Source organism: Melopsittacus undulatus, chromosome 17, assembly GCF_012275295.1.
Source record: "Melopsittacus undulatus isolate bMelUnd1 chromosome 17, bMelUnd1.mat.Z, whole genome shotgun sequence".
Taxonomy (NCBI): domain Eukaryota; kingdom Metazoa; phylum Chordata; class Aves; order Psittaciformes; family Psittaculidae; genus Melopsittacus; species Melopsittacus undulatus.
In genome coordinates this window covers 881,564-1,141,412 of record NC_047543.1, presented here as the reverse complement: position 1 = coordinate 1,141,412, position 259,849 = coordinate 881,564, and the positions used below count along the sequence as shown (strand labels likewise).

Here is a 259,849-nt window from a genome sequence, read left to right as displayed (position 1 = left end):
TGTGGGAAGCGAGAACAGTGCAAGCCACCGTCTGCTGCATCAGGTGGAGGTGCAGTGCAGGATGGCTGTGTAGAATGCACCCATCCACGTGTGTCATCGTGAGCCCCAAATCTCCAAAGAGGTTAGACTGAAATACACAGTGGCAAATGGAGCTGATGTGAAAATGCTGCTGTCAGGCACGTAATGGATTACAGGGAATAACTCTTGTTTTGTCTAGGAAATGGATCAGGTAGCTGTTGGCTCTCATTTTTCTGTTACCATCCTTCCATTCCCAGCCTCTTGTCCGCTGGGTGAAGCACATATCTGTTCATTCACTTATTTCATCTATTTTTATCAGATGGTGACTCATGAGAGGGTCTCTGCCCCTTTTTGTTTCCCCCCCCCGAGGTGCTCGTCACAAACACACATCCCTCTGTACAGTAAAGCCTTCCCTTTACGTGCCTCACAAATTCCCATATTGCATCTCCTGCGTGAATGCCACTAATTCCTTTTCTATTGGATTTAACGTGCGTTTCCTTTTAAGTAAGCAAAGCATTTAGTCATAATGAGGTTCTGTGCACTGCCCTGTCACAACTCAAACCAGCATTTCCAGCTTCTAATTGCAGCCAGGCATGAAAAGTTCAGTGCCAGGGAATTGCAGAAGTTGGCTCTGTGGCACTGAGATGCCCAATGACGCTGCAGGAGCTGCGCTGTTTACCGAGAGCTTCCAACCTGACCCGGACCTTTGAGCCTCATCACGTCAGCAACCAACTGTTGGAGGAGCAGCCCTGGCTCCTGGGAAGCAGGCAGGGAATGGGGGTTCACATTGCCCTTGCTGGGAGGGATTTGCAGGGAAGTGATGCAGCTTTGGCAGTCTCCTTCCCTGGAGGATGGGGAGATACCTGCAGGGGAATGATCTGTCCTGGGGCTCATCTGTGCCAGTGCTTCCTGCAGAGCCAGGCTGCAGTTGGAGAAGGCGCTGTCACGGAAGGTCTGAAAGGAAGCAAGTGGCTTGTTCACGTTGTTCCAGCTGCAGGTGAATTAGGATTTATTTGTCAGCTTCACCTTCTCTACCTTTTGGGTTGTTTGTTTTTTCTTGTAAATGATACGGCTGAAGCCATCTGGTGATAACAACATCAGAGCTAGAGCATACTGTTCATAAACCTCCCACTGACATCCTCCCCTCCCCACATCTGAAATGTAATTCAAGTCAACTCACAAGCTGTGGCATGTGTTGTTACTGCAGAGCTCTCGCTGCCAGTGGAACAGTTGGAGATTGGAATTCCACAAGGAGATGGCAGATATATCAAAACAACCTTTCAGAGATGCTCTCCCGGCTCCTGTGAACCGCAGCCACCACCGGCCCCCGTTCAGGATGCAGGTTGGACCCCGCGCTCGCGCTTCTAATGCCTCCTCTTCCCCTCCTCGTGGGGGTTCCAGGGGGATGTTTCATCCCTGGGTGAGCTCTTTCATGTGCTGCCTTCTCCCTATTATCTCCTTGCTCCTGCTTCCTCTGCTCGCTTTTGTGCTGACCTGAAGGGGCTGCAGCCTTCATCTGGGTGCGGGGAGGAGAGGAGGGAAGGCAAAGCTCTGCTGCAGGGCCTGACCTCCTCCCGCAGCAGGAGGATGTAGTGTGCCCTACACCAGGCACAGGCGGCTCTCTCCAAACACCCAAACACCAAGTATTTCTTCCTGGCCAAAAAGATCTCTTTCTGGCTGCCCCTTGGGCTTTGTTATTACAGACTCGGGTTCTTTTGAGGTGTTTTTCTTATTGTGTGAGTTTTTCCAGATGAAAGGAAACAGCTTGTGTGCTTATGAGCAGAACAAACAGCAGAGTGGGGCGAGCTGCTGTGCTTTGAAACTCTCTGTGCCTTTGTTCTGCTTCTCAAACTGCTGTTAAGGACACACAATACCCGCTCGCTCCTTCTTTTTCCCCCCACGCTGCCTTGAAGGAGGCAAAGATTTTCTTTCTCTCTTAAACTTCTTTCAGGTTTCACAACTTCTGTGCAATTTACTTTGCTAAAATCATTATCTGGTTCAGGCAGCTTTGGGCCGTGCGGTTTTCCCTCCTTTCATGGCTGCCATTGGACTGGGGTTGCAGAATTCCATCACTCCCTTCTTCCTAATGCCTTTCCTTGCTTAATCTAATATGAAGCTATTTAATTACAGAGGGGCTCGTTCTGGGTGGTTGTTGTTTTCTCCTGCCCTGCTGCCCACCTGGATCTTTGGCTGCAGCAAATATTGCCTTGGCAATCCCAGGTCCTTTTGTGTGTGTTCCATCGAAAGTCAACTTTCAATGGGCTGCTGGGGCCGATGGGTGCAGAGCAAGAAGGGGAACAACAGGCGAGTGCTGGCTTGACCTGCCCAGCAAGAGAACAGCAAATGAAACCAGGAGACAGCAGGGAAAAACCCAACTATCAGCCCATGAAATAGGTGGGGAAAGAACCTGCAGTCACCTGGAGGACTCTTGGAAGATCCTGATGCTAAATAAAGCAGCACAAGTGGACTTAAAACCCGGTTGATGTTGGGTAGTGCACAGGTGAGAAACTTCAGCTGAGTGCTGGGGTAAGGCTGGGTTTGGGTTTTGTGTCTTGCTCCTGCTGCTGTATCCGACTTTGTCTCTGAGCCTGAGTTATTCGAATCACTTGAGGGAATGTGTTGATTGCTGCGTGAGTCGGGAAGGGATGGAGGGAGGGTTGCAGTTATTCCATCACACCATGAGAGGTCCCAGGCAGGAGAGGTGCAGGGGATGGGCTCCTCTGAGTAATCGAACAGCATCAATGGCCCAAAAAAGGCAGTTAAATGAGCTGGGGGATAATAAAGTGGATGGGAACTGGAACTGGAACACTTCCACCCCCCCTTCAGAAGGGAAATGATGTCCCATGTTCCTCTGGAGCATTTAATCCAAGTGCAGGGATGTGACTGAGCTCTGCCATCGGAAACGGAGCAGAGATTGAAGAGGAATCGTTGACTCTTGCCGCTGGGGAGCAGTGTTGAGGACAGGACCTTTCAGCTCTTTGTACCGAGCTGCTTATGAACCTTTCTGAGCCTTGAAGCAGCCGAAGTGCCCATCCAGGAGTAATGGGGTGAAACCCATTCTCCAACTGGCGTTGTGCTTGTCCTGGAAGGCTGTGGAGCTCATCCCTGAGCATTCGGAGGCATTTAAAACCTCCTAGAGAAGGCACTGACAAACAGGGATCTGGTTCTGGCACGGAGGGAGGTGGGTGTGCTGGTCCTCAACAGGGACTAGTGTGGCATCCTAGAGAGCAGCATCCTGCAAGGGTGCCTGCAAACCTTTTCCTTGCTGCTGCATCTCGTGTGATAGCTGGAGTGCTTTCTAGCTGCTCTTAGGTAAGGTGAGATGAAGCAGGTTAAGTTTTAACTTAGGCCAGTTTCATCTCATAATGGAGATGGGTCCTTTTCTCCTACCTAGACCTAGATATTTCAGGTCTGTTCCCGCACTGTTGTGCCCTTTGCACTGGCTCTGCTGGGTCTGCAGCTGCTCCAACACTGGCAGCCACCATAAAACACTTCAACCCAAATGAGCAGGGGATCCTCTGGGTTGCAATAATGACTCTCTCCAGAGGATGTGTAATTAAAACGCCTTTTCTTTCCTCTCCTCTGCCCAGGATGATGCCACTCCTGCCTCGGGTTCTCCTGCATTATAAACGCAGAGCACCTCGCAGCTTTGGTTTCAGTTGTGCTGTGCCAGATGGTGAGCCCTGAACGGGGCAGCAGCAGCACTCAGCTGGGGCCTGGAACCAAAATGCTCTTTAATGAGTTCGGTTTCTTTCTTGGTGCTGAAGCCTCAGAGCAAGGATGAAAAAGGAGGTGTTTCACATGCAGTAAGTGTTTAAATAGGCCTTTTCCTGCCTCTCGCACCACAGCAGTAGCTCCATCCCTTTCCAGGGCTGCTGGGACTTCTAAACCAGCTCATTCTGTGAGGCTGTCATTGTTGTGGGTGCTTTAGCGTGGAGCTGGGCTATTGGACATAAGTGGTGTTTTTGTTCCATTGATGAGTGGTTTCCTTTGGGAATCTCATCCATAGGTTCTTTGACATTGTGGTTCTCCCAGATTCAATCTAACCAATGCCTTTTACCCACTGCCTGTGAGCCAGCAGAGATCATGGAATTACAGAATGGTTTGGGTTGGACAGGACCTTAAAGCTCCTTCATTTCCAACCCAGGGACACCTTCCACTGGAGCAGGTTGCTTCAAGCCCCATCCAGCCTGGCCCTGAACACTGCCAGGGATGGGGCAGGTACAGCTGTGCCAGGGCCTCAGCACCCTCATAGTGAATGATCAGGCTCTCCAGGATGAGGATAGCCACGAACCCTGTACGGTCATGCAGGATTTCCAAACCTGCCTGTAGGGAAAGAAACTGCTGACCAACATTGACTGTCATTGGGAAGTGTCTGCCAGGACTGATAGCTGCTCAGACAACCTTGCACTTGTGTCCATGTTTTTTATAGCCCTACTATAATAGGTAATCAAAGTATATTAATGGAATTAAGTTCCATCTGTCTGAGTTAAGCAAGCCAACAAGTCCCTTAATTAAGATCTCATGTTTGCTAGAACAGAGGCTGCAAACACAGAGCTGGCCACCAATGGCATAAGCAAATATCTCTCTTTTCCATGACAAAGTGCCAGAGCATCCAGTGGGCTGAGGAGCTCAGGATCCAATCTGCAAGGTAAGCAGCACCTGCTTGCGGGCTGACAACTGCAAGAATGGCTGTTTCTTCCTCTGATAGCTGAGGAAAACGAGCTGGTTGCAACCATTCTGAGGCACTGGGAGGCAGGCAGCAGCAGCAGGAAGGGGCCAGGCTGTGCCTGATCACGTCTCAGCGGGACAGTGTCTGATATTGGAGGCAAGAGAAGAGAAGTGAGTTAAAATCTGTCTTCAGGCTGCAATTTCCAGAGGTTTATAAAGCACCAAGTGGATCCTCAAACTGATTTGCAGGCGCTCCTGGGCTCTCCACCATGGGCTGCCTGCGCTGCTGTAGTTACCCATCAATCCCACGTGCGTGGCGAGTCCAGTGAGGGATCTCCTTTTAGATGCTGTAGGTTCACTGGTGTGGTTGGCATTGCTGGGATTGTTTTCTGAACAAGGCATAAAACCTGAGAGCCCCTGTGCCCAAAATGAAGGATTTCCTCATTTGGGATTCATCTGTTTAGGATTTTCTTGCTGCTCATAAAGGAGTTCCCCCTGATGGAGGGTTTGGGGGGTGCCCAGGAGGTCGTGTCCCTGTTGGTGCATGGGGAATGTTCAGGAGGAGCATATAGCATTGGGGTACACCCCGTGGTCTTTCCAGTGCACTGGTGGGAACCCGGGTGGGATGAGGCTGTTGGTCTTCCAGGAGGACTGGCAGGAGTGCAGGGAAGAGGGGAGCCACTGGGCCGGGACAAGGTCCTGGGTCCCTGCTGAGGATGCAGGCGCGTCCCTGATGGGTGAGATGCTTTGAATGGACCACAGAAGGTGATTTTTCTTGCCTGTATGGGAAGTATCCCAGTGAGGAGCCTGGATGAAAGTGGTCGCTTCCTGATGCAGTTTGAAAGCAGGGAGACATCTGCCACAGATCAGAAGAGCCTGGCAGGTGGAAAACACCCCAGCCCCCCTTCTCCCTGCCTTTATCCTGCCTGGAGCACAGCTCTGCTCCCCACGACACTGCCACGGGCTCTGCGCTGCTCAGCACCACAAACCAGAGCATGGGAGGGGGTGACACCAACCTCCCCTCCCTCAATCCGCTGCATTCCTTCCCCTGAAATCCCACATTGCTGCGGGAGCAGGGAACGTTCTGCAGCTCAGGAGCACACGAGTGAGGCCTGAATTATTCAGCATCTTTTTTAGTGCAGGCAGGTGTGGGGTTTGAAGTGGGTTGAGTTGGGAATTCTCTGCAGAGGAGCGAGGGTCTGGTGGGATTTGAAGGAGCTGGACACGTTTTCCATTCCTGTGCTCCCCTTGCTGCCTCTTGACAGCTTCCCTCTGCTTTGAGGCCTGGATGCTTGTTCCTGTGCTCTCCATCCCCCGTGTAACTTCCCCCTCTCCCTCTGTGTCACTGCCTCACCTGATGAGACGCCTGTGGATGCTGCTGTAGCCAGCGCTGACAGCGGGTTTGATGCTGTGGTCCCTGGTCCTCGGGGACTCGCAGCCTCCTGCAGGCACTGACAGTGCACTTCAGACCATCGTGAGCCACCAGATGCTGCTGCAGCTGGGAACGGAGCTGCCACGGGGAGGGCTGGCTTTGGACAGGGGTTAAGGGCTGGGGGGGGGTTGGTTTGTGCCTCTGTGGGGTTTGATGCATTCAGTCAGGTTTGCTGTATTCGATGCTGTTGAGAAGGCAGGAGGTGGTTTGTGTGTGAGTGCTGGAGCAGCATCCCCTTCATCCCGAAGGGAGAGGACAGGGATGGACATACAAGTGACTCAGTCTCCCCATCCAGGTGGATCTGGACCAGTGCTGCCCTAAAAGCTCTTCCCCACCAGCCCTCCACCCACTTTGTTGCAGGCGTTTGGGGCTGTCTGTGTGTGAGCATCAGAGCCTGTTCTCCTCCAGGATGTGCTCAGCTCCATCCCACCCAGGCTTTGGTGGTGGTGGCTGATCCCTGCCTGCCCATGGGGAGTGCTCAGGGTTTGTGACCCCAGCTGCTTGGCCCATCCCTGCACACACACTAATTCAGAGCTGTGATTGCAGCCACCCTCGCACCCAAATGCTCCGGGGTCATTTTGTGCAACCCAAGTAAGTCGGAATTATCTGTTCAGCACAAAAATTGGAATATTTCAGTCTTAAAATCACTATTTTTGTACTCAGCTTTTCTTGTCTCTTTGTTTGCAATCTAACAAGCCAGGTTGGACACAGGGGCTTGGAGCAAGCTGCTCTAGTGGAAGATGTCCCTGTCCATGGCAGGAGGCTGGAACTGGACGAGCTTTAAGGTCCCTTCCAACATAAACCAAGCTGGGATGCTATGAAGACATGAGAGGGAATCCTCACCGTGATCCAGATGGTACCAGACGTGCTCCAGGATGGCAAATGGCAAACCAATGAGCAGCCAACTTGGAGGCCTGGAGGAGAAGGGGTTACTGCATCACATCTCCCTCCTACTCTTTGGCCACAAGCCTTGAGGAAACAAGACATTTGGGTAGCAGATGGGTGCTCTGGTAGGTCTGGAAACCTCTCAGGCAGAAGCAAATCCTCCTTTGCAGCAGGAGACTTGGGCCTCACTCTGCAGAACAGCAAGTACAAGCCCAGCTCCCCAAGGGAGCAGATTGCCCTGTTCCTCCAGGCGCTTGGCTGGGATCCATCCTGCCACCAGTGCGCTCCACAGCAGAGCAGCCAGGCTGTGCCTCACCCCCAGCAGTGTCTGATGCCCTCAGGTAGGTGAGGGCCGGGACAGGGATGCTGAAGGGCTGATTTGCTCACCCACCAGCAGGGAAAAGGCACTGATGGGTACATGGTGCTTGTGCCATGAGGGTGGCAGCTCCTTGCAGGCAGAGCAGCGCACGGGGAGGGAAAGCAACCGGGGACCTGCTGCTTTTGGAGGCTGGTGAAGGCACAGGAAGATGGGGACGCGGCAGCTGGTGCTGGGCTCTGGCAGCGGGAGGATGGAAGTGGTTCTGTTTGGGTTCTGGGGCTAATTGGCAAAACTGTAATAATTCTTAGCTCAAATAGATGCTGCATTCAGCCTGCTTGCAGCTTCAGTCTTCCGCGTGTAATAACAAGTCATAACACTGGGGAGTTCATGAATAATCATTGCTGCTTGCATCCCCTTCCAGGGGAGGGCTTCCAGAGAGCAGCCTCGCTCCATCCCCAGAAGGCAAATGAATATTATCTTCATAAAGAGAGATAAGGCAGGCGAGACAAAGGCCTGGAATAACTTGGTTAAGTTTATCAGCAAAGCCAATAGCACCATCAGGATTTATGCCCAGGAATTAAGCTTCTCAGCCCGCCTGGGGACTGGGATGTCTGCCCTCAGCACAGCCCCAACACTGGCACCACAAACGGGCTGTGAGGAGGAGAAACCCTTCCATTAGCAAAGATGAGACAGAGCCGTGGGGAAGAGACTTTGAGAGGACTTGAAAGGTGCATCAGCTCCTGGGGAAGATGGGGAAACGTGGTCTGGAACAGGACCGTGGGCACCAGCACTGCCCCAGCTCTGCTGCTTGACCCATCCTGAGCTCCCTGCCACAGCCCTAACAACACGATCGGATCCAAAGCTGCTTTTTGTGCACCCAGAAGAGTAGAACCAGCACCATGAATGCATCCAGGAGCTTCCTGGGGCTGCTGAAGTGGGGTTGGCCGGGCTGGGAGCCTCATGGCGTTTAAATCAGGAGGATTTTGTGGGAAGAGGAAACCAGCATTAACAAACTGCAGAGAGCTGATTGCTGGAGATGGAGAGCAGCCGCTGCCATAGAGGACAGCAGGAGGTGGGTCCCATCAGGGCTTCTGCTTTGGAGACAAAGAGATCAGCCATCCACTGGGTTCTCCAAGATGATGAGGGGCTGCTTTTGATAACTGGAGATGGGCTCTGACTGTGACTGCTCCTGCAGCCCTTGGCTGAGCCCTGGTGTCATGGAGGGGTTTGGAGCCATTGCCCACTGCTTCCTGTGCCACGGAGCCTGCAGCTCCAGGAGCTTCACCTCCATCTGTTTGATGGCCATGGGCAAAGAAAGGAGGCCCCAGGTCCTCGTGTGATGCTCGAGGAGCAGGAGCAGCCTCCCCTGTGCACAGCACCCCCGGAGCACAGCATCCTCTGTGGGGAGCAGCCACCTGCACCCTAACACAGTGGTAGGAGCTGAGCTGGACCAAGGGCTCTGCCTTGCATCCCCCTGCGGTGGGGGGAGCGGGGTTCTGGTGGGGAGGTGTCTGTGTGTCCCTGGCATGGTTTGGCCTCCAGCTCAGTGAACCCCTCAGGGTTGCTTGTGCCTCTGCCAGCAGGAATGCTCCTCTCCCAAGCCCCAGTAATGGCCTGTCCTGGTCTCCTAGTAACTGCGCTGCCGCATCACTTTGGACAATGGAGCATCCTTTGTAGCCTGGCTCTCTGCTCCCGCTGCCTGCTCTGTTCCTTCCAGTGGCAATTGTCTGAAATGTCTCCAAATGAGCAACTTTGGGCTGGGCTGTTTCTGTTTGGTTTGTCTGTGCTGGCTTCAATGGGGCTTTTTGTGTCCCTTCCATAGAGCAGTGTGAATCCTTCAGGAGTGTGCTTTTGGGAGAGAGCTCCTGGGGGCTTCCCCCCTCTCCCAGTACCAGATGTCACTGCTGTTACTTGCCAAACCCGTGCTCTGAAAGCACTTTAAACTTCGTTGTGGGAATGAAGGAGTTTCCTTATTGATTATTGCACTAAAAGGCTTTCTTGCTCAGTGTAGTTTGGAGCCGACCTCAGCCTAGATGTAAAAGTGCATAGAAAGAAACTTTGCCAGCAGCCAGCAAAGCTCTCCAGGCTGTGGAGAAGGGATTGGACTTGGGAAAGGTGGAGGACAAAACCTGCCCTGCTGGTCCTGCCTCGGAGCTGTGCTGGGCTGCAAGGGGAGCTTTGGAGCTGGGGATGTGGGGAGTTTGGGGGGGGAAGGAAGGGCTGGGAAAGGGGAAGCTGCTTTTGTGGGGCTTTTCTTTAGGAGGGAATATGTCCACCTAAACGGGAGCCTGACGTTTGGATGTGTGGGGAAAGAGAGGAGGTTGGGAATACCCATTGGTGGTGCAGAATGAGCCCATGCACGAGCAATAGCAACCAAGCATCAGTCCTGGCGAAGCCCAAAGCTGGACCCAGTGCCCTGGTACTATGAGGGGTGGGTTTGGATGCATCTGACCAGAGCTGCATTTGGGCACGTTCATGGTGGTGCCTTGTTCCCACCTTCCCCCCCTGCAGCTGCTTTTCCTTCTCCCCAAGAGCAGCCGGAGCTCCCCCAGTAACAACACTTGCCCTGCCCCAGTGCCACAGCTTTATTCCCCCCAGGACAGCGTTGGGCTGTTGTTACCGGGGGTTCTTCCCCTTCCAAGTGCACTGAATGCTACAGTCAGACCCTGACCCTCTCGTACACACACGTCCGCACCGAGGAGCCCACTGTGGCTGCGGGAGCTGATGGAGCAGGAGGAGATGAAGGGGAAGCGCATGAATCACAGCACGTCAGGGGAAGCTCATGAATCAGCCCTGGCAGCAGACCCGGCTCCGCTCCAGGCTGCTCCCACTGCGGCCCCTGCCCACTGTGAGCCCCATGGGCTGGGGAGCAGCCTCCTGCCCACCCCGGCTCCCTCTTGCCATCCTGGGAGCCCTGTGCATCCCGGTGCAGGGACGCTCGGCTCCGGCTCCTGCTGCTGTGGATGTGTGGAGATGATGTGAGTGGCCATGGGTGTCCCACAGCCACAGAGGGCATCGGGTGCTGTTCTCCTGGCTGAGGTCTTCCTCTGGCTCCAGGCTTGTGTAAACCTGCTCCTGGAGCCCTCGTTGCCTGGTCCCCAACCTTTTAGAGCCACGTGGCCTAGATCCAGGTGAATCCATTATTGCACAGAGAAACTCAAGTCCAGGTTGTGGCTTTGTGTCCTGTTCCCTGTATCCTAAAGCCACATCCCAGCCTCCAAAGAGCACGGATCCAGGCCAGGATTAGCGATGCTGGAACCCCATAGCCTAAAATTCCACCTCTTGCCATTGGAGCCTGTGGGGGGAAAGGCAAAATCCTCCTCTTCCTTCCTTGCTGGGGAGCTCCACACACCTGCCCCTGCTTCCAAACCCATCCCCATCCCTCCCTCCCCTCCCCAGCACCCGCTCGTCACCAGGGCATCCGAGTGCCTCATCCCGAGGGATAGTAGGGAGCGTCGCTGTGGTAGTTGTAGTCAGGACACACTTTCTGCACCAGCCTGTAGTCTGTGCTGTAGAAAGTGATGTAGACGCAGATGACTTTGAAGGGCTTCGAGCAGACCCAGGAGACGTGGCTCTGGGTGTGCTCGTGGTAGCAGGTCTTGGATGGGTCGTAGGTGCAGAGCGTGGTCTTCTTGGCGCGCTCGACCTTCTCGTACTCCACGCGGCAGTTGAACACTTTGGACTCTTTGGCCTCGATGAAGATTTGCTGCTCCAGGTCAAACTCCACGGCCTTGGTGGGGGGCACGAGGCTGACGGAGATGTTCCCCTGCCCGGTGGAGTTGTGCTGGAAGAAGACGTTGACGGAGCCGTTGCCGTGGTCCACGACCTTGCCGGTGATGAGGAGGTTCAGCTTCACCGTCTTGATGTTGGAATAGAAGTCACCCCAGCCAAACAGCTTCCTCAGCTTGCCCGATGCCGGCGCCAGGTCCCGCTGGCCCCGGGGCTGTGGAGCCTGGTCCCGCACGGAGGCACCGTCCAGGATGTGCCAGAGCTGCCGTGAGCTGCTCCCCAGCGCCAGGAGGGTCCCGTTCTGCAGCAGGGCTGCAGGTACCGGGGAGCTGGGGGGGAGCAGCCCCCGAGCTCCCTCCCGGGGGTTGGGTTCACGTCTCTCTGCGCCGTTCCCTGGCTCCTGGCCACAGATCACCTGGACACAGCCATGGGGGAGAGTGAGAAACGAGGGGAGGCTCTGCCCCCCCCGCCCAGGGTCACCCCCCTTCCCCAGCATGACCCAGCTCATCCTTCGCCCCTCATTCTCCCTGTCTCCCTTTCCTGTCGCCTTCCCCCTGCACTCCTGTGCTTCCCTGGCAGTGGTTTTCCCGGTTCTCATCCTCCCCTCACAGGAGATTCCTTCCAGGGAATCACAGAATCCCAGCCTGGCTTGGGTTGAAGGGACCTTAAAGCTCCTCCAGCTCCAACCCCTGCCATGGGCAGGGACCCCTTCCATTGGAGCAGCTGCTCCAAGCCCCTGTGTCCAACCTGGCCTTGAGCACTGCCAGGGATGGGGCAGCCACAGCTTCTCTGGGCACCCTGTGCCAGCGCCTCAGCACCCTCACGGGGGTGAAAGGAGCCGGGAAGGGTCCCTTTGCTCAGGCTGTAACTCCTGTGAGGGGGTTCCGCACCCCACGGCCCTTGCACCCATCCCGCTGCTGACAGCAGCTCCCATGGACCCCCCTGCCGACCCCAAACCGCACCATGGTCCGGGGGACTCGGAGCGGGGTCAGCGCAAGAGCTGAGCTCTCACCCCTTCACCTCCGACACCCCCAGGGGCTCCTGCCCCCGCTCTGCGCTGCCTGCACCCGGCCGGGCCCCCCCCGGCAGCACAGATGGGCTCTGTGGGGGCTGCCAGGCTGTGGGCACCCAGCGGGCGGGGGGTGCCTGGGCAGGAGGCGGGCGCTGCAGCCCCATAGCCGGGTGCTGGGGTCCCCGCTGCGGTCCCAGGGGGATCGGGATGAGCCTCCCCCCCCCCATAGCAGAAGTTTTGGGACGCTCCGGGGTATCCAGGGGCAGATGCGGAGGGATCGATGCTGTTGATGCCGGGGTCTGCCCCCCCCCCCCCCCGGCTGTGGCACCGCGACCCCCCCTCCCCTGCAGCCCCCGTTCCCAGCGCTCACCAGCAGCGAGGCGCTCCCCTGGATGAGGAGGGCGATGCAGCTCCGCGGGAGATGCATCTTGCAGCCGCCGCCTCCGCCGGAGCCCCCGGTTCACCCCGGCCCCGGTGCGGCCCCGAGACCGCTCCCCCCCCCCCCTTCCTTCGGTTTGAAGCGAGGGACGTCAGCGGCGAGCGGGGCTACCCCGTTAGAAACCGCTTGCGAGGGGCTCCCCCCGCTCCATGGTGGCTCCGGCAGCTCCCACCCCCTTGTGCCGGACCGGGCGGCGGGAGGCGGCTGCCTCCTCCCTGCCTGTCCCCTGCCTGTCCCCTGCCCGTCCCCTGCCCGTCCCCTGCCCGTCCCCTGCCTCTTCCCTGCCTGCCCCTCGCTGCCTCGTCGGAGACTCAAAGAAACTCCGCTCCCTCCATCCCCTCCTCGCTCCCTCCCCTGCAAGCGCTGGGAGCAGAGCAGCACCTCCGCCTGTAACCCCTTGCTGCCCGCAGCACAGGCAGCCCGGCCCCGGGGGGGGGCCGGGGGCTCTGCGGGGCCGGAGGCCCCACTGAGGGGTCCTGCACAGGGGACCTCAGAGAGGGGACGGTGGAGACCGGGGATGGAGAACGGGGGGGACCCACCGGGGTCAATGGCTCTGCCCTTAGGGCCGGATGGATCTGTCCTGAGGAGAGGACTTGGGGGGGTTGGTCCATGAGAAGATCCCCAGGACCCGGCTTCAGTGAGGGCCGGAGCCAGAACCCCCCCGTGTGCTGGGGGGGAACCTGCCCCTCTGCTGCAGGAAGGGGAGACCTGAGAGCAGCTCCAGGGCCTAAAGGGGCTGCAGGAAACCTGGAGAGGGGCTTGGGACAAGGGATGTAGGGACAGGCCAAGGGGAATGGCTTGAACCTGCCCGAGGGGAGACTGAGCTGAGCTCTGAGGCAGAAGCTGTTCCCTGTGAGGGTGCTGAGGCGCTGGCACAGGGTGCCCAGAGGAGCAAGGAAACACAGGTCCTGTTCCCCCAAGCGAGCCGGGTTCCTTTCCACCTCGGTAAAGGGCTGATGGAGCTGTGCTCGAGGAAGCAGAAGGAGCTGCTTTGCTGTTCCAGGAAGCTCTGCTCGGGTGAGTTGTGTCCCACTGAAGTTGTCCTTTCCCCACCTTTCAGCAGCAGAAGTGGCATCACCGAGAAGCCAGGGGCAGGGTTAGAACTAAACCCAGTATTCTCCTACCCGCTAGGAGACAACTCCTCATTTACCTCCTTTTCCTTCCTCTCTGCATCCTGCTCCTGCCCCCCCTTTCCCTGGGCTGTTTTGGAAAGCAGGATCTCACAGCGGCACTAAAGATGGAACAAACTGCGGGGGAAGAGCAGGTTGTGAGGGGCAGGATGCTCGCACCGAGCCCTGCTCGCGCTCCCATCTGCACAGCAAAGTGGTCCAGGTCTGACTGCGGCTGCGGTGCTGGGAGCGCACAGGGAAGGGGGGAAGTGGGTGACAGATCCCTGCAGGTACCTGACAGGAGGATGGAGCCAGGAGGGGCTGGGCTCTGCTCCCAAGGAACAAGGGATGGGACAAGAGGAACCGGCCTCAAGCTGCACCAGGGCAGGTTTAGATGGAGCTGAGGAACAATTCCTGCCCCACAGGGTGCTCAGGCATTGGAACAGGCTGCCCAGGGCAGGGCTGCAGGCACCGGCCCTGCAAGTGCTCACACACCCTCAGTGCTGTGGGTTAGGGGTGGGCTTGGCAGTGCTGGGCAAGGGTTGGACTGGATGGGCTTAAAGGGCTTTTCGTTTGACTCCATGATTCCAAGGTGCCTTCCTGCAGCGCTGCCGCATTGGCAGCGTGATTCCGGGTGGGAATCCCCTGTTAGTGTGATACCATTGGAATTACCTGGGCTTGGATCAATTCTTGCTATTGAGCAATGTGCTTGGTGCTCCAGGAGTGATGACATCTGGGGGCACAGGAAGACACCCCATTAACACCAATGGAGGGTGAGGAGCCCGATGAGCCCCATTCCCAGGGAAGGGAGCAAAGGAGGGATGAATCCCTCAACAAAGGCTTCCTGGTAGGCAGGGCCATTAAACTCCAGAATATTCATCCAAGAGCAGTGCAGGAAGGACCCTGGAGCCTCCTAAACCAGGCTGAACTGAAGGATATACAGCAGCACTGGCGCTGCCCCGGCCCCAGCGGTGTGCTGGCCACCTTCAATAGGCTGCACGTCTCTAACTGCTGTGATTTCCATAATGATCCTCCTAAAACTTCCCAAAGCCTGTGCCATGCCCTGCTTGTCAATCACTGCAGGCACTGCATCTTCTGCACAGCCTTCCCAGAGCCATCTGTGCCGCATGGGACCGGCTCCGCAGCAATAGCTGGATGCATCCCACCTATTGCTACCCTGGCTGTGGGTGGTGGGATGCTTCTGGCCCTGGTTCCAGGTTGGCTCCTCAGGCCTCGGGGAGGCTGAGCTGAGGTCAGCACAGGGACAAGGAGGAAGAACAAGGGATAAGAATGATTGAAGGTGACTTTCTGGGCTTCCTGGTGTTGGGAGGGAGCTGGGGACCGGAGTGGCACAAAGCAGGGCTGATTTAGGGGCTGCTGTAGCTCCTCTTGTGCTCTGATGGCTCCCTCTGGAGCTGCTCAAACAGCCTGAGCATGGTGAGCATGGGGCTGGTGCTTCCCTGCCTCCCTCATCCAGGCCAGGGATGTGTCCATGGGGGTCTGTTCAGCCAAAGTGAGCTTGGGGGTGGGAATAACCCCATGCAGGCAAGCCCCAAGGCAGTTTTCCTTCTAAACACCCGTGAGTGTAATCCTGGTGCTGCCAGCCCGGGTGGGATGTGGATGGGAGGAGGTGATGGGAACGGGTGCTGCTTCCCACAGTGTTAAAGACAACTCTGGTGCCTCTGCTCTGTCCCCAGGAGGATCCCATGGGTGAGACTGGGGGTGCTGGGGCTCTTCCTGCTCCATTCATAGAATCACAGAATCCCGGCCTTGGGCAGAGCCAGGGATGGGGCAGCCACAGCTTCTCTGGGCACCCTGTGCCAGCGCCTCAGCACCCTCACAGGGAACAGCTTCTGCCTTACCTCCAACCTGAACTTCCCCTGGTTCAGTCTGAACCCATCACCCCTTGTCCTGTCTCTCCGGCCCCTTAATGCAGTGCCTGGCACAAGGCTCCAGCTGCTCCAGCTGATGCTCCAGGGGCTGCTCCAGAAACACACCCTGAGATCCTGCCTATTCCCCAAACCCAACATCCCCCACGTGCTCCTGGTCCTTGGGAAACCATTTCCCTTCCCAGCTCCAGGGGATCCGGCTCTCTTGGAGCAACAATTCCCCATCCCTGGCAGTGTTCAAGGCCAGGCTGGACACAGGGGCTTGGAGCAGCTGCTCCAGTGAAAGGGCTTCACACTACGTGTTCTTTAACGTCCCTTCAACCCACAGCAGGCTGGGATTCCATGGGTCTGTGTTGGTGCCACTGCAGTGAGCAGGGGCTGCCTTGGAGGTGCTGCCAGGCCCTGATGCTGCTCAGCCCCGCTCCCTGCCTCCTTTCCTGGGTTTCTATTGCCCTCTAGTGGGACCTTGTGCTGGAAGATGGGCTCATCCTGGGGGTGCTGGGGAGGGGAATTCAGCTCTTGCCTGTACATAGATAGATAGATAGATAGATAGATAGATAGATAGATAGATATGATTGAAGGCTGCAGTGACCCAAGGTTCAGGTATGTGATGGTGGGGAGGCCAGCTGCTGGCAGCATCACCACCAGCAGTGGCAAGGAAAAGGGTTTTGCCGTTATCTGCAGCTGAGCATCTCCCTCCGTAACGTGCCCCAAGCACCCCCATCCACAGAGGCAGCTTTGGTGACACGGGACCCTGGTGGCTTCTGCTGGGAGAGGTGACCTGAAGGATGCTCAGCAAAGGGTGAGGAAGGAGCCGTGTGACCGGATGGAGCTGCCGATGGGTCTGGTGCCCCCTAAGCCCCCGAGCTGCAGCTAAAGCAGAGCTGTCAGGACTGTGAGTGCCAGAGCCCAGCCCTGGGAGGGAGGATGCTCTGGGAGAGACAGCAGAGACCGGGAGGTCAGGGAGGGCTCATCCAGAGCAGCACGGGAGCAGAGCAAGAGCGGAACCCAAGCCCTCAAGCGGCTGCCAGCCGGGAGGGAAGGGGGAGCGTGGATTCAGGTGCTGATGGGAGGGAACCAGAGCCCGAGGAGCAGTGTCCCTGACAGAGCCTTTCCCCCCCCCCGTTTCCCTGGGGAAGCTGCTGCCATCCCGATGTTTGCTGCAGCCCGAGGCTGTTTGGTCACAGCAATGAGATTCCAGCTCCGCTGAGCTCTGCCCCCCCGGAGCTGTCGGGAGCAGGGATGAGCTCCCGATGTGCCGGCACCAGGTGGATGCTGTTGGCCCCAGCACCCATGGGAGGTGGTGGATCCAGGCACACCCACACCAGCCTCTCCCGAGCAGGGCTCAGAGGAGCTCTCCGGGCTGGTCAATGCGGTTATTCCCCATGGATTCGGGCTAAGGCAGGATCCTGGTGCCAGGAGCTGCTTCTGGCTCCATCCTCTGCTGCCTGTGCAACACATGCAGATTGTCCCCCCCCAGTTATCCCAGTGTGCTCATGGACACGGTGCGGCTCCATTTTTCCCTTATACAAGTGCATATGGAAGGGATGTTTGTGCTCTGGGCTCCAGTTCTTCTAAAGCCATCGTCTGGATTCAGAGGGATTTTGGGAGCCGATGGACCCATCTCCAGCCCCTCTCTGGATGCAGCTGAGCCCCCCAGCCAGGTAGGATCCGTCTGTCCGTGGCTGTAAACTGGCTCCCTCCAAAGTTCAGCTTTGAGTGCATCAGGGTGGATCCTAAACCAGAAATCAATGTCATTCCAGGGAAAGTTCTCTCTAAACCCTGCTCCCTGCACAGCCCCAGCTCCCTGCCCTCTTCCAGCTGGACACGTGGATCTTTCCCCTCCCTTTCCAGTCAAGAAGAACCATTCCCAAAAGTGTCAGAACCTCTTGGCTGAGGCTGCAGGAGCCTGGTTGGGGTTTTAATTGGGGAGAGCAGTTGGGGAAGGAATTGCCTAAAACCAGGGCAAATCTGGGGGTTGTGTGAAACTGGAGCCCAATATCTCACAATGTGGCTGCAATTGGGGATGCACCACTGCATCCCAAAGGAATCAGTGCATTGGGGAGCAGCTCTGCTCTGGAGCCAGGCTGAGAGAGCTGGGCTGGGGCAGCCTGGACAAGAGAAGGCTCCTGAAGGGGAGACCTGAGAGCAGCTCCAGTGCCTAAAGGGGCTGCAGGAAAGCTGGAGAGGGGCTTGGGACAAGGGCCTGTAGGGACAGGCCAAGGGGAATGGCTTGAACCTGCCCAAGAGAGGGGAGACTGAGCTGAGCTCTGAGGCAGAAGCTGTTCCCTGTGAGGGTGCTGAGGCACTGGCACAGGGTGCCCAGAGAAGCTGTGGCTGCCCCATCCCTGGCAGTGCTCCAGTGCTTCCAGTGGAGCACGGGGGGGGCAGAGGATGCTGCTTCCATCGTGCGGCTGCAGAGGGAAGCAGGGAGCTGCTGCTGCGGGCACCGCCTGTGTCCGGGTGCACCGGGGTGCGGGCGCAGCGAGCCCCGAACCGCTCTGGCCTGGGAGCAGCGGATGCTGCCCAAAGCCCTGGGTTGCTGCTATGGGGGTTGGTGCCTTTTCATCCCATCGCCTTTGTTCTCCTCTGTTGTGGCTCATTTGCCTTTCTCACGCCGAACAAAGACATCTCTGGCATCAGCAAGGGCCCCGTTGGTGCTGGGAGAGCGGGCATGGACCCAAGGGTGCTCAGCTCCAGCCTAAGGGACCCAGTGCGTCCCCGCTGGCCAGGGACGGGTGGCTCTGGGCTCCCCACTCTTTGAGGCTGAATTTCATTAAAAGAACTGAAGAGGCAACGGGAACCTCCCTGGGAAAAGCAATAATCCAGGGAAGACAGAGCTCTGCCAAAGGAGTGCCTGGGAGGAGATGAGGGTCAGAGCCTTCTGCAGCTCTTCTCTGTGTTTTGGGTGGAAAACGCAGGATTTGGCTCTCATTTTACCTGCAGCTCCTCCCATAGCACAGCAGAGGGGCTGATACGGCCCCAGTGCCTCAAACCCATGGACCTCAGGGGGAAAACGTCCTTTTTTCCTGGCTGTTGAGGTGATTCCAGGCTCTCTGCTGCTGCAGCCCTGCACGAGGTGACAATTCCCATCTCCCAGTTTCTCCTTGCTGCGGAGCAGGACAGAGATGAAGAGCTCCTTTCTGCTGGGCTCAGCAAACAGCAGCGCCAGTGGCTTCCCCGTGACCTGAAGTGATAAATTGGACATGAAAAGGGTTCAGGTCGCAGGCGCATTTTCCTGGGTCATGTCCCATATTTACATCATGGAAAGGGTGATAGAAACGCGATGGGATCTATTGGCGCAAGAAGTGCAGGGCTTGCAGCCGTCAGGGTTTCTTGCCCAGCCCTTGGAGCACGGCAGGGCCGGATGGAATTAAAGCGATCACTAGAAACGCTGTGATGCCTCTGGCCGGGGCTGAGCTGTGAATGCTGCTGTGAGGATGGAGGGGAACAGGGAGGATCTCGCATGCAGAACGCTCCCTGCTATTCCAGTCTGGACAAAGAGCCTGAAATCTTTCCAGTTTGCTGCTCAAGCTGCAAGGAATGGGGGGGGGGGGGGGGGGGGGGGAAGCCTCTTAGCAGCAAATCTCAGCTGCTCAAAGCTCTGCTTTGGACCCAAAAGAGCAATTGTCTGCAGCTCGGCTGCGTTGGGATGAGCTGCTCCCCCCCCCACGTGTCGCCTGGTACCTGCTGGAGCCAAGGGGGTTGTGCTGGATCTCACCTTGTGTTCTAAACGTGCTGCAGACACCTGATGGTGGCAGGGGGAGGGCTGGGGGGGAGCAGTGTGTGTCTGACAGCACAGGCCTCAGGAATTCACACAGCTCTGGTAGGGAAACCTCCACTGCGCAGCCACGATTCCTGGTGAGGGCCCAGCCGTGAGCAGGGCTGAGGGCCTCAGCCTGAGGACACAGAGATGCTGGAGCAAGTGTGGAGGAGGCCACGAGGATGAGCAGGGGCTGGAGCAGCTCCTGTAGGAGAGAGGATGGGAACATTGGGGCTGCTCAGCCTGGAGAAGAGAAACTGAGTGGAGACCTCAGAGTGCAGTGTCTGAAGGGGGCTGCAAGGATGCTGGGGAGTGGATCTTCATTAGGGACTGTAGGGACAGGCCAAGGGGAATGGCTTGAACCTGCCCAAGGGGAGATTGAGCTGAGCTCTGAGGCAGAAGCTGTTCCCTGGGAGGGTGCTGAGGCGCTGGCACAGGGTGCCCAGAGAAGCTGTGGCTGCCCCACAGCCTGGATGAGCTTTAAGGTCCCTTCTAACTCAAACCAGTCTCTGGTTCCATGGGAAGGCAAAGCCCCAGGAAAGAGCAGGATCTCAGCCACATCTCACCCCATGGGGAGCCCCCAGAGGCAGGGGCAGGACCTGTCAGTTAAAACCCTGCAGTCGGTTATTGAACGTGATACCCCCCCCCCCCCCCCCCCCCCCCCCCCCCCACTGCCTTATCCCTGCCAAAAAGCAACGAATCCAGCCCAAAAGCTTAAATCTCCCCCTTGGCACCTGCACTTTGAGCCCGGCCGCGTCCCGGCGGAGGAGCGGGTGGTGAAGGCAGCAGGTCCCTGGACAGGCTCTGATTGATGAGAGCCATTTCCCTGCCCTAGGGGCCGCAGCTTTGCTTGTTCAAGGGCTTTGGGGGAATCGCTTTCAAGTTCAGCGGGGTCTGAGCCTTCCTGCTCTGCCTGCGCAGGCTGGGAGGTCAATGGGGGGGGGGGGGGGGAACAGCTTTTAACAGGAAAAGAGGCTGTGACCCTGTTCTCAGCGCTGCTTTAGGGGGGCAGAGCCCATTTTACCCCCAAACCGCCCCGTTTGCTCTCTCCAAGCCCCTTCCCTGCAGCCGGAGCTGCTGTGCCTGCCGCGGGAGGAGGCAGAGCCCTGTGTTGTGTGAGCCTGTGTTGACAAGCTCAGACTCCGCAGGGAATAACCCAGATGGATTTGCTCTAGGAAAGCCGTGCTTCGGATAACGATGCGGCTTTCCTCATTACCCCAATGCCGGATCCCAGACAGAATGGAGCAGCGCGTGGATTAGGGCCAGTGTGAAGCAGCTGAGGCTCTGGGGCCATTGATGCTCTGTCCGATCGCCCCGAGGGCTAGCAGCAGCAAAGGGGGCAATTCATGGGAGCGAGGGAGGAAGGAGGATTCATTAGGTCAGAAACTCTCCCAGTGAATGCAAGATTGTTTTTGTTCGTTCCCAGCTCCCTGAAGCCAGAGATGAGCCTCGGTGGGTGCTGGGGGATGCTTGCTTAGGGGGTCATCACTTGGGAAAAGCACAAAGCAGGAGCATAGGGAGGCTGTGGGCACTGTGGGTGCCTCTGTGGGGTGGTTTATGCCCCTTCTCAGCTTGGATGAGACCGTATCTTCGTGCTGGTGGGGGGCTCACACGTGTCCCTCATCCATAGGCAAGTGGCTGGGGTCAGGGAGCAGGTCCCCACCGGTGACCACCTCTTCCTAAAAGCTGGAGTTTATGGAGCCATAAACCCTGGGAAGATGCAGCCTTGAGCCCTTTCTCTGCCAGCGCCTGTTTATGCATTTGATCCAATTACTGCTTAATGCAAAATGCATCAGGAGCCCTTGGAGCAGGGACAGGAACCCACGGCTCAGCTTTGCCGTCCTCATCAGCAGAGCTGCCCCCGTAGGACAATTCCCAACATCAGCTCCATGGCTTCATGAGAAGATTTCTTCTTTCTTCCTTTATTTGTTTTAACTTCATTCCAACCAGTCGCTGCTTCATTTTTGCTCTGATTAAGGAACAAACCCCATGGCTGGAGGCTGAATTGGCTTCACTGATGCATCCCGATGCTGCCTCTCAGCTAGGATGTTGCTGCTAGATTAAAAGCTTTGGCACCAGGGAACTGGGGCTGCTTTCAGGCTGACCCACCTCAAAGCCCCTAAACCATGGGGATGCATAAACCACCACCAGCATCGTGGTTCCCATCCCTATCCCAGCAGGGTCTGTGCCCGCGGCTGTCTCTTGACCTGAGACAGGAAAGGAGCCGCTCCTGCAGCTGAGCCTTGTTGTGGCTTCTGAGGTTTTAGCAAGTTAAAGCAACAAATTGTCCATTGAAGTGAAACCCACACTGCAGAGCCCCTGGGAGCCCCACATCCCCAGCCAAAATCAGCGAGAGAAATCAATCACTGATAGGAAGTGAAGCCAGCTCCAGAGCTCCCTTCTTCCCTCGGCAGAGCCCTGTCTGGGGGCTCTGACTGCTCCATCCTTGTCTCTAATGTGGACACATCGCTAGGGATGGGGATGCATTTCCTTGTGCCCACAGCCAGCTCTTCCCCTGAAGGAGAGGCTGAACTGGGACCCTGTGATCCCAGCAGAGATGCACCCTGTGGGGGATGGACCCCAGGCCTCCCATGCGCCAGGCGAGGAATTTCTCCAGCCTAATTGGATTTGCTCTCCCTGTTCCTGCAGCTTGTGCTGCTTGTGTTGTTATTTATAGGAAACATCTGTCAGTGTCAGCCAGCCCCGAGGTGGGAAATGGGGCTCGGGGCTCCCCTTGCTCTGTGCGGGGCCCAGGGAAGGCGGAGGGGACCTCACTGAGACCCTTGGGGAGGGCTCACGGGTGAGGAGCTGCCCACGGGAGGCTCCTTGCACCCAACAGCAGGGGAAGGGCTGGGTAAAAGCCACCATTGCCTGAACCCAGCGGGTAAATCCTGGCTGCAGTAAAGCCCTGCAGGGAAGCAGGAGCTTCCCCCCCCCCATCCGGCTGAATGGGCAGGGATTGGTTTTCCAGGTAGAAGCAGACCCACGGGATGGGAGGGTGCTGGAATGCTGACTGAGGCAGTTCCTGCAGCTGAGATTAACCCGGGTAATTCATCTCGGGGACTGAATGTGGTAGAGGTCAATGCTTTCAGAGCTGGGTGGGAGATGTGGATGAATCGCTTTGGAGATGTTCCTTCTCCCCATCCTCTCCCTGCACCCACTTCTGCTCCTCTTGGATGGGTTTGGGAAGCTGCTTCTCCTCTTTTCTGTTTCCAGGGGCTGTGGATGAAAGGGTTTTACTGGAGATGGCAGCACAAGAGACAAACCCTCCGTCTCCCATACCCAACAGGGCTGGGGCAGGGATGTGAGCCGGGATCCGGGGCCAGCTGCACGCAGCCGATGGGATCACCCGGCTGCAAATCCCTGGATGCAAAATTGCTTTGATGGGTGGGAAAAGCAGGGAACTGAGGCAGGTGAGTCGGGTAAGATCACCCAGCTGGAAATCAGGTGCATCCTCTCCAGTGCTCCGTTAACCCCAGTGCATCCCTCTTCCTCCCTGGGCACCTCTCTGGAAGCTTTGCCCTGCATGTAACAGAGCAAGGAAGAGCCAAGCTCCCAAACGTCTTTTATCCTGATGCTTTTGGGTCTCAGGAAGTGCTGTAAGTGAACACAGGGAGGGATGTGTCACCTCTGGGGGGTCTTGGTGCCTTCTCCTTGTGATAGCGTGAAACAGAGCATCATTCCCAGGCTGTGGAGCCGACACACGATGCTCCTGGGGTGTTCCCATTTGTATCATGGGGCCCTGCTGGCAAAAGCAGCTCTTGGGCTGTGAACACAGGATTGGTTCCTGATAGCAAAGTGATTTCCAGGGAGGCTTAGGCCAGGCAGCTCCAGGGCTGCTTTTACGTGAGGGCCTGATGGTTCTTAATTTGTCTGGAATTTACTGTAATGCCATTAATCCTGATGGGCTCGTGGGGTATTTCATGCAGAGAGTTTAAGTGCTTCCGTGGGTTTTGTTCCCCTGGAACTGCGTCTTTGGCTGCACGGTCACAGGGGCTCCTGTTTCAATGGAAATCTCAATGAGTTTCCCCCCTCCCTGCAGCCATACTCTCCCCATCATCCCCTTGGGAAAGGCTTCCCAGGCTCGTCCAGCATCCCTATCCCGAGGTTTCAAATTCCCCTTCTCTTTTCCAGCTCTGAACATCTTTCATCTCCTTTCTTTCCGAAAGCCATGGAATTGCCCGTGTCCTGCCTTGCTGCCCATGCCAGCTCTGCCTTGTCCTCAAGGGTCAGCCTTTCCATGTCATCCTTGCTTTGATTCCTCACTTCATGCCTTGTGGCTGGCAAGCGGAGCTGCAGACATGTGTTTCTGTTTAGGTGGCCTGACAGCTTGAGGTTTCCAGCTTTCTTAGTGGGAAACACAGCTCCAAAAGCCTGGAAACGTGTGAAGGGTGCAATGTGATTCCAGCTGCGTTCCGCTCCCCCCCTCTCTGTCCCTGCAGGGAGAGTGCAGCTGATGCCAAAGCAGGGGAGGGAGGGAACCAAACCCAAACCTCCCAGGGAAGCTGGAAATCTGTGTAGGGCTTTATCCAAAGATCGATCCAATAAATCACAGGCTGGGACTGTGAGAGCAGCAGGTTCCTTGGGACCGGATCCCAGGCCCACGGCTGGAGCAGCCTGGCTGGGCTGTGCACATGGGCGGGAGGAAAAGGCCGATTGCTAAATGCTGGGGGGTGCATGTGCTTCCCATGGCCCCCTCCAAAGGGCTTTCAGCCCCGTGTGGGTAAGCAGAGCTGCCTCAAGGCTTCCCCCACCCCAATGCAGAGCATCCCGGGCTGCACGCAGCTCCTTCCCTGCCATGCTCGGGGCTCGCAGCATCCCCATGGATGGGGCTGGCAGGAGACAAAGAGCCCTTTGAGGTGCTGGGAGCTGGGAGCCCAGGGCCGGCCCTGCCCTTGGGGCTGCCCCAGTTCATGGCTTTATCCCTTATCTTCTGCCTTTGCCCAGGCGGGAGCTCCTCAGTGGGAAGCGGAGCCGGGTGCTGGGGTTGTGGCTGGATGAGGGCTGGATGAGGGCTGGATCATGGCTACCCCAATGGTGATGTGGGACCTGGTGTGAGTCTCAGCGCAGCCGCAGGGGTCCTGTCCCTTGTTCCCTGCGTGTCTGGATGGAGAGGGACACCCCTCCAGCATCCCTTGGCTGGAGGAAGGCGAGCGGTGGCCTCTTGTGACCCTCGCACTGAGCCAAGGCTCGGGGCTTGGCTCCTGCTCCGGCTGAGCACATGGAGCCATTTCCTTCCCAGCTGAACAAGTCTTTCTGGGAATGAGGGGGAGATGGGTTCTTCCCGCTCCTCCCAGAGCGCTTGGGAAGAGATGGGTCTGGAAATACCCCTCGACATGAGCACCCCACATTGCCTACGTACGTGCAGCCGAGTGATGCTGACCACATGGGATGTGATGACTTGTGATGGGAGCAGGATGGGAGCCCCAGTGCCTGTGGGGGGTCAGGAGCACAGAGCAGGGCAGGAGGCAGAGCTGCTGGGAGGATGCACCCGGGTTAGGGAATAATGGAGAATATTGATGGGGCTCCCATCCCTCTGTTCAGCATCACCCCAGGCAGGGGCAGCCAGGGCACAGTGAGCACAGGGGCTCCTGCCGGAGTGGGTCTTACACAAGCAAGCACGGGGGGGCAGTGGGCTCCTGGGGGAGGAATCGGGTGCTTGTGGCTCTGCAGGAAGGGCCCTGGAGGAGAGGCTGGGGCTGAGCTCGGGCTCGCTCCAACCCGGCTGCGGTTTGGGGCTGGGATGTCTCTGTTGGACACCCACGGCGCTGGCGGCTGCGGGGGCAGGCTCAGCACAAGGCAGGCTCTGAGCCGAGGGCTTTGCCCTGTGAATGGGTTCTGCTCCGGTTGGAAGTCGTGCCTGGAGGCTGGATGCGCATCCCGAGGGATGCCTGGAGGAGCTGGGTGGTCCTTGCCCAAAGCCGGGGCTGTCAGTGGCAGGAGCTCTGCCAGCGCCTCCTCCCTTCCCTCATCAGCAGCATTACCCACACTCTGGGCACCCAGGAGGATGTCATTTGTTCCTCCTGCTTATCCTTCCTTTGGAAGTCGTAATCCCCCCATCTGACCCTGCAGCCAACAGCCATGCCCTGGGGAGCAGCTCCTGCAGCCAGCCCAGAGCCAAAGCCCTTCCCAGCTGCCCCAGTGATGGGGGAGCCTCAACCATGGTACAGGCATGGAATCGATTGGGCTCGATGCCTCCTCGCTGCGAGGCCGGCAGGAGAGCAGCATCTCCTCATCCTCTCCATTGCAAGTGTTACCTAGGGCTGCTTTCCCATAGGGAATCAGAACAAACAGCTCCTGCAAGATGCTTTCTCCCTGTTTCCCTTCAGTTAGTGGGATTCGGAGCTGGGATCTGGAGCAGAGCTCTGCTATTGGCTTGGCTTTGCAAAGACAACCAAAAGGTGTTAAGTGCTTGTAATCTGAGCATAAACATGACCCTGCCGTGTGCAGTTGCTGGCTTGTTTAATGCTTTCTGAAGTGCTTTAAGAAAACCACTTCTGCCCAGTGCAAGCTTCTGGGATCCGGGCGCCAGAAAGCCTTTAACATCATTAATCTTCCCGGATACGATGGGAAATACCCTGATACAGGCCATGATTTTGTTATTAGCTTATCACTCATTTCACTGTTCTCAGCCTCCTTTTATCCCCTTTTCATCCCTTTTATCCCCCGTTAGAATAAACCTGGCACATCCCAAGTGCTGGAGTGGGAGCAGAGGCTGGATCCATGGAGGAGCTGGGTTCCCACAGCCCAGCCACCACCATCCCCACAGAGGGGATGCTGCAACACGAGCAACCAACACCATGGAGGCAACGAAAGCCCAGAGGGCAAAGCAGGAAGAGCTGGAGAGGAGCCGGGGCTGGAGGATGTGGGTTTCTGTCCCCATCTCCCAGGGATCTTCGGTAGGTCGGGGACAGCAGATCCCAAAGGGATTCTCATCTTCCTGGGGGTTGCCATCCCTGCAGGGATCCCCGGCTGCTTCTGGTTGTTGTATCCCTGCAGGAGGCTGAAGGGCACGTCCCAAACACGTGTATGAGTGTGGCTCGTGCCCCAGCTGCCATGGGGGAATCTTTCCTTTCCCGTGCTCATCCGAAGCTGCTTTGCTGTTGTTTGCTTGCTCATCGCTGGAAGCAGAGGTCTGCCTTGCTTCCTTTCATCTCTCCCATTGCTCTGCTCCAGCCAGGGGCAGGCAGATTGATTGCTCCTAACAAACATCTGTGTTAACTCTTCCCACAGCCATCGGGAGCAGCGTGGCTGGCCCCAGGCCGGCTCTGGAGCTGCATCCCCTGCTCCCGGCCCGAGCAGCTGATGGTGCAGAGCGCTTTGCCATATTGCAGCCCGGGTGGGATGGTCGTGCTGCTGCCAGCAGGGACGTGAGCTTCCTCTGAGGATGTACACACGTGTTGTGCTGCACGGATCCCACTTTCCCACGTTGCTGTCCCATCCATCCGGTCCCCCTATTTACCTGCCACCCCCCAGGCTGGGAGCTGTGCCAGGAGGAAAGGCGATATCCGTGTCAGCAGCCGCAGTTGCTGCTGCGAGAGCGCAGATGGATGGAGCAGATCCGCTCCGGTTTGGTCTCCAGAAGCTGATGGAGCTGCTGGGGCAGGTGTTGGGTCAGCACCTCCTGTGGGAGCCCTCCTACAATCCCAGACTGGTTTGGGTTGGGAAGGACCTTGAAATGGTCCAGGGGCAGGGACACCTTCCACCAGAGCAGCTTGATCCAAACCCCATCCAACCTGGCCTCGAGCACTGCAGGGATGGGGCAGCCACAGCTCCGCTGGGCTCTCCTTGCTGGGAAGAAGAGGGAAAGATCTTTCCCTGTACCCTGCTCTTAGGTGACTGGTGCCATAATTGGGTCTAAATTGATCCCAACCATTTCCTGTAAGTGTCTCTGGAATACGTTTCCCAGATCAATGGTTGTCACCAGCAGTGGCTGGGAATTCTGCAGCCCTAAGCAGAGCTAGGAGGAGCATCTCATTGAAGCTGCAATGCCTTCCACTGATCCCAGTTAATCCTGGTTTGAGCAAGGATCCGCTTTATTCTTGGGTGCTGATGCTCTGGGCATGGATCTCTGGTGCGAAGCACAGGCCTTTCCCAGATTAACTGGGACAGGGAGTGGAGCTGAGGAAATATCCATCCTGGAAAGGAAACGGATCCCAGTGCAGAGCCTGCCCTGCTCAATGCAAAGCTGCTCAGACCCTCGGCCGCAGATTTATCGGCTCTTGGATGCAACTCTCTCCTGTTATGTGCCTTCCAGGGGCTATTCTACAATGATTTCTTGCCTTCACCTTCTCACCAGCTCTGTGCATGGTGTTTACTAAGTGTATTTTAATGTATCCACCTTTCACCTCTTGACTAGACACGTATTGATCCAGTATAGATCCCTGGGAAATGGGGATGGGGAGCTGCAGCCCACCCCAGGCTGGGGAGAGCGGATGGTGGCAGCTGGGGATGAGCCCAGAGCATAGCTTAGCATGGAGAAGATGGGGTTCCTACACCCCAGCCATGCTAGGAAATGGGCTCAGGAGCCTTAAATACAGATAATGGCCATGATGCTGTTGGGGGTGCCAGGAACTGGGGAGAGGAGCTCTGCACTGTGGCTCTGCAGCATCCGCAGGGCACGGCAGTGGCATTTATCCACAATCCGAATCCAATCAGAGCCATTTCTGATCCTATGGGAGCCCAGAGCTGGTACCTGGTACAAGCAAATCCTTTGGGATGCTGTGTTAGTCCAGCTGCATCACCTGGACCCCTTTTCATTTCCCAGGCATAAAGCACAAGGTGGAGCATCCTAAAACCCCTTTATCCAGGGATATTCCTGGGACAAACATCAACATGTCCCAGTGCCTGGAGGAGCTCCTGGAGCAGTTTTCTTTCTTCCTCTGTCAGATCCTACAGGTGATGCTGGGGCAGTGTTTGTGAATGGATGCAGCAATGCCCATGCACGGTGCAGGCAGCACAGCCATGCACTGGTGCCTGTGCTGCCGAGCAAGGAACATGTGCAGCCATAAGGCACAGCCTGGGGAATGGGGCCAGGCCAGTCTCCCAAAGAGCATCCGAGCATGAAGCTCCCATAGGATTGCCTGCACCCAGCCCCACATGGGCAGCACCGTTATCCCCAGCTCAGCTTTTCCCTTCCTTGCTCCACATTTTCCCTCTCTCGAGGGCCATTCCCCAGCATGTGGTAAACAGGAAGCTGGGTTTCCATTTTCACCCCGAATCTCCCCAGAACGGGGCAGCTTTGGTAGCACTTTCTGTTTATTTGTTCCTTCCTTTCGTTGGGAACGGGCGAGTTTGCAGCTGACAGAAACCAGGGGAAGAGTCAGCTGCTCAGAGCTGGAATTCTGCCTTTCCCTGGAACCCCACAGCCTCCTCCCGAGGGGATCCGGGCTGCGAAATGGGATAATGTTTCCTCTCATTCCCACTTGTACCAGTGCTGGGCTTTGTTTGAGAGAGGTGATGATTTACCCACAGCCATCCCCGGGCCGGGGGCCTGGGGCCTGATTTATGGAGCAGTTAAAGGACTTGGGTTTGTCTTCATCACTGGGTGTGTTTTTTGCCTCTTCTCCTCCCAGTAAAGCTCAGAAACGTTCCTCTCCTTCCGGAAGAATTCCCAACCCAGCACAAAACCCTTCCCAGCCTGCAAAGCACCATCCTGAGCCCTGCTTCCCACGCTCCACACAGCCCCAGCCAGAACCCGCTGCCCATCCCTGCGGATGGGATCCCAGCCTGGGGACAGGGATCTGCCACCTTCCTTGCATCACCCAGGGGATGGTTAATGATCCGCATCCGGACCCTGATCCCGCTCACCTGCATCCCCCCGGGACTCCTGCATCCATCCCTGCATCCATCCCGGGCTGCTGGGAGGGAAGCAGGTGTAGTCTGAGTTCAATTGATTTGAGATCATGGTGGGAGCTGTGGAATATTTCCTAGGGAAAACGACCTCTTTGGGTCCTTTGGGAAGCTCTGGCTGCATTCAGGTGGGGGAGGGAGGGCTCTGTGAGTTCACTTCAATTAGGGATATAACAAAGCTGTTCTCCTTCCCCCTCCAGCATAGGGAAGTGTGGCATTGAGTGTAATGGCTTTAACCTGCTGCTTGTTCAGCTGAGCCTCCTCCCATCCCAAATATCCCATGAAGGCTTGTGGTGGCAGGAGCAGGGAGAGCAGGATGTGGGAAGCTCCTGGAGCTGCAGGTAGGTGTGGGGTAAAGCCAGGCACTGGCTCACACCTTGGGGTGCCTTTGCTGGCAAAGAGGGAAGGAAACTCAAAAGAACCCAGTGCAAACCTTCCCCTCTGCGAGCGCAGCAGCATCTTTGGAATGAGGGTACCCTGTGCCCTGGAGCATCCCCACTTCTGGGCTAACCCATTCCTGTCTGATTCCCTTCCCTCTGACCCCACTGCCTGGACACTGGAGCCACTTCCCAAGGAAGGAGCTGCTGCTCTTCCTGGAAGGTGCAAGGGAAGCAGAGCCAAGCTCCAGCCCTGCCTGGGATGGGTTTGCATATGGGTGCAGGTTGTGCCGTGCGTGCTCAGTGCACATGCGGTCTCCTCGCTCCTGCTTCCTGCTCCGGCTGCTTGTGGCTGGGATGAGGCAGAGATTCCTGCACCCAGATAAGGGTTTGAGGTCAGGTTTTCAACCCCCTCTTGGGTGTGGGAGAAACCCAACCCCATGTGAAAGTCGTTGCGGTTTCAGCTCCGTTACGAGCATGGAACTCGGAGCAGATTCCTGCTGCAGGGCCAGGATCCGGCTCCTTTCCCCCTTTTCTGTTCATTCCCTGCAAGCTCTTTGAACACTGTCTATTTTTGGTGCCTTTCCTCCAGCCAAATGAGTCACCTGAGGGCTGAAATAGTTCCCTGATAAGCCTCAGTTTTCCCCTTGCTTTGCTCCCGAGAGCAGGCAGCTGCTGGTCCTCATGGAAAACCTTGCTGGAGCCAAGTGCTCCACAGCTGGTTCTCACTAGGGCATTCCTCAGAGGTGGATTATTTGTCATTCCCCAGCCTCAGGATAACGATCCCTTAATGCGTTTTTGTCGGCCAATGAAGGAACAAAATGGTCCCATGTGTTTTGACAGCAACGGTGCTCTTCCGGGCATGCAGATGGGATTTGGGCTCTCCTTCAGGCCTGGCACAATCACCTGCATTGGAGAATGCTGCAGCACCAAGTGTTAAAGCCTTTCAGCAGGACAGGATGGGTCAGCAGTGTGTTAAAACCAGGGACTACCGAGAGACAGATGGGAAAGGGAAGGGAAAAGTGAATGTTTCCGACCCGCTGGTGGCCGCCGGGATCTCCTCCTCTCCCCCCTTCCCAGCTCGTGCTTCCTGGGAATCTTGAGACCACATTTGTGCTGGGCTCTGGGCTGGATCAGAGGCAGTCCCACAGACTGCGGTTCCCTCTGTGCACGCTCGGTGCTGTGCAGCCGCTGGGCTGGGGGCAGATGTTCTCATCCAGATCCAGATGTGCGGCACAGAGCTCTTGCCTTCCCCCCATAGCTCCAGGCCTTTGCTGGAGCATCTGTGGGGAACGAAGTCATCCTTGTGGTGGGTTTCTGAGGAGGAGGGACTGCTCTGTCATGGTCCCTTCTCTTCCCCTGGGAGGAGCAGTCCAAGCCTGGTGCCAGCTTCTGGCAGCAGAAATGGGGCTTTTTGCCCTTTTCTTGTTGTTTCTGCTGTTGCAGTGCCCTGGAGCCAGGCAGGGGTTGAGGATGAGGGTTTGCCACATGCCTTGGTGAGGGATGCACCTACAGCTGCCATCACCCCCCAGACTGCAACAGCAGCATCCTATAGTTATAGCCTGACCAAAAGCCTCCTTGGCAGCCCAGAGGCAGCACTGGAGCAGGAGGAGCATCTCTCCAGCATCCCTGCCAGCAGCAGGGTCCTGCAGGGACACTGGGTCCTTGGCTGCATCACCCTTCACTTCAGAGCCAAAACTCAGTGCTGTGGTTCCCGGAATGGAGGAGCCAGCGGTCAGGAGCTGGAGTGGGATTTGGAAGCCCTACCTCGAGTTCTTGCTCTGTCAGAACATGTGGAAGCCAGTGGCGCACGTTGGGGTGATGCAAACACACGTGTTAAAGCTTCAGGGAAGGTCCAGGGCTCTGGTGGGGGCTGATGAAGGTGTCCCTGCAGCACACAGCTTCAAGTGAGGGGTCACATCCATCAGAGCTGCTGGGAGAACTGCGCTGCAAGGAGAGGAAAAAGCTCTTTCTCCTGTTCTTGCTTACCCAAACCCTCACAGCCTCAGCTGGGAACGCCAGAGGAATCGGTGCCTGCAGCAGGCTCAGGCTTGGATTTGTTTTTTATGGCTTCCTGTCCTCATGGGAAAGGAAAAGTTCTTTGGGAATGCCATGGATGAAACCCAAGGGGTGGGCAGGAGCTATGGGGGCAGCCAGAGGCAATATTTCTCCTCCCTGCAGGAGGGATGCTCTGGAGGCTGTTTGCCTTTGATTCCTTCTCCCCACTGCAGGGAAGAGCAATTCTCCTTTCCATAAACCCCCATTATCTGAGGGGACTTCCAGGAGCTTCAGAGAGGGGACAGGTTTCTCTTGGGATCAAGTCATCCTTTCAGTGGGTTGCCAGGTCTCTGATGAGCAGCACTGATGCTCGCTCCTGGACCTCAGCTCCATCCCCATAGCCCTGGAGGAAGATGCTTTCTGTGCTCTGGTTCCACACGGCAGGACCCTGTCCCCAGGCAGGCTGAGACAAGGAGCACTGAAACCCCCTCGCATGGAGTGATGGAGGTGCCTACAGCCCCATTTCCCAGTGCTCTGCTGGCAAAGGGGCCTTGGAGGAAAGCACAGAAACCCTGAGCTTTGCAGCTCCCTCATCCCAGACAAATGCTGCTTCTCCTGAGGAAAAGGCAGCGTTTCTGGAGCTGAGTCTGGCCAAGGCTCAGGAACTGGACTGGGACATGGGACTGAGCAGTGCTCGGTTGGATCCACACTGGTTTTTCCTGCCCAAACCCTGTTCTGAGGCTCCAACTGTGCTAAGAAATAACCTTTCCCCAGAGCCAAGGGTGCTGCTGTGGCCAGGGGATGCTTTTCCTCCTGCCCTGGCAGAGCACAGGCCCCGGGCTGCTTTCCTGCCATCAGGAGATGCTTCCCAGGCACTGTGGGACTATGAGGGGCAGCTGAGCCTGGGGTTTGAGGGCAGCAGAGGCATTAACCTGTGTTAAACCACTGCAGTGAGCTCCCTGGGATGCAGCCTGCTTCCCCAGGGTGCTCCCATTGCCAGGATTGCCCAGGGTTTCACTGCTTGGCAAAGCTGCTGAGTCCATTTCATTGGATGTAATGTGCCAAAGGAGTTCCCATGACATTCCCCATCTCCAAAGGGGCACCAGGGCTTAGGGAAGAGAGGGAAGAGCTGTTCTAGGCCCAGGAGAAGGGGAATGGGTTTTGTTTCACCTGAGACCCTGTGACAGGAGGGAGCAGGAGCTGCAAGGAGGCAGAAGGCTCTGCAGGAGCCTGGGTTTGGTGCTGGTCCTTGTGTCCCTGCCGGCCCCGATCTTATCTGGGGGCAGGGGTTATCTCTGCTCCCCCGGCCTGGGGAGGAGATGAAAGCACCACGAGCCAGGCTGCGTCCCCATCCGGGCACCCCCAGCCCCTGTCACCAGCACCTTTGTCCAAGGGTAACCGAAGCCGGTGCCGGCGCAGCCGGGGGGGAGAGGGATGTAATTCCATAACTCGACCTTCCCACCCGGACAAAGGGGGGGATTGCAGCAGGGAGGTGTGGAAAGGCCGGGACCCCCCTCGCCTCCCCTTCCCCATGATGACACTGAAGGAAACAAGCACTCCCCTGGTGCGGATGCTCTGCAGCTCTGATTCACCAGTCCCTCCAAGCCAGATCCCCCAACCTCTGCATTCAGCCACTGCTGCTCCCCCACCTCCAGAGCTTGGTCTCTCTGATGTTCAGAGCCAAATGCTTTATATGTTCCTAGCATCCATTTATCTCCCACCTCAGCATCTTCCTTCTCCACCCATCACTAGGGCTTTGCACTGCCCCCCCCTCTGGCTGAGCAGCAGGGGAAGAGCCCTGTATCCATAGGGCTGGTGGGGAGCCCTTGGGGCTGGCAATGGAGCCCAGCCTGGGCAGGAGGTCTGGGATGGGAAGGGAAAGGGGAGAGGGAGGAGGTGGCTGGGTCAGGGGCTGCTGCTGGAGGGGATTTAAGGCTCAATGTTGAGTCAAGAGGAGGAAATTAGAATCAAATCAGCTTCTAGCGCCTGCTGGAAACAGGGCAGGATTTATGGCTGGGAAGGGGCAGCCAGAGCCTCCCCTGAGGCTCCTCATGGGCAGTGGAAGGGGTTGTGGTCCCTCATTGCTCCTCTCCCACTGCTGCAGAGTGGGGGGCTGAGAAAGGGCTTGTGCTGGACGTGACCCCATCACTGTGAGGACCAAAGGGGCCCTGTGAGCTCTGGGGTCCCATCGCTGGCTCAGGTCACACAATCCCAGCCTGGGTTGGGTTGAAGGGACCTTAAAGCTCCTCCAGCTCCAACCCCTGCCATGGGCAGGGACCCCTTCCACTGGAGCAGCTGCTCCAAGCCCCTGTGTCCAACCTGGCCTTGAGCACTGCCAGGGATGGGGCAGCCACAGCTTCTCTGGGCACCCTGTGCCAGCGCCTCAGCACCCTCACAGGGAACAGCTTCTGCCTCAGAGCTCAGCTCAGTCTCCCCTCGGGCAGGTTCAAGCCATTCCCCTTGTCCCAAGCCCCTCTCCAGCTTTCCTGCAGCCCCTTTAGGCACAGCCCATGTGTGCAGATACTTCAGGTTCCAGCAGGTTTTAGCCCTCCCAAAGCCATTTTGGTGCCTGTAGCCTCAGGTCACTGGAGTGGCCAAGGGACAGTGAGGATGCTGGTGCCCGGCGTGGTCCAGGCACATGGATGCGATGCTGTTTCCCTTGGGCTGTTATGGAAACTCCTGGTTTGAGTTTCTCCTGGCTGCTGGCGCTGGTTTATCCCCCCCAGCTCTGCAGCCCTTTTATGCCTCTGGATTTTTGACCCTGCTGCTGTGTGTGTGTCGCTTTGGGTGTTTTCCAGGCTTGAGCTGAAGCATCTCTCCAGAAAGCCCTGATGATTCCAGGCTGAGGAGCAGGTCTGCAGCAGTTAGAGATGGAACAAACCCCTTCCAGCTACAGCATCACATGAGGGAAATGGGAGAATTTGTGTGGGATGGAGCTTGAGCTTCAAGCCAGGCTGGACCTGCAGTGAGAGGCTTCCCCCCTGCTCAGGGGCCTCAGTGGGCTCACATCAGATTGATGGATATTAGTGAGAATTGGGGTTTAGCCATGAGGTGACCCAAATGTGGCAGCAAAGGGACACGAAGGGATGCAGGGAGCTGGTGGGGACACCAAGATCTGCCTCCGGTTTGCCTGCGAGCACCAGCCCCTTCCCAGGAACCTGTCCACCGGAGAGGGGATCCGAGGGGTGCCCAGGGATGGGAAGGGAGCTCATCCATGGGGTCAGTGCCGGCACATTGGGGTTGGCTGCTGTTTGCTGCCTTCCCACGGCTCTCCTGGCTCCCAGCCCAGCCTCCCGAGCTGGAAAACCAGGGATCTGGGTTTCCAAACACCTCATCCGCAGAGCAGAGCCTGGGCTCCACTCCTGCCTGCTGCGGAGCCCAGCCAGAGCTGCGGAGCCCAGCGCCAGGAGCGGAGGCTGCGCTCCCTGCGCTTGGTTCATTCCCATTGTGCGCCCCATGAAAACCCTGACCCGGTTTCCTGCTTTGGTTTGTGCCTGGATCAGAACGATCGGAAAAGGATAAAATATTGGGTTTAAAGTGAGTGATTGAACCATTGAACCAGCCTGAGACTTGGGTCTGAGGGGGGTTCAGGTGGGGAAACTGAGTCACAAGTGATGGCCAAGGGGAGCTGATGAACTGGAATGCATTGCCCGGGGGTTTTCACCTCTCAATGCAGCTAAAACCTCTTCAGCATCCTCCCAGTCCAGGTCTCAGCCTGGGTTTGGACCCAAGTGCTGCAGTTTTCCCAGGATAGGGCTTGGAGAGGAGCAGGGGACCCTGGAAGCCGCCTGTGAAGCCGCAATGTCCTGGCGAAGCACATCTTCAGTGTGCTTGGGAATTACAATCTCCTTCATCTGCTCCATCCTGCCTTGGAAACGGGAGAAAGTCAGTTCCTCCAGAGCCCTGGAAGGCTTTTTCCTGCTCTTGGTGGTTTTGTCTTCAGCTGCTTTTGGAAGGAAACCAACCCGACCACTTTGAGTCCCTGTAATCCATCCCCCCTTCCCCTTTCATTCTGCAATAAAGGAAATCATTAAAGGACCAGGAAAATGAACCTTTGGCAGGGTTCCTACCAGGCTGCTCAGCTCGAGGGTGCTGCAATGGGCCTGGAGCCTTTCACAGAGGCAGGGGAGAGATGCAGGGAGCTGCTGCAGTTCCTCTGCCAGGGATTTGCCCACTCCTGTGGCTCTGCTGGAGCAAAGCACAGCTCAATCCCTGCATGGCTTCGGATGGAGCCAGCCTTTGCCAGGAGCCCTCCATGGCAGTGGTTACCAGCCTGCAAGGATGCTCTGAAGGAAACCAGACTGCTTCCCTCCATGCATCCCGCATGTATCCATGCATCCCTCAGCTGTCCAGGCTGGGGGTCACTGTGGGGCTCCCTGGGCAGCTCCTCTGTGCCCTCACTCTCCTGTTGCTGGACTGCACAGGGTTTTCCCAGCATGTTTTGGGCAGCATCTTCCACTCCCTATGCCCCTGTGCACTGAGATCATTCAGCAGCACCTGTGTGTGCTGGGGGGGATTCATTGCCTTGCCCTGATCTCTCAAGCCCCTCTGACACTGTCTCCCTTGCTGACTTCTCCTGACTTAAACACCCCCATCTGGGGCTGTTTAACCTCTCCCTGTTCCCCCCAGGAAGGCCACATCCATTAAAGTAAAGCCCTATCAGCACCTCTCCTGGTTTGCACCCAGCTGCAGCCAAGCAGATTCATTGGGGGGGGGGGGAATGTGGAGCAGAAGAAGGGGAAGGGCAGGGCAGGGCTTTTCCTTCCCTTTGCTTCCTGCTGGTGCTGCTGTCCCTTTCCCAGGTAAGATGTAAGAGCTCTTTGATGCATTGAATGGGGGGGGACACCCCAGCTGCAGGGACCTTCCCACCTTCCCCTGCCTTGCCAGGCATGTTCCTTTTCCCACCCACTGGCTTGTCCCCTTCCCTTTTGGGGCAGGTTTATCCCATCTCAGGCATAGCCTCAGGTTTATCCCATCCCAGGCATAGCCTCAGTTTCTGCTGGAGCTTCTGGACACTGTAACAGCATCCCCATTTACTTGTGTTTGAACCACATGTGTTTCCCTGGGCCTGAGGTCAGTAGGGATGTGGTGATGGGTTAAACCAGCACCTTGTGATGCTGGTTCCGTCTCCTCTGGTCTGTGCTTGGGGGCTGGAAAAGCTTCAGGTGCAGATCCAGGAGGAGGTTAAGGGAGGAAGGATCCTGCTTTAACTCCCACCTTGATCCCAGCAGCCGAGCAGCCCCTGCGCTCGCCTGGCACGGGCTGTGCCCGGCACTGGCACACAGCCATCGCCACGGCATTCCCGGCTTTCCTGCCGACCTGCTTCCCATTATCTGGGAATGTGACTCTCGCCAACATATGGGAGGCAGATTTTTGCCTGGGGGTGCAAAGGGAGGAGCTGGAGCTGCTGGTGCTGGCGCTGACCCGCAGGGACCGCGGGGTTCGTGGGGCAGGGAATGAAGCATCCCCGAAGGCTCTGGGGCCGGCTGCAGCCCCGGGTCCGTGCTGAACTGCTGCGGGAACCGGGTGGGCTTGAGCTGGAGGCAGGCAGATGGAGGGGGAGACACAGAGCTGAGCTTAGCGGCTGTCGGCTGCAGCCGGGCGCTGGGAGCGCGGCTGAGCTCAGCTTTCGTTCCCCATCTTTGTCCCTGTGTCAAAGGCAGGTCCCGGTTCCCGCAGCCTCTGGTGGGATTCGCTGTGAGGGTTTCTTCCCTCGGGTGGTTCTGCGGGACCAGGGGATGCTGAGTGCAGCGCAGGGCTCAGCTGCGGGTGCTCAGAGCTGGCGTGGACCCAGCGCGGCTCCATCCGGTGCTGCCCTTGCATCTCCCATCCTCCCCCCAAGCCAGCCCCAGCCTGGGGGAGCCCCCCCCCGAGCTCTACAGCAGATGCGAGATTAAGCAGGGGGCCGGGCTCCCCTTCCCCAGGCACCCATAAAGAAAGGGAAGGAAGTTTTCCAGGGCCTTTTCCCCAGCCCTGCTCACCAGCCAGGGCAAACAGCAGGCTCCTTTCCAGGTCTTAGTGCCCTTCCTTTCTTTCCCTTTCTTTCATTCCCTTTCTTTTCTTTCATTCCCTTTCTTTCCTTCCTTCCCTTTCCTTCCTTCCCTTTCTCTCTTTCCTTCCCTCCTTCTCCCCCCAGCACAGCTGTAGGTAGGGCAATGAAGGGAGAAGATGTTCGTTGCCCCCCAGGACCTGCCTGCTCCAGGCTCCCTTCCCAGGCCTTGCAGGCAGGAATCCTTCAGCTCCCTCTCCCTGCCCGGCTCTGCTCCTCTTCTCTATTCCAGCCTCTTTCCCAGGGGAGGCTGGGGATTAAGAGGAAACAGATTAAACCTAATGGATTGATTGCAATTATGTTCCCTTGTTTATCTGCAGCACCGTGGGGGAGCCTGGAGGAGAAGGAAAGGGAATGCTCTTTAAGTGTGTGCAGTCCTGGTCCTCATTATGTTTGCTGCTAGGGAGCGACCGGGGCCAGCCAAAAATAAACCCTGCTACAATTGAGCATCCTATTTCAAGCTCTTAGAAACTGTGATGTGTAAATACTTCTGTGTGCAAACCCACACACAGCCCTGAGCAAAGCAGCTCCAGCACCAGCCCTGCAAGGTTCCAGCTGCCCTGGCCCATGTGTTCCAGGTTCTCTGGGGCCATGCACCCTCCTAGGGGCTGTTGGAAGCTCCTTGGAGCAAGAGCCAACCTCTTGTCTGGAGGAAACCCAGACTTGGGGATTTCAGGGACCTTAAATCTCATCCAGCTCCAATCCCTGCCACAGGCAGGGACACCTTGCACTGGAGCAGCTGCTCCAAGCCCCATCCAAGCTGGCCTTGAACACCCTCACCTCAGTGAACCTCCCTGGGTCTGGAGGGTTGGAGGCTGGTCCTACCCTTGGTGGTGCCAAGGGCATCACTGAGAACAGCACCAGGAGCAGAAATAGCCTTGTGCTCAAAGCAGCAATCAGAGTAAGTGCGCTTGGGCCTTTTGATCCCCTTCTATGGAGTAACTTGGAGGAGGAGGAAGGTTCCCTCTTTTCCTGGGGTTTTCCCCAAGGTCTTTTCCAGCTTGGGAGCAGGGCAGGAGCACAGCAGTGAGCTGCTCTACAAAGCTGGATGAGTTGTTCCCAATGTTCCTGGCTGAGGTCCGAGTCTCCTCCGTGTGCTCCCAAGAAATCCTCCTCCACAAGATAAGATCCAACTTTACATTCCTGCTGTTTATAAGATTAGAATGGGAGAATGGGGAAGAAAGAAGGGAAAAAAATCCCACCACCCTTGAAGGCTTTGGGGCCATTTCAGTGGGTTCCTGAACCATGGATTCTCCATCTCTCAATTCCCAAACCTCAGTTCTTGGGGGAACCAGGAGGTGGAAAAAGCAAGCAGGACACCAACGTAGTGATGCTCTTTATTGGCATCCGACAGATACACAAGGACAGCTACCCCCCGTGCATCACCCCCGTGCATCACCCTCCCATCTCATGCTGCTCACACCCCCCCAACAAAACCCCCCCAAACCCTTCTACAACTGCTATTTCCTCACCATAAATCTTCCTACTAAATCCAACTGGGATTACAGAGGGGTGAGTGGAGAAACACACGTTCTTTGTACAACAGGAGCGTTAGAAAAGGACACACAACGAACCGACGAGCACGAACTTTGGCTTGGGTTTTCCCTCCTTGCTCTTCCTTAATACACTGATTTCCTTCAGCCAGGGACTCAAGGCAGCCCCTGGCTTCTCTTTGGCTGCTGAGTTTGTCTCCGTTTCCTCAGCCCTGAGGAATTCCCTTATGGCAATTGAGACCTGAGACCGTGGCAAGATTGTCCTGAAGGAAAGCACATTCCAGCTGGCAAAGGTAGGGCCGGGTTTGGCTCCTGAGGCTGAAGCAGGCCCTTGGCTTTGCCTTTGATCTGGGCACTTTTATTCCAGTCACCCTTAGTCTGTGTTTGAGTCACTTCCCCAAAACAAGGGACCGATGGGAACAACCTGATGATAACCAGTTCATCCCTACAGCATCCCTGTGGATGGCTTGGTCCGGCAGGAGCCGGTGCCCCAGCCGCAGGTTTGAAAGCTGGAGGCATCCACTGCAAGTGGTGGTGGGGGGGGAAATTTGGGTTTCCTTGGATTTCAGTGATGGGAGAGGTTCAGGATTTGTACCTGGGACTCGCAGCCCTGCTGGGATCCAAGTGTTTCTGACCAAGGGGTTTGACACGGGCAGCCAGCAGCCAAAGTGTCACAGGGATTCATCCAAAGGGATCTTTGCTGTTCATCCAATGGGATCTTTGCTGTTCATCCAATGGGATCTTTGCTGTTCATCCAATAGGATCTTTGCTGTTCATCCAAAGGGATCTTTGCTGTTCATCCAAAGGAATCTTTGCTCTTTTGCTGCACGAGAGCAGGTGTCAAATACCTCATCCCGGAGATCCAGATTCAGCCTGTGCTGCTTTAGCATCCAAAGCACAGGGGCAGAATTCCCAAAAGCTCTGGAAGCATCTGGGCACTCAAATCCTATCGACACAGGCTCCGATCCCTCTGGAAGCATTGAGCTCTCCCTCATCACACCCAGCAGCTCCGCTGGGAACAGTCAAATCCTTCCACATTCCCAAGTTCCTCCTGGACCTGTTGCCGTGGGTTAGGGATATGCAGGTGTTTTCCTGCCTCCCCATTGAGTCTTTAAGGCCAAGAAATGAGGTGTGACCGAAGGCTTGGGCTGTAAAGCGAGAGCTCCGCAGGCTGTGAGGAAGAGGAGGGTCTGGGGCAGGGCCATCACCCCACATCACACACACAAACATCGAGCACATAGTAAAAGGACATGATACTATTTACACATCTTGCTTATCTCCCTAGGGAAGGGGAGGAAAGGCACCTCCTGCCTTCAGGAAAGAGCTGCTGCTGAACCCGGAGGCCAAGGGGGAGTCCATGGATGCAGATGGACCCAGCACCGGCTCATCCTTCCTCTGCAAAAGGCTCGTGATGCTCCAGGCAAGTGAGAAGCTGTGGTGGGGACATCCCCCAGGACCACAGTGGCAGCACCCATGGGTGCTGTGGGAAGGCAGGGGTGCACCGAGGATGGGAATCACCCGGGTAGAGGCAAAGGGCACCCAGGGGGGCAGGCAGGGGCACTTCTGAGCCACCCTTCACAGTGCTGGAGAAGGAGCCCTTTCAAGCTGGGTCTGTGGGTGAGCAGGGGCAGTGCAATGGCAGCAGGGGTGGCTTTGCTCCTGGCTTGGTGCAGAGCGGGTGAGGATGAGCAGAGCCCTTTGTCACGTCCCCGCTGTGGGCAGGCACTTTTTCAGCCCTTCAATGTCCTCCCCATGGAGCTCCAGCTCTGGGGAGGTGGTGCTGGCACCTCAGTGTTCGGATGCTCCCAGCTGCTCCTCAAATGGAGCGTGAGTGGAGCTCAATGGCAGCCCCATGGAGCCGTGCCCCCCACGTTTCACAGTGTAGGTTGGGCTGCTGGAAGCCAAGTCCTTTCCCCCAGCCCCCCCCCCCCCCCCCCCCCCTCCATGGTGCCAGAGGACCAGATCCCTTCCCAAATCCTGGTACAGCAGCTCCAGTTCTCTCTGTGCTCATCCCAGCCCTGTGGTTTGGGAAAGCAGCTGGATTTCAGGGTGCTGGGGAGGAGCAGGGGGTAGTGATGAGGTGGGACAAGGAGGAAGGGCTGGAGGAAGAGGAGAACTGGAGCCTCAGGGAGGAAGGGCCTGAAGGGGGGAGAGGAGGGGTTCCTGTGCCTGTGCAGCCTCGCCAGGCTGCAGAGGATGCTCTGGGGACAGAAGGGCTGTGGGTGCTGAGCATCCAACCGCTTAGGGGCTGCCGGGGGCAGAGGGCGTCGGGAGGGGGCGATAGGGGAAACAGGAGCTCAGTGCATAGAGGGCTGTGAGCTGGGGGGGCCCGGGGAGCCCCCGCTTCCTTCGCACCCTCCCCTCGGGGGCTCCGGGTGCCGGGGGGGGGACGGGGGACGGGGACCCCGCGGGGCCGCCCCGGGCAGCCCTTCAGACGGGGGAGGTGGCGGTGGAGTCGCTGTCCAGGCTCTCGGCGATGTCCCCGCGCTGGATCCTGCGCAGGGCCGCGAGCAGCGCGTCCAGCGTGGCCGTGTCCTTGGAGGCCCAATGCGCCAGGAGGGCTCGGGCCGGACTCTCCTCCCGCATGAAGGAGTCCATGAGGTCCTCTCTGTAGCCCAGCTCCGCCGCCAGCCGCCGCCACGTCTCCTCCGCAGAGCTGCCCAGCAGCTTCTCCACCTCCTCCTGCTTGCCGGGGGGGAGGCTGGCGTAGAGGCTCCCGTCCGCCTTGGGCGCTGGGGGGGGTGAGGCACAGCGGGGCCGGACGGTTGGGGTTGGAAGAGGGCATCTCAATCCCCCCTCGGGCAGTTCGAGCCGTTCCCCTTGTCCTGTCCCTGCATCCCTTGTCCCATCCCCTCTCCAGCTTTCCTGGAGCCCCTTTAGGCACTGGAGATGCTCTCAGGTCTCCCCAGAGGCAGAGAATCCCCCCCCCCCCTTTAGCTGCTGCTCAGGCTCTGGGGTGCAGCCCAGCACACGGTGCAGGTTCTGGGCTGTGAGATTGCTGGGTCACGTTGAGCTTCCCACCAACCCACAGCCCCAGCGCCTCATCCAGTCAATGCAGCAGCACTGAGCCCATCCCAGGGGTCCCTCTCCCACCCCACAGCACCCAGTTCACCCTACCTGGCCCCTGGGTGCTCTGGCTGGGCGGCTGCTGGTCGTGCAGGCTCTGGCTGTCCACCGAGATCCCACTGTCGCTGTGCAGCTTCTCCCCCTCGGGCGAAGGCGTCTGGTTCACGGGGCGGTTGTTGGCCCCTTGCTTGTTCTGTTTGCAGTTGTTCCACCTGCAGGAGGGCAGCAGGAGGTGACAGGGGCAGGAGCAGGAGCCCCTTTGTTGGCTCTTCCCAAGGGGAAGCGCTGCTCCCGCAGCTCAGTGGCGCTCGAACCAGTTCAAACCAGTGTCTGAGGGCACTGAGCTTTGCAGGGGACCAGGGCAGGGCTCCTTCTGCATGGATCTGCTGCAAGGATGCAGCTGCGCTGCCTGTGGGACCTTTGGGGTGTCTCCAGCCCCCGGGGAGCCGCTGGACCAGCCCTGGCTTGCCCAGGGATGCGCTGCTGATGCTGATGGGCCATGACGGCTGCTGCAGCGTGCAGGGGCCTGACAGGGGCAGGATGCAATGAGGGCTCCCCTCCCTGCACCCCCACCCTGCTGCCATCTCCATCTTTCACCCCTCCACTGCCTGAGTGGAATCCCACCTCCTACCCCCAGCCTGGTCTCCCCCCTCTGCTTTGGCCACCTCTCTGGCTGCAGGACCTCTGGGGGGGCACATCCTGTTCCCCACTGTCTAACTCCTCTGCCACAGCCCCATGGTGCTGCCTTGCTCCCCTACCTTTTGAACGCGATGTAAGCCACCAGCCCCACCACCACGGCTGCCAGGATGGAGCAGTAGACAGGGATGAGGTTGTCGGCGGTGCCGCGGCTCAGGACAGGCTGTGAGCTGCCCATGATGGTGGTGACAGTGTCTGCCAGGGTGCTGGGCACCACCTCGGTGTTGAAGGGGTCCCTGGTGATGGGCTCGGGGCTGTCGGAGCCTGCGAGGGATGGGGTGTGCGTGGTCCAGCGCGGGTGCAGGTCTGCAGGGAGGGACAGAAGAGGGAAGGGGAGATCAGCCATGGACCTTCTCCAAAGGCCATGGGGCTCACGGAGCTGCCAGCTCTGCCCATCCCCTTGTCCCCAGAACATGTGGAAGATGTCCCCTGCCCTGAATGGTGGTGCCTGGTCATGGCCATGGCTTTGTGAGCTCTGCTTCTGCAGCGCTGGGTTTGCTCAAGTCCTGCAGCTCTGCCCCCCATGTGCAGCCTGCACACAGCCCTGGACTCCTATCACTGGTACCAAAGCCCCAAGCATCAGCCCCAGCTGCCTCCCCCGCTTGGGAGTGACCCATTCCCACCGCACCCAGGCGGATCCCATGGAGCGAGTGGACTCGTCTCATCTTGCCCTAGGGAAACCCCTCCCTGGGCTCTGGCTCCTTCCCAAGCCCCTCTCCAAGGGCTCGCCCTGCCCGGGATGGAGCGGGTGCCATGGTGGCATCCTGCCCTCCCTTCCCACTATGGAGCACAGCCAGACCCCCTGCCCTTTGGGAATGCCGCTGCGGTGGCCGCAGGCACAGGCCCCACTGCCGGCTCACAAAGCTGGCCCTGTGCTCCTTGACTTCTGGCTCCATTTACTCGACCCTGCCGAGGGAGCCGCACCAGCAGCCCCCGCGCTGGGCACCAGCGGCGCTCCGGACAAAGCGCTTTTCAATCCGGCTGGGAATGGGGCTGCTGCTGCCAAGGAGCAGCCTGCAGTGCTGGGGGGGGATGCTCTGCCCCTTCCCCTGGACACCAAACCCCTCCCGGACTGTTCCTGCTTCAGGACAGTTCATTCCCATTGGAAACCCAAGTTCCCTCCTATGAAGGCTCAAGGAGAGCTGAGCGCAGCCTCTGGGATTGGTGAACTCGGCTCCATTCGCTGCTCCCAGACGCCAAAAGCCACCAGGAGAGCGCCTGCAGCATCCTGCCAGGAGCTCAGCCAAGGAATTCCCTTGTCAGACCCTGAGCTTGGGCATTTGCAAGGGAGAGGATGGCTCTGGTAAGTGCTGCCTTGGTAGGAAGCTCCACTCTGCAATGCCAGAGGGCTGGAATCTCAGCTATACACTGGGGTCCTCCCTTCAAACCCTGTCCCCCCACGGCTGTGGTGCAAAGGGAAACTGAGGCAGAAGCCCCGGTGAGCCCTGCTGTGCCCTCTGCCATGGGACAGGCAGCGTTACCTCTGCACTCAGCATCCGAGACGGCCGTGCACTCCTTCACCAGCACCTCATTGTCCTCGCAGGTGGTGCAGGGCAAACAGGGGTCCACGAAGTTGGCTTCACTGGAGAAGGTGCCCTCGGGACACTCCTCGCACACCGTGTCCTGCGAGTCCTTGCAGGGGAACATGAGGCCGAAGCCCACCTCGCACACGCGGCATTCCCGGCAGCTCCCGCTCGCCTCGTCCTGGAAGTACCCGTAGGCACAGCGGCACACGGCATCGTCCGACTCCACGCAGGGCGCGGACATGCTCTGCAGCCCCACACACTGTGTGCAGGGCTTGCAGGGCTCCGTGGCGCTCACCGTGTCCGAGTAGGTGACGCCTGGCAGGGAGCGGAGCGGGAGGTGAGTGTGGTCCCAGTACAGCATCCCCAGCCCTGCGGCCACTTCCATCCTGGCAGTGGCTGTGTCCCATCCCCACATGGTGCCAGGGCATGGAGAGGGGGTCGTGCGTTTCCTCCTCCTCCAGGCCAGAGGAAATGAGAAGGCTCCTTAAGGGAGACCTGAGAGCAGCTCCAGTGCCTAAAGGGGCTGCAGGAAACCTGGAGAGGGGCTTGGGACAAGGGATGTAGGGACAGGCCAAGGGGAATGGCTTGAACCTGCCCAAGAGAGGGGAGACTGAGCTGAGCTCTGAGGCAGAAGCTGTTCCCTGGGAGGGTGCTGAGGCGCTGGCACAGGGTGCCCAGAGAAGCTGTGGCTGCCCCATCCCTGGCAGTGCTCAAGGCCAGGTTGGAGCATCCTGCTCCAGTGGAAGGGGTCCCTGCCTTGGGATGCTCCACCAGCCCCTGCCTCACTGCCTGCCCCATGGCCCAGCTGAGCGAGCAGAGCCAGCGCAGCACTGGGCCACGCTCTGCTCCCATTAACCTGAGCTCAGCCTTTGCATTACTGTGAATTATTGATAGGCACCATTAGAGCAGGGAAGTGGCCAGGAAAGGCCCGGAGCTGAGTGGGCACATTTTCCACGGCAGCCGAGGTATCTGAGCCGAGCAATTACAGCCGAGATTCCAGCAGGGCCCCCTCGCTCCCTCCCTTCCACCCGCAGCGATGGAGGCTGGTGAGGGCATCAATAAGGCAGGAGGAAGGGGAGGGAAGGGATAACTGAAGGAAGTGGCCAGCGGGCTCCTGCAGGGTCCATCCCCTCCGGCCACCCCAGCCTCTGGCTCTGGCCTTGCTTTGGGCATGGCAGGTTTCTGCTCAGCTCTGTGGCTGCTGCATTGGGAAGGGATCCAGCGGGAGAGCTCGGAGGCAGCCCGAGGTGCAGGCGGATGCCCACATTCCTCCCTGCCTCACGCCTGGCAGGCAGGAGGCTTTGCCAAGGCAGGGACTGCCTGCGCCTGCCCAGCGCCCGCAGCATCCGGCACAACCCCAGGGCCAGGAGACCCCATCCCCATCCCAGCAGGGAGCAGTGATGGGGTCCGAAGGTTTCCTCCTCTTCCCACCCCAAAATCCCACTCTTGGCCCAGAGAGGAGCTCAGGGAGCGCTCTCCTTCCTGCAGCACACGCAGCCATGAGTCACCCCATGGGCACCCGCACCCAGCAGCTCCCGGCTCTGGGGATTAATCCACGCTGCATTAATAACTGAGGGAGACTGCAGCTGGGGCAGGGCTGGGGGATAAAGCAGGAGGGGTTGGGGGGGGGCAGCCTCTCTGCTGCTCCCTTTCTTTAAGGCATTGAGTGGGTTTGGTTCCCTATGGTGCTGCTTCTTTCTAGGGTGATGGAGGCCTGATGCTGCCCCGGGTGAACCCCCACTGCTGCGCAGGTAAGTGAGGGGGATCCCACAGAGATGCTCCCATGGTGGCAGGGCTGTGGGATGCAGGTGAAGGGGGCCTGGCAGCTGCCCGGAGCACTCGGCCTCGCTGGTCCAGCAGCAGCAGAGCTAAGCAGGATAATGAAGCCCTGGGGCTCTGCTCTGTGTGTGTGTGGTGCTGGGAGGCCTCGTGGCTGCAGTTTGCTCCCGTCTGCTCTCCTTCCTGCAGGGATGGAGGGAGGGACCAGAGCCTTTTGTCCTGGTCCTTTCCAGCTCAGCTCCTGACCCACCAGAGCTGCTGCCTGATGTTAACCCCTGCAAAAGAGCAAGTGCCTGGCCTGGGGCAATGCGGAGCTGGGATGCAAACCAGAGCAGTGGCACTTGTATCCTCATCCATGGGCTTCCAGATGGCACCCAGGTCATAGTCCTGGTCCACATGGAGGGTCAACATTCCCTTTATCCCCTCAGTTCCCAGAAAGAAACTGGGGAGACAAGCCATGTGCCAGCCTGGAAGTGCCACTGATGGGAAGTGGGCTCATTTGAGCATCTCTAGGGATGCAAAGTGACTCCCTGCCTTTCCAGCCCTGGAAGCTGGAGTCTGACACCCTGCCAGGCTTCCTATAGAAAGCACTTATGGGGATGGACAGCACAGTGGATGAATGGAGGGGTTGATGACTGCAGCCCAGGAGGGATCCCTGGAGCATCCCGGAGCCTGCGGCCGGTGGGACTCATCCTGCAGCCAGCACAGGGAATGAGCTCTGCTCATCGATTGTGCAGGAAAGCAGAGGTATTTTTAGCACTGCCCTGACACTGCTCTGCTTATTCTGCTCCTCCCTGCACTTTGCCTCCTCTTTGCTCTGCCCAAGCCATGCTCTGTCCATTCCCCCTCCCAGATCACATCCCCAGTGCGATCTGGGCTTGGCTTTCCCTCCAAATTCTTGTCCTTAGGCCTTCAAAGGCTTTGCAGCAGTAAATGTGAAGGGCAGATTGCTTATACCTATCATGGCATTGTTTAAACAGTAATAGCTGGACCACTTCATCTGTAAGCATTTAAGCAGGTCTCCAGCACACATCTCCAACTGACATTTATGAAGCATTTGATACAGGCAATGTGCCTGGAGCTGGCCAGGAGAAAACTGTTCCCTTCTCTCTGGGGGATCTTTGTGATTTGCTGCTTCTCTCCCGAACTTGCTTTTAGGTTGCAGCCTTTCAAGGCTTTAAAAGGGGGATAATACAGGTGGCTCAGTGAGAGGCATCCCACGGATGGATGCGGGACCAGCGCAGTGTGGGGAGGGCAACACAACTTGGGCTGGGAGCCCTCAGGAGGAGAGTGGAGCTGGAAAGGGGATTTGGAAAGGTGCCCGGGACCAACGGGTCCCAGAACAAGGAAAGCTGAGACGAGCAGGGCAGATGCTTTGGGGAGATGCTCGGGGTAACCCTAGTGTGAAGATGGGAGGCGCAGGGTAGAGCTGAGCCGTGTATGGGCTGTGCAAACAGCACGGACAGTGCCCAGGCAATGATGCCAGGAGGGAAGGAGGATGCGGGTGGGGAGACCCCCGGAGCTGCCCCCCTGCAGCGCCATGCGCAGGTACTCACTGTCCAGGCAGGGCTCGCAGACGGTCTGGTTCACCCCGCAGGGCTGCACTACCCCTTCGCCCAGGTTGCAGGCTCTGCAGCACTCCCCGCTCGTGGTGTACATCTTGGTGAAGCATCTCTCCTTGGAGCCCCAGGCGGGTCCCTGCCGGAGCAAACAGAGCCAGGAGGTGACCCCTGGGATGGGACCCTTCCTGCAGGGGCAGGCGGAGGAGGGGCCCTCATCCAGGCTTTGGGGGGGGGTCCCAAGTGAGGGGCAAAGGGAGCTCACATTAAACACTGAAATGACTTCCCTGTGTGGAACCTGCTCGTCTCTGCCCAGCTCTAGAGCTGGAGGAGCTCAGGAAAGCCCAAGCCACCGCAGGCAGGTATTTGGGGAGGGGAATAAGGGCTTTTCTGCATGGTTACAGCATTGTTCCTCTCTTTAAGGCTGCTTTGCCATCCTGCAGGGCTCAGCCCCTGCCAGCCTGGGGGAAGGCAAGGCACTGCCCACAGCCCCTGCAGCAGGGAAGGGTTTGGAGACCTTGGGTGGCTCTTGCTGCACATAAGGACCAGCACTCAAACCCCATGATGGGAATGAAGACTATGAAGGGAGCACCAAGAGCCTCAGCAACGTTACTGTCTAATGGAAGTAAGTGTGTCTGCTTCCCAAACCTGTTGTAACGTATGGAAGTAATAATGTGCCACGAGCCATGGGGTCAGAGCCACCCCGCAGACGCCCAGTGCAGCCTGCGGAGTGGGGTGCATGTACAGGATGCTTGCTCCCCAAAGCCCCTCTTGGCCATAGCTGTGTGGTGCACGAAGCATCTCTGCCGAGATGCTCGTGGGTGACCCAGCCTCTGTCAGGGCTCCTTTCGCACCCTCTGCTCACACTGAGGAGTGGTCCAGGCTTGGACCGTGCCTTTGGCATCCAACTAAGCCTGATTTGGGGCGGGGGGGGAAGAACTGAGCGGGCGCTCGGGGGAGCTCCCCCTCCCCGTGCATCTGGATGCCTCGTCAGCCCTGCACAATGCGGCGTTATGAACTCGCTGCGCATCACCCGGCAGCATCCGGCCCGGCGGAGACAATGGAGCGCCAATTATAGGCATCTGAATGACAAAGTGCTCCAATTACCCTGCGCTAGAGAGCGTGTGCTCTCCTCCCTGGCGCTGCTTCCCCAGCCCAGCCTGGCAGCCAGCGCTGGCACCGGGCCCCAGCTTTGGCAGAGAACGAGGGCTCGGTGGGCAGGCGGCTTCCCAGCACCCCCGAGTGATACCGGACCATGGGTTTGGGGTGCGGAAGGGGCGGATCCGCAGCAGGTTGGATGCACCCCTCTGATAGGGCCCAGCAGAGCTGCTGGAGCTCCTGACGCTGCTCCAGCCCCGGCTTGTTTGGGCCGCGGTTCGACCCCCCCCATGGCTGGGGCAGCCGGGGAGCAGCCGAATGTGCCGGCTATAGATAGAGCTGGGAAGGCTGGGCCGGCAGCAGCAGCTCTCCCACGCTGCAGGCAGCTGCCGGCAGCTCCATTGCACCCATGGGGATGGGACCTGGCAGCGCTGCTTCCTCTGTGTGACACCCGGGCCCCCATTAGCTGACCCCGGAGACCCCTGTGGCCGCAGGTCCTCTCCCCATGGCGCTGCCAGCGCCTTTCCCCCCCATTTGCGCTCCTAAATGCTGTAGCAAACACAACTTCCAGCCCCAGGTGCTGCGCGTCCCCCCCCCCCCGGCTCTGCCTGCGTTTCCCTTTCAGCATTCCCTCTTGAGCACTGAAAGCCCCATAAAGATTAACACACTCAGAAGAGGGGCACATGGTCTGCATTAGCCCGCTGAAATGTGCATGTTATTAACACAACTCCCGTTGACAAAGCCGCAGGTATTAACACCATAAAGCATTTTGACAGCTGGACCAAGGGGGGGGGGGCACGGATGGAGGGTGCAGGCGACACCTCTGTAAGCTTTTAATTGCTTTTGGAGTCTTGTCGGTGGGTTTGTGTGTCCGAACAGGCGCTGCCGGCTGAGGAGGTGGCCTCGGAGGAAGCGAAGCGAGGTGGGAATTCGGCACCGTTCGCTCCAGAGTCCTGGCACGGAGCAGCAGGGGAGCAGGGAGGGGATGCTCCAGCTGGAGATGGGCCCAGCGGCAAGCCTGGATCCGAACTGCCCCCGAGCCTGACAGACGGGCTCTGCCTCTCTTGGCTGAAGCTCCCCACCTGGGAGAGGCCAAACCCCGGCTCCGAGCAAGCCCCAAACTTCGGGCAGCAAAGCCACGTCTGAGCCCTGCGGGCCCGGCCAGCCCCGGGCACGGGGCACTGCGAGGGCTCTGCCTCCCCCAGCCACATGCCGCAGGTAAAGGGCAATGAACACGGGCGGGTCGGGGTTTGGGGCGGCCACAGCTGCGGGTGCACATCTGGACCTGCCGGGGTGCGGGCTGAGGGGAGCAGCTGAGCTCCCCCCGTGCACCCCCGGCAGCTGTAAGGGGGGGGGTTATGACAGGGATCCAGCCCCAAGGCAGCGGGTGCTGACCCGGGGAAGGGCTGCAGAGATCCGGGGGACACCAAAGCCGAGTTGGGTCATTCCCTGGGGTGGGATCACTTGAATCCACACGGCTGGGGCAGCTCCTGCCTTTCCTGCCCCCCGCCCATCGCCGCTGGGGAGCTTGGCCAGCCCGGTCCCATGCCCGTACGGGGGCAGGAGCCTCAAACACCGCTGCTCTCAGTCTCTGCACGAAACTGCTACAGCCCCGGCTTTAATATCCTGCCCGGAAGGTGTCCGGCTGCCGAACGAGCCCTCTGGGACCCCATCAAATCCTTCCCCAACAAAAGCCCCCCCACGGGTCCTTGGGTCCATCCCCGTGCGCCCACCCGGCTCCGGGCTCTTTCCTCTCTCCTGGCCCCCGTGCCCTGAAGTTGGACACTCGCTGTGCCCATCCCAGGGGTTCGCACGACGGGAGCAGGGACTCGTCCTTCACTTTGGGATGCGAATTTGGAGCTGGGGAAGTCCAGGGGGACTTCGGGGATGCGGATGGCAGGAGATGAAGGCACCGGGAGGTGGGCGGCTTCCCTCCCCCCCCCCCCCTTGCTGACTGCCTGCGGGCTCTTGTCACCCTTTTCCCCTGTGTGAAAGGGCTCAGAGGTGCAGCGGGACCAGAGGGGCCCGAGCCACCCCTGGGTCCCCCATCCCCGGCTCACCCCGTCCCCGGGCGCCCTCCCTCCGCACCCAGAACCGCTCCTCCCGTTACCCCCGGACCCCGTCCCCGCGCTCCCTCCCGGCTCTCTCCATCCCGGTACAAGTGGGACCTGCGGGGCCGCCGCATCCCCCCGGCCCCCGCCCGCTGCCCCCGCACTCACCGCCGGGAGCAGCAGCAGCAGCAGCAGCGGTACCGGCGGCAGCGGCAGGAGCCCGGCCATGCTGGCGGCGCCGGTGACCCCCAGAGCCGGTGCTCGGCCCGGCTGCCCTCGCTCTGCCGCCCGATGCCTCAGCGGCAGCCAGAAAAGCGCTTCAAGTCCCTCCCCCTCCTCCTCCTCCTCCTCATCTCCGCCCCTGGAGCATCGCGGCGAGCCCCGAGCCTGCAGCCTCCGCCGCCGGCACACAAAGACCAGACCCCCCCAGCCCCGCTGCTCTCCCATGAAGTGATTCGGGGGCTCGGCCTCTGTCCAGCCCCTCAATTATTCACGCCCGTCCATCTGTGTCCGTGCCTCTCCTGTGCTCTGTCTGCGCAGTGATCCATCTGTCCCCATCCCTGCAGGAAACCTGGGGGGCTTTCAACAAGGGATGCAGGGACAGGCCAAGGGGAATGGCTTGAACCTGCCCAAGAGAGGGGAGACTGAGCTGAGCTCTGAGGCAGAAGCTGTTCCCTGTGAGGGTGCTGAGGCGCTGGCACAGGGTGCCCAGAGAAGCTGTGGCTGCCCCATCCCTGGCAGTGCTCAAGGCCAGGTTGGACACAGGGGCTTGGAGCAGCTGCTCCAGTGGAAGGGGTCCCTGCCCGTGGCAGGGGTTGGAGCTGGAGGAGCTTCACCCCAGCCCTGCTGTGTCAGCAGCACGATGCTCTTTGTGGGGCTCACTGGAAAGGTGAAGCCGGCTGTCGGGTGGCACTGGTGAGGGTGAGCAGCTTAAAATGGCCCAGAGGCTCCATCACCGGCCCTTGGGGTGGCTCCTGCAGCTGGGATGGGGGAGAGATTCCTTCACTCACCACCTTTGTCCCCAGCACAGGGGATCTGGCCTCGTGTCCTGCATTTCCTCACCCCTCTGGGCTCTGCAGGTGCTGCTGGCATTCCCCATAGTGATGCTCATGTCCAGGTTTCCCACCACTGTGACCATTGGAATTCCACAGCTCCTCAGAGTTCTGAGCTCCCCCTTAGGTCACATCCAAGTGCCCAGGGCTGTGCAGAGCTCAGCTGGAATTCCTCTTGGAAAGCAAATTATCGACCTCCGGAGGAGCTTGAGCTGCTCCTGGCCGGCTCCCACTGCTCCTCCGGGCAGCCTTGGAAGGGCTTTAAGGAAAGTCCCTTGTCTGCAGCCTTGTCTTTCAATGGGATTAAACCGAAGCCAGCGCTGCCGTTTGTTCTCCAGCACGGAGACACGGGAACACATGTGGGAGCCACATGGCGATGGGTTTGGCAGCCAGAAAAGCCGTGCTGGGACCAGGTGGGGATGGAGCAGGATGTGCTGTGGAGCAGGGGATGCCCACCCGCAGCTCGGATGGGCAGGGAGGGAAGCGACGAGCCAAGCATCCCGCTCTCCATTTAACCCAGGGATGAATGGGAGCAGAGCAAAGCTGCCTGCAGACATATGGTGGGGCTGGGCACAGCAGGGGGAGCAGCTCGGGTCTCCCACAGTTCATTTGCTTCTGCATGTGGCAAACGCAGCTGCTTCCCTTGGCATTCCCTGCAGGGCTTTGGGATGCGGCTCAGTGGGATGCACGTGCTGCGGACACAGGGTTGGCGCAAGTGGTCCCTGAGCTGCATCCCTGAGCATCAGCACTCGATGGCACCGTGGGAGCCATCCCGGGAAAAACCCGGTCCTGGTGATGGGAAGTGGAGCCTGGTGGATGGAGCAGCTCAGCTGGGTTGCATCTGCATGAGCCTGGGCTGGCAGCCAGGGGAGGTGAGTGAAACCTTCTGCTCCCATCCTAACCCTCTGCGGCTCCTTTGGTGGAGGGACTTGTGAGAGCTTTTCATGGCATTCCCCTTTTCCTGCCCCAGAAAGGTTGCAGCCCTTCCCCGGCTCCATGGGATGACAAGGAGCCTCTGGGAAGTCTGCTGTCACCTCTCGGAATTAAAACCAAAGGCTCCAGGGCTTTACTTGCTGGGGGAGCATCCCTCAGGCTGCTGGTGGGAGGCAGCAGCGCTCTGCTGTATTGCAGGCCTTAAGCTCAACCTAGAGCTGCATCACCCTGCGATCGGCTCCGTGTGCCCCAGTGTGGCCGCTCACCCTCCTCCTTGGGCCCCTTCCAACCCAAACCAGGCTGGGATTCCACGGAAGCTGGGTCTTGGCATTGCTGCTGCTCCCACTCTGCTGTGCCCAGGTTGGCACAGCAGCGAGGGGCTCCTGGCACCCCATCAGCAGCACTGCCTGGGGCAGATACAGCCGTACATTAGCATTTCCTCCCCCAAAAAGGGAAGGTTGAGTTAGGAAAAGCTCAATTCCAGCTTGTGGAAACATGGCAGGAAGCACAGAGCAGGCAGCACCCCTGGAGTTACCTTTCTTCAGGCTCATCCAGGTCTTCCAAAGGTGATGGAGCGAACCCAGGAGATGTTTTTCCCCTCTCCTCCCATTGGAGCTGCAGCAATGGCATCAATTGAACCCTCGGTGCTCCTGCCCTCCAAGCTGGTATTGGCGTTACTGAAAAGCACAGGTCACGAAGCAGTGTCAGCGTAATGGGAAGTTATAAATAACAATGACTAAATACACGCCAGGAAAACATCATCCCAGCTCCTCATGGCCAGGCCTGAGAGCAGAAATAAGGGGCTGCAAGGAAAAGCCTGGTGGGAGCCACAGGGATGCTGTGACCATGGGCTGGGACTGGTTTGGGAGCTGGGAATGGGGCCTGGTGCATGGCAGAGCCCGGCTGCTCCAGAGAAAGCAAAGGGGACCTTGCCCTGCCTGTGTTGTGCTGGGAGAAGCTGCTGTGGGACTGCACCTGGGGCACTGTGAGCAGTGCTGGGGTCCTCAGTGTAAGGACATGGAGCTGCTGGAGCAAGGGTCAAGTTGGAGGGGGTTTGGGGCCTCCTGCTCTAGTGGAGTTGTCCCTGCCCATGGCAGGGGTTGGAGCTGGAGGAGCTGTAAGGTCCCTTCAACCCAAACCATTCCGTGATGCTGATTCCTGAAAGTCCCAACCCCCGATTCCCAGTACTGTCCAAGTGTCCCAGTGTGGTTTCAATTACACTCCTTGACATCCGTGCCTGTGATTTCTCCATGCCTCCCGCTCCCTTTCTCACTTGCTAATCCCCAGCCTGACGCTCTCAGCTTCCCTCCCTTTCCCTTTTCCTCTCTTTAGCTGTCTTCCCAGCACAATCCATCACCAGGGCTGCAGAGGGGGGATGCAGGGCAGCGCCTGGAGCAATCTCTGGTTCCTTATAAGGACCGAGCCAAGGAAGCTCCGGCAAGCGGCGACCGCGATGTCCGGGAAGCTCAATCCCTGCTGGGGATGGAGCCGTGGCAAAGGCAGCGATCCCAGCCCATGGCTCCCCTGCATGAGCAGTGGGATGCTGTGGTCAGTGAAGCAGCACTGAGGGGCCAGGCAAGGAGGGGAGGAAACTGCTGCTCGTGGCACCCATAGATATGTCCGCAGCAGAAACACTATCAGTGTTCTCCTGCTTCAGCTGTGGATGGATTCCACATGGCAGGGGCAGGGCTGGGGCTTTGGGCAGGGCTCTTCCTGTGCATGGATGGGTCAGGGAATGCTTTTCCACCCTGTGGGGCAAGCAGGGGACCGGTGCAGTCCCTCACTTTCATTAAGGTTTGGTGCTTTTGGGGAGCTGACCACGTTTCCTATCCATCCATCCTGATGTTCTCCAGCATCCAGCGCTTTCCTCCTGCACCCACCCGATGTTCCCCTGGTACAGGTGGGATCTGACCCTGGCAGAGCTCCTGAATCAGGCTCCTGACAGGGATGCCCAAAGGGAGAAAAGGGAAGGAGAAGAGGCCGGGATTGCAAATGAATCCCGAGCTGCCACTCTGAGATACTGTCCCTATGGCAACTGCTTCCAGCGCCCGGCTGCAGCATCCTCCTCTTCCCATCTCCACCTCGGCGCATCTGTGCACAAAAGCGGGGCAGGAATCCTCCTGGGAAGGATGGAATGGGGCTGGAAAGGGGTTGGGGATCAGGCACCATCACAGGGCTGTGAGGAGAAGGGGAAAATCCCAGAGAGCCGTGGGTTGGGGTCACAGAGCCGGGGCTCTCCTGCAGCCCCATGTGCTGCTATGGGAGATGCTGCATGGGCAGAGCCCAAATCCACCTCCTTCATCCCCAGGAGGCTGCTCCAGGACAGCCTGGGGTTGATGCCACCGGATGGAGGCACCTCCCTTTGCTGCTCCCCACATTTCCCATCTCTCCCCAATCCCAGGGAGGACACTGGGACCATCCCAGCTGGAGCTGAGCCCCAGCAAGGGTGAGGCCAGGCTGGAGATGGGTCTGAGCCCACCTGCATTGCATTAAGGTGCAGGAGGCTTTAAGGCAGATGGGAGGCAGGTGGGGATGTGGTGTTTGGATCATTGTACCTGATACACTCAGTGTTTGTGCAGTGCCCTTAGGATGCTGCTCTGGGAACCCCAGGAGCTCCTCACTCTCCCTTTGGAATGCCTCGAAGGCTGGAGTGATCCTTCCGGAAGCTTGGATGCATCAACCAGCAGTGATGTGGTTGGGAGAAGAGCATTTCCATCCATCTCCCTGCAGGAGAGCAGCTCCAAGCAGCTCCTCGAGGTGAAGCTCCTGGGATTGCAATGGGGAGAGGGGCTGCTCTGTGCCTCCCATTGGTATTCCTGCAGGGAATCAATCCTCATGGAGAGCTCTGTGCTGAGGGAGGGAGGGGGCTGGAAGATGTGGGCACACATGGAGAACGGGAATGGGAATGTGCATCCCGGCTGGAGGGTGAAGAGGGAGCTTTGTCCCTTGGGAATCATTAGAGTGGGGCTGGGTCCTGTCCCTTCCCCAAGCAAAGCCTGGGTTCCATCCATCGGGTAGAGATGAGCTGGAGCTGAGGAGGGCGCGTGCTGGAGGCTGAGCCTTGGGAGACGGGGATGGATGGGATGTGTGGGATGGATGGGAGCTCTCATCCCATTAGGTTGTGCCTGGGTACTCGGTGCCTCCCTGCCTGTGTCCCCGGAGCTTCTTCCCAGCAGCTGTGATTGCCGCAGACGGGAGCTCATTTCCCAGCCTGATGAGGTAAAGTAATTACTGCCTTCATTCCCTATGCAAATCAGGCAGCGCGGAGCCCAGAGCATCCGCAGGCAAGGGATGGGAGCTGCTGGGCTCCATGCTCTGACCTCTGCTAACCCATGGCAGCTGCATCCATCCGTGCCCATCAACACCTTGTCCTGCCCATTCCCAGCTCAGCTCCTGTCCATTCCCAGCCCAGCTCCCGCCCCTTGAACTCAATCAACTCAATGACAGTGGGCTCTTCAATGAGCTGTTTCCCAGTGGGTTAGGGGCTGGTTGCTGCCCATAAGAGCAGAGCCAGGAAGGGAAGAGCCCGTTGCAAGCCTCTTGTGCTCTGGAAATCAGGTGAGAGCTTTCCAAAGGTCAGCTGCATGAAGATCAATTGGATAAGGGTAATGTGATTGGGATGAGCAGCGCTGTCTCCGCAGGGAAGCAGAGCCCTTGGACCTGCTGGAATCCTCCAATGAGTAAACAACCAGGAGGAGATTGGTAATGGCAGCTTTATCCTGGCTTCTAGAGGGGTTTACCGAGGTCCATAATGTGACATCGATGCAGAACTACAGCTGGGGCTGGCAGCAGTGGGATGGGGAGGTGGAAAATCCACCTGGGAAAAGCAGAGCCTGGCTCTGGTGAGCACCCCCTGGATGCAGTGAGGCCAAGGGCAACCAGTGCTGGGATGCTTGAAGAGGAGTCAGGGCTTGGGATGCACGTGGAGGTGGAGCCCTCTGGTCCCTCAAGGTCTGCACCCACCATGGGATGAGGACACACGGGACCAAGAGGCTTTAATGCCTTTACAGCCCACAAGGGGGTTGCTCCAAGAGCTGCATGGCCCTATCCTGGTGCTGAGGAGGAGCAGGGATGGGATGCCTGGGCCTGGCCACGCTGCAGACTCCCTGGTGACCCATGAGATGCTGAAAGCAAACAAGCCATTGTCTGCTGTTCCTGATGCCAAAGGCACAAACAGCTCCATGGACCAGCACGTGGAGTGGGAGCCAAGGGCTGGGGTGGGCACTGAGCCCAGCACTGCTTGGATTTAGGGATGGGGCTGAATTCCTGCTGGAATCAGCCAAGCCAAGCACAGGAAATGGTTCTGAAGCCATTGGGATGGAGAAGAAGAGGAGAAGGATGCGATGGCCAGAGCTTGAGGGATGTAGATGCAGGGAATGAAACCAAGCCCCTGTTCCACCTCTTGTGCTCAGCAGAGGGGGGGTAAGAGCAGCTTAGGGTGGCTTTTCCTTCACCCACCTCCCTCCCCATCCCAGTTTTCTGACAGCCACAGAATTCCAGCTTGGTTTGGGTGGAAGAGACCTCAAAGCTCAACCAGTTCCAACCCCTGCCATGGGCAGGGACCCCTTCCACTGGAGCAGCTGCTCCAACCTGGGGATGCTGGATGAGGTCCTGCCGACAGCCTGGGATGGACGTGGACGGATGCGAATGGAAGTGAATGGACGTGGATGGAGGTGGCAGCTGAAACCTGAGCAGCAGCCCTGGCAGTGATGGATGGGCTGGGGGCCGGCTGCTGCGTTTGAAGCTCTCCCTGGTTTAAAAGCATTACAGCTCCCTGGCTAATAAAGTGAGGGATTTGCTGAAGCCGCTTGAGGTCCCATTTTCTCTGGAACCCATTTCCATGGCATGAATCACGGAGCGGAATGAACTCAATTAGTTCAGACAGAGGCAGGAGATAAATCAGGGTCCCAATTAGGAAAGGCTGAGGTTAATTTATGGCCTCGAACAGCGCTGTCTCCCTTCTCTCCCCATGTGCAACCTGCTCCAGAGCAAGCTGAGGAGCCGGGTGGGATCCGCGTTATCTTTGCCCGCAGTGGAAGATGCTCTGGGGTCACCCAACTTGCCTTGACCGGATGACCCAGATACGGGAAGGGAAAGGAGCTTTCCTTGCAGGAAGCCCCATTCATGCCTGTGCTCATTCATCCATCACAGCTTCCCTGCAAAGGGATGCTTGGAGCCTTCCAGGACATAGAATCGCATTAGAAAGGACCTTAAGATCATCCAGTTCCACCCCCTGCTATGGACATCTGGGCTGGAGTTCCCCTTGCCGTGACCCAGAGCCTGGATGCTGCTTAAATCCACATGGAGATGATGAGCTCCTCGGGCTGCATCCTGCTTCCCACTGCTGGTTGGGCGGTTGGATCCCCATTAGCAGCAGGGATGCAGGAGGAGCTGGGAGAGGGGAATGAACCCGGCTTTGGTTCTCTCCAGGCTCGAACACGCAGTGAGGCTGCTGCTTGCTCTGTGTGTGCTCTGGAGGCTACATCTCTACCCCAGGCCTCAGGCTGAGATGCTCCTATAAATAATGCAGTTGCTCTGCTCTGCTTCCAGTCAATGGAGAGGGACAGGAACCTTCTGGGGACAATTTATAGCTCAGATGGGCTGAATCATCACCCAGGAAGGAAAAGGCATCTCCATCCCCGGCTGAGGGACCTCACTGCAGGCAGCTGCTCAGGAGGAGGCTTTGTCCTTGTGCACGGACCCAGTTTCACTTGCATCCCTGAGCCAGGTGTTCCAGGGCACAGCGGATGCCGAATCCTGCCCTTTGCAGCACAGACCATGGGAAAACCCTGGGAGCAGCCTCTGGCCAGACTGGGCTCTGGAGCTTCTCCACAGGCATTCTCCCCTAGGAGAGAGCAGCTCCTTGGGGAAGGTGTTTGGGTGTCCTGCTGATGGGCCAGGGCATTCCCAGCCCTTGGAAGCTGTGGGATCAGCTCTCTGCTGCCCTGGAGGTCCCTGGCTCACCAGGGCCATCCGAGCTCAGCAAACTCCGCATGGAGCAGGGTGCGCTCCATGCTCTGCCTGAGTTAAGGCCTGATTCCTGCTGCCCTTTTCCCAGTATCCACGAGTTAAACTTGCTCCGTGTCAGCAGGGAATCGAGGGAAGCATCCGGCAGCCAATGGAAGTGCTCTGAAACGTGGGTGCAAGGGGAACGAGGCAGCAAAAAGGCTCCATCTCGGAGAGCTGCCGGTGCCAGGGAATGCAAGCGCTGGGAGAGAGCCATGGGGGAAGTAATACCCAGGGAGCAATGGAGACGCATTTGGCAGAGAGAGCCCCCGGCCTTTTAGGAGCTGGAGGCGATGGGGGCTCAGCCGGGGGGGGCCCCCAGGGCTGCTGAAGCCATCGCTGGCTCCGGTTGTGCCGATGGGCAAAGAGCAGGGGCTTGGGTGGCTCCTGCCCTGACCCCCAGCAATGGGGCCCTGCGGTTTGGGTCCCCCCCAGCGCTCTGCTGTGGCACAAAGGGCAGCCTGGGGCTGCCTGACCCTGCCGCTTTCCTTCCACAAAGCCATGGATTGTTCCCCCCCGGCAGAGGGAAGTGGGAATGGGGGGAGGCTTTTGTGCAGGGAGCTGCTCCAGGGATGGCTCCGGCATTGCCCATCCATAGCCCAGCGTGGCTGGACCCTTGCGGTGAGGATGCTCTGGTACCGTTCCCCCTGGGCTGCGCATGGAGCACAGCATCCCCCATCCCATCCCTCCCGTGCGATGCTGGGGATGAGCCGAGCTTGGCAGGGACAGGGGGGCTGTGCTGAGCTCATGGCATGGGTGAGGGCTGTGAATGTGCACACACATCAGCCATAGCTCAGTGCTGAGAGGAGCCTCAACCTTCCCTGGGATCCGATCGATCCCTCAGCTCGGAATAGCAGGACCAGGCTGAAGAGGCATCCGCCAGGGTCACACGGGCAGCATCCAGCACCTGGGACTGATTGCTCTGAATAAATGAGCAATTAAAGACATTACAGGAAGACTAAACCATCCCAGACCTCTCCCTGACCCTCCTGGAATCCTGCCTGTAGGTCTGGGATGCTCAGCCTGGCTCTTCCCAGTGGGACAGGGGCATTGTGGCCCCCCAGGGTGGAAGGGGCACAAGCAGCTGTGGGGTGGGACTGAGGTGCTATTGTCCCGAGGTGGATGGGCTGCAGTGGGATGCATCCTGGCATGGGATGCATTGAGCCCAGCCTGGATTCCTAAGGGGATTTCAGCTCAGGGCTGGGGAGCTAAACTGATACCTATGGGGGTGATGGGGATGCTGCAGCAGCAGTGCACAAAGCTCATTTGGGGTCTGTGCAGTTCCTGGTACCCAAAAGCCTTCATCTCATTCAAACCTTGCTTGAATTGAAGTCTTAAACCCCCATCATGGGGGGAAAGGAGCAGGGGCTGAGAGAGCAGCTTCTTGGGCTGCTGGGGCTCCAGGCTTCAGGTCAGTGGGGTGCAGGATGGGGTGCATGGGGGGGTGCTCCCTCCAGGCTGGGCTTTATGTGCCCCCCACACACACACTTAATGAGCAGGCAATCTGCTGGGAAGGAAATGAAAAGGTTTGCAGTGGAAAGCTGGTGGCCGCAAGGAGAGAGGGGCAGTGGTTCATGTGCTAATGCAGCACATTTTGTTATGATTCATTAAGCCATTCAATTCCTTTTAATTGGAGGCAGCCTTTATGGAGATACCATTTTATCCTTGGAAAGCAAACGGGAGCAAAGGGAGGCTGGCAGAGACCCCCCCCCCTGCAGCACACTGGGTACCCCTGGGCTTGTGTTGGTGCTGGAGACCAGGGCAGCTCGGTTGTGTGAATGTGGCGCAAGGAAGGGGATAGGGAGCTGGGAACACCAAGGGGCTGTGGGTTTGAGAGGGGCTGAGGTCCTCTCTGGGGCTGCTGGTCAGCAATTCCCAACCATTAGAGCCTTCCCGAGGGCAGCACAGGGCTGAATGCAGCTTCCACCCAGGTGATAACCATGGAGGAGAGCCCAGAACCCCTTTGGTGCTGCTGGCACCCGGGTGGCACCAAGCTGTGATGCTCCAGGTCCAGCCCATTGTGCACTGGAGAGCCCATTGTGGGTGGTTGCAGCACAGAGCCCGATCCCACGTTATCCCCTGATGGGATTAGGGATAATCCTCCTGGGACTTCCCATCCCTGGTGCCCACTCCTCTGGGGAGAGGCTTTTGCTGCTGTGGGATGAGTCAGGTGAAGCTGTGTCTGAATGAAAGACAGGCTCGATTTTAAAGCAGATTAATTAAGCTGCATTAGGGGCCTGTGTGGACAGGGTTCAGAATGAAAACAGCCTTAATTCGATTCCTCTGACTTGCAAATCGCAGTGGGGAAGTCAGCTGAGATCACATTAAGGCCGTTTCCACCCTGAACCGTGTCCTCGCAGAGCTTTAATGCAGTTTAACTAATTCAATTGAAATGCTTATTGAGGCTAACCGGGTTACATGCTGGTGCTGAGCCACCAGGCCTCGGGCTGGGACCCCCGTGTGGGGCCGGGAGGGTGGGAATGGGGCAGGAACATCAGCCCCATCCCGTTGGGTGGGCCCCACATCCATGGTTTGGGGTGGAAAATCCTTTCTGCCCCTCAGGTGCTCTGGCAGAGCATCCCTGTGGATCCATGTCTGCATCCATCACCACCACTCGGGCTCTGTGCCCTTGGCACGCTTCATGCCATGGGTGTTCCAGGGCTGCACTGGTGGCTGCTGGAGGGCTGGAGAAGAGGAAGCTTTTTGTTCCCCGCCGCAGTGGCCGGAGCAGGGCTCAGGACAATGAAGGGCTTCTTGAAGCCGCCGTTCCTTTGCCCCATAGAGGAAATGTGGCCCTGACACCCCCAGACTGCAGCAGCACCATGATAACACCCAAGCAAGGGGTACAAGGACCCCAAGGGCAGGGTTCCAGCCTGGATCTGCTTTGGGTGCTCCTCCATGGCCACTTTGGCTTCACCAGCGAGGGCACAGGATGCTCCTGGTGGCTCCAGGGCTCTCAGCTCCTTGCCTGCATCCTGCATCCCACAACTCATGGAGCCTTTGGACCATGTCCCCAGCTCCCAGAGCCAGGGCCAGGCGCGGTGGGCAGGGGGGCACACGCCGGGTGCCCCCCCAGCACCCAGCAGTGTGTCAGCCCCTATGGCCGGCGCTGAATCACCCGCCAGCTATTCCCCACACAAAGGACCCATTCTGCTCTGGCTTTGCCGTGCTGGTGTCACCGGCTCCGACGTGGCGGCTCCCGGGGCTCCCAGCCTAAAAGCCGGGCCCTGGCCCAAAACTCCTCACTGCCACGAGCTCTTGTCCCTTTCTTTTCTGGTCTGAATGGGAAAGCTTCATTTGACACGGGAAGGGGAAGGGGCTGCACAACCCCAGCCCGACGGCTGCTCTGGAACGCAAAGCTCAGCCCCCAGCTCCATAAATCCCAGCTGAGGGTTGATTTGTGCCCTGTGTGAATCCTCCATCAACAGGGAATCAATCTCCCGGTGTTTACAGCCGCGGCTTTGACACCAATTAGGATGTTGTGATTGGATTAGATGTGAGTGGATGAAGCCTCCCGGGGCAGACTCATCCCTGGGGAAAGCTCAGCGGCTCTTGGGCTGTGTGGATGCTCCGGGATCTATCCCTGGAGGCAGCAGGCGGCTGAGGGCAGCGCACCCAGGCTCCAGCTTCCCCCTTTGCCGCAGCCGGGATCTGAGCTGCGAGGCCTCCGCGGTTCGGGAATGATGATCCCAAGGAGGCAGCTCCCAGGGCCGCGGTTCCAGCTGGGCTCCAGGGGGTCCTGCAGCTCCGGCACCTTCACCTCGTCCTGCTCCTCCCCAGCGGAGCCGCTGCGGGCTCTGGAGGGGCTGCGAGGCGCAGGACGGGGCTCCCGCAGCGTATCCGGGGGCACCGGGAGAGGAGGCCGCGTTCCGGGGCAGGAGCGGCCGCAGTTCGGGCCCCGCTCTTGGCGAGGGGGATCCCGGCCCGGAGGCTCCGGCCCTGGGCCTCGCACGGGGCACACGCAGGGAACGCGATGGCCCCGGGACCCGCCGGGCCCAGAGCAGCGGCGCCGGCCCCGCTTCCACCCGGAGCTGCGGGAGAGAGGGGGGATGGAGCCCCCGGCGCTGCCCGGGGGGAGGCGGCTCCTCCGCGGTCCCCCCGTGCTACCGGTGCCGTTCCTGCTCCTCCCGGCTCCTTGTCCCATCCCACGGGGCTGCCGGAGCCGGCTGCGGAGCGCGGCTTCCCTCTAGCGGCACCGGGGGCTGCTGGGCCGGGAGCCGCACGGTGAAGCGGACAGAGCCCTCCGGTGGCTGTGCGGCAGTGACACCGCGGACCCGCTGCTCCACCGCGGACCCGCTGCTCCACCACGGACCCGCTGCTCCACCACGGCCCCGCCGCTGTCCCGGCCCCGCTGCCCCTGTCCGGGCGGCCCAGCGGGGAGCGGCCACACGACAGTCCCAGGCCCCGCAGGCCTCCACCGCCGCTCCGCCTCCAGGACTACAGCTCCCGACAGGCCCCGGGGCAGCGGGAAGAGAGGCCAATAGGAAGCGGCTTTACTCAGCAGCCGTGCCGCCGCGGGGCTCGCCGGGAGCTGTATGCTGTTCTGCGGCAGGCGGGCGACGGTGAACTACATGTCCCAGAATGCCGCGGGGAGGAGCAGGCCAATGAGAAGCGTGCGTCTTGGCGCTTCGCGCAGGCGCGCCGTGGCGGGTGGCCGCGGATTCATGTGGAGGTCAGGGGCGCCGCGGGAGGGGAGCGCGACGGGAGGTGCGGGGCTGGGATTGGGAACCGGGATCCGGAACCGGCATCGGGATCGGGAACCGGGATCGGGAACCGGGAGCCGGGATCGGGAACCGGGAACCGGGAGCCGGGAGCGGAGGTGGAGAGCGGAGAGTGGGGCCTCGGCTCGGCTGCCCTGGGGGCGTGAGGCCTGGCAGGGAGGCGTGGGCCGGGCTCGGGTGCGCTGTGGGTGAGACCCCCGTGGGCTTTGCAGGAGGGAGCTCCTGAAGGAAAGGCTGGACCCGGAGGTGTGCGATGGCCGCGAAGGTGTTTGAGGGCCTGGGGAAGCTCGGCCTGGGGCTGGCGGTTGTAGGAGGAGTTATGAAGTCGGCGCTTTACAATGGTGAGTGCGGGACGCTGAGAGCGTCCAGTCCGCTTTACCTGTGGGTTTGGGCAGTGTCGGAAGCACCGTGTGCTGCTGGCAGCAGGGGCACGGATGTGGAGCCTTGCTGGGCTGTTGTATGCCCTGTGCATTGCACAAGCGGGGTTGCAAGCTGTTGGCTCACTTGGGAGCAGACTGAGGCCAGGAGCTACGGCTGCGTCTTCTGGCCTTGTTGCTCCAAACGATGGCAGTAATGGAACTGTAGCAAAAGGCTTTGACTCCCCCAACAGACCACTTCCACAGAGGTGGTTTTGGTACCAACGTGGCTCCTGTCTTCTCCAGTTGATGCAGGCCACAGAGCTGTCATCTTCGACCGATTCCGCGGGGTCCAGGACGTAGTGGTAGGAGAGGGCACCCACTTCCTCATCCCCTGGGTGCAGAAACCCATCATCTTCGACTGCCGCTCCCGGCCCCGAAACATTCCCGTGATCACGGGCAGCAAAGGTGAGTGCTTTGGTTTGGTTTTTCTCTGGATGTGGAGATCCCAGATCCCATTGGACACAGTCAGGAATGGTTTGAGCTGTGGTTTTAGTTCTAGAACCATTGCTTCGGTCCTGTCAGTCATCCCTTTAACCATAAAGCCCCTGTCTTTCCAGTAGGGCAGTAATTCCCTATGTCACCAGTAAACTGCAGTTTGAATCTTGTCTGGGATGGGGATTTGGATCCCAGGATGCAAAGGGCTGTAAAAATAACCTGTTTCTTTCTTGTTTAGTCACCCTGGAGAGGACAAACATCTCCTGTCCCTGTGCTTTGCCACTCACCTCGTGCCTCTCTTCCCACAGACCTCCAGAATGTGAACATCACGTTGCGTATCCTGTTCAGACCAGTGACTGCCCAGTTACCCCGCATCTTCACCAGTATTGGAGAGGACTATGACGAGCGTGTGCTGCCCTCAATCACAACTGAAATCCTCAAGTCTGTTGTGGTAAGGATAGGCTCTGCTGCTCATTTTCCCTCTTTTTAGCAGCTGGAGCATGGAATACATTGTGCTCTGGAATAAGGCTTCATTTTCCACTCCCAAGGCTCTCAGAGGCCATCCAGAAAAGCTTATACTTAAACTCCCAGTCATTGAGTCTTTTACTTCCAATCTATGGGCAGCTCAATGTCTGGGAGCTTTGGGAGAGGAGCTTTGTAGCTCACGGTGCAAAGGCAGGCAGGACACAGAGAATCTGTCACTTCTGGGAGCTTCCTTCTCACTGTTCATCCCGATTTCAGGCTCGCTTTGATGCTGGAGAATTGATCACTCAGAGAGAGTTGGTCTCAAGGCAAGTGAGTGAGGACCTCACAGAGAGAGCAGCAACCTTCGGGCTCATTCTGGATGATGTGTCCTTGGTAAGAGTGCTCCCTTTTCGGTTTTTCTCCTTGGAGTCTGCCCAGATAAGAGTCAGTGTATGGCCAGAGAGGAGGGGGCTGGGAGTTTGGACACATGGACTGTGTTTGTCTGCCTGCAGTTGCATGGGATGTGGTGCTTACAGCTCAAGGCAGTACCTCTGCTTTTGTCACTGGCCTTCTGTGACCTTGAGCAAGCCCTTGAAGGTTCCTCTGTGCTGGCTCATTGTCAGGCTCCACTGCTGCGAGGCTTTTGTAGTCCAAATGAGGAACAAATGCTTCTGGGGTGATGGATCAGGCTTTAGAGAAAGCAGCTGCTCCCCAAGCACCTTGAGATACAGGCAGAAAGTGCTAGGTTTGAGAAGGTAGTGAAAATACCTGCTTCTGATGGTGTCCTTTTCCTACAAAGTATTTGGTTTTCTCCTGACTGTTCAAGGGGGGAGCTCTCCCTGTCTCCCTACAAGCCTTGTAAATGAATTGTTTTGTAATCTGGTTTGTACTTGCCCTTCTCCCTCTCTTAAAAGCCTGCTAGGAGGATAGGGGTATTATAGGCAGTCTCTGCAGGAGGATGACTTTGTTTCTTGAAAATGTAAGCTTTGACTCTGTGTTTCCAGTGCTTTCTCCTGAGCACACTCCTGAAGGAGATCCACCTTTCCCCTGTCCCATCCCAGGAGCCTGCAGCTAACCAGACTACCCAGGCTGAGCCCAGTGGGGCATAATGGAGCAGGAAAGGGCTCTTTAAGGGGATCCTGGCTCTCCATCCCCATCCCAGTTCCATTGATGCACCCTGGGAGCTGTGCAGGTCGCAGCAGCACTGCTGTATGCTGTCAGCGGTGTGATCTTTGCTTGCTTTGTGCCCTGCAGACTCACCTGACCTTTGGTAAGGAGTTCACAGAGGCTGTGGAGATGAAGCAAGTGGCCCAGCAAGAAGCAGAGAGAGCCAGATTCATTGTGGAAAAGGTACCTTGTCCTTCTGAGAAACTCGCTAGAGGTTCCTGGTATCTCCTTCCCACTGCAGCTTGCAGTGAACATCTGACTGGGCCAGGTGATACCATTGGTATGGAGGCCTGTGTCCTAGGGGTGCTACTGACCACAGGAGATGCACGAGCACATGATCAGCCCAGGATCTCAGTGAGCATCCGCAGAAACAATTTGGTGTTCAAGTGTTAAAGTCCCCTGGTCCAACACGTGCCTGTGGGGGTTGCAAGAACCTGCAGCCAACACCCCATGCAATAAGATGCATGTAATCTGTCAAGATAATTAAACAGCAGAAGTGTTTATTTGACCTGGGTTTAACTGCGCTGGTGAAGTTCCCTGATCTTTCAGAGACAATTTTCCACCAGGGGTGTCCTTTGGTGGGTTAATGTTTCATGAGGTTCAAACTGAGAAGACAATTTCATGATGATTTTTCAACCTTTTTTTTTCCCACAGTAGGCACAAAGAGTCTAACAGAATACAGCTTTAAAATAACCCCATCTACCTTGGGGGGAAAGAACAGGGGGGGATGTGAAATGGGAATTCCCATTTTAAACATGGCAGTAGCATCTTCCTTCTCTTTGCTCGTGTTTTCTCTGTTGGTTATTCCCTGTCCTGTCTATTTCCAGGCTGAGCAGCAGAAGAAAGCAGCTGTGATCTCTGCTGAGGGAGACTCCAAAGCAGCTGAGCTCATTGCCAACTCGCTGGCCACTGCAGGCGATGGCTTGATCGAGCTGCGCAAGCTGGAGGCCGCTGAGGACATCGCCTACCAGCTCTCACGGTCCCGCAACATCACATACCTGCCCTCTGGACAGTCTGTGCTCCTCCAGCTGCCACAGTGAGCCCGGACACCTCTGCCTCCCAGATCAGCCCTTTCCAAAAGAGTCTGTGCACTTTCCTCATTGGTAGAAAGAGAGGAAACGAAAATTCAACCCATTTTGAATTCTTAATCAAATAAAACCGACCGCTCTTGAGAACAGACCTGCATTCCTCCCCTCTACGGTCAGAGCAGTGGCTTTGGCCATTAAGCTAGGTTTGAGAATTGCCCCTTTCCAGGCAGTTTGAGCAACAGGAGCAGTTTCATCTGTTCACTCCTGGAGCAAAGCAGTAGCCTAGGTGACTCCCTGACCACAAGAGTGCTCTATCCATCAGGTTTCACAGTGCTGCTTCAGTGCCTTCAGGCTGGCTTAGCCAGGGTTGTTTCAGACTTGCAGGTTCTGGACTATGGGACAGGGATGCCCAGGGCTCGGTCTTCAGTCAAGCCAGTCTGTTTTCAGGTGTCAGCTGAGTGTAAGAGGACATCTCAGCTGTCAGGGCAGTGGCTCTGCCTGTGTGAACCATAGCACTGATAGCTGGAGGCACAGGTTGAGTGGCTTATGGCTGGGGGTGACAATAGCAAGAGATTTGCTTTATGTAGTGGATGGATTTCAGGCACAGAGGAGAAGATACTTCCTCTGCAGGAAATGCTTCTCAGGCATATGCTGGACATCTCCACTTCTCCCCCTGCTGCCGCACTGATGTTTGCTGCTGCTTGCCCTGTTGTGCAGCATTGGCTCTTTCATCGAGGTCAGTTGGCCTATTGCAAACAGCACCTGGGACAAAGAGGGGATGGCTTGGTGCTCTGTGGCTCAGGCAGTCGGATGTGGGCAGAATTCTCTGTTAAATCAATGCTCTTTTTATGTAGGGAACCTGAATTGTGAGGAGGATATGATGGGTGTGATTGTATAACCAGCCTTCAATAAATGTCACAGTCCCAACTGTAGTCCTGTGTGGTGGTGGGTTTTTTTTACTGTCACAGAGGCATGAAGGTCAGTGGAGCAAGAATCTTGTGCTTGTGCTATTGTATGGATATGTCACTTTGCACAGGCCAATAGGTATTGTTCCTGACAAAACATGATTCTTGGGCTGAATTCCTGCAGCAAGGTAAGGCTGAGAGTAACTTGAGGTTATTGCAAGGGCTTTTAACTGCTTTCAATGCACTGTTCAGGCTGTTGTTTACTGCTTGTGCATTTTCCAGGGTGCTCTTTTGATGCAACACCATGCTGTTGGAAAGAAAACGGGGGTGTATTGTATCAGATACAGCCTGCAGTGCTTCACCTGTGTCAGCAGCTACTCCTATCCTGTAAACGGGGTACTCGTACAATGCCTGTTATCCTGAGGAATGGGATCTCTGGTGGGTGTCATTGCTGCCCTGAGGGTGTTGAGCCCTTGGGAAAGTTGCTGGGAATGGTGGCCTTGTTTCCTCATCTTACAGCCACTTGGAGTCCTTACCCTTGGAAAGACTCCTGTGCTCTTTGTCCTGGGCAGGGTTTGTGCTTGCAGTGATGAGGTGCCTGAGCTTGCAAAATATTTTAAGCAGCTGAGCAGTCAGGTCCATAACTCCCAAATAACTTCCAGACCTCTCCCCCCTCCAGTGCTCTTGTTCTTTATTCCTCTGGTTTACCACTTCAGACACTTCTAAGGAAGCTTCCACTTTCCTCCCAAGGCTCCTTTTAAAGCCCCCTTAGTGTTTCCTGCGCCAGGTGTTGGGCTCAGAGCAGAGTGCCTGAAATCCCTTCTCAGCTTCTGTGGTTCTGCATCCCTGCTCCCTCCAGTCCTGCATTTTCACTGGAGTGTGGAGTGTTTCCTGCTGCTTTTGCTCTTAGCCTCTGGAGGAGGGGCTCCAAGAGTGGCCCCTGGGTCTGATTAATCACCATTTCCTTTGCTTTTGGGTGTAATTCTTTTCACAAATGCTCCCTTGCTGTTAACTGCTCCTTTTACCTTCGCTCTGCCTCACTTAATGCCTAAAGCTGCCATCAGCTCATCAGACTTCAAAGCTTCTCTTGAACCTGTGGCTGGCTGGGGGTGTGCTCACTGAGTCCCTTGTTTATATTGTGTTTACAGCTGCTCTTTAGCCTTGGTGGAGACCATCTCCAGATGGGAGCAGTGACCCTAAAACCAGGATGTGGTCTAGTGCACAGCAATACTGGGTGAGGAAGCAGCCACTTGCTGGCTGGATGCTGCTCTGAGGTGTGCAGCAGTGAGCAAGCATTGCCTGGCATCCTCTGCCAAACTCAGATGCTGGCAGGCTCCTTGATGTAAGAACAGACCATGAAGTTGAGCTTATGTGGCCAGGGACCAGACTGGAGAGTCAAAGGCTGGACCCTGCTTCCCAGAGCAGCAGTTGGGAGGTGTGAGCAGGGTGTGAGCACTCGCTCTGAGCACTCTGCTTGTCAGGGCAATAGACAGAGCTTTGGGCTTGGGTAACACGCAGGCAGCTGCCCTGGCTGCTCCCACAAACAGGGTGTCCCCACCCTCTCTGGCATTTCCAACCTTGTTGCTCTTAATAACCCAGTACCAAGAAGCTGGTGGTGAAAGTGGAGCACGGCCTGGGGTGGAGAATCGAGAGAGGGTCAAGGCATGCGGCTTTGCACTGAGAGCAGCGAGGTGAGGGATGGAGGCTGCAGCTTTGCTGCCAGCCGTGACAGACCGCGTTAGCGAACACGGATGCTTGCCAAGAGGTGACTTCAAGAGGCAAGACAAATCCAAGCTGAGGAGCCGCAGCTCGGCTGCTGTCCCACCAGATGGCAGCAGCAATTCTGCTGCTGCACCAAAGGGTGTCCTTCAGTATCCCGGCGGCTCGGGAGTGGGGAGGTCTCCCTGCCCCGGGCAGAGGGCGCAAGGAGCGGAGGTGGACCCTGTGAAGAGGGTTCAGTCCCTGTGTTAGGCTGTGCTGGTAAACCTCTGCTGCACCTTTCACTGCTGGGTACCTCCAGCCCCAGGTTTTAACTTCCCCCAGCCGAAGGCAGCACACCGAAAGGTGCAAACTCCCTTTCGACGTCTGGTCCCAGGGTGGCTTGGCTTTGCAGCCTGATGCCCTGCAGTCCTGTTCCTCTTTTCCCCAGGCCATCTTTAGGTTATTACTAATTCAGTGTGGATAGGAACAACAGAAACGTCTAGGCATCACTTCAGAAGTGCAACGTGGTTTAGCTTGATGTTTGAAAACAGCATTGAGTTTTTGGGTCCAGAATGTTAGCATGATGAATTCATACTGGAGCTATGTTGGTAAAAGCTTGGCAAATGTTAATCTGAAGCCCTGTAGTTCTGTGGTTCCAGGGTAACTAGAGTATTTCTCTGAATACAGCCCCAAAACAGCTACAGGGACCAGGTTTGGGGCAAAGTCTGCTGGTAATGGGCAACATAAACCTGTTGGTTTATGAAGGGCTCTGTGTGATGGGGAGTGCAGTCCTCTGTTGCCAGAATGCATCTCTTGCTTGAGACCAAGAAGCAGCAGTTAGTTGCCATTTAACAAGGTGGAATTTCCCTGCCCATCACTCTGCATTGGCTGCAAACCTCCAGAGAGGTTTGAGTTTGGAGTTTTCTTCCTGGGACACTTTGCCTTACTTCTTCCCTTTGTGCTAGTGGAAGAGCTGAGCTCGCACCAGCCTGCTGGCCACATTCACACCAGCCAAAAAAGCTTTGTTCCTGATAAACAAACAGGAAACTGCCTGATTTCCTCTGTGTGCTCACCCTCTCTTGTGCTCGCTCCCTATTTAATAGATAACCAGCTTACCTGACTTGTGAAGAGATCAGAAGCAGCCACATGGACAGGCTCTTGGGAGCAGTTGGAATTTGCAGCATGGCTGTTGCACTGAAATGGGCATCTCTCCCCTGACAGTCATGGATGCACAGGAGCTGAAACACCTCCAGGTAAGGGAGCTCCCCGAGTTTGTGATAATCTGTACCCTGCAGCAAGCTGGCAGCATGGCTGAAAAGTGGTTAGAGCCAAGGGATAGGGAGGAGTTTCCTTATTGCTTCCTTTGTGCTGTTTATATCCGAGTGGATCTAGTGCTTCTGTCCTGAAACACAGAGGATGTGGCAGGGTGTGCAGGGGGAAAAGGCACTTGTGGAAGCGGGTAGGAAATGATGTCTTTAACCAGGCTGGAGCTCAGCTGAGCTGGGAGATGGGGAACAATTCGTAGGGCCAAATTTGGTCTAATTATTCCTTGCCTGGCACTAGGCAGCACTGGGGCTGATCCATGCCTCATATGCTGACTTCAGGCCAGCAAGTCCTGACTTACTTACACTGCTGTAGTTCTCAGAGGTAGGCCAGGTTTACTTAGGGATGATTTGATGCTTTGTGTTTTGGTTTTCTACTTGGTGAAGGGGGAGAAGATTGTCACAGACAGAGAGGTATCAGGGTGAATGATGGGGGACATGAAGTCCATCCTAGCTAGTGGATGCAGAACAAACTTTCAGAGAAAGGGATGCATCTGATGTCTTTAGAGAAATGCCCACCCACAGAAAGCTATAAAATCCCAAATCTACAGGGAAAGGATCCAGTAGAGCAGGCACCCAGTTCTTGCTGAACACAGAAAGAAGAGCTAGAGACACTAGGAAGCTCCCATGGGAGGCCTAGCTCAACTGCTGCTGTAACCACAGCATTTGGGGTTCCTCATACTGGATCCACACATGATGCAGATTTGGACTTAGTCAGAGCCCACCAGTGAATTATCCTTGATCTCTGAGAAGCCAAAGCTGTGCACGAGCACAGGAAACTGTCCCAGATCAAGCTGCAGGAGGGCAGTGCACAAGGTGGAAACAGCGGAAGATGCCAGTTGCAAGATGTATTTGTGCCCCCCATGCTGGCAGTGGCAGAAAGGGCAGGAGGAGGCTGGAAAGAGTGTGTGTAGGATGCCTCTGAGCAGCAGGTTAAAAATACTCAACAGAGCAAGAACAGGAAGGAAGCAGGGGTTAAGCCTGAATAAGGTGAATCTATCCTAGAGCCATTAATTCAAACATGATTTCATGGGTAGAAATCTTGCACTGCCCCTTCTGCAAAGCTGGTAAATACAGCTCTGTTTCTGTTGCTTACAGCATCTTCCTCCCAAGCACAGCTTTTCAAACCCAGAGGGAAGTTTCTACCTAAACAGCTAGGCTGGAAGACTGGGTGTGAACAGCAGGACACCAGTTAAATCAGTTTGTTCCTCACCAGCCAAGGTACATGGACCCTACTCACACTGCTTTGGTAGGGGTTGATGCTGATCATAGCAGAGGTGCTCTAACACAGGAACAGAAATGTTTCTAACAGCCTCCTGGGGCAATGCTTCCATTTAACAATTACCTCCCCTCTCCAAACTTTAGAACTATGTAGCCAGTCTGCTGGGGGGACCGCCTGAGATCACAGTGTAACAAACACCAAAACTGATTAAACAGACAACAGAAGAGTAAAACCCCAACTCTGCCGGGTTCTCTCCCTCCCAGCCTGCCCTTGTTCAGCTGCCACACCCCAGAATCTGTGTCTTCCTTAAGAAAAATAAAAGAGAGGCAGAAAACCAAGGCTACCCAAAGAGAACTCTTTATTATTATTATTATTATTTTTATGCAGAGGCCAATAACTCTGATAGTACAGGTCATGTTACCCTGCCCCCAGTACGCGAAAGCAAGTTGGTAACCTGCAAGGGCAGCTGCCAGGCTTTTCTGTCACACAAGGCTGTTACTGTTGCCCAGCCTGGGCTGAGCTGAAGCCCTGAATGCAGGAAGCCCTGTAAAACCGTGTTGAACACAGCTGGCCATGCTGGCTCCCTGAAGATCTGCACCTCAGCTAGCAAGGAAGGCAGAGTTAAAGCTACTGGTATTGCAGTTCTGCTTCTCAGGTGCTTACTGCATGTCAACTGCCTGTGCCCTGCTGTTCCAAAGGTCTAAGGCACAAGGAGATGCTGGTGGATGTTAGCTCTGCTATATTATTTAGAAGCAGTTAATCTTTAATTGTGGCCTTACACTCAACTAGTAAAGGAGAAGGGAGAATGAGAACAGGAATTTCCTCTGCTTGAACTTCTACTTTTCTCTGATATAGCCCAGCACCTCTGTGCTCAGTGGTGGTGGTTCCCTCAGACAGTCCAGGGCTTCCTGTGACAAGAGTTAGCAGGAAAACCCCTTTGTTTTCTTTTGCTTCCTTTCCCATTGCTTGAGAGGATCCTGAATCCTGCAGGACATATCTAGATACCTAAAGAATAAAGCATTAATGTGAGAGTCAACTGGTTGGGTTTCAGCCCTGGTCAGCAAGGTGTCAGCACCCTGTCTGTGCATCAGTTTCGCTTCTCCCCCCGGCTTGTTTTCCCAGTGGGGCAGGGCTCAGTTTTTGCAGGGTCCCTGAGCAGCACTGAGCTCCAAGGACCTTTCCCCTTGGGGAAGCAGAAAGAGTCCCAGTCCCAACTGTGCTCCCACAAGTGTCAAGTAAGGCCCAGTTCAGGCTGTTCCCAAACCACAACTGTGAGGATGGAGGCCTTGGCAAAATACTAAGCACATGGAGAAGGGCTAATGCTGTTCCACTTGGCCCTGCTTAGTGCTAGCCCTGTCACCAGCACCAACAAACCACCAAGAGTCACCTCACCATGAGAGGAGGTAGGCAGGAAGGCAGCTCATATCCCTGTTGGCTGTGGGAAAAAAGGCCTGCTGAGTTTCCCAAGAAATCATCACAGCAGGAGTGTGGATGAACTGGAGAAGATTTACCCATGGCTGCCTTGGGAAAGACAAGAGCTCTTGGAAACTGGGCCCCATTTCTCAGCAGCACAGCTCCCAGGGAACTGTAGGCCCTGGGCTGGGCAGGCAGTGTTCCTATTAGAAGGTTGCAGCCCTGATTTGCTGCCTGAAAGCCATAGGCTATAACCAGAGCAGATGGCTCAGGGACTGCCCAGGAACGTGCAGCTTTGCAAGCCCAAGAAGCCTGCCCACGCCACAGGAAAATTAACAGCTGATAAAAGTAGGAGTTCACCACTGATTTTTCTCCTTCCCACACTGTTCTGCATCTGGTGCGAGTGGTTATCCCCACCACAGAGCTCACTGCATCTCAACAATACTCGTATTTAAGTTTGCTTTCTCAGCAAGTCTAGAACATCTTGTCCTCTAGGAGAAAAACCCAGGTGGGTAACACTGTGTTCTGCTGTGTCTGCGGCCCATGGCCTAGCAAGTTCTCATACTTTCATTGTACTTTTCACCCTGAAAGGTCCTAAGCTGCTTAGCAGAAAAAAAGCCCTGTTTTCCAGGGAGGGACAATGTCACCTAGTGCTGTATTGCTGCTGATTCTGGAGTGAGCTGCAAGGAGCTGCTTGCTGAGACCCTGCAGCAGTTTAGGGAGGAAACTAAGATCTCTATCACCTGCCCCTGGTACCACATGCAATGAGGAGGACACGCAAGGGCATTTCCCACACTGGTTATACTTGAGAGAGAAGGGAAATGCCAGAAAGAGGGGGCAGAGGAGTCACAGCACCTCACTGTGCTGGGGATGAGCTGCAGAGAGTTGCCTCTAAAAGTCAGACACCAGTGTGAAGGGAAAGCAGAGATGACAGCAAGGAAATGAGAGGGCTGATAAGGATCTGTGGCTGTGAGGCAGGTGTGTGCTAAGGAGCACCTCATGTGCAAGCAGAGATGTGGAGCTGTTGCTACATTCTGGTTGTTTCCCTTTACCTGCCTGACATGTCTTTTCATGTCAAAAGCTACATCAAAGAGAGGGATGTAAATAGCTGAACAGGCTTCCTTGTGGGAACAGGGCTGAGTGCCACAGCCAGCCCCTCAGCTGGATCCCTCCCTGGGAGCACCATGAGGAGCTATCACCCTCCATTAGCTAAGCATGTAGGGAAGAAAGCATATGACATGCAGGAGCCAAACTATGTGGCGAGGCTGGGGAAAGTCACTCACCTCTGCAGCTCTCTCTTCCCTAGGCCACCACTGATGCTGACGGACACAAGCAGGGCCACAAAAGCAGCACCACATCCCCTGACATCCTCTATTTTTCTCAAGAAGCTGCACTGCACAAAGGTGCTGGGCTAAGCAGGAGCAGTGTCCATGCTCTCAAAACCCAGGCTCTCCCGTGGTACCCCCCTCCATCTCCAAGTACACACAGGTCACAGCAGAGCTCAGAACAGCCCAGGGGCTGCTCTGCACTGGGGCAGCTTGTTACAGCTCTCATGGGGCTGGCAGAGTAAAGCACACCCTGCTCTGCTCCTTTCATGTGCCCCCACAGCAGGGGCTGGAGCAAGGAAGAAAACTGGCAGCATTGTTCTGATCCCACCATGGGGCTTCCCCAGCCTACTCTGCCCCTTTTATTTGACTGTGAACTTTAACTCTGAAAACCCCAATTCCTGCTCTGCACAGGGAGCTCAGATCTCAGGTTTTATGTTCAATAATCAAGAGCGGGTCAAACACAGTGGCATGTAACATTACATACATCAGGCGTGAGGGTGTAGAGATGTTATGCACAACCTCAAATCAAGTGCCCTATGCTAAGGGAGCATCTGCAGCAAACAAAGCAGATAAGGAAAGAAATCACAGGCAGGGAAGAGATTGTAGACTAAAGGATTTAAAACTATAGTAGGAACACAAGTCAGAGAAGGGGGCAAGAGGAAACCAATGCTACAGGGCACAAGAGATTCCTGAAATCCCTGGGAAGCAGCTAACAGTAGCAAAGTGGTGCCCTTCCCCCTTTTCCTGTTTCTGCTATTCTGGCCAATTCTTTTCCTGCTGCCAAACCCAAACCACAGCAGTGCTCTTCCCTCCTACACAGTGGTTTCCAGGGCTATGGATGAGGCTTTGCCGCTTCCTCAGGGAGGTGGTACCACTGTGAGATGCTGTGCCAGCCGGAAAGCAGCAGCCCCGACCCTCCCCACATGCTTTTGTGCGCCCTATACCTGCTGCCAACAAGGAGCTCTACCAGCAAAACCCATTTGGTTTGTATTTACTCCTTGTCACATTTCCCTCACACACCAGGCCCGGGCCCTGCAGGTGGGTGAGAGCAAGAAACCACAGGCCAGAGTTAAGTAGTTATTAGTATTTGAAGGGGAGAGGAAGATTGGAACAAGTGGGAGCTGGGGTTTGGCACAACAACAAAAGCAACCGACTCCTCCGGCTACTGTAAACCCGGCAGGGCCTCGGTGATAAAGCTCGTTTGAGTTCTTACCTGGCTCCCGCGGGGCAGCTCTGTCAGCCTACGCGACAGCGGCCCTGTCCCCGCGCCTCCCGTCCTGAGGCCTCACCCCCATCTCTCGGTAAGGACAGGAACACCGAGCCCGGCGCTGTCGCGGCTCCTATGGCGGTCGGTGCAGGGCCGGGACCGAAGGCCTCACTGGGGCGAGGCTCGAACCGGGCTGGCCGCAAGGCGCTGCAATTAGGGCGGCCCTAATTACCTCAGCGGAGCTAACGGTCGGTGCCTCACCTGAGCCCCGCGCATGCGCACCGCCCCCCCGCGCACCTCACCTGCGGCCCCGGAGGTGAGCAGCGGGGAGGTGGGAGCGAGGCAAAGCCTGACTGCGCATGCGCGCGCGCCGCGCTCCCCTCAGCCCGCGGGTATCCCCCCCCCCCCCCAGCCCCTCCCTCCCCTCCGCGTGCGCGCTCCCCGCCCCGCGCGCGCGCCAACCCCCCCCCCCCTCCCTCCGCGTCCCCGGGCGCGTCCCCGCGCGCGCGTGCGCGCGGCGGAGTCGCGAGACTGACGGCGGCCACGTAGCGCTGCGGCGGCGGCGGCGGCGGCGGACGGGAGCGCGAGCGGCAGCCGCGGCCCCGGGGCCTGGGCCCGAGCCCGGCGCAGCGGCCACTGTGAGCGCCGCGGCGGCGGCTGAGGGGGCCGAGCAGGGAGGGAGGGCCCGGCCGCCTGCCCTCCGCCCTCCCGCCTCGCCTCCGCCGCCTCGCCCGGGCTCCCCCCTCCCTCCCCTCGCCGCCCGGCATGGACGGTGGCGGGGGCGGCCCTGCGGGGATCGGCCTGGGTGAGTGCGGCCGCCCGCTCGGGATCCCCGGTCCCTCCTCTGCTCGGGCCTGGCTGCAGCCGCCGAGCAGCGCTAGGCCCAGCCCGGGGGTGGGTGACGGAGGAGCGGGCTTGAGCCGCCTCCGGCCTGGAAAGCCTGGTGGGGGGGGTTGGAGGAAGGTGAGGACCGGGCCCGGCCCCCCGGTGGGAGCACGGGAGCGGGCGGCGGAGGAACGGTGGTGCCGGGAGGGGCTGTGCCACCTGCATGCGCAGGGCCGGGAGGTGAGCGGCTGCCTTTCCCCACCCTGGCCTTCAGCCGCCTCCCGTCACTTGCCGGGGCTGCAGCCGCTGTGGATGCTGCTGGGACCGGAGTTGTCACTGGGTAGGGGAGGCAGCGCTGCGGTGCCTCTGAACTGCTGCGGGGCCAGGGGCTGGGGGTGCGAAGGGGAAAAATGAGGCTTAAAACCCTGATGTTTTACCTTTTCCTTTGGTTTTTTGCTGAGGTGCCTTCGCTCGCAGGACAGATGCGCTGGTGTGTGCGCCTGAGGGGTTGGGTTTGGTTTTTAACTACCTTCTGTGTAACTTTGGGTCCTGTGGGTGTCTCGGTGCAGGTATTGTTAGAATGAGAAGATCTGCTTCAAGATAGCGTATCTCTTCCGTCTTAATAGTAATTGTGTGAGTATCTTTAATCACAGCGGAGTTTTGGCATCTTGTGCAGCAGCAGTGATTGAAGTCAAAGCGAGGGAAGCGCCGTAGACATAAAGGATGTGAGGAATGTGCATTTTTCTCTTTCCAGGGGATGACCTGAGCGGTATTGTTCTGGGAATGGCAACTGGCACATGCTTTGTTGACAGTGGTGTATGCGCGGTGACTCGGGAGAAGGACGGTGCGGGATGTGTGTGTGTGCGCTGAATAAAGGAGGTGCAATGGGGGAGCATTGGTTTGTGAAGCCTGGCCGGGTGCACCTTGGTTTGCCAGGACTGCAGCTTGATTGTTCCCTGCTGGAAGTCGGGGGCCCTTCCTCTGGAGGTGCCTGGTGGGTACGAGTGAAATGGGGCTTGTAGGTGCGAGGCTGTGGACGCTGCTCGTGTTAAAAGGGCTGTGGGGTTGCAGAACGTCAGCTTAAAAGGAGCTGGGGTTTGGTGGTAACGTAGTTTACATCCTTTACATGCATCTGGTGTTCCCATCGCAGTCTGAAGCCCCTTTATCTGCCTTTCTGCCTGCCTGCGAGATGGATTTTTTCCTGCTTTGTAGCGATTCTAATCAGGCACTTGGAGTGTGGTTGGTTTGCTGAATGAGTGAACAGCCCCATCCCTGTCCCAGGCAGCCAATGCTTGAACTGAGATCTCCATAATCAAGTGCAGATACAGGGTGAACTCAGTGTAAACGTGTAGTTGAGGAGGCTTCAGAGTGCGTGTGTGAAAGGAGCAAACTCCTGAAGGCTTTTGATTTCTCCAACTCAGCAATTGGTGACTGGGATCTGTAGGACCTCCAGATTTAGCTGCAGGAACAGAGATTTCAGGTAAATGCTTCATGACTTAGCATTTATATTATTTGTAAAAAAAAACCCTTTCCAATATTTACAAGATCGAAAGAGAATTTGGCATTTTAGCTGTTATGAGTTTGTTGTAAAGGACTTACATTATGGTGTTATTATCCTTATTGAATACTGATACAGGAAGCCTTTAACTGATGTTTTCTGGACAGTAAATTCTTCAGGGGTTCTGTATCTAAGGGCTAAATTACAGAAGCAGTTTGCCAGGTTCTGGTGCAAGTACAAGATGTTAGGATGCTCTGCTTTTATTCTCTCTGCTGGAATCGTAGAACCTGGAAGTTTCAGACTTGGAGGTGCAATTTCATCTACACATGAGAAGTCTTTATAGGTACAAGCAGTATAGGTCAAAGAGAACTGTTTCTGGTGTCATACCACCCAGAGGTGCCCGTGTAAGAATGACTTGGGACCTATGAGTTGGTTCAGCTGCATTAAACAGATACTTTCTGCAAGCAAGATCCCATCTTCCAGTCTTGGATCTGTATCATATCAGTGCCTAATGAAGAGTGGTTTACCAACAGCATGTTTGAGACAGGCACAGGTATATTAAAGGTGGTTACAAAACCATGCCATCAGTGACCTATTTCTCTGTGGCACTCTTCTTGTCAAAGAACAGATTTCTTTCTGAATCCTCAGCAAAGAGAGATGTAATTGGAAAGAAGTGCCAACCAATTGAGGAGATGCAGATATTCTCTAACAACCTCCTTCTGTGCTTTATTATTGTATTAGAATATCTGATAGCCATTCTCTTGGTTAAATTCCTACAGCACAGAGCTGCTGAGCTGAATGTGCCCTGCTGTGGTACAGTGCTCTCCCTACCAGATCTACAGCTTGGCTTCTTCTTGAAGCTGCAAACTCTTGTTCGAACACCTACCCTCAGAAGTGAGTAAAGTGTGAGTAGATGACACCCAGACCATAGCCCATCTTGGGGCTTTGCAGGATCTTCCTCCCCAGTCCTTTTGGAAGTGGGAGGGGGTTTGCTTTGAGCCCGCAAGTAGAATCCCTGCGGCTCATACCCAGTGAAATCATAACAGACTTTCCCAGCACGGGTGAAACCTTTGTTACAACCCAAGCTTCCAGTGTCTCATTTCCACAGTACCTGTGCTAAAGCTTCATTTTCCAAGTGATCTCCAACGGGTGATTTTGAGGTTGCTCCTCCCTCCTGAAAAACAATTGCATAGGGAGTGAAACTCTGGCAGTAGCTCCAGTGCCAGCAGCTTAAACTCATTAACACAAGCAGCTTGCATTAGTTTCCTTGACACTTTCAGACACCCTTCCCTGAGGAGGTTTCAGACTGGTAGTTTTCACTCTAGAGAAACATTTAGCTATGCTAAGCAACTACCAGCATTTGGGCTGCCTCCCTCTCTGGTGTATTCCTGAGTTTTGAAACCTGAGTCTCAGTGGAGAAGTGATTTTAGGCATGTCATATGGAAGAAAAGGCCTGCGTGGAGGTTGCTGCCGTTAGGATCCCTGCTAACATTGAGACAAAACCTGTGGAGCCGATTTCACTCTGTCCCAGGTACTACATAGAAGTGAGCTTTCCAGCTGGCATTCTGGAGGAGTATTTGTGGTAGCGCTGTGAAGACAGATGGCCTGGTAGGATAAAGTAGTAGGTTTGTTCTGATTTTACAAGCAGAAAGTCTAATAGTGGTCAGTTTACAGACAAGCATCCATTGATCCACGTCCCCTCCTTTATGGGAATGTTGTACACGAGCAGTCACAAATATTTGAGTTGGAGCCTGGCTGAACCTTGCAGGTGCAGGAAGCTCGCTAGGACTTGGCTTTTCTGCTGGCTGGTCTGGTGGAAGACAGTACAAATCTGTTCCAAGTGCCACAGTTGCTTGCAGGTCATGCTTATTTAAGCCTTTTTAGTGCTTATGTGATGAAAAGGGAATTAAGGAATGTGTCTTAATAGTGTTTTCTGCAGACAAATCACAGCCAGTGGCAACTGTGGATTTTAATGGGAGAAAGTAGGTTCTTTCTAGCGAAAAGCCTGACTGCTGTTAGCATCCATTGCCCCAGCACGGAGCGTGTACTGGGAGTTAGCTGTGTCACTGGGATATTTCTGGCCATTTGCCAAGTGGGAGTATTGGTATTTTCCAGTCGATGCAGAGATTTTGGCCATGTGTGTTTTGGAGCAGCAGCAATTCTTCCTGCTTGGATTTCTGTAGGGTTTCTGGTTCTGTCCATTCTAACACTGTCCCATGCTATGATGGCAGCTCTAACCTTGACTCCAGTCATTTTCCCTTCTTATTTCTCTTCCATGCTAGCAAATCTGAGGTGTTTCTCCCAGAAGGTGAGCTCAGATGCATTGCCATTCCTCAGTATATTTTGTATACGTTCTCCAAGTTCCCTATGAAGTACCATGCACTGTGTTTGACTTCCCATGTCTGTGACATGCGTGTCCCTTGATGAGGGACTCACATTGGTGTTTAATGCACCATGACTCCAGTAGGCTCAGCAGTGGAAATACAAGTTGTGGTCTGGAGATGTGACTTCAGAAGCCTTTAGCACAGAAACATATCCTGATAAATCCTCATGTCATGTCATAGTGAGAATGGCTGCTGAGCATCTCCAGTTTGCTTTATTGTAACATGCACTTCCCTTCCTCCCCTTGGACCTTTCTGAATTCATTCGGATGCTCCTGGTTTCCTGTTTGGTGTCCCCTCATCTTACCCTTTCTTACGCTGTTTTCTTCTGCCTATTTTAGAGTTGTTTCCTAAAACTGTGTGTTTTCTTTTCCCTCTGTTAGACCTCCCTAGCTTTTCTAACCTGCAGGTTTCTTGATGAAGGATCCCACCTTCTACTTAGCCCATTTCTGATGCTATAAAATCATTTGACATCATCTCTCCTGTGCTTCTGTTATCCCACACTCCAGGCACTTTGAATTCAGACAGGAAGGTGAATTATCCCTGCTGCCAGTGGGTGCTCTTTTTCCCTTCTCACCCTCCCTTTGCACAAATAACCCCAATCCTACTGAGCTGCTATCCCTTGTCTTGCTTAGGACATTAAGGAATTGTTCCATGTTGAAAAGAGGGAATGAAAAAGGTTTGGGTGGGTTTTCTTCAGTCTTGAAGTGTTTTCTCCCTCATTCCTGGCTGCATCTCATTGCTGAGACCTGGAATTCACCTGCCACTGGGCAGGTCCTGGTGTGGTTTCTGTGACACTGCTCAGACCTTTGCCAAAATGTGGATTTGACTTGAAGTCTCCAACACTGATCCTACTGCTCTTAAAGAGGAATCACGGAGTTTGGGTTATAATATGCTAGTAGCAGTGATGAAATTGCTCCATGAGCTCGTTCACAGAGCTGATCCAGCTGAAAAATGATCCCAAGGAATGGTTATTTTCCAGGCAGACTGATTTCCCAAGGAATCTTGCCTTGCAATCATAAGAATGCTGGTGTTGGCATATAAACAGGGAAAGTGTACTGCCTCCTTTGGCAGCCACGCAGCCTTAGATCAGATTAAAACGAACAAGTAACTTTGGCCTCAACTGATAATTGTCCTCACTTTGCCCAGAAGGAAATTTAAATACAAAGAGAGATAAGATGTCTATAGCTGTGTAATGAATTAGAGGAAAAACTGGGAATAGAATCCACTGTATTGATGGGAAGAGTATTTATGCTTGAGAATCACAACTGTTAAGACCTGTGGAGGTTGCAAGGAGCTCCTGTTGTGGAACAGTGCCTGTCCTGATCACGCATGGACTTGCTGAGCAGCTTTCCATCTCCATGTCGAGCTCTGGTACCTCCAGGGAGAACACTGACTGTAGTTTCTACTTGCAGAGGGAGGGTATGTGCAGGCAGGAGTTCCACTGAAGTATCCTTACTTGTTCAGTGTTTGGTAGTAGCTGATGAATTTGTGTGTTGCTAAATGTGCTTTGTTAAACTCTGTCAGTATCAGAGCAGGGAGATGCTCTGTTTCCCCCAAAGTGTCCATTGTGCATCTAAGACAAGCTCTGTGTGTGGTGGTTGAGAAGATTCAGGAGCTCAAAACAAGGATGGCAGTCGGTATTGGGAGATAACGATACCAAACAGTTACACAGGGTTTACAGGAGCGTGCTGACATTGTGCAAGGAGAAACACAATAGTAAGGGGTTTGGTATTGGCACATTTAGACTTTGTCAACAGTAGATTACCTAAACCTGTGCTGGTGCTTTGTGCATGCATGAACACACACCTCAGCCTCGTCCTAACCACAAGGCTGGGCTTCATCCCAGCGCTGCTTGGCAAGGCAGTAGTTCAGATGCTGCTCAAAGTTACAAAACAAACTCTCCAGGCCAATGCAGGTGTGTTTCTGTGGGCAGCATGAGAGGAGGAGGCACTAAGAGAAGCCCAGAGAAGGAGGAGAAGGGGAGGAAGGCTCCTGGTGCTGATTTACCATGGTGAGAGTGGCACATCCTGCTCCAGCTGGTGCATCCACCCCTGCGCAGAGGGCAGTGGTGCAGCTTTTCTGTTGCTGTGGAGCTTTATCCAAACTCGTTGCTGGTTTCGGAATCAAAATGATCTGCCTGAGAACATGGAGAGGCTTTAAACCTATCCGTAAGCACATTCCAATGATGTGAGAAGAGCAAACTTGAGTTTGGAGAGATCAGATTCACGCTTAAGGAAGCCAAAGGAGATTTTGCTATTTCAAATCTTTTCTCTTTTCTGCTGTGTACAACTCCCAGCAAAACCCCCAAATATTTAAGGTTTTTTTTTCTTTTCTTTAGGATAAAGTGGACATCTGGCAGTGAATCAGAAAGGCTTTAAAAGCTCCATTGAACTGTGACTGAGGGACTCTGAAGTGTGTGTGTACCATCACGCTCTCGGCTCAGATGTATGTATTTCACTGTGTGATATACACAGTGTGAGAGAGGAATGCTCCAGGAGCATGTTACGTGCTGGGCTCTGTGTGTACTACAGGCTGGCCAGCACAGCTGTAAGCAAAGAAGTGAACCTGCCTCTTGAGTTTTCTTAAGCTGAACCCTAGTGCCATGGGTTAGTGGTCAACTGGGCAGTGCTGGGGTAAAGGTTGGGCTTGATGATCCTAAAGGGCTTTTCCAACCTGGTTGATTCTATGATTCTGTAGCAAAAATACAAGACTTGGTTGTTCCCTCCCTTCTACATCCTGCAAAGGTCTCCTTTAGGGCTTGCCAGGAGAGGAGGGAAGGATTCTAGGATCCTGGATGTAAAAGTGCTGCATTAAACAGAGGAAAACCCTCTTCTCCAGAGCAAACAGCCCAGGCAGAAGTTCTCCCTGGCAGCTTGGCTTTGCAGACAGACCATTTACATTTGGTTTCTCTCTCAGCTCACCTGCATCTCCATATTCAGAGGCTCAGATACACATCGAGGGCCTCTTTCTCCACTCCTCCTCCCTGGGAAGCCAGGTGCTAACTTTGGGGAAACACAGGTAGAGATCTTGATGATAGTTTTCCTTTTTGCTTCCATCTGGCTTTGGGTGTAGCCTCCGTGGTTAGTGCAGTCATTTACAACCTTAGAGTAAGTTAGTGATGTTTAATAAGGTCAGTGCTGGCATCTGTGAGTATTAATCTTAGTGCGGTTGTTACTGGTCTTCAACTATGGGAGCAGCTAATGGTGGAAGGAAGAGTTTTTAAAGCAAAGGGGAATCCTGCCACTGAACGAGAAGAAAACTGGGCAATGACAAGTGATTTGGAACAAGGAGTAGGCTGGTGGGTGAAACAATTACCCTTCAGTATTGTGGCAGTGGGTAGCTTTGAACTTCTGGCACATGTGATGAGTGTACAAGTTTGAAGGGACAGATGATGTGTTAATGTGGTCATATAAAGCTTTTTTTGTTCCATAGATGTGTCCTTAAGTTATCAAAGTGATACATATGAAAGGTGCATACATGTGAATGACTGTTGAGTGCTGACCTTGCATTTGGTTTAATCTTGCTTTCAGTTTCTTGCCTTGAGAGACAGAGATGGGAGACAAGGATAGATCTGAATACAGGGAAGTTCCTAGGTCAGTCACAGGAGTTGACTTTTTGTATATTTAAGGTAGTAGGAAGAGCTTAGACTCTTGAGTGTGTATCATTGTGTGTTAGAGCTTTTCGAGATGCTTTTGCTTAGTAGAAGGAAAATGTTGAGGTTTGTGGTTCTCATATCTAGAACTAGTTGACAGGCAATAGAAAGCCTTTGGCTTATAGCAACAGCTGAGGGATTCAGATGCTGCAGAATTCCCCAATGGCAGTGTCCTCAACTGGAGATAATGCTTGAAAAAACTCCAGATTCTCAGCTCTGGGAATCCCTGCTTTGAAAGCCTTTGTCCCTCAAGCCACATTTCTGGATACAGGCAAAGAATTCAGCTGAAGAAATGGAAAAAGCCTGCAAGTTTTTGATCCTGGTCTCTATGTTTTAGCTGCAGAATATTCTCCAAGGCGTTTTTCTGGGATTGGGAATACACTCCACTTCATTTTCCATTAGACTGTTAAATACTTACAGGCAGATAGCCAGCTCCATACAGTGCACATATGTCACCTGCTGAGTTAGCAAGATACCTCTCATAGGTTATGTTAGGAATGGTCAAAACCAGTGAGTGAAGACGGGACAGTGTAGATGCTGCCCTGCATCTTCAGGCTGTCATGTATCATCTCAGCAGACATGCTTCAGCCCCTGGACAGTGGACCAGGATGTATTCACTCCCCACTCTTTTGTTTCCCTGCCAAGCCTTGCTGCAACACTTGCAGTCCCTGCTGGTGTTGTTGGGCTTTATGATGTGCGTGTCGCTTTGCTTGCTTGGACCGAGGTGAATCCATTTGAGCCAATGGATGGTACCCAAACATGTGGCATCGCTTCAGTTCCAGCAGCAGACAAGCCCCAGTGCCACGCACCATTGGACGGCTCATCTTTCCCAGGAGTTGATGGGAAAATCAGTTTCCAGAGAACTGGAAAGAAGAGTGCTCAGTTTTGCTTTTCACAGGGATTGGGAATGCTGGTTCCAAGCAGCCTCTTGCCATGTGGACACCATATTCCCAAGTCTGTATCAGCCTGGCCTGACACAGCAGCTGGGATTGCTCTTCCCTCCTTCCCTTTGCAGCTCCTGTAAGCAGGAACCTGGTAGAGATCCCATCTCCTCGGTGGGTGTTACAAGCTGGCGCTGGATGTCTTGCAGATGGCAGAGCAGATCCTTAGTAGCAGGCAGTGATTTTAGTTTGCATTTACATGGGCAAAGGCAGCCTTGAGTACTGAGCATAGAAATGCAAAACCGGGCAGGATGTGCTGAGTGCAGCTCTGTCTGAGAGCAACCTCACCACTTCAGAACATATTTTCAGGGGTTTTGCATATAAAGCAGCTGAGATGCACAAGAAAGGGATGATTGTACCAGGATCTAAATAATTCCCTCTTGTGTTATAGTCCTGATTACTATCCGCTGACATGATGTAACTTGGACCAGATGTGTTTTCCCACTAACTGGAATCGCTGGGCCTGGAATTCTGGTTCATGCACCTGCTCTTCAAACTGTGCAAGGATATTGAAACTGCTTTTTATGTGCTCTAAAACCACTGCTCGTGTGTTGAACTGCAGGTGACTGGGCTTAGCCAAGCACGGTATTGTCACACTGCAGCCGCTAGTGATGCGCGGATAGACTCCACAACTAGTTAAAGGTGTAAAGCAGGTATGCTTTTATTCAGCGCTGAGGTGCATGGGGATAGCTCCTCCAGAGCATGCACACCTCAGGGTTGTTCTCCCTTTACATTTATTCTCTTAAGGTATACATAGACATGAGGTTGCTCAATCTGCCTATACATATTTATTATCTATCCCCACTTCGTATTACAATGAGCCAGAAGGTCCTTTGCACCTGCGCAGTGCCCCTTCTGGTCATGGGCAGGGGTCTCAGGATGAAGTAAATGAGTCTTCCTCTTGTGGGTAGGGGTCTTCAAGATGAAGTAAATGAGTCTTCCTCTTCTTAAACTTCACACCTTTTAACCTTCAGACATGGCCTTAGGGTCTGGTCGGGCCCAATCTGCTTCTCCCTGGCTTATCAGTAGAAGCAATCATCTGCTTTTGTCCCTTGTCAGCAGAACTGCATCTGCTTCTCCCCCTCCAGCAGTAATCAATGCCTTGGCAAGATGGCAATGGCAGGTGCTTAGGACAGACAATACCTTTGTTTAAGCAAAGGAATTCCTTTAACCCCCTTGTACAATTTCTCTGTGTTACCCCCCTGTACATTGGTTACCCCTGTATCACTAGTTCTTTCTTGCTGCTGCGCTGCTCAGAATCCACATTACCTAAGGACTGTAGTGAGAAAGGATTGATGTTTTGACCTCTTCAGGGGAAACACAGCAGAACTTTGTGTTGGACAGTATATGTCAAGCTAAATTGTAGCTGTGCAATGAGAATGATCTTTTTTTGAGGTATTATCTTGTATTTCTATCCTGTCTGCTGATGAAATTGGTTAATGAGTGAGACTGAGGAATATGAACAGAAGCAAAGTGAAAAATCACACCCTTATCTCACCGTTTATACTCCCCAGAATGATGCTTTCTCTTATCAGCCTGTCAGAATAAACATGTGCCCGTTTATCAGTTGATCAGAGGTCTAATGCTTCTGCACCCAAATAATGTGAGTAGGTGTGAAAGCGTTTAACTTTAAAGGATGCTGCTCTTTTGCAGGGGATGAGCTGCTCCTGCATTCCGAATGCACACAGTCTTTAGTTGTACTGGAAGTTCCTTCCTGCTGAGTAGAAAGGCAGCAGGGATGCTGGTTGGGCTGGTAGCCAGGCTGTGATGTGTCCCAGGCTTGGCACAGTGTTGGAGCTCTATTTCATTCATCCCCCCAACCTGCACCTGCCTTACTCCTGAGTGTGGCTTCTTCAGAACTCTTTGGCTAGTTAGTAACTGGTGCATTATCTTAACTAATGTAAATTGTTGCTTTAGGCACATGGGGTTTCATGGCTTGTAAACCCTGAGCAAATCTGGTTGCCCCAGGACTTAACGGAGCTGCTGGGTTGTAGCTTCCAACCAAAAGGCATTCAGGATCCTTCAGGTTTTTCATGCATCCTTCAGCTTCAGGTTGTTCATGCATATGCAGAATGACATTGCCTTTAACTACAGCAGTTCTAAGGCTTTTCTTTTTCTAATTGCAGTCTTGTTTTAAGGAAAAGAGCATTTCAAGATGTTTGAAGCATCTTCAGTCAATCCATGAACAAGTGAACTTGGGTTTATGTGTAGTGGTCAATGCACCTACATGGCAGAGTGGCAAAATCTGTTCCTTGCATTGTCTCTCATATCCATTTAAAAGCTGCTTGCAAGGGAGATCTGTTGGCTCTTAAGAGGGGAAGTCTGGTGTGAAGCTCCAGGTCCTGTGTTGTCAAGGAATCCTCAGGTAGGTTGGGATGCTTGTGATGGTGTTTCAGTGCTGCAGTGTTAGCTGTGGCTCAGATCCACACACACTGCAGCCTTTTGGAGACCTGAGTTTGTCTTGATGTCTTGTGAGGTTTATTGAGGTTGAGAGCACTTCTGACTGTACCAGGATGGGAGCGAAATCTGGTCCAAGAGGCTGGTAAATGGAACCAAACAGTTCTGTCCTGTACCTGCCTTGAAGGGCTCTGTTAGAACAGAGCATGAAAATAATGGATGGCTCATGAGTTAATGCATTTTTAGTGTTGGACATTGACTACTGCAGTCTCTTGTAATACTCACTTTTCATGTACGTGTGTGAGCTGCAGGAAGGGCCCAAGTTCTTACCCTTCCTGCTCCCCTTTCCTTATGGTGTGTGTAAAACCCAAGCAGATGCCGCTGATGTGTGAATTGAAGCATGGGCATTTTGGAAGGGATTTTCTAGTGGTTATGGCTATCTGGGAAGAGGAGGGAGAACTTCCAGATGTTACCTAAGTAATAAAGCCATACAGAGCTGTCTTTGTGGTGGCAGACAGATCACCCTTGTGCCTGCAGTGCTTCTGCACTTGCCAACCTACAGCAGAGTGGATTAGCCCAGAGTCTGACCATCTTCAGAGCTAATATTGATAACTTTTGTATGGGCAGCAGTTCGGAGGGTTTCAAATCAGGACTCACACATCAGGCCACTGTCCCCAAGTGCTGCTTCTGCCCTTGCATGGAGCCACCAGCACCATCCAGTGAGTGGTTCAGTGGCCATGTGTAGGCTGTGCTGGGCTCGGGGGCTCACAGGGAGCCTTGGGGTGCAGACCTGACCGTGCAAGCACTCCATGGAGTACCAAAGTGGGGAGAAGCTGCTTTTATCCTATACATCGGTGCCTGCCCCTGGTGGGTGCTTACCAGAAGTCAAATCCCTCAGCTTTGGCCCAGGTTAGGTGTAAATGCCTCTCTCTGGGGGCCAAGTGAGGACATGGAATTCAAAGTCATTCACCTCCGAGTGCATCACACTTGTTGTGTGTGATTTCAGGGCATCTCCTGAGTCAGAGTTGGGGCAGGTAATTGCACTCTGTGCTCTCTGCTACAAACGGGTCTATTTTTAGGACAGATAATGTGAAGAACTGTGGTTTTTCTTTAGAAGCAGCACAAGCATCGCATGCAGTGTTGCTCCCACATACACGTGCTTCCTCCACCTACACATCTGTCTGCAGGTTGGTTGTACTTTTTTCTCTGGGTTGGAGCTTGTCGTGTTTCACAGGATCCCAGACTGGGTTGGAAGGGACCTCAAAGCTCCTGCAGCTCCAACCCCTGCCCCGGGCAGGGACCCCTTCCACTGGAGCAGCTGCTCCAAGCCCCTGTGTCCAACCTGGCCTTGAGCACTGCCAGGGATGGGGCAGCCACAGCTTCTCTGGGCACCCTGTGCCAGCGCCTCAGCACCCTCACAGGGAACAGCTTCTGCCTTAGATCCAACCTGAACTTCCCCTGGTTCAGTCTGGGCCCATCACCCCTTGTCCTGTGGCTCCAGTCCCTCCCCAGCATCCTTGCAGCCCCCTTCAGACACTGGAACTGCTCTGAGGTCTCCACACAGCTTCTCTTTTCCAGGCTGAGCAGCCCTGATGTCCTCAGCCCTCAGGCTTGCAGGACTTCCTTGTATGACCTTTGATTAGTGTTGGGTGTAGCTCACAAGCTCATTCTGTGCCCCTAATACAGCTACTCCTCAGGTTTAGGTCTTGGTAAACTTCAAAAAGTGCTTTTAAGCTGTGTATCTTTTCCTGTTTTATCCACAACCTGCATTGCTCCCTATAGTTATGGGGTTGGAATTCCTTGTGTGAGCTCCGGCCATCCAGCAGCTTTGAAAAAGGCAGATTCACCTTTAAAGACCAAGCAAAAATGAAAGCATCCAAATGCTACATCTTCCATTTGGGATGAGAAACTCCCCAAAACAACCCAGGCCAGTATTTGGGGCAGAGCTGCCTGGGAACCACCAGCAAATCCATGTGTGCTGCTTGTATTCCATGGCTAAGGAGGGCTTTGCTTTACCAGCTGTTAACTCCTGTTGTTTGAAAGCTGCAGGTCCCTTGAGGGTGGCAGGCGGTGCATTCAGAGTGAAAGTAGGTTACTGATGCTGCAGAGCCAAGTGGGTTTGAGGCCAAACAGCTTTGATAACTCCGAAGAAGCCCTTTTGTTGTTCTGCCTTTGAAGTGGGACTGCGCTTGTACAAAGGGGTTGGTTACACAGAGTATTCCTGAGCTGAGCGGGGTGAAATGATGGCAGGGCACGAGCAGAGAGTATTTTGCCATGCAGGAAACGGGTGAAGGTAACAGTTCCTTTTGTGCCAGTGTTTGTGCTTTTCCTGGCTCTCTGGCAGCTCCAGGGTGATGCTTGATGTGCTGAGGGAATAACCAGGTATCCTTTTCTCCATGACCCAGGGATAGTTCTGAGCTGCTGAATAATTCATGGAGTTTGAAGGGAAAGGCTAACCTGGATTTCCTCATGCCCACTGCTTTCCAAGGGCCTTCCTGGCTCTGGGGTTGTTAATGCTGGCTTGCAATCACAACCGGTTTAGTTTATTATTTACTAGTTTTCCCATCGGGATATTACTTGTGATCACAAGCCAATGGTAACAGCCCATCTCCACCTATTTCCTGGCTCAGCTGGGTCTTGGCTTCTTCCTGCCTCACCTCTGGAGCTGGGAAGCTCCCAAGACCCTGCCGAGGGGGAGGATGCAGGAGCAGGAATAGATGCTCCTGTTGCGGTGCTGCCGGTCACTGTCTGGCATCCTCAGGGCCCCTTCTGAAGGCATCTGGGAAGCCTGGAAAACCATTCCCGAATGTGTTGGAGTGAACTTTGAAGCTGCTGGTCAGGCCTGTGGACGTGGGGCTGCTGCTTCCCCCAGCGTGGCACTTCACAAAGAGCTGGAGGGCACAGTTCAGCCTTTAGTATCCAAACCACCAAGACCATTGGTAGGTTCATCTCCTGTTCCACTGCATTCACTTTAAAGGGGGAAATGCTGGAATTTCCCCCCTTTAAACATACATACTTATACATAGATACAAAAATATGTAATTCCCTTAGAATATATAAGTTGTATCAGAACATGTTTGGATAGAAATTAGGGCATTTGCCCCATGGAGAGTATTTTAACTCAGTATGATGTGGAAGGAGGTTTCTCCTAAAAACCTGTGTCTGTGAGGCTGCTTTATGTTGGTGGCTTTTTATTGGTGCTCCACGAATAGCAATAATACAAGCGGCCCTATGATTCTGTGCAATCCAAGTGGTTTATACCTGCCTGCTGGGCTTAGCCTCAAGGAATTGATCAGATTCCAGTAGTGAGATTCCAGTTTTGTTTGTATTCAGCTGCTCAATCCATTACTTTCTGTGTTAGGGCCCTTCTCTGCCCTTTAGTCAAGGGATGTCTTCTCCTCCTGTGCATCCTCTAGTCCCAGGTTTAGCGCCCAGTGTGTTTAGGCAGGACTGGTGTTTCTGATTTGATCAGCACAGCCCACATCTTGGCTCACTGCTGCAGTGCTGTGCTGCCAAAATGCAACTGTCCTGGTGGGAAACAGATGGGAGAGATTCGAGTCATAGAATGTCAGGGTTGGAAAGGACCTGAAGATCATCCAGTTCCAACCCCCCTGCCATGGGCAGGGACACCTCACACTAAACCATGCCATGCAAGGCTTCGTCCAGCCTGGCCTTGAGCACTGCCAGGGATGGAGCATTCACAACCTCCCATTCCAGGGCAATCCATTCCAGTGCCTCAGCACCCTCACACTAAAGAATTTCTTCCTTATATCCAATCTAACCCCCCCCCCCGTTTAGGTTTTAACCCATTACCCCTTGTCCTGTCGCTACACATTGATCACTTGTGTTCGGTGGGGATCACGTGGCCGTTTGCACAAGAGGAAGTAGCAGTGTCCTGGTCAAATTCCAACTTGGATAACTGCAAGTGGAATTGAGATGGGCAAGCGTCATGTTGTGTGGCTGCTGCATTGGGGAATAAGTGGCTGGGGGAAGGGAGAAGGAGACAAAAGAATAAGTGCTTTAAATCCAGAGGCTGGGTGAGGGATCTCTGAGGTGGAAAGGAGCAGGGGACACGGTGTTCTTCATGTGATTTAGTGCTGTGAGCTGAAAATGGCTCCATTGAAATCCTTCATGCATATCTACACTGATGGAATGTTGTTCCGTGGAACATGTCCTCTTGCCTGGGGAAGGATGGGCTCCCTTTGGGAGATACAGGAGGAGAAGAGGTGTTTCTGTGCAGGTGTGCACCTGGTTTGATGGGGAGGCTTACAGTAGAGTGGGGCTGCCTGTGCTCCTGAGGGTCCAGGAGGAGCTCAAATGAGCATCTTGGTTCAGCCTTGAGGCAGGGGGTGGTGGACAACAGTCATTGCCTTGAGTTCCATATCCCAGGAATGCAGCAGCACTTCTGGTCCCCAGGGTGTGCTTGTTTGTACCTAAAGCTGCCAGGTTTGCTTGAGTCAGTGCTATAGGCCAGGCCACCCGCAGCAGATGCAGCTCACAGATGCTGTACCCTGTGTCGTACCCCAGTTTTGCAAGCTCAGAACAATTAGCTTGGTGATGTTAGGGCTGAATTGTTAATTGACTTTGTCTTCTCTGTTGTCTTTTCTAGGTACAATGGTCAACGGTTCCTTGGCAACTTCCTCCAGAAGAATAATGACTCCTGCTCTGCTCTTGCCATAATACCAGAATCCTGTGACCTACACGTCAGTGCTCAACACCAGCAGAGAATCCTATTGTGTTCCTTCTGTGTAGATGGAAGAGGCGTCGGTCTCGAGAGTCCATCCTGATTTCAAGCTGCTTCCTTGGTTTTTCTGGGATTAAAGGTGCTCAATGAATCAGGGCCCCCCAAATGAGTCAAACAGCCAATTCATGCCAACAGTTGGTTGACAACTGTGCGGCGCACGTCACGGGGATGGCACAAGAGGACAGTCGCCATGGGCAAGTGCCACCTACCTTTTATCATGGTGCCAGCCAGGAACTTGATCTGTCCACCAAAGTATACAAGAGAGAGTCAGGAAGTCCTTACTCTGTGTTGGTGGACAGCAAAATGAGTAAACCCCATCTCCATGAAAGAGAGGAGCAGCCATATTTCAGGGAGAACAGAGCAGTAGGAGAGGTCCAGGCTGTGAAAGAAGATAGAGAAAACTCTGAGGACTCTGAGGAGGAAGAAGAGGAGGAAGATGAAGTGACTTACAAAAGGGAGCAGATTATAGTAGAGGTAAACCTTAACAACCAAACATTAAATGTATCAAAAGGGGAGAAGGGTGTCCCCTCCCAGTCCAAAGAGACTGCTGTTCTTAAGACCAGCAGTGAGGAAGAGGAGGGTGACAGTGAGGAAGAGGTCACTGAAGACAGTAGTGATTATGAGGCGAATGAGAGGCAGAAGAAAAAAGAGAAAAGAGTGGAAAAAGTTAGTGTTGCCCAAAGGAGAACAAGGAGAGCTGCATCTGCTGCAGCAGCCACAACTTCCCCATCACCCAGAGCTACAAGGGGTCGTAGAAAGAGTGTGGAGCACCCCAGGCGTAAGAAGAAAGCTGCAAAGGAGCCCAAGGCACCTGTGCAGAAATCAAAGTGTGAAGAGAAGGAGACTTTAACCTGTGAGAAGTGCCCCAGGGTGTTTAACACACGTTGGTACCTGGAGAAGCACATGAACGTCACTCACAGGCGCATGCAGATCTGCGACAAATGTGGGAAGAAATTTGTGCTAGAAAGTGAGCTGTCCCTTCACCAGCAAACAGACTGTGAAAAAATCATCCAGGTAGGTTTGCTCCCTGCTTGCCACGTTTCCAACCCTTCTGTCGTGCCCTGGATACAAGCGACTGGACACTTTAGAGGGGGAAATCTTTTGCGCAGCCCAGGTTCTGACCGAGACCTTGTCTCTATGTAGTCACACTTTGGTGTCTTCCAAAGGCAGTATATGGCAGGGAGCAGAGTGTGCAGCTGCCATCTGGTGTAGCAGAGTTACTGTAGTTTTCAACCCCGAGCTGGGGAAAACACAAAGCTGCTAATGTCAGACTCCAGAAACAAGTGCATTTGCAGTGAAGTCCTTTGGCAGGATAAACCCTCCTCCTTCAGGTGCTGAGCGCCTGCAGCTATCGCTAGCTTTAATGTGCACAGTGTTTTAGTGTCCTGAAATCAGTCACAGAGCGTGGCCAGGTAAGATTTCAAAGGGAGAGTGGAATTCTGGGGCATGTTGCTGGTGTTGGAGTTGTGTGACATACCAGAGAGGCAAGCAGGTGAGAAAGAAACTGGGGAAGTCAGGACGTGAACCGGTGTTCAAATGGAAATCCCACTGAGCCAACTGCCCACAGGTAACTGACAGTAGGTGTTCATGTATGCATTTGGCAGTGCATGAATTCGGTGACTCAGTCTGTTAATGGCCTTTTCCCAGTGTAAAAAAGCTCAGTAAATCCCACTGATAATATAAAGATCTCTGGTCTTTGTCACCCAAAGATTTGCAGCTTTTAATTGGCTCCAACAATGGCAGCCTGTGTTGTAACAGAACCATTTTAAAGTCCTAAGTTGTGGAAAGAGCTCCAGAGTTTCTGATTCATCTGTGGTTTGTGCTTTGCTCACAGGCATCTGTGTTCTCCTGTAACTGGGGGCACTGTTGTTGTAGCTGCTGATTCAAACGTGCTTGCTTTGCCTTGTTAAGCTCAGCACAGCATTGCCATCTACTTCTGAAGTGATCCCACTGCCAGCATGGAGCTCAGCTTTTGTGCAGCTGAAATGCTGAGAGTTCCCAGGGCTTTGGCGAGTTCTTTGTCTGCCCAGTGAGTTTTAGCAGCAAGATTTAAGATTTTACTTGTTTGTTTAAATGCTGCCCTGAATTGGGATTCAATTCCCACTGTGCGGGAGACAGTGGAAGTGCCTGTCCTGATTTCTCTTTGCTGTGAGAGTCACACGCAGCTCTGTGTAACATTGTGCTGGTTTTCCTTATGTTTCAGCTCAGAGGAGGAAGACTAAAGGAAAGAGTAGAATATAAGTTAATGAGTCTTGAGCCTAGTTAGCAAAACACATCAACGTTGCAGTGTGTCCTTGCAGGGTTTGAAACGAATACTGCACAAGTTTAGTGCGGAGGACATTGAAATGCAGATTGCAGCAGTGCCCCATCATCCAGGTGGCTCTTTCACAGCATAACACTCTTTAGACTTGAAGCAGGAATTCATGAATATTTGGAACATGGGGCATAGAATGAAGAAGGAGCCTGTAATCCATGCACACACGTGCTGCTGAGGGGTTCCTTTCCTGTGCCCCAAAGTGATAGGGTAAGGAAGAAATGGTAGCAGTTGTACCCAATACAAGCAGAATCAGGTCTAGAAACTGTCCCAAATACTTCCAGGATTTGGGAATCTGAAGCACTGCTGGTCATCTTCAAGTTCCCACTATAGGCATGTATTCAACAATTCTATCTCTCCTGACATTTGGAATGTGGTTCCCAGCTGCCTGCTCATTTGGTTTTGTCACACGTGGCAAAAGGAGTAAGGGGATATGAACATGTTATGTTAATACAGGGTTTAATGTGTCAAGGGGGATATGGAACTTTGGGAGGAAGGAATGGTTTCATTATGGGAGTGGTAATTGAACTGATAAGAACATGAGGGACTCCTCTCTGTGATTTTCAGCAAAGGGAGGGGATATATCCGTTTTTCCAGGTAATTTCTGGGTTTCATCCTTTTAACATGAGCACCTTCACAGAGCTTGTGTTGTCACCTCCGTCTCTCTCTGTAGTAACTCTCAGTATTCTACATGCTGGAGTGCTCAGGCTGCTACAAGGACTGTTTTTATCAAGTCTTTAGCAAGAACCAGCTGTTGGGGGAAAAGAGATGTATGAGAGCGCTTGGATCCTGCTCATCACAGACTTTCTGGACATATCACAGGGAAGAGATTCACACGTTGTTTGTATGTTGTTATTTTAGACCTAGAGTGCTGCTGATCCGTATAAATAGAGTCAGAACACCAGAGGTGGAGGTGACAACTTGCTTTGTGCCACACTCTCCACATGGTCAGGAGCTGCAAGAGGGAAGCTGCCTTCTGCGTAGAGCTAAAAGGAGATGAGGGAGCTCTGAGTGGTGTTGAGTGTTGGAGGGGTCACAGTGCTCCTGTGAAAGACAGAGCTGGACGTGCAGATGGGTTTAAAGGCAATGTGGTGGTGGTGGCCTCCTCCACCTCCCCAGCTGCACCAGGGCTTGGGCTTGCTCCCAAGCCAGCAGCATCCATGCCTGTGAAGTTGTCTTCTCTCTGTGTTAGCTCCTTGAGGGCTGATCCTGCTGGATGTGCTCTTCTGCTGGGGAATAAGCTCGTGCAGGGGCAATAGTGGTATTCAGGTGGCACCACCATGCAGTGTGTTACCATCCTCTCCAATCCTGCTCAAGCTGGCTTTTCTTGGTGTCATTGTTTCAAGTCTGAAACAATCAATGTAGGTTTAATCTGAGACATTACACAGCCTTTTGACTTGGTTTGTCCTTCTTTTTGTCACACAAGAGGAAGATCCATGGTTTAACTCCACTGACTTGAATTACTGAATCTTTCTGATTGAGAATTCCTTCTATTTATCCCATTCATTCAGTGCGTTTCCTGTAATAAGTCATTCAAGAAGCTCTGGTCCCTCCATGAACACATCAAGATTGTCCACGGATATGCAGAAAAGAAATTCTCTTGTGAGATCTGTGAAAAGAAGTTCTACACCATGGCCCACGTGCGGAAACATATGGTTGGTGAGTTATTGATCAGTGCTTCTGCTCGTTCTGCCTCATGAGCATAGAATGGTTTGGGTTGGAAAAGACCCTAAGGTCATCCAGTTCCAATCCCTTGCAGTGGGCAGGGACCCCTTCCACTGGAGCAGCTGCTCCAAGCCCCTGTGTCCAACCTGGCCTTGAGCACTGCCAGGGATGGGGCAGCCACAGCTTCTCTGGGCACCCTGTGCCAGCACCTCAGCACCCTCACAGGGAAGAGCTCCTGCCTTAGATCCAACCTGAACTTCCCTGGTTCAGTTTGAACCCATCACCCCTGGTGGTTCTTAACTCCTGATTGCTGTTTTGTGGAGAAATACAATAACTTCAGTTATCTGAGCTTTATAATCAGCAAGTTCAAGTCTGTAGTTCTGGGCAGCAAGCAATATCTCTGTGTGTCTATGTGTATGTAGTTCATAGAGGAAAACAAATGGTTTGAGAAAAGATTGCACTGGAATGACCCTCTCTAATGTACTGTTGTGTTGCAGCACACACAAAGGACATGCCATTTACATGTGAAACCTGTGGGAAATCATTCAAACGCAGTATGTCTCTCAAAGTACATTCCCTACAGCATTCTGGAGAGAAACCTTTCAGATGTGAGGTGAGGCAGCAACTGGTAATACATGGAGATACGGTAGCAGGAAGGTGTCAACTTAGTAACCCTGTCAGTGGGGACTGTAGGTGGAAACTGAATTGCCTTGTAACTGAGGTGTAGCTCCATTAAAATCTGGGCAGACTGTGGAGAGCACAGCAGAGATGCAACAGTTCAGAGATGTCTGTGGTTTGCTCTGACTGCTGGCTCTGGTGTTTTAACTCAATGGTGCCCACTACAGCAGGATTTGAATCCCCCTCTTCCCTCGGTGTTCATAGCAAAGCCTAATGCAAATGCCATTAATCCTCCCTGTCCTGCCCGGCTACTTGAAGCAGATGGCAGTGAAAACACAAATCACTGCTGGATTTTCACCTGTGGGAAACACTGCAAAGGGTGATCTCCCTGGGATCTGAGACTCTGAACTTGCATCTCTGACAGCGGATGTGTGCTGGGATGAGGGGAAGTCTCTCCCTGCTGCACTCACAGACTTTTGCCATTGCCATTTTATGCCTGCCCTGGGGAAGGAGACCCAATGGGGCAGACTAACCCAGTCATGTGTCTGGGGCAGATAATGTCAGTCACCTGATGGGGATGCTTGTGGGTATCACATGATGGAGGCAGGGGGTGCAGAGCCCTTCCTCTTTCCAGAGCAGGTCCGGTGGCTCACTCTGCCCATCAAATGAGGCACAGCTCCAGCCGGACACCACAGTGGTGGTTGTGCAGCCACGGTAGTCCTGGGAATCAGACTCCTTAGGAACAGACTTCCCTCATAGCAATAAATAACAGCTGTAAAGCCAGGCCCATAAGGCTGCTGTTGGCATTGGTGGGTGAGCAGAGTCCTCTAGTGGAGGCTTGCTGTAGTCCAGCAAAACCTCCGAATGACATCTTAAGCCAACAGAAGCACTTTGCAGTTGGCATAACCCTGTCTGCTGCCAGCAGCTGTGTCAGCTAAAGGCTGTGACTGTTCCACGCTCCTTGCCAAGGCTCCTGTGCCAGCAGACCTCTTAACACAGCCCAAATTCCACTGGCTGCGTCATTTAAACCCAGTGTCTCTGTGTGTACTAGCTCAGGTATTCTTAACTCCTTTCCATAGTCAGTTCAAAGTGCTGTCCCCTGACTGCCTTGCTTCCTGCTGTGTGATGCCTGAGCATCATGGCTTGCTGTTTTTCTGTTGCAGAACTGTGATGAGAGGTTTCAGTACAAGTACCAGCTGCGCTCGCACATGAGCATCCACATTGGGCACAAACAGTTCATGTGCCAGTGGTGTGGCAAAGACTTCAACATGAAACAGTACTTTGATGAGCACATGAAAACACACACTGGTAAGGACTAATCAAGGAAAAGCACGAGTAGCTGCAGGGCAGGCACTTGCCTGTACTTCCAGTTGTATTCCCTTGCTTGAAATTCGGGACCAAAACTGCTCTCTGAAAAAAATCAGAGAGGAGAAGTCCATACATCATCTCCTGTTAGATCTGTACTCCTGTGATTCACTGTGGGGGAAAATGAGAGCTCAGGCTTACTTCCTTCTTACTGTGGTCTGAAGGAACCCCTCGCCCAAGCCTTGTAGAAGGTTGTCATGCATCAAAATCCAAAGGTGAGAGAGGATTCCATAAAGCCCGAGGGCTGCTGTGGAGCAGCTGTGTGTGTTTGCTGAAGGCAGCAGTCACGGAGCCTTTGCAGGCTGCAGTTTGTTAGCGTAGACGTGCTGAAGTGTAAGGGTGAGCAGCTGTTGTGTGCCTCACTGATGGCTGGCTCTGCTTGCAGGAGAGAAGCCCTTTATCTGTGAGATCTGTGGCAAGAGCTTCACCAGCCGCCCCAACATGAAGAGGCACCGCAGAACTCACACAGGGGAGAAGCCCTACCCGTGTGACGTGTGCGGCCTGCGATTCCGCTTCTCCAACATGCTCAAGGCACACAGGGAGAGGTGCTTCCGTGTCACCAGCCCCGTCACCGTGTCCGCTGCTGTCCAGATCCCACTGTCCACCACTTCTCCTGCCACCACGGTCCCTGCTGTCGTGAACGCGCCCACGGGCCCAGCGCCACCCATCAACCTGACCCCCGTCAGCACCCTTCCTCCGCGCCCCATTCCCCACCCGTATTCACACCTTCACCTCCATCCTCATCCTCACCACCCACATCACCTCCCGGTGCCCCCAGTCCCTCATTTACCCCCTCCTCCAGCTCTTTTTAAGAGTGAGCCTTTAAACCACAGAGGCCAGAGTGAGGACAGCTTTCTGCGACACCTGGCAGAAAAGAACAGTTCAGCACAGCACCACTAACGTCTCTGCTCCCTGCCAGCTCTTCCCCATTCATGCACATGGAAACCTGCCCTCCTGGCAGTCCAAGAGGGTTGGTTGGTGAGGATCCTCATCTTTCTCTTAGCCCCAGCACACGGTCCCCATTCTGCCCCTTGAATCAGTTACCAACCGAGGAAATCCTGTTTCGGATCAGCAGTGCTCCTCTGAACCTGGGACCCAACAGGACTTCAACCCCATTTGCTTGCGTTTTGCTGGTGACTTTTCTACATTTCAGAGACTGAGACTTGTGGGATTTTCTAATTTCATATCAGCTGATGAGGTATGCTTGCTTTTATAGCCTGGCCTTCTTCTCAAAGAGGAGACAGGCCTGGTTTTCCTTTGTACTAATCGGAAAGGCTGTGAGATTAATACAGAGCATTAATTGTATCACTGTGTATCGTAATGGATTCTTTTCAGCTTTTGGGGCTGGCTATGGAGTGAGCCAGCCACGTATCACGGTATATTTGAGCATTATAAAGAAAGACACAGAACTGTCTTGTTTGTGTAGCTCTCCTAACACACTCTTTATTTTACTACAGAAATTATTTTAGAGGTTTTTGTATAGACCTATTTAGTAGTCTGTTTCTAAAATGAAATGTATTTCAATAAGCGGTGTAATTTTTTCAGTGTAGCTGGACCTATGTTGTATAATAGATAAATTTTTATAATCATCAAAATGTGATTCTTAAAAAGATGCATAAAGCTTCTAGAGTTAAAGTTATTCTTACAACCGTACAACGTAAAAGGTGCTGCAGAGAAGAAAGGAACCCAAGAGGTCTCTGGAAAGGTTGCCTCCGAAGTGATGGTGATTTAAGGACTTTAATTTATTTTAGTAGGGCTTGTTTTATTCCTTTTTAAACCTTATGTTTCCCTTTTCACGGTTTTGGACAAGGCCATTGGGATACCCTATTCCCACCGCACAGGTTTTCTTGGGAGGTATGGATGGGTTAGAAAAGGAGCCCCTTACACGTAGGGACCCGCTGCTTTAGGAATAGAGAGTCACAGGAGAATGGGAGATGTGACAGCAGAGAGGACATCGAGTACCTCAAGTCAAGCAAGCATCTTTTCCCTCGAGGAGAGCCGGGTTTAGAGGCTTTTCATGGGATGATTTGAAGTTGGGGATCACATCCAATGCTGCTCTTCAGATTGCCTCGTGGAATTCCTGGAGTTGTTAGGAGAGGGGAAAGGAAAGGAGATCCTGAAACGGGGTGTTTCTGACTGCTTGATTGTAAGAGTGAGAAGTTTGAATGAGACGGCTGTGTTCCAGTTGCATTGAGGAAATGCTGATAGCACTGTATGTACCATGTGAAGCTCTATCCCATAAACGTAATGTGCATAAAATGATGGGATGATTTCTAGGGGTCGTAGTCATGGCAAAGCTAAGTTTTCCAGTTGTAGGATAGGAAACTTTGAACTGTAGGCATGTCGCTGTGTCGGAATCCCGGGAGGCAATGAGGGGGGAATGGCAGGTTTAGTGCAGGGCTGGTGGGCTGGAATGCCAAATGTCTCTGTTTTACCAGTGAGTAGCTGTTATTTTTTCAGGTTTGTATTCCTCTTCAACTAAAACTAAATATAGCAGCATTATGCAAGCTAGGAACTTGTTGCCACCTTCACTGACGACAGAGGCCCAAGGCAATGTACTGTAAGTCCTCTTTTCCTTCAAATTCCCACTTTCCCGTGCTGCTTTTTGAGTTAAATGCCACCAAACTCCATCCAGAGATCCTCATAGGCCAGATGTCTGCTTGGCAATGAAGCAGGGGTTGTGGCTGATGGGATTCTTCCTGGTGTTGCTTCCTCCCGGTTAATGCTTTGACGTGTTTTGAAACACCAGGTCCTCTGTTGAGAATGAGCTCCTTGGGTGATGTTTTGGTCTTCACTGTTTTCTACCACCTTACCGTTCATGTTGGGTTTTTACATGACAAACATAGGAAACATTAGGACTTAGAAAGGGCAATTTCTGCCCACGAAACCTCCCCAGTTTTGACTGAGCTGAACCCCCTGAATAATAAAGCAATGGTTTTTTACATGTTCTCTCTATCATCTTTATGTGCACCCTCAACCTTCTAAAAGCAAAAGCCAGTTATGGAACTGAATTCCCACTCATGATGATGTTGTCATTACTGTGGCTGGTCCGCCCCGGAGGTTCTATGCATTCCACGTCACCGTTGCAACCTACGTTTCTGTCGTGCCACTCTTTTCTGGTCAGGCCTGTTATGAACTGATTTTTAAATGCTAAAAAAGGAAATAATAATAATAACCTTGGTAAATGGATTGTATTCCAGTTTTGCAACATGATTTTTCTTCTCAATAAATTTCCAGTATTAGGCTGCTATTCAGAATTCCAAAAGCTGGGACAGTTTTGTGCAGTTATTTAGTTCACAATGATGCACTTTGTATTTCGTTTTCCTTCCCAGACTTCCCAACTTCCTTTCTCTGGAAGCAGATTAAACTCTCGAGCCCATTTAATAGTCTGTCAGGATGTGATATGATGTCAACAGATTCTCCTCAGTATCTGGGACAACCAAACCAAGAGCTGACAATACTGGGCTAAAAACGTTGCAGTGTCATAGCTGAGAAAGTCCATATTCCAGCAGGCAAAGGAAAACGGGTGTTCCAACAGGCTGAGGAAATTCAAGGATGAGATGTGATTTAGGCTCTGCTTAAATGTGCCTTGCTCAACGCTACGGAACCTATTCCTGTGTGTTCCTGACTTTCTGCTCCTGCTGACGAACCAAGCGTGATGGTTTGTATCAGCTTGTCTCTATTGAGTAATTAATGGGCTTGCTTTGTGGTGGTAAAACACTTCCTTCAAGAAGAGCAAAGACAAACGATGCCAACTGCACCTCTTCGGCAGGGACCGTAGCAATAGGACAAGGGGTGATGGGTTCAAACTCAAACAGGGGGAGTTCAGGTTAGATCTAAGGCAGAAATTGCCCCAAGCCCTGTCCAACCTGGCCTTGAACACTTCCAAGGCTTGGAGACATGGCAAAAGAATTAAACCCATCCTTAAATAAAGGCAAACGGATGCATCTCATATGGATACTAGGGAAAAAGTCCCCACGTGTCCTCAAGCAGAATTTTACCCTGGCATCAACAAGGAAATCTGCAGGTTTTCAGCTTCTGATCTAATTCCAACCGAGGACTGAGAACTGCATGAGCTCCATGGCTGGTTTCTGAGCCAGCAAGAGACCTCCTGCCTGCCTTAACCTGTTCCAGTTTGTTTTAATGCCTGAGCAGTGGTTGTGGATCACCAGAGCTCCCTCTGATCTCAGCAGTAACCAGTGTGTTTTGTGGCCAAGGCCACGTTCTCTATTGCATGAGCTGTGGGATAAAGACTGGGCTGGGCTGTAGTGGTTTGGGGTGGAGGTTTGGATTGCTTTTAAATAGACCTGTATGGTCCCTGTGTTTTATTGACTTTATTTATTCCTTTCATGCTCTATTCCTGCCTTTACAGATTGGAATTGGCAAATAGCTTCTGATGTAATGTCTTGGAATATTGAGAATGGCTGCCTGTGGCCTGAGTCATAGCCTGCATGTATGTGCAGAGTGGACGTGTTTTGCAATGCAGGGCATCTCTGTACTGAGAACATGGGTACACGTGCATGTAGCCAGAGGAGGCTCCCCAAGAACAGCAGCTGCTCTGGATGTTTGCTCAGTGCTTCTGTCACCCTTGTCTTGCTGATCCCTCTCATTCACCATGCAGTGGGGGGGTGGTATGTGCGTGCATTGATCATCTCCATTCTCCATTCCTGTGCATCGGAACTTTGTAAGTCACAGTTGGAAACCAGGAACTGATGTGAAATTTTCCACCCCAAAGGAAATGCAGCTCTGGGTTGCATTCCCTCTGCTGGAACCCGCCCTGCCCCTGGGCACAGTGTGGAACCAGGCCACAAGGCCCCTGTGGAAGGGCTCTATTAATTATTATCTTCCCCTTGGAGAACTCTGCCCAGGGTTATTCCTGTTTGTTCTAATGGGCCTACACAGCAGCAGTAGCGTTCCCTCCGTTGGTTTGAATCTTGTTTCTGCACAGAGGAGGAATCTGTAACAGCCCTGATGAGCTTGCCATGGAAATACACATTCCTGAAGGAGGTGTCTGCTGTCCCAAAGGGTCACGGAACTCATTTAGCTTCTATAGAGCCAGGCTGAGAGAGCTGGGCTGGTTCTGAAGGGGAGACCTGAGAGCAGCTCCAGTGCCTAAAGGGGCTGCAGGAAACCTGGAGAGGGGCTTGGGACAAGGGATGTAGGGACAGGCCAAGGGGAATGGCTTGAACCTGCCCAAGAGAGGGGAGACTGAGCTGAGCTCTGAGGCAGAAGCTGTTCCCTGGGAGGGTGCTGAGGCGCTGGCACAGGGTGCTCACAGAAGCTGTGGCTGCCCCATCCCTGGCAGTGCTCAAGGCCAGGTTGGACACAGGGGCTTGGAGCAGCTGCTCCAGTGGAAGGAGTCCCTGCCTGTGGCAGGGGTTGGAGCTGGAGGAGCTTTAAGGTCCCTTCTAACCCAAACCTGGCTGGGATTCTGTATATTCACCAATTAGGGTTTTGCCTTTACAGCTGGTGGGGAAATGCCCCATCCCTTTCAGGGAAGTGGGATTGACTTTTGTGCTACAGCACTGGACTGATCAGTGGTGGAAAGATTGGGGTTTGTGTTTGTTTGGGGCTGTTTGGGTGGGTTGGTTGCTTTGTTGGGTTTGGTCCTTTTTAATGCAGCAATAACTCATTAGTGAAGCTTCTTGAGTGCCATGGGAAGGTTGTGAAATGAGTGGTTGCTCCATACGAAAGTCATAGCATGGCTTGTTTCTCACAAGTGCATAGCAAGGATTTCTCCCTACATGAGAAGTTGTGTAACACATGGGAGGAAGGGGGAAGGTTGGGCATGTAGGGAACTGAAATTGCCTTTCTGAACCCCTCTTAATGCCTTTCGATTTCTCATGAGAGCTGATAGTAGCAAGAAGTGAAGGGGATTAAAGCCAGGAGGAAGCTGCAGCACAGACCTGCAGCAGCCAAACTGCTGTGAGCCCCCATCACCAGTAACCCTGAACCGAAAAGCCAGTGGGGATCGGTCCCTGTTGCTCATTTGACCTGAACAAAGGTGAGTGCTGTGGCCAAGTGCTCTTCCTCTTGGCAAGCTCCGGTTGCAGTTTCACCTTCAGCTCTGCCTGTAGTCTGAGGACAATAACCAAGGGGCAGCTGATAGCAGAACACAACTTTGTCCTCAGCCACTCGTGTGCCACTGCCATGCACTGCACGTATGGCAGTTAAAGGCTGTGTGGTGGTGTCATTCAGATTGGTGTTTGGTGTATTCACTCACATTGGTGTTGTATTCACTCAGATTCGTGTTGTATTCACTCAGATTTGTGTTGTATTCACTCAGATTTGTGTTGTATTCACTCAGATTTGTGTTGTATTCACTCAGATTGGTGTTGTACTCACTCACATTGGTGTTGTATTCACTCACATTGGTGTTGTATTCACTCAGATTGGTGTTGTATTCACTCAGATTGGTGTTGTATTCACTCAGATTGGTGTTGCACTTGCAGCTGCAGCCATGCACTGAACTGAGAGCTTACAGCCCATTCCAAACCCGTTTCCAGTTTTGCTTTCCCACCCGGACTCCAGCCTGTCCAAGTTACTTCTTCCCCAATAACTCAGTGCAGGCACTGAAGTGTTTGTGTCCTTGCCCTATCAAATCCTGGCACGCTTCATGCAACCCTTGTGTGCTGTGCGAATGACTTCACACCTTCAGCAGGAAGCCAACTCTCTCAATCAGCTTTGATTCAGGCTCAGAGGAGCGGCTGTAAAGAGACCTTTGCTGTTTGAGGGCTCGCAGTGGTGCCAGGCTGAGTAAATCTGGTGTGTGGCTGTCAGGCGAGTAAATAACCAAGCCTGATGTGCAGGTGTGAACCTGCCTGCCCCGATGTGAGTGAGTGACAGCGGGCGCCAGCACTCTGCTATCTGTGACCCAGACAGCACAGGATCACCATTTCCCCTTTCGGTTCTTAGCTCTTCTGCATCATTTCCTCTCTAAGGTTTTTCAGGCATAGATGGTGGCTGTAATCATAAAGGAGATCACAACCGGTTGCCTCTTTGTGGTTGTGTTTTGCCTACCTACAGGCAGAAAGCTGCGAACACAATAAAACAACAGGGAAGTCTTGCTCATCTCAGAGCATGTTTGTGATCACTTGAGCAAAGCAGGGAATGGGACACAGAGTTTCAGCTGGAGAGGTCTCGGATAATGATCCATAAAATTAGTTCAGACTGAAAAATGATTCCTTCCAAGCAGCCCAAGCATGAAGGTATCAGCTTTCTGTTAAGCCTTAGCTCTCAGTCCAAAGGTCTTGAATGGGACATAGGCTTTCATAACTGTGCTCTGCTTCTTAGGTAGCCCCTGTGATCCCAGCAGGATCCCTGCATCTCCCTTCCACAGCACAGCTCCTACAGGGTGCTGCAAGGAAATGCATCCTATGTGGACAGTGAGGTTGGATTTGCCTTTAGCTGCCCAGGGGCAGAAGGAGAGCACCGAGGAGGCACGTTCCCTAACTGCCCATTCTGTGCTGTAACAGAAGATGATTCATCAGCCATCACCAAGGAAACAGGTCAGAATATGCTGCTTTACCTGGACCCAGGGTTTGGGTTCTTACAGAAACCATGTCTTTAAGTAGTTAATTCATAGGAAAATTCCTGCTTGGCCTGAAATGTTGGCTGGAGTTCTGTGAATACTGAAGCTGCTACCAGAAAACAACTGGGATTTACTATGCAGTGACTCATGGACTGTAAGTAACTCGGTTTAGATGTGTTTTCACTGCTAACAGTAATCCAGCCACTGCCTGCTCTGTACAAAACTGGTGGCAGATTGACACAGAAGAGAAACCCAGGTTAGTTTAAACCAGTGTAACCCGTGGTACATTGTGAGCTGTTGGAGCTCCTGGCTTTTCCCATCCCGCAGAGAGATCGTTCCCTATGGAGCTGCACTTTAATCTATGTCCTTTCTGTTGAGGAGAGCCCTGCAGAGGAGCCGCTGTGTTTTCTAAATGCACTCAGCGACTGGAGGCTGTGATGCGACTTTTGTCACCCATCAGCCTCTTCAGAACCCATTGTGCTGATCAGTGTCAGCTGAGTGACTGGCAGGGGGTTGGAGGCTTTTTAGGCTTGGTTTATGACAAAGGAGACTGAGATTGAACTTACTTCCATGGATGAGAAGAGGATTTCCAGCAGGATGAGGGCAGTGCGCTCTAGGAGAGCTGCAGGTACTGAGAGCATCACCTTGCTCTGCTCAGCAGCACGGTGCTGTGAGCATGGCCAGCGTGTCCTGGGTGGAGATGATCACTATTACCTGGGCATCTCCTGTGCCACCTCAGCAGACACTCATCCCAATCTTGCTGCCTGCATTTCCTGTTTTCTCCATGTTATATAGAACTGAACATATAACATGCGTTGGCTGCTGGTGGGCAGTGACCTAATCACTGCTCTAGTGAGTCCTTATTGGTGACTTTCAATGCTAAATACAAAACCAAAGCCCATGTCTACAGGAGAAACACAGGGAGGCTCCATGGAATGAATGGAGCTCGCTGTTGTTGAGCTCTTGAGGCTTTTCCTGATATTGACCATATAAATATTATTCAACCACCAAAACTCTGTTGCTCTAAAAGACACTTTGTTAGAGAACACTGTTGAGACAGCAGGAAGTGACTGGCTGCAACTGATGGTTCCTTTATCCATGTGCCTTGGAGACTGAGCCACAGGGATAGTAAAGGAAAGCTTTGGTTTTACACAGAGCCCATGGGCACAAGGGGATCTGACACAGATTCCATGGGTAAGCCATAACCCAGCTTGCTCTGTGCGCTGCAGGCTGGAGGTGAAGCAGGGGAGGGATGTGCCACAGGACGGGGGTGCTGCCGGCTCCAGCGCTGGTTGTTGTGTGCTGATGCAACGTCGGTGGTGTGAAAACGGGACCCGCTCCAAGGGAAACGTGCACCGGGGGCTGTGTGGGTGCGGAGCGAGAGCCGCCTGCCTGTCCCGGGAGCGCCAGGAGCCGCTCAGCCCATGCAGCAGGCGCTGTCCTCACTTGCTCTCCACGCTTCTTAACAGTGGAAAATCACTGGGATACGAGGATCGCTCCCTGCCAAGCTCCGTCTGCCATGGTTGGGAATGATCTTTGCCCCACTGCCCGTCGGGGGAAAGGAGATGGGAGGCAGCAGAGAATTTGCTCTTTTGAGGGTCGCGTACCCACTGCTGTGGTTCGAGCACGGCTGCTGGGTTAACAAGAGCTGGTCTAGCTCCGAAGGGGGGAATAGGTAAGGAGAGCAATCATAGCCCACACCGCAGGGGAAGCGGGGTGCGCTCTGCCTCTTTAAACCCCCTGGATGCCTCCGGCTCCATAAGGGATAACACACTTCCCTGGGAGCTGGGCTGGTGCTGAGGAGGCCGCTGCTGTCGGTACATAGAGGAGGGTGTCCTTTAGCAGCAGGGCGAGGCCGAAGGGCTCAGAATAGCAGCGGTTTGGCTGCGCTCAGAGCTCTGACCGGTGCCAGCCTGGGGGCATGGAGAGCTTCGGGTGCCCCAGCTTGAACTCGACGTGGCGGCCCCGGGAGCACGAAACCACAGCGGTTATTTTGCAGAGCTTTGCCCTTTTATTCGCGTCCTTCTATTCTCGAACGCCCTTAATTAAAAGCAAGACAAACCCCAGCCCCTGCCGGGCTCTGAACGACGTGTTCCTAGCGCCGGGCGGCCGAGTCCCCTCCCTGCCGCCCCATAGGCTCGGCTTTGTGCGGTTATCGGCACAAATGAGAGGTCCTGCAAAGCCACCGATACCGCAGCCGGGGGGTGGATGTGGGGCTGCGGGCGCTCCGCTGCCATCACAGCAGCCCCGCTGCCCCCCGCCCGTCCTGGGGAGCGCCGGTCTTGGGCATTGCCTGGGGGCTGCGCCCCCCCGCGGTTTGGGGCAAAATCCCCCCAAAACGGTTAAATTGCATCTTAATGATTGTTTTTACTGATGCTCGGGGGGGGGGGGTGTGAATAAGCGGCCCCTCCTCGCGGGGAAGGGGCGTGTCTCTTCCAGGCCCCGCCCCCTGTGTACGCTCTGGCGCAGCTCTCATTGGCTGGGCGGGCTGTGACGTATGCGGACTGCGGTTGTTCCGCGGGGCTCCGTTTGCGTCGCCTTAAAGGGGCCGCGCTCGGGGCAGCCCCGGCAGCGGCGCTGGCCCCGCCGCACCGCACCGAGCAGCCGCCGGTGTCCGGCCTGAGCAGCGGCCGAGGGGCTGCGGCCGCCGGCACCGGGGCGGTTCCCACCCGGTAAGGAGGCTCCGGGGTTCTTCGGTGCGCGGCGGCACCGGGGCGGCCGCTGCCGGTACCGGGAGGCTCCGAGGAGCCGTGCCCCGGGTGTGGGCTCCGGGAGGTGCCGATCCGCTGCGGCCGGTGCCGGTACCGGTACCGGTACCGGGAGGTGCCGATCCTGCAGCACCCTGCGGGGAGCGGGCGGACGGTGCCGGTACCGGAGGGTCCGTGCGCGGGTCGGGACAGCCGGTACCGGGAGGTGCCTCCCGGTACCGATCGTGCCGTGAGTCCGCCCCGTTGCGGCTGTCACCGGTACCGGAGCCGAGGAGCGCCGGTGCCTGCGCCGGAGCGGCCGCCGCTGTCACTTGGGGCTGGCGCCGGTGCCCTGGAGGGCGCGAGGCCGCGGGATGCGCGCTCCCGGCGGCGGCTCCGGCACCGCTGCGGGGGATCCGGTTTCGGACTCCCCCAGCCCGGCACCCGCAGCGGTTTTGGGGTGAAATCCGCGTGTTTCGGGGTTGTTGGGATCAGCGCAGGGTCGGGAGCAGCCACCGTAAACCCGGCGTGCCCGGGACCAAGTCCCCGTTCCCGGGGGCCTGGGGTGAAGCAGGAGCCGCGGAGCAGGGGAAGGGATGCGGTGGCACCGGGCAGGGCTGACTGAGACCCCCCCCGAGCAGGAGGACTTTATGTCTTGGTTCGCCCTTAACACTGGTCTGGGAGGTGGGCACTTGAGTTTGCCAAAGGTCAGTGGTGAAATTAGGGTGAAAAACGTTAAAATCAGGCAAAAGCTGGGTCTGGGGAGGGGGAGAAAATGCAGCCCCGTGTCCCCTCCGCTATTCCCGGCTCCAGGATCGGGCGCTGATCCCCATGCGCACGGTGGAGGGCGGGGGTGCAGCTCCGCACCGCTCTGCGCGCAGCTTGTCCTGCCCTGAACCCTCCCCGGCCTTAAGGCTGCAGAGATAGCAGGGGTGGGGACGGGAGGATCCCGGGGGGGCTGGAAGGAAAGCTCGGGGGGTCAGGGATAAACCCGGCTGGGAAGTGACCTGGGGCTGAGCCCAGCAGCTCCTTGCTGCTACCCAGCGGGGTTTGCTCCTCACCCTGAGCTCGGTCGGATCCTTTCCTGTTTGATGGGATTAAGGAGCAAATCCCCCTCTCCTGCTCTGTTCCCAACACTCAGGCTTTGCAGGATGGTCGGGAGCGCGGCCGCTTTTCCCTTGGCTTGGAGGGAGTCCCTGTTCTGTGGCCGCTGGACGGACGCGTTCCCGGGAAGCAGCCGCCGGGTGAGTCATCTCCGAGCAGAAATAGCTCTGCTGGGAGCAGGGACACGATCCCTATGGATTCACTTCTCCCTGCTCCGGATGGAGCCGCCTGCGCCATCCCACGGCGCTACCGGTGTGCCCATTGCCGGGACTGCAGTCACGGAGGGCTGGGAGCTTCCTGGGGCAGAGCCAGGGGTTGAGGTCCCACAGCTGAGCTCGTCCTTACTGAGCCCTGGTTTATTAAATCATTCTCAATGCTGGGATCTCCCATTTCTGTATCCTAAGGGGGAAACAGCACATATGGAAAGGGCATCGTTTGCCCTGCAGCCCCCGGAGGCTGGTGGTAAATCCCATCCCGGGTCTTTATTCCTTAAATAACTCTGGTTTAGGTTTTAATGTCTCCTTTGCATAAAAGCAATGCACGTTTGGATGCAGTGAGTTGAGGGCTGGGAGCAGAAAGCAGCTCTTGCAGGGGCATGTTGGGATGCTCTGGTCTCCCACTGGTGGATGGGAGCAGCATTGTCCAAGTGGACATCATGGATTATCATTTTCCTTAGAAATCCCATAGAAAACAGCCCAGCAGCCTCTGTCCTCCCCACTAACTCCTGAAGGGAAGCTGACTCCAGCAGGCTCCATGCAGCTGCAAGGACACTGGGGCAAGGAGCCCAGTGCAGCAACTGGGAGCAGTTGGATTTATCCCTGCTGGGGCTCACGATGCCTTAGGAAGAGCAAAGGGGCCCTGGGGAGCTGCAGGGACCTGTGCCGAGCTGGGTGATGGGCTCCCCAAGGAGGGAGCCAGGAGAGACCAAACTGGTTTTGCTCCAGTTTTGGATGTAGAACCATGGAACCCCAGCCTGGTTTGGGTTGAAGGGACCTCAGCGCTCATCCAGCTCCAAGCCCTGCACGGGCAGGGGCATCTTCCACTGGAGCAAAATGCAAAGAGCTTGGGCCCAAAAGAGCTTTCCCAGTGCAGGTCCCCATTGTCCCATTGCCTGCCCATTCCACGTAGCACAAAGTCTCCTCCTTAAGGCTTCGACCCAAGTTCTCATCAGTGGCAGCTCTTTAGGGCCTAAAAAGAGACCAAAAGGACAATTCCTCTTTCACGGTTGGGCTTTTTCTGTTTCTCTTGCTTCGGACCTGCAATTTGTGGTGGCTGATCCCAGGCTAAATGGAGCATTCCTTGGCTTCAGAAGATGCCTGCAAACACCCCTTGGCTTCTGATGGGGGCTTCTGGTGTCCGGCTGGGAGGCTCCCCAGGTTTCCCACTGCAATTGTGGCTTGTTCTTTCAGCGCAGTCCTGGATCGCGCTGGTGCCCAAAATAGGTTGGTGCTGGGCTCCCGTCCAGCCCCATGGATCCCCCATGGATCACCGGCTGTGAAACCCTTCCTGCTGCACCGCAATGCTCCCAGCCCGGCTGAGCTGTGCTGCTGGTGCCCCTGGCCCAGTGGGTGATGGCTCTGCCGGCTTCATTCCTGGAGGATGCCTCCATTGGAAGACCCATCCTGAACTGGGATCACAGTGGGAAAGTGAGGGCAGGGCTGGAACAGAGTGTGTGGTGCTGGGGTTTATGGCTGAGCCTGCTCTCACATGCAGCAAAGCCCAGGGAATTAAGAGGTCTCAAAAGCATTAAAGGGGCTCTGCAGAGGCTCCTTTAATTCCCCCATTCCCGGGACAAAAGGTCCCGAGTTTGGGAATTGGCTGCAGGACCCGTTTGGTGCCAGACCCATTAACCCCCCCCCCCCCGTTGTTGGTGCCTTGCAGGCAGAGGAGCCCTGAGCGCTGCCTTCAGCGAGACGCTGCCTGCAGAGTGATGCTCTCAGCATGAAAAGGTGCTGTGAGGGTGTGGGGCTGCCATGCCTCTTTAAGGTCAGTGCCATTCGCACCCATTGTCCCCTCTCAGGAGCAGGAATGGGGTCCTCATCCTGCAGGTCTCTAGTCGGGATCATGGGAGCAGCGGGAGGTGCTGCAGGGGCCGTGGTGGCTTTAGGAGGGAGGCTCCGTGCCTGCTTTGGGGGTTAAAGCAGGGCAGGAGGAAGCTCCAAGTTATCCCAGGCTTTGTGGTGCCTACAGAGCCCAACTTGGGGGGGGGGGGGGGGGTTGTGCCCGGGTGATGGAGCAAGAATCAACTTGCAAAGGGTTTTCCTGCAGGGACACGAACCCCTATTTGGGATACCCCTTTGGGATACCCCCCCCACAGTGTCCCCTGCGAGGACGGATGCAGCTCTTGCTCGTCCCAGTGACCCCTTGACTGCAGGAAGGGGATTAGTGCTGACAAAATGAGCTCCTTATAGGCAGGATAAAGGCCTTAGGGCCGGGGTGAGGGACACCAGCAGGGATTAACCCCCCCCCGGAGCCTCACTGGGCTCAGCTGCAGGGGCTGAGCTGGCCCAGGAGCATGGCAGGGCTAACAGTGGGCATCATCCTGCACCCGCAGGGTGTCGGCATGGCCGGTCCGCGGCCGCCCAGGTTCCTGCTGGTCTTTGACTTCGATGAGACCATCATCAATGAGAACAGTGATGAATCCATCGTGCGTGCGGCTCCAGGGCAGGTGCTCCCGGACCACATCCGCCAGACCTTCCGCGAGGGCTTCTACAACGAGTACATGCAGAGGGTGCTGGCCTACATGGGGGACCAGGGCGTCAAGATGGGCGCCTTCAAGAGCGTGTACGAGAGCATCCCGCTGACCCCCGGCATGCCAGACCTCTTCCAGTTCATCTCCAAGCACCACGAGCTCTTCGAGGTCATCCTCATCTCCGACGCCAACATGTTCGGCATCGAGTGCGCCCTGAAGGCTGCCGGGTTCTACTCCCTGTTCCGCAAGGTCTTCAGCAACCCGTCCAGCTTTGACAAGAGGGGTTACCTGACCCTGGGGCCCTACCACAGCCACAAGTGCCTTGACTGCCCGGCCAACATGTGCAAGCGCAAGATCCTGACGGAATACCTGGCGGAGAGAGCGCAGGAGGAGCTGGAGTTCCAGAGGGTTTTCTATGTCGGAGACGGTGCCAACGACTTCTGCCCTGCGGCCGCTTTGACTGCCATGGACGTGGCCTTCCCAAGGAAGGGTTTCCCCATGCACCGCATGGCCCAGGAGATGGAGACGAAGCAGCCGGGAGCCTTCCAGGCCACTGTTGTGCCTTGGGAATCCGCTGCTGAGGTCGCCCACTACCTGCAGGAGCTCCTCAAGAAGTGATGGCTCAGAAGAGACCTGGGTGCGAGGAGAGGATGGGAGAGGCCTGGGGGGGGTCACGCCATGGACCCCCCTGCTCATCAGCACTGCTCGCTTGGCCCCTCCTGGGCTCTTTTCCTGCCTTTCCAGCTCCTTCCTCCCTGCTGATGGAAGCACTTTCTCCAGGTCCCCCTTCCCCATCCAGGTGAAGCCTTCTCTATGCACTCGGACGCCTGCCCGTGGGTGTTTGCCAACACTAAAGGTGATTTGGGGGGGGGGGTTTGGTTTTCGTCCCTTCCCCTTTTGACTTCACAAGGGCAATTCCTGAAGGACCAGGCTGGGCCCTGCACATGCTTCCTCGCACCCTCATCCTCCTCACCCGCCTGGCCTCACCACGAGCTGCCTGCTGCTGCCTTCATCCCTATGCTCGAGGCCCCTGCAATGGAACGCAGGGAATCGGAGCTGCCCGAGCTCCCCCTCTGCATCCCAGCCCTGCTCCTGAGCCTGGTGATGGAGCTGTCATCCCTTGGGGCTCGATTCCCAGAACAGCCCTGACACGAGGAGCAGGAATCCTTTGGGAAGGGGGTACCTTGGAAAACGCCTCCTGCAGCCCATCGGAAGAGGAGGAGCTGCCCTTGCCTTCCACTGCCATCCTCTGATCCAGGGCAGATTCCTCCTCATCCTGAGCCATCATCGGTCACCTCCTCGTGTCCATTGGTTCAAACCAACTCCCCTTGGACCCTGGGGATGAGCTTCCCTCCTGCCCTGGTTCAGAGGTGCTGAGCCTGCCCCGGGAGCTCTGGTGCTGAGCACTTCCCCTGGCATCAGCTCCCCTGCCCCCTGCAGTATTTATGGCCCCTTCCAATTGCACTCTGCAGAGGGGCCCTTCAGCGTTTGCTGCTCCCTGATGTCTCCAGGATGTCTCCACAGCCTTAATGGCCAAAGCATAGGAACCCTGGCACGAACCTGAGCAGTGATAACCAAAGCAGCCCCGAGTTGTTCCTCCTCTTCCTTCATTCCCCCCCCCCCCTCTGTTCTTCCTCCTCTGGACCCCGTTCAACTGTGTGGAACTTAAAGCCATGGAATTAAAGACATGCATATCTATGTATATGGATACAGAGCTCTATATTGCAGAGACACAAGGTGTTTGTAGCCAGGGCATAAACCTGGGTGTGGAACAGCTCCGTACATGTTGCTTTCCCTTCCTTGGGCCAGTGAAAGGGGAAGGATGGGGAAGGATGGGGATGGAGGGGGAGCAGCAGTGTGGGGCCAGGCTGCAAGTGATGCTCTGCGGGAGGGAGCCCCTTGGGTACCCCTTTGGTAGAGGATTGGGCCCTGGCTCATCCCTTTCTGCATCTCAATAGGCGCTGGCACAGGGTGCCCAGAGCAGCTGTGGCTGCCCCATCCCTGGCAGTGCTCAAGGCCAGGTTGGACACAGGGGCTTGGAGCAGCTGCTCCAGTGGAAGGGGTCCCTGCCCGTGGCAGGGGTTGGAGCTGGAGGAGCTTTAAGGTCCCTTCCAAAACAAACCAGTTCTGTGGTTCAAGCTGATGGGGAATGGGCAGCAGGTTCCTGAGGCTGGGAGCAGCGTTTCCATCCCTGTGCTAAACATCCCCAGTACCAGCAGCAACCAATGCTGCTGCCATCAAGCACACACAGCGCAGGGGATGCTCTGGGTGCTGAGCAAAGCCGGATTCCGAGGCAAAGCACAGCAGGAGCTGATCCAGGTGGGAACGGTTCCTGGTGGGAATGCAGGGGGCTCACAAGGGCTCCACGTAATTGCCAGGGAAGAATCCCACTTCCTGGCCCATGACACCCTCGCACCAGCCGTCCGAGTGGCGCCGGGTGACGAAGAGGAGGGCTCCGGGCTGGAAGGAGAGCTCATTGTCCTTCTGCTGCGTGTAGGGGTACAGGGCCACCACTGGGAGAGGAGGGAGGGAAGGGCCATGGAGCCTCACCGGGACAGGAGCAGGTCCTGGTGCTGCTCCGGGTTCATTCCAGCCCCAGGGCAGAGCCAGGCCCTGGGTGCTGGGGTCTGGGCTCAACCAAGAGCACCCTGGCAGAGATCGGGGGGGGGGGGGGGGGGGACGGGACCCACGGGACCTTTCTCCACGTAGCTCTGCGGGGCCCAGGGGGGGTCCTCTGCAGGGGGGGGCGGCAGTGGGGCCACGTCCTCGAAGTCAAACAGGGCTGGAGGTGGCGGCGGTGGCAGCTCGAGGTCATCGGGGGCTGCAGCATCAATGGGGGCTGAGGGACCCACGTGCGCTCCCTGAGTCCCCATGACCCCCCCCCCCCCGGGCCGAGCACCCCCGGCCTCACCTGGGGGCAGCTCCGGGTGCCCGGGGAGTGGAGCTGGTGCTGGGCACGGTCCTGGCAGGGACGGTGGCAGTGGTGGCGGTGGGGGGGGGGCGATGATGCCTTCACCAGGGGCCCCGCTGGAGCTGGGGGGCAGCAGGGGCAGGGTGAGGCCAGGCTGGGGCCAGCTTTGCCCCCCCTCATTGAACAGGGACCCCCCCAAGGCCCCCCCAGCACCGGTACCTGATGGAGATGAGCGAGGAGGAGGCTGCACAGCCCCTGCCCTCGGGTACCACCGGCGGCCGGACGGGCTCCGGGATGCGGGGGCTCCTCCTGCGGGCAGAGCGGGCGCTGAGCCCCAGCCCGGAGCTGGGATGGGGACGGATCCGCAGCGCCCCCAACCCCGTTCCCCCCCCGGGCTCACCCCAAGGTGCCCGCAGCCTGCGCCGGTGACTTGGTCCCCTTGCGAGCCAGGGTTCCGGTGCGGGAGAGCAGCCGGGTGCTGTGGTCCTGCGGGCGCAGGGGGGGGGGGGGTGAAGGCAGCGGGGCCGAGAGAGGCGCCTGCAGCTCGGGAACCGCAGCCCCAGCGCTGACACTTCCCCCCCTGGCCCCACGACGGCTCCGTGGGGGCCGAGCCCCCCCCAGCGCCTTCCTGTGCCGGTGGTTTCGGTGCTGGGAAGGGCCCGGGCCGGGTGGAAGCGCTGGGAGCCGCAGTTCCCCTGTGTTCCATGGGGCTGTGCCCCCCTCCCTGCCTGCCACCACCGAGCCCCAATGGGATGAACGGGGGGGGACGGGCAGGGCCCCCCACTGAGCCGCTGTGAACCCATCAGTGCAATGCTGGGAACAGTGGGAGCACCCACCCAAGCCCTCACCGCAGCCCCGGGCTCACCTTCACACCGTGGCCGATGTCGTCCAGGACGCTGAAGTTGAGGGGTTTCCTGCAGTAGGGCTCCAGGCAGGGGGGACTGGGGGGGGGCACCACGGTCTGGCACGATGGGAACCTCTTGGTGACGGTCAAAGAGCCAATCTCCCGGCGAGAAACCTTCTCCTTGTGCATCTCAACGCGCTGCGGAGATGCTGCTGTCACCACTGCCCCGACGGGGACCCCCCACCTCCCTGCCCGGCCACAGCCGCAAGGGCAGATCCTGCTCTGCTCCCTCACAAGTGATGCCCTTGGTGCCAGCAAGGCCCTTCCTAAAGCAAGGAATGGGGCAGGGGGAGGCGCTGGCCTCAGCCACCCAAAGCTGTTTTCCTGTTGCTCCCAGTGTGTTGCTGGGGTCCCGGCTCCTCCCGTGGCTGGAAAAGCTCCAGGTGACTTCCAAGTGCCAGGAAGAGGGCGGGTGGTGACGGGAATCCACAGCCGTGTCCCCAGGCTCCGGGAGGACAGAGCCAGCCCCCAGCAAGGGCAGAGCCAGGCCAAGGCTCCGAGCCCCATCTCTTCACTTCAGACGTTTCCCAGGCACTTCCCATGGGATCCACTGGGATTTGTGAGTGCCCAGACTGGGAGAACACCCCAGAGCCCAATGACCCAGCCCCAGATGGACCCATCCCCACTGACCCATTGGGGGAACACCAAGGACAGGGTTTTGCATCCCCACTGCCAGGTGATGCTGCAGGGGGGGGGGGTCCTTGTCCCCTCGGATCCGCCCAAACCCCCCCTCCCATAGCCCCGAGGGGTCCAACCTGTGCCACGCAGCTGATGTCGGCCTCCAGCCGGCGCAGCTCTGCCGCCCGCAGCTCCAGCAGCCGCAGGAAGGCGCTGGCCAAGCTGCTCACCTGGAAGCTGACGCTGGCCAAGGACTGTGCGCTCAGAGCCATGGTCTCCTCCAGCGCCTGCCGCTGGTCGCTGGCCTGCAAGGGGGGGGCACAGGGATGGGACGGGCCCGGGGACCTCCGCGTGGAGCCGCAGGGTCCCTTCCTTCTGCTTTCCGAATGCACTGGGCTGGGGTGGAAGGGACCTTGAAGCTCCTCCAGCTCCAACCCCTGCCATGGGCAGGGACCCCTTCCACTGGAGCAGCTGCTCCAAGCCCCTGTGTCCAACCTGGCCTTGAGCACTGCCAGGGATGGGGCAGCCACAGCTCCTCCGGGTCTCATCACGTTTCCCCTTCAGCTCCACTCCGGTAGCTCCAACCCCTCGGGAGCAGCCTCAGGGTCTGCCTTGAGCCCGTTTCACCCCAAAGGTCCCCATCCTTCCCTCATCGGGGGCCAGGAAGGAGGGTGACACTGGTGGTGGCAGCACCCGGTTCACCTCCGTGCTGCCAAGGGGCAGACCCTTGGGGCCAGCAGGGTTGGTGTCACAGGGGGATGATTCCCTTCATCCCAAACCCACTCTGGGAGCTGAGCACAAACCCCATGTGGAGCACGAGGGGAAACTGAGGCACGAGAGAAGCCCCAAGCGGCAGCACCGCTCCTTGGGTAAGGGTCGCTCGGGTTCCCATCCGCAAGGGCAGAGCCTTCCCATCACCGACCGGAGACCTCCAACCCCTGCAGTGCTGCCGCATCCCCCAGCGCCGGCCCCACACCCGGCCCCTCACCTGCAGGTAGTTGCTCTCGCAGTACTCGGCCACCCTTTGGAGGTCTCGGTGGTGCTGGCGCAGGACCTGCTGCCCCGATGGGATGTGCTGCTGCAGCTGCTCCAGCTCCGCCATGGTGAGGGCTCTGCTCCCACTTCCTCCCCTGCGCCCTGCTTTGAAGCTCGTGGCTGTGCTGACGCAGGGCCCGAGGGGCACCCCGAGGGCCTGGGACCCACCCGGCCCCGTCACAGCACAGAGAGCTGGGGAGGAAGCCTCAGCCCCACGAGGGACGTGTGGGGCTCACGGCGGCAGCAAAGGATGTGAGGCATGGACCGAAACCAGCCCTGACCCCGTGTCTGCCACCGGGGCCATGCGCTGCTGGTGCTGCTGGTGCTGCTGGTGCTGGTGCTGCTGGTGCTGCTGGTGCTGCTGGTGCTGGTGCTGGTGTGGGGCTCAGCCAGGCAGAACCATGCCCCTTCCCTTCACCTCTACCAGGCAGGCAGGAGATGCAGCCAAAGCCCTCGCTCAGCACCCCCCAGGCCCGCAGGGATGTGCCCAGTGCCCCCCAGTGCAGTGCCCGTCCTCCCCTCACCGGTGCAGTGTGTCCTTTGCTGCCCACTGCTCACATCCCTCGGGAGAGAAGGGACAGGAAATTCCCACTGCTCTGGTGCTTGGAGATCCCTCCTGCAGGTGCTTCCTTGGGGCCTGCCCTGCTCTGTCCTCAGCCCCAGTGCCTCTGCACTGGCCACACAGGAGCAAAGCCCATGTCAGGGCTCAGCCCTTCCTGAGCCTGTGGCCTCCCCAGCACAGGGATGAGGGAAATGATGAATTTCCTTCGGCTCCTCACACCCTGCAGGACCGAGAGCTGCTCCCGGCCCCCAGTGAGGTCCCCTGGCCCCGGATCCTCTCCTCTTCCTCCCTTCTCAACACAGGGAAAGCTGCTCCGGTTCCCTCTGCCCCATCCCTGGCAGTGCTCAAGGCCAGGTTGGACACAGGGGCTTGGAGCAGCTGCTCCAGTGGAAGGGGTCCCTGCCTGGGGCAGGGGTTGGAGCTGGAGGAGCTTTAAGGCCCCTTCCAACCCAAACCAGGCTGGGATTGTGGGATTCTATGGCGCAGACACCCATGACAGGGGTTCAAAGGCTTCCTCCCCCATCCTCACCCTCCCCACAGCCCCACCACTGATTACCCCGGGCTTTGAGGCTAATGCCCAACACCTGACCAGCTTATTCTCTTAGTCTATTATCAGCTTAAGGCCCAAAGACATCTGCTCCCCAGCACCCTCCTGCAGAGCTGAAGGAGTCCTCAAGCCTGGAGCAGGACAGCAAGACCACAGCCAACAGCATCTCCCCTTGCATGGGTCTCTGAGCATCTCCACTGCTGAGAGGGGCAGCCCCTCATCCCCAGAGGTGAGTGACTGCTCCCTCCAGGCACACATCACATCGGGGGGGGGGTTAGGGTTAGGGTTAAGGCAGGGTTTAGGCCAGCAGCAGGGCTCTGCCGTGGCTCTTGCTTATGCTGTGCTGCATGCATCTCCTGGGGCATGGATGTGGAGGATGAGCAGCCACAGAAAGGCAACAGGGTCAAAGATAGGAATGGATCTCGGGCCAGGGCAGCTTGTGCAGGGATCTCCCACAGCCCCTGGCTGGGATCTTCCAACCCCCATGGCCCCAGCATCTTCCAGGAGCAGCCAACAAGGTCTCCGGGTGCAAACAGGCACGTTCAGAGCCAGGAAGGGGCCGTAACCAGCATCATCCAGGGGGGAAGCAGGGACCAGGAGGTCTGGTTTGCAAACCTGGCATCCAGGTTCTCTTCCGAGGCTCCTGCTCTGGCAGCCCCAAGGCAGCAGCCTTTGTCCGGCTCAGCCACTCTCAAGCGGTCACCTCAAGGCTTGTGGTAGCAAAGAGCTCTTCAGAGGCCAGGCTGGGTCCTCCTCTGCTGCCCTCCAACGGCATCAGTCACCCTGTGCCTCCTGAGCAAGGCAATGGCAACCTGGTCACAGCAGAGGATCCAAGAAGGGCTTTGAAAGGTGCCTCCTGCCTTTAAACCCTTACAAAGGTTTCCCTTTAGCATCAGCCCAACTCTCACCGTGGAGGAGCTGAGGCATCAGAGGCCTCTGCAGCACCAGTAGGGCTGAAGCAATGGTCCTGAAGCTGTACCCTCGTGAGCTGTTTCCCCTTGCAGGGCACAATGGCTCAGGACATGACGGAGAAGGAGCTGCTGAAGATGGAGCTGGACCAGCTGAAGAAGGAGGTGAAGAACGAGAGGCAGATGGTGAGTCCTGACCCAAAACCCAGCAGGGCCCTTCTCTGACTGCTGCAGGGGAGCAGAGCCACAGCCCCTGCCATTAAACCTGCACTCACAGCTCCCCTCAAGGCAGAGCCTCCATCGGGCTTAGCCCTGTGTCCTACACCCCAAGAGATGTCCCCAGCACTGTGGGGATGCTCCCAAGGACCCCCATGGGCACAGTTCCCCTCTCCTGGCTGCACACATGGGTTGATCCTCAGGCATCTGTGCCATGAGGATGTGATCCCGTAACTCCCATGGAATGTCTCCTTCCTTGGTAGATCTCCAAGACTGGCAAAGAGCTCAAGGAGTACATCGAGTCCATGGCAGGAGAGGACCCGCTGCTGAAAGGAGTCCCCGAGGACAAGAACCCCTTTAAGGAGAAGGGTGGCTGCACAATAAGCTGACCCCGCTGCTGCTGTCACCGCTGGGCACAGGGATGCTCCCATGTGCAAGCCAGGACTGTCCAATCCTGCTTTCCCTGTAGTCTGCCCTCGGCACCGGGGAGTCCAGAACCCAAGTGTAGTGCATCCAAAGAAGCAAACCAAAGGAGACCCCCCCCATGACCCCCCTGGCACGGAGATGAGGTTCAGCAGCCGCTCGGCACCGGCTTCATGCAGCCACAACCTCTGCATCCTGGGCAGGCAGCAGCACCCTGGGCTCTGCCTTAGCTCCAAGCCCAGCTCCGGAGCTGAGCCCCCCTGGCCTAAGCCCGTTCCTCTCCGTGCAGCAGGCACAGGAGGGTAACTCCAGGGCTCTGAGGTCAAACCCCATCACTCACTCTCACTTCCTCCCCTGGAAAGCCCCCGGCAGCCATGGGAACGCAGGGCCAGGTCCTGCCTGCACACATGGGGCTCTGAGCATCACTTCTGCTTCCCAGAGAGGGGCTCAGGGCCTGCGGGCCCCATCCCACCATGTCCCAGTGGTGATGGGGATGGGCTGGAGCAAGCTGGGTGCCACAGGGCAGCACTCACGGAGCCCTAAGGTAGCAGTGCTAGGATCCCCCTGCTCCCAAGGGCAAATCCCATCCCTTGCTTAATAGGAATAAGCCAGCTCCTGTGCTTGGGAGGAGGATGATGCTTTGGGGCTGTTTTGGGGTTCTCTTGTCCTAATCCATCGCAGCTACGTAAGATCTTTGGGGAAAACACTCCAAAACTTGCCCAATCTTTTTATTTCAGCTCTTTTTATTTCTGAGCCCCTCAGGTGCCGTCCCACTCTGGCAGCACAGCATTCCTCCGAGCCCAGACCTGCCCAGCTCCATACATCCCATGGCACATCCAGACCCAGCACAAAGGCTGCAGCCTCAGGGCAGGGGCAGTGATGCAGCCAGCACCTGCTGGGAAGGCTGCGGGTGGACCACGGTGCTGAGGCTCCGGGAGCTCATGGAGATGAGCCTGGCCCTCAATTCAGTGCTGTGCTTGAAGGGAAACCGCTGTCAACCCACCTGGAGCGGCGTTTTCCTGCCTGCTGGGCCACGGCTTGGTCCCATCCATGGCCAACCCTGCTCAGCACCCCCTGCGGGACCCCTTCAGCCCCAGCAGAGCTCCCTGGCAGGGGCTGACACAAGGAAGAGGCTTTCCCTGCGCACCGCTCCCTGCGGCAGTTCCGGCTCTCCCCTTCCTCCCTACCCAAACGAGGTGGTTCTGTTCGTTCCTGCACACGCTAAATAAACCCGACAGCTCCACCGGGGCCTCCCTTTCCTGCGGCGGAGCGGGGCAGGGCTGGAGAGCGGCTCCAGCGGGGCCAGCCAGGGCGGCTGCAGGGCCGGTAACCGGGCGCGGCCGGGCCTCCTGCCGGGACTGACCCGTAGATCGACGTTAACCGGAGGGAAACGTGCGTCAGAGCCGCTAAGCCGCTGCTGAAGGGATTCGGGACGCTTCTGGCCCCAACGCCGGCTTAAGCCCGGGCCGAAGCCTCTGACGGTGCGCGATCGACAACCGCCACCACCGAGCTCCTACGCTTTAATGCGGCGTCCCTCCGCAACAGCGGGTGGGAGGCGGGGCGGAGGGCTCTTTCAGCCAATAGGAGCGCGGAGACGTGGGAGTGACAGCCCACAAAGCCAATCACCGCTGAGCGTTAGCTAGCGCGCCCCGCCCTCAGCACCAACCCGCCCCTCCTGCGCATGCGCAGTCAAGAACCGGCGCCCCCGCACAAAATGGAGCCCGACGGGTGCCGGGGGTGGGACAGGCGCCCCCGGTTGCCTCCCGTTTGCCCTCCCGTTCCGCCCCGCTTCCCGTCCGCCTCCGTTGCGTTACCGGAACGGCGACGGAGGGAGGCAAAAAGAACACGAGGTCCCACCGAGATTTGAACTCGGATCGCTGGATTCAAAGTCCAGAGTGCTAACCATTACACCATGGGACCGCTGCGTAGCTTGTGGGGCTGTGCGCTCTCACTGTATCCCGGTACCCGACGCCGCAGTGATGCTCGCTCCCGTTATCCTTCTGTTGTGGCGATGGGATTCTGCTTCCTATCCCTGCCTTCCAGCTCCGGTACCGGCAGCGCCAGTTCCTTGCAGCGGACACCCCCCTATGGACCCCTCCGGGTGGCTCAAGGGCACCGAGAGCGACCGTTCGGTCGCTCTCGGTGCCCTTGAGCCACCCGGAGGGGTCCGGAGGCTGCTGCACATCCAGAACGCAGCCGCATCCTCATTCCCATCACCTCCGGGATAGGAAATGATATCAATTAGTCCTTAAAACCCCGTTAAAGCACCATACCGGCCCCGTTTGGGTGCTACCGGCCCCGAGGACAGCTCGGAGCATCCTCTGGCTGCACTCCGTCATCACCAGCCCCCAGCACCGATTTGCGACGTTTATTTGGGTTTTCCTCTATTTCTCCTTTATTTTTCCTCTATTCCCTCTTTATTTCCCCATTTCCCCTTTATCAATTTTCTATTCCCCTCTTTTCCCCTGCATTTCCTCCTTGAATTCTTACTTTTCTCCCCATTATTTCTGTTTTTCTTCTGTTTCCCTCTTTATTTCTCGATTTTTCATCCCTTTCCCCTCTATTTCTCCTTCATACCCTCTATTTCTCCATTTTCCCTCCATTTCCCCCTTTATTTCTCTATTTTCCTCCATTTCCCCCTTTATTTCTCTATTTTCCTCCATTTCCCTCTTTATTTCACCCTTTCTCCCCCTTTCCCTGTATTTATCTTCTTGTTTCCCCTTTTATTTTGCTATTTCCCCCCATTCATTTCCTCTATGTGTCCTCCATCCCCCCCTGTTTATCTCTATTTTTCCTCTAGCCCTCCTTTATTCCTCTATTTCCTCCTGTAATCCTCTATTCCTCCCTCTCTTCCCCCCTCTATTTCCTCTTCTCCATCCCCATACAAATGCACACAAACACCTTGTGGAGGTTTTTAGTTTTGCTCATTTGTCTTTTTTTCCTCTTTATTTTTCAATGAAACAGTTGAGTGAAGCTGTTTGTGGCAAAAAAAGAAACCAAACCAAGGAGAAAATACAACCTCGCTGGAAGAGCAACGGAGCCCACATCCATCCAAAACCCCAACTCCACATCCAAGCCAACAAACTGCCTCACGCGAGGGGACAAGGCAAGAACACGGATGAGAAGAGGAAAGGAGGAGAGGGAAGGGGAGAAAAGGCAACAAGAAATCAGCTGAAAAGAGGGAAAACCAATTCTCAACACAGGAAAGCACAATTGAGCTTCGGAATAGCCTCAAGTTGCATTGGGGCGGCTGCCGGGAGGAGCAGCACCCTTGGGTGCATGAGGAATGGGTGCTCCCAGTGATGCAGCACCCCCAGTTCACCTCGATCCCCACCTCACGCTGCCACCAACCCCACCAAGCCCATGGGGAAAGAAGGAAAACCATCCCATTGCCTGTGATTCCAACAGCAAAGCCAGGCTTGGACGGGGCTGGGGCAGCAGGGAGGATGGAGGTGCACTGCTATGGAAGTACTGCTCTGGAAGAAGGAAACAGCCACGTTCTAAAGGAAAAAAGGAGGTCATGGAAGATTGAGCATTCAAAAGAACATCAGTCACAACCCAACGTTTTGGACTGCTGAGGTCTGGAGCTTTTACAACTAACGACCACTTTCAAGCGAAAAAGAAAGCCCATAAATTCTATTCTTAAAGAACATTTTTCTTTGGAAAAAGAGAGTAGTTATTCTTTTTTTTTTCTCATTTTTTACTTTTTTTCCCCTAAACTACAGCCTGTGGAGTTGCCACTACCTAGGTTTCCATCTATTGTCGCTAAGAGGTAGATAAAACAAAAATGAATTGGTTACATATAAGGTCGTGCCCCCCAGGTTTGATGTGAGGTGAAGCTGAGGGGCTCCACGGGCACAGCTCAGGCTTCCTCTGGAGCCCCCCTAAACCAATTGGGTCTCAGGAGGTGGCAGTGGCACGAGGGGGTGGGGGGGATGGGGATGGGATCATGGGTTTGGGACGAGTTTTCCTCCTGAAATCAAGGAATTTGATCCCGAGATGAATCCAGATGCGCTTTGAATGAACCAACGTGATTAACTGCTGGGTAGCAAACGCTAACAGCAAGTACAGCCGTGTGAAGGATTCCTTCCTGCCCTGATTCCAGTCAATCCTAATGATTTCCCAGGGTGATCTGCCAATAGCAATGGGAGAGCCTGGCAAGCCCAGTGCCATTCCCTGCCTCCCGTCCTGCCTTTCCCCACTCCTAAACATCAGCAGACTCTTTCCCATTGGATTTGGTGCTGCTTTACCAAGCCCATTTCCCAGACTGGTCCAAAACCAAATGGCTTCAGTCCTGTTGTACATTCTGACTCCTGGGGCTGAAATTAATAACTAAATTGGGGGAGTTTAAAGCAAAAATAATCCCTTTAGGTGTCAGCTCATGCTGATCTGCAGCACCCAAATGCTTTCTACAGTTCATAAGCCACTGCTCTGCCACATGAGTCGGGACAGGCTGTTGCTGTGGTCCAGCAGAGCATCCTGCTGCTGTGGTCCAGCAGAGCATCCTGCTGCTGTAGTCCAGCAGCGCATCCCCCCACCACCAATCAGAGGTATTCAGACAACTAAGGAATCCTGCAATGCACAGTAAAGCAGCAGGGATCAACCTCACACCCAAGTCAACCTAGGGTTGACTTTTCAAGGGGCCTAGCTCAGCCATGGTCCCACCCCACCACATCCCAGCATCCTGCAGAGCCTTCCTCATCCACTCTCCTCTTCCACCATGCAGCTCTCCCTAAAACCAGGACTAAAACCTCCTCCCCACCAGCCAGGAGGGTCTCTGCTGAGCTTGGGGGTGCTGAAGGCCAGATCCTGCCACGGGGGCACTGAGGGACCCCCCATCCATCCCTCAGGGCCTCCCATCAGCTCTGAGGTAGTTTGCACGTGTGTGTTTCCAGCTCGCAGCACCTGCACAGTCTCCATACTAAAGCCGGTTTCAGAGCCTTGGGCTGGTTTTGCTCCGCTCTGCATCTCCTCCAACATCACCAAGGAGTTAACAAAAAGACATGAAATTAAAATCAAAACACAGACAAAACTAAGGAGAAAAGCTGATTCAACCAAATGGGGACGCATCTCTCTCCTCCCCAATACAAAGCCACCATTGGGCATCCCAAATCCATTCTAGCCTTGAACAGGTATTGCCAAGCACCAGGTACCCGGCCCATGGCCACCCACCTCCAACCAGCAGATCAAAGCCTCCCGAGCTCAAGCACTGCTGATTCCTGCTGCTCCCAGAGCAAATCCATAGCCAAAATCCAGCCCTTTCACTGGGAAAGACTTGGCACGGCACAGCCCAAGCCCAGCGCGTTAGGAGGATGCTGAAATCCACCCGTGCCCTTGGGAGAACACACATTTCACAGGATCACACCGATTCCATCCAAATGAAACCAACCAAAACACAACAAAAACTACAACAGAAAAGAAATTAAAAATGACCAAAAGCAGAAAGAAAAAAACCAACCTCATAACCTAAATTCTCCCCAAATAAGAAAGTTCCAAACCTATCAAAGCCTATGTTGTGTGGAGGCAGGGAGGGAAGACCTACACCAGCCAGAACTTAACTTAAAGAAGTCTTCAGCTGCCTTAGAGCGAGCCTGCGTTTCTGATCTTGGCTTTTCCAGAGCCCAGAAACCATTCCCAACAGCAGGAGCTTCACTAAGGTTTTCCTCTCCGGCACCAATTCACTGTCTAACTTTCACTCCTTGCTCCCTCTCATTCTGCATGAATGCAATGAAACCAAACCCAAACCTAAGGCCCAGGAAACAGAAAACGAAGCTTTCAGGCAGTTTCTTTCCAGCATCTGCAATGGATTTTCCTCAGTTTGACTCCATCAAACCCTTCCCACACATCAGCCAGGTCAGGCTGCAGGGAGGGAGCATGGTCCAGGCAGCGCTGCCAAGCCCAAGGATGCTCTTAACACCTAAGAATGCATTTAGAGCTTGGAAGAGAAGAACCATTGGATCTGGGGATTCTTGTGTTCCTTCTCCTCTCTTTGTCTCCAGCTGCATGGCAAAAGAAGCCTCCAAGAGCATTAAAATGAGGTGAAACCCTAAATCCAAGTCTCTCCATCACATGGTGGTGGCTCGTTCCAGCAATGCTTTGCGCAGGGCACAGCACCAGGAAGCACCAAGCGCTTCCAAGACAGAAACTGGCCCATCCTCACACGAGCCCTATGAGGTAGGAGAGCAGCATCACCCCCAGGGGGGAACTGAGGCACAGAGAAGCACTTGGTTTCCTTTTCAACCCTGTTCCCAACCCTGCCCAGAGGCTCCCTATGTCCACTTAAAAGCTCTGCATCCTCCTTCCCCTATGGAGAAGGATGCTTGAGGACCCCCCCATGCACCCCAGGTCGGGGCAAGGGCTGGAGCTGCTCCTTGCTCATGGGGAAGACAAATAATTGCAATGAAAAATAAGGTTAAAACCAGATTATTTCTGCTGTGATAAAAACAAGGCAGGGAGGAGGAGGAGCCGGCAGCGCCGCTCATGGCTCCATGGGGCAATTCCCCCTCAATTACCTCTTATTCCCTAACAAAGCAGCTCAAGGAGCTGCCATGGGACCGGGATCTTTCCTGCTGGCTTTTGGGGTTCACTCCCATTCTTTTTCCCTGTTTATTCACTCCATGCATGATCCAGGGCTCGCTCGAGTCTCCTGCCACCCATCTCATCCAGCTGGGCCAGGGATCCTGGTTTATCCCACTTTTGCTCTTCCCAGCTCAGCTTGGCTCCAGAGAAAGATGGGAGAAGCTTGGAAGCATCTTCCTTACTGCAAATCACTTTATATATATATATAAATAATTTCCCTAAGGAAAACAAAGAGATCCCCCTTGAAATAAGCACCAATCACTCCTACATTATGGGACCAGCTTGGGGGTGGGAAAAGCATCCAAGGTTTCCCTGAATCATCAGATTTTAGGTCATCTTCTCACTGCAACAACAACCAGACTGACAGGACTGGGGGGTGCTCAGGAGTGGGATTTGGGGTGTTTTGTTGGGGTTTTGTGGTATTTTCCTTATCAGTGATACAGCTTGACGCAGTTATCCGACACGCTTGCTGTTGGACAGACAATTCTCATCCCGAAAGCTGAATACACTGCTCTGTGCAAGGCTGGAATTAAAGGAAAAAGGGAAAAAAAAAGGAAGCAGAGCCACAGATTTCAAGCCATAAAATGAGGTTTCCCAGGAGAAATGCCAGGTTTCCTAAAAACCAATAAGGGAAATCCCATGGAAACTCCTCTCCCATCACATCAAAGGGCAGGAGCTGCTCTCAGGGTGCTGCCAAACCTGGATTTTGCTCTTTTGAGCCCAAATTTATGGGAAATGCCAAGAAAGAGTCAGCACTTCCCTACTGGAGCTGAGCTGAATCCCACGCTCTGCTCCCACCCCAAACCTGTCAATGGTAGAGGTGCGGATGCTGGGATGAGGATGGCAGCACTTGATCCATTATAAACCCTTTATATCTAACCCCCATTCAAGCAAGGGCTGGTTACTTGCAGGGGGAAACCAGCGAGATGGGACTTCAAAAACCCAATCAACCAATTCCAGGAACCTTTTAGAGCAGGCAGAGAAGCTCAAGCCCATTGGTCCTCAGGACTGGATCCATCTTTCCTCTCCTCTATGCATCCATATAAAAACATGGCTCCTGTTCTTTCATGTTTCTTTTTCCTCACTTTTGCTTTTTCCTTTTTTTTTCCTTTTTCTTCTTTTCCTTTTTTTTAAAATCATTTAATCCTCAGTAAAACGGAGGCAAATCTCTGTCAAATACTTAACAGCATCATAGTGGAGAAGATGGTTTTGACGCTGCCTCCGTGGCAACCCAGGAGGCCGATTCAGTTGGGTTCTGGGATATATATATATATATAAAGATATATAAATATATAGATATATATATATGGCTTCCAAGTGTTTGTATAAAAATTGCCTGAGCTGGTGTGGTTTCGATACCAGCAAACCCCTTGTACCCCACTTTGCATAGTCAATGCTGCCTAGGAGTCCATCCTTGCATCCCGGGAGTGGAAGAGTTCTGATCCCAAAGCTCTTTCGTACTTTGCTTTCGCGCTGGAGTTGGCTTGAGAAAAGGCCTTTTTTCAGGCAGGGGCAGGTTTTTGGTGGGGGTTTCCCACTGGATTTCATTCCCAAAAAACCAAAAAAAAGGGGGAAAAAAAAAGGAAGAAAAAAAAACCCAAAATTAAGCTTTTTTCCAATCAAAACCAGTTGGTGGCTGTGATTTATCCAAGGTCTCGCAGAGTCGCGACACGCGACAGCCCTTGCGTCGTGTGACATTCATGGCATGAAAAGGCCAGACACGTAAAGAAGCTGCTGCCATCTTTTCCACTAGGAGATTCCTGGCGGTCTCCATAGGGCTCATCCCACCTGGGTTTACCTGCACGAACTCCTGGCTCAGAAGAAACTCTCCAACTTCTCTGCTTTTCATTACAAAAATAAAATATTCAAGACTATTCACGACTTTTATATAAAATATCAGCAAGCCCCAAAGAAAAAAAAAAAACAAACCTAAACTCGAGAAAAAACAACAAAACAACCCAAAAAACACAAAACACCAAAAACATCCATTGCTGAGGTAACATCATACCTTGAGGTAGCTTTTTTTTTTGCTTTTATCTTCTTTTTTTTTGCTTTTTTTTCCTCTTTTTTGTCTTTTTTTGCTTCGTTTTGTCTCATTTTCCTTGTGGTGGTGGCAGCGTTGTCCTCCCGGGGCTCAAGCACAGTGATACTTGCCCTGCCCCCCCCCCTCCCCACACCTCCCTTGCGTTGCAATGCTTCCAAGGACAGGACCTGCTGCCACGTTCCCTTCTCAATGGAAGCCCCCCCTTGACCCCCCCGTTTTCCTGCTCCACATGGATATGGAGGAGGAGCCCGGCGGCTGGAGCAGGCTCCACTTGGGAAAAGGATGCTTCAAAGCACCAGGTTGATGGTGGTTCCCAATTCCCTTCTTTTAGCTGCAATTTGGCTCACCCAGAGCTGCTCCAGGTCTCATGCCACCCAATGGGGGGATCCAGCATCATCCCTCTCCCTCCATGGAATCCAATGGTGCTTTCCCACCATCCCGCTCCAATGTGCGGGGGAAAAACTCAGCGTAAAGCCACATTTTGGCTGGATTTGCAGTGGGAAAACCACATCGTGGCTGCCCCACCATGGAGACGAGGCCTTCCCTGCCTGGAAGAGGCGATGGCAGCAGGTACTGTCCCTTCCAAAGACTCACTATTCAAACCAAATCATTCCAACAGATCTACAATAGCAAATCCACGTAAGAGTGACGGGAATCAGTAACCATCTTACATTCCATTGATGTATATATTTGGTATCATCTCAGAGAACAGTGATTCTTACTGCAGAAAGGGGGGGGGTTGGTCTTTAAATCATGGAAATCTGAGAAATATGCACCAAATGTACCCAATTTCAGGACTTTTTGTTAGTTTCCCCCACTTAGACTTGGAAGAAGGGGGTGGAATGAGATGGATCTTTAAGGCTCCTTCCAACCCAACCCATTATCCAGGACACAAATAGCTCCAAGGGAAATCACTCATTCGAAGATTCCCTGCGTGTTTCCTCAAGCACTCCAATGGGATTTGGGGGCACAAACCTCCTGTTCCAGGAGGGGAAACCAAGGATGCACCAAAGGAACTGGGCAGCAAAGCCAAGTCCCTTGCACTGGCATCTATCTCCCTGCTCAACCCCCCCAAACCATTCTGCATGGGTTTAGTTCCCATCTGCTTACTAGAGCTCAAGATGAAGGTAATGTTTCCTACCAAGCAGGGGTGGGTTTTTGCTTTGCTTCCTCTTTTTGGTGGGGGTTTTATTGCTGTTGCTTGAAGGGAAGAGGGAAAAGCAAAGGTGCTTCCTCAGCCCTTCCCTTCCCCACGCCGTCTGCCTCATCTCTAGGCCAGGCTGTCACCTCCTCATGGGGAAAAACGGGCGCTTTTGTCCCACTCCTGCCATTATTTCATAGGCTTAGAAAGAAATCAAAATAATAATAAAGAAAAAGGAGAATCTTTCTTTAAACTGACCCCAAAAATGAAAAGAAACATTCAAAAAACTGAAAAAGAGGGGAAAAAATAATCATCCTGGGCAATAGAGGTGCTCTCCTGGCTTCTAAGGCTCCACAAGGCACTGCACTGCAGGCAGCACAGGCAGGAGGAATCCTGCCCTCCTGCCCGCCGGTGGTTCGGAGGCTGGAGCGGTGCAGCGCTCCCAAAGGATTCAAATCCATTTGGTGCTAATACCAAGGGGGGATATTCCTTTAAATCATCACTTTTTAGCCCACAATGGATCTTGTCACCAACGAGGTAAAAATCCACCAGGATTTCTCTTCCCAAACCCTACAAAATCATCAAAATTAACCACTCCAAAAGGCCAAAAGCCACTCTGGGAATATCCAAGCAGCTGCGGGAGGGAGGGAAGGGAGACGCAGCCACCGGGCTGGGATGGGAACCTCCAGAGGCTACTTAAATGAGAGGGTGAATGCTGCACCCATGAAAGGGGGACTCGGCTTCACCGTCCCCGGGCGCCCGGTGCCGCGCCGGCCTCGGCATCGCTGGCACACAGCAACACCTCTCACCTCATTTAAGTAGCTGTCCTGGCACGTGGAGCTGCAAATGGATCCAATGGTTTCCCTTCCCCTTGCCATCTACCTCGGAAGCCAATCAAACCTGCCTTGAATCTCCATGGGTTAATGAAAAGTTAGCATCTGTCTACGGTAACTGATTCCCAGCCACTCTTAAGCCATCGGCTCCTTCCGCTTTCCCCCCTGGTGTCGGTGCTACTCTTATTTCCTCCGTGCTTGTGTCTGCCCACTCTGTCCCTTCTGGTGCTGCTGCTTCACCTGGGCCAGGATGTCCCGGATCTTGCGCTGAGCCATCTGCAGGTGAGAAGAGCAAAGGAGGGAGCAGGGGGACAACACAGGTGAGACCCCAGGGCATGGGCAATGGCTCTGCCCATTGCGAGAGGTACCAGAAGCCCAGTGTGGTTTGGGTTGAAGGGACCTTGAGATCCTCCAGCTCCAAGCCCTGCTATGGGCAGGGACACCTTCCACTGGAGCAGCTGCTCCGAGCCCATGTCCTGCCTTCTCCAGGCTGAACAAAGTCAAGCAGAGCAGATGCTGCAGTGTTCAGCAGGGCGGGGTGAAGCAGCTCCTACCTGTCCCTTCCTGCCCTTCCTGCTCTGGAAGGTCTCATACACACACACACACTCTCCCTGCATCCCCTACCACAGCCAGAAGCACAGTTCACCATCACCCACTTCTGCAACCACCACCGGAATAAAGCCTCCGAGAGGAGGACACAGGCACAACCCCATAGGAGCCACCAGAGAATCCACCATCACTCAGGCCGGAGCTGTACCTGGCTGGCGTAGAAGTGCCCGATGATCTTCACAATGACCTGCTCATTCTCATCAGGGGTCTGGTCCCGCGGCACCACCACCTCTGCTGCCGTGAGGTTCTGCAGCTCATTGACCTGCAGGGAAAGGGCAGAGGACCCCCCCCCATCCCGGTCACTGTGCAGGAAGGACAAACCCCTATGGGAAATCCCAGCCAATCCTATGGGAAACCTGCCCCAGGCACTGCCATGGAGCAGCCACCCCCCGGGGCCATCCCATCCCATCCATGCTTACGGTCTTGCCCCCTTTGCCGATGACCCTGCCCGCGGCCGAGGCAGGGACCCGGATGTGCGTCTCCAGCTTCACTTCTTCCTTCGGTCCAAAGAAGTTCTCCTCCTTCAGCTTCCCATAGATCCTGCCTTGTGCCTGGGGAGAGGAGGGAGCACATCAGGCACCATCCGATGTCCAACCCCCCCCGCCATGGCACAGCATCCCACCAAATCCCAGTTCCTTGGGCTTTTAACCCAGCTCATCCCCTGGGAGAGCTGATGCTGGCTTCACCCCACAGAGTGGGGGGTCAGAACTGGGGTGAGCACCCTCCTCCTCCCATCCCAGGTCCATGGGACACCCTGAACCCCCCCAGTGACAACAGCATAGGGGGAACCTTGAACTGTGCTTCCGGAGGGCCGGTGATCACCACCATGCGCACTTTGGAGTCCGGCGTCTCCGGAGGGGCGATCTGGAGGGGAAGAGAGATGGTGGCTGCCATGGGGAGCAGCACAGGCTGAGCAGCCACTGCCCTCCCCACCTGCACCGCGGGCCTGGGTCTGCAGCATCATCATCATCTGGGCTCTTCCCGTGGTTTTCCCAGCCCAGAAAGGGCTCTCTGGGACAATCCCTACCTTGATAGAGGCACTTGCGAACCGGGAGAGCTGCTTGATGTGCTGGCCCTTCTTCCCAATGATGGCCCCGACTGCCTGTGCAGGGATGAAGACGTGAACCGTCTCCTGCTCCGGAGGCTGCGGGTACAGAGCTCAGTGCCACCACAGGGAGCAAAGCCCCAAATCCCCCCCCAAGTGATGCCCACATCTCTCCCAAGGGTGCAGGGCTGAGGCACTGCTGGGTCTGAGCAGCATCTCCACCACATACACAACAGTTTGAGAGGCCAGATCCTGCTCCCGTGCCGGACCTGACCTCGTGCTGGCAGCAGGGGATGCTGAAGGCATCACCCTGCCCATCACAAGGCTCTGGAGCTTTGCTGCCTGCTGTGCACCTACCATGAAGGAGCTGTATGGTGCAGCCCCAGAGACGCTGCTCGGTGGCGGAGGTACCGCATTGGAGGAGGCAGGGAAGAGTCCAACCGCAGCCAGGTTAAGGCCAGGGATGAGGTGAGATTGCAACTGAGGGTGAGATGAGAGAAACGGGTGATGCTTTTACCAGGGCATCCTCCTGCAGAGCTCCCATCAGCTGGAACACGGGGCAGGACAAACCCCACTCACACTCATGGCAGCCACGTCATTCTCATAGGCTTCCCTCACTTTCTTCATGATCTCCTGCTCAGCTTTGCAGCAGTTCTCAATGGAGCCCTTCACTGTGATGGTCCTTTCGGGGTTGTACAGAGTCAGGTCCTGCAAGCTGATGACAAAGCCACCATCAGTGCCAAAACCAGGCAATCAAACCAGTGGGTGCTGAGCTCTGCAGCCCTGGAGGGATGGGGAGGGGATGCTGAAGGGACTCAAAGGGGAATATAGACAATACAAGACCTGGCTTCCCATCTGACCCCTCTCCTCCTCATCCTCCTTCCCCACCCAAGGCCCAGAGGAGCCTTACGATGAGATGGTGATTTTTGTCTCCGTGTCCTGCTCCACTTTCTTCAGGTTTCGCCCTTCTTTGCCGATCAGGCGCCCCACAAAGTTGTTATGGGCCAAGATTTTCAGAGGCACTTCATCAGCTCTTGAGAGAGGAACGGGGAGAAACCAACATGAGGATCACTGCAGCCAGAAGAGGAGGGATTGGGTACGGGGGGGATGCGGGGAGCTCAAGTCCCTTTGCTTGGAGTCCCCCAGACCAAAGCTCCAGCACACATGGGAGCATCACGAGGACCTGGGTACCACAGCCGGGTGAGGAGGGATGCTCAGGCACAGGAAGGCAGGGGGAAACCTTACGTCTTGGTGTCCTTTGCCTCCTTCTGCATGATCTCCAGAATCATCTTGCAGGCAGCAGAGCAGCCCTCAGGGGTGGAGTGGATGCTGATGGCTTTCTCTGCGGCTCCTGCGTTCTCTTTCCGGTGCACGTCAATCCTGGAAGCACAGGATGGGAGCTGGGCTGGAGGAGGCTGCTCTGCAGCTCCGATCCCCATGGAGCTCACACTCCACTGTAAGGTTATATGCACTCCGGGAAGGCAAGAGGAGTTAATTCTGGGCTCGAGGCTTGGCGTGGATGTGGCCGTCAGGAGCTCAAATCACACAGCCCCAAATAAGGCATCAGCATCCATTTATTTTAAGCAACAGGAGTGATGAAGTGGTGGAGCAAGCACGTGCCTGGGGGCTGGGATGGGCTGTCCATCACTGCCCCTCTTAGATAAAGCCTTCCTTGGGGGACAAGAGCCGGAGCCAACATAAGCTCAGGGGTCAAACACAAGAGCAGGGGGGGGGAAGCTCAACAAGAACGTGCTAAATGGGACTACCTGAAGCAGCAGCTTCCCCGTGTGCTTGCCTGGGTCCCATCGCAGCCAGGGTGGCCCCAGCACAGGGAGACACGTAGGGAAGCGCAGGCAAAGGGCCTGGCTCTTGGGCACTGCCTTGCACAGCACAGAGGGGCTGGAGGGATCCCCAACAGCCCCGAATAATACAACCTCATAAACCCCTGCGGGCCACATACAGGGGGAACGGACTCACTTGGACTGTGTCTGCTTGGTGATGTTCCTGATGGTGGCCCCTTCCTTGCCGATGATGGCCCCCACGTACTGGGTGGGCACCAGGAGGCGGAGGGGGATATCCACCGGCTGCTGCTTCACCGGGGCCCCTGCCGTGACCGGGGAGCCCTGCCTGGGAGCACCCCGAGCCCCGAAGCCTCCGCGCCGCCCGTTCTCCGGCCCCTGCAGGGACTGCTCGTCCGGGATGTAGGAGACCTTCAGCGCATGGTTCTCCAGCTGGTGCCCGTTCAGCTTCATGATGGCTCTGGAAGGGAGAGGGGCTGGGTGAGGGACACATCCTGCCACGCTCCCACACTGAGCATCAGCTTGGTCCCAACCCCAGCAAGGTGACACTGGGAGCAGGGAAAGGAGATGTCACTGGGGCCGTGGGGACATGGATGGACCCAAATGTTTATGGGGAGCCCTCCAACCCCCGGGGTAAGGGCAGGATCCTGCAGGGAGCGATTCCCACATCTCCTCCTTAGGATTTGTGGCCAGCATCTCAAACCCCTTTCCTGGCAGGACTTCAGGGCCTGCAAGAGCTGAAAGCTGTCGATAGATGGGGCTGGCAGCAAGAGCAAGGCACCGGCTTTGGCCAACGCTCTCCGCAGCTCCCAAGTGGTCAGTGCCTCAAAATAAACCCACACCAAACCCAAAGTGGCTGAACGGAGCCTTTCCCTGCTCACAGCCCCATCCCAGCAGGATGCAAAGGGATCAGAGAAAGATGCTTGCTGAAACAGCACATCCCTGGAGCAGGGGAGAGCAAAACTGTCAGCACCAAACTCCTGCTGGTAAAAGAAGTGCACCCTATGGGGTGCAAAGCACTGGGTTGGTGCGGATGGCAAAGGAAGACAAAGCAGGAATATCCCACAGCTCCCTGCCCTGGTACTGCACAAAGCCAAACAGGACAGTGGCTCCCTCATGAAGGCTGCTGTGGCCTTTGGAAGCCAACGCTTTGGCAGTGACCACAGGAGATGCCTCTGGGGTCAGCAGCGGGGCCACAGCAGCCACATTCGGGACATGTCCACCTTAGTGATGGAAGCATCCCCACATTAAAACCCATCCATCAATGCCCATCTCCTGCCGGCTGCCCTCCGAGTGCTGCTCCCATCCCATTCCAGAGCACGTGGTCAGGGCAAAAAGAACAGCATGGAAAAGCCTGATCTTCCCTGGGCAGGATGAGAAGGGAACTGCAAGTGTCCCAGTGATACAGGCAGGAGGACCCGTGTTGTCCAATGCCTACCAGCTCCTGTGTTATTTGCTCTCATTATTGCTTTTTCTAGAGACAAAACCCCTAAAATCATGGAAGTAACACGGAAATCTCCACTTTTCCTTAAGCAAAAAGTTACAGCTTTACTCTGACCTGCAGGGAAAAGCCTAAAACCTTCAATGCCTGCCTGAAGGTGAAGGAAACCAGAGCTCGGGAACTGTGCGCTCCAAGATTTCCTGCATTTTTAGCAACATTTAGGGATTCTGGGATAATCTGCCTCCCAGAAGCCTGTTTTCCACAAGCAGGGAAGGGGCTGGGGCAGGGAGGGCAGGGGACTGCAGGGCTCTTACTGCCTGGTCTGCTCCCGGTTGGCGTAGGTGACATTGACCACGGCTGTCTCGCTGTCCGTGTTCACTGCAACAAGAGGGCAGGGATTAGAAAGGCACCGGGAACACCTCAGACCAAGGCTTGCAAGTGTTTTCCTCCCACACTCAGGCTGGGTTCACCCTGGGCAGCACAGAGCATCCTGCTCTGTCTAGAAAGGATCCTGATTGCGCCCTGCAGTAAAGCCACCAAAGGCAAGTCCATCCTCACTGGAACCCAGGGACAGGAGCCCTCTTTTCTGTTTCTAAGAGGGTTGTGGTAACTCCACTCGCATCAAACATCCCGGGGGCAACATTAAACCCTCCTGTCTCAACACAGCACCATTAGAGGCGGAGATAAAACCGGCTGAGTGGAGACGGATGCTCCCTGGCCAGCCTCGGGAGAGCATCCTCATTGTCCCCAGCAGCAGCTCCTGGTGGGTACCCATAGGGGCCACAGGAAGGATGCACCCAGTGCAGGGACACCCAAAGGTGCTGCATGGGACTCCTCTTTTAGCAGCAGGGAACAAAACAACAACAAGAACACCCCAACACCCTTAGCCATGATTTCTGCTGGCAAAGGAAAGCTGCGTCCATCCTCACCCTCCTCCCCACCCATAATGCTGGGGCAGAAAACACCTCAAATGCACCTTTTTCAGTCCTACCTTGCTCACAGTTTTCTACAGTGCCATACTGGGCTAGCAAACCATCCAGCACCTGGAAAAGGGAGGAAGAACACCCTGCTTTACACTGGGATTGTCAGGACAGAGCAGGGAAATGCAGTCAATGAATCCAGGCAGCTTTCAAGTCATTAAGAGTTCACAAGCAATCAGATGCAGGAAGCTCCTGCCTGCCCCAGGACACTGGAGCAAGGAAAAGTCCCATCAGCTGGTGGGAATTAGGGATCCATTTTGTTCCTTATACATTAATCACATAACCCTGTTATTAATGGGGATTTATGTTAGTGGAGCTTCCATTGCTTCTCCCAGTTGATTTGACTCCTGCACTGGAAGAGGAATGAGCTCTGTGGAAGCAAGGGTCTCGTATTAGACCCAGTTCATAACAAAGCAAAGGAGAAGTTCACTTTAATCCTAAGCACAGAAACCTGGGAGGGGGAAATGAGTCCTTAAATCCCATCCACCTTCCCATGTGTGCCTCTCACCTCCCATCGCAGCTGGGGTGGGATATTCCGGATCTGGATTTTCCGGCTCCTGGAGGAAAAGGGAAGTGGTTAAGAAGCAGATTCGATGTCCAGAACACACACACGCACCCCCCCACACACTGAAGCCCTGCACATGGATGCATGGCATCAAGCTTTGCCTTTCCATGCGCTGCCAGGATTCCCGAGGCTGAATACAGCCAGGCAGTGCTGGATTTGGGATGGGAACTTCGGAGAGAACAAGACCCCAAGAGCCCCCCCAGCCACCGGCTGGAGCCTTAACATGGGTCTGGCTGGAAACATCCCTGGTGCATCCCTGGCAGTGTTCAAGGCCAGGCTGGATGAGGCCCTGGGTGCCGTGGTTTAGTGTGAGGTTGGAACTGGATGATCTTAAGCTCCTTTCCATCCCAAACCATTCCGTGATGCTGAGCTCATGGATCAGGACGTGGGACCCAGCTCAGCACCCGGGATGGTCCCAGGCTGCTTCTCCACTCAAACTCAGGCTCTTCCCAACCTCACTTGTCCCAAAATAGAAACTCTTTCTGTAATTCCGATGCCAAATTTGCCCTGGGGGTGCTCTGTGTGCCCCCCCCATCCTGCAGCTGCTGCAGACAGCTGAGAGCAGCCACAGGTTCACCCAACACACCAGAGCACATCCCCAGCACCACAGCTACCAGCACCCCGAGAGCCCCCACCTAAAGGCAATGACATCTTAGGCACCCAAGGCTTTGAAGGATGTAGCTTTGTGGGTACAAGCCACATTCAATGAGACCCCTATGGATGGCTGCTCCCCCCCCTTGTCATGCTCTTCAGGAATAACCAAACCCACTGAACGTTAGGATGCCCAAAGATAAGGATGGTAAATGCAGGCAGCTCAATATTGGGTAAATACCCTTGGATGTGCTCAGCACAGACCCAGGCCTCAAATCCAAAGCATTTATGTGTGAAATAATCCCCAAAAAAAAGGAGAGAAAATGAGATTTTGGATCCTTATCTCCTAATTCCACAGCTCTAGAAAGTGGCTCAGCTCATCTGTCAGAGAGAAGAAGCCTCAGCATGAAACTGCCCAAAGCCATCGATGTGGTTCAGCCACATAGGTAAGGATGGAGCCCTCCTCAGCCCCTTCATCCTGCGAGGCAAAAGCAGCTGCCTCCAGCATCCCCTCTGACCCATGCTGCTGATGCAAAGCCTCACACATCAACACCCCCAAAAGGTCGCTTACTTTCAAACCAAACCAGAGCCCAAAGATGCCCAAAGATTCCAAGGGATGCAAGAGGCAGATGTGAGGCCTCTCCTCCACCAAAGTCACAATGAAGCACAAGAGAAAGAGGTTTTCCAGTGCTCCCACCAGCTCAGCCACTGGGAAGCCTCCGACACAGCACATTCTGTCCCTGCTCCAGAGGCAAACCAGGTGGATGAGGGGAAAAGAACCCAATCCAGCCCTTAAAATCACAGCGAGGGGCAGACGGGGATGGATGACTCTGAAAGCAGATCTCTCCTTTACATGCTAATGCACATCCTAAAGTGAATAGGAGCGAGATCAAGAGATCCAGAATGCGAAGAATGTCCCAGTCCAGGCAGGGTCAAAAGGATTTGAAGTGACAGAGGAAACCCTGAAGGTCTCCCACCGCCCACCCCTGCCACGGAAACTTCTCCAGATAGCTCCAAGCATCTGCATGGGCAGAGCATGTGTTCTGCACATACGTGACCGGAATCCGATGTGCTATGGAGAGAAAAGAGCCATTTATGTCCCCACACCGTCATTCTGCTGGTGGCATCTCATTTGCTCCCCCTGAGAGCCCCCTAGAACCAGATCTCTCTCTGGGCTTGCTGGAGCAGGCAGGCAGAGCATCACTTGCATCCCTGACAGCAGGGAAAGCTGTGGGGCTGCTCTGCCCCTCACCACAGATGTAAATGACCCAGCAATTCCTCCCATCCCAAACACAGCACCGGGATCATTCCCTACCTCCAACACCAACAGATATTAAACCCCCACAAGGCCACACTTGTAGGGAGAGAAGGATCCTTTATCGGCTCAAGCAGGTGAGCGGCACAAAGCAGAGCACGACCCCAAACCCTGGGATGCTCAACCTCTGGCCCATCCTGCGCCAGGAGGGTGGGACGGGAGCCGCATCCATCACCCTTTGGTGAGGTCCGGCTCCATACGGAGCTGCCCTGGAGAGGGTGGAAGTTCCCCTCCGATGATGCTGGGCTCCGGCTCTGTGCAGGCGCTCAGCAGCGGCTGCGGTTACAATTACAGAGGAAGTCATGAATAAATAAACCCTTTGCTCGGAGCAGGTCCTGCTCTGTTTGAGTCCTCGCCCGGCTCTGCCCGTCCCACCTCCAAACAACGCCGGAGACTCCCGGCTCCCTATTCATGATGTGCCAAAGGCAGGAGCTCCTCCTCCTGCGCCGCTGAAGGGAAGCTCACAGCATCCACTCGCCCAAGCTCAGCTGCCAAGAGCAGCGCTCGTGCCCCTCGGGTGGGCACAGGGAGAAGGCAAGAGCTCTGCCGGACCCTGCTCCGCTTATGGCAAAGGCAGAAGGCTCCCAGATCCTTGGGATGAGCCGGAAGGACCTGGTAAAGGAATGTCTGTTTGCAAATCTGGGCAGCTCCTGTGCATGCTGGTGTCTTGCTTCCCCTTAACAAGAGAAGAAATGGAGGGGGAAAGAGGAGGGTGATCAAGTGCTGGGATGCGAGAGGAACCGCGGGTCCCAGGGATGGATCCTGGAGCAGCCCTGCCCCTGCTCCATGCCTGCGATGATGGGATTTGAACATCTCACTGCGACCATCTTTCAACCCACAAAACCCTGTCAATGCACTCGGCAGCCCCATGCGGATCTGCAGCGTGTCCTGCGGAGGAAGCCTTTGGAATCTCTTGATGCTCTCAGGAAACCCTCCCCAACCAGGGACTGGATTCACTGGGAGGGGAATCACCCCCCCAGTGTACCTGGGCTGTAACAGGACCAACACCACAGACAAGCATCTTGGGTCATCCCCTCGCGACTCCCCAGGATTTGCTCCATCAGTGGCTTTCCTTCAGCCAGGCTCTATGAGCAGCTCAATGCAGCAACAGGTTAAACCTCAGCAAAGAGACGGAGCAAGCAGAGAACCCAGGAAAGGGGCAGGAGGATCCTGCAATATCCGGATGCTGCAGAGATTTCCCAGCCTTTCGCTCCATGCCCATCGATACCACATGGATGAAACCCAAAGGACACCAGGAGGAACCTCCAGAAGGGAGAAACCAAGGTGAGACGGGAAACGTGGCAGCAAAGGAAAGCTCCATTCGTTCAGAACACACCCACTGCTGGTCTCCAACAGCCCCGGAGCCAGCTGGAAATCACCCCATGTCCCTCCTGCACCCAGAGCACAGGCGGCATCACTGGCTCCCGGTGCCGCATCCTCACGTGCATGAAGACTGCATCAACCTGCCCAGCAAACCCTGCCCAGGCAGGGGAGCAGAACCATCCTTAAAGCACCTCCAAAATCACTTCCAGGTTTGGGGCTTTTCTGCTTTGGTTTTTAGTTTTGAAATCTCACCGGGAAACATCCCAGTGTGGGTTCATCCCTCGGGATGCATCCCCAGACACTGCCTTTGGGAGGGCGCCCATGGATCCAGGTTTTGTTGGGACAACTTGATTGCCCTTTAGCCCCCAAGCCAGGGGCTGATTCCAGCCCTGAGCACTGCAGTAGGAGCTGCTGGTCCTGCATTGCTCTGAATTAGGGGTCAGCAATAGCTCTGCAGTCACACACAGCCCAAACACACTGTCTGGGGGGGGTTGCTACAGCATCTCCCTTATCCATCACCTCCAGGACCTCCTCCATCCAGCTCCATGTATTCCTCAAAGCAGAAGTGACTGAAGACACCACGATGCTGAGGGACCAAGCACTGACAGCAAAGTACCTCCAAGCTTCAGGCTCTTCCCCAATCCCAACCCCATCCTAGCATCTCCTACCAGAACCATTGACACAGTTCCTCAGGGCTGAGGAGAACGTGCAAAGCCAGAGACATGGGGGAGACCCTACTAGAACTGAACAACCCTAATGATGGCTTTTCAATCAAATGCAAATGCTATGCAAATTTGGGGGCTGAAAACACAGTGCATCCCTGATTCAATTAACAGCATTTCATTTATCTAGTTAGGCTTTGATTCAGGAAAGCACTTAATCCTGTGCTTAATGTGGCAGTGTTGGTGTTTTTTAATGTTTTAAACATTTCTTAATAGGAAAATGTGGTTGCTAAGACACAAACGTTGCCAAGGGGACTCGGAGAAAAGTTGTAGCAGGAATTACTCGCTTTTCCCTTATAAACTGATAGGCTCTGGATTTGCCGGCATCTCCTGGAAGCAGGAATACTGCCCCTCACCTCCCTGCATCGACCAGGAAACAGAAGCACAAACCTGCTGGAAGCCCACAGCAGATCCCTACTGCACCTCCCAGCATCATCCCCATGTTCGGATGGGATCTGCTCCAGGTTTTAGCCCCTTCTCCTGTGATTTGCCTTCTTCTGCATTCCCCTCCAAGCCCCCAATGTCCATGTGTTGGTCGGGGGCTGTGCTACCAAACCCATGGACACGAGGACTTCCCAGCAGGACCACGAGGTCCTCATCGGAAGCACTCGCACAGTGACAAGGCAGGAGGAAACCCACACACCCAACTCACCAGATGATGCTTGAGCAAAGCCAATGATCCCCATTCCATCCTCAAATGCAGCACTAGGAAGGTTTGAGCCCTGCTTGAGCAGGGACAGACACTGGAATGTTGGCTGAATCCAGAGCTCCTGACCCAGCAGGTCCAGGTTGAACCTCCAGAGCCTTCGTGGTTTGAAGGAAAAACCTCAATGCAGGGATGGGGAGGAACCATGGAAAAGCCTCCCCCTGAGTCTGCAGAGCCTAAACCCAGAGCTCCAAGATGCGGAGGCATCACGTTAGTTCTGAGCCTTAACGCCACAATGGCAAACACTGACTTCTCCATATCTCCCATAGAGGAGCAGCAAAGGTCTCCCAGAGAACCATCCCCAAAACACCTCCTCCCACCAGACCTCAACTCAATGTGCAACCGGCTCAAGCCCTTTCTTCTATGAGCACCTTGTGCTACCTGGAGCTGCACTGCAGAGCATCCTTGCTCCCAAGCCCAGCATCCTCCCTGCCCTCACGTCCTACATCTCACACAGAAACAAGTGCTCCATAACCACCCACCAGCAAAAAGCCCCTGGGGTCGGTGGCTGCTGCTCACCAGGGCCCTGGCCAAGGCAGGAGAATCCCAGTGGTGCCCATGTGGAAGTAGAGCCGGAGCTGACAGGGAAGAGATTCAGGGGTGGAATAAAAGGAAGAGGAGGTTGGGAAAGATGCAAATCCCATAATGATGAGATGAGAGCAGCAGGAAGAAAAGGAGGAGAAAACCAGGTTCATGCCCTGATTCAAGAGGCCTCTCCTGAGGAGATCCAACCAAGCCAACAAAGCCGCTTGGCTTCTTGCAGCTGGAGGGATGCAGGATGGACCCAACCATGGGATTCAGAGGAACACATCACCCACCAAGAGCCTCATCCAGACCCACTCGTCATGCCTTGGCACAACATGGTTAATCCTGCCCATCAACCAGCTCAGCAGCCAGAACTGGATCTTGGGCTAATAAATCTAACTGGTTCCTCCCCATTGGCTCTAGTTGGGAACCGCTTTGTACCTGGAGAACTACACCTGGTAATGGATGAGGTCTGTTCCTGAGTTATCCATGAGCATCCCTTGGAAAGCCCCAGTGAACTCATGGATTTAGAAGAGCTGCTGCAGCTCAGGTGCAGAAGGCAGGGACCAGTTGATGCCCAGAGCTGGGAACTGCTCCTCTATGAAGCTGCTGTGTTTCCTCTCTGCTCATTTCCCCACTGATCCTGCCCTGATGGTGCTGGTGTGGAGCACACACCACATCCACACTACAAAGTGCAGCCTCTGAGAGGAGCCAACACCTCACTGCTTCAAAGGATGCAGAGATCTCAAAACCTCTTATCCTCAACCTGGCCAGGGTCATCCCCCAGGCTGGTGCACCCAGTCCTTGCCAAAGTCAATACCTCAAGTGTCTGTGGGCAGGACAAGTTTAGCAGTAAGTAATAGAGAGGAAGGATGGAGCAGTTCCGCACAATGCATCCATTTTGCATTATCTTCCCATTCTAATTTACTGGAGCATTGCCATGGATTGAGAAGCTCTTTGATGCTCTGAACACACCCCAGAGTGCAGGTAAACTCAGTGGGCTCAGTGGGACAGTGTCACCCATTACCTTCTGTACCATTTTGGCTACAGAAAGTGGCCAAGGGCATCACAAACTCCATTTCCAGCCCCCATGCAGTGGGGTATTGGCCCCTTACAAACCCCACAGCCTCGGAGCACTTTGAGCAGGGGAAATAAGGAGGGATTTGATAAAGCCAAAGGGAGCTGCAAGGCTTCAGGGCCCCAACAACCTCAAGCTGCACCAGCACCAGAAAGGGACGAGGAAGCAAAACCTGTGACTTGTGAGGGTTTTGCTGGTTGAGGTCTATGTCTGGAGGAGGCAGCAGCACAAGGGCTGCCCCAATGCAGCATCTCAGTGCCAGAGGATTGCATGGGGCAGATTGGGCAGATAAGAGCGGGTTCAAACCTGTCACATGTGGGGCTCTGTGCCAGTGACACTGGGTCCGTTTCCAGCCCAATCAGGTCGAACCAGTGCAGTGATTGCAGGCAAACCCTCCCAGATCAAAGCAAAGGGAGACTCCAGAAGCTGCAGAACTGACTGGGCTCTTCTGAAGTGGATTCCAAGGTGGAAACCCTCTTGTCAAAAGCCAAGTTAAAACCCATGATCAGGACCTGCCACTTCAGTCATGAGTAAGAAGGAAAAGGCTGGACTAGAGCAAGGATGGGGCTTTGCTACTCCACTGCTTCACTTCAGGTTAAACAGCAGAGCTGAAGCCGTGTAAAGCCCAGCACTGCTCTGGCACAGCCGACCCGACAAACACATCCCAGCTAAACTCAAGGCACTGTTAGGGAAACCCAGCACGGTTTGAGTGTCTGATCTGGACAAGTATTTGGGGACACTAAGGGTGAGATTTGCACTGTGCAATGGTGTGGGCCAGTGAGGAACAGTATCATGGGGCAGATAAGCTGGGATGCTCCTCATTCAAGGCCAAACCTTCTCTGCCCCCAGTCCATCATCACACGTAAAAGCCACAGGCACTTTTCATCTCTGCCCTAAGCAAGAAGAGTCTGCAGATGTCAGCAATGGGCTGCTTTATTAGTCCAGCTGTAAGTGAATGCTGAACAATGACTACATAAAGTTCATATAAAATTGTATATTTAGGCTCAAATTCAGCACATGCCATTAGCAGAGTGGCCCCATTCACACAAACAGGTGGCTTTCCTGCTTAAGAGCACATCCTTCGGAGCCTTGTGATGCCAAGCCTAAAAGCACAATATTCATATGAGCTCCTTGGCTTCTCATGGAATTACAGCCCAACAAACAACCCCATAAAAGCCTAAAGCAGCCCCAAGCTTTTCTTCCTTAGAGAAATCACAGCTTCCCTTTAGCTTTTGTTCATTTGATCAGCTTGTTTGTCAATAGCTTTATGCTTGAACCACAGATCACCAAACACTTGTGAGTGCCTTCACAGCAAAGAAAACATATACTCGCATATATCTATACACACACACACACATATACATATACACACAGGACTACGTGTGATCAAGTCTGCTTGAATGTGACCAGTAAGAACCAAGGATAACTCTGGATAAGTTGGATACTCCTGGTTCTAAGGCAGAACCTCAGAGCTCACCCCAGCCCAGCAGCGCTGCTGTTGAGGACACAGCACTTCCCAACACCTCGCAGGTTAATGCTGCTATTGCTTGTGATACCTTCCTAGGGGCAGCATTTCATTGTGTGCCACACAACCAGGTCTGACCCCACAGCCTTGCAGAAGCTTAAGCAAAGCCAGAGGAAATGTAAAGCTGGAAGGGAGAATGGAGCATCTCGGGCATCGCTCTGTCCCCATCTCACCAGGCAGCAGCTCTGTGGTCCTTATTCAGGTCTATGAAATCCCCAAATAGTCCGACAACCCTTTCTACATGAAACACAACAGCTCCCAATGCAGGCAAGAGCTAAAAGTACCCAAATCCTAAGAAACAAGGAGGATCCCAGCAGCCTGATGTGCTTCGGGAATGCTCAGCACACTGGACACTAGGAGCTTCCGAAAACAGAGCTGCTATTTTGATGCTTAAATGCAAGTTGGACAAATCTGGCTTCAATTGTGGGTGAAAATCCAGCCCTGGGAGCCCCTTTCTTCCTAATATTCTTTCCCCTTTTCTTTGGCTCTAGAGCACAATTCTCCCATCTCTTCTCCACTCCGGACCAGGAGGCAATTCCTGCAGGATCTCTGCTTTTAACCTTGGAATAAAGGCAAACTACAGCAGGACCTTCATCGGAGTCAAACCTTTCTCCTTCCTGTGCAAATCCATGTCCCTGTAACCTCCAGAGCTCTTTACGCATCCCAGCACCCTGCTCCAGGTGGGATCTGCATCCCATCCATGGAGCCCTGACAGCTCCCAGGGCTTCCCAGTGCACGGGGCAGCTTTTCCTCATGGTGGGACCCGTATCCAGAGCATCTCCCACCCACCCTGGTGCTTTGCTCTTTAAATCACAGCACGGACCTGGTTCTGCTGGGGCAGGGGCTGCTTTCCCCAGCCAGGTTTGCTCCTCATGGCCCAGCCCATTGCAGTAGCCAGGGAAGTGTGAAATTTCAGCTCGGACCATGTCAGGGCTCCCCAGTGTCGGCTACAATAAAATAAGTGACCCATTTCCTGACGGATCACCAGGGCTCCTCCCAGCCCCATGGAAAGGCTCCACTTCCCTGCATCAGGAGGGGGGAGCAGGGGAGGGATGCTCTCGCTCCTGCCTCCCTAGTGCCTGCTCCCATCCCAGCCCCAGCACTTCCCCACCGGCATCCCCTTCTCCCTCCCCACTGAGCTCCACCAGCTCCCAGTCAGCATCAAAATCAACTCCCCCCCCCCCTTCGAGTTCTATCACTCTCCTTCGGGAAGCTCCCATGCAGGGGCTGTAAAGGCAGGAGCCTTAACCCAGGACAACAGGACAGGGAGGATGAACAGGTTCCCAAAGGCATTTTCCAGCATACACAGACCCCTTGGGCACCCCAAAGCCTCCCCCCTCTAACCAGGCACCAGCACCCAAAAGCCACAGTGCAGGATATCCCACAGCTTCCCAGCAAACATGCAAGGATGCAGGAAAAACAAGGAAAACCTTCTAGGCACATCCCTGCAGCTCCTTGAATGGGTTAAGAGGAGCTTTTCCAGGTGAGCAGATCATTCCCCACCTGCCACACTCCCAGCTAAAAGCCATCCCAGGTGGGTGCAGGAGGATCCAGGACTTCAGTCCCATCCATCACTGATGCACGTTTCTCCCATGCCACTTGTTGGGTGAGTGGATTTGTACCCCCCTGGGTACTCCCTATAGGAGCCTCCCACATCATTCCCATGCTTCAAACCGGACACAATAAGAACTCAAAGGGGCATAAAAGCTCAAAGCCATCAGTGAGGAGGAAGGACAGAGCCTGCAAACCCCTTCTGCTCCATCAGGGTTTATCGGGGTCTGCCTGGCAGTGGGAACCCCTCTTACCCATACACCCAAAGAGGCAGCAGTCGGTGCCGCTCAGCAGGGGCTGATTTCAGGGTGCACATCCTCACTTCAGCTTTTAAATGTCTCTCATCATTTAAATGAGAGTTTCCACCCAAAAAGCTCAAAGAAAAACAACCCCAAACCAAACCCAAACCAGCAAATTCCGGGACCCCTTTAAAGGGACTTTTTTCCCCCAAAAGAAACGCGCACCCTCCAAGTTTAAGGCTCCCCCATTTTCCCCTACTTAGTTCTTGGGCAAGGGAAAGAAACCAGCATCCCCTGGGGGCTTCCTTACACATTTGCTTTGGGTTCCCACTTCTCCCCATCCAAACTATCCGGTAAAACATCACTGAAAGAGGAAAAAGGAGAAACCAAAGCACCTCCCCCCCGGCACCGACAGAGGCACCTCCCGTCCATCCCTAAATCCTGCAGGTCTGGGAGGCAGGAAAGGCAGGAGCTGGAGCCCCTGACCCCGGCAGGGAAAAGGGGCTGGAGCCGTTTCCTCCTGCTCCAGCCTGGAGCTGCAAAGCCTTGGGCCACCCTGAGCAGCCTGAAACCCCCCCACCCCAACCCCTCCTGGCAGCTCTGGAAAGCATTAACAGCGCTGGGGGATGGGAATGGGGCAGAAATCGCCCTTTTTTCAGGGTTTTTTAGTGCTGAAAGGTCTCAATTTTCAAAGCAAGAGCTTGAACCCCCACCTCCCTTCACCACCGCTCTGTTTGCTTGGGGGGGTAACCCAAAAGGCAAAGACAGAAACGAATTGAACCAGAGCAGCGGCTTCGGTCCTGGCACCAAACTTCTCCAGGGAATTCAAGGTCTTTCTCTGCTTCTGGGATTCAAAGGCATCAAGCTCTTTAACAAAGAGCATCCACATGGGATGGGCTCCATCTCCTACAGGTCCCAAAGTCAAAGTGCTCCAGTTGTGAAGTTAAATCGCAATTTCTTGGGCAGATTTGCCACGTGGAAAGGGGGGAATAAAAGCATTTCAGGCTCTAAATTGGTAAATACATTTTGCATCGATTTTAACCTTTCTGGCAATAAAATTCACTCAGTTTTAGAGCTCACAGATGAAATTTCCTGACAAATTATTGAGGATTAATTTCACAACAAATTCTTTCTAGTTTTTCCTAGCTGGAAAGCATCAGGATGCATTCATTTCCATGGCAGGGGGGCTGGAACTGGATGCTCTGCAAGTCCTTTCCAATCCAAACCATTCTGATTCCCAGATGCCCACCGTTTTCAGAGGAGTACAATCGACAGCAAAGAGCTCTCAGCTCAAAGCTGGGGGTTCAGAACTAAAGCAAAGAACTCCAGTTTCTTCCCCTTTTTGGTAACCCAAAAAGCAGCAAAACACCAAATCCCCTTAAACTCCACATCCTCAGACAGGAGCATTCATCCTGCCCATCCCCTTGAAGCAGGGGGGCTGCTTTCCTTTTACTGATACTCTTAACTTGTAAACCAGACTTGGGTTAAGGGGAAGGGAATGAATTTAAGGCTGGATTCAAAGCCCATTTTATCTCCCCATTCAAGACAAGAGGCTCGATTTCAGCATGGGGAAGAGCTCCCGAGCTGCTTTCCAGTTGGGTTTTCAGCTCATCCCCCCCAGCACGGGGCAGGAAGGCACATTTTGGGATTAATGCTGCCAAACAAAGGAATCCCCCGCGCTGTTATCGAGCCATTGCTCGGGATTTCGTTAGGAACAATTAATTGCCCCATTTTGCCCAGGCAAAAGGAACCTTTCTCCAATGGGAAAACGTTCATTTGAGACAAGGAGTAAAGTGGGGGGGGACAGCACTTTTCAGCGTTCTCCATCCATTTCCATGCACTACACTGAATGCTCCCCTCGCCAACGACATTTAACAGCTCCCACTCTGCTCGGGAGCCTCCAACCCTCTGAGCTGCTTGGGAAGGAGCTCTGCTCAAAACCCCCCTTTGGGTTTAAGTCAATGGGCTGTTATCAACCCGGGTCCCTCTTCTCCCCCCCCTCCTCAATTACTCGGTTTCATTCTCTCTGGCCGACTCACTTCCACATTCCTCATATTTGGAATGTCTGCTTGATGGATTCACTTTTTTCCCCCCTCACCCCTCCTCCTCTCTTCATTCATTCATTCTTTCTTTTAGACCCCAATGACTTTGGGCTTTTCAGCTTCCCAGTTTCAAATCCCCCCAAAAATTCATATTTCACCTTAAACAGGAAAATTTAATTCTTTTTCCTTAAGGATTTTTTTTCCCTTTTTAACCTTCCGAAGAATAAAACACAAAATAATTCGAAAGAGTTTGGGAAAAATCCTCTTTAGTTTCGCCAAGTTTTTCCATCAGCAAACTTCAAGGCAAAAGACCCCAGAGCAACTCCCCACCAGCCATGAAATGCTTCAAACAAATCCCAACCAAGTCAAAGCCTCATTTTGCTCCATGGAACAACAGCTTTATCCCCACTGAGTTTTCCTTCCAGCCCGATACTTCTCAAGGCTTTCGTTAAAATGGTTCCCATGCTCATGAACATCATTCCCAGTTTGAGGAATCACTGTAATGAAACCACTCCAAATCAGTTTATCCTCCTCAGCCACCCCAACGGCAGCAGCTACACACCCCCCCCCATCCCCCTTCTGCTGCCATATTAGCACAGCCTTTCTCATTCATTCCTCTGATGGGTTTCGGGGAGGGGAGATGTGAAAGAAGGAAACACCAGCAGGAAAGGTTCCTTCCCATCGTGCGATTCCAACCGGACACATTCATTTCTCACCCCCCCCCCCCCCCCAAAATCACTTTTCCAAGCATTCCCCTTGCAACCAGCAGAAAACAACCAAAAATCCAACTTTTCTTGCATTATTACCATCATTATTTGAGGGACTAGCTGGAAGCCCAGCAATGCCCATCATTTGTTCTCCTACATTTCTAATGGGGAGGGAAACTAGCATCAGGTCGGGGGGGGGGGGGGGGAGGTTGCTTGGTTTTGATCCCACCAAACCCATCCGATTCCCTCCTCCCTGCTCACACTTAATTAACCGTTTCCTGTTCTAGGGGCTTTGAAACTGGAAAATCCAGTCTGAAAAACAAGCAGGAAGGGAAGGAGGGAAGAGGAGAAACCAAATCGGTCTCTTTCGAAGCAGTTGTCCCGTGTCCGTCCCCCCCCCACACCTCATTCAACCCAGGACCGAGCAAAAGGCACCGGATGAGTCCCCCCCGGGGCTTCAACCTGCCCCGTTCACAAGGAGTTGCCAAAGTTGCCTTCTCCCGACCCAGGCACAGAAACGGCTTCCCCAAAGCAAGACAAAGTAACCGCGGTGCCGGGAAGGGGTGGGAACCCCCTCCAAGCCCCATTCCCACATCCCCCAACCCCTGCGGGACACGCAACGGAGGGTCCTGTCCCTTTAAAAGCAGCACCCGGGAGAGGGGGGGGAGAAGCTCATTTGAACCCCCCCAAATCCGGGTTTAGCAGCTAAACACGAGGCACAGAGCAGATTTCTGGAGACCCAAGAGAAACACGACCCCTTCCTTCCACCTATTGTAAAGTTCACACCCCCCACTCCCCCAAAGCATTTCTTTGCATTACACCGAAGGAATATTCCCATTTTTAGTGCATTTCTCTTGGGGGGATGGGGGGGACAAAATCTGCCCCCCCCCCCCCCCGACCTATTGATTATCCAGCAGCACCGAGAAAACAGGAGAGGGTGGAATGTTTAGGCACTATTATGTTACCCCTCGTAGTGCAATTGCTTTTGCAGTCACACCCCTCCGCTCGCCCGCATTTAAGGCACACCAAGGACCGGAGCGCTATCGATCGCCCTGCCACGAGCTGCTAGGGAATAAACACCAGGAACATTTTGGCTAGGGAATGACCGACTGGATTTGGGGTTTGCCTTCGGGACCGCAGGAGCCTGCTCTGCCCTTGGCCATGCAAAGTCGGGCAGCAAACGGAAGGGAAGCCAAGGGGGGGACCCCAAAAACGGGCTCCCAGCGCCCAGCAGAGGGGGGGGGGTCACCAAGGGATGAAGGAACCGGGAAGAGTTTGGGAAGGAAGAGTTGGCTTCGCCTCCTCCCTCCGCGCCCGTTGAAGTAACCGCCTCGTCACGTGGCCGCCGCGGGTTTCGGGCTGCGCGATCCAACGTGGACTATTTGGGATTGGGAACTAAGTCGCCCTTGGCCCGGACGGCCCCTCCTGGAGCTGGGAATGGGGGGGGGATGCTCTGCACAAGAACCCACCCATTTAAACCACTCTTCCTAGCCCATAACCGAGCCCTGGTGGGCTTGGGAAGTGCGGTGCTGGGGCTGCTCCGGCGTCCGGCGCCCAACAACAAAGAGCCAAGAAGATGGAGAGGGCCGGGATGGGCAAGGCCGGCGGCAGCGGGCGAAGCCGCTTTGGCAAAGAGATGGGAAGCACCGGGAAGCGTGGGTCTTGCCCCCAGATCCAAGCCGATGGTTGGTAGGAGCTAGGCCAGCGCCTGGCGTTTAAATCCCTGCTCGGCATGGCGAGACCAGCCCCATGGCTTGTTGTTTTTTAAGTGCTCAGCGCTAAATCCCAGCAAATTCCACTTAAAAATTAGAGAGTTATTTACGGGTTTTATTATGGTTCTGATTTAATTTTGCCGTTCTCTTGGAAAACAAAAGGTTTCGCCCATTTCACTGCACAGGAGCCGAGCGAGGCTGGGAAATTCTTCCAGTGCCACAAGTTTGAAAACCCCAACCCAAACCCCAGTCATCCATCAGCTTGGCCGAGGAGCTGCGGGATCATGGCTCAACCATCCCTTTCTTTGCCTTTTTTCCCCCCTTTTCAAACTTGCTCAAAGAGGAAGTCCCATTAAAGGAAAGAATAAAGAAAATTCAACATTGAGCCCCAAAACCGCCTCGCACCACGCTAAGGCCAAGGCACCAACAGCTCTCCTTCTACACACACGTATTTAGGCATAATCCCTTTTGCCTCCTTTATCTTCCATTAAATGTCCCCCTCCCCAACGATTGAAATTAATCAAATCCCACAAAAAGCCATTAAAACACGGCATTACCTTTGCTTTTTAGGGACCGAATGTTCAATCTCGAGCTGTTTTCCATGGAGCTCCACTTTCCCTAAAAACAAAACGGGGCTGGCTTTTAAAACGGGCCTGGAGGGGTCAGAAGGCGTTGGGGAAGACCTGAAACCTCCCCATCGCATCCCCATTACAACCAACCCCGCACAAACACATCCCCAATTCCTTTACAAGTGCATTTTATTCAATGGAAGACTGGCTTCAAATGGGGAAGCAATGGGAGGGAGTGGTGAGTTCGCTGCCTGGACAATGTTCCTTAGGAATATTTAATTCTCGAGTTCATCCCGCTTTGGAGTGCGAGAAAACGAGGAATAACGTTTGGAAGAGCAATTCCTCGCCGGGATGGAATTCCGCCTCGTTCCATCCCTCCAAGAAGTCCTCCAGGCAGGAAGGACCCCATGAAAAGGCTCAAAAATCGGAACTCCATGGCAGGAATGGATTTCTCTTTGGAAAATGGAGTGGGATTCTCTGCTGCGGGTTATTTATAGGGATTTTTCCCTTTTTTGGGGGGAGGGGGGAGAGGAAGGGAAGGGGCCGGGGGGGGAGGGGGGGGCCGGGGGGGGGCTCCAAAAAATAAGGGAAAATCCCCAAGATTCGGAGCCTCCTCGTTTTCCCCGGAGCTTTCTCCCTCCCCGCCAGCAGCATGGCGACCTTCGCGCTCCTCCGCACATCACATGCCCCAGGAAACCCAGTTTCAAATCAAAATGGCCAAAGTCCCAACCCCTCCATCCGCACCGCGACGGGACCCCCGCACCGAGCCCAGCCTGGAGGGGGCCGGAGGGGATGGGGGGATACAGGGAGGATGGGGGGGATGGAAACCCCGCTTCCCCCCCCCCCCCCCTCCGCCCTCAATCCCTTCCCCGCCGGTGCTCGTTTGGGGCAGCGCTGGGGCCCCATGGGAGGGGGTTTGGGGGGTGAACCCCGGAGATGGGTGAGGGGGGCACGGCTCTATGGGGAGAGGAGGAGGCGGAGGGAGGAAGGGCGAGAGGACGGCGCTTACCCGAGAAAGTTTCGATGGCTTTCATGGCCCACTGCTCGTCGGGGCAGTCCACAAAGGCGTAACCGGACTTGACGAGGAAGGGGCCGCTGAAGGAGATCTTGTGCTCGGTGAAGACTTTCTCCAAGTCGGCCGGGGTCACGCTCTCGTTGAGGTTCCCGATGTAAAGCTTGTTCATGGTGGCGGCGGAGGGGGCGGCGGCGGCGGGGCTCGGAGCGGGCGGGGGGGGCTGCACCGTGCACCCGCACCGTCGGGCTCCGGCCGCGGGGTTGTTCCTCCTCACCCCCCCCCTCCGCTCCGCGGCTTGTCCTTTTTCCCTGCTTTTATCCTTCCTTTTCCCGATGGATTTTGTTTTCCTCCGAGGAAAGGGGGCGGCTGCCGGAGGAGGAGGTGGAGGGAAGGGAAAGGGAAGAGGGGAGGGGGAAGGGGGGCGGCGGCGGCGGCGGGGGCCCCCCCGGTCGGCGGAGCGGTACCGGGTGTTACCGGACGCCTCTCGCACTCGGGCACCGCCTCTAAATAAAACCGACCTGGAAAAAGGAGTGAAAATGTTTGCAGGAGGAAGCCACGTGGTGATGCGGGAGGGTCCGGCCCCCGGGGGGAGGGGCCGGGGGGGGGGGGGGGGGGCTCCGCTTATTTATTGATTACAATTTAAATACCTCGTTATTCACCTCCCCCCACACACATCCCGTTGGGGGGGGGGCAGCCCCCTCCTCACCCCCCCTCCATACAAATCCCCCCCTCTCCTTTCTCCTCCCGAAGCCCGTCCCGTCGGAGGCACTTTCCCATCTGCTGCAGCCCCCCGCCCCCACCGCGCCCCTCCCCCACCCCCCTTTTCCCCCGGTGCCTCAATGGGATTTTTCTGGGTGTAAAAAACTTCGGCATCAAAGGGGCCGGGAGGTCCCTGGCGCCGGGGGGATGGGGGGTGGGGAGCGGCCTCGCCCGCCCCCCCGGGGCTGGCCCTGCCCGGAGGGGGGCTGGGGTGGGGACCCCCCCATGGTGGGGGCTGCGTTGTCCCCGGCATTGTTTTAAGCGCTTCATGCGCAGCCCCGCGGAAGCCTTCGGGGGAAGGGAGCGGGGGGGGGGGCTCCTCCCGCACAAAAGGGCCCCATGGTGGAGGGGGGGGGGGGCATCTCCCCAACAGGACCCGTCGGTAAAGCGGAGCCCCCCCCCCCCCCTTCCGCTCCTGCCTTTTCTGGAGACTTTATTTTTAGGCTCAAGATGGGTTGAAAATAGCAGCGATCACCCCCCCCCCCCCCCCCCCCCCCGCATCCTGCTTCCCCGACGGGGCGGTCGGGGGCTCTGCCCGCGATGCTGCAGCCGGGTTCCCCCTAATCCCCCCCCCCTCCCCTCCCCAGCCTCCGCCTCGCTGCAAGTAGAGGCACGGTCCGGCCCCTCCGCGCCTGCAATTAAATGTAACGCGCCCGCGGAAAGCTCGCAGCCGGTTCCCCCGGCTCCGCGCTCCCCTCCCCCCCCCCCCCGAAAAGGGTTACAATAAAATAAAAATTCAAAATAAATAAAATCTTTACAAATCATCCCAAAAATCCCTTCCCCAGGGGTTCGCCCATCGAGGGAACGGCTTCCGCGCAGCTCCGCGCTCCCCCGCGGCCGCGCAGCCGGCTCCGCGCCCCGCTTTCCCCAGCCGTCGGTTTTCGGGGTGAACCCCCCCCCGTCCCCAGCCGAGCTGCGCCTGTTCCCCCCCCCCCCCCTCAGTACTTGTGTGCTGGTACCTAAGTACTCGGTACTACCGGTATTATTGCTCTTGTTCGGCAGAGCCGCGCGGGGGGTTTGTTGGGAAATAACTCAATGGGATCCCGCTCCCGAATCCCACCGGGTGTAAACCTTAAGGAATAGATGCACGTGCCCTTGGGAACACACTGAAACGAGGGCTCCAAACCCTGGGAAACGAGCATTGAGAACACTCGAGCTCTCTTCCCCTCCTGTGTCCGATCCATCCCGCTGTCCCGGGATCTTTGCCTTGGAGCCATGCGGGTGCTGCTGCTCCCTGAGGACACTCGGGTCTCATCCACCCCATCCCCATCCCGTGTTCCTCAGCTCTCCTGAAGCACCGACGCGAAGGAGGAACCTCTGCGTGTTCCCGAGGCTCCCAGCGTGTCCCAGCCTAAGGATTCACAGGTGAAAAGTGGAGGAAAAAAACAATGGAATTGGGAAATAAACTTCCTGCCTCTCAGGATTTCTCCCATCTTTCCCCCTACCCTTCCCAGCCTGACTGCAGCTTCCAGCGTGTATCCAACCCCCCCAACTGAAATAAAGGAGCAGGATCTGCTTCGGATCTATCGCTGAGCTTGCCCAGGGTACTTTTGTTGTTGCTTTGATTGGTTTCCTCAGTACCTTCCCCGTGTAACACAATCCCCTCCAATAATGAAGTGAAGGAAACCAACCTAAGGGGAAAAATAGGGGGGGGGGAGGAATGCAAACAAAGAGGGAAGTCTTCAATTTAGCTCTGCACCAGGGAAGGCTCCCAGGGAACCCCTTCCCCTCGCTGCAGCTTTCCAGATGCGAGGTATTTGGAGAATGCAACAGCAGAGCCCAAAGCATTGATCTGCTGCTGCGGGGAGGCAGAGCCGCCTTCCCCCCCCCCCCCCCCCCCCCCTGCAGGCACTGGGGGCTGCCGCGAACCTCAACTGCACCCCCCGCTCCCAAGCTCACCCCAGCTACCCCCGGACCCCAACAACTGCCCCCATTCAATCTAAGCCAGGGCAACCCCCCCCCCAAAGGGAAACAGCCCCTCCCGACCTAAACGTACCAGCAAGTGGGTGGGATTCCTGGAGCAGGGAAGGGCTGAGCAGCAGCTTGCACCCCAGCACTGCCGCTCCTAAACCCCTCCGTGGCCTTTTTCCTCTCCCAGGATTTCCTTCTGTTGCCTTGGGAGTTTCCAAGATCCCTCTGAGGAGCTGATTTCTTTTCGTTTCCAAGCGTTCCTGCCCTGCTCTCCCATCGCTGCGAGGCTGCTTCTGCTTGAATGCAGCACATCTGATTGGGGCAAAGGTTTTGGGGGGTTGTTTTTTAAGGACTGAAAGCTTTGAATCAGGCACAAATGATCCTAAAGAGTTCTTACAATTTCCCTACAAATTCCAAGCGTTATTGCTGCCACTTAGGAGTTTGGGGAAGCTTCTGAAGGGAGAAAGTTGAAGCTGGGTGGTGAATAACGCAGCTGAGACTGCACTGCAATGGGGGTTTGATACGAAGGGGTTTAATTACTGCCGCCTGTGAAGTGCTGTGGCTCTGGGGCAGAACACGGCTGAAACAGGACCAGGTTTTAGCACAGATTAGCAGGAAACAAGGGCAGATTCTGCTCTTGTTCTGCCACTTCTCCCTTGAATCCTTCCTCAACTTGTTTGTTTGGGGGGTGCTTTAAGAACTCTTCATTTGGGCAACGTTAAAGCTGCACTCGGAAACCTCAGGAGCTCTGGGAAAGCCTCATTTGGGGAAGTCTGGAGATCTCCAGGAATTCCTATTGAATAAATCTGGGAACTCTCAGGAAAACTCACAGGTCATCGAGAAAATAAACCCCAAAGTTTTGTTTTCCTGGCATCTCTTTCAATCCAATCTCAACAAGCAGAAACAATTGGACGATGGAACAAGCCTGTCCTTAGAACAGAGGTGAGAATGCAACAGGGTAAGAAGAGTGAGGGTTACAGTTGGGAAATATTTCCTTTTCCTTAAGTGGAATCCCAGTTTAAAGCACCTTTTGTTCGGTTTTGAGTCTGTGGAAAATATTCCTGGCTGGAAAAAGCCGCTCCTATCGCAGAAGATCCAATTGATTAAAGCTCCTGTTGATGAATGTGTTACAGATCAAACTTGCTGAGAACTGAACGGTTTGCTTTAAAACCAAATCAAGCCTTGAGGGAGGGCAGTGGCAACCCCCTGCTCCCCTGTGCCTGTGCAGCATCCTCCTGGTGGGTCAGGGGTGTTTTGCTGGAGCTCGGGGGCAGAGGCACATTCCTCAGCCCAGGAAGGGGCTGAGCGATGGGAAATGCCCCTCTGCTCCCTGGGGGGGGTGGGAGGTTCCGATGCAGCAGAGCTGAAGATGGAAATGGTTAAACCTGCAACTGGCTCCATGATCTGCCTGCTCCAGTTCAAAACAAAGCAAACGGTGCAGTAAACTCTGCCTCCAGAATGCGCTCCCCCCTCGAGAAATCCTTTCGTTCTGGTACTAAAAAGCTGGAGTCTCTTTCAAACAACCCCAGCTGAAACCCACAACCAAGCAGCTTTTTGCTTCCCCTCCACATCTGCTGCTTTGCAGCCCCTGGGCTCCCTCCAGAGCTCCACGTGGGGCTGGGGGCACTTCCCAGGTCCTGCATCCTCCTTTGGGCTTTGCAAACACAGGAATGTTCAGGTCGCACCCCCACACAGAGGTGCTTTGCATGGATTCGTCTCCCCCCACACACACACAATGGAAAAGGTTAATCTGGGGGTTGCTCTCCTTATGGGGAAGGGGTAAACCCTAAATCCGAGGCAAGGAAAATGCTTCCCAGATGAGCCCTGAAATGTGGTTGTTCAGGTAAACTCTTTCCTTTCCCAGTTTCCCCCCCTCCAAAATGAATCTGCCACCACCCCTATGGAGCAGACCTTTCTAACCTGTCCATGAAGCTCTGGAGCAGCCATTTCTCCTATGGATGGTGGGAGAAAGCTCTGCTCTTGGTACACCGACAAACTAAACCAAGCTGCTTGTTGAGAAAGCATCGTGGGGGATGAATCCTGCCATCGCTGAACTCCCCCTGACCTTATTTCAAGTGGGAGCTGCTCTTTTGAACCCCCCTCCACACATGTGCAGCCCTTCACAGGCACAGATGAGATGTTTTCCTTGTGGTAACTGGAGGTATTTGGAGCACATTCTTCCCCCAGTCCGAAAGAAGCACATTTGCAGCAGGTTTATGCTCCCCGAGCACAAATTCGGGGGCCTTGTAGTACTTAAACCCCCATGAAGAGCAGGGGCTCTGCAGCTCTCACTGCTTCTCATCCCTGCAGCACAAGGTAACGAAGGGCTCAGCCGCTAACACCAGCCTTGCCTAACTCTGTCTACCCAAAACAAGCTATGGTGGGAGGTGGGAAAGTGCCCAGCACCACTTTCTGCCCTGGGTCACCTGAAAACACTGAGCTCATTTCACAATGGCAACGTGGAGCCAAACCCCACGGCCAGGCTGCCAGGAGGGGACGTTAGGAGAGCAGCGAGGGCACGAGGTAGAACTAATCCCACGTTACTGACCCAGCCACTTGGGCAGGCTCCTCACCATGGGCTGTGCTCTCTGGTTTCTTGTCCTGCTGGTACACGCTCCGGATGGAGCAGGACTGATTATTCCCTCTCCTTTCCCGCAGCTCCACCGCTCTCATCTCCACAGCTGGTTGCTTCTGGCTCCATCGTTGCTCGACGGGGGGGAATCAAGGATGGTTTTCACATCAGGACAAGTGGACCAGGCAAAGGGCTTAGGGGTGGATGGAGGAGGTGCAGGTGTGATGCTAGAGCGAGTCCAGATCATCTCTGCAGCTTCTACAAGCGATGATGCTGTCACTGCACAGAGGGATAAGTTGTGGTCGTGCAGCTCAGTGGTCCCAATAAATCTTCCCCACATGGATGCTGCAGGTGCTGTGGTGGGCTCTGTGTTACAGCAGTTACTGTCCTGTAGGTCCCTGCTCCTGGGGGCTAAGACGAGCATCTCAGGAACAAGCAGAGCAGGCAGCAAGGAGAAATTCACCTTCCCCATGCTTTGTGGTTCCCATTTTTCATTGTCGTGGGGGTTTTTTGCCACCCGAAGAGCTCATGGGCAGGAAGCTCCAAGAGCCACCCCAATGAGCTGAATGAATTCATCAAGAACAAGCACCGGAGCCTTAAGAGGCCCTAGGGTTTGGTTGCTGTTAGAAGGGAGTGTTGGCATTTAAGACATACCTGGTACTTTGCCGTTGTGAAAAGACCTGCTCCATTCCCATCAGCGCTGGAGGAGGAAACAGGTCTGGATCCACAAGAGAGGATGAAGCAGTGCTTGGCACTCCGAAGATGCTCTGTAAACCCATCCAGCCCATCCCTCCTGCACTCAAGAGTGCTCCACACTCCTCTATGAGCACTGCTGGTGTTCTAGGGAATGAGCTCCCAAGGAAAGCTTTGAGGTTCTGTACCTTCAGAATGAGCCCCAGATCAGGACCAGGGTTTGAATGATGTTCCAGTGCCTGTGATTTCAGGGAGAGGATGGGAGTGAGAAGCTTCCCAATCCCTCCTTCCTCTCTCCCTGGGCTTTGAGGAACAGAGCAAATCCTAACACTGCTGCCTCATGGCCAGTTACAATTGGGAACCTCAGACCAGCCTGATGCCTGCACCCAAACCAGAGCAGAAAGTGCTGTATTCACCTGGGACATGCAGCACCTGAATCCATCTCTGGCAGAGTTGAGGTGCTCTGAGCTGTGCCACACAAAGCAGCAGCCAAAGAGCACTGCTCCAGTGGGGAAGGGGAACCCTTACTCACCCCATTCAGAGAGGTGGGAGCTGTGCCACTGGAGGTGAGATGTTAGAGCGAGACACAAGAAATGGATCGGGGGATTTGCAGCCTTTTCGTTTCCAAAAGCTTTTGGGAGCAGATCAGAGCAGGGCTGAGGCTGTCTGGGAGCAGGGGCAGGAATGAGTGACCTCTTAAGGTCACTTCAAGCCCTATTTTCCGTGATTACAGGGACATCTAATACTTGAAATGCTTGGTAATCAGAGTTGCCCTTGAGATGTTTCGGTGTCTCAAAGCAGAGCAGAAACTGTTTCAGCCTCGCAGCTGTGACCTTCCCAACACATTCCCGAATTCCTGAAACACCAACTCCTCGAGGCAGGTCTGCTGTGAAGAGCAGAGCTGGCTCAGGCAGGGCAGGAGGAAGCAGGGCAGCCCCAGCTCCCCTCTTCAGCTTGTTTAATGGTGGCTGGGTGAAACCTAAGCTCAAGCCTCCCCTGTCCCAAGCAGGGACCCAGCTGAAGCTGGTGAGATGATTCATGTTATCAGAGAAGGCAGCAGAGCACAGATAACACCGTGAGGGTGGTGCTGCCGTAGCTGTGATGGGCTGAGGCTGGAGGAGAGCAAGGTTTGCAGCATTCATTAGAGCTCCCATTACCCTGGAGGAAACAGATGTGGGCATGGGGCCCTTCTCCAGGTCAGCATCTCACCCATTGCTTTCCCAGACCCAACCTGGCATCGGGGGGTGTGTGAAATCCTGGAGTGATGCTGTTGTCCTAAACCACATCGTGAGCAGATGCCCCAAAATAACCGTAACTGTGAACCCTGGGTCAGCATTTAATGTTGCTGGATATTTATTTCACTCTATTAACTTTATATCCTACAGAGGCACTTAATGAGAGGAAAACAAATAGGCTGCACTTTGGAGAAACAAGATATCTGAGTTGGCTGGGAGCAAAGCACCCAGAATACATATAATAAAGACATGGGGATAAACTATTCCATTTTATTGATTAGCAACTGTGTTAGGAGTGTAAATTGGTTCCTATAATATAACTATTATAGTGCATCATTTATTACAGCAGGCACGACGTTCCTGCATGGGGGAAAAGCTCGTGGAGACCCTGGTATGCTCGTGTGTTGCTAGCTAAGGGACTAAGCCACATGTTAAATAGTTCCTGTGAAAGTAGTAATTGCTCCTAATAGCCCCAAACTCTTAATCGACGCTAATAATGTCCTTCTGAGCCTTCATCTTAATGCAATAGAGATGCAACACTCTTTGCTGGGTGTACAACCACAGGGCAGCAGGAGCTCACCAGTGCCCATGCAGGGCTGAGCTGGATGAGGCTCCCTCTGTGCTCTGCAGGCTCCCGGGGCAGAGCACAGGTTGAAAGCAGCCCGTGTCTGACACCGAAGAGCAGAAAAACCCCATCGCTTGTAGGACCAGAAGTGCCAAATGGGAGCCTTGACATGGAGACGGGAACCTCATCCCGCTGGATTCCTGCACGTGTTCAGGACAAGATCCACCAGGGCACTGAGCCAGCACAGCGAAACCCTCTCTCCCAAGCCCAAACCACCGGCACTTCAGTTTTACCCTGATTACTGCAGTTCCATGAGGGCTGCTCCTCCCGTCATCCCGAAATCCTGCTCTTACCCACACAGATCCCCGGGTAGCTGAGCCAGCACAGACCTGGGAGGATGCGCACATCCCTCCTACAGCCAGGTGGGGGGTGCCTGCTCTCAGGAAGCAATACCCGGTGATGGAGCCGAGGGGAGGGCTGGAACTTGGATAACCCCCTGCAGAGCTCAGAGCGCTCCAGGGAAGCGAGCGAGGACGGGAGCGAGCACTGCCCTCGCAGCCACGGGCACTGCTGAGCTCCAGCAGCGGTGGGAGCAGTGCTCAGCCTGGGGGAGAGGCAGGCACCAACATCATCCTGCTCTGCTCCTTCAGGTTGGAGCTGGGTATGATGGGAATCCTAGACCGGTCCCTGACCGAGATTTCCGTGTTAAAACGTAATGGGACCAGCTCTCCCAGAAAGACCCAGGGGAAGAGGGGCAGGTCAGGAGCAGGGGAGGTATCTTACCATGCACATAGTCACCTCGGAGCTGATGGGAGTGGATTTACCCCTTGTACTTTGATGGCACAGTTAACATCTGCAGAACATCTGCTTTCCTGGATCCAGCTGTGCAAGGGCAGGGTGAGGTGGTGGCCTCACTGACCCACGTCCCCAGCAGCTGCAGAGCCGCAGGGAAACACTCCATCACTCACTCAGGGCAGCAGAAGCCCCAATGGGTGCTCAGGTCCAGCTGCCGCCCTTCACCCCACACAGGCTGCTGCTGTGCCACCACCCTCCTGCCTCCCTGTTTCCTACTGGTTTCCTGTCTGCCAGTCTCCATCCCCAGTTTTCCCCTCTCGGAGCACATGTTTTGAGGGACAGATGCTGTTTTCAGTGTCTGGGGGGTTGTATAAGGGGCTGCTCATGATGCTCAGACTCGATGGTGACAAAAATAACCATGATGGGAGCTATCGAGTTTAGCAAAGTTATTCCTCCTGTAAGGAAAAGGAGGTGGAGGTTGGAACTAAGATAGCACTTACACTGCCAAAGGAAAAAGTAGAAGTTAAGGAGGTTTTTACCATGGAAAGGGGATGCTATATGGAATTAAGGTTTAGACTAATGCCACATGTATTACACCCAATCCATATTTGCTCTCGATTTCGTGATATAGTAATGTTTAATTGCCATTAATGTCAACATATTTTAAAAGGTTATTTTCCTCCTCTGTAGGTCAATAGACTTAATGAAGCAGCTCTAAATGGGTTTGAATTACATTGATTAGGTGCTTGATTTCCTGTTTACCTCATGCAAGTGGGTTTGGTCCTGCACAGTGAACGTATATAAAAGCTCTGAAGGGTCTGCTCAGCACCAGAACCAGCTGAGATCCTCCAGGCAGCTTCAGAGACAGAGCAAGGTAAGAAGCTCCGCGTTGGTCTCCCTTCTGAATGGGTTTCCTAAGGTAGCTGCTGGAGTGAGCAGTGTTTGAGCAGGTCAGGCAGCAGCAGAGCAGGAGCAGCTCATCCCTTTGGTTCTGCAGTAATGGATGTGGTGGATTGCAAAGGGAAATGCTGTTATTTCAGAGGAATAGCAGCAGGTTGGGATCTGCACCTACACAGGGAAATAAGGAGAAATTGGTTCTTAGGTGCTTGTTTGGGACCTCCCAGCTACGGATAAACAGGGACAATGCTTCTTCCAATGCAGACAGGATTGCACAGGGGGCAGGAAGACTTCTGTGTTGTAAAGATCCCACCAGTTGTACCTCCCTTTGTGAAGAAGGCAAATTATAGGATCAAAGCAGCATAAAGTATCGCAGCAAACTCCATGCTCCAGATCACTGCCAGCCAGGCAAAGGAGTCCTCTATTAATCCCAAAATGGTTTGTTAATACTCTTTGCAAATGCATTCTGCTTTTCCTCCGTTTTGGGGTCAATTCTGCTCTCCCAGCATCACCAACAATCACCTTCCAGCATCACAGGATTCTCGCACAACTTCCCTGTTTTCAGATGCATCTTTATACCCACAGTTCTACCACCGAGAGAAGAAACAAAAAGCCAATAAGAGGGGAAAACCTCAGTTATTGAATCATCATTTTTCCCTGTTCTCATTTAAATACTCCTCAGCTTCTTGTGGAATGGGATTTACTTTGCTGTTAACACACTCTGCAATGATTTGTCTTTTATGGCTTTAAGAGACTTTGCCAGTGCTCAGTCTTACACCTTTGCTTTTAAGAGCACTCCTCAGAACTTGCTGTAGCTGAGAATGGAGCAGAGTGAGTGGTTTTCTCCTAATAGGAAGGGCTGAGAACATGAGTAAAAGATGTCCCAGTTTTCCAGAAGGAAAAGAATGCCCCAATTCCAAACAACATCCAACTTGTACATTCTCTCTGTCCCAAACGGGAACTGGGCTGGTTTAAGAGGCTAAATAACAGCTTAGAGGGATAAAGTTCTATCAACATAGGAATACAGTTTGGAAGGATGGATACCTGAGTCCTGGGAGAAACCTTCTCTTGTTGTTGCTGAACTATTCCTGTTAAGGGCAGCTCTCCCTTGCAATGCTGTGTCCAGAAAGAGCCACAACAGAGTGAGGTGAGGACCAACAAAACAGATCTGTGAGCCAGGATCAAAACCGTTTCTGTTTGGAGTTTGCAGAGCTGGAATAGTAATTAAAAGAGCTCAAATGTCCAAGGGCTACGGAGCTGAACTGGGGACGTGAGGACCAGGAACAGCTTGAAACTAATCTTGGAATCCAATCCTGATGCTGTCCATGGGATATTTTTCAGATCTGATACTCACCGACTCTGGCTCCAGTCCCTACCTAAAGCTTTATCCCTCCCAGCAGAAACCCTCCTAGGCATTAGCTCAGGCTCCTAAAGCCGGCAGAACCACAGTGTGGGATAAGCAGGATGCCATGGCTGCTGAATTGCCTGATCCGATATACGTTCCCGTTCACATACTCCAGCTTGAATCGACCCTTCAAGCACAATGAGGTACCCACAGGGTCAGCTTGTAAACATGGAGGAAGACAAAGCCCTTGACTCCAGGAATGTGCGACCCACAATGAATTTGATGGTTACAATAAAAGTATAGGGGACCAACATTAAAAGACACCACGGTGGGAAAGAGCATTGGCATTGAAAAAGGAATTTAACGGGGAACGGCAGAAGAGGGCTTTGTAGGATGGAGAAGGCTGCTTGAAGCATGGGGGATGAGGAGACACATTTACAGGCAGAGGCACGTGCCCAGCACCACCCGTCCCTGCGGGTTCAGCATCCTGTCACTTGTTCCCTCTGTCCCCTCTGCTTTTGAACAGAGAAACCAGTGGAGGAAATGATGTCTTTCAAGGTCCTCTCTCTGCTCCTCGCTTCGCTGGGCTTCGTTTTGATGGAAGAGATTGTCTCGGGGTAAGTGTTTTGGAAAGCTCATGGTGTATTTGAGTCTTTTCCAGCTCCTCTCTGGAGGCAAATGGACTCTTTCCATTGGCATCCTGATAAGTAGGTGAGAACATGAGTCCTGAGGTAGATGTCAGATAATAGAGACAGCCAAGCATACAGAGATGAGCAAATGATAAGAGAGATATCAAAATAAAGGCCTGAGCCTTTGAGCCAGAGCCAGGAACTCCCAAGTTTTCCCTATAAATTTCATGGCTCTGGGTTAGGAGGAACAAGCTGGAAGTAAACCAGGAAGAGAAGAAGGTTGGCTGAGAACTAGAAACAAGATGTAATCATCTTACATGAGTGAGGCTCGAGGCAGGCAGTATTTGGAAGCTGCTGAAAATATGACCAGTTGCATAAAGCAGGGATTTAACGGAGACTTCCCCTGACTCCTGCTATGGGATTCCCAACTACCATCCCGGGTGATCCGAAGGAATCCTTGTTAGAGCAGTCAGAGCTGCTGCAGTCCCACATAGCAGTCCTGTGTCGACACTTAGCAGGTCTGTGCTGGTCTCAAGGTCAGCTCTTGTCTCCTCCATCCACACCTGAACCTCTTGAGGATACAGGAACAGGCTTCCTTGGTCCTCAGTGTGTGGGTCCCTGAAGGAAGGAGCCTGAGCCCACTTGGTGCCTTAGCACAGAGCCAGATTCCCTGTGAGCCATCCAGCAGGGCAAACCCCACCGACTCCAGCCCATCAGCAAACAGAGCTCATCCCCTCCCAGGCTGCCAAACCTGAGCTGCCACTGCAGGAGCAGCCAGTAAAACGGATGGGGAGGATGCCAGCCCCTTGCCAGGGCAGGAGCAGTCACTGTGCCAAGGGAGATGAACAGAGATCACCAACCCCTGATGCAGGGACCGCGTGGCCACCGCAGGGAGCCCCAGCAGAGCCCCCGTAGTGCAGACTCGCTGTGGGTGCCTGACTCTGTGCTCTCACCCCAGCGCCAGTGCAGGGACTCCCAGCACCCGATCGCTGCAGAGACGCTACTCCGAGGCCACCCTGGCCAGCGACTACAGCCGCACGATGGACAACATGCTGAAGAAGAACTTCGTGGAGTGGCTGCTAGCCAGACGGGAGAAGAAAAGCGAGTGAGTCCAATGCTCCTACGATCCCAACTGGCAGCTGCCGTCAGCCACCGGATGGCTCCAGGAGGATGCGGAGCCCAGGATGTAGCAATGATTCTATAGGGAGTTGGGTTTCTTTTTGCTCTGGTCTGCGGGCACACAGCACAACCATCCCCGTCCCTGTCCGAGACAGCCGCTGGTTGATGGAGCGGGAGGGAGCTGTGGAAAAGCAGCATTTGGGCCCCCTCTTGTGGCATCTCCGGTTGATCTCCTCCCGTTTCGCCTTTCCAGCAACATGATCGAGGAGTACAAGAGGGCAGCTGAGCCCCAAGGAGCCGCTGCCAATGGCCAAAGGTTGGAGCTGAGCACGCAGGAAGCCAAAGAGTTCTTCTCCTGGCTCCTGAAAGGCAGCAAACCCCCGAGGTGAGCCGGGAGGCTGGGAACAGGGGGGCTGTGTGCAGGGAGGGGTCCAGGGGGTGGCTCCTGAGGGGCAGGTATCGATGGTAACGGTGTCGTGGGGCACACAGAAGGACTTTGCTGTCACAAGGAAACGTTATGGGTTCGTGATTCCTCCTCCCAAAGGCACGAAGCCCAAACCCGACGCGTTTCTCCCAGTCTGAAAAGAGACCACGAGCGGGGGCTTTCTGTGGATGCTGTTTTGTACATGTCAGCACAGCCTCACTGAGCCCCAGCACTTTGACAAGGCCAAAGCCTGGCTTCTTGGGAGGGCTCAAACGCATCCGCTCCTTGAACAGCACTAGAACAGAGAAACCAGAACCAAGCTCTTTGGTGTAACCCAAACTGAGCTCTTTGGTATAACCCAAACTGAGCTCTTTGGTATAACCCAAACCGAGCTCTTTGGTATAACCCAAACTGAGCTCTTTGGTATAACCCAAACTGAGCTCTTTGGTATAACCCAAACCGAGCTCTTTGGTATAACCCAAACTGAGCTCTTTGGTATAACCCAAACCGAGCTCTTTGGTGTAACCCAAACTGAGCTCTTTGGTATAACCCAAACCGAGCTCTTTGGTACAACCCAAACTGAGCTTTTTGGTATAACCCAAACCGAGCTCTTTGGTACAACCCAAACTGAGCTCTTTCCAGGGATGTTCCCCATGAAAATGAGATTTAAGTGATACATTCTGCAGAACATTTTGATTTAGATCAATCAACCCGAGAGAGAGGGGGGGGAACAACAAAGGCCAGGTTGGATGGGGCTTGGAGCGAGCTGCTCTAGTGCAAGGTGTCCCTACCCGTGGGCTGGAACTGGATGAGCTTTCAGGTGCCTTCAGCCCAAACCAATGCAAACTCATTCACACGCTCAGGGAGGTGTGTGCTGGAAAGGAAACAAACCACATCTTCCCTCAGAGCATCCCTCCAAGGTTACTGTCGATAACGATGGCGAGAGGAGCTCGCTCAGAATGGGTTCCTCAGTGCAAGGGAACCCAGCTTGGCGCTGCTGCAGCTCGTGCCTTCATTTCCTAAGCCATCTGGCTGAGAGCACACGGCTTTGTGCTGTGTCAGCACATCCCCAGCCTGACAAGAGCCGGCTTCACCTCCCCCAGCCTCAGCTCATGGCACTAATGTTCAAACAGCAAAGGAAGCAGGAGCCCAAAGGCAGAGCTGCTCCCAGCACCCGGTGTGCTGAAAGCAAACCCCCCCCAAGGGAAGGAGGGATGCATTTCCTTGCACGTGGAAGGGGGGGTCTGCAAAACCAAACAGGTTCCTGTTGCTTAAGCCTAAAATGGTGGCAAGAAGGGGAAAGCAAAGCCCTCACCACATGCAGCCCCCATCCTTGAGGCACAATCCTGGTGTCCTCTGGCAAACCCCATGGAATGTGTAAGGGCAGGGAGTGAGGGACAGGTGCCCAGGACCGGCCTCCAGGGAGGATCTGTTGTCTTTAACAGCTTCTTGCATGGGAGCAGGGTGCGGGGGATGCCCCAGGGCAGGGAAACGCGCTGGGCTCTGGTTCACAGAGGTGGCCCAGGCCAGGCCCTCGGACCCTGAGCATTGCTCCTCGTCCACAGTGAAAGAAACGAGGCCTTTGAGGGAGCTCGGGAGGTCACGGAGCCTGACCCCTGCTCCGAAGCAGGATCCGAGCACCCCAAACTGCTCCTGACAGATGTTTGTCTAACCTGGGCTGGGAGGGGGAAGGCATCACTTTGATGCTCGGGATTAATCAGCTTGATTAGCTTCATTAAAGCAAAAACTGCTTCCCAGTGTCTCCCTTAATCTGCTTAATTGCAAAGAAACCCCAGGACGTGGAGAGGAAAGTGCTGCTTGCAAACAAAGCCTCCCCTTTGTGAGGCTGGAGCCCAGACGCTGCTTCCCCCACGCTCTGCCTTTGTTTCGCTGCCTGCTGGCTCCAGGAGGAGCTGGGGTGCAGGGGGGGGCACTGGGCTGCTCCTCCTCACCCCCCTTGGCAGCCCAAACGTGCCAAGAGCAAGGCAGCGCTGAGGGCAAGGAGGTTAAAGCCCTTTGAGGGTTTATGTGAGTCAAAGGCATTGGAAGACAAGGAAAGGATCAATGCGAGAGGCTCCTGTGCAGTGCTGGAATCCCTGCCTCTCCTCTGGCTCTTTCCTTGCAGCTCTCTGGAAGGTTCGGAGGGTTTGAAGGATGCTCTGAGCCAGGAGTTCCTGACATGGCTGATGTCCACTGAGCTCTGCAGGGCAACGTGAGTGCCTGCTCTCCCTATTCCTATTGTTACCAGCATCCCAACGGGCCCTGCTCCAGCCCTTGTGCCACAGGTGCTTGTTGCAGCGCTCAGGGTTTAGCATTGCCTTGGATGACCACTGGGTGCTCCCAAGAACAGGGATGAAGCATCCATGAACACAGGAGATAAGAGGCAGCTCTTCTTTATCTTCCTTCCTATTAGAGGCTGACTCTGATACCCACCTTGCTGCCCAAGCGGCTTTCCCAGGGCTCAGAGGGAGGCGGCTGGTAGAGAAAGCAGTACCGTGTGCCTTGTTCCCTGCGGGCTCAGCGCAATCCCATAGGAACTCATGGGGTTCCCTCTCCCTTCTGCTTTGCTAGGACCGCATAAGCCCAGGGCGCTGCCGAGGAGCAGTCTCCATCCCTCATGGCACGGAGGAGGAAGAACGTTCCCGTTCGCTCTGCTCTGTCGCATCCTTTCTGTTGTGCTCCTGCGCAATAAAGAGTTGAAGCTGAGATCAGGCTTTGGGTGAGCCCTGCTTAGGGATGGCCACAAACCAGCCCTGCCTGGCTACCGGAGCAAGCGTCCTCCCGAGCCGGGCTCCTTGCGCGGCTGCAGCACCGGGAGCACCGGCAGCTCCTGCCCACGGGATTCCAGGCTCCTGGAATGCGGATCAACCACTGACATCGTTGGGATGTGGGATTCCGCCTGTGCGGACCCGAGCCCTGCGGCCCCCCCGTACAGAGGGGTTCCAGCCCCACAGAGCCGGGTCCCTTTGGGGCTCCATCCCCTCGGGCACCCCTCACCCCACAGAGACCCCCCCAAACAGCCCCGGGTCAGGGATACCGGGGGGGGGGGTTCCCCGTTACACGATGGGAGCACCCATGGGTGCGCAGGAGGAGGAGGGCGGGGGGAGAGGGGGGGGGTGGCTGATGCTCGTCGGCACCGCGAGTCGCGGGAGAGTGACGTCACCGCAGCGCGACGGGCAGCGGGATGCACCGGCGGGGGGTGGGCGCGGGCGCCATCGCCAAGAAGAAGCTCGCGGAGGTGAAGGGGGCGGGGCCGGGGGGGGGAGGGGAAGGTACCGGAGGGGGGAGGGGAAGGTACCGGAGGGGGGGGGGCGGGGCCGGGACTCACCGGACACCCCCGGTTCCGGGGGGGGGGGGGGGGGGGTGCTCCCCGGTCCGGATCCGCTGCCCCGGCCGAGCCGAGGCTCCCAGGCCCCGGGGTCCAGCCCGGCCCCGGGGTCCAGGCCGGGATGCGGCGGCCGCAGCTCCCCTGGGCTCCCGGGGCCCCTCCGGTACCGGCTCCATCCTCCCCCTTTCCTCCTGCAGGCCAAGTACAAGGAGCGAGGGACGGTCCTGGCCGAAGACCAGCTGGCCCAGGTGGGCAGCGATGGGGCTCGCAGGGCCTCGGCCCCGCTGTGCTCTGAGGCCATCAGCAGCGGGCAGGGAGCGCATCAGGGACCTGCTGCTTGAGGCCTCCCGTAGTGCCTGGTGGGGGCTGATGGAGGAGCTGCGTTAGTGAGTGTGGAGGCACAAACCCTTCCCCGCGGTTCCCTTGCAGATGTCCAAGCAGCTGGACATGTTCAAGACCAACCTGGAGGAGTTTGCCAGCAAACACAAGCAAGAGATCCGGAAGAACCCCGAGTTCCGGGTCCAGTTCCAGGACATGTGTGCAACCATCGGAGTGGATCCTTTGGCATGTGAGGAGCAGGCACCAGGGGTTAACACTCACTGATGGGCCTCAGAGCTCACGGTGAAGCTGGGGGAAGGTGGCCCTGAGGAAGGTGTTTTGGTTCCTGGGGTTTGTGATTTGATGGGATGCACCTTTGGGTGCTGTTTACTTAAAGGGGTGGGGGAAAACACATGGAGATAACCAAAACAAAGGCTCTTTGCTAATAGGTCTGAGTCTTCACTGCAAGGATGTGAGCAGCCTGCTTTACATGACTAAGGAAGGATGGTTTCCCCCTTTTCTTGCCTCACAGCTGGTAAAGGATTCTGGTCCGAGATGCTGGGAGTTGGAGACTTTTACTACGAGCTGGGTGTGCAGATCATTGAAGTTTGCTTGGCTCTGAAGCACAGGAATGGAGGTGAGGACCCTGCTCTGGGTTCGAGGAGATCCTCATGGCAATTTTGCCTTCCTTGGCCCCAGAAAGCCTTGTTACAGCTACAGCCATCAGCCAGCTCTGCCCTGTTTAGGTGCCAAAACATAACCCACGGGGTTTTGGGTAAGAAGCAGGGGTCGGTGATAGGCTTGAAGGGTACGAAGCTGGTGAGTTACTGCTTTGAGCCTGGCATTAAGATTCTCTCTTAAGCATCACAGCAGTGTCCAGAAGAGTTGGAATACCAGGGATAAGTGCCTAACTAAAAGATAGTAGATGTTCTTCACTCCAAAAGCACAGTGGGAGACCAGGAATGGGCTACAGCAGCTAGAACTTGAGTCTGATCCATCTGTGAGAGAAGGCAACAGCAAGTGCTGCATGTTAGTTCTGGGAACAGAAGTGACTCAAGGCTTATCTCACCCAGCACTTGATGCTGAGAACAATGAACAGCCCCATGTAGAATGGAAAGCAGGGGTGAGCCAGTGGCAAGCACACAAAGGACCCTTGACTGCTCTTGCTGGAGTGGTTTGATGCTGTGCACTAACCCTTTCCTGTCCCTTGCTGTTGTCTCCTAGGTCTGATAACACTGGAAGAGCTTCATCAGCAAGTGCTGAAGGGAAGGGGGAAGTTTGCTCAGGATGTCAGCCAGTGAGTGTGCATTGCAGGGAAGGGGAATTGGGTGGCATTCGGGAGGAAAATGATTTAACCATTGCAGAAGGCAGCAGCCTGTTTCCTCTGGGAGCCCTAAGGCACAAAGGACTCTGGGCTTGAGCTGGGGACAGTTGGTTCACTGCCAACCCAGCTCTTGCTGCCAGTCTGTAAGGAAGGGGCTGACACCCAGCATCACAGGAGCAGACAGGACACAGCTCACCATCATCACTCATTGAGGCTGAAGATCAGCACTTGCAGCTCAGGTGCTACAAGTGTGTCTAATACAAGTCTGCCCTTCTGAAGGGAGGCACAGATGCACAAACTTCCTTCTAAATGGCTGTATCCAAATTAGCTGAAACTGCAGCAAGTTCCAGGGAGCTCTCATTGCTCAGAGCTTCTGCATAGTGTATTTGAGAGAGGCTCTTGCTTTAAAGCCTTGCACTGACCTCTGCTTCTCAGGGACGATCTCCTGCGTGCAATCAAGAAACTGAAGGTCTTGGGGAACGGCTTTGGGATTATCCCTGTTGGTGGAACATATCTGGTCCAGTCAGTGCCAGCTGAACTGAACATGGATCACACGGTCGTCTTGCAGCTGGCAGAGGTACTGAGCCAGAAGGCTTTAAAATACAACCTCCTTGAAAGAACCTTATTGCTTCCATGCCAGGGAACCGTAGAGCAGGGATGTAGGCAAAAGAGCCCCTGCTCTTCTGAACTACGGACTTGTCTTGACTGGAAACACACCACGTTTTCCCCTCTCATTTCAGAAGAAGGGCTACGTAACAGTCAGTGAGATCAGGTCCAGCCTGAAGTGGGAGATGGAACGTGCAAAGCAAGTGCTGGTAGGTATGGGCTCGTGCACTGTGGAGTTCAGTGTGAGTGTGGAGGGACTGCTCCCATAGCAGACACAGCCTGGGGCTGTGACCACGGAATGCACACGGGGTCCAAAGCGGGGTGGTAGAGCCATTGCAGACTACACCCAGCATAAACATACATGGAGGAGAGCAGAGCCTCAGAAGCTGCAGATTCCTGGGGCTTCACTCGTCTCCATTGAACCCTGGCTCATTAGCTCAGGTCCTGCAGGAATACACAGTGGCCATGGCTGGATGCCTGAACTGCTTACTGGAGCCCAGATCCTACACCCTCCTTTACCCTGGAAGTGGGGTCAGGTCTCCATTGTGAATAGCTTTTCAGCCATTTGGTTGAGTTTCACTCACAGTTTCTGCTCTCTCTGTATAGGAACACTTGCTGAAGGAAGGAATGGCCTGGCTGGACACGCAGGCAGCAGGAGAACCTCAGTACTGGCTGCCTGCTCTCTTTACAGAGCTGTACTCTCAGGAAATCACTCCAGAGGAAGCCAAGGAGGCAATACCTTGACTGCTTCATGTTCTGTGCCTGCCTATAGTTCTTCTTGTGAGGTTATTTGCATATCACCTGCAACACAGGGACAGTGGACTTGAAATAAAGGTGTCTGACTTGAAAAGCTTAAGAGGATGCATTCACACTTGCTTACCTCTGAGTTTCCTCCTCATTGCAGGGGGAAATGCCACTTACCATCACAGACAACCAACGGCCACAGCAAGAGGAAGGTTATCTAAGCTGCTATAGGCAACTGCAGTCTGGGAGAATACAAATGGGACCCTGGGTAAAGACTCTTGGGAGCCAGCAGTGATGCCAAGAAGCTGCTCTGTAGTCCTTTGTCTCAAGGCATAGTTCCACTAAGGAATACCACAGTCTAGATTCTGCCAAAACAAACTTTATTGCACCAAAAAAAAAGAGATCTTATGTACAATAGTATATAAACAGGTATCTTAGAGTGACTCTTGTGCATATATTTTCAACTCAATTAGGTCTAAAAATCTCTTGCTAAAACATCTCTGCCTAAAGCAGTCAGTTGAGGATTGTCACTTTGAAATGGAAACATTCAGAAATGGTAGGACAGACAACATTAGAGCTATAAAACTAATACTTCTCTTTTACAGCCACATGCTAGTTATGTGAATAGTGTCCATGATAAGGCATTTTCTTGTCTCGTTGTCTCGGTGGATGGTAACGCCACATGCATCACAAACAGATTGGAGGACCAGCTCTGCCTTGGGAAGGCAGCAGAGCCACAGCTCTACCCACAATGCTACTGAATGGTGAAAAACAACGTGGCATTTACAATGGGATAAGAGAGGCAGGGAAGTAGCACAGGGCTCTTGGGAGACCCTGCTGCCTCCCTGGGACCTCATCTCGAGGGGCACACTGCTTTATGTACTCCCATCTGGTGGATGGGGTGAGTGAGTCCTGTGGAAGTTCAGCTTTCCCCCAGCGGAAGACAGGGGTTTCAGTCTAAATCAAGCCAATGACCCAGGGGAGTTTGCTTGCTAAAGGGAAATAAAGATTCCCAAGTTGTTAAGCAGCACCTGAGGGATTCGGGAATGCTGCCACCTCTCAGAGCTGCGGGAGGAGCAGGGTGCAGGCGTCTGAGTTCCACACGGGTTATAGAAACCAGAGACTGGGAAGTCAGTGGCACATGGGGCATTGCCTCTCTGTAGAGAACACAACAGGGGTCTTTGGGACCCTCTTTCTGCACTGCTTTTAGACCAAGCATGACCACTGGAGGTTCTCCCACCACCATCAGGAGTCTGAAGCAGGGCCCAGCTGGTGGGAAGGAGAGCAGGAGGGCCCAGGACAATGTGCAACTTTGTGCTTAGCTTTCTATCAAAGCTCCCATCAAATCAATCATTAACAACCAAATGAGAAGTAAATGGAGCTCCAGTTCATGGTCACCAGGCTCCTTTACCTGGAGCAATGGATGTTTCACCTCCATACAAGGAATACATCTTTGACATAATGGCACTTGCAGCCAGCAGATGCCCTCCAAGAGGGCAGCCTTCACTCACAGCAAAGAGCTGCTGTTTCAAATGGTCACATACACTGAAGTGCTCAACTTCACACACTCGGCTGGCTTGTGCTCGGCCAGGTTTGGCAAAGGGATTTGTTAGTAACAAGGTGAAGGCCTCTGACAAAGCGGCTCCCTTGGCTGGAATTGCCCCTTATCCTAGCATGGATCAAAGTAGCAGCAGGGCAGTGGTGGCAGGAGGAGGAAGGGAGGAAGATAAACTGTGACACTGACTAGAGGTGGGAAGCAGAGTACTCCAGTGAAGGACACAGCATCTCTACAGTGCTAAATGCAGATCAACACCTTCAAAAGCAGTGCACAAACTGGACTTCTTCTTAAGTGCTCCTCCCATCTCCGAGCAATGATTTCCTCACCCTCCCTTCTGCAAAACACCAGGATGAACACACCTGCATTCGACAGATGGATTCTTGCAGTTTCCACTTTCCATCCGCCCCTCTGCACCTGAAGTCTCAGTGGATGAAGTCACCCAGGGCTTGAGTAAAGCTTTCAGAAAGGAGCCCACATTCCACCACTGCTCTTTATCTTTGGTCTGTCTAGAACAGTGTCTAGGAGAAAGACATCAGGTGGCTGGGCTCCACAGAGCAGAGAGGCTCCCAACCTGCACGGGCCCTGGCATACCCTGGCCTCATCAAAGCACTCCCACAGCTCCCGCTCCACTGTCAGCACGGCCCCAGGGAAGGGCTCACTGTCTAGGAACAGAAAAGCTGTAAAGAGGATTTGCAGTCTGGATCTCATTCTTTAATCAAATGGAGAGCAAAAAAACTAAGAAGAAGAAGAAGAATTAAACAACCAGTGGAGGTGTTTCCAAAAAAGAACCTGATGCCACATGCTCTGGCTTCCTAGCATAGTAAGTACCTTTACAAGTAGCTTGTCACAAGCTTGGCTTGGTCTAGCGTGAAGTCTTCTCATTCAGCGTTCTCCACCAGAGCAGTCCAAGGAGCCTGAAGACACCCCACACTTTTCCCCGCTCTGGCCTTGGTTTGGTTGTCAAGTCTGTCAGGGGTACTCTCGAGTGTGAAGTCAGAACATCCCCATGGCTTGGCCTCTCCACCGTTACCGCAGCTCTAAGCTTTAGGGCAGCCCTGAGTGTCCGTCTCTGTCTCGGAGGAGCTGCTCTCAGAGTCTATTTCTGTGTTCTCCTGCTGGTGTTTCTCGTGCACCTTCTGCCGAATTCCTTGCAAACGCACCAATAGGGACTGATAGTCAAAGTGGCCTCGTTTCTCACCAAAAGGGTCCTGGAAGAAAAGCAGAGAGAGGCCCATTAACATGGAGCAGCATCCTTCCTGCAAGAGGCAGAGGAGAAAGCCCTCACCACCTCTGGGAGCTGAGCACAACACCATCATCTTCCTAAACCCCGGAGAAAGCAAGTGAGCCCCAGCTCCATGAAGAAGAAACACGAGTGGGCCACACCTGACAACCCTCTAATGTCACCAAATGTCACTGCCTGGCTTTCAGATCAGTACCATAGGCAGCTGTATGGCAAGCACACACCTTCCTTATGGAAATGTCTCACTCCAGACATGAACCCTCCTGCTTTGCGAGCACTTTCCGTGTCTGAATTACAGCCAGGGATGGCACTGACAGGAAAAAAGGGCTCTGAGACACGAGAGCATTAAATCAACCACCTCCATCCTTTCTTGGAAGTGGATTTTCTCAATGAGTCAGACAAGAGGTGACGGATGAGGGAGGGAGACACGTCTGTTCACATGCAAATAGCTTGGCAATCTATAGTCTACTTTCCTGCAGCAACAAGCTCCTGTATTCAACCTGTCTACATGTGTCTGCCGCATTGTCACTGCTCCTCCACCTCTTTCCTCCCCTCGTAGCTTTAACTCAGTCAGCCACTTGCAATGGTACCTGACAGAACAAGAAGCAGCAGAGAAATGTCCCTATCTGTTGCATGGGCAAAGAAACCTCAGGAGAGGAGAAACTACCGGTTACCAAGAGGAAAGGACTGCAGTGGTGTTCCGGAGCCACCGGCACTGGATAACCTACACATGCCCTCCCTGCTTAACACTAAATGCACATGAAAGCTAACTGCACATACTGGTTCCACTGCCTGGAGAGGCTCTGAGGTCCAGCACTCAGCCTTGGAAACACTGCACGTGTACCCTGAGCCTGGGGATGCCCACAGGAACGCCTCGGGTCTCAGGTTCATGGTTGGTTCAGAGTTGGAACAGGCATTTCAGAGAAAAGACCCAGGTACTCCACATTGTTCTTTGTCTCTAAGTACATAGCCTTACCCAAGGCAGAGTGTTCTCAACAAGAAAATCATTTGCCACTCACCTGCATTGTCTGTCCTTGGAGATAAAGTCTCTCTTTACACACCCCTTCATAGAAGTCGTAGTATTCCATGAAGGATTTCTCCATCACACCCCTGAATGCAAGGAGAGAGCAAACAATCACCACAAAATGACAGGGTTCCAACAGTCACATCACCCAGGGCCATGCCACCCCACTCAACTCCAGCTGCTGCAGTCAGCATGGACACCCACACAGGCTGTCCCAGGTACAGCGAGGCAGGAGACAGGGTGAAATGAACCCCAGCATCCCTGCAGCTGAAGAGATGCTGCACATGCTCCCCTCCCTCTGAGGGGTTTTTCCCCCTCCATAAGAAAAGGCACATTTATTCCCCAACACAAGTGTGAGGATGCAGCCATTGTACCCAGTGACACAGCCTTTGTCAGTGCTCAGCCCCTGGGCACCAGGCAGATGCAGCCACGACTCTTGGCTGGACCAGGCAGAGTTAAAGACTTGCTCTTCCCAGACGCAATTCTCAGGATCCCAGGGATCCCAGGGAAGTTGATCCTGCTTCCCACACCCACTTCCTCAGGCTCCCTCCATGCCTCTCTTCCGTACCGTAGCGGCTCAGGACAGGGACACTTGCCCTCCAGCATGTCACACACTGCTACTCGGATGGTCTCGTGTCGAATGCACTCGTTGTAGTTCTTGCTGTCCCCAGGGTGCCTCTCCTGGAAGCAGAATTTGGCCCAATGAGTCCACACAATGGCAATGGCTCCTTCATCCCCCCCAGTGAACGTCCCCAGTGCATGAACCCACAATGGTTTTTATGGTCTGTGTGTGCTGAGCTCATCTACACTGCAAGGGAAAAGCTGGCAAGATTTTACACGTCTCCAGGGGTCAACTGATGGAGGCAGCCCAGAAACGTGCCTGTCTGCAAGAGGCTGCAGAGCACGGAGAGCTGAGCACGACAGCCCATGGAAGCCATTTCAGGAGTCATGTAGCAGGGGAATGCAGAGCCCTCCCATCTCCCCGGCATCTTCTCAGATGCCTCCTGTTCTTCAGTTACCTTGCACAGAGGAGAGCCAAGCAGCCTCTGGTTCAGAGCTGCCTCCCAACTCCCCCTCAAGCTCTGACTGGAGGCAGAGCAAGCTGGAGAAGAGCCAAGCAACACAACCTATTTTTGTCCCCATTCCCAGACTGGGATTTGCCACCCCCCCCCCCCAAGCAAGGTGCAGGGGGGAGAGCCCAGGAGCTGCAAACCCAGGGCTGAGCTGCCTCCCACTCTCACCTGCTCGAAGCCGGGCTCATTGTGGTAGGGGTTCTCAGTCATCAGAGACTGGATGGAGATGAGGACTGAGGAGATGCACTGTGCTGGGCTCCAGGCAGGCCCGGTCCAAGTGCTGGGCATCAAAACAGAAAGGCAGCGTTAAGGAGGCAGGCCTGGCTCCGTAAGCACCATCCCTCCAACCACCACAGAGCAGAAAGCTTGGGAACCAGGGCTGGCCCTCACAGGAATGCGACAGGAAGAGAAAGAGCTGCTACAGACACAGAAAGCACTGGGCATGGGGGCAGTGTTGAGGATCCCAGTGAGGCAGGAGGGGCTGGGGAACCTCCCTGCACTGCTCACACATGAGGAAACGCACTATTCGCAAGCATTCCACAGGGAACGTGTGGCTGTCATCTGACCCAGCAGACTGGAGTCAGAGCCACCAACTTTCCAGCCCTGAGATCTCATCTGCAGCCTCAAAGAAGAGCCCCACTTGTGGAGTCTGTAACAAACAGCATGAGGACACCCATCAAAAGCACTCACGGATGCTCCGCTATAGGAATAAGGTGCCCACTTCATACACACAGGGTAGCAAAACTCCTTTGCACAGAACAGCAGAAGCAGGAAAAGCTGCTCTGCTGCTTGCCCTTAATATCCTAGTTCCAGATACAGACCTGTCTCCCTGTGAGCTGAACAAGGATGTGCTGACCCACATAGGATCCTCCTAAATCCTTTCATTCACAGTTCCCTGTGTGCTTCCCATTCCTGCTAAGGCTGAGGCTCTTTGTTCACTCTTCAATAACTCAGCTTCCATGCTGAGGGGGGAGCTACAACTGCATGAGCAAGAAGGCAGCTTGTGTGGGACCATTCAGACCCCTAAAATACACGTGTGCCCTATGCATCTCAGTGCCCTGCAGGCACTGGCATCCAGCTCATTGGATCAGGAAGCTTCCTCCACTGAGGAAGCTGTTTCCCAGCACCACGCAGCTCTCAACCAGCATCTATCACCTGATGGTATCAGCTACTCAGGCTCTGGTGTAAGTGGTACCTGCCCAGCCCTGCTGAAACCATCCCACCATAGAGCAAGTGAAGCCATCACTGCCCCTTCCTCACCTGGCTGCTGTTCCTGCCTCTCTGCAGCAAAAGGAACCAGGCACAGCCCAGCTGCACCAGTCCAGAGGCTCAGCAAAGCCCTTCTTTCCCAGCTGGGGCTGGGAATCCCCCACCACAGCCAGGGATCCTCTGCCAGAGCTGTAAGAGCAGGTGAATAACCAGCCCTGGCAGCAGTGCAGCCTGTTTGAACAGGCAGCAGGGGAGCCGTGCTTGTAAATCATTACACCCACTGCTCAGCCCCACGTATTCCGTGTAGGTGGAAGCCCAGAGCAGTCAAATGGCTCTCAAGGAAGTTCTTGGCTTTTAATTCTTTTTCTTTCTTTCTTTTAAAGCCACCCAGAGCGAGGGAATGAACCCCACAAACCCCTTCCTTCAACCACCATTAAGGACCAGGCTGCAAAGCACAAAAGCAGTGCCTGGTCCGAGGCTTTGCAAGGGGAAGCAGGAGGAAAGGAGCAGCATCCCCTGAGCTTTGTGCTTCCACTGGTCCCTGCTCAGGTGCTTTTATAGCCAAGATAAAACCCAGTAGAGGGATTGGTGCTGCTCCATGGCTCCGATTCCACACACAGCTCCACAGAAGCAGGAAGCTGCCTCCAAGCACACAGCTGGGGCGAGACGAGGGCATGATGCACTGAGAAGGATGCGCGAGGCAGAGCAGAGCCCGCAGCCACCTCCTGCCTTCCCATCAAAACAGCCAAAGGCTCCTCTTACCCTAGAATACTCAGGCAGACTTTCCCATTGCGGTAGAAGTTGGGGTTAAACCTCACTGTGTTATTTCCCGTTGTCATCAGTTTGACCCGTGGTGGGTGGATGGGATAATCTGGAGGACAGCGAAACAGGAACAAGAAGAAACCCCCTTCATAAGGCGTGTCAAATGGGCCTGTGATCAATGCATGAATCTGGAAAACAAAAGCCCGTCTTGCGCACCACTTCAACACTGTGCAGCACCATCCAATCCTCCACAGAGGCAACCGAAGGCACGAGACCTCCACCCCGGCAGCAGCACGGAGCGAGGCAGCATCTTCCTCAAGCACAGGCCACGCTTCCCCCCCCTCCTTCCCTTCTCCCCCCTCCTGCCACCTTCCCTCCCCTCTGCAGTGCTCCATGTGCAAAGCAGGTTTCCAATGGGGATGCTCGGCCAGAGGCCACAGGAGCTGCTTCCCAGGCACCTCCAGACTGCCCAAACCAGCCCAAATCCCAGCCCAGGTGCTTCAAGATTGCAAATATGCAGGCAAAGGAATCTCACTCGGTTTAGAATAGAGGTAAAAGGACCCCTACCCTCCCACCAGAATTCCTGCCACAACAACAGCATTCCTCAATCCCATGGTCTCACGCTCATTTGGTCTTCTTAAAGCCAATCAGTGCATTTCCTCTGCCAGGATCCAAAATTAAGACCCTATTGTCTCCATGCTGATTTTACCCCCAGAGATCCCAATTGCCCAGCAGGAACTCTCCACTCCCTTCAGGCTATTAAGGAAGCTTCTTCCCCAAGAGATCCCAGCAGCCTCCTTCCATGATGCTCCCACCTCACTGGAAGCTCCAGGGCTGGTGTCCTACAAACCCACAGCTCTGTTGAAGCCCTTTTGGCACATTCAGCTGCACACTGGGGGGGAAGGCAGCAGAAGGAGGAGCTGGCTCTGCACAGATGTTCCCTTGGTGCTGCCTCTGGACCCAAAGGGTCCTGAGCCAGGCAGGTGCTTCCATGGCAGGATTTGGAGGAATCCTTTGGGTGCAGCAGAGGAAAAGCAAAGCCCCCCCCCATGCACACAACCAGCACAGCCTGAGCAGGCAATGCTGCCTGGAGAAAGGGCAGCATCAGCTAAGAGATACACGGGATCAGGAACCCCGACTGAGCAACCTCTGCTGCTGGAATAACCAGGAATTCACACTCCTGGAAAAGGCCGAGAGCCAGGATGGGAAGAACCAGGGCAGGAGAGGCTGTAGCTGTGCCTGTGGCCCTGGAGAGCAGCTCTGCTGAAGGGAGATGCGATGGGAGAGGCTGCACAGGGCAGACCTGGTACCTGTGGGACCCCAGCAGGACAGAGCCCAGGGACACATCGGCAGGGATGCTCCAGCACTGCCTGGTGCTGGTGGATGCTTCTCATTCCCAGTTTCTTTGAGAAGCCCCCATGGCCAAGAGCCTTCCATGGAGCTCCCACTTCCTTGAGCTGCTCTATTGACTGTTTTCAAGCATCAATAGGATGAAAGGAGCTGGAGCATCACCCTGCTGGTTCACAGGGCCACTAAAGCAGAGCTGGCTCTATCTGTGGAAGCTCCTCATGTCCCTGTGATGGGATCTCTCCAGTTTCCTTGAGAGCCTCTTCCCATTTTAAACCCAGCCCATCTCAATGCCACCAGGAAGACAAGAGCCTCATCATGCTCTTGTGAAACTCACCCTGACTCCTCTCATCACATTAAGGGAACGCTCCATGCGGGCAGCCCCTTAGAGCAGGCATCAACAGCAACATACAGAGAAGGGCAAAGCTGAACCAGCTCCAAATCTTCTCTTACCTTGGTCATGTCCTGGGGATCAGGCACCACAAACATTCCTGGGGGAGGCTCCTTGTAAATGGACATGATATCCCTGAAGGAAGGAAGGAAACAGGAGTTAGGCAAGATCTCCCTTGGAGTGCATCAGCCCTCACGGCACAGAACCTTTGGGATGACAGGGATGCAGAGGGATGTGCTCTGAAGATGGGAACCTGCACAGAGGCAGGAATTGCTCTTTGGCCTCTGCCTGGTTTCTGGCTGAGCTGCTTTGAGCAGCCCCTCAAAAGGAGTTGAGGAATATCCCAAGCACAAGCAGCATTCCCATGGAGCAAGGTGGGAGGCACCAGACCAAGCACCAGACCCTGACTAACGGCTGCTCCTGGTCACCTCAGCACACACCTCACCCGTAACCTCCCCTAAAGCAGGGCTCCAAAGGGAGGTTTGTTGGTTAAGGGAAGAACTTTCCCTCCCTTTGCTTTCCCTCTCTTTACAGGACCCCTTCCCTACCCCCTGTCATTTGGTGTCCCCAGACAGGCCTTTGAGATGCTCTTGCTCTGAGAAGCAGGAGTTCAATGCGCCCGTGGGCTCAGGAGCAGTTAGGATGCACGTGCACACACACGGAACTTCATCCCCACAGCCTTGTTCCTCCAGGAGCTCAGACCAAGTGAATGAAGAACAGTGAATCCCCTATAGCTCTGCTCCGTTCACAGCCCCCATCACCTTCATCACCCCCATCACCTTCATCACCCCCAACATCCTCCCACAGTCAGAGCTCCACTGAGCTCCGGAACAAGCTCCCATTCGACCTTCCCATTTGGGAAGCAACCAGAGCTTGGAAAGGTTTCCAGGTGAGAACAAGGGAGAGCAAGGGGGAAACCTCCCCTTCCTGTGACCGTTCCAGGGTGTTTGCATTGGAAACCACCCCACTGCCCACTGCTGCCTATGGAAGATGTTCTACAAGCTCCAGAAGAAGGATGAGCAAGAGCCTGCAGGCAGGGATCCTTGCTCCAAAGGAAGAGGAAGGACTCCCTGAACCGGTGCCAGCAGTTCACTCCCTGGCCGCGCTCAAGGCCAGGCTGAACACAGCCTTGGGTGACCTGGTTTAGTGGGAGGTGCCCCTGCCCATGGCAAGCGGTTGGAACTGGGCCCTTTCCAGCCCTCTTCTATGGTTCTGTGCTGCTGGTTCCAGCAGAGGCTCTGGATGCACCAGGTCTGATGCAGGGCAGGCAGGAGCACTGCTAAGGGCAGGTTTAACACAAACACCTCGTGTTGACAGGGACTGGGGAGCTCTCTCTCTCCCCCAACAGTGCCTGTGAGCTGATCCCGGAGGCAGGATTGGATCCATGTGCTGAGCTTGATCCCAGAGGCAGGATTGGATCCATGTGCTGAGCTTGATCCCAGAGGCAGGACTGGAGCCATGCACTGAGCAGGACTGGATCCATGCACTGAGCTCTGCCGCCCAGCGCCCGTCAGCAGCGGGCAGGGAAGCTGAAGGCGCTCCCGGATGCAGGGTCCGGGCAGGGCCAGGTGGGAGGCTCCATCCTCTCCCGGGGCTCGGTGGAACCGGAGCTGCCCCAGGAGAGCCTCGGGATAACGGCAGCGCCCGGGGCCTGTCCCCAGCTCCCCATGGCCGCCGGTGCGGGGCCGGTGAGGCCCGGTGGGCAGTGACCTCCGGGAGGGCTCCGGGATGAACCCACCGTGTCCCCCCCACCACAGCGGGGGTCGCGGCCCTCCCCGGTGCTCACCGTTTGATCCGCAGCAGGCAGGCCGCGCTGGGCCGCTCGCTGTCCCAGTCGCCGCTCACCGTAGGGTCCCAGAACGCAGAGTGCGTGAGGAGCGCGGCCCCCGCGGCCGCCGCCGCCGCCGCCATGGGGGCTCCGCCGCTGCCGGGGGCGGCCACAGCGCCCGTTGTGGCAGCACCGAACCCCGCCGCCGCCCACAGCTCGGCGGGGATGAAGACCCCGGGGCCGGCAGCGCCGCCGGCCGAGGCCCCCCCGCTGCCGGCCGGGGCCGGGGCCGCCTCCTCGGCCGCCGGACTCTCCGCCATTCCGCGCCCGGCCTCGGCGAACGCCGCTTCCGGGCCTCCGCACCACCGAGTCCGCCGGCCAGAGCGGCGCCCGCCGCGCGCCTCCACCACCGACCGCCGGCCAGAGCGGCGCCACCCCCCTCACAGCCCGCCCCTCGCCATCATAGAGCTGCCCTCCGGTGCCAGAGCGGCTCTACCACCGAGGGGCGGAGCCTGGCGCAGGGAGTAGGGCGCCCTCTGCTGGGGTGGGGGTCTCCGGGAGGGAGGCGGAGGAAACGCGAGTTTGGGGCTTTTTGGGGTGGAAAGCGGCCCTTTGGGGAGCGGCTGAAACCCTTGGCCTTGCAGTGGGTGCCAGGAGGGGCTGTGGCAGCACAGCCCAGTGCAAGCACTGAGAACACAGCTCTGCAAACACCAGCACCTCTCTGTGCTCCATCCTTCATGACACAGGGCACTCAAAACAGCGCATGGAAACCTCCCCTTTGTCATCAGCTCATTGGGGTTTTGAGCTACCAAAGGTGTCCCTGCAGAGGGTTGGAATTGGAAGAGCTTTAACATCCCCCCCATCCCAAACCAGGCTGCGGTTCTAGGATGTGGGAATGGCTCCGAGCTGGGCATGGGCATCCTCTCTCCCCCAGGTTACTTCACATCAGTGTTCCTCCCCTCCCACCACCATTCCATGTTCCCTTCCTGCTTTACTAGTGAGCGACCCCACAGCTGGGATATTGCCCAAGCAATTCCTCAACTCAGCCAAGGAATTCCCTGCGGCTGGAGGGGAATGTAAGGAAAAAATCAAACACAGGCACCAGTTTATTTAGAGAAATCTTGTCTTTAATTGTCAGTCTGGAGCGCTGGGATGGAAGCAGGCTCGAACCGCAGAGTGATGGAAGCCACAGCCAGGACCACACGTTGTCACATAGCGAAGAGGATCAGGAATGCCACCATCAAACAGAAGAGCCCCATGGCCTCGGACAGGGCAAAACCCAGGATGGCGTAGGAGAAAAGCTGCTGCTTGAGGGATGGGTTCCTGAGCATCAATACCAGGGGGAACAAAGCAGAGAGAGAAGGAAAACAAAAAGGGATCCACAATGAGGAAAACGAGCTCAAAGCAGAGGCTGTGCCACAGAAAACCAGGACTGCACTATGTAAGCAACAGATTTTGCAGCACAAACCAGCTTATGGCAGACTGGCTGGAACAAGAAAGCCATGGTTTCCCCCTAGCTTCAGTGGTACAGGCACATTGAAGGCCAAAGGCCAGGGCCACTCACCCTGGTGGTACCATGCAATAGCTCCTGCTAACAACGAGCACTGCGCTTCCTCTGGAAGCGGGCAGAGCTCCACAAAGCAGCTGCATCATTTATAAGGACTTACAGGGAGGATTCAAACAACTCAGGTGTTTGCTTTCTCCATTTGAATAGCATAACGGATTATAATGATCATTTTTTATTCCAAGAAGTGCTTCAGTTAACCTGCTTCCACACATGTGGAGCTGGATACGTATTCCAGAGAAAGGTGGAATAGCTTTGGATTTAGTGCTGGCAGGAGGGGTGCACTTGGAGCCAGCCTCATTCCCCTTCTCACCTGGCATAGCCAATGATCAAGCTGCCAAACACAGTCCCAATCCCTGCTCCTGAGCCAGCCACCCCGACCGTGGCAGCCCCGGCACCGATGAACTTGGCGGCAGTGTCGATATCCCGGGAAGCAGCGCTGGTCTGGAAGTCACGGCGGGTGAGCTGCGAGGGGGACAGGCTGGGTGGCTGCGGGGGGCAGAACACACACACTCATTGCATGGAAAGGTTCATTCCAACAGGATCACTCTTGAAGGCAGAGCAAGAGCAGCTCCGTTTGCAAAGCCATCCCCAACCCGGGCTTGGAGCTACATCCCCTTATTGGCCCCCTTCTTGATGCACAAACTTATTCCTCCACTGCAGGAGGAGCCATGGAGTACCAAGGCAGTGAGCACAGGAGTCCAGGACCTGATTTACCCACCGAGAGCCTTACCTGTAGGGTCTGAAGCTCAGGCCTGCTGAAAACAGACACGGAAACTGGTCTGGCCAGAGCCCTGGAACAGCACCGGAACTGCAGCGGAACACAGACAATGAGCTCCCATCCCTGGATGTGTCCACAGCACCCCTCAGGATGGAGCAGCTATCTCATGATGAGCAGCCTTAGATGGTCTCAAACCATCCCACAAGACTGAGAACCAAAGGGACGTTCCTCTGAACCAGCCGGAACAAGCCCATGAGCAGGACCCCAGGCACACGCTGCAGCAGGGCAAGTGTCCACTGCCATACCCTTCGGTTGGTGCTGCAGCTGCACGCAGACTCCCCAGCTCACACCTCAGAAGCAAGGGGTCCTTGAGCACCTCTGCTCCTTCTCCCTGGGAAGCCCCATGGCCTACACCTCATCGGGATGGATGGCATCGCCCTCCGGTCACCAGAGGTCACCTTGTTTCCTTCCCTGTTACACCCCCGGGTCCCCCCTCGGCTGAGGGCAGCCAGGGCCGTGCGATCCATGGGGCAACACACAGGAGCGCCCACCCCCGTGCATCCCCTCCTAATGCAACGCCCGCCTGCACAGAGGCCGCTTACCAGCGCCGGGGAGCCGAGGAGAGCCAGAGGAGCCTGCATGCTGCTTAACCTAATGCAAGTAAAGAACAACGGGAACTAAGAGGAACCGGGACCGCTGCTCCCGGCCACCCCCCCCCACACACACCCAGCCCCCCGTCCCGGGGCTGCCACAGCACATCCGCTGAGCCCCTACGGCCACCGCCGCCCGGTAACCGGGCAGACCGGCTCTTCACGGCTCCGCTGCCCCCTCCCAGCTCCGGCTAAACCCGCCCGAGCCCCGGGCACGGCACAGCCGCCGCCGCTCTCCGCCCCACACCGAAGGCCGCGGCCCAGCCGGTGCAGGCCCAGCGGGTGGAAGGGGCCCCGGCCCCGACCGGGCCCGACCTGCACGGGTGCGTCCGGGGCTGCGGCGGCTGCTCCTCACCTTGCCGTGTCCCTCCCGCGTCCTCCGCGCTCATTGGCTGCGCCGAGCACGGCGCGCAGCATGCTGGGACAACATCCCCGCTCCTCATTGGCTGCGAGCGCGAAAGCACCGCCCACTATGCATCCGGGACAGCGGGATAGGGCAGGAGGGCAGTGCCGCTATGCGGGCTGCTATTGGCTGGTTATTTTCACTGTGTGCGAGCTGATTGGCTGGAGGCCCGGACGTGCTTTAAAGGGGCGTGAGCCATAGCGGGTACTACGGAGCCGCCTCCGGCTCCTTACCGGTACCCTCGAGTGCAGGGACAGGAGCCGGTGCTCGGGCTGGGTCTGACCCGCACCGAACCCCGGGTGGGGCCGGGAGCGCTCCGCCCTCCCCCTGTGTTCCCCCCCGCAGCCCCGAACACCGGTCTCCAGCCGTGCCTCCCGGTGAGTGAGACGGGGACGGGTCCTCGAGCGCCTCTACCGGAGGCTGCCGCCCCGCTGGGGCCGTCCGGTGGGATGGGATGGGATGGGATGGGATGGGGTGGGATGGGATGGGATGGGATGAGATCAGATGGGGTGGGGACGCTTTCACTTTCGTTCCTCGGCCGAACGGGAGCGGCCCGGGGATGGGGACTCTGCCGGTGAAGGGGCTGCGAGGCACCCGGTGTCCAACCGCGGCTTGAGGCTGGTCTCGTTTCCCTTCAAGAGCACGAGTGTTTGCACCGTGCCAACAGTTACGGCTGTTTTCTGCAGCAGAATCCATCGGGTTGCTGCATCCAGCCTCTTAGTGTTCTTTACAGGTGATCTTTAACCCTTGGGGCACCCTGTGTCCTGTCCCACAGCGATGCAGGACCACGATTAAAGTGCTCTCCTTACCTCTGTTTGCTTCTCCATCTCGTGGCTCTCAAGAGCAACCTGCTATTTGGGAGCATGAGGCACAGCAGGGTAGGGAAGATTGACACCAGGCAGGTAAAGACAGAGGCTTGGGTGAGCTGCACACTGGCTCCTGTGCTTTACTGAGACCTAGAAGTGCTGCTGCAGCCCGGGATGTCCTGGAGGATTGTGCCACATCCATTGCGATGCTCTGCCCTACCCTCTGTAGGGTACTCAGCGGAGCTGGTGCATGGAGGTCGATGCTGGAGAGGGGCTGCTGTGCCCTGCTGGCAGCCTCAGTGCTAGGCACAGTGGCTGGGAAGCGGTGGAGCCTTACATGTGCCTGCTGAAGAGGATCTGCAAGCTGCTGTGGATGTCAGGAGCAGCCTGGCCACGGTGGCAGGGACAGTCTGGACCTCATTCCCAAGCTGAACCTCTTCGTACCTGTCATGGACACAATTATGTCTGCAGCATCCAAAGATGAGATAATCCCTTTCACCTTTCCTCTTGTAGACATCCACGATGGAGATCTCTGAGGAGCCTCCGACTTCTGTTGTGTTTATAGACAACTGCCACTTCTCCCAGGTCATCTTTATCAACGTGGAGAAGTTTTATGTTCCTGGAGGAGACATAACCTGTTATTACACCCTCACAGAGAACATCATTCCTCGAGGGAAGGACTGGGTGGGCATCTTCCGGGTAAGTGAATCCTGTGAAACCAGATGTGCCAAGGATGGGAAAGCAGCAGGAGGCAGAAACAAACAGCTCAGGCTTTGATGGAACAGGGTTGGGGATTTTTTCTCACTAATAACCTTTTGTAATGGAGCATCTGTATTGTGCCTAGGGACAAAGGGTCACCTGCTGTGACCTGAACAGCTTCAAGATGAGATGATCTTTAAGGTCCCTTCCAACCCTAACCATTCCATAATTCTATAATTATCCTTTCATCCATAGACCGCAACTCTTAGAAATCAGGATATCAATGCAAAAGTCCTCCCAGTAACTGATCTATGTGCCAGTACAGTCCCATGACCACAGGAGAAACACGAACTGTGTGCTGCCATACAACAGTGTTGCTGTTGCAGGTGGGATGGAAAACAACCCGGGAATATTACACATTCATGTGGGCTCCTCTGCCCAGTGACAGCCAGCGAGACACCACCATGCAGCAACAGATCCAGTTCAAAGGTGAGGTGGCTGTGTGGGTCACTCGGGGAAGGTGAGTGCTTGTGCACATGGACTCCCACTCTGCTGCCTATGTTTGGAATTAGAGCCTCTCTGTAGGACCACACTTTGGGAGGTCTATTTCAGATCCCATCATAAATCACAGCATTTTAATTCTGCTCCATTCTGCCATCCGGACCGAGTGATAGCTCTGTTCTTAGCACTGGCACAAGGAATTACTGACAGTGCTCACACAATGCTGAACACTGGGTGCTACATTACCAGCAATACTGAACTGGGGTGGCTCAGTCTTCTGGTCCCATTTTCTCCGCTATTTAGTTAAGAGACTTGGCTAATGAGAAGCTGCATATGACGGGGTGGTTGTGTTTGTCTGAAGCTTGCTACCTCCCACAAGATGATGAATACTATCAGTTCTGCTACGTCGACCAGGACGGCATGGTCCGGGGAGCCAGCGTGCCTTTCCAGTTCAGAGTAGAGACTGAGGATGACATCCTGGTGGTTACCCCCCAGGTCTGTAGCACCTCTTCCCCTGCTTTTTACTGCCTCTGCTTTTCTTGGCATATGCTCCCTGCTGACGTGGGGTGATCTGCTGACTCAGCTGCCAAGCTAGAACTCACCAGACTTGGATTCTGTTCTTGGCTTCGCTACTGATCCTTCACACTGAGCTGGGCAGCCTTTGTTTCTCTGCCTGCCATTCATCACATTGTGAGCACTTTTGTAACAGCGAGTGACATAACACATAGTGTTTCAGGGCATTTTGAATGATTTTTAAATGTCATTTTCATGGAAACAGCCTGCCATTAGGTGGGAGTAAGAGCATGCACATGGACAGTGACTGAAGTGCTGTGTAGCCAAGCATTCTGATTTTGCAGTCCTGTGTGCAGCACTGTTAATGACTGCACTGCACATGTGGTGCTAATCTAACAAACTGCAAAAAGCCCCAAAGCTCTGCCTTTGCTGGCTGCTGCAGGCACAGAAGACATTGAGCATCTCCAGAGATCAGGGGGAGAATGTGCTTAGTATTCAAAAATGAGGTTGATGGTAGCTTTGGACAGGCTGGGGAGAGTGAAGCAGCCATCTGGTGTGTACTGGTAGTGAAAGCAGAAGGAGATACAGAGTATTCCCTTTTGCAGAGCTCATCTTTCTGTGCTCTTTGCATGGTGCTCTTTGCTTCTGTGATGATCCAGCAACTCTTTTGCTTGCCAGGGACAACTGGAAGAGATTGAACTCCAAAACCAAAACCTGCATAAAGAAAATGAGAAGCTGAAAGCAAACTGTGCGAGTCTCCAGAAACAGAACAGCCATCTGCAGGAAGAGCTCCAGAAGACACAGGTAACCAACACGTTAATGCAGTAAGTCAGAAGCTTTAAGTCTGAAAGATGAAGAGGGATTGAGTCAGGTCTTGTTCCACCACATGCTTCCAGGAGAGGTTTCCCCAGTGTTTTCTGTTCAATCCTTTTCCACTCCACTGTGATCAGACAATAATGATGAACAAGAGACATCTTCAGACACAGGAGGCAAGAACACATGGGAAGGGGAGTGTTCAGAAACGATTTGTAGGCTCTCCTGAAATCACATCTTCATTATCTTCTCCCCCTTTTTTCTCAGGGCTTCATATAAATCAGACAGGATCTGAAAGAGCAGTCAGGATGCAAAGGGGAGACTTTCCTCCCTCAGACAGGCTGCCTGGCAGTGTTGCATTGGAGGGGTTTTGCAGTTCCAGTGCAGGGCAGGACTGTTGCCCATATACCTGCTGTTGACCTCACTGTGGTTATTCAGGAGCTGCAGAGTACTTTAGAGTCTCTAAGGAGCAACACGGAGAAACTGGAGCTGGAGCTGAATTCCCTGAGAAAGAAAAATAAGCATCTAAAGAGGCTGGATGATGGCAGAGCAGCAGAGGTGCACCAGTAAGTGAACTTACAGCATATCCCAAAACAGGGCATCACGTAAGCACCTCGCCTTTATGGCTTAGATTCCCATAGGTGAAATGATGGTGTGTTTTGATTTGGTCTGACTAGACTCAAAGAGCAAATTCAGAGTGTGAGCTCTGACAAGGAACACCTGGAAACCAGACTGAAAACAACCCTGGATCACCTGGACCAGCTGCAGGTAACAAACCCAGAGTCCTTCCTTTGCTAACTGCCTCTGATGGAACCAGTTTCCTCCTGAAGGAGAACTGAGCAATCCTGAGCAAGCGTTGGTGTATGAGTTTCTGTTTTGATGATGTGGGTTCTTTAGGAAGAGGTCAACCTTTGGTGTGATTTGGAAAGCTCAAGGAAGCTGTGTTCTTTAAGGGAAGGGTAGAGGGGCCTTCTTTCACTTTGCAGGACCATCACAGTTTCCTTGTGATGCTGCAGGTGACTTTATGTCTAATAACAAATCCAAGTTTATGGACAAAAGGCTTGCTTCTCTTAGGGAATCTCTGCAGACCTTTTAGATGTAATCCACAAACCTCAGCACTGAAACTCATTCCCTGAAGCAGTGAGGATATAAAAGGGCAGCATGCTGTGGCATTTATTTCTGCTGAAGAAACCATCATTAGCAATGCCTGAGGCCATCACATCATCTTTAGCCTGTTGTCCTGAGTGACCTTCCAAAGGTGCTTCTCTCTGTGTATGTGGTACTCAGGAAGCTTTTGGAAGCTCTGCTCTCACTTTGGCATTGAAAATTACATGCCTGGAATAGATGCTGTGATTACCTCCACTGTGAGGCCAAATGTTCAGGTTTCTTAGAGTGATTCTTTGTGAATGACTGCAGAATCCCTAAGTACTCCAGCTGCTCTGGTGGAGGGATTTAATTCAAGAGTCAGCTACAGGATTCATTCTCAAGGGTGTATTAGCTGTCCACTGTCCAGGCGAGTCTCACGTTACCAGGAAACCTGTTCCAGCTGTAGGGGTTCTTCTCCTTCTTCAACCCCCCTCTTTATTTGAGCTGTCATATATCCCCTTCAGAGGTCATTTCACATGTTGTAATGAACATCCAGAGCATGAGTGGTGCCATGGAGATATCCTGGGTGACAAGCTATGGTGAGACTCCCATTGCAAATGAAGTGCTGTTTGTTGGTAATAAAGGCAGCATGAAGCAGGTAGTATATGGCACCCCAGTGCTTGGAGCTGTCATCATTTCAGTAGCCAGTTTCCCATGATTTACCAACACTTTTCCTTCATAGCAACAAAAGGAGGACTTAAGGAAAGAACTGGAGGAGCAGAAGTGGTTGCTTCAGATTCTGCAGGAAAAAATGAAGGAAGCTGATGAGGAAAATCAGGTGAGGATTTGTCACTTTTCTCCTGTACTGAGTGTGACAGTAACCTCTCAGTCCAGTGTTCAGTTCCTTTAACCCTTCTAGCAAACATATCACTAACTGTGCCTGGATGTGGGCCATCACCTCCAGCCAGGCTGTCGGGCACTCTGCAGGCACGTGCAACTGGCTGACTAGACTGGTTTCCACATGATAGCATGGGGATTCCAGAACCTCCTCATGTTAGCTTCAGGCTGACACCACTGAAATAAATGGACTTACTCAATCATAGAATCCCAGAGTGATTTGGGTTGGGACCTTAAAGCTCATCCAGCTCCAGCCCCTGCTGTGGGCAGGGACCCCTTCCACTGGAGCAGCTGCTCCAAGCCCCTGTGTCCAACCTGGCCTTGAGCACTGCCAGGGATGGGGCAGCCACAGCTTCTCTGGGCACCCTGTGCCAGCGCCTCAGCACCCTCATCCAGTCTAAGCAGTGACTGCTCAGTTACGTTGCTTTCTCTGCATGTTTTCAGGATAGTCTTCTGTCCTCTAAAGTGTCTTACTCTGTTAGGATCATCTTACCTGCCTTTCCAAGCAGGCCACAGAATAGATCTTTACTCTTTCTTACCTCACTTGCCCATTTTGCCAAGCAGGACTAACGCTGAGCTGTCTAAAAGAAGTTCAAAGCAATGTTGATTCTGATATAGGTGATCTGTGTTAGTGCAAAGCATGATGAAGTGGTGTCCCAAGCTTCTGGAAACTCATTCTGTCCTTCTGTCCCTTTGCAGCAACTAAGGGAAAACAATGGCAGACTCCTGAGGCATCTCTCCCAGGCAAGAGAGGCTTCTTCCTCCTCTGTTGCTCCCCAAGTTCCAGTTCAAGCTCCTGAAGTAGGAGGCCTTCTGTTTGGAAATCCATATTGTGGTGAGATTACTTGGCATTCTGTCTAGAACCGCAAATACACGGCACTTAAAGCCTCAAGCCAATTATCCTCCCTCTCCAATTGAATGCTGTAGAAAAGCCATTATTAGCAGCACCTCTGTGCAGCTTTGCATGTGTGCAGATGACTTGGCAGCTGCAGAATGCTGCCAGGTGTTAAGAGCTGACTGAAGTGATCATCTGTCTGTTCATTTGCTGCCAAGAGAGACAACTATTAGGTAGTTTATTCAGCTGTGAGACAGCTAGTTCTGTGGCTGATGTCCAGCTTCCATAGTCCTAAATAGGGTTAGATCCAGAGCCACATCCTCGTGTTTCAAGAATTCCTAGTTACCAGCCCATTACATTGTTCATCATTTTGCTGTGGCAAAATGGTCTTCGTTTTCCAGCTGCAGGAGCAAAGCTGGGGGCAGGAACTGCAGACATAGTAAGTAAAGTGGACACGACTGGACATGAACCAGAGGTTTATGGGCACAAAGTAGTGGTTTGAAATAACAGCCTCCAAGTTCAGCTCTGTAGTCAATTGTGTACTTGCTGCTTTAGCCCTGGTGAGATAGCAGACAGCCAAATGGAGCTACATGTGCTTAACATGTACAATCAATAACACAGAATTACATGTATTAAGGAAGAGAAGGGAAGCTGTTGACCCTAATATTTAAGGATCAGCTCTGGCAGTGTCTGATGTCAGAATGAGCAGCAGACAGCTGCTGAATACCTTATTTCCTATTGGAAAAATGGATTTTATTTCCATTTCCTTTGGACTTCAGGCTTCTATAAAGAAATGCTACTTGGTTGATGAAGTATGTCCTGAAGATAACAAGTCAGTACAAGGCCCACATGCAGAGCCACCTTCTGAAGTGCCCATTTTGCAGTGAGACCTTTGAGAAGTCCAGTGACGAGGTGTTGTTTGCCCATATGCTTTGTCATGTCCTGGAATAATTGTGGATTTTTATCTGCTCTGTGATATAGGACAAAAGCACTGGATGGCTTAGCTCATGCTAAGATCACCCAGACAAGGGTGAGAATGACACTAGTGCTACAATTCTGAGCTTTTTGCTCCATGCAGCATGGGACAAACACAAATAGGGTCAGACATCCACATCCTGAAACTGAATCACCATCCTCAAACTCAAGCCTCCTGCCTTGCACAGACAAAGTTAAACAACTTACAAATCCTATCGTTACTAATTTAGGTCCCAGTTCTGTAGAACAGGATTTGTCACCTAGCAGATTATTCAGGTTGGAATCCAAGTGATGGGATGTAGTAGAGCAATTTTCTGTTCTTGGCTGATACATCTCTACTGTAATGGTTTTAATATAGCACTGTGATTGCTAACCAAAGACCAGAAACATTTAATCATCTTTCAGGAGCACACCATCAGTCCTGCTCAGCTTCTGGGATGCAGAATTCATAAGAAAGAAAGTCTGAATAAAAACACATCTCTTCTTTCACTGAAAGGAAATCATGAAGACGGATTCCTTTTGTCTTTCTAAACCACCTTGACTGAACAAGAAGAGTCTGTTTCCAAACCAAGACATTGTGATTCACAGCTAAGTGCCTCGAGATGCTGCAGTGCTTTGCACACAAGATTTCCAGTTGATATTTGTGTTTGTGCGTCAGGATTTTCAGTTCACGATTAACAGCAAGCACAAGTGGGTCAAGGTTTATTTTCCAGCTGTATCCCATTGTTTTCTGCTGGGTATCTGAAGCAATAGAAACTCCTAAGAAGTTTATGTAGACTTTTTAGAATAGAGTAACAAAGACTTCAAAATGTTTTACTATCTTCATTCTACACAAGCTTTTCTTATCAAATTAGTTTTTAACTGAGTACTTCTGCCTTGAGATGTACTATACTGGCAGGCATTACCCACAAACAAGAATAAAAGCTATACAAAGAATCTTTGAAAAGGGTGTGTATGCGTGTTCCTTCTGAAAGAAATACATTGGAGGAGTTGATGGGATCTGAAGGGAGCTATTTGCAGCATTTCAGTTGCTTGGTGAAGCTTGTGTATAACAAAGTACTTGAGCACCTCTTGAATAACTTTTAGTGCACTAGTGATGTCCCTCTGGGTAGTGAGACTGTTTCTGTTTAACAGAAAACACCTCTTTAACTGCTTGATCCTCCGTGGCTTTCCACAGCATGGGAATATATCATGAAGGCCAAAGGATGGCAATGGATAACAAGACCAAATCAGGAAACTGAAATGAGCTGTATGGAATCTATTTGTTTCTCTCTGCTCCCAGTAGTGCTGATCTAAACACCTAGAGCTGAATTTCATCTCTGCCATAAGAGCGTCCAAGTATTGACCCCTTTTTGCCTAAGCTGGCAGAAAAAGCTGACAACCTCCTCACTCAGGATGAGAAGTACTTAGCATTGTACATGTTTTGTCACTATTGATTACGGGAGGATATCTCCACATTCCTGCCACAGCTTTACCCCAGTTGTGACATTCCATCCAAATGAGGCTCATTTTTAAACAACTATGTTTCCTCAGGAAAAGCCCTATTGTTTCTCAAGAAAAAGCTTCCCCCCCTCCACCTTTTCCCATACATCCTTATTCTAAATGCCATGTTATTTCTTTTACTGCTGTGCTTCTTGACAGAAGCAGCTCAAACATGGAGAGACACAAAAGTGAGTTTTACTAAAATGCCTGTTCCCAAACCTCTTCCCTCTCTACCCTCTCAATACTACTGGCTTTAGCAGCTCATGTCCTAAACCAAAATCCACTCACCCATCACTCAGCTACGTGTTGATGCCACCCATGCCCTCCATCTACCGGTGCCAAGCGTCGATGCCCCCGAATTGCCTCTCCATCCCTTTTACACTGCATCTCCCACTTTCTTGCTCCTGGAATGCCTACAGATCCCGGTGCCTACACTGAGGTGCTGGCGCTGACACGCAGGCAGCACCCGGGTGACCGGCAGAGGGGGTCAGACTGCCATAAATCTCAGGAGGAGGGTGGCTTTTGGAGGTAGTTTAAGGTATGTCTTTTATTTCCCTGTAATAACACCACAGATTCAGACTCCCAGCCGCACACTTGAGCCCGATGCAGGTCGTACCTTCCCTACCCTGGGCAGCCAGGGAGCAATTCACCCCTAAGCATAAATGACAACATACATTTTCTGACCACGGTTTCATTTTGTTTGTAATTTACACCATTATTTAAGTTACTGCTGCATTTAGCCTTTGGAATCAGAAGAGGTTTCAATGCTCTCTCCATTTTATGGTTTAATAGAGAAGTAGCTCAAATGGCTGATAATTAGATATGCTTTGGATGAGATCCAATATTACATTGATATGTATTAGGTAAGGACCTTGAAATACATTTGCAAAAGGGACAGGAGGGGTTTGGCACAGTTTATACCCATCTGAATGGGCATTCATTGGAAATGTATCTCAGTGGGAAAAGTCATACTCTGTAGGGGAAATCTTTGCAAATACAGGTATTCTTAAACCTTTACAGGGCTCATCAGCCTGGTCCAGCTTAGGAACTGGCCCAGGCTGACTGCTCCAGTGCAGTGTAACTCAGCCTCAGAAAGCTCTGCTCCCTTTCCTTGGTCCTTTTGTTTCTGCCTCATTTTTGTCAGCCCCTTTGCCTTCCTTTCCCAAGAAGTTGGTTCTTCTCTTGGGCTTTCCCTCACATTCACCCAGTGTATTTCAAACATACCTGTCCCTGCCCATGGCACATCATTTTCCAATTAGCAGGAATGTTTTCCATACATGTAAAATGCAAATCAGATGGTAACTTCTCTCAGCTGCCAACTGTGGTCCCAGAGGGCATCACATACTGCCTGATGTCAGCTCATTTCATAGGAAAGACCATTGTTTTGCCTGGGAAAAGTCCTTTCAGATGCAGAAAAAAGAGCCTGGCCACAAAGGAGACGGTTACAGATCCCAGATTCCCAACCTATCTCAGCCCTGAAGGTCAGAGATCTGAATGGAGGCTGAAATAAACGACCAGGGGCTCTGCTTCTTCCAGGAAGTGATTCCCGATCGTACAGCCACAGTCCCCTTCCTCACTTGAACAGCCTCTCTCCCCCACCCATGCTCCTCCTGCCTCCTCTTTGTCTATCCATGACTTCTTTCCTCTTTCTGCAGAACAGTTTGGACCTTCAGAATTGTCAGTCTCCTCTAGAAGCACCGTGCTGGGGCTTGGCTGTGGGCTTGGAGGAGGCAGAGCCATGGAGCATGGCCCATCTCCCACAGAACATGATCTGGGAGAGCTTCTGCTGCTCTTCACCCTAATGGGGAAGCCACCAGCAAACAGAAAGATTCCCGACAAAGGAATGCAAATAGACAAGCTGCAGGTGAACAAAGGAGGGAAAGGGAAGCCATGTACAAGCCAGCAATTGAGTGGTTCTACTCAGTAATCAACTTGTCAGTTTGATTTTAAGACACAGCAGAAGAGATCGATAATTCTTTCCAGCAGCATAATGCACATCGAGGGCTTGGAGTGTTTTGATCATCAAAGTCCTTATTAGAGGGATCAGTCCAGTGCTTACTCAGCAAGTGGAGGTGCTTCTGCATCTGGCATGTCAGAGATGGGAAGAGAAAGAGAGCAGAGCAGGGAAAGGTGGAAAAATGTGTCCTAATATGACACTTGGAGAGACTGCTCAGAAAGACGTGGGGAAGGGAATGCTCACAGACAGACCCCTGTGGGACTGAAAACTGACAACACAACCCATAAGCAGAGGGGAGTTTTGCCAATGCTCTTATTTCCTAAGGAAGCATTGTTCATCTTTGTTCTGCTGTGGAGATCCAGACTGAGCGATTCCTGCTCGCACAGGAGTCAATGAGTCCCTTTATCTCTAGTGCACTTGGGCAAATAGAGAGTGCTTAGTGGGTATATAACGGCACAAAATCCAAACGCTGCCATTTATCACCTGCTTTGTAGTGAATTAAATCACTACATGAAATGCACTGAAGAATCGAACCTTTATTGTTTTGGTGGTGAAAGGATTGGGTCCCAGAATTACATCAGTTGTTTTCTCTAAACAGCTATTAGCCTCCTCCATTATACCAACAGAACTGGTTTCCATCCTCTGGCTCATTTATTCCAAACCAGCATTATTGAAGTGAATGGGGTCTAGGCCCTGGATATTAGAAGAGCTGTTGGTCTACTCATAAATTACAAGTTGTCAAGGATTTTAATGGAAACCCTCAGAGTGCTGTAAATCTGTGCAGTTCTGCCTGCATCCCCTCCCTCATTTCCATCACAATATCACTCCGGTGGGACTGCAGCGTGCAGCATGTGCCAGGCAGCCTAGATTGGTGGGACACAGGGGAAGGAGGGGGGGAATAAGGCTGGAGATGGGCTGGGGGGGTCAGAACAGTTGGCACTGCGGAAGCATCTGCTGGGTGGCCGGGTTTGGAGTCACCTGGCTTATTCAGCGTGGCGAGGGGAAAGGGTTATTCATCGGGGGGGGGGGGGGGGGTTGGGGAGGGGAGTAACAGAGCCAGGGATGCTTGTGGGATAAAGAGGGATGTATTGCAGTTTACATGTCGCTCCGTTGGTCTGTGAAGCAGTAAATCTCAGCAAGTAGAGGGTTTTGTTAGGTTTTGATCACATTCTAAATTCTGCATAGACTGTCTCTTGCTGTTAGGCAAAGATTTTCCTTGTTAACCTTCCTAGCCAGTGCAAACTACCTTCAGGAAACACTGGACACTACATCCTGATCCAAACACCAATGTATCTGTAGCTCCCTGGATCTGGCCAGAAACTGGATTACTACAGATATGCCCCTTGACTTAGTTGCCTCCCATCTCATAGCACAGCACCGTGCTGCATGCAACACTAAAGCCTTTTAGGAGCTCACTCATCCATCCTCTGCTGGCTGTATGATATTATGGAATATACCATGATCAGAACAGCCATGCTTGTGCCATCCCACCTGGGAAGCAGACAGGACTGCACAGGGGCCTGTTTAAGAGCCCATATGGACCCTCTGCTTTCTGAGGCACCAGAGCTCATTAAAACTTGGGTGAAAGATCAGTTTAGGCTTGCACCCTGCTTTAGCACAGAGTAGAAGATTACATTGGTGATAGAGCTTCTACCAGCTTCAGAACACCCAGAGCTTGTAGTGTTATAGAAATATTAGGCTGGCACCAAGAGTCTCAAATACAGCAAAGCCATCAGCAACACAGATCCTAAATTAATGATGTTAAACATAGTCCCTTTCACATTACAACCTCATGTGACACACTCTGAGGAATGAGGCCTCACAAGACTTATGTTCTAATTAAATATCACCCCTGTGTTACAGACAAACAGTTCTGCAGCCATGAAGGAATTTGGCCAAAGTCGCTCCAAAAAATCTGTGCCATAATCCCCCTTTCCCTCGCCAGATTTAACATTCATTTTGAGAAAGGCTGAACAGCAGAAGTGAGCCAGGACAGAGGAAAAATGGACGGCTGCCAAAAAGGATTGATGCCCTTCAGGCTCCAGGGAGTTTTTAACCCTTCCCAATGGTGTTCCCAGCCTGTGAAACCTGGTGGGGTTCATCAGGCTGTACTTCTCCTCTACTGATCCATAAGAGATTCGCCAGTGGGAGCAGCTGCTTTGAGAGCGAGTTGATAACTCGAGCCCTGAGGCACTTACATCTGGACGTCTCGTCCCCTGCCTGCTTCCCTTCCCCACGCTCAGGATGAGACTCGAATATTGCCTGTGCTTTTATAACATGCATTCCCCCGGGGCCTTGCTCCTGATTATGGCATCTAAATGCAAGCAGAAACAAACAGTGACAGTGAAAAGGACAAACAAAGGTGGTCAGCCTGCAGGTTCCGACCGCTTTGTACACTGAATTTGGTTCCATTTCATCAGAAGCTGCAGTTTCAGGAGCCACAGAGTGCGCTTAATTCCTTTTTTAATAACAGATATAACATTTTTGAGAGCAGCCGCTCCACATGTTATGTAGCGCAGCCGAGAGCCATATGGATTTTTAATTCCCAAGAGTTATTATGTAGTTGTAGCAGCATAGACGAACCCACGCTTGCCTTAATGGAGTCATTAGGCTTGACAATCCTTCCTTAAAGAGGGCTATTGTTTGGCTAGATCAGATCCAAAACATAGGAATGGTTGGGAAGATGAGCTCTTCATCATATAAAACAGAGAGCATCAGGGGGGTTTAGGTAGCTCAGGGGTTTCTATGCCTTTAGGAAGCTGCTTCTCTGTTAGTATAAGATGATTTCAGTGACCTCTGTTTGGAAGTACACCTCCAAAATGTGCCTGGAGATGTTGGCCCTGCTTTACACTGGTGGGATCTTAACAAATGGGGACACTCAACCTTTCTTGCAACGCTCTGAAAGGTACAAATCCTCCACAAATACTCGACTTACAGCCCTCAAACCCACCTTGGAAGAGACATTCACTCGGAAAGAGCTATTAAATCCTATTTCTTAGGGAGCTTTTACAAGATAACCATGAGATTCTTGCACTTCAGCCTAAAACACGTAGTCCAACAAGAAACAGGATAAAGCAAATGCAGGATCCTGAATGTAAACCTCTTTAACCCCAGTAAAACACTAAACCATCCAAACAATCCTTGTGTTTAGAAGCAGCAGAAGAGAAAAACAAGCCACTTTGATGCCGAAGCTGCCTCTCCCTGTACATCACTTGAATGCATTGCAATAAGTACACTACAGATTGCTCAAATAAATCTGAGGCGCTCCCCGGCTCTTTAATTCTATGGAAAATGTTGGAAACCCCTTAACCTTCTGGCACGGATCGGGATTGTAAAACGGAAAATGAATGCTAGTAAATCTGCTGCTGGCTGCCATGGGAATGGAGCAGGTTACTTTAAAGGACCCACCATCACAGAAAGCAAAGGGGATCCAAGCTTTTGTGTGTGTGTCGAACAATTAGCTTCCACCAACCTGCTCCATTGCTCGCCGCCGCGGTCTGTTTCCATGGCAGCAGGAACTGAATCCCTACAACTGTTGCGGATCCTGGATGTAAATGGCGCTGCCCATTGTGCCACCGGCGCCCACGGACCTGGGAGGCTCATTTCAGCTTCGCAGAGCCAGTCGTTTCCTTGTGTTATTATCCAGGTTGGGTTAGTTTTGTGATGTTGTACAGGTTTCAGACAAGGTTGCTGCTGTTAGCCCAGAGCTACAGGCATCCGGCTGCACAGGGGCATAGAATCCTGGAATGGTTTGGGATGAAGGGACCTTAAAGCTCCTCCAGCTCCAACCCCTGCCACAGGCAGGGACCCCTTCCACTGGAGCAGCTGCTCCAAGCCCCTGTGTCCAACCTGGCCTTGAGCACTGCCAGGGATGGGGCAGCCACAGCTTCTCTGGGCACCCTGTGCCAGCGCCTCAGCACCCTCACAGGGAACAGCTTCTGCCTCAGAGCTCAGCTCAGTCTCCCCTCGGGCAGTTTAAAGCCATTCCCCTTGGCCTGTCCCTACATCCCTTGTCCCAAGCCCCTCTCCAGCTTTCCTAGAGCCCCCTCAGGCACTGGGACTGCTCTCAGGTCTCACTGGTCTCACAACAAGGGCTGCTGCCTCAAATGGAACCCTGATGGGGAGCTCCCATCGCTGTTGTGGGATCACATTCGGCTCTATCAAGAACTCTGCTCTGGGTCTCACACCCTCTCTCCTGCTGCCCTCAAACCCCAGCCTGGTGCTGCCCGGCCCCACACGGGAAGCAGGATCCCTCCGGTGGGGCCTGGGCTGCGGCACCGAACCCCCCTCACCTCAGAGCGCCCCAAAGCCACCTCCCAGGCACCCCCGCGCAGTCCTCATGAATATGCAAATCACCCGGTCCTCGCAGCTGTGATTGGCTGGGGCTGTTCAAACCAGGCCACGCCCACCCTGCCGGGGCGCGGCCGTTAGCAGACCGTTAATTTGGGGGCGGGAAAGGAGGCATCCGCATGCGCAACAGCGGCGCACGCGCGTGACACTAACGCGTCCTCTTGTTGCCGTAGTAACAACTCCCTCCTCCTTTGCTGTTGTTACCCAATCAGAGACTCTTCAGGCCTCTTGGCCCAATGAAGCGGCAAGATATTAATAGAGGGGCGGGGCTTAAGAGGTAGCTTTACCCAATCAAAGGGCGGGGTTGGAGGGGGTCTGCTTCTGACAGCCGCTTGGCCGCAGTGGGCTGTGCTTCGGGCGTCGGTGCCGCGGCTGCTGGGGCTGGGGGGGGATAGGGCCGCATCCCGGTGCCCGTCCCCGCATCCCGGTGCCCGTCCCCGCATCCCGGTGCCCGTCCCCGCATCCCGGTGCCGGTCCCCGCATCTCGGTGCCCGTTCCCCCATCCCGGTGCCCGTCCGTGCATCCGGTGCCTCCGCCTTGTGTGGGTGCACCCGGGCCCTGCAGGGTGCGAGCTCCCCTCGTTGTAGGTCTGTGGTTGTGGGGGGGATGGCGGCTCCTGCCTGGCCCCGTGTGCTGCGCGCAGGGTGAGACCTCAGAAGTGGCTCTGCAGCCGCAGGTGGGTCCGTCAGGATGTGTGGAGTCTGCTCCCCGCACGGTTCCTGGTGTCCCTTGATGGGGAAGCCAAAGGAATCGTGATGGAGCTCATGCCTAAACGACTAATAAATGCATATTCGTGCAGGGGTCACAGCATCACTTCAACTGTCACTTGAGTTGTTTGAAATCCAAAGGTTTGGTGTCCACGCGCTGTATTTTGCTCACATTTGGCTGCCTGGCTCAGAATCCCTCCGCTGATGCAGTGTATGCAACCAGCCCCTAGCCAGAGCACTGCTTTATTGGCCTTGGAGTGTGTCCCCTTGTTGTTGTAACATTTGCTCTTTGCCAGTGTGTGCTAGCCCTAATGTTTAATCTTTGTGAAGCAGTAGCTTGTGATCATCGCACATATTTCTCTCATAATGACTGAAGTTAGGCAAGAAGTCAAAACTTAATATGCCTGTGAGCTCTTGCCAGTGTTTTCTGGATCCATGCCTTGCGAGAGGAGCACGAAGCAAGGCTCAAGTGGCTCCCATCCAAATAAAGCATTATTCAGAGCTGCACTCCAGGAATCGTTGTTTTCCCCCACTCCTCAGAGCTATCAATGGACCTGTTTGTTCTCGCAGTTATTTCTAGCTGCTGGGAAGCTTCTGAATCAGTAAGCACTCCTGGGTTTATGTGGTGGTCTGTTATGACTGATTGTCCAGATTATCATCTACAGCAGGCAGTTTGTAAATAATCCATCCAGGGAGCAATTGATGGCCAAGGCCTAATGGAATGGCGATTCCATGTCTCCCTCTGAGCCCAAATGGAGACTTGGAAATTACAAAGCTTCATTCTCTTAAACTGTTGCTCTGTGATGCAGTGCATGGAGCTGTGAGCTTCCAAGGAGCACGAGACAGGAGTGAACAGAGTGAGTACAGCATCAATGGATCCGTTAGTGCCCATGGGAAATAAGTGCTTATGAGTGGGCTGTATGGGTGTGATGATCCCTTTATTGTTCTTTTGGAATCAAAAAGGTGCAAGCAAATATTTGTTTATGGTGCTTTTATTTTTCTCCCTGGACTTCTTTCCTTGGAAAATCAGACACTTCCCTGGAAGCAGGGAGACCTATAGGAAGTATTTGCTGGCTAGAAACAGAAGCAGAGTGGTAAAGCTCTTCCCAAAAGAATACGACTTCTTTCTTAGTGTCTTCCTGCAGACTAAGCCCTTCCTTTAAAGCCTGACTTTCTTCTTGGCACAATTATTTTTTGGCTGTTATATTCAAATGCTATGATTTGCATGCCCAAAGGGGCCAACTTTCAGCATCTTAAAAGCCTCCTCTGAATTCTAGGCGAAGATTAATCTGCTGGGCTAGAGGAAAGCAAATAGTTTTCTCTGGTTGAAGTTAGTGCTAGAAAAGAAACCAGAGGAAAAAAAAGCAATTATCCTTTAAAGCTTTTCTAAGGACTGAAGGAAATTAATCTTACAATATTCTTACAATATTCTGTTTGCTGTTCCAGTTACACTTTTGCAAGGCTCTTGAAGTACTTTGAAAACCTACACCTAGGAAATCTACACTAGAAAGCAGTTTTAATGCAATTCTTTCATAACCATTGTAATGTCCCTCCGTGCCATTTCCCTCCTCATCGTTAGGACAGTTTGTAGCCCAGTAACTGATCCAGGAAACACAAGGCTTGTCTCTGTAAACTGGCCTCTGGCTGTCAGGGCAGAGGCATCTTCACCACCCAAGCTGCGAAGGACATGAAGCCTGGACAGGATGTGATCTGCCAGCTCTGCATCTCAAGGGTAATCCCCCCATTCCTCGTTTCAAGATCGCTGCTTTGTCACTGAGCTGCTGCTTTAATATCCAGTTTAGCCTTGCCCTGATGTGGTCACTCAGCCAGAAATAGCATTCACTGGTCATTTGCTTCAGATTCATCGCTGTCTAAAGAATTCATTGCTGACAAAAGAAAAATGTCTACTTTCCATGTTATTCTGTAAACTCGTGTTCAGAAATGACTTGCAATATTTTGAGGTAGAATCACCTTGACAAGAATTCAGGGTGAATGAATGGAAGAAAGAAAACTTTATCCCTCATCAGTGAATAAGCACTTTAAAGATACTCATTTTTCACGAGTCCCATTAAGCCCTATTGTCCTGTTCCAAACAAGAGTCTCACCAAAGTGGTTTTGATTGACGCTTTTAAGTAACATCCCTAATGAAGTCTAATATAAAAACTTCAATAAGCTTCCAGTTGCCTGGACTTCCAATAATTTGAGGAGCAAAACTGTGATTTCCTTTGGTTTATTGTTGACCTTTGGGCACACTATATGTTATGGGCTAAATTTGTTTGACTTTGCATTTGACTTCATTGTTATTTTTTAGGGAATGTTCCTAGGAAAGAATGAAAGTCTATGAATGAAAAAAGTATAAGAGGTGGAAGGGAGGACACTTGGAGCCTCTGACTTGGAGAAAAGAAAGGTAGGAAATGAACTCCTCTTCAGTGAGATATTGGGCAGACTCACCCATAGGCTCCTTTTCTGTTGTTAATGTTTCATTTCTTCAAACATTTACACTTGAAGTGAACTTGAGACACTCACTGAGCTGTCCAGAGACCAGCTATGGCCTTAAATGAAGTGGAGAACCTGTCACTACTTGGTGTAGTGCAGACCCAGGCTCTAGTTTGATCAGGGTTAGGGACACACACCTCAGAACAAGACATTTACAGTATCTTTCCCAGCTCAGCACCAGTTAAGACTGTGGCAGAAGTAGATCTAGCACAGAAAAGACTTCAGCAGGGACCTCAGCTAGGCTTGTCACCTTTGCAATAGCAATTAATGAGTTACCAGTGTTGTTCATGTGTTTCAAGCAAGTTTAGAAGGAAATTTGCTTCATATTCTCTTTCCCAGCCTTTTATTCTTGGTAGACGTAAGTTTGATTTGGGGATTTATGTGCTGGTGACATCCCGTGACCCTCTAAGGATGTTTGTCTATAACGAGGACCTTCCACATTTTGCTACTTCAGCATCCTCTGACCTTTTGCACAATAGCTTGGTAAGTAAACAGGCCTATTAGCAGAAGTTAATGACAGTTCAATACACAGCAACCAGAGATAGAGAGAAATCCTAATGGTTCCACTGTCCAAAGCACCTTTCTCTTGAGACTCCCTAAGCACTTCATAATACCAGTCGTTCATCTTTGTAGTATCTGAGTGCCATAAATACAATTATGCGTGAAATATTTGAGCAGATTCTCTAGTAGAATACACCATGTGTTATATTATCCAGATCAGTGCTGCATACAAGTTTTGGCACAGTTAGTACTTCTATAAATACATACCTAATTAACTTTATGTACTAGTCTGGTACTGTTTTTCATTAAGGATTATTGTGGCAAAAAGATTGTTATAAGAAAGCGAAATCTTGGAAGGGGAAAAGGCCTAAATGTGGAGATATTTTGGTTTACTTCTTTCTGAGAAGAAGTGATGGCTTAGCTGGTGGCTGGCAAAGGTTCTGGTATGCAGTTCTGAATCATTTCAACACAGAATTAGCTCTCCTAATAAGTGGTTGTAGAATGGGGCCTGACTGGGAAAGGAGGTTATCTTCCATTGAAACTGCTGATTTCTCAGAAGTGATGGAATTGGAATGCTGATGAGATTGCAGTGAAGTGAAATTGAAACTGTTGAGCCTCATTTATTGGGTTCTTTAAAGTAATGGGATCAGTATAGGGCTGATCATATTTAGTGCCATTAAATCTTCTGTGCTTAATTAAGATGCTTTGTACATTAGGCAGTGTGACCAGGATCATGTAGGGAAGAAGGGAGGGGGCTAATACCTTTCTAACCCTGCATCTTGTTCATTCATTTACAGGGTAATGTATGCATGCATCTGACAAATTATTCCATTAACAAGAACAGAGTTAATTCTGCCAGAGAAAAAGACATTGGAAGTAAGAGGTAAAAGGAGAGAACATTTCTGAGCTACTCCCAAAGGGGGTAGTGTTTACCTTTTCTGGTGCATCTTCATAGGCTCCATGTATTTCAGAGCATTTCTTTGTTTTTCCCCAGAGCACTGCCTGTCTTGTTGTTGAATAAATCAACTGAAGCAGGTTGACCTGTTGCAATATTAGGGTAGAAATACACCAATTCAGTTAGATTTATTATCAAAGGTTCCAGTATTCCTTCCTTTCCAGGACACCCTGAACCAGCTGTGAGCAGAGATGTGGCTGTGATACCAGCCAGATGTGGCTGCTTATAGCAGATGTTATTATCAAATTGGGGATAACAGCACATGCTATTATGAAACATAACAATCACATCTGCTCCCCCATTACACCAGGGTAGTGCTCACTTTGAAATATGCAGGTTTGATATTATCCTGAATCACAAATCCAAGCCTCAGTTGCTTGAGGACCCTGATAAATCTCTCCTCGATCCTGCAGCATGGTCATGGATAAACTGGTCTGTTGAGGGCGGTTTCAGCCTGTGGATTGCTATCATCAGGGTCCTTTTTACCACCGCTTTTGTGTTCTGGCTCTCGACAGGGCTTCCGGAGCTGGGCGGCTGGTGGGTGGCCGGCAGAGGGGGACAGACTACACCGAATCGGTGAGATGCGATGGTTGTGCTGCCGGACACAGGCGGGGAGCGCTGCCTGCAGGAGTCCTCCCTTTGGCACCACCTCACTCCAGTTCCGTGCACACAGAAGCATTTTGTAGTTATCCATCACCCTCGATGGGAGTTACTTGGTAACGGAAGGGACAGACTGTGTTTCTGAGAGCCCAGGGGGTCGATCCCAATTCCTCCTCTACTACTCCCAGCACATACAAGCTTTGTATCAATTCTGCATTCAACCTGAGGCTATAATTAAAACCTGTGTTACTTGTTTTCCTCTTTGCAATATATGCAAAAAGGACTGGCACCATTCTAAGAAGAGCAAGCAGAGAAAAAGGCCATTTTTCCAGCTTAAGCAACTTGTTTCTAATACAAATCGTGCTAAACCAGAAGCAAAACTCAGGATTTCCTGTGTTACCTCTGACCTTAGATGCTGGGATCAAACCTAGTGCATCCCCTGACCTTGCTTCACACATCTCTGTAAGGTTTATTTAGCTTCCCAATACACCATCCAGACTGTGTTCAATACATCCAGTTGTGTAGCAATTCAGTTTAGATGCACTTTGAGGCAGGTAGGTGAGGGATCTTTGAGGAAGGTCTCTCTCAGTTGTTTCTTAGCAGCCCTAGTAACAAAGGCAGCAGTGCCAGACACAGAGCCCTATTGGTGGGCTCTGCTTTCTGCAAAAGATTCCGTGCAAAGGGATCAACTGGGCTCCCAGTTCCTCCTGTAGCATTTCCTGGAGCCCTACAATGCAAACACAATTCAACTCTCAGCATGTCCTAAGTTATAAACACTGTAAGGTACAAATAAATGTGAAGACAAAGGAAGAGGAGCAACTAGGTGGTAACATCTGTCTAAGACCTCTCACCTTCCAGAAGTATTCTACAAATAGTAGCTGCTAACTAGCCAGCACTAAGTCACATTCAATGAAAAATGGGGCCTTTCAGTGGGCCCCATCACTTGAGAGCTTTGACTTTCCCCCATACTAAGGAGAGATGTGAGTTAAGTCACCAGGTGATGTTTTTCTTCCTCTGACTCAGCATTTTATCCTCAGTATCCCATTTATAGATGTAAAGGCAAAACATTGAAAGAGCAAAAGACTCCTAATTTGAATTTTAAAGTGATTTAGGAATGAAGGATTGAGCACTGCAAAGAGGGGGATCGATTGGCTTTGTGTGCTAGATGATTAATCAGCGATATTCAGCTTATGATGTATCAGACATGATACATTGACTTGATAGAAGGGGAAACCTTGACAAGGAAGGTCCTAGCTTTGGCCATGGTGTTGTTACTGGAGACAATCCAGGATAAATCTAGTGCCAGGCAGAGAGTTTTCAGGATCTGTTTGCCAAGTTGTTCTGCAGTCCCAAGCACAGGTTTAACAGCATCTGTGGGAGGAGCATCGCAGGCTGGTGGGGAAGGGTGAGCTTTCTTCCATTGGAAGGTTTCAGTGTGCTTCCAAAGCAGGTGCCAGTTCTGCTACCTTACAGAGGGCAAAAGTTCTCCATACTGACCCTCAGCTGAGTGCTGGCACCACATTTGAACATAGGAATATTTTCTCTTCACAGGGCATGATATAAGTAAAGCAAACCTGTACATTTATGACTCTCCATAAGACTGTAAAGAGCAGAAATAGAAATCTATTACTGTGGTATAGCAAAGTCTGGCTTCTCAGGCTCTTGAAGAGTAAAGGACTGAAAGGAAGAGGCTGAGAAGAGGAACACCAACTGTGATCTTGTAAGTCTGGGGGCTTGGCAGGGCTCCTTGTTTATATTGCTCCATTGAGAGTCATTAATTTTGCACTTAACCCTGGTAAAAGAACTCTCAGCTATGCACAGATATGCCCTTCCTTGGCCTAGTTTTCATCTGATTAGAGGCAAAAAGACTCTATGTGTCTGACAAATTGCTTCATTGAATGAGGTGGAGAATGAGGTGGTTTCTTTTTCAAGCTCAATTTCAAAAAATGGACATTTCTATACTATATATTAACAAAACTGTAGTTAAGGAGGCACTGTTCCTCTCCAGTAGGGACTCAGAGCATCTACCTCAAAAACTGCAGCATTTGAGGCTGTTGCTTCAGATTTTCTCTACCAGCAGTACAAAGACAGTTCAGTTCCTCCTTCTGCCTGATCTTCATCCTTGTGTCTGGACCTTACCACTGTTGAGTGTGCTGGTTCAGCGTTCAGCACTCATAGTTTGGGCTTCACCTGTGGAATTACATTAGGAAAATGCTGCTGGTTTGGTATTTTCAACAAAAGCATTTCCCAGATGTGCTACAGCCCCTACTCCATCAGTGAAAGGCTGAGGGGCAGCAATCAAGGCAGGTAGTATCTCTTTCTTTTACCCTTCATCCCTCATTTCTGGAACCAAGCATACACAGAGAAAGTAAGTGTGGCATGTTAGAAACACTGTACAAAACATCAGGATGGACTGGGAGAATATGGTTATAGCAGCACTATTGTGGATAGGGAAACCGAGGCACCAAGCTTGTTGCTAGTCAGCACAGATGATAGTCTGTGTCCCTGGACCTCTCTGGAACCTCCTCTGTAACCCACAGACCAAGGAACAGAATCAAATCTTCTTCTCTCCAATACAGAGCAGATCATTTTGGCAGTTTGGGTTTGGCTCCTGCTCCAGCTGTTCATGCCACAGGCTTGGAACCAACATCAAAGCCAACCTTTAGGGCCTTCAGGTCTTACTGACTCTTGGACAAAGCATGAGACCCCATATCATCCCTTTCTACAGCCTTCTGACCGTCTCTGAGTGGACAGTGAACCTCCATGGTGCTGTCAGGTATATTCAAGCCATCCATCACCTCTTGCCTTTTAATTCTCAAAAGTGAATTTCATTGAGCTATTATTTTTCTACATCATCTATTTCAATAGCTGAATTGCAATAAAAGAGGATCTATGTCTCCAAAAGGAAGCTGCTGAGCTGTACAGTTCTTCATTGTCCTGTGGCAGTGTGGAAAAAGGATACAGAGCTAATGTTTTCCTTTTGGGGGTTTAATTGTGACATAGTTTCGGTATTAAAATGACTGGATTTGTACCTGTAGTCATAAAACAGCAAAGCAAAGCTGTAAGTTTCAGGTTTTGAAAGTTCTTCAATGCTCTGTGTGTGGCCCTAACCAGGGAGTTAGGACAGGATGGAATATCCTTGGGAGCAGCTGCACTGGGAATGCACCTTTTATTTAACAGCTTCAATTGAAGCAGCTCAATTCTGGCTTCTGCATCATTGCCAAATACTTAAAAATCTGTCCCAAACTGTTAACAGAGGTTTAGTGCTTTGGAAACCCCTAACACCTAATCCCACAGACTGTTCATCCTGCTGAAAAATCAGATTAATCCAACTAAATTGCCAAATGAAAATGAGATTCCTTTTAAAATCTGATCCAAAGTGACTACAGCAACTGCACCCTTTTATTCCAGTTGAGGAAAACCAACCAAGCTCCCATTACCAAACCCCAATATAAGCCACTGTCCACTTGGTCTGGCTGCAAAGCACATTTTCAATCAGTTTATGCTCTAACAAGCTGTATCAGTTTCATCTCAGTAGAGCTGGTAGTTATTGAACAGTGCTCAATGTTCTGGAGGGTGCCAGGCACATAATTGTTTTTACAACACTGTAAAATGAATCAGACTGAAATTAGTGTCATTCAGCAGAATCACTTTCCTTCCCTTTAAATTACTTAATCTGAGGGTTAATCAAAAAGAAAATGAAGGGTTGACACTGCCCTTCAGCTAAGGGCAAGTACAGGTTCAGCCATCCTCACTTCATTTGGCTGGGAAGAAATGTGTTACAGTACCTGCACTTGTACCTGTGCCACTTCCCTGCTGCTTATCCAGGCTTCAAGCAGGATGATGTGGGCTTCTCATGCTTCCCACTTGGAAGTCAGGTTGGTGGCAGAAGGAACCTGATGCCATTTTGTCCTTTTAACTCCTGTGAAATGGGAGCTTGCTAAGAGAAATGACAGGAAAGCCAGGAAAAGGGTGTTTCTGTGGGGATGGTCTTTGCAAGAACAGGCTGGTGGCTTCATCTGTTATAAAGCACAGAGATGTTCTCACCCCTCCTCTGGTGCCACTTGAGCTGGGGACGCGTGAACAGCAAATACAGCTAAGATACTCTATTGTGTAAGAACATCAACCACCATCTCCTTGATTTCTCTGGTATAAATCGGCTCCTTGCTGGGATAACCCAAACCTCCTTTGTTCTGCCTCCTTGGAACTGTGGTATTTTGGAAGCAATTGCAGTAAACGTCTCTGCCTCAGAGGCTTTCAGGGCTCACTCTCTGTGACTGTTGCTTTGTTGTGCTCATTTACTGTAGCAGGTTTATTATTTTTCACTCTGCCATATTTTGTATGCACGCAGGTTCCAGTGGCATTTATTGGTGGTATGTTTTTAGAACAACGTCTGCCTGATGAGTTGTATCAATAACAGCTGGGCAAAGTAAGATGCTCACGAGCTATAATTATTATATACAGCAATACTGTCAGCTAAAGGCTCTGAGAAATGATGGAGGCGTGAGGATATCTGTACTTTCAATAGTGCATAATCCCTTTGCAACAATACAATTATGCAGAATGACATTCAAGGGTTTATCTGCATGTGAAAATTGCATCGGTTTCTGTTCAGATTGCTTTTTAGCTGATGTAGATGGTATTTGTCCTCTGATAGCTCCATCTGAAGAACTAGTGGCACAACAAGGCTCCGCTTCCACGTTTCCTGCTTTCCCAAAAGAAATGGTGCTTGGGTCCTTTTGGGCTCTCCTCTTGGAGAACAGTTCTGCCCAGGCTAAGCTGGACCTTATTCCTCCTCTACCCCACAGATGAACATCAGTTTTATTGTAGCCACTAGCTTGCAGTCCAGCACAAGCGCTGTGGACAACCTGCTGCAGGATTAGGGCAGGGCTCCTGGGATATATCCCATGTAACCAATGGAAATGTGAGACCCCAGCTTCACTACAGGTAACAACAGGAGCAAAACCAGAATAATAGAGGCTTAATTCAGGTCAGGAGCCAAAACACATGCTCAGTGTCTCTCCGTGGCCTGTAATTCCAGCTAGCAGCCAGTGCAGGAAGGTGCAAGTCTCTGCTGGTGTGCATGGAAGAGCTGTGCTGCTCCCAAGGCACATCCCTTCTGTTGGGAACGTGTGATTGGGATCTAATTAGTTCCAGTGTATAAGGGGTGGCTTCTTTCATTACAACATATATCCGAAGATTTATATTCCAGCAGAGACAGGGAGGAACATAGCTTGTGGAGTGCTCTGATTCCTTCCTGCTCAAACTGTTCTAGATTCCCTTCCATGCAGCAGAGACCAAAGGGGTCTAAAATCCCTGAGGTTATCCCCAGGAAGTGTAGGGATCAGGGGGATCCAATGCAGTTTTCTTACAATATCCATGATAAACCCCCTCTGCCTTTAGAAAGGATCCCAGCCCTTTTGGTCTTCTCTACAAGCAGTGTAAAAGGGGAAGCTGAAGAGAAGGGATGGTTACAGCCAGGAGAAAACAATAGTTACTTCTTAATCTCTCAAGCAACAACCAATAGTTTCTGACATGTGTTGAGTAATGAATGGAAAATATGAAGCCACTGATGGCAATGTCACACCCCCTGCTTCTAACCGCTGGGACTTGGGCACAGAAATAAAGGATCCCATTGAGTCACCTGGGTGGTAGCATTGCTCACAGCCACCAAGGATCAGCCAGCAGCATTTATTGGTCCTGGCATTCATCAAACCGATCTGGCACTGCCTGGTGTCTTACAGAACGTGACAAGTCAGCGGGAGAAGTTGTACATAACGACAGTGGAAAGGCAACATTAACTGTGAAGCATCTGTCAGACGGGTGCTTGGGAAGCGGTGCGATGTGGTGCACAGGCTGTGCAAGGAGGGAGAGCCCAGATCTGCCTCTCCACGTGAATGTGGGCACAGGTAATGAACAGTCAAGATTATCTTGGGAATGGGAAGAGAAGGAGTGGCCAGGTACAGGCTCCTGCTGTGTGAGTGTGCACCAGGAAACTGGTCTGGACAGTGTGGGAAGCGTGTTTGTCAAAGGGAATGACCAAAAGTGCTTTTTGAAGGACTTTCTAGTGCAGCAGTGAGTACCCCTGCCACCGTGAAGCTTTGTATCCCTTTGGAAATGTGAGTTATTCCTCAACGACATTGATCAGCAGCGAGGAATCGTGATGGGTAGAGAACTGCAGACAGCGCATAAGTACCTCGCCTGAAGAGACAGGAGAAGTGGTTCTGGGTAAGAGCAATGTTAGTGGGAATAACTTAGATAACTTAGGTGCAGATAGAAGGAAATGGCAGAAACAATATCGAGTTTGCATAAGACTTTCCTGACACCGTGACCATTTCATTTTGTAATTGATGTTTGTGCTGTCATCTCTTTAATTTTTTACATCCTGGTTGATATTTAAGGAGGAAAATTGATTCCCCCTGATGGAGGACAAGAAGCTGTAGAGATTGCCTGGAAATCAGGATGAGAAAAGGTATAAATCAGGCTGGGAAAGGTTGCTGAAAGAGGCAATATTCCACTTCTGAGAATGCTTCATCAGGATAGGAATGATTCAAAGGGGAAGGATTGGAGTTTTTCCAAGCGGTCCCGAGGATCTGTCCCCTGTTTGACGGGAAGAAGAAAAAGAGAAGAAAATGAAACCGAGATAAACCACAATTCAGCTGCGGAGGTGGCCCCGGCCAAGCCGTTCCCAAACCAACTTCGTGTTAATGACTGCGTGGGCACCTTCTGGGGCACCCTGAGGACACGGTCAGCTTGGGCTCATCTTTACTAACCTGGCTAATTCATGTAGAGCAAAGCAGTTGCCTTCGGGGGTGGGAGATCTACCCCTTTGTCCCCCAACGAGGACAGAGGTGGCAGCCCCTGCTGCGCACCTCCAAAGCCTGGAGGAGGAAAAACCATTCCGGGACAGCTAAAAACTCAGGGAACGCTGGCATATTACAGAGAGGAAGAAAGGGAAAACCTCACCTTCCCCTATCCCCCCCCCCCATCCCGCCTTGTGAGCTGGGTCATTTGGTAAAAAAGAACCATTAAGCTTCAAAAAGTCTCAACCAATTTTAGGGTTACTTCTCCATCAACGGCGTTATTTCAGCACTCGGGGTTTGGGTTCTGCTTGTTTGGGTTTGCCGTCCTAATAAACTACGGGAAGGAGAAGAAAGAAGCTTTTCCCGTTTGCCGTCTGAACCACAACAGGGAAAATGTGTATTTGGGACCTCAGTAAAACGTGGGGCTGCGCCGGCTGCGCCTCCCCACATGCTCCTGTGTACCTCTATATTAGTATGGGGATGAAGGAACGGGATAAAAAGATCGTTTGGGGATAAAAAGATCGTTGAGGGGATGTTTTGTTACTGAGTAGTATTATACATAGAAGGCATTCATATTATAATACTTATAATCCGTTAATAGTACAATATTTATCAATATACTAGTTACTGTATCAATATTAACGATACTACATTCTTTATGTTCATATTTATTCACACACTTCTTAATATAACATTGATAAATACATTTCAGTTACTTAAACCTTTCAGGGAAGCTCTCAAATGGGTATCGGGTCTTGAGCACGATTGGGTCTTCATTAGGATAATTATGTATCACATATTAATTATTATGGACGAGGGGTTTAATTATTATATCTCTGGGTGCCGTGGGTTCCCCTGCGGGAAGCGCCGTGTCCCGAGCACCGGGAAAACCAGCAAGTACCGGGGGAGGATTCCTGGGGAGGGGGGGATGAAGGCTTCAGGGCCGGGATGAGCCGATCCAGCACCGGGTTAAGGAGGTTTTTGGTGCAAAAGGAGTTAAAATAAAAGCCTACAAAGACGTGGCCGCAGCACCAGCTCCGACGGGTTTGCAGCGCAGCTCGCCCGGACAGCAGCGGTGAGCAGAAAATACAAGGAATTCCCTAGGATTTTAGGGAAAACGAATGGAAAAGGCTCAGGGCTGGTGTCAGCAGAGGCTGAGTCCGCAACGTCCTCACCACACGTGTAGGCAGGGACAGTTTCACTGTCCTTTAACTGCCGCTAACTTCGCGCTGGGATTCCTTCCCTCCTAAAGCTCTTCTCGGCATCGCCACCCCGAGCCGAGCTCTGGTCCTGCTTCCCCGGGTGTAAACGGCCCGAAGTGCCCGAGAACCCCCAAAACGAGGGGACAGAGGTCCCAAACCCCCCTTCGGAAGGAATCGGGAGGAGGAAAAGCCATCACGGACGTCGGACCGGGATCATGGGCTCTTCCCTGTGCTCTGCCTTTGGGAAAAGGGCGGAATTTTGTCTCTACAAAGCAGAATACAAAGCATTCGATCCCTGTTGTGAAGCAACGATCGCGCCACCGTATTCACGCGTGGGACTTAATGTAGTCTGGCACTGCTTGAAAACAAACAATTCACTCACCCATCCGCTAATACTTGGCGTTATTGTCTCCACCATTCTGGCAAGTAACGTTTGGGCTTTCAATTGAGTCCCAGCAACACATTTATCCCCAAACCAAATTAACTCGGCATCAATCCTGGCCGCCGGGAAGCTGCGAATTTAGCCTTGGAAATGCCAGGAAATGGCTGGATTTGGAGGCCTTCGGTTTCCATTGAAGGGTAAAAAGCTGCTCAGGTCCCCGGAGCCCCCCGAGCCCCGGTTGCAGCCCCGGAAGGGAGAAGGGAAGCGGTTGTGTGTTACCCCCCCACCGGCCGCCTCCTTCCCTTCCGCCTTCCTCCCCACCCGCCTCGGCCTCGGGCGGCCCCGGCCGCCGCCCCTGCAATAAGGAAAGGGGTGGAGGGGGGAGAAAGAGCGACCTTTGGACCCCCCATCCCTGCGGGCCCCCCGGCACCCGCTGGTCTCAGTCCTTCCCCATCGCTATTCCCACCTTATGCTGGGATTTCAGACCTGGGGGGGGACTGGGAGGAGACCCCACTCATCCCTTGAATTATGGAAGAAGAAGAAATGTGTAAAATCCCATTAAACTCCACCAGGATGGGGATGTCTGTCCCTATCCCCCACAGCGCTGCAGCCCAGGGCACAGCAGAGCCCTGGGATGGGCTGGGTGTGATGCTCGATGCCTTCCCACTCTGCATCCTCCTGTCCTCACTGGGAAGCAGCCGCAGCCGCAGCGCAGTGGGCAGAGGGGGCCAGGAGAGACCTCCCCAGGCACTGGCAATGGCACCAGCAGCGGTGAGGGCAATGCACGGACCCTCTCACAGTGGCTGTAGCAATGTCGAGGCAATGTGTTCATCCCAAAGTGTCCCAACACATTTGCTGTGGTCTCTGCTCTGCTTGGATAACACAAAGCCCAGCCTGCACCATCAGGTAACCCTTTTTAGGCATTAAGGATCCACCACCATGCTCGGGAGGTAGGTGGAAGAACCCTGAATCCTTGAATCACAGAATCCCAGCCTGGTTTGTGTTGGAAGGGACCTCAAAGCTCCTCCAGCTCCAACCCCTGCCATGGGCAGGGACCCCTTCCACTGGAGCAGCTGCTCCAAGCCCCTGTGTCCAACCTGGCCTTGAGCACTGCCAGGGATGGGGCAGCCAGCGTTTCTCTGGGCACCGTGAATGGAGCACTGGGCCAGTTTTTAAGGTGCACACAGACGTCTCCCTGCAGTGCCGGTGGGAAGCACAGAGGATTCAGCTGGAAAAGCAGCGCTGCTGCACCCCGGGTACCTCCATGGGGCACTTCCCCAATTCCTCCTCCGTGTGGCTGCCTCGAGGAGGTTCAGATCCCCAATATTTTACACGCTCTCAAACCTCTGATGCCCAAGGGCCTGAGGAGGCTTTGCCATGAGTAGCACGAGGTGTAATTCCCCATTGCAGTGGTCCCCACTGGCCTGGGGAGCCTCAGTATCATCCTGCTGGCCTGAGCACCTCAATGCCAGCCTATGACTAGGAGCAGCCATTACTTGTCTTGCCATGATTTGAGACCCGAGGCTTCCCCGAGCACAGGGCATGAGTTGTGCCAGGTGACAGGGCCTGATCCTCAATGGTGATCATCCCATCAGTGGCAACAACCCCTGGAGCAGGGGCTCACCTATAACTTCATGCTATGAAGGAAAGTGATTCTTCTGGGTCCCTCCTCCAGGCTCTCCCAGGTACCACCAGATTCACCTTCTACAGGGCGCACTTTTGAGTACAGGCCTCCAAATCCTCCTGATTCCACCCAAAATGAGGCCCCTCCATGCATGTGCCTAAGATATTCCCCCCTTCTCACTGCCTGCATGACCCACACTCGGCTTCAGGCTCCCATGAGTGGAGGAGGGAGCAGCAAGGAAGAGCAAAGAATCCTGATGTCTCCTAAGGAATTAAACATCAGAACCAGGGCTTACAAGCCAAGCACAAAGCAGTTCCTCTTTTCTCCCACAACAGCTGAAATAAATTGCTTTGGCCGAGCAGGAACTTGGGGAACACAGAGGCAGACCCTGGTGCGTGCAGTGATGGGCGCACACTGCTGGGCTCGGCGCCTATAAGGAAATATGCTCAGGCAAAAGGGCTGCTCCCGCTGGGTGGGATGGATGGGATGCACAGGCACAGTGCATGGTGCACGTAGAGTGAAACGACGCGTTAGAGCCTCCCTACCCAGGAGCTCGGGCAGGAGGAGGCTGGGGCTGGACGGGAGGATGCAGGAGGTGGGAAGGGGGCTCCTGGAGGGGCATTTCCCAAGGGAAGCAGGATTTGGGGCTGGGAGCGGAGGGCACCAGCGGCTGCAGCCTCTTGGGAGCTGCCTGGCTCCCGGAAATGTCATTTTCCGTCTTGGTGAACAGAAGGGAGAGACCCATCCTGGGGGTCCCACGTTGGACAGCTCGGGAGCAGCACAGCAGCCACCCGCGGTGGAGCGCGGCCCTCCCGGCTTCCCAGAAAGGAAATGAAAGGCAAGGAAGGAGCCTCCAGCCAAGCCTGGGGAGGGGAGAGAGAACCTGGAAGGTGCAGGGTGGGTGAGAACTGGGTTAAATCAAACACTCCGAGGTGGAAATCACCCCACGTTTCACCCCCCAAAGAGCGAGGGGGTGTCAGAAGTGCGCTGCAGTGATTGCGGCGCCGGGGCTTCAGCACAGAGAGGGGATAAAACGAGCAGGGAGCAGTCAGGCCACGCTCTCTGTTCCCATGCCAGCAGATCTGTTCAAAGGATCCACGAGAAACCCGCTGTAAAAGTTCGGATTCTGGCCCTCCAGGCAGCACGGAGAGAAATATTCGCACCTACATCTTCCGGGGATGCCGGTGGGGTGGGAAAGGAGGGGATAGAAAAGGAAAGAAAGAAAAGATCAAAATGTTCGCCTTTATTGGACTTTTTCTTCCCAGAAATATTGCCAGAATCAGCAACCAAAGAGCTGGGCTCCCGTCCAGACCCAGAATTCAATTTTCCAACAATTGATTATTTCCAAACGTTAAGTCTTTAAGTAGTTCCAATTCCTTTTTTTTCCACCCTCTTCAAACTGCTTTGGGGTTTGGGTTGGTTTTGAGGGTGGCTTTTTTCCCCCTTGTATTTTGTAACCTCAGCCTCAAGTTCAATTCCTTAAAAAAAATCACAGACTAAGAAGTTAGGAAGTTTTTCCGCAGCTTTTTTTTTCTGTTCCAGATGGGATAAATATTAATGGGTCCTATAGAGAATGTAATTAAAGAATCATTGCGAACTGATAAGAGCATTTGATGATTTTAAGCCCAAACATCGAGACAGGATTGGTAAAAGAAAACAGGTTTTTCCCCTTTAAAATAACCCAGTTCCTCTCCCTTTATTGTGACCTTAAGTATTACCCTAAAATATTCCCTGTTAAAGTGTCAAAGAACGGAAATCCTAATATCAGCTTGGAAATCGCGTTTTAAGCCATTTCCACATAAAATAAAAAGCCTGCTCGAAATTTCCTGCACCAAGAAGCTAAACTGAAGGGAAGCGCAGTCTTAAAAGCACGAGGTACGCTGGAATCTCGGAATTCGGGAATGCCTCTGAATAAAGCAGCCCAAGAGCAGAGGGAGTTTTGATTCTGGGGGATGAAAAAGGTGGATGATGTCCCCCAAGTCCCCAGAGCTGCTCCTGCGGGGCCCGATTCCTGCGGCTCCAGCCATAAGGAACGGAATAAACCCGTGTTTCCATCAATCGGTTGTTCCGTCCTCTGTTTTATCGGGGTGTCCGTGCCCGCCGGTGGATACCGCTCCTCCTCTTGCTTTTCTCCCCGTTTGGATAACTATATATACATATATATATGACTAAAAGGAAATAAGTGACATAAACTACCGGGAATGTCAGCAGCAAGTCGCTCTGTCCGCGGATCCCGCTCAGCTTCCACCCGGGAGCTTCTCCCTGCGAAGCCTGAGCCCTCCCCGCGGCTGCGGGGGCTCTGTGGGGCCGGAGCGGCCCCGACGGCCACAGCGAAGCCCCGAAGTCAACAGGCTCTTAACTTTCAACTTGGCCTTGACCTCCGGATTGAGCCCGACCTTTCCGTGGGGGAAGCGGGGTGAGATGCAAGGAAGCGGCGGCCCCGTCGGCAAACAGGGGCCGCCCGTCGCGACCGCCGAGCCCCAGCGCTCGGGGTAGCAAATGGGGAGAGGGCAGGAGAATCAAAAGGGCATCAAAGCGGGAGTGCAGTCGTTAAACTGTGGGAAGGGAAGAAAGAAGCCTTGAAATCGGAAAGGTGAAGGCTGAAAACACAGGGATCTAAACCATTGAATTGTTTGAGGATTTTTTCTTTCCCTCCAGAAAAGAGAATCGTCGATTTCGGTGATACCGAGAGTTTTAGCTGATGAGAAGGGCAGAGGAGAGAAGATGCAGCTTCGTGATGGGATTTATTCCTTTATTCCTTTCCCTGGGAGAGAGGTCGAGGTGGATTTCGCCGAGACAGCCCAAAGCAGAGCCCCGGGATCTGAAAAGAGCTGAAGAGGGGGTTTTGGGGTGCAGCTCCTCCCGCAGCGAAACGGGGTTTTTCCCCTCCTGGGCGAGCTTTGCGATCATCACTTCCAACCCCTCTTTTCTATAGGGATTTCTGGCCCTGAGTGCCACCCCTGTCGCGGCTCCTAGTGTCTTTGCTTTGGTGGCCAAAAGACATAGCAGAAGGAGAATTGTTATTGCGCTTTGATAACCAGAAAGCAGAAATCTCCGCACTTCTTTGCACGAAGGAAGCAACGCAGGAGCCCAGGCTGCCTTCGGGGGCATCCCAACAAAGCGTTCCCTTGGACAAGGACTTTGGGGGAAAAACAGAGAGAAAAGGGGGCGAGAAACGCGACTCTGTTTGCACCATGTGTACAGACGACTGAAACCCCGCATACCTGAATAATCTCTTAGCATGTCCACAGCACAGGCCTCGGTGCGTTTGTCCCAAACAGCCCCTCACGCCTCGTCTGTCCATCCCCTCTGCCTGTGCCTCCACCTGCCCGGTGCTCCTGGATCCCAAAGGTGGTGTATTATTTTCCCACTTCCCTTTCCCGGCCTCTTTCCCTTTGGGATGCTGCTTAGCAGGGACACACACACCGGCCTGAAGACAAGGCCCACGGCTGTGCCAGCGCCATACGTGGCAATAGCCGTGCGCAAACAGCTTGAGTGTGTGTGTGTGTTCCCTTTGCAGTTGTGTTTTCGGGGTGCCGATCACCCCCTTTCCCATCTCTCCTTGTTTTAGGACCCTGCCTTGTCCCTCTACCCAGGGATTCAGGTTTCAACCTTTGCAGATGAAAGTGGGGCTGCGCGACGATGAGTGTGGGATAAAGCCCCCAAGCAGGGGCAGAGAGTGGGGGGGGTGAAAGAAAGGCCGAGAGGGGGGTGGTCCAAGGGCTTGACCGGGATTTTTCCGAGGGCAGAAGCCCCCGGAGCAGCGTGAGAAGAGGGGGCCACACCAGATAGAAAAGAAGGAAAGAAAGCAAAGAAAGGGGGGGTTGAATCTGAGCCCGGATTCTTCCACTGGGGCCTCCTCCTCCGCGCAGTTCATAACCCCCCGTCTCCTTCCCCTCCTTCCCCTCGCATCCCCCCACCTCTGCCCCCTATTTTTGGGGGGGGGGGCAAGATGTCGTTCACGCCCTCGGATGCAGCTCAAGAGCCGCCTCCCGTGTTCCCGCCTGTCACGTGCTGGGGGGGGGGAGCTCTTCTCCTCCTCCCATCGCAATAAAAGTATTTTCGCAATTTCTGCAGCCAGGGTTTATTGGGGCTGAAGGGTTTTTTTTGGGGGGGGGGGTTGGGTTTTCTTCCCTCCTTCCCCGTCCTTTTCCCCCCTCGCGGCAGCCAATGAGGCAGCCCTGCACCGTTGCGTCAGGGCAGCCCGGCGGGGAAAGGCAGCTCTCGGCAGCTCGCAGCCTTTTAAAAAGATCCGGGGACCCCCCTCGGGCAGTGCCCGGGTGCTGCCGAACCGGCTCTCCCCATGCCCCGGCCCCCGCGCCGCCCCCCATGCAGCCCCCGGAGCCCCGCGACCCCCCGGGCCTCGAGGGGCTCCTGGCAGCCGGCGGCTTCGCAGGCGGCCAGGGCAGGGGGTTGCTGCCACCTCCCGCCCCGGCCCTCGGTGGCCCCTCGCCCCCCGCCGGGATGAACCCCGGGTACCCGGCGGAGGGCCCGGCCGAGCCGCCCAAGCCGTGCCCCGCCGCCGCCCCTCCGCCGCCCGCCCCGCCGGGCCCTGCCGCCGCCGCTCCGCTGCCCTACGGATACTTCGGCAGTGGGTATTACTCCTGCCGCGTCGCCCGCAGTGCGCTCAAGGCCGGCCCGGCCCAGGCCCCCTTCCCCGGCGAGAAATACCTGGAACCCCCCGCGGGGGCAGAGGACTTCCAGAGCCGCCCCGCTGAGTTCGCCTTCTACCCCGGCTACGGGGCCCCGTACCAGCCCGTCGCCGGTTACCTGGACGTGTCGGTGGTCCCCGGTTTGGGCGGCCCGGGGGACGCCCGGCATGAGACTCTGCTGCCCGTGGACGGTTACCATCAGCCGTGGGCTCTGGGCGGCGGCTGGAGCAGCCAAATGTACTGCCCCAAAGAGCAGGGGCAGGCCGGGTACCTCCTGAAATCCGCCTTTGCAGGTAACGACCCTGTGCGGGGGCTGGGAGGGGGGTGCAGAACCATCGTGTGGGGGGTTATTGGAACCAAGGCTTTAAATAACCTTCTGGGGAGCTGCTCTTGCCGCCCGGTAACACTTACGAAGGAACCCAAATTAGGGTTCAGAAAATAACCATTTAGATTAACGCTGCCCTTTGCAGCTCGTCACCTTCCGAGCAGGGAGGCAGATGGTGATACTATCCGGGTGGAGACAGTGATACTATCCGGGTGCAGATGGTGATACTATCCGGCTCCAGACACGATCCCAGCCGCTGAGGGCCAGGGCAGACCTCGGAATGGGGCTGCTTTAGAGGGGGTAAGGGGTGTGCATAGCGTGCAGGGCCACGATCGGGGGGACCACCACCACGGCTCTGCTCTGCTGGAACCGCGGGGGTTACGCGGGTGTTACGCGGGTCTCGCCCACCTCAGTATTTTACCAATACCTGGATTTTTTCCACGAAAAGTAAATAAATAAATTCCGGGAGGAAAAGCAATCTTTAAGCACCAATAGGGATAATTTAACTTGAATATAACTCCTGTCGGGAGGCTGGAGGGAGGAAAAGGGGCAGGGAGAGGGGATGCTGCTTGCAGGGAAAAGTGGTGGGAGGTGGGTGGGTGCGGGAGGGGTGCTGGGTGCGCGGGACCCCTCGACCCGCTCAGCCCCATCTCTCCCCACGCTCAGACTCCGCCGGGCAGCTGCCCCCCGACGGCTGCTCCTTCCGCCGGGGCCGCAAGAAGAGGGTCCCGTACAGCAAAGTGCAGCTGCGGGAGCTGGAGAAGGAGTACGCGAGCAGCAAGTTCATCACCCGCGACAAGAGGAGGAAGATCTCGGCCGCCACCAACCTCACGGAGCGGCAGATCACCATCTGGTTCCAGAACAGGCGGGTGAAAGAGAAAAAGGTCGTCGCCAAAATCAAAAGCAGCAGCAGCAGCAGCAGCACCCCGTGAGGACGCGGCCACCGCAAGCGCCGAAGGGGTCCCCGTCTGCCCCCCAACCGGGGCTCCAGCACCGTCACTGGCTGGAGCGAGGAGGGCCGGGGAGGGCTGAGCCGTCCCCGCCGCCCGGGCAGCGCTGAGCGCTGGGCACCGCTCCCCCTGCTCCCGGGGGGGCTGGTGGGGACCCCCGAATGTGGGGCGCCTGCGGAAGGCGCCCCATCCCCGCCCGCTTTGCACGCAGAGGACCCTGTACAGTTTGCTCTTGCCTTACAACGCCGCTGCCACGTCGTGTTCCGTCCCTCTGACGCCGCTTTGGTTTGAACAGCACCCTCGGAAATCAAAACCAGAAAGAAAGAAAAGGAAAAACTGGCCTAATTGCATGAATTAACCCCAAAACGCAACTCCCGGCTCGCCTGCGTGCGACGGGAGCGGCGCTGTCAGGGAATGAGAACGGGGATCACAGGGAATTTGGTCTTTAGCAACCAAAAGCCGCACTTAAAGCGGAAAACGAGCTTCAAAAATCCCCTTAATCCAGGCAGAAGTATCAAAATGCGCGTCTAAAGGAGAATAAACACAGCGCGGGTGCGTATCCAGAAACACACGTGAGAATTGGCCGCATGAACGCGGCACGACATCTGTGTACCCGCAGGGACACGTCCAGGAAGGCTCGTACTGCGGATGTGGCGCGGTTATATATAAAATATACATATAGGTATGCGCATATTTAGCAATACGCATTATTTTACCTTTTCTCATAGACGATATTTGTGTTGGTGTATTTAGATATACCCGAAGGTATGCACGTAGCCATGCGATGTAGTGCTGGATGTGCGGATATAAATATATACTCAGCCCAAGGTGTATATAAACGTGTTTCATACGTACATATACACACTTACATGTATGTTCGTGCCTATATTTTGATACAGGTAAATGCAATCGGTATAATTCCCTACGCGCTTTCGTTTGTGCTGATATACGTTATTTGTGCACACATTTCCCTTCTCCTACTAATACAGAATTATAGCTATACGCGTCGTAGCATGTGCTGAGTAATCCCCGTGTAACACTAAATGATCTTGGTTAATATTAAGAAGCGTCGTCATCCTTTTCAACGGAATAAATAGGGTGAAAAGTGAATACACTCAAACACGCGTTTTTCTCTGCTCTTTCGGGTTATTTACAGCTTCGAGGAAGCGCAAATAAATTCCTTTGTTGAATATCTCGGTGTCTCAAGGCAGCGATGTGTCGGCTCGCAGAGTCCCTGCAGCAGCAGCGTGGTTAAACCTGCCCATAAGCCCCAAAAAGCCTCTCAAAAAGCGAATAAACTCCAAACCACCCTTTCCACAAACAAAAACCAAATCGTCTTTTATGGTTTCGCTGCCTTTTCTTGTTTTAATCCGAAGGCTTCATCCGCAACGTGCCTCAAGTAATGAGCATTTTAAAGAGTGGGTTTGCTCTAGTTTAATGGTGTATTTATTAAGTATTCTAGGCTTCGGCCGGTTCTGGCTCTCAGTGGGGCGGGGGAAGAAAAGCCAGGAGCGTTCTCCCGTTTTCCCCTAGTTTTTTTCCCTTTTCTCCCAGTTTCCCCCTGCTATTTTCACCCTGTGCTTTGCAGGAGGTGCCGATGGCACCCCAGGGTGCAGCTATTCCCCTCCTGGGAGAGGGTCCCTCCCCGCTTGACGTCACGCATGACGTCAGAAGCTCTGGGAGGGGAACAGCCAATGGTGATCGGGCTGAGCGTTCCGAGCAGTGACGTAAGCAGGGGCAGTGGGGCAGACGCAATAAATCCAATCCCCCCCACTCCAAAGGAGTCTTTGGGGCTGTTGGAAGGCAGCAGAAACTCCCCAAAAAGGGAGGAAAAGAGGGAGGAAAGGGACGGTGCGAGCTCGGAATTGCACTGGGAACTGTGGGCCCCTGCCCAGAACCTCTCGGATTCGAAACAATCAGTGTTTATTTCCTCTATTTCTGTCCCTGTGGGAGCATCCCTGCCCCGAATCCCGTCGGCACCGGTGCTGGAAAGCGCTGGGAATGTTCGCTTGGTTTTCCTGAAGGAGGGGGTAGATGAAAAGCTCCAAACCTACTTGTCTTCCCCCGTGTTGTCAGTAATGAACCTTCTCACCCTGACTTCTGTGTGGCTGTAGAGGCCATAGAACAGAAACGTTTTTACGGGACAGCAGGAAGCCCCTCGGGTGTCCCGCAAAGAAAAATAGGTAGCTTAATAAAAGGAAAGAAATATGATTGTGGTCTCCCATGCCCGTATCCACTTCAAAATAAACCTGGCCTGTTTATAGGCTTGGAAAGGGATGCTCCTCCTGAAGCTGCCCTCTATGGCACGTTAAGGGTTAATTCTTTTAGTGAGATGATGTTTCTTCTCCTCATCTTTCAATTTCCCCCCATCTGGAGCTCTTCCCCCGATGTCCCCAGACCAGCACTAGAATGGCTGGAAACCCCCAGATACCTCCACCCCAGTTAGGATCCCTGCCCAACGGGAAATTGGGCTGAAACTGGGAGACGCGACACCCTCCCTGCCCCCAACCCCTGTTCCCAGCTCCAGCCCCGAATCCACAGAGGAAAATGCAGATGGGAAGGGGAGGAGGAGAGTCTCGGGGAGAGCTGTAAAACCTTTACACGGCGGCCTCAGCAAAGGACGAGAAAGGCCCGACATCCTCGTAAAACGCCGGGAAGGAGCCGCTGCCGGGGGCCGCTGGGCCAGGTGAAGGCTCCCACCCCCTCCCTTTGCCGTTGAACTTGAAACTCAGAAAACCTGGGGCAGAGCAGCCCAAAACCTGGGGCAGAGCAGCCTCAAACTTAGGGCAGAGCAGCCCCAAACTTAGGACAGAGCAGCCTCAAACTTAGGGCAGAGAGACTCCAAAACCTGGGGCAGAGCAGCCTCAAAGTTAAGGCAGATGAGCCCTGAGAGTTCCTGGTGATGTAAGAAAATCATGTTTAAAACAGAGCCCCCTGGAGAGTCACCTTCATTCGCCCCCATGCCTCGAGGTGAGGCACAAACCACATTGGAATCTTTTCCCTTCCCGTTCTCATTCCCCCTCCTCTCCTAACCTTTCCTTTCCTCTCCCCAGAATAGATCAAAACGCACCACGGATCCACCTAAGACCCGCAGAAGGCAGCAGCAAGCGGGATCACCTCTCCCAGCCCTTCCTTCACGCCTCCCCCCTCTCCCAGCCTTTGACTCCTTTCCTTTGTTCAAGTTCATGCCCACCGCACAAAGTGTCTGGGCTGCTGCTTTTTTTCCGCCTTCCCCTTTCCCCATCAAAGGATTTTTGTCATTGAACTTGAGCCCACGTTGTAAACATTCTTGGGGCTTACAAGCATCTTGACGGGATGTCATTAACGGGGACCTCAGACTGCTCCCTCCTTTCCCTGCTTCTCCTTCAGCCGAATTAAAGGTACAGCTTTTTTATGTCCTCGCTCCATTTGTCTCCTAATCTGAGCCCAAAACTAAACCACGATGTAAAAGGGAGCTCTGCCTCTCGCCCCTTCTTTCCTTTTCAAATGGGTTTTATGTTTTCAAACCCGAAGAAGACGCGATCTTTGTGTGCTGCTGCACATCGCCGTGTCCTTTTAGACCTGCGAACAACAGGGGAAAACTCCTCATGGTACTTACATCCAATAAATTGTAAAATGAAATTCGTTACTCTCAAGCCTTTTCGGTCCATTAGAAGTGTTACAAAGGCAAAATAGGAATTAATTTTCCACCGGAATCAGTGTTATCTTTTTTTGCTACAGGACTTAATTGCTTTTTATAAACTACGACGTTAACAGAGGAACCAAGTTCATTGCTTGCGAGCAGCCTGGCCATGGATGGGGCTCACGGCGCTCGGGAAGTGCCATTGAGATGAAATATTCCCTAAATAGCAAACTAAATCGCTCTTTTCAGGGAGGGGGTTGCGCTGATCTACCGAAGTAAACATCCAAGTGAGACATATTTCCATTTTCCCAGCTGAAATTTAATACAGTTGTCGGTTTCTAATGGGTTTTCGTTCCTTCACACTCAAACCCATCTCATTCCTGCTGCAGGGATCCGTGCGCTGAATGTTAATGTCGCTGCACGACTGTGAAATACCCGCATTAGAGACCCGTCTGCGGTTTTCCGTTGCAACCAAATACGGAGGAAAAGGGGCTCTTTTCAATTCCCTCCAAGCACTTTTTTGTCTTTATTCTGACGGTTAAAGACTTTTCCCCTCCGCTTTTTGTTTCCCCCTCTCTTAAAGGACGATAAACGAGCACCCAGAAACCCCGGGGCTGCCCATTAACATCCAGCACCCTCCTCATCATCAATGCTCGTGCAAAAAAGTACAAGACCGAGACGATTCCTCCCTTCCCGGCCAGAAACCAGGGCCCGGTGGAGAAACGAGAGGGCAAAGCCCCGTTTGTGGGGTCCCTGCTCTGCCTGAGGCTCCAGCCCACGGGCAGCGGCTGCGGCCCCAGGACGGGAAAAACCCTTTTAAAGCACCATTTTACCTACAAAGAGAGAATCCCTGGCTCCCTTTGCCACTGCCTCCCTTCCCCTTCAGCCATTTCCAGCCCAGTACCTGTAGGGCTGGGGTTTTTTTTCACTAAATACTCGAGGCTAGAAGAGCTTTCCTTCTTTTCTCCAAGGGTACACCCTCTTGCATTTAGTTTCTATAAGCAAGTAAGAAAGCGTCTACGGCTACATAAGGGGTGCTACCTAACGCAGCAAAATACGTACAACTCAGTATGTTGGCTATTATAAGATTATGGGAAGGGTGTTTTCACAGAGAAGAGGAAGAAAATCCTGTTGATGCTTATCTTCAGTTGCATAAAGCAACTGAATTAAGGGATCTGTTGCTTTTAAATGCCATTAAATCCTGGGTGATGCATAGGTACGAGGCTAGCAAAGGGGTTTGGGGCACTTGGTGTGTGCAATGGCCAGAAGAATCCCACGTCCCACCTATGTCACCTTCCAGGGACAGTTTATTGGAGTATAGAAAAGATTTGTGGTACTAAAATTCACCTTCAACCCCAACTTGCCCTCGTCCAACACTGAAACTATCAGTGGCCCATCCCGGATCTGCAGCCCAGCAACCAGGTATGGGCAACAAAAGCAAAAGTGAAAGGGATTGGAGTGTGGAAATGCCAGGGACTGTCCCAAGCCTGGACTAAAGGAGCTGAGACAGAGCCTGAAGCAATGTCAAGTCACCAAAACCAGAACCTAAGCATGTGGGCTTTCATATCTCTTTCCCATTGGAATGCACTGAAATGTTGGAGAAGGATGGAAATGGGAGGGATGTAAGCACAAACAGGTCTGTGTTTGCATGCATCTATTTCAGCAGCACCCAATAATGTATTAAAGATAAAGTAACCTGGACTCTTGGCTTCATTTCCTCATTAAAGGCTCAGTTTAGCAGGACACTTCAGCCACTGCTTTAAGGAGGTGGATGAAACACGGGAGCTTAATCTGTTTTAACACCAAGCACCCTGGGGGATATGGAGCATCCAAGGTGTCCTCCAGCACCGCAGGCAGCCGCAGCGGTCGCGGTAGATGCGGGTACACATAACCGAGCTTGATGGGACGGTCATTGTTCACCTGAAGGGCTTTTAGCCGACAAGGAAAAGGTGGAAAACGTTATCTAGCTTGGAAAATCCCATCAGGAAAAGGCTCATTGGGATAAATCTTTTCCTGACAAATAAATGGGTTTTAATCTATTAAAATATTAAAATAACTTTATGCTTCCAAACACACACACTCCCCCCCCCCCAACAAAAAAACTCCAATTAAGTGATATATAAGGAATTCCTTTTGCTTTAGCAGTCACTAGCTCAGGTACCTGCATACACACTCACATCCGTGTACAAGGCCAGGAACACACCTTTTGTAAACTTTATCAGAAACAGAAGTATTGCATTGGCTCTCCTGGAAAACAAACCAATAACCATATTAATTTCTCATGTATTTTGGCTTTTAGCAGTTTTCCACAAGAAACAGGAGATGCAGGAAGTGGAAAGTAACTAAATGAAGTTAAATGCCTGTTTTCCTGCACTGTGTAAATGCAAGGGCTGTCAGTGCCTGGGAGCAAGAGCTTCCAGCTTCCGCCTAGGGCAGAACTATACACTGAAAAGCTAGGAGTGGTGTTGAGGTACAGCTCCTCTGCTGAGCACCATAGGTGAGGATGAGCCCTTCCTTCTGCAGGGGTGCTGAGCCCAGCACCTCTCCCCGTCTCTCTCTTCTGCTCCTGCGCTTATGTTGGTACAAATCAATAGTAATTCCCCTAAAGTGCACTGGCAAATTGTGTAGTCCCTTGTGTTCGTTAAAGTTCAAAGCAATTCCCTCAAGTTTAGTGCAGAGGAGACTGGGACCATCGTTTCATGCACATTTGCAAGGAATGGAGCACAGCCTTTCTACAGTATGAGCCATTATTTTATATTACTTTATTACAGCTTCTCCTGTTTGTCCTTCCACAATATCCCTGAAACACTGCCCTGTGCTGCAGATCTGCTGGGGTTGGAGCTGCTGCTTCCTGCCACAGCAACCGCGATTCCTTCCCCTCCCCTGGATTTCTCTGTCTCCCCATCTGCCCTGTGCAAGCAATAGCCTATTAAGAGAATGTCTTTCAGATGGACCAGAGATTTGTGACCTGCACTAGCTGAAGTAACATGTGCTCTTGTGTTCTTTCAGATGTGCACCCAGAAATGGTCCCCATGGGCCTGTGAAGATGAGGCTGAGCCAGACAGTTGAGAAAGAAGTGGGAATTCATGGCTTCATGACTCGTTCTCTTTATCCACCAAGAAATTTTGCCTTGATGGAAGAAGAATTTGATCACAGGTTTTGGACATCCAGAAATACAGAACAAAGAGGAGTAGGAATAGTTTAACTCCACGGAAATCAGTGAGTCTGATGCACTCGGGACTCTGGGACCTACTACACGTGAGCCAGCTATATGCAGAGTACACAGGCAGTAAACCCAGCGCCTTCAGACGTGCTGCATCATCCGTGACCTCCTCTTTGTGCTGGGATTTCCAAGCCCTGAGCATCCTTCCTTTCCCTCCTCCCCCCAGGAGGGAAGCTTCTTCCCATTGTTCCTCATTTTTTAGTCATGGAGAATGATTGTTAGTGCAAAATATTACCTCACCTATGAGTTTGAGCTGCATCATGGCAAACACATCACAATCCACTACTCACTAGTTCTGCAGCAGCACAAACTGAGCTGGGGTACCCATGGGGACCATTTGCTGGGCTGATGCTTCTACCAGTGTCATGCAGGCATGAAGAACAGGTCGCTTGTTAAGTCAAATGCCTTTAGCATCTCATCATTTCTTGCCTATGATATTCCTCAGGGGTTTGCTGGTGCTGAGAACACTTGGGTGCTGGTGCTGAGAACGTGTTCTTGACTCCAGGCACAGCATGCGAATGGGTTTTGGCTGAGTGATTGTTTCCTTTCTTTTTGAATACACCTTAGTACCTTCAGCTATAGGCAAAAACCCAGCCATAGAGAGTTTCATCATTAGAAACAATATGTAAACTGATGTGCTTGATTAAATTTAACAGTGTGTGTAAAGCCGTAAAGGCCAGTGCTGAGCTACAAGAGACAGGCAGGTGCTTCTTGTTAAAATTCCTCTGCTGAATGACACGGCAGGTTGGGGTGAGCTTCCTGTCATCTGAAGGTGCACCCTTTTTGCAACAACCATCTCCCTGCCCCTAGATTAGAAAGTGATGTTTAACATCTCTGTACGGCACAAACATGGCTTTGAATGATGACATTTCTTCTCTTTTTACATATCAGCCTATCCCAAATGTCAGATTCTTTTCCTGAAAGGTCTGATCCTCATTCAGATGGCCCTAACCAGTGACTTTGTCCCCATTCTCAGAAGCAACAGGAGCCATTTCACCATCTCCAGCCCTTCAAAGTGAAGTGTTTGCCCAACCCTGGGACCTTCCTCCCCATCAACAGTAAAAAAGATGCTTTTGTGTAAATGGGAAAGCAGCCTGCTGATGCTGCAGCTCCTCAGACATTGATTTTCACAAGCAGAGGAAGGTCAGTGGTATTTTTATGGGAATCCCTGGTTAATGTATGTTGCCGTCTCTGATAAAGACCCTTGGTTTTCTCTTCCTATTTCCATGAACTCCCTCACTCCTTAGTCCCAAGTGTCCCATCATTTAGGAGGGTTTTCAAAGAACCATGAAGGTCTGTAGGCAGCAGGAAGTGTGCCCTGGGTCCCTGAGTCTGGACAGCTTATGGTAAGGTGTGAGAGCACTTTGTCTTATGGTTGCTTTCCCACTTGCTCTTCTTTTTGTGTTGCTAAATCTAATGCTGAGCTGATGTTTGAGCTGCTGGGACACCAGCCACCCAGTTTCCTGTCCCTCTCCCAAGTTCCCCATCACCATCAGTCCATGGAGGATGTGAAATCTGGAATGAGATTCCAGGCCTCATAGCCTCCGTTCCTGCTGATGCAGCTCTATTTATTGCCAGTCCCATGTCCTTTCTTGGAGTGCTTTTGGCAGTCTTTTCCTACATCTGTGCTCAACCATCATTCAGGCACATTCCACTAAACCTAGGGTTACACAAACGCATGAAACAATGCGATACGTATGGAGCAGAACTAGAAACCCCCTAAAGGCTTTTGGTATTTGTCACATCCCACCAGTGCCACTAACTTCTTCTGTGCTCCACATCTTAGAATTCCACAAAGAAGTAAAATAGTTGAATTAGGAAATCTCATTAATAAAATAATGAGAACTTTTCCATTTGATCGTAGTTATTCTTTATCAAATGGTGTCCAGGATCAAGCCAGTTCTTTCCCACTCAACGTTTAGAAGAAAAGGGGAACACTCAAGACTAGGATTTCTCAAGGACAAAACAAGATGTTGGCTTGTCTCTGTTCTCAGCATGAATTCAAACCCCAAGACTGAGAGCCCAAGTTTTGGTTTGCATTTGGTTTACAGCTTCTGCTGCACAGGAATTAATGTATTTCAGAAGACTCAAGAGCCTGACGGTTGGGGTACTACCCTGCAGCTGGAGAGGTCTGAGTTGTACTTCTGCCTTTACCATCATCTCTTGCTTTATTACCACTTCTTACAGCCATTGTAAACTACGTGGAGATCTCTATGGAACTTTGCTATATAGGGGCCAATGTCTTTTACAGTCAGAAATCTACCCAAATCTGCCCAGCAGCTCACCTGCCATCCAGAAGCACTGTGAAAGATGGCAAATCTGTGAGGTCCTCCAGCCTGGTCAGCAGCAGAGCTCAGAAAAAGGCAGAAGAGGCACTGGGGGAACAGGAGGCATTTAGGTCCCAGTGGCTGGAGCACCAAGAATGATGGCACGGTGGCCCAGGCCACAGAGAGCCTCAAGCAATGTCCATCTCCAAGGGCTGCTCTCTCCCTAAATGTAAACCTCTTCTAACTTTCCCCTTCAACCAGTCTCTGATATTGAGCCTTCTCAAACCCTCCTGGCTCACACTTCAGGAGGAAAAAGCCAATTTGCCAGTGGGTCTTGGCTCACCAGCCTGATACAGGGCAAGGTGGTGGGTACAGGTCTGCCAGCCCCGACATTCAGTGCCTTGGGGATTTCACATCTCCACTCACATCTCTGACCACCTCTATGAACAGAATGGAAGGAAAGGGAAATGAAATACAAATGGGGGACTTCTGCTCAGCCAGATCTCTGGGTTTTTTTCTGCTTTGTCCACATTTGGTCTTAGAAAATAGAAGAACACACCACAGTCAATGGAAGTCACCACTTCTCCTTATTTATCCTGCAAATAACAATGCAAGTGGGATAAGAAGTGAGATCCCAAAATTCTTCAGGGGAATCTGTAGACACCAGTTTCTCTGCTCTCTTTCCTCATACTCCTGCCAATCTCTACTATACTAGAGCAATTTGCACCCTCGCTGCCCACCATAGTACACTCTGCTAGGAGCAGAAGACGGCTTGACCTTGACCACAGGCTCCTCGACATGACAGAGCCCTGGGATAACACGTGGGGCCGAGTCCACTTGAGCCCATCTCAAAGGCCTGAGCCCCGTCCTATGCTCTGGCTGGGGGTTCTTGTGTGTCTGTCCCTTTTCACCTCTTGGGACGCATAATTCAATCTAATAACATCACGGATATAAATCAGGATCCTTTCCCCATCAGAAAGCCTCTGTATGGAGGGACTGACAAAACCGGGGGGGGTCACAGCATCGGGGCAACCTTATTACTAGGGTGGTGGCCTGGGGGTGGTGGTGGTGGGGCTGGATCATCCCTAGGGATGAAGCTGCCGGGACTGCAAGGCTGGAGCAGGGATCCCTTCCCGGCCAGCCGGGAGCCTTCCCTCTCCCCCCCGCCGCGGCTCAATTTGCTCCATGCCAGAGGGGAAATTTATCGCTGCCCGAACAAGAGCACGTTTTTTTGGCGACAAACTCTGGCTAAGTGACATTCTCAGACTTTCTCGCTTCAAGTCGCCTCCGGGAAAGGCGTCCGAGGCGTTTTACAGTAAATCCGGTGCTGCCGTTCCCAACGGTGCGGATCGTAAATCCAACAGAACCTCCCTTCCCCCGCGGCTCCGCGCTCCGCGGCCGCGCAGCGAAAACGCGGAGAGGGGAAAATCGCAGGGACCTTTTCCGGGGAAGAAGCCGGCAGAGGGAAAGGGGTTGGGGGTGACCGGTTGATAAATGAATAATTCCAGCCCCCAGCCCCTACGTGCTTCTGCGTGCCCCGGACACCACCCCCCTCCCCGGGGAGCTCAGAGCCGGGATTGATGATCCCGGTTATCCCGGTAAATCCCGGCTCCGGGTCTCGTCCCCGGCCGACGTTCCCACCCCGACGGGCAGAGAGGTGATGGGGGCCGCGTCCGGACCCAGCATCCTCCGTGTGCGGTTAAAACGGCCCTCCAGGGAAGCGGCTCAGGAGCCAACCCGACCAGAAAAGAAAGGGAAGGGCTCGGGGTGCAGCCCCGGAGAGGGGCCGAGGGCAGTTTTCTTGCCTTAAGGACAGGAGGTGGACAGGGATGTCTTCCAGCAGACGTGAAGGAGCGACCCAGCATTCCCCCACCGCCGAAACAACCCGGGGAGCTGTTGTTGTGGAGCTTTAGAAGCTGAAAAAGGACAAGATTTCCACTTATTTTCGAAGAAACTAATAAAGGAAGCGAACAAAAAAATTAACCCAAACTAGAATTAAACAAAACTAATTTATTACAATAGCCAAATTCGCAGATGATTTTATTTTATTTTTGGACAAGGGCAACTCTCCGATATATATCCCCCATCCCAAAAACCCGTAACCCAAAGCCCTACCTGCCTTTTTGAGTGCAAACCCTTAAAATCCGTGTTCCGGAGCTGCGGCAGGTCCTTTGGCTGTGGCCCCACTGCGGCGTTTGTGAAAGCTCGGTAAAACACTCTGAATTTATGTTGTTTCTTTTTCTTTGGGTATTTTCTTACAATCACACACAACGAATAATAAGGAGGCATTTCAAAAACTAATACCGGAGTCCTATCATTCTCCATGGCACAAAATGCAGGTTTAAAGCCTGAAAACCTTTCTGTACAGATATTCTCATAGCAACCATTTATGCTGTAGAAAATGTCGCATTAATTCACACCTGCACCCTCTATTATTCCTCTCCAGGAATTAAACCTTTCCCTAGAGCCGGACACGGAGTATTTTAGGCTAAAAATGATTTGTCTCTATTCGCGGTTGCACTTTCCGCAGGATCAATTCAATGATCCACACCGGTTTCTGTGGAGGCTTTTCTTTGCCCTCTGCCTGGCTGAAGAAGAAGGAATAGAATAGGATACATGCAGTTAAGTAACAATAGAAACTTATAACTGAAGGTGAGGAGAATACCGCAGCCCCAGGCTTCCCAAGGTAAAGCGACGAGAGGATCGTGTTCACCGACAGAGAGTGAAAAGTAAAGACCGGAATCCTCCTTACGCTGAGATAACTCCTGTTGCCACTTCGACTTCTGTTTTGCAGGAAGTTGTGATTATAGCCATGAAAAAACACAAACCAAACCCAAACCCAAACCCGCCGCTTCTTCCTTGCACAAAACCACTGCTTAATTCCGTATTTTTTTCTTGCACATCTGTTTGGCTGCAAACAAAGAAAATCGCAAGTTTTTAGATCTTGGCTGCAAGGAAATGTCTTTTAAACAGCGCAAGGAAGCGGAGCCGCTTGCACCACACATGCAGGGTCTTCCCAGGCGACACTTCCCTTGTTCCACGTATTTGCAGACACACCTGATGTGCTTATAGAAAGCACAAATACATCACAGCACGCTGCTGCCTCAATTTCACTACTTATCTTCCCGATTTCATCCCCTATGCTGGAGGCGTTACACTTTTCGTCTCTGTGTGTTAAATATATTTCAAACAGGTTTTGCTATCGCTTTTGTTATCACTTTTGTAATTCAAGCTGTTGGTGTTACTTCACTCTTGTAATCGAACTGCGTGCTGTTTGTTTTGAACTACAGTGATTTCATGCAACTGCATACACAGCTACAAATAAATAAATGCAGGGAAGAGAAGCCAAGTACCAGCCCAAATAACTGGGCTTACTTATGCCTTGTTGCTTCAGGAGGGTGCAGCTACAGACAGAGCATGGAGGACCCTCCGCAGTCCCTTCCAAACCATTCCATGATTCTGTGGTTATATGATCCAGTGATTCTACGATTCTGTAATTACATGTTTCTATGATTTTGTGATTCTGTGATTCTATGATTCCGTGATTCTATGATTCTGTAACTCCATGATATTGTGATTCCGTGATTCTATGATTTCATCATTCTAAGACCCTTCCCAGCTGAGGACTGATGTGGACTCCCAACCAGTACAGCTTCTGCTGCCTGTGACAAAGAGAAGGTCACCCCCTCGCTGTGGACTCCTTTCAGAGGACTGATTTGGAAAAGAAGCCCCAAACCTCACGAGAAAGGGAGAACCAAGCCGTGCTTGACGGGACGGGCAGAACTTTGCCAGCCGCTTTCAGAAAATCCATGGATGTCAATGCTCAGAGGGAAAGATGTCCCTATACATATATGTGTGTGTATATATATATATATGCATATATGTACATATGTCTACATATATGTACCTGCATGTGTACACACTGAGCTCGGGGCCGCCCCTTTGGGGGGCGCGGAGCTCTCCGCGGTGCTGCCGGCCCCGGGTTCAAGCGCGGCCCCGGGGAGGCGATGGGGCGACGAGAGAGGAGACCGGTGTCCGGTCGGGAGGGCTCCCCGAGACACTGCGCTGGGGCCTCGCTTCCTGCCCTGCCAGCAGCACAGGGGCTTTCTGCTCCACCGCTGGGCAGGGGGGGCTGCTGCAGAACAGCTTCTGGTCATTGCTCAGTATTTCCCCTTTTTCAAGCTGTGCATTGTCTGAGCTGTTTGATTAAGTAAAAAGCAACATTTATTGTAGATGTTCTGTCACTACGGGTATGGAGTCGGACATGATTTGTTTATCATCTCCTCTGTGATCTTTCTTCTCAAAGGAACAAGACCCATCTGTCGGGCAGAGCAAAGCTGCTCGACTTTAATCCATAAATGTTACCATTTAAGGGGTGCAACCTTTGACAGAACATAGTACAAGTCTTTGAACAAGACAGTTGTGCAACTGGCGTTAAAGAGCCTAATTGAATCTTTCACTAACCACATGCGCTTGCTTTGGGCAAAGGTTTTCTCTGTGCAAATATGATCTTGTCCATTTGCTAGGAAATTTATTACCTTTCCAATCATGTGAGTTCCATACTATGTGCAGACTTAAAAGCTTACAAAACATCATGGATTCATCTTCGGCATGTCCACGTGTTTCGTTAAGGTACCTCATAAATTCATTCTGACTTTCATTAGTTTGCCTTTGCTTCCGTGTTACACTTGTTTCTGTCTTTTCAAAGCATCTCAGTTTGATTGTCCCTTTAAGCTCTGCCCCTCCGAGCTGGAGACATGATATTTGTTCTGGTGTGTGTTAAACTGGAGTGATTTCTTCTGGCTGAGCATCTGCCATTTAAGGGGAGCACCAAAAATCTTTGCAAATGTTGGCCACATGCTTTCTTCTTTCTCCCAAGCTGTGTCTGACACCAGTATCCAAACAGGACCAAATCACTACATATTCAGATTAGCCAAAGCTGTGCACAGTGGGCAGGACTCCTGCAGCCAGGTCCTGCCTCTTGCTCCCTCCAAGAGGGTTTCCCCTTGCACATTTGGAATGCAGGGTTGAGATCCAAAGACCAGAAGCAGAAGTGGCAATGGGGACAGGACAGAGCTGGTCTGTAACCTACTGATCAACTGCTGCTGGATTATAGGATCTGAGGCCAATAAAGGCATTCTGCAAGGGAAGCAGGAGGTGAGAGCTGTAGGAATAAGTTTTTTCCCTCCTAAGTGTAAGGTTGGAGCCCCAGCCTCAGCTTGCCACATGATCTAGGACAGTTTTACCTTGTTATCACTGTAACGTGCATGCACCCAGTGTCAGAGATCTCCCACCACCTTCAACCTTCAGATCCATCCTGTATGTTCCTTCCAAGTACAAAATCTTTGAAAATGTGTAATATGAATCTTCTTAGTCATGACCTAAACCTGTTGTTCCTTGTCCCATCCAACATGAATGTGAAGGAGACGATGCACTCCAGGCTTGCCCCCGCTTTCGCATGTTATTTAGGCAGTGCTCTGCAACTTATATTTAGACTTTACTTCTTTAGATCTTCAGACTTGTATGTATTCAAATATCTGCAAAGACTCATATTTATACAGAAAAGGAGAAATTGCTGGAGGGATTCACTGCTCAGTGTTTGCAAAGGGTTTGAAGAGGGAAAATAAAAGCCATTGGATTTTTCTCCCTCCCTATTTTGCAAGCAGTTTCTAAGCCCCCAGTAAGGTTTGGCACTGCAGTGCAATAACTTTCATTCATAATGATGGTAAAATTAGGTGCATATGGATTATATTGTTATAATATTACTGGATTATAGCATTATGTTTCTCTTTTACTTTTGTAAGAATGGTTATAAATGGCTATGAGAGGGAGGTTGAAGGTAGAGAGCTGCTCTGGACATTGGATTTATTGCATTGCATAAACCACTCATCAACCTGCTTGATCTGCCTTTTTCCTCTTTATAGCTTTCTGGGTGATGGCTGTGGTGGGACTTTGCCCAGACTCTGCACCTCACAGAAAGAAAGTCACTCCTGATGGTTATCACTGCTTTGTAGACTTTAAGGAGTTAACTCCAGACCTTGCTCTGGCTCCATTTCTGGTGAGTGGATTTTATGGGCTCCTTTTAACTCCCAGCACAGATTTGACACTCTGGCCTTTTGTAATAATCCTCTCACTCACGTTGCTTCTTCTGGAAACTTCTTCTGCTCAGTTTGTGCCAAAAAGCTTCACATTCCAGTTGTCCCAGGCTTGAGTGGTTTTTCTCATTCCTGCCTTCTTTCTGCAGTTAGCAGCAAGGCGCAAGATGGTCCAAGGACTATTTTAATAAGGTTTTGCTTATTTGTTTTCCAGATATTCTTTCTCTGAGCCCTAGACCCTCACTGGGATGAAGTGGCCCAGTGGGATGCCCACTTCCCCTCCAATACTTGTACATCGGGAAGGGAAATCATGGAGGTGCTTGAACAGCCCTCTCAGGCGAGTCATGACTTTACTTAGAAGCATCTTGAGCCCTTGTCCTCTCCCCACCTTCCCCTCCCACCAGCTCCTGGACACCTTCAAGAGCAAAGTTCAGGCCATGTTCAAAAGTAGCTTCACTGAAGCATGTGGGACACCTCTCAAACATAGAAAAATACATTTGAAATACCGGCTTGGGTCTTCACCTCCCTCTCCTAAGAGGATATCTGAAGAACATTAGGTTTAATTCACGGCTTCTGTGCTTGGGCATCCTGCAAAATGTTACAGTTTCATGATCCTTGTTTTGCAGATGGGGAAACAGAGAGAGAAGAGGCTGAGCTGTTTGATCTGTTGCCCAACAACGTAGAATTAAACTTGGTATACGCATTTGCCAAGGTCTTGCTCACCAGCCCGACCCCATAGGGCAGGTGACCAGTGCATTTGTTGGTGTGAGAATATATTGCACAAATAAAACAGCTTGTGTGGTGGAAATCAAGTGTTTGGAGGATGCTGAGAGAGATTACACATAGACCTGCATATTCTGATCAGGTTTTAAATAGAAAGAAGAAAAATTCAACACAAGTCTAATGAAAAGAAGTGGCCAGATATGCTCATAATTGGATCATCCCACAGAAAGTTACTGATTCAAAAGGAACTCGAGTTTATTTCTATCTCTGCTTTTTCATTTTTGTAAAGCCAGTATGCACTAACAAATGCCACGGTGTAAAGAAACAGCGACCCCAAACCAACACTCCCCTAAGATCCCCATCTGTGTTTTCCATTTTACAGCCTTCCTCCATCACAGTAATTTGAGCTTTTGCTTGGAAGGAGCAGCGAAAGAGGAAAATCCTCTCAAGCATCCCTTTTAAAGCAACGTTTCTCAGTTCAGCTCCAGCCAGGGGTTGCCCTCTCCTGGAGGACAGGAGAAAGTCGCATCCCACGACCTTGCACTCCTCCCTTTCAGGCTGCAATCCCTGCACCTGCCAGAGCCCAGGGACAATGCGGATCTCTTGGGGCATATTGTCCTGTAGTGGAAGATTTTCCCTGTCAAAACTTGGGGTAACCACACCGTTCATTGCTGACCCCGCTGCCAGGAGCACAGGGATGATGGAGATGGGGGATGACAGAGACCCATCCCAGCCGGCAAGGTGAAAGGAATGGCCCAGGGGAATATTTAGTCTCTGTTTCAGAGCATGGACAGGTTGTTTCTCACCAAATAGTGTAGAACTCACTGCAACTGAAGGGTTTAGAAGCCAACATTGTAAACGAGAGTTATAAAGGGATCCAACACATTACTGAAGGATGCATCCAATCTGGGCTGTCAATCACGATGGTCCAGAAAGAGCCACCAGCTCAGAAAGGTTCTTACTCTGCTGCTTGCTGAGGCTGGGGTTTTATCCTCAGCAGAGGTGCACTCTGTGCATGCCTGTTTTCCCCATATATCTTCTCCTGGGCTATGCTGGAAGCTGGGGTTGGTGTTGGAAGCAGGGCTGGATGATGCACTGGGTTGTGACAAGTGACAAACCTTCCTCCATCCAACAGCACTGATGAGTCTGTTGTCATTTGCAATGCTTGTTTCTTGCTAATGCCCAGCCATATTCCCACTAATGACAGATAACACTATGGCTTTTGGTCACCCCTATCCCCCACGATGATGGACAGATGTATAGACATGACCATGGCCTACCATTTCCCACCTTCCTTCAGTGTCCTGCTGTAAAAGCCTCCACCCCAACACCATGCCACCATTCAGCCAGCCTGACTTACATAGACTCTGTTATTTCCCTGGCTGCATCCCCAGCTCTTGCAGGTGTTGTCTCTTGTTCCACATGCTCTGAGGCAGGTCCCCAAGGTGCTTGAAGACCTCTGGGAGCCAGTGATAGAGAAATGCAAAGCACAGATCCTTTATGGATTTAAATCTCATCAAAAGGAAGGCCACATCTCCTTCAGCTGCTCTCCAGAGACTGGCCTGATATGAAACAGATTTCTTAGCATCTTTTTTAGTGTTTCTATTTGGATAAGGGCACCAGCAGGAGAGAAGGGCCATTTCTCTGCCTAATGGTGCTTCAAACACTCTTGTGAAGTTGAATTAACACCACTAAAGGGAAAGATTAGAAGTCACTTTAAAGTGGCTCTGGGGGAAGTTTTCAACCCAATCTATTTGCACCCATGACACTGTATAAAGATAGAGCTAATGGGAGTGCAGTGAAGTCATAAAGACAGGCAGCCTTGGTTTTAAATTAACAGGAGCATTATTTACACCTAGGACATGGGATACAGTACACCCTGTACATAATTCTGCCACTTTCTAGTTTCCCACCCCCCTCCTGCAGACTTAGGCAATATTTGAGTAGTTAATTGAAAAGACAATATTAAACTTCAGAAAGGTTTGATTCCCCTTTATTTTCTTTACCAAGTGATGCATTTTTATGAAGGTTGGTTGGTTTCTGTCAAGATAAATACACACTTTCCGTGTTTTATTCTCCGAAGAGCCACTGAATGGGATGCTAATAAGATTAAAATGATAATAAATAAGCCCAAGAGCAGCTTTTATGATCTCATTTCTGCTGAGCTCCCTTTTGGTTCAGTTTTGCTCACGCTCAAGCCCAAGAGCATCCACCACACCATGTTTTGGGGCTGCTTTCCCCTTTCCCCACCCAGACGAGCTCTAAGTCTGCCCTGAAACACCCTCATTACCTTCAGCAGAGCTCTGCACCATGCAGCAAAGGCTGCAAGAGGTGGAGGGTTGGGGGGGGAAACTGAGGCTGGGGCTCAGGATGGACCTGCAAACCCTTCTGCATGCAGGCAGCACCCTATGAGCACCCCATAAAACAGGAGACCCTGCTGCAGCCACTCAGACTGGACCCAAGGGCTCCCTGGCCTCTGGGACCCTCACCTCTTGGCTGTGGTTCCATTGCATTCAGCAGGCTCTGGATCAGGCCTGGGAATCTCCCTAGAGCAGCTCTGCTCTGGCCTCCCTGGGTGGGAGCCTGCCTGAGAAACATTGAATTCCTTAATATTTATTCCTTACATTTCCCCTTCCTCCAGAGGCACTTAAAAAATCAATACTGGTATAAAAAAGGACATTTTGGAGCCAGCTTGATGCCTTCTGCTTTTCCTCAAACGCTTCGAAGTGAAGAATAAATACCTAGGCAGAAGGAAAAGTGGGTCTGACAGCCATTTAAATCAAGTGGGGCCCAAATTGCCCTGAATCAGATCACAACCACACAAAGCTGTTTCCTTGGCTGCATTTGGGATTAGTGTCATCCCGCTGCTACGCATGAGGGAAGGGGTTACCTATACATAAACCCCTGATATATATGATGTGCTGATATAGATATATATATCAGCATAAATGCAGCTCGGAATGCCGGTAGTCCCGCAGGTAAATGAATTCCCATTTTCTCTCCCAGCTCCATTTAATTCTCGGCCGTTAATTAATTGAGCCCGGGGCTCCCTCTAGCGTCGCTCGGGGCCGCTCCCGGGACAAGGGGCTGCTCTCCCCACGACCCCTTTCCCTTCCCCATCACCGGGCCCTAAAATGGGAAGGGAAAGATCGAAAGGATGGGCTTAAGCATGGAAGCAAATCCTGGCCTGTGGAGTTTTACTGCAGATCCTTCTGTGTGCGGTTTGAAGTGGGGATACAATGAGATCCTCATTGCTCTCTTCAAAAGGGCTTTTTGCCCTTGAGGTCATTTAGACCATACTGACATCAGCAGAGGATCTGGAGTTGAGGCTGTTCAAACGTTGGGGCTTCAAGGAGGTTGTGTTGAAGGTCCTGGATCTGGAAGTTTTTCCTATGTTCTTCATTCCTCTTGGCCCAGGGGACCGACCCACATACATTTGACCATGGACTTCAATGCTGTGTTGGATAGCCAGAGGGACCTGTTGCCAGCAGAGCATGGTGCTGCCTGGTTTTGGTGGGATGGGCAGGCCCTCCACAGGGACATCAGCAGGATCGTGCCGTTATCCTGCTCACATCACCTCATTCCCTGGACAGAGCAGGGACACAGACTGTTCACAGATACCCAGAAGCAGACACACACAAAACTCCATCTGTGGAGTCCTCAGGCACAAGCCCAATGTCTCTGGGCCACTAAATAACTTACTTTCCCCATTGGATAAAGATCCCAGCAGAGAAATAAGATTTCTGTAGTCTATTCCACCCTTGCTGCCCTGAGACAAGGCCTGAAGTGCTCTTTGCTCCCCTGATTGGTATTGTGGAGGGGGAAACTGAGTTACAGAGCTGTGACTGACTCCCTATGGGATCTCACAGAGATTTCCATAGTTGTTGTGTTGGACACAGATTGGAGATCCAGCCTCCTGCTGTGCCTCTGTGTTACTTCCCTGCCTTTGGGAGAAATCTTTCCCTTTCTTCCCTCTCTGCAAAGACAAGCAGCCTCCTTGCTCTCTACCCTCTGCTTCAAGGCTTCCCAATGGTGGGATGCTCTTTCTATCATTTTCTGCCTATCTTCATAAAGCCTCCAGCACTGGGGCCCCTAGTCCTGCCCAGAACACAAATAGTAATAAATAATGGGGCCTCCTGGCTCCAGGCATCCTGTCCCTCCTTTCTCCCCTCCTTTCTTCACTCCTCTCTCCCCTCCCTCAGCTGCAGCACATCCTTTGGGCAGTCTGCAGGTATGCAACCCTCCGGAAGGAGCCCATAATTCTTTGGGAAGTTGTTCTTTCTCACCCCAATGGAGGCATTCCTCTTTGTTTGGAAGACTTTTCCCTGTGATCTCTAGCAGACACACCTCAAGTTTCAATCCCAGCCTTGCACTCCTGCTCCTTATTCAAGACCGTGACCTGCGACCTTCAAGGTCAGACATCTCTAATCCCAAGAACAACATCTCTCTAGTCAACAGGGGGATCTCTCTCTCCCTCTCTCTCCAAATTCCTTGGATCTGGCTGCACAAATCCCTCCTCCTCCGAGAAAGGCAAAAAAAATCCCACCACTTTAGTAAAAATAATATATGAGGGGTAATGGCTCTAGGGGTGGGGTAGGGAGAAGAGACCTTAAAAGGCCCCCATCTCCCATGGATGCAAACTAAAGAGTTCAGGATGGTGCCACAACTTGTCTTTGCTCTCTCAGAGCGAAACGATGCCAAGCTCTGCTGCTGGATCCACGGTCTCATTTTACCCTTGTGATTCACCTTTTGATTTTGGGGCCTCTTAATTTGATTTCTTTATCTAAAGACCCACAAGATCCCCAAAGCACTGGAACAATCTGGAGCTGAAGGTTTTGAGGGGTTCTTTTTTTGCACTATCTGAGATCCAAATCTTCAGAGGGACTGGAAAAGGGGAGGTTGTATTGTCAAAGGCGTGAAATGCTGACACTACAGAGAGGAAAACTATAAACCCAGGAGCCAAAGGTTCCCGGACATGGGCCAGCGGGGTAAGAAGGAGAGGAGGGCTCATGTCCGTTCACTTTCAAGGGGAATTAAGCCATGGATTGGCTCTTGTACTTTTCCCCTGGCTGGATTTCTAGTGCCGCTTTCCCCTTCTTTTACCTCCTTCTCTCCACAACAAGCTCCTGCTTCAGATTCCAAAAAGGACAAGTAATTAGAAGGAAGAACAGCAAAGCAACACATCTGAGGAGCTTCTCCCACTGGAATTGGATGGGGATTTTTCTGCATGGACAGCTGGGCCTACATGGGAGCTGTTGGGATGTCCCACAGCCAGGAAACCCTCGGGACAAACCAGCCTCAGCACCTTCTGCAGAGAGTGGAGCTGCGGAGGGGGGTCTCCCCACCATCATGGGGGTTCCAAGGACTTTTAAAGAGCTGAAAATCCCCCAGCTCAAAAATCAGACTTCAGCTCCAGATGGCCAGCAAATCCTGCGGTTTAAGGTCGTGAATCAGCTTCTGTTGCAAGGTTTGAGCGTTTATATTCGTACTAAACCCGGAGGGGTCTCTTTGCTGGGAAACGCAGCCAGGGGAGAAAGGGATGGAGAGTTAAGGGATGAAATGAAACCTTGTCCTGGGATTCGGGTCGTAAAAAGTTGTTACCTGGTAGTTTTCAGGCTTTGGAGATGTAAAGTGACTTTTACGAGAAGATTTCTCAATGAAGAGGGGGCACAAGGCTGTTGCCGGGGGTGGGCCGTGTTCCCTGGGACCGGGATCGGGATGCTTGGACCGAAGCAGCTGCTTCCCGAACCGGTGGCAAAGCCCGTTAAAATCTGCGGCAGCAAACCCGGAGAGGGAGAGTGTTGGGGTTGTTTCTCATAGGATTTGTGTTATGTAGCACAATTCACTGCGTGTCCCCCACCCTCGGACCCGCCGTCCCGAGCCCCCCACGATGGGAGTGGCGGGGCTTCAGTGTGAAAACCCGAAAGTGAAGTAAATTTAGTAAAGGCCGCTATGGTGGGGAGGGGACGGGGACCTCGGCTGAAATCGAGTCCAGGAGCGATTGTCAGGATTTGGCCCAGAGTAAGAGGGAGCAAAGCCCCTACCCGCTTTAACGGCTTGTGTTTAGTCAGGATCCTTCAGCGGTGATAAGATCCCGAGCACCCCCCACACACAGCCTCCCAGCAAGGAGAGCAGCCCACAGGCTGCAGCTGCCTTTTTCTTCTTGCTTTTCCAACAGATTTTGGCTAGGAAATAAAGATAGAAAAGGCAGATCTCTTCACTCATTTTAGCTGAGATACCTGAAACCAGTTATGGATTTTTCCTTTAAAATCCTTCTTCAATTTATCCTTCCCATTCCCCCTTCGCGATTCCCCCAAGGCTCCCGGTAATGGGAAGATGGTAACGACAAGGGATCAAGTGCACGGAGGGGACCTCGGCTCCACAGCCTCGGGGGTCGGGGTGGGGACGGTCACGAAGGGTCCCGCTCGGGCACAAACTAGTTTTGCCCTCCAGCCTGCTGGAAGCACCCACGGATTACGCTTTGGATCAGTGCGCAAAGCGGGTCTGGACTTTGGTTCCACTGGGAAGAGAAGGACGGAGGCTGAAGGGCAAAGTGTCGTGTCCGCCCCCCCCCGAAAAACGCAGTGCAGGATCCGACCGTGGAGGAGGAAATGTTCATTTATAATTAGGCGAAGGCCCGTTATGAGAGCGAGTGGGGAACCTGTTGGAATAGATGGGAGGCAGAAAGGAGATAAAATGGGGGGAAACACCACAATTTCACCACCCGCGATTGGGGCTCGGAGAAGTGCGGGGTCCTCCGCGCTGTCCCAGGCCAGTCCCGGGCAGGAGGAGCGCCGGGGCTAGAGGAGGCTGGAAAGAAAGGGGAGAACACCCGCCGAGGCTCGGAGCTCTCAGAAATACGCCCGTGCTCTTCCTCCCTCGTGGTTTTATAGCAGGGGTTTGCCTGGGTTTGGTTTGGGGTCTGTTTTTTTCCATTGTGAGGTTTTGGTTTATATCTAACGGTTTCCAAGATCTGTAAACTCCCCCTCCTCCTTCTATTATTTTATTAGTATTATTGCCCATCACTACCTATTTAAATCGGCCTATTCTTTTTATTTTTGCGAAGGTGTCGCGAATATAGAAACAGATGCAACTACAAAATGCTTTAGTAGGTTTCCAACAGCCCCCAAGTCCCCGCAGGCTCATTTCCAGAAGGGAAAGTGTATTACAAGTTGTGAAATTGGGTAAATAGACTCTACCGAAGAACCAAGTCTCCCCTTTCTCAATGCTTTCAGTCCGAGCCGTTTCGGAAATGATGCATCCATCCATGGGAAAGCTGCCGATGGGGTTGAGGTTCGGTTCCTTTTCTCCTTTGCGATGTCAGTCTTGAGGAGGACTGTGCCACAAATCATCGTTTTTTCTTAAAGGCAGAGTCAGGATTAATTCACGTTGATTGTTAAATTGCCCTGTGCGGCCGGGCATTTAATCCTACGTTTAAATCCTTTCTGGTTCCAGCCTAGGAAATCCAGCTTTCCCTTGTGCTGGACATGCCCTCAGACAGCCCCCAAAGTGGGGAGATCCCCCCCAAGCCTTTGCGGCCCCAGTAACCCGCCAAGAACTCGGATTTCTGCTCGAAAAGGGTAGGGAAAATAAGTTAGTTGAGTCGGAACATGAGGAATACACCGAGAGGGTGAGGAGCTGCTCTGCCTGTAGCGTTTTGGCCTTTAATATCTAATATATAGCGTTTAATATTTGCTGTGCGCAGGCTTCAGGCAAGGTGCGGTGCAAGGGGCAAAGGCTTCGAGCCCGGCTTGCAAACGCCGGGCTCAGCTCTGGAGCTGGACGTCAGCTCTTCCCAGGCCTCTTTCTTCTCTACTTGATGGTTTTGGGATGGGCTTGCACGCATTGGCACAGCCGCAGCCTCCTGCTTCACCTCTGCAAAGGGCTTTCCCAAAATAACCCCCCACACCCAAAATGGGGAGGCTGGAAATAGAGATGTGAGGGAACCGTCCGGGAAACGGGAGAGGGGGTGCGCGACGGGAAAGCGGCTGGAGCTGCGGGTCTTTACATTAAAAAATACACACACGCATCCCGCAAACGGTGAAGTTCCCCATTAAAACTGACACCAGGGGATGGTCTCAGCAGCCTCGGCCGCCCTGGATTGGTGAGACGCCTGCAGACGCCTTTTCCAACAGATAAGTCAATCGTCAGAGACCTCCCCCAGCTCCCCCCCAACCCCAAAATATCTCCTTTGCAAAGCCCCAACCCTGCTCCTTCCCCGGCTGCCGCTCCCCCCCTTCCCTGCCAGCATCGCCTCTCTCCCTGCCCTCCCCTATTGCAAAATGTGGGGCGGGGGAGGGAAAGGAGGTGTCCCTCGCTCACCTCCTTTGCGGATAGAAATGAGCAGCCAGCAGCCAGGACTGCGAATCCTGCCTCCCCCCCAAGCTTGGGGTCCCCCCCATAGCACAGAGGGGCGGGTCCTCCCAGGGCAGCGAGGTTGGAACCCTCCTGGTACCCCCTCGACATCTCCCGACTCGGGGGTGTGTGTGTGTCACGTCGGAGAGCGGCTCCCAACGTATCACCCACCGCGGTTTCTGGGGTGCCTCTCTGGTCTCCCCTACCCAGGAAGGGGCTCGCACCGGCTGAGGAGCAGGCTGCCAAGGAGGGGGTGAGGAGAAGGCCCTGTGCTGGAGCCTTATGGACCGGGGGGGGAGAAAAAGATAAGTCCGGAGGGGTGTGGGGGGTGTTCTTCCTTTTTCCCCTTTCCCTTTTCCCCTTTTTTTTCTTGCGGTAGGAAGCTCCATCTTTAGGCAGTTCTAAATATGCTAAAACAGCACCAGAACTAGAAGGTGGGTAAACCAGATCAATAAAATATCAAACTCCCCTCCCCTTGCATTCTAGCAGAAGGCGGCGAACACGCAGGAACCAGGGAGGAGGGGGAAGCAGCCTGCAATTTGCCGTCAAAACAGTGATTTTGTCTAGACAGGGGGAGGGAAGGTGTTGGGGCTTTTTCCCCCCCTTTGCTAACACAATAGCTCTTTGGTTAAAAATTAATTTACAGGGCTCTCGCTTTCAATCCAGCCTAAACTTCAACCAGGAGGACTCCCTAGGATTAACTAATAATAATAGTAATCATTTAAAAATCAAATCAGCTGGGGCTGGGCTCTAACAAGTGGTGGAAGGATTCCTCTGCGGAGGAGAGGCGCTGCCGTGATTTATTTATTTCCCTGGTGTGTTTAAGAGGGAGGGAAGGAAGACAGAGAGGGGAGAGGCACGGGCAGGTAAGTGAGCGCTGGGTTCGGCCTCGCGGGAGGCGTTTTCCTAACGTGTCGGTTCTCTATGATTTCCCACATGTAGCTTCCTGAGAATACTTTATCATCTTCTTCGTCGAGGGTAGTTTATCCTCTTCCTCAGCTGCCGACGCCTGTGTGGCAAACCGCTCTTCCGACTCATTTCGAGGAGCGAGCAGACTCGCTTTTCTTCCCCCTTCTTTATCTTTTTTCCATCAGAATTCCATGCTCCGTCTTCCAAAAACCCTCAAGCTCTATTTTAAAACAGATCGGAGGGAAAGCCGCCTTCCTCGCATTCCCCTTCTCCACCCTCCTGTTTCTCTGCTGGGAGTTTTGACTCTATTTTGTAATCATTGGTCCGACTCTTCATGATTAGCATCCTTCTTTATTTGTCTATATGAGTAAATCCAACGACCTGCGCCAAGGACCCGGGGATTTGAGCTCCAGCTCAGCGCAGAGAAATCCTGCTCGGCTCGAAGGCTTATGGAATAAATCCCCGCATTTCAGCCTCTATAATAGGAATATAGTAATAGTAAAATAGTCTCAGTGATAGGAATCCAACCTACGCTTTCTACTTACATGACTCTACCGTGTGCAGGATTCTTCTTTCTCCCTCTTCCTCCCTCTCTGCTAATTCCAAGCCCTGCGGGATGGGGAGGAAGGCTTCTTCCTAGGCATGAAACGAGAAGGTCATTCCGGCAGGATTGCCAAGTCCACTTGAGGAGAGGGCTCAGCCTTTTCATGTTGCTTTGGGTTTCTCTCCGTCCGTGCAAACTCGCGTCCGTCCGCAGCGAGACCTGGGAGAGCACTTGTGCCATAATGAGGTACCTTTACATTTAATTTCCTGTCCCTCCCCTGCTTTATGGTTTTCTGATACCAATGTTGAAAACCAGAGAAGAAACCTGTTAAAGTCTCCGGGCAGAGGGCTTCTGTAAATAATTGAAGGGAGCCAGGCTTAATTGAATTTCCCAACGAATGTATGGAAAAAGGACAAATGGAATAATTCATTTAAGATGTTGGATATATTCCTGTTGATAATTTAAAGAGAATAGTTATTAATATTGCTTATTTCATCTCCCATTTTTTCCCCGCCGGAAAGCTCTTGCAAAGCTTTAAATGTAATTAAAAATACTCCGAAATAGAGCAAAGGGAAAAATTCCTAGAAAGAAACAAAAACCCTCCTGGAAATTACTAAACAGAAGATTTTTAGAGATATTGTGCTACCATGAGAATATATGGGACAAAATGAAGCCTCGCATGAGTTGCGGGATCTGTAACGATCTTGGCAAAGTAAAAGGTGTAATTCAGGAAAGTTGAATGTGCTTGGTCGAGCGATTTATCTCCCCGTAGGCTTCTCCAACATATTTTGCTCATTTATTTTATTTAATGACAGCCAATATAAGGTTTCGGACTCTTCCGTACCTGTAAAAATGACTTTTTAAGGCTTAGCAATCAACCGCTCCTCCCAAAGCCTCTATTGCTGATTAAAGGAAGCTTCATTTGACCAACTCCGGAACTTTACCCCATGTCTGAAGATTAATTAATATTTCACCCTACAAGTGAAGCCGCCCTCCCCCATCCCCAGGTTTGTGGGTCCCGGACCCCTGCAAAAGCCCCCTCGGCAACTTCGGACGCTCCAAATTAAACTCGGGTGCGGGGGGAAGATGTTTACGGGCCTCTTCTCTGCCTTCTTCGCTGTCTTTTAGTCCGGCTTCCTCGCATCGTCGGGTTTCCTTTCGCCCTGTTGAGAAATCGGGGGTACGGAGAGAAGAGAGGCTTCCGCCGCCTCCTACTAATTAGATTTTGTTGGTGTTAATTGGAGTTTTCGGGTTGATCACAGCAGCGAGGGGAACACTGGTTTTATTTCTTTCTTATACCTGTATTCTGTTTTTAAACCCGGAGTTTTGCAGAATTTGCTTTCTCTCAATTCCTCGAGATACGGGTGAGAAGGGGAAGGGGAGCTCCCAGGACAAGCGTGGGTCATTCCTTGGGTTTTCCTGCCAGGGTCTAATGACTCAATCTGATTGCGGGTTTCATGTATAAAACCAGGGGCTCAGGCTCTCCCCGGATACGGGAGGAGCGTTTCGAGGGCTAGGGAAGGAAAAACCCCAAGATGGAAAAGCAAATCCTGCAGCCCTGCCCCGACGGGGTGGGTGAGGCCGGGCTGGGGTCTCCGACGGGCCCCATTTCACTCCACTCGTGTCTCCCTTCCCTCGGAGAAAAACTTAGCGCAGCAACAAGTAGCCGGAGCGATGCTTCCCTTCTGGGTTCCGCTTCTCCCCGGCGGGGGGACCCGCAGCTCGGGGCTCCCCCCGACCCTCGGCTCCGTCACCTTCCTCCGCGCCCATCATTGCCAGGACCCCGGGGCACCCTCACTGGGGGCCGGGGCACCCCTGAGCCTCCCACCCTTCACGCCCCCCGGAATTTGGCGTAGCAAAACTCTTCGCGTGGGTCATAAGAGCCCTACGGGGCTTCAGAGAAATACTATTTGACTGTTGGGTTTTGTTGTTTGGTTATTGGAGGCTTTTATGGGGGTCTTTTGTTTGTTTTGGTGTTTTTTGTGAGTCTTATTGTTTGTTTTGGTGGAGGTTTTTTGCTTGGTTTTGTTTGTTGGTTGGAGCCTTTTGTGTTGATTTGGTTTTGGTTTTTTTTTAATGCGTCTTTCCTTAAAGCAGAAAATTTAATTTTTATAAAAAAATAAATAAAAAGGAGAGGAAAAATAATAAAAGAAAAACAGGTAAAAACGTTTATTTCTCCTTGGCAGAGGAAGCAAAGCGCACCCCGAGCTGGCAGGGACCCTGCGGAGCGTGGCCGGGCCTCCAGCGCCCTGGACCCAGCCCAGCCCGGCCAGCGAGCGCCGCCCCGAGGCCACGGGCCCAGCCGCCGCCGGGGCGGAAGCAGCTCACCGGGGCTCAGCCCGCTCCTCCCGGAGCCCTGACATGCGGCCCCGGCCGCAGGGGGAGCTGCATTTATCATTTATTCCTCTTTTTTAAATTATCATTATTATTAATTATCATTATTACAGGAGCTGAAATGATCCAAACATTAGCGTAAAATATGTACATACACACACATCTATTTGCAATACCACGGTGCAGTTCTGTGTGCGTGGCTGCTCTATCCTTTCGTGATGGAGAGCTGGAAGAAAGAGAGGAAAAGCCCACGCCGAGCTATTTCCCACTCGCAGGCAGAGCCGTGCGAAGGAGGGCTTAAGGCCAACTTTTTAATCTTCTTTTTTTCTCCCCTATAAATGCGACAGGAACCTCCCGTTTGTAACATATTCTGTTTGGGAATATCCGCCTGGCTCCTAAGGAGCAGACACCAAATACTCCCAAAGGCTAATGCTGATGAATGGGAACTGTGCAAACCAGCTGCTATAACCATATTTTAATAAAAATACTGCTTTGTGAAGATCTAAGTAAGTCACAAAGAAAGCCGTAATGAGATCCTGAGATTCAGTGCCATTTCCCTGGGATGATCTGTAATAGATTCTTCTATTATGTACGTGTGTGCGCGTAATGGATATGCACACACATATACATTTACTGATAAATGCTCACGCAAACACTTGAAATCCAGCCCATCCCAGCCTATTAATTATTTTAGCACTTATTCCCCTGACAAGCAGAAGTTATCTTATAGCCCGGACATCCATTTGCTGTCTAAGAGCTCCAACTTGTCTTTGATGTCTGAATTTAAAATGTCTTTTAAAACTTTAGCAACAGCCAGAAGGGGGAAAAAAATGCATTCCATTACCTTAAAATGTTATTCCAGCCCAAGAATTAAACCTCATACATCACCTACTTAGATTTGGGATTCTTTTTTCTTGTTTCTCTCTTTCCCCCCCTTACTGTTATTTATTTTGCACCTAATCGTGAAATTAAATGGCACATGCAGTTTTGTTTTTCACCCTTATCTAGAGTGCTTTGCTTTATTTATGTTTTCAGCTTGCAATTTAGGGGCGGGGGGGATGCTCCATTTCCAAGTTGCAGCATTGAAAGCTCTGCTAAAATATATTCCTCCTGCCTGTTTTGTCTGAAAGAGCTTTTAGTAGGACGAGTTCAAGTGTGACCACCACTTTTGTTTTACAGATTGCATTGGTATAAAAAGTGAAGCCATGAGGCTGGAGGCTTTTTAAATTTTCTTTGTGGGAAATAGAAAATATCAACCAATAAAAACTATTATTTGTCAAATAAAATTAAAACTATTATTCGACCGATTTAAGTTATTATAGGAGTGGTGTATGTAAGTACGGGGTGTAGGTATGCCTGCGAGCAAACACGCGTCACATACACTTACTAGAGGTAATGTAATACTATAGGTCCCTCATGTGTAAACCTAATTGAAGTTCTATTGCAAACTTTAAGTTCTTTCCCTTTGCAGATTTGATTTAAACTTGAACCTGCCTATATTTGTGCATCAAAAAGGAGAGAAATGAGGAATTGGGGGAATAATGGGAAAAAATATATTAATTTCGACTTATCTCCTGTAACGAAGGTGCGGACTCAGACGATTGCACATTCAGAGAGCTCTAAACCCACCCAGAATAAACCCACAACAGTCCCAGGCTGACAATATTCCCCCCCGACCTCCCCCCCCTTCATTCTCCTTCCAATGACGGTTTGGGGGGCAGGTTCTTGGTGGGATTGTTTGTTTGTTTGTTTGTTTTCGGATTCCGCCCTGTCTCCCCTCCCGACCTGGTGTAAACTGTTTGAAGTTCAACAACATGGCTAAGTTTTATTGTATTTCCGGTACAATAGATTTATATAGCGTCCCATCCCGGCTCTTAAGGCTTTCCAAGCCATATGAAGTTAACTTATAGTCACGTTTCTGGCTCCTCCGGGCATCCCTTGGACTCGGAGGATGTGTTTCTTCAATGAACTTTTAAACTCCTCTAAACTCACCCTTTCGGGCCGGGGCTGTCTCGGCCTCTTGTCCTCCAGCCTTTATCATTTCTCTTGCTCACCCTGTGTAATTCTTTAACGCACTTAAGGATAACCCCCCCCCCCCCCCCAGCTTACAAGGTAAGACATTGATTTTATTTTATATACATAAATGATCCGATGGGCTGGGGAGGCCCCTTCCTTTTTTATTTTTAACTTGTTTTTCCCTACATGGGAATTTTGGACGTTTTCTTTTTCCTGCCAAACTTCCCCCCCCCCCCCGCGGAAGTTACTCGCAGCTCAGTGAAGCCCCCGGGGTCCGGCCCCTCTCCTAAGCTTTAATTCTCCCTTTTATAACCACCGAGTCATTATTTTATAACATGAGCGCCTTGGAGGGAGGAAAGGACACAGTAAGTTTCCCTGTGTCGCTATTTACACCTATAAAATAGTCACAATGACGCTTTTTTCTCTTGCTTTAAGTGATTTATATGTTCTTTATTCCCTCCCACCCCCTTTTTAATTTTTTTGTCTTTAAATGACTCACGTTATTCTTGCTTTCAGGGGAGGAGAATATGAATTCATTGCTTTTATTCCGGGAACTCACTGATTTAACTCTATTCTCTGCGGAAAGTTATTCAGACACTGGCAGGTTTGGGGGGGGGGGAAAGAAACTGGTAATAGTGTTTTAATACGAAGTCTTGATAAATCAGCTTCATATTGGAAACGATCCTTTAAATTAGCTTTCCAAGGAGGTGGAGGAAGAACTTTAGGGATTTTTTGCTCTTTTTTATAGCTGCGATAATCGCTTCTTTCTCAAAGTCAATAGCATTTTACTGTTTCCTCTGGTCTATTTGTAAACTATTTGTAAAGTCCTGCAGGAGGGATCCGCTCCAGACACTGTACATAGGAAATCAGCTGAATAGTTTGCTCCTCACAGTCCGAGGGGTTTTATTTCGTCTCTGAAAAGGTCCTTTTGTCGCTTTTGTCTCCAAGCAACTGTTCGCTATTGCAGAAGTTCAGGTTGGGGCTGATGCTGGACAAAATGGCCGCCCGGCGCCTTTTGGGGGGGGGGGGATGTGGGGGTTAGCCTTTGACCCAGGGCTGCGCTAGAACTGCTCGGTGAATTAGGTAGTTTCATGTTGTTGGGCTTTTAATTTTAAACACAAGAACATCAAACTACCTGATTTACTCCAGTTATCCTCCTCGCTCTGTTTGCTGAGGGTAGTTGCCCGGGAGGGATGGGGAAGGGGTGGCAGTCCTGTATCCCCCCCTCCTCCATCCCCTGGACAGCACCGCTACCGGGCTTGTGTCCCCCATTATGTCCGTCTCAGCCCCGGGCCCGTGTACCCCCTAAGCCCATTTTAGCACCAGCTCCAGGCCTGTGTCTCCCCCTAAGTCCGGCTCAGCTCCGGGCCTGTGTGTCCCCTAAACTGTGTTCCCCTCGCTAAGCCCGGCTCAAACTCGCCACCCCTGACTTGCGGGTGACCGTTTCTTTGTTTAAATCCCCGTTTCAGGGACCTTTTTGTGAGACCAGCGCAATCAGGCCCCGAATCATCAAGAGCTTATTAAGACTCTAATTAGGCTGCGGCGCCTCTCAGAGGCAAACACCAACCCCCCCCCCCCCCAGCGACAGGATCAGCAACCCCTCTGTGTGCGCAATAAACTTTGTGTCTCGCATAAAAATACATCATGCACACCTCTATAAGGACGTTTAAGTGTGTCTTAGCTTAGTAGTTGTGATCTACACCTCCGCATAAAGGATAACATGTGGGCTTAGAGAACAAAAAGAACGGTGTCCAGCTCCTGAGTTTAATTGTCCTCATAGATAAAATAAGCTTATGAAAGGCCCCACTGCCCATCAGGTTTGGCTCTGGGCGGGTGGCATTTATAGGCATAAACGGGATGGTGAGCGGGTCCCGGTGGTTTTTCCTATGGAGATAAAAATGCCGAACGGGCTGGATATTGGATATTTAGTCACCGAGGAGCTTCCGCAGCTCGTAGGAAAAGATGCCCACGTCTTTAGAGACCGATAAATACCAAGCCGCGGTCTGTAAGCCTGTAACCGCGCAGAGATGCGCGGCTGATGCTCGTTGTTGGGCATTGATCTGGAAGTTCATTAAATATCAGACAAACCTGGGCTAGGACCATGGCTGCCAGGTTCATGAAATAAAAAGGTTTTGATGGTGCCAGAAATGCCCACAATAGCTTGCCCACATCCTTCCTCTGAATCTCAACATGTTACGCGTGGGAATACACTGTTAGAGTTTTATTTTAATCAACCTAATACTATAAAAATCCATGTGAGACAGGAATTTTGGAGAGCTCTGCGTGCCAGAGTGTGTGCTTGGATGGAGTCCACCCGTTCTACTGTCTGCACACTGGAAGCCTGTGGAGTTGTGTGCCTGTGTGTGTGAGCAATAAGCTCATGGAAGCAATTTTCCCTGCATCAGTGTTTCAAATACGCATAAAACCAAGTTTCACATGGTCCAGGACATGGCTAAATAAGCCTGGGACTGGATCTCCCTTCCAGGTTTGAAGAATTAAACTTTGATACCATATCCAGGGTCTAACCCACCATCTGCTGCTACTTTTTGTGGCCTGGGGATTACTTGGGTTTCAGTTGGGGTTTGTTGGTTTGGGGGGTTTTGCCCACTCGGAGCGTTAAAAGGAAACGAAAACAAACAAACCAACCAAAACGTTGTATTGCTTTTAAATTGGTGTGTGCTTTATTCCCGAATCTGGTGATTCTAGCAGGCACAGCGCCTAGAAAACCAACAGCCGCTCGAGGGGAGGAGAGGGAAGTCAAACAGCGTAAAATAACTCGGAGTTTTCCACCCAACTCACAAGCCCTGTGCCTCCTTCCTTAGAAACAACGTGCTGCTTGTGCCCTGCCTCAAAGCCCTTCAACGGAAAAGGACAATCTGGGAAAGTTAATCATAAACTGTTCGGTAATAATGTCCCCATAGGCAACCACTAACCTGCCTTGTAAATGTCTGGGCTTCTGATTCCCATCTCCCTCCTACCCATGTACAGACAGGAAACAAGGGCCAGGGAAGAGAATGGGGGACACGGGGCTGGAAAAGATCAGAATCAGGCCCGAGGGGTTGGTATTGCTGCCTGAAAACGGGAATTGGGTCTCATTTCCCAAAGGCTCTGGGAAAAGGGGAAAGAGCGGGAGGAGTAGGGTGCGGTGGGGTCCCCCCTGCCCTGGAATGGTTTGTTTCTCCTCTGTTCTAAATTAAAAAGATAAGAGCGACCTTACCTGGAGAAGAAGCAGTGTGGGGATGGCTACCAAAGACAATTATCCTTGTGAGTAGTAACTGCCTGGTGTGCACACTTCTGCCCTTGTAACCAGGAGCAATTGCAGAGAATGCACCAAGTTTCCCCCACTTACTCCCCAACCAAGGTCCAGCCTGTCCGATATTACCCCCACTGGGGGTGAGTTTTAATCACGAGCAAAATTGGTGTGGAAAGAGCCTATCGGAAAGAAACTCCCCCATTTCTGTTTACTGGGGCTCATGCTACGCGTCTTATGGAAACAATTCTATAGCAACTTAATTTTTGTACCTGCTCTTGTGTTTTCCCATCCTCTCCTCTTCCTTGGGTGGGAGCGACAGATTTCTCACCACCACGGGCTGTTACTTCCCTTTCTCCCAGACTAATGGGGGGATTTCTTTTTGGGGGGGGTGGTGGTGTGTGCTTAGCTACATCGTGGTGACCCCAAAGCAGAGCCAGAGGAATCCGCAGCAGTTGCAACCAGCAGCTCCTGCTATAAGATCCTCCGAGTGAAGCAGGAGCCCAGCTATTTCGTGGGAGTTGAATATTATTTCAAGGAGGAAGGCGAGATGGGGAGAGAGGAAAATTAGCCTAGTAGCCAGAATGTGGGCTCCCGAACAACAGTCAAACTTTACTTTAACTTTCTCTCCCTCCAGCTTCCCTTTTCAGATGCACATACGCTTTTACTTTACGGGGGACCGAAATGCTTTATTAACTGCTGAGATTACAAACCTCATTTGGAACTGGGGTTTTTAGCCAGAGTGTACTTTCGGTCCTTGGAAAATTGCCCACATGTGTAACTTGTTTTTGCTTCTCTTCAGACAAGGAATTCCCCCCCCTCCCCTTCCCTCCCTCCTCACCACTTACGGATTTTTAACAGACGGCAGCATTCAAACTGAGAGCTAACACAGGAAATGGCAAAGGTAGATCCTTCGGCTTTTAGGCTACAGAAACTTATTTCACTAAAAAGTACGTAAAATATAGGGTTTACTCTTCAGAAGGTTTTTTTTTCTCGGGCTTTCGCGTGTTTGGAGGGGTCCGTGACTGAAGTTTCTTTCATAACCTCTTAGACCTGCCTAAATGTATCGTTCATAAATGATGTTTGCGTTATGGTGAGATTTTATTTCTGTTTCCTGACTCTAAAAAAAAAGAAAAAGGTTGTTTTCTTGTTGTTATTATCATTATTATTACTATAATTATAATTTAAGAATATTTCATATCGCCTGAAATAAACGCTCAGCCCTTTGAAGGCTGCGTTATCTTCGAATCTGGTCTCCAGACTCTCCATAGCCACGAAGTTCACTCTCAGCCTTTATCCTCTCTTAGCTTACCCTTATCGGCTTCCAAACCTAAGCTGAAGAAGTAAATATTCCCTAAGTACTGCAGGTTACACCCCAACCCTGTGAAGGCCTCTCAGGGTGAAGATCCTGGCGAACCCCAGTCCTGTACCTCAGGACCCACAGGTCCCCTTCGTCTCCTCCATAGCTCTGGTAAAGAGGCAAATCAGCTGGAAGAAGGTGCCTGTTCTGATAAATACTAACTATCGCCTTCCAAAAGTGGTTTAAATATGTTTCCGGTAAGAAATGGATCATCTGCTCTTTCTCTTTCTTATGCCAAAACTTATAAATCAGCACAAGGTGGCAATTGCCCAACTTCAAATCTGCATAGTTTGCAAATATTTTCTATTGAGTTGTTTTCAGCTTCAGAAATGCCAACCCAAAGAGTTGTTCGCTGAGGATGGATTTTGGCAGTTGTGTGTTTCAAAGCACTGGTTCGAAATTATCCCTTCTCTCCACAAACAATAAAGAGTATTTATAAACAGTGTGTGAGTTCAGAAGCCTGTGGCTTTCCATTGCAAGCTGACAATGCTCTGAGTTTTCCCTCACAGCCAAATAGACTTGGCGCTGATTCTGAAAGCAGGAAAAAGTTTCCACTTCGGACTTTCTTCCTTTTTTTTTTTCAATAACTATTTCCAGTTCCACTTCCCTTTAGCAGCTCACAACAATCACATCTCTAAACTAAATCTAGTTTGCAAACAGAGCAAAGCTCGCACATCCTGCCTCCTCTCTCCCAAGGATTCATCCATTTAGGCTTCAAGACTCTGCTCCGAGGTCACTTTCTCCTTGACTTTTCCTTCCCCAAGTTATTTTGCAATCACAAGAGCTTTTCATGTCATTTCTGATGGGTTCTATTCGAGGCATTAAAATATAAACGCCTACATAATGTCAGCCGGAGCAGGCAGCGCTGCACAACACGGTCTCCCCATGCAGACAAATATGGGATGAAGCTGTCGTTTGCCTTAAGCCTGTCTCAGAAAAGGCTACAGAGAGATGAACTATGGGGATATGTCTAAAAAATAAACCACTGAACAAACTGAAACCTCCAGAGGAGCAAAAGCAAATGGATTTTGCAGACCTTGTGAGCTTTCCATTCACTGGGGATCTGAACACCCGTGCGTTCTGCCTCACAGCCACACTCCTCAGAGTCTTCTTGGTTTAAATTCATATACTACAGAAAATTATATACTCTCATGCTGACATAGTTCATCATTATTTATAGGAGGCGCACCAGGATTTTATTCCACCAATATATTTATTACAGGTAAGACATGGCCAATCCATCTCGTGAGCAGGGAACAGGTGTTTTGCTTCAATTAACGTTCAATAATTTCATCTATACTTATTCAACACCCTGCTACCAACACGGCTGTTTATCCATCAGTTGTATAAACACATTTCCATGTGCCAAGCGAGTTTAATCTCCACAACACACTTAAATCAGCCCTTGCCTTTCCCAGGCTCTCAGAACATTTGCAGAGCCCCTCCGAATCTCTTGTGAAATCGTCTGATTTTTAAAAAATCATTCCTGAAAGGCAATAAAGCCGAGAAATATGACAATGTGAGCAAGCGGCTCGTATTTCATGTCTGCTGGCACAGGGTCTTTTCATTTGAAAACCTCCCCAACTCTTAAGGAAGTTAAAAGAAGGGTTAGGAGGGAATAAAAAATACAAGCAGATAGAAATGTAAAAAGTTGGAAGCAGAAGGAAATTCCCAACTCGTTTCGCACAGCCCCTGGTCGTGGGAGATGCACTGGAAAGGAGCGACCCTGCCCCACGCTGCCCCTGGTAGGGGATTTCTCTGCCTCCACCGGTTTAAACGCTACTGGGGTGGAGAGGAGTTACTTTGGGTTAACCCCCTGGAAAGAAGAGGAGATCTGGCAGGGCGGTGGGGAGTACTCACCTGGTAACATTTGCCCGCGGCTGGCTTGGCAAGATCTGAGCCCAGGGCTGGAGGGGCTCCCTAAGCCCTGCTCCCACCTCACCTTGGCTGGAGCTTGCAGACTGAGCCTCCTTGTCCAGCCCAGGGAGGACTCTGTGCTGCTTGGGGAGCTCTTGGTACCCTGAGGGACACAAAAATTCAAAGTAAACTGACCTCCGGCATTAAGCTCCAGCTCTCCTTGTCCATCATCCCGACCCTCTCGATTATTATTATCATTATTACCTTTTTTTAATGAAAACGGACAGCTTCCTAACAGCGCCTCATTTCTGGGAGCTCTGGTCCTGAATATGGGCAAACGAGTCCTTCCATCAGGCTGCAGCTTGTGGCAAAGCACCGCTTATAGGGATAAGGGAAAATCTAAGGCTTTGGGTGTAGGTATTTAAGTGCCTTCATCATTTTCCTGTATTCATAAACCACTTCTGGCAGCAATTTCCCACCTCCGTTTTGTGTAGGAGCGGACACAGGGACGCACGCACGGACACTCACAGGGAAAGAAATGCGAATTACATTTTTCCTTCATTTCAGGCGGCTATTAGCACCCCTCAATGTTATTATTAGGCTGTTAATATAGACTTCCATCTCTATACACTTCAGGAAGGATTCGCGATGATTTATTATTCCTAGGAATCTCTTTGCCCTTCACTTTAAATATCCTTCAGTGTTGGGGTGAGAGGGAGAAGGGCGGAGGGGTAATAGATTAAAGGAGGCAAATTGATCCGGACTGTTACAGCTGAAGTCCAGTGAAACACTTTTGCCGTAATCAGAGAGAGCACCTTTTCCTTAACCAACATTTACGATGCCATCGGACCGTCTTGCAATAAACGGATTTATCATCA

General features: G+C 53.3%; 14 protein-coding genes and 1 non-coding gene across 23 annotated transcripts; 8 read left to right on the top strand and 7 right to left on the bottom strand.

Moving 5' to 3' along the window:
* Positions 1 to 10,755: 10,755 nt before the first annotated feature.
* On the bottom strand, positions 10,756 to 12,493 carry NXPH3 (neurexophilin 3). The gene is made up of 2 exons (XM_034070211.1): positions 12,437 to 12,493; positions 10,756 to 11,469 (listed from the first exon to the last, which is right to left on the bottom strand). The coding sequence occupies exons 1-2, from the start codon at positions 12,491 to 12,493 to the stop codon at positions 10,756 to 10,758; spliced, it is 771 nt and encodes a 256-aa protein (XP_033926102.1).
* Positions 12,494 to 41,453: 28,960 nt separating this feature from the next.
* NGFR (nerve growth factor receptor) lies at positions 41,454 to 51,070 on the bottom strand. The gene is made up of 6 exons (XM_034070224.1): positions 50,979 to 51,070; positions 47,659 to 47,800; positions 44,279 to 44,638; positions 42,860 to 43,103; positions 42,153 to 42,313; positions 41,454 to 41,767 (listed from the first exon to the last, which is right to left on the bottom strand). Exons 1-6 carry the CDS (start codon positions 51,036 to 51,038, stop codon positions 41,466 to 41,468), a joined length of 1,269 nt encoding a protein of 422 aa, XP_033926115.1. The 5' UTR covers positions 51,039 to 51,070; the 3' UTR covers positions 41,454 to 41,465.
* Positions 51,071 to 63,411: 12,341 nt separating this feature from the next.
* Positions 63,412 to 67,968, top strand: PHB1 (prohibitin 1). 2 transcript variants are annotated; one of them, XM_034070208.1, is made up of 7 exons: positions 63,412 to 63,473; positions 63,735 to 63,863; positions 64,185 to 64,346; positions 64,685 to 64,827; positions 65,118 to 65,234; positions 66,096 to 66,191; positions 66,836 to 67,968. In XM_034070208.1, exons 2-7 carry the CDS (start codon positions 63,776 to 63,778, stop codon positions 67,046 to 67,048), a joined length of 819 nt encoding a protein of 272 aa, XP_033926099.1. In that variant the 5' UTR covers positions 63,412 to 63,473; positions 63,735 to 63,775; the 3' UTR covers positions 67,049 to 67,968. The 2 variants fall into 2 exon arrangements, with proteins under 2 accessions (XP_033926099.1, XP_033926100.1); XM_034070209.1 differs by having other exon boundaries at positions 63,439 to 63,508.
* Positions 67,969 to 76,820: 8,852 nt separating this feature from the next.
* Positions 76,821 to 101,794, top strand: ZNF652 (zinc finger protein 652). Of its 3 annotated transcripts, none has more exons than XM_013130895.3 (6): positions 76,821 to 76,939; positions 92,441 to 93,589; positions 96,401 to 96,548; positions 97,052 to 97,167; positions 98,336 to 98,480; positions 98,923 to 101,794. In XM_013130895.3, the coding sequence occupies exons 2-6, from the start codon at positions 92,681 to 92,683 to the stop codon at positions 99,435 to 99,437; spliced, it is 1,833 nt and encodes a 610-aa protein (XP_012986349.2). In that variant the 5' UTR covers positions 76,821 to 76,939; positions 92,441 to 92,680; the 3' UTR covers positions 99,438 to 101,794. The 3 variants fall into 3 exon arrangements, with proteins under 3 accessions (XP_012986349.2, XP_033926011.1, XP_033926012.1); XM_034070120.1 differs by lacking the exon at positions 76,821 to 76,939 and adding an exon at positions 83,199 to 83,286 and having other exon boundaries at positions 98,923 to 99,437; XM_034070121.1 differs by lacking the exon at positions 76,821 to 76,939 and adding an exon at positions 87,781 to 87,799 and having other exon boundaries at positions 98,923 to 99,437.
* Positions 101,795 to 107,686: 5,892 nt separating this feature from the next.
* PHOSPHO1 (phosphoethanolamine/phosphocholine phosphatase 1) lies at positions 107,687 to 114,253 on the top strand. 2 transcript variants are annotated; one of them, XM_031042617.2, is made up of 4 exons: positions 107,687 to 107,743; positions 109,897 to 109,999; positions 111,741 to 111,845; positions 112,414 to 114,253. In XM_031042617.2, the coding sequence occupies exons 3-4, from the start codon at positions 111,801 to 111,803 to the stop codon at positions 113,167 to 113,169; spliced, it is 801 nt and encodes a 266-aa protein (XP_030898477.2). In that variant the 5' UTR covers positions 107,687 to 107,743; positions 109,897 to 109,999; positions 111,741 to 111,800; the 3' UTR covers positions 113,170 to 114,253. The 2 variants fall into 2 exon arrangements, with proteins under 2 accessions (XP_030898477.2, XP_033926235.1); XM_034070344.1 differs by lacking the exon at positions 107,687 to 107,743 and adding an exon at positions 108,621 to 108,740.
* Positions 114,254 to 114,637: 384 nt separating this feature from the next.
* Positions 114,638 to 118,289, bottom strand: ABI3 (ABI family member 3). Of its 2 annotated transcripts, XM_034070175.1 has the most exons (7): positions 117,973 to 118,289; positions 117,122 to 117,289; positions 116,328 to 116,504; positions 115,863 to 115,948; positions 115,682 to 115,771; positions 115,247 to 115,584; positions 114,638 to 115,064 (listed from the first exon to the last, which is right to left on the bottom strand). In XM_034070175.1, exons 1-7 carry the CDS (start codon positions 118,084 to 118,086, stop codon positions 114,904 to 114,906), a joined length of 1,134 nt encoding a protein of 377 aa, XP_033926066.1. In that variant the 5' UTR covers positions 118,087 to 118,289; the 3' UTR covers positions 114,638 to 114,903. The 2 variants fall into 2 exon arrangements, with proteins under 2 accessions (XP_033926066.1, XP_033926065.1); XM_034070174.1 differs by lacking the exons at positions 117,122 to 117,289; positions 117,973 to 118,289 and having other exon boundaries at positions 115,247 to 115,390; positions 115,463 to 115,584; positions 116,328 to 116,981.
* A 1,849-nt stretch (positions 118,290 to 120,138) lies between these two features.
* GNGT2 (G protein subunit gamma transducin 2) lies at positions 120,139 to 120,641 on the top strand. Its single transcript, XM_005141874.1, has 2 exons — positions 120,139 to 120,222; positions 120,516 to 120,641. The coding sequence occupies exons 1-2, from the start codon at positions 120,139 to 120,141 to the stop codon at positions 120,639 to 120,641; spliced, it is 210 nt and encodes a 69-aa protein (XP_005141931.1).
* Positions 120,642 to 122,523: 1,882 nt separating this feature from the next.
* On the bottom strand, positions 122,524 to 122,595 carry TRNAQ-UUG (transfer RNA glutamine (anticodon UUG)). The gene has a single exon. It is a non-coding gene; the product is annotated as a tRNA-Gln (tRNA).
* An 8,725-nt stretch (positions 122,596 to 131,320) lies between these two features.
* IGF2BP1 (insulin like growth factor 2 mRNA binding protein 1) lies at positions 131,321 to 153,579 on the bottom strand. Of its 3 annotated transcripts, none has more exons than XM_034070335.1 (15): positions 153,326 to 153,579; positions 152,305 to 152,365; positions 137,655 to 137,703; positions 137,158 to 137,209; positions 136,481 to 136,544; positions 134,904 to 135,185; positions 134,172 to 134,306; positions 133,837 to 133,959; positions 133,506 to 133,641; positions 133,284 to 133,406; positions 132,909 to 133,025; positions 132,671 to 132,745; positions 132,301 to 132,432; positions 132,030 to 132,143; positions 131,321 to 131,548 (listed from the first exon to the last, which is right to left on the bottom strand). In XM_034070335.1, the coding sequence occupies exons 1-15, from the start codon at positions 153,498 to 153,500 to the stop codon at positions 131,456 to 131,458; spliced, it is 1,731 nt and encodes a 576-aa protein (XP_033926226.1). In that variant the 5' UTR covers positions 153,501 to 153,579; the 3' UTR covers positions 131,321 to 131,455. The 3 variants fall into 3 exon arrangements, with proteins under 3 accessions (XP_033926226.1, XP_033926227.1, XP_033926228.1); XM_034070336.1 differs by having other exon boundaries at positions 131,456 to 131,548; positions 132,909 to 133,039; positions 133,280 to 133,406; positions 153,326 to 153,500; XM_034070337.1 differs by lacking the exons at positions 134,172 to 134,306; positions 134,904 to 135,185 and having other exon boundaries at positions 131,456 to 131,548; positions 132,909 to 133,039; positions 133,280 to 133,406; positions 153,326 to 153,500.
* A 9,124-nt stretch (positions 153,580 to 162,703) lies between these two features.
* On the top strand, positions 162,704 to 168,978 carry GIP (gastric inhibitory polypeptide). The gene is made up of 6 exons (XM_034070341.1): positions 162,704 to 162,735; positions 164,630 to 164,720; positions 165,691 to 165,837; positions 166,105 to 166,236; positions 168,401 to 168,487; positions 168,847 to 168,978. Exons 2-6 carry the CDS (start codon positions 164,647 to 164,649, stop codon positions 168,854 to 168,856), a joined length of 450 nt encoding a protein of 149 aa, XP_033926232.1. The 5' UTR covers positions 162,704 to 162,735; positions 164,630 to 164,646; the 3' UTR covers positions 168,857 to 168,978.
* Positions 168,979 to 169,436: 458 nt separating this feature from the next.
* SNF8 (SNF8 subunit of ESCRT-II) lies at positions 169,437 to 172,707 on the top strand. The gene is made up of 8 exons (XM_034070340.1): positions 169,437 to 169,513; positions 169,801 to 169,851; positions 170,033 to 170,171; positions 170,454 to 170,558; positions 171,146 to 171,218; positions 171,681 to 171,822; positions 171,986 to 172,060; positions 172,458 to 172,707. The coding sequence occupies exons 1-8, from the start codon at positions 169,460 to 169,462 to the stop codon at positions 172,593 to 172,595; spliced, it is 777 nt and encodes a 258-aa protein (XP_033926231.1). The 5' UTR covers positions 169,437 to 169,459; the 3' UTR covers positions 172,596 to 172,707.
* A 251-nt stretch (positions 172,708 to 172,958) lies between these two features.
* Positions 172,959 to 183,287, bottom strand: UBE2Z (ubiquitin conjugating enzyme E2 Z). Its single transcript, XM_034070338.1, has 7 exons — positions 182,986 to 183,287; positions 181,262 to 181,334; positions 179,462 to 179,649; positions 177,659 to 177,770; positions 176,986 to 177,098; positions 176,413 to 176,503; positions 172,959 to 175,361 (listed from the first exon to the last, which is right to left on the bottom strand). Exons 1-7 carry the CDS (start codon positions 183,285 to 183,287, stop codon positions 175,191 to 175,193), a joined length of 1,050 nt encoding a protein of 349 aa, XP_033926229.1. The 3' UTR covers positions 172,959 to 175,190.
* A 785-nt stretch (positions 183,288 to 184,072) lies between these two features.
* Positions 184,073 to 186,317, bottom strand: ATP5MC1 (ATP synthase membrane subunit c locus 1). Of its 2 annotated transcripts, none has more exons than XM_034070343.1 (5): positions 186,258 to 186,317; positions 185,855 to 185,903; positions 185,265 to 185,342; positions 184,845 to 185,020; positions 184,073 to 184,290 (listed from the first exon to the last, which is right to left on the bottom strand). In XM_034070343.1, the coding sequence occupies exons 2-5, from the start codon at positions 185,891 to 185,893 to the stop codon at positions 184,176 to 184,178; spliced, it is 408 nt and encodes a 135-aa protein (XP_033926234.1). In that variant the 5' UTR covers positions 185,894 to 185,903; positions 186,258 to 186,317; the 3' UTR covers positions 184,073 to 184,175. The 2 variants fall into 2 exon arrangements, with proteins under 2 accessions (XP_033926234.1, XP_033926233.1); XM_034070342.1 differs by having other exon boundaries at positions 186,218 to 186,273.
* Positions 186,318 to 186,560: 243 nt separating this feature from the next.
* CALCOCO2 (calcium binding and coiled-coil domain 2) lies at positions 186,561 to 191,565 on the top strand. Its single transcript, XM_034070339.1, is given in 9 exon segments — positions 186,561 to 186,682; positions 187,625 to 187,810; positions 188,197 to 188,299; positions 188,673 to 188,806; positions 189,503 to 189,628; positions 190,076 to 190,203; positions 190,315 to 190,405; positions 191,466 to 191,537; positions 191,539 to 191,565. Coding segments are annotated over 8 exon segments (858 nt in total). The 5' UTR covers positions 186,561 to 186,682; positions 187,625 to 187,633.
* A 29,253-nt stretch (positions 191,566 to 220,818) lies between these two features.
* Positions 220,819 to 222,398, top strand: HOXB13 (homeobox B13). The gene is made up of 2 exons (XM_013130887.2): positions 220,819 to 221,434; positions 222,133 to 222,398. The coding sequence occupies exons 1-2, from the start codon at positions 220,819 to 220,821 to the stop codon at positions 222,396 to 222,398; spliced, it is 882 nt and encodes a 293-aa protein (XP_012986341.2).
* The last annotated feature ends 37,451 nt before the right edge of the window (positions 222,399 to 259,849 follow it).

Excerpts from the sequence above, each read along its gene's own strand:
- PHB1 (XM_034070208.1), top strand. The coding sequence starts at position 63,776 with ATGGCCGCGAAGGTGTTTGAGGGCCTGGGGAAGCTCGGCCTGGGGCTG. Across the intron at positions 64,347-64,684 it reads CGTGATCACGGGCAGCAAAG|ACCTCCAGAATGTGAACATC; the intron begins GTGAGTGCTTTG and ends CTCTTCCCACAG. Across the intron at positions 66,192-66,835 it reads CCAGATTCATTGTGGAAAAG|GCTGAGCAGCAGAAGAAAGC; the intron begins GTACCTTGTCCT and ends GTCTATTTCCAG.
- GIP (XM_034070341.1), top strand. The coding sequence starts at position 164,647 with ATGATGTCTTTCAAGGTCCTCTCTCTGCTCCTCGCTTCGCTGGGCTTC. Across the intron at positions 165,838-166,104 it reads AGACGGGAGAAGAAAAGCGA|CAACATGATCGAGGAGTACA; the intron begins GTGAGTCCAATG and ends TCGCCTTTCCAG. Across the intron at positions 166,237-168,400 it reads AAAGGCAGCAAACCCCCGAG|CTCTCTGGAAGGTTCGGAGG; the intron begins GTGAGCCGGGAG and ends CTTTCCTTGCAG.
- NXPH3 (XM_034070211.1), bottom strand. The coding sequence starts at position 12,493 with ATGCATCTCCCGCGGAGCTGCATCGCCCTCCTCATCCAGGGGAGCGCC. Across the intron at positions 11,470-12,436 it reads AGGGGAGCGCCTCGCTGCTG|GTGATCTGTGGCCAGGAGCC; the intron begins GTGAGCGCTGGG and ends GGCTGTGTCCAG.
- ZNF652 (XM_013130895.3), top strand. The coding sequence starts at position 92,681 with ATGAGTCAAACAGCCAATTCATGCCAACAGTTGGTTGACAACTGTGCG. Across the intron at positions 93,590-96,400 it reads ACTGTGAAAAAATCATCCAG|TGCGTTTCCTGTAATAAGTC; the intron begins GTAGGTTTGCTC and ends CCATTCATTCAG. Across the intron at positions 97,168-98,335 it reads AGAAACCTTTCAGATGTGAG|AACTGTGATGAGAGGTTTCA; the intron begins GTGAGGCAGCAA and ends TTTCTGTTGCAG.
- GNGT2 (XM_005141874.1), top strand. The coding sequence starts at position 120,139 with ATGGCTCAGGACATGACGGAGAAGGAGCTGCTGAAGATGGAGCTGGAC. Across the intron at positions 120,223-120,515 it reads TGAAGAACGAGAGGCAGATG|ATCTCCAAGACTGGCAAAGA; the intron begins GTGAGTCCTGAC and ends CTTCCTTGGTAG.
- ATP5MC1 (XM_034070343.1), bottom strand. The coding sequence starts at position 185,893 with ATGCAGGCTCCTCTGGCTCTCCTCGGCTCCCCGGCGCTG. Across the intron at positions 185,343-185,854 it reads TCCTCGGCTCCCCGGCGCTG|TTCCGGTGCTGTTCCAGGGC; the intron begins GTAAGCGGCCTC and ends GTTCCGCTGCAG. Across the intron at positions 184,291-184,844 it reads TTGATCATTGGCTATGCCAG|GAACCCATCCCTCAAGCAGC; the intron begins GTGAGAAGGGGA and ends ATTGATGCTCAG.
- NGFR (XM_034070224.1), bottom strand. The coding sequence starts at position 51,038 with ATGGCCGGGCTCCTGCCGCTGCCGCCGGTACCGCTGCTGCTGCTGCTG. Across the intron at positions 43,104-44,278 it reads CTCGGATGCTGAGTGCAGAG|ACCTGCACCCGCGCTGGACC; the intron begins GTAACGCTGCCT and ends CCCTCCCTGCAG. Across the intron at positions 42,314-42,859 it reads GCTTACATCGCGTTCAAAAG|GTGGAACAACTGCAAACAGA; the intron begins GTAGGGGAGCAA and ends GCCCTCCTGCAG.
- SNF8 (XM_034070340.1), top strand. The coding sequence starts at position 169,460 with ATGCACCGGCGGGGGGTGGGCGCGGGCGCCATCGCCAAGAAGAAGCTC. Across the intron at positions 170,172-170,453 it reads CGGAGTGGATCCTTTGGCAT|CTGGTAAAGGATTCTGGTCC; the intron begins GTGAGGAGCAGG and ends CTTGCCTCACAG. Across the intron at positions 171,823-171,985 it reads TCGTCTTGCAGCTGGCAGAG|AAGAAGGGCTACGTAACAGT; the intron begins GTACTGAGCCAG and ends CTCTCATTTCAG.
- HOXB13 (XM_013130887.2), top strand. The coding sequence starts at position 220,819 with ATGCAGCCCCCGGAGCCCCGCGACCCCCCGGGCCTCGAGGGGCTCCTG. Across the intron at positions 221,435-222,132 it reads CCTGAAATCCGCCTTTGCAG|ACTCCGCCGGGCAGCTGCCC; the intron begins GTAACGACCCTG and ends CCCCACGCTCAG.
- PHOSPHO1 (XM_031042617.2), top strand. The coding sequence starts at position 111,801 with ATGAAAAGGTGCTGTGAGGGTGTGGGGCTGCCATGCCTCTTTAAG. Across the intron at positions 111,846-112,413 it reads GGCTGCCATGCCTCTTTAAG|GGTGTCGGCATGGCCGGTCC; the intron begins GTCAGTGCCATT and ends CTGCACCCGCAG.
- ABI3 (XM_034070174.1), bottom strand. The coding sequence starts at position 116,873 with ATGGGGCTCGGAGCCTTGGCCTGGCTCTGCCCTTGCTGGGGGCTGGCT. Across the intron at positions 115,949-116,327 it reads ACATCGGCCACGGTGTGAAG|GACCACAGCACCCGGCTGCT; the intron begins GTGAGCCCGGGG and ends CTGCGCCCGCAG. Across the intron at positions 115,065-115,246 it reads GCAGAGCTACGTGGAGAAAG|TGGTGGCCCTGTACCCCTAC; the intron begins GTCCCGTGGGTC and ends CTCCTCTCCCAG.
- IGF2BP1 (XM_034070336.1), bottom strand. The coding sequence starts at position 153,500 with ATGAACAAGCTTTACATCGGGAACCTCAACGAGAGCGTGACCCCGGCC. Across the intron at positions 135,186-136,480 it reads AACCGGGAGCAGACCAGGCA|AGCCATCATGAAGCTGAACG; the intron begins GTAAGAGCCCTG and ends TCTCCCTTCCAG. Across the intron at positions 133,642-133,836 it reads ACAAAAATCACCATCTCATC|CTTGCAGGACCTGACTCTGT; the intron begins GTAAGGCTCCTC and ends CTTTGTCATCAG.
- UBE2Z (XM_034070338.1), bottom strand. The coding sequence starts at position 183,287 with ATGGCGGAGAGTCCGGCGGCCGAGGAGGCGGCCCCGGCCCCGGCCGGC. Across the intron at positions 181,335-182,985 it reads TGCCTGCTGCGGATCAAACG|GGATATCATGTCCATTTACA; the intron begins GTGAGCACCGGG and ends TCCTTCCTTCAG. Across the intron at positions 177,099-177,658 it reads ATGAGCCCGGCTTCGAGCAG|GAGAGGCACCCTGGGGACAG; the intron begins GTGAGAGTGGGA and ends TTCTGCTTCCAG.